At 48.4% G+C, this 279,399-nt stretch overlaps 10 protein-coding genes and 2 pseudogenes across 31 annotated transcripts; 7 read left to right on the top strand and 5 right to left on the bottom strand.

Annotated features, from left to right (window-relative positions):
• Positions 1-36,059: 36,059 nt before the first annotated feature.
• Positions 36,060-52,452, top strand: LOC114582363 (neurotrophin-4-like). The gene is made up of 3 exons (XM_028703323.2): positions 36,060-36,720; positions 47,661-48,037; positions 50,387-52,452. Exon 3 carries the CDS (start codon positions 50,408-50,410, stop codon positions 51,020-51,022), a length of 615 nt encoding a protein of 204 aa, XP_028559156.1. The 5' UTR covers positions 36,060-36,720; positions 47,661-48,037; positions 50,387-50,407; the 3' UTR covers positions 51,023-52,452.
• Positions 52,453-54,585: 2,133 nt separating this feature from the next.
• LOC114582060 (neurotrophic factor BDNF precursor form-like) lies at positions 54,586-56,366 on the top strand. The gene is made up of 2 exons (XM_077917414.1): positions 54,586-54,709; positions 55,662-56,366. Exon 2 carries the CDS (start codon positions 55,684-55,686, stop codon positions 56,224-56,226), a length of 543 nt encoding a protein of 180 aa, XP_077773540.1. The 5' UTR covers positions 54,586-54,709; positions 55,662-55,683; the 3' UTR covers positions 56,227-56,366.
• A 4,234-nt stretch (positions 56,367-60,600) lies between these two features.
• SAXO3 (stabilizer of axonemal microtubules 3) lies at positions 60,601-71,937 on the top strand. Its single transcript, XM_028703592.2, has 5 exons — positions 60,601-60,893; positions 62,067-62,255; positions 64,161-64,322; positions 66,804-66,931; positions 68,840-71,937. Exons 1-5 carry the CDS (start codon positions 60,738-60,740, stop codon positions 69,192-69,194), a joined length of 990 nt encoding a protein of 329 aa, XP_028559425.2. The 5' UTR covers positions 60,601-60,737; the 3' UTR covers positions 69,195-71,937.
• A 108-nt stretch (positions 71,938-72,045) lies between these two features.
• On the top strand, positions 72,046-82,460 carry LOC114583739 (lutropin subunit beta-like). 2 transcript variants are annotated; one of them, XM_077917413.1, is made up of 3 exons: positions 72,046-72,134; positions 79,090-79,284; positions 82,009-82,460. In XM_077917413.1, the coding sequence occupies exons 2-3, from the start codon at positions 79,240-79,242 to the stop codon at positions 82,237-82,239; spliced, it is 276 nt and encodes a 91-aa protein (XP_077773539.1). In that variant the 5' UTR covers positions 72,046-72,134; positions 79,090-79,239; the 3' UTR covers positions 82,240-82,460. The 2 variants fall into 2 exon arrangements, with proteins under 2 accessions (XP_077773539.1, XP_028561000.2); XM_028705167.2 differs by lacking the exon at positions 72,046-72,134 and having other exon boundaries at positions 79,024-79,284.
• Positions 82,461-83,792: 1,332 nt separating this feature from the next.
• Positions 83,793-113,687, bottom strand: MED25 (mediator complex subunit 25). 7 transcript variants are annotated; one of them, XM_028702387.2, is made up of 20 exons: positions 113,559-113,687; positions 107,975-108,120; positions 107,369-107,414; positions 106,411-106,535; positions 105,495-105,593; positions 103,583-103,703; positions 102,368-102,524; positions 100,889-101,019; positions 100,705-100,798; positions 99,806-100,002; positions 97,444-97,566; positions 97,257-97,342; positions 95,414-95,471; positions 93,200-93,307; positions 91,930-92,103; positions 89,889-89,990; positions 89,161-89,235; positions 87,027-87,200; positions 84,887-85,094; positions 83,793-84,053 (listed from the first exon to the last, which is right to left on the bottom strand). In XM_028702387.2, the coding sequence occupies exons 2-20, from the start codon at positions 108,109-108,111 to the stop codon at positions 83,944-83,946; spliced, it is 2,325 nt and encodes a 774-aa protein (XP_028558220.1). In that variant the 5' UTR covers positions 108,112-108,120; positions 113,559-113,687; the 3' UTR covers positions 83,793-83,943. The 7 variants fall into 7 exon arrangements, with proteins under 7 accessions (XP_028558220.1, XP_028558223.1, XP_028558224.1 ...); XM_028702390.2 differs by having other exon boundaries at positions 91,930-92,100; XM_028702391.2 differs by having other exon boundaries at positions 97,257-97,339; positions 113,559-113,663.
• A 146-nt stretch (positions 113,688-113,833) lies between these two features.
• FUZ (fuzzy planar cell polarity protein) lies at positions 113,834-124,776 on the top strand. 3 transcript variants are annotated; one of them, XM_028702400.2, is made up of 11 exons: positions 113,834-114,013; positions 115,244-115,365; positions 116,469-116,553; positions 117,544-117,612; positions 118,980-119,084; positions 119,478-119,675; positions 119,755-119,850; positions 122,412-122,518; positions 122,681-122,751; positions 122,852-122,953; positions 124,017-124,776. In XM_028702400.2, exons 2-11 carry the CDS (start codon positions 115,283-115,285, stop codon positions 124,220-124,222), a joined length of 1,122 nt encoding a protein of 373 aa, XP_028558233.2. In that variant the 5' UTR covers positions 113,834-114,013; positions 115,244-115,282; the 3' UTR covers positions 124,223-124,776. The 3 variants fall into 3 exon arrangements, with proteins under 3 accessions (XP_028558233.2, XP_028558232.2, XP_077773538.1); XM_028702399.2 differs by having other exon boundaries at positions 113,834-114,096; XM_077917412.1 differs by lacking the exon at positions 113,834-114,013 and adding an exon at positions 114,127-114,588.
• Positions 124,777-126,115: 1,339 nt separating this feature from the next.
• AP2A1 (adaptor related protein complex 2 subunit alpha 1) lies at positions 126,116-164,462 on the bottom strand. Of its 7 annotated transcripts, none has more exons than XM_077917403.1 (24): positions 164,280-164,462; positions 158,637-158,705; positions 153,541-153,683; positions 152,188-152,381; positions 150,640-150,769; positions 149,478-149,579; positions 148,417-148,525; positions 146,135-146,285; positions 145,176-145,344; positions 144,598-144,735; positions 143,138-143,320; positions 141,195-141,292; positions 139,728-139,959; positions 138,715-138,879; positions 138,021-138,086; positions 137,769-137,929; positions 134,542-134,613; positions 132,906-132,988; positions 131,964-132,052; positions 131,345-131,469; positions 130,363-130,479; positions 128,708-128,777; positions 128,184-128,318; positions 126,116-127,977 (listed from the first exon to the last, which is right to left on the bottom strand). In XM_077917403.1, exons 1-24 carry the CDS (start codon positions 164,344-164,346, stop codon positions 127,900-127,902), a joined length of 2,946 nt encoding a protein of 981 aa, XP_077773529.1. In that variant the 5' UTR covers positions 164,347-164,462; the 3' UTR covers positions 126,116-127,899. The 7 variants fall into 7 exon arrangements, with proteins under 7 accessions (XP_077773529.1, XP_077773530.1, XP_077773533.1 ...); XM_077917404.1 differs by having other exon boundaries at positions 146,135-146,282; XM_077917407.1 differs by lacking the exon at positions 134,542-134,613.
• Positions 164,463-169,607: 5,145 nt separating this feature from the next.
• Positions 169,608-196,443, top strand: TSKS (testis specific serine kinase substrate). 4 transcript variants are annotated; one of them, XM_028702394.2, is made up of 11 exons: positions 169,608-169,909; positions 172,010-172,247; positions 176,432-176,530; positions 179,775-179,858; positions 187,718-187,801; positions 189,051-189,376; positions 189,472-189,657; positions 190,359-190,517; positions 191,961-192,096; positions 194,848-194,972; positions 196,245-196,443. In XM_028702394.2, the coding sequence occupies exons 1-11, from the start codon at positions 169,743-169,745 to the stop codon at positions 196,417-196,419; spliced, it is 1,779 nt and encodes a 592-aa protein (XP_028558227.1). In that variant the 5' UTR covers positions 169,608-169,742; the 3' UTR covers positions 196,420-196,443. The 4 variants fall into 4 exon arrangements, with proteins under 4 accessions (XP_028558227.1, XP_028558229.1, XP_028558228.1 ...); XM_028702396.2 differs by having other exon boundaries at positions 194,848-194,976; XM_028702395.2 differs by lacking the exon at positions 176,432-176,530 and having other exon boundaries at positions 169,609-169,909.
• CPT1C (carnitine palmitoyltransferase 1C) lies at positions 188,647-256,005 on the bottom strand. 4 transcript variants are annotated; one of them, XR_013390444.1, is made up of 21 exons: positions 255,614-256,005; positions 255,252-255,305; positions 231,215-231,379; positions 229,461-229,600; positions 228,039-228,210; positions 223,731-223,832; positions 222,677-222,814; positions 222,473-222,550; positions 221,284-221,391; positions 218,809-218,896; positions 215,991-216,186; positions 214,248-214,436; positions 212,966-213,071; positions 212,670-212,786; positions 209,933-210,097; positions 205,467-205,601; positions 204,774-204,926; positions 201,729-201,842; positions 200,837-200,929; positions 190,784-199,647; positions 188,647-190,667 (listed from the first exon to the last, which is right to left on the bottom strand). XR_013390444.1 is itself a non-coding variant. In XM_077917410.1 (20 exons), the coding sequence occupies exons 3-20, from the start codon at positions 231,353-231,355 to the stop codon at positions 199,549-199,551; spliced, it is 2,334 nt and encodes a 777-aa protein (XP_077773536.1). In that variant the 5' UTR covers positions 231,356-231,379; positions 255,252-255,305; positions 255,614-256,005; the 3' UTR covers positions 188,647-199,548. The 4 variants fall into 4 exon arrangements, 1 of the variants encoding a protein (XP_077773536.1); XR_013390446.1 differs by lacking the exon at positions 218,809-218,896 and adding an exon at positions 218,250-218,334 and having other exon boundaries at positions 255,614-256,004; XR_013390445.1 differs by lacking the exons at positions 255,252-255,305; positions 255,614-256,005 and adding an exon at positions 249,750-249,824.
• Positions 223,853-225,772, bottom strand: LOC144325138 (large ribosomal subunit protein eL20 pseudogene; annotated as a pseudogene).
• Positions 256,006-258,135: 2,130 nt separating the features above from the next.
• On the bottom strand, positions 258,136-262,845 carry LOC144325136 (pro-adrenomedullin-like). The gene is made up of 4 exons (XM_077917402.1): positions 262,550-262,845; positions 261,665-261,759; positions 260,543-260,704; positions 258,136-258,968 (listed from the first exon to the last, which is right to left on the bottom strand). Exons 2-4 carry the CDS (start codon positions 261,748-261,750, stop codon positions 258,740-258,742), a joined length of 477 nt encoding a protein of 158 aa, XP_077773528.1. The 5' UTR covers positions 261,751-261,759; positions 262,550-262,845; the 3' UTR covers positions 258,136-258,739.
• A 14,202-nt stretch (positions 262,846-277,047) lies between these two features.
• On the top strand, positions 277,048-278,727 carry LOC144325135 (serine/threonine-protein phosphatase PP1-gamma catalytic subunit A pseudogene; annotated as a pseudogene).
• The last annotated feature ends 672 nt before the right edge of the window (positions 278,728-279,399 follow it).

The following is a 279,399-nucleotide window of genomic DNA, read 5'->3' as shown; positions in this document are numbered from 1 at the left end:
TTGCCTATGGTCAAATCTCCTGCCGAATGGTTTCAGTGGCATTCCCTGGGTTCCAGTTTTATGAAAAAGGGAGAGAGAGAAATTATTTCCACATTCTCCAAACTGTGCACGTGCACTTATTACAACTAAACTAGGTGTCAGGATATGTACACATTAGCAGCTTGAAATGCAGTGAGGTCACCCCTTCCCATTTGTCTTTTTTACATTGCTTTACACATCAGAGAGAGGAAGAGGGATGTTTTTCACCCAGAGCACATTACCTGACTTGATCTCCAATTCGCTGAAGCTGATATCTGTGCATGTGCTGACATCTGCACAGGCATGATAGCTGGTCTCCAATGTATGCAACCTCGCCTTCGCTGCAGCTTCTGTTTTCTAATTGGATGGAAGCTGGTTTTATAGAATCATAGAACTGTAGCGTTGTAAGCGGGTCCAAAGGGTCATCTAGTCCAACCCCTTGCGATGCAGGAATCACAGCTAAAGAATCCCTGACAGATGGCCATCCAATCTCTATTTAAAAACCTCCAGTGAAGTCCTCCACCTTCCAAGGTAATCTGATCCACTGTCAAACAGTTCTTATCATCAGGGAAAGCACATCACAGAGGACCATTTTTCAAGAATGCAGGCTACATATGTATTGCAGTCCTTTGTATTGAGCCTCAAGAACCATTGGTGGGAGTACATTGGAACTGGAGTGAATGGAGTAAACTCTCATTTATTTTGCATCCAGCATGCTCCCACTGCTGGTTTGGGAAGCGGTGTACTGTACAACATTAGCAGCAATCCTTATCTATCCCATAATTCCTTATGAAATACTGTGTTTTGATGCTTCCCCATCCCCACCCTCCCAAACTGCAGCTTCAATCCGAATTGAGAAAAGAAAGCTGCATTTTAAGCCAGTGTACACAGCTAAGAAGAAAAAAAAGGTGACTCTTATTTAGGTTGTCCTCTTCTTTTCTGATTGCTGCTCTGTGCCTTTAACAGAGGAGGAACTTCATAGCTGCACACTAGGCAAACCTTCGATCTCATAGTGGCTGCATTGTAGCTGTTTAACAACCAGGACCACAAATTTAGGTGGCAACCATCTCTGTAACAGCTGTGACCTCGCATGTATGCTGCATTTTTCAAACATCCGAGTAGCATGTAATTTCTCTGTGTAATCCAGTAACTGCAGTGTGATTTGTGTACAGAATAGCTGCACTGTCGTTGCTAACCAAACTTGCGCTGGCTGCGTCGCTGTTGATATTCAATTACCTTGCAATTATTACTCTGTTGTTTTGGACACACAAGTCACTGTTTATAGAACAGATACAATTCAGAAGTTATAGTTTAGAAGCAGGGGCTTGTTATTGTGTGGATCCAGACAGCTGGAACCCACGTGGAAACTGTTGCATAAGTTTATCATATAGAAAAGTAGTCATCTGTTGCCCTCAGACACATGCTTTCCCATACACATTTTCCTTGCCTGTGCAGAAGATAGACTTGCTTTCCCCTTAAGAGCTAGTTTTCTATGTGCAGATTACATCCCCGTCTTAGGGGAATGTTCAGAGATGCTGCTCTTCTCTTGCAATCTTGTCCAGGAAAGGCTACCATGTGATTCCGCTGCATGAGTAGCTCAGCTCTAAGTCTTCCATTACCATTGCAGAACTGCAATTATGGTGAATTTTATAAATGCCTTATGTGCACCTGCACCAAAACGGCATTAGAGATGGGCGCTGTCACGTTAAAAGTAAAAATGACATGTAAATTGTTGAGAATGACTCTCTGAATTGGTGCTACTGTTGAGTGCATAGTGTAGTAAATAAGAGTGACAGCCATTCTCTCCCCACCCACCCCCACCCTTTGAGGTTCTGGGTCTTTAACAGCTGCATCACAGGTAGAAATTCCACAGCCAAAGCTGCACCTGTTAAAGATACAGTGAGAAGGGCCTCCAATGACATACGCAGGGTCTGGGTCGGTTCATATGGGGAGAGGCAATCCTTAAGGTATTAGAGCCGTGTAAGTTGCCAGAGTTGCTGTTAGTTTGCGGTTACCAGACGTCCCCAGTTCCCGGGGACAGTCCCCGGATTTGCAAATCTGTCCCTGGACAAATTCCATCCCCGGAATGTCCCCAGACTTGCAAATCTGTCCTCAGGAAACATGGCGGTGGCAGCCTTAGCAGCCCAGAGCCAACCTGGTAGTGCAGTTGGCTCTGGTTGGCTTCAGGAGCTGCTCGCTGCCATGGCGCCTGCCATTTTTCCTTGCTGGAAGTCCCCATATGATGTGTCTTGTGTGCAACACATCATATGGGGACTTCTGGCAAAGAAAAATGGTGGGTGCCATAGCAGCAAGCAGCTCCTGAAGCCAGCTAGAGGCAACTGCGCTACCAGGCAGGCTCCGGGCTGCTGATTGCCGCCGCCGCCACTGCTGAAGGGAAACCGGGGACGTCCGGTGTACAGATCTCCTGTCCCCGTCCCCCTTTGTATTGACTGATCAGTGAAGGCTCAGGAGTTGCGGGCAGGTGGCCGTTGCCCGGTTTTTTAAAAACTCTGCGCATTTATGTTTCACAGGGTGTGAAAGAAGGGCTTTGCACCTTTATACAATATGCATGTGTGCTTGGGTCCAGGGATTTTTGCCTCACCATGCTCACTCCTGACTCCCTGTTGCTACTCAGCTTCAAAAAAAAAGGAAGAAAAAAAGGGGGGTCCCCCAATTCATTCAAAAAAAATCTGGTAACCATATGTTAGCAATGCTATTCATACATCATAACTGTTGTGCATGAAACAGTAATATGCATGTGATTCACTCCATAATGCAGGGATAGGGAAACACTGTGCCCCACCAGATGTTATTCGACTCCAATTCCCATCAACCCTAGCCAGCCTGGGACGATGGGAGTTGTAGTCCAATAACTTATGGAGAGCAACAGGTTCCTCACTCCTCCCGTAGCAGCACCATTAAGGCTGCAGTGGTACACATGCTTCTAGGAAAGTAAGCACCAGTGAGCCCAGTGGGACATATTTGTGAGTAAACATGGAAATGATTGAGTGGGGGTGGGAATGCTTCAGAGTAAGAGATTGGCTGGTTGGTTGTGCTCAGGTATGTAGCAGCTATACCTGCTAGGGATTGTCCACACACAAGGATTAATTGTGGAACTATGCTGTGAAGCATTCCCCCATGACAGCTAATTTGTGAAAAGTGAACTATACATAGCAATTGCTCAATTCTGTGATACAATACCCCATCATATTTCAGAGGCAGGGTTTAATATACCTTTGGCAAGGGGGTCTTCTGACCTTCTCCATTCATGGAATCTCCCCATCCTTGTCTTGAAACCTCAGAAGAAAGGGGGCTTCAAGTGGACCCCACCCAATGTTTTGCCTCTGATGCCATCACACCTTTCAGCAGCGGCACCAGGTCTGCTCTCTGATAATGCCTCTACCCCATACTGTGGAAGTGGAAACGCTTCCTGGTTCCTCCAGCTTGATCGGCCCCTTGCAAAGATAATAGCCAAGCGAATGAACCTCAGGTGCTGCTGCTTATTTATCCGACTTACTAGCCCCATGATTGCTCACCAGAAGTTCTGTCACCTTCCAGTGGAAGTTAAGTTGGGCCTCTATCAAAGAAACCATCTTCCTCTGTACCTAGGCAATTGGCTTCTGTCAGCAATGACAGGCTCATGATGAGGCCATTTCTTCTGGGGGAATATTTGGACAAGTTTCAACATTTGGAGAAGTTGCCGATTTGCTTGCCAAGTGCCGTTTTGAAAAACTCACACTTGACGTTCAAGAGGACTCTCAACCAAACGTCACACACTGATGAATCCAGTGACTGACACAATGGATTGCTGTGGTTCTGGATTTCCACCTGATGTAAGAGGTTGTTTTTTTTACAGAACACTGTTTTTGCTTTTCCCTATAGAGAAGTCTCTCTCATAGAAGAACTTCCCAGCTGCCATCTTGTATGTTGCCTTGAAGAGAAAAGGTCTCTCATCCCGTTTTATTTATCTACAATAAAGCACACCGCACTTGTTATTTGATGAGAACAGAGAAGAGTTTTCTATTCCCTTCCCCACCAGGGATCCTCTTCAGATTGTGTCAACAAAACCCAGGATGAGGTAAAGAGGCCTTCGATTAGCTCAGGAGCAACCCAGAATGAACCCCCTGCTAGCCCCTCTTCTCAGCTTCTCCCTCATGGTACATAAGCCTAGCTCCATCCCTGTCTTGGGAGGCCCAGTCATCACCTCTGGCCCGCTGAGGTGGCAAAGTTTAAATATAGGCTTCCAGAATAGCCTGGATTCCAACTAGGCTCAGGCAACAAAAATTGGCTGGACAAGCAAGACTTTAGGGGAGCCGAACGCTCTTTTTAAAAAAGGCATAATGCAGGATGACATCTCTGAGGGCAAGGGCGTCCCCTTGTGGAAACCAGTTGCCCAGATGAAGCCTTGGCAAGAGGTTACCTTGGACCAAATCCTAGAGAGGGAAAGACTGCATTATTCAGCTAAATTGAGTTCGGCTTGGCTAGCACATAGAAAGCAATGTACGTGGCGACAGAAGAGTTTGAAATTTTGCACTGTAAAGCTTCAGGCTGCACGCACACACACACAAAAATGAATTCCCTTTGTACAGATTTACAAGAAAACAGACATACCACCATCATTGTTGTTGGTATGTTTAGGGCTTTTGGACGGGGTTTCAAGTTTGGATGGATGTCTGACAATACAAAGGGCCTTCTCGGTAGTGGTGCCCGCCCTATGGAACGCCCTCCCATCAGATGTCAAGGAAATAAGCAGCTATCTTGATTTTAAAAGACATCTGAAGGCAGCCCTGTTTAGGGAAGTTTTTAATATTTAATGCTGTATTGTTTTTAACACTCGATTGGGAGCTGCCCAGAGTGGCTGGGGAGGCTCAGCCAGATGGGCGAGGTATAAATAATAATAAATTATTATGATTACTGTATTATTATTACATGCACCACCACCTACCATCACAGAAGTCCTTCTATGTCCCCTCTTGTCTGTAGCATCAAGGGATAGAAGAGGAGTACCATATTTTTTGCTCTATAAGACTCACTTTTTCCCTCCTAAAAAGTAAGGGGAAATGTGTGTGCCTCTTATGGAGCAAATGCAGGCTGCGCAGCTATCCCAGAAGCCAGAACAGCAAGAGGGATTGCTGCTTTCACTGCGCAGCGATCCCTCTTGCTGTTTTGGCTTCTGAGATTCAGAATATTTTTTTTCTTGTTTTCCTCCTCCAAAAACTAGGTGCGTCTTGTGGTCTGGTGCGTCTTATAGAGCGAAAAATACAGTACTACCTGCCCCAAAATGTAAGATCTGCAGAACGGGGCCTTTTCCCAAGTGCCCTCTCTAAGAACCCAAGAAGAACCCTGCTAGATCAAGCCAGTGGTCCATTTGTCCAGCATCCTTTTTCCCACAGTGGCCAGCCAGATGCGTGTGGGAAGCCCGTAAGCAGGACCTGATATCAAGACCCCTCTCCCCTCCCGCTGTTCCCAGCAGAACCACTATTGCCTGTGGCTGTGGAGGCAGAGCAAAATAGCCATGGTGGCTAGAAGCCATTGATAGTCTTAAGGTAAAGGTAAAGGGACCCCTGACCATTAGGTCCAGTCGTGACCGACTCTGGGGCTGCGGTGCTCATCTTGCTTTATTGGCCAAGGGAGCCGGCGTACAGCTTCCGGGTCATGTGGCCAGCATGACTAAGCCGCTTCTGGCGAACCAGAGCAGCGCACAGAAATGCCGTTTGCCTTCCCAACGGAGCGGTACCTATTTAACTACTTGCAGTTTGACGTGCTTTCAAACTGCTAGGTTGGCAGGAGCAGGGACCGAGCAACGGGAGCTCACCCCGTTGCGGGGATTCGAACCACCGACCTTCTGATCGGCAGGTCCTAGGCTCTGTGGTTTAACCTATAGCACCACCCACATCCCTTGATAGTCTTAACCCTCCGTAAATTTGGCCGTGTGTACACGTTAGCAGCCGAAAATGCAAGGAGGTCCTTTTCCCTCACATTTCGAACCACAGTTGTACGATACCGTACACAACCAGAGAAGGGGCAGGGAAGTTTTGAAGGGAGCCTAAGAACAGAGGAAGGGCAACAATTTCTATGGGGCAGACAATGGTGGTGCCCTTTGTGCACCTCCCAGCGTCAGATCACCTGTGGTGGGTTTCCACCTTTATCTCCCCCCGGGGCTCCGGGGCTTTTTCTAGAGCTACATAGTGGAACCATGACATGGTAAATATTATTCTGTCTGTGATATAAGGGGAGAGCTATTCTTGTTATATCTTCAGCTGAGGGATCATTGGCTGATAGACCACAAGTCCATCTAAAATGGCTACTGGGGTGGGCCCTACTATTAAGCAGAGTGAAACATTTGCCTCAGAGAGCTAATTCTGTGTGTCACAAAAAGCAGGAAATGGATTCCCCCGCCTTTTTATTTACTTGCCTGCTTCGAGAGAGAGGTGCTTGGGGGGCATTTCTGTCTCAGTTGCCCAAATAACTTTGTCAGCCCTGGATACTGCGCACCTGGACTTGTGGCCAGGTGGGGTGAGGGTGGTAGGCACCATTTGCTGTTCTGCCTCAGGTAACAAAATGTCTTAGGCCGGCCCTGGTGGCTGCAGCTGGACACTTGTCCGAAGCTGATGCAAAACGGCAGAGGGAAGAAGCAAAAAGCCACAGAAAGAAGGATGAGGAAAGATGGAGGAGAAAGGTGCTGCTTCTAATAAGAAGAAGAAGCATAAGAAGTAGATCCCTTGCTAAAAGTAGAAGGTGAGACTCCTGGATCCAGAAAGGTTCGAAAACACTTGTATGCATGGTATTAAAGGTAATGTTTGCTCCAAGTGAGGAGATGGAAGGATGGAGGGATGGATAGATATGTAATTCTGGAGGCAAGTAGGTATCTGAGAGCAGGGTCACTGGAGGCAGCAGTGGCAGATGTCACACGCCCCACCCCATATGCCTTGTGCTAACTTTGGGTCCAGGGAATCACACGTGGTTCCCCGTCAGCTGAGGGCAAACTTCTGTCTCCAACGTAAACACGCTGCATCTCCAGGTAGCTAAGAATAGCCTGTCCTGGTAACATGAGAGATCAAGCGGAGGAGAGAAACAGGGTTTACCTCCTCCTTGGCCTTGAAGTGGGAAAAGCCCAGAGGGGAAAGGAATGTCCCGCTGAGGGACAGTAATTCCTGACGGGGAAACTTCACCACCTTCTTTGCCCCCAAGAGGGGCTCCCATGCCACTCAATGCTGCGCAAGAGAGAGGGAGGCTTTTGGCTGAGGAAAGATGTCTCAACAAGCAGCCTTCCTGGCCCACAGGAGCCCCCACCCGACCTTAATTCAGGTAATCCCAGGCCCTCGAGGCAGTGCTGGGAAAAAAGGGAATTCTAGAGTCCAGTGACAAGAAAGGAGTGGTTCCCGTTGTGTACACCAGGAGGCAGTGCCTACAAAGGGAATGAGGAATAGCAAACCCAATACAGTACAGTGGTACCTCAGGTTACAGACTCAGTGGTTTAGACCATAGCGCCACCCGTGTATTATGAGGTATTATGAGCCTTAAGGATGGTATCTACAGTACAGTGTTACCTTGGGTTACATACGCTTCAGGTTACATACGCTTCAGGTTACAGACTCCGCTAACCCAGAAGTAGTACCTCGGGTTAAGAACTTTGCTTCAGGATGAGAACAGAAATCGGCGCAGCAGCAGCAAGAGGCCCCATCAGCTAAAGTGGTGCTTCAGGTTAAGAACAGTTTCAGGTTAAGAACGGACCTCCGGAATGAATTAAGTACTTAACCTGAGGTACCACTGTATAGCAGGGGTCAGCAAACTTTTTCAGCAGGGGGCCAGTCCACTGTCCCTCAGACCTTGTGGGGGGCCGGACTATATTGGGGGGGGGAATAAAAATGAACGAATTCCTATGCCCCACAAATAACCCAGAGATGCGTTTTAAATAAAAGCACACATTCTACTCATGTAAAAACACGCTGTTTCCTGGACTGTCCGCGGGCTGGATTTAGAAGGCGATTGGGCTGGATCTGGCCCCCGGGCCTTAGTTTGCCTATCCATGCAGTATAGAGTAGCAGTTGAAAGTCCCAGGTATCACTCAGGAATTCTAAGAAACAAAAGTTAACGAGAGTTATAAATAGTGTTTTCTGTTAGTTTCTAGGGCTGCGGCTGTTCTCCTGCTGGATCAAGCCAGGGATCTGGGGAACACATGATCTGGATCTGGAGTCAGGCGGGGGTGAGGGCAGAGCTGATGTCTACTAATAAGAGGTTTTTTTTTTAACCCTGTACAGTAAAGAGGGAGGTGGTGATGGTAAGGAGATGTGTCTTTCCCCCCCTCCTCCCTGACTGCCCTGCAGAGGGCAGGAGGGTTCAACTCTGCCGGGTGCAGAATTCCCTGCAAGGAGAATGCTGGCAAAACAGACCCCTGCAGCGACAAGAGAGGCGAGTGTTCAGTTCAGCTCAGATTGGCATATGTGTGTGTCTTCCTCTGCTGGAAACAAACAGCCACAGTGCAGTATAAGGGCTGTTCAAAGGCCTTCTTGAAAGCAGCCCCACACTGCGCTTGGCAGACACTATCTACCTCTCCTTCTTCCTGTCTGATGCCCTGCACCCTGACGGTTGCTCCAGGCTGCCCAACCTAGAGCAATTCAGGGCTGTTTTGACCCGACTCAGTCAAAGCACAGATCCACCTGAACTGATTCACAGAATCACAGAATTGTAGAGGTGGAAGGAACTCAAAGAGTACAATGCCTTACGATGCAGGGATCTCAGCTGAAGAATCCCTGACCAGTGGACATTCAGCCTCTGCTTAAAACCTCCAGTGAAGAACAGCCCACCATTTGAGGGAGTCCGTTCCACCTCTGAACAGCTGAATTGGCCTGATTCAATTCAGAGTTGCAGCTTTGGCTGAATCTAGTGGACATTCCAATACATTTCCTGCAAAAATTGGTTCAAATCAAAGCAGTTTCGAAAGGTTCAGTCCAAAAGCTTGATTCAAAATCTTATTTTTATGAGGCGTGCAAATGCACGTCATTTGGAACATTTCAGTCCGCCATCTTGATTCAAAATGGCAAACCCACTCCTTGATCTTGGAAACTATCACACCACATTGGTTGGCAAAATCTTCAGAGGCGTCCAAATTAGGGATATAAATAAAAAAATATTATTATTATTATTATTATTATTATTATTATTATTATTATTATTATTTGAAGGATGTGAGATACATCCCTCACTTTGATCTTACCCAAGGACCCCGGACTCCACCTTCTCCTCCACCTCTCCCCAGCCCTAGGCCAAATAAACTCCTCTCTGTTTTATAGTTAGCTCTGTTAATCCCTTTTCCTCCTGGACATATTCATGACCAAGGAGGGAGATTGCCAACTTCCCACATCCCTCCAGGGCCTAAAGTGGGAAGAGGATGAGGCCAGCCGCTGCACGATCTTTTCACCAGTTATTTTGTGCTGCTAATCTCAGCCCTGACAGCCAGCCTCAGATGCACCTCTACCAGGTGAGAGAGTGATGTGTGTTGACACAGGGAGTCTGCCCTTATGACAGCACAGCCTCGATATCTGCAGGCGGAGAGAGCAGCTGTACCTTTAAAAGTTGCACAGGACGTTCTGCCCAGGTGCATCACCTGTCATCACCTGCCTTTTTTATAATAAGTACCAGGTAAAAAGCTTACAAAGAAGCGTGCAAGCTTTTAGGTTCATCAAAACTCTTAGTCATACACCCTTGATGAGCAGTTCTGATGTAAGTAAACATTTGACTTCTTTGCAGCATTTTCAACGGCCTTTATAAAGGTCCTTTTGGTCCAGCATGGCTACCTGCAATTTATTATGATTATTTTCCGTGCAATTTATTACGATTATTATCCATGGTCCTGTTGTTTAGTCGTTTAGTCATGTCCGACTCTTTGTGACCCCATGGACCAGAGCACGCCAGGCACTCCTGTCTTCCACTGCCTCCCACAGTTTGGTCAAACTCATGTTGGTAGCTTCAAGAACACTGTCCAGCCATCTCGTCCTCTGTCGTCCCCTTCTCCTTGTGCCCTCCATCTTTCCCAACATCAGGGTCTTTTCCAGGGAGTCTTCTCTTCTCATGAGGTGGCCAAAGTATTGGAGCCTCAGCTTCAGGATCTGTCCTTCCAGTGAGCACTCAGGGCTGATTTCCTTAAGAATGGATAGGTTTGATATTCTTGCAGTCCATGGGACTCTCAAGAGTCTCCTCCAGCACCATAATTCAAAAGCATCAATTCTTCGGCGATCAGTCTTCTTTATGGTCCAACTCTCACTTCCATACATCACTACTGGTTTACGATTATTAAAGGTAAAGGTACCCCTGCCCGTACGGGCCAGTCTTGACAGACTCTAGGGTTGTGCGCCCATCTCACTCAAGAGGCTGGGGGCCAGCGCTGTCCAGAGACACTTCCGGGTCACGTGGCCAGCGTGACATCGCTGCTCTGGCGAGCCAGAGCCGCACACGGAAACGCCGTTTACCTTCCCGCTAGTAAGCGGTCCCTATTTATCTACCTGCACCCGGGAGTGCTTTCGAACTGCTAGGTTGGGAGGCGCTGGGACCGAACAACGGGAGCACACCCCGCTGCAGGGATTCGAACCGCCGACCTTTCGATCGGCAAGCCCTAGGCACTGAGGCTTTTACCCACAGCGCCACCCGCGTCCCGATTACGATTATTATTCCCCTATAAATCACAATGTACAGTATAATAAAAATCCTAATAATATTTTCCTGTTTACTGCTTCCTTTATGTGGGGAACCTTTGGTCCTCTGTATATTTATTGAACTACACTTCTCACCAGCCCCAGCAAACATGGACTGGGATTGTGGGAGCTGTAGTTTAGCAACATCTGACGGGGCAAAGGGTCCTCATACCCACTTTTTGATTTTCCTATGCCATATTTTAGATTGTCAGCCCCATGGGGGGCAGGCTCCTTTCCTCTTTGGCCAGGTACACTGAGGGCCTTCAGGCCATTGCCAGACTAATATTTTTTCCTTTTTCATAGTGTTACAAGCTTTGTTGATCAGGGGAATGCTGTATAAGTAAAGGTAAAGGTACCCCTGCCCGTACGGGCCAGTCTTGACAGACTCTGGGGTTGTGCGCCCATCTCACTCAAGAGGCCGGGGACCAGCGCTGTCTGCAGACACTTCCGGGTCACGTGGCCAGCGTGACAAGCTGCATCTGGCGAGCCAGCGCAGCACACGGAAACGCCGTTTACCTTCCCGCCAGTAAGCGGTCCCTATTTATCTACTTGCACCCGGGAGTGCTTTCGAACTGCTAGGTTGGCAGGCGCTGGGACCGAACGACGGGAGCGCACCCCGCCGCGGGGATTCGAACCGCCGACCTTTCGATCGGCAAGCCCTAGGCGTTGAGGCTTTTACCCACAGCGCCACCCGCGTCCCTGCTGTATAAGTAGCATATCTCAATTGTCTGAGAGGTGATATGATAGTCATCTTCAAATATCTGAAGGTCTGCCACATGGAAGATAGAGCAAGTTTGTTTTCTGCTGCTCCAGAAGGCAGGATCCAAACCAATGGATTCAAATTACAGTGATACCTCGGGTTACATACGCTTCAGGTTACAGACTCCGCTAACCCAGAAATAATGCTTCAGGTTAAGAACTTTGCTTCAGGATGAGAACAGAAATCGGGCTCCGGCCGTGTGGCAGCAGCGGGAGGCCCCATTAGTTAAAGTGGTGCTTCAGGTTAAGAACAGTTTCAGGTTAAGAACGGACCTCCGGAACGAATTAAGTACTTAACCTGAGGTACCACTGTACAAGAAAGGAGTTTCCAACTAAACATTAGGAAGAATGTTCTGGCGGTAAGTGCTGTTCAACAGTGGAATGGACTGCCTCAGAAGGTGATGCCCGGTGTACAAAGAGTTATCTCTTTTCCTGATCTTGGATTTTGTACTTGGTAAGAGCCTGCCTTAGCATTACACATCTTACTACAGAGAGGCATCTGCTAACTAACTAAGCCTTTTATGGGCAGACAACTTCGGCAGCAACCAACCATGCCCATTTTTAAAGTTTGCTCTTCCCCCGCACCAGCCTCCAACAATACAAGTCTCATTTCCCTACATCTGCTGCATCTGGCTTTTACTGGGCAGAATGCAATTTCCGCCCATAAAAGAAAGAAGAAAAAGGGGAGGGAGTGAGCAATCCTCCCATTCCAGCAGCTGTTTGGAGCCCATCTAGTTGGGCAGACAATTGACACCCCCCCACAGAAAAGAGGAGTGTGCAGGAGGGCTTCACTCTGTGAGATATCTCCTTTTGAAAGTTCACAAAGCAGGATGGGAAGGTAAGAGTGGGAGACCTCTAGGTTACATACATACCATATATTTAAAGCCCATGACTTCCCCTCCAAAGAATGCTAGTTTACCCCTCACTGAGCTACAATTCCCAACACCCGATTGCAAACTACAGCTCTATACAGGGGGCAGGTGGCCTTTCAGGTTGTTGTTGTTGTTTAGTCGTTTAGTCGTGTCCGACTCTTTGTGACCCCATGGACCAGAGCACGCCAGGCACTCCTGTCTTCCACTGCCTCCCGCAGTTTGGTCAAACTCACGCTGGTAGCTTTGAGAACACTGTCCAGCCATCTCGTCCTCTGTCGTCCCCTTCTTGTGCCCTCCATCTTTCCCAACATCAGGGTTTCTTCCAGGGAGTCTTCTCTTCTCATGAGGTGGCCAAAGTATTGGAGTCTCAGCTTCAGGATCTATCCTTCCAGTGAGCACTTAGGGCTGATTTCCTTCAGAATGGATAGGTTTGATCTTCTTGCAGTCCATGGGACTCTCAAGAGTCTCCTCCAACACCATAATTCAAAAGCATCAATTCTTCGGCGATCAGTCTTCTTTATGGTCCAACTCTCACTTCCATACATCACTACTGGTTTACGATTATTAAAGGTAAAGGTAAAGGTACCCCTGCCCGTACGGGCCAGTCTTGACAGACTCTAGGGTTGTGCGCCCATCTCACTCAAGAGGCTGGGGGCCAGCGCTGTCCAGAGACACTTCCGGGTCACGTGGCCAGCGTGACATCGCTGCTCTGGCAAGCCAGAGCCGCACACGGAAACGCCGTTTACCTTCCCGCTAGTAAGCGGTCCCTATTTATCTACCTGCACCCGGGAGTGCTTTCGAACTGCTAGGTTGGGAGGCGCTGGGACCGAACAACGGGAGCACACCCCGCTGCAGGGATTCGAACCGCCGACCTTTCGATCGGCAAGCCCTAGGCACTGAGGCTTTTACCCACAGCGCCACCCGCGTCCCGATTACGATTATTATTCCCCTATAAAGCCTTCTTTATGGTCCATCTCTCACTTCCATACATCACTACTGGGAAAACCATAGCTTTAACTATACAGACCTTTGCTGGCAAGGTGATGTCTCTGCTTTTTAAGATGCTGTCTAGGTTAGCCTGGTGTGAATTATTTTAGATTCTGCTTTCAATTAAAGCACGTTGAATAATGATGAAACAAAACATCAAAAAGCCCTTTTTTTCTTCAACAACAATAATATATAAGCAAACTTGCAGAGAGTTGGAACCCAGAAACCTTTCTATTTTAACGCAGTCCAGGAAAAGATGATCCCTGGGTTGGGCACCCTCCCGCTGTACGTTTCCCCTTCCAGATCTAGTTCTCTGGTCTGTTTTTGATCCTATTAGTTAGAAAACAAGTGTCAATCTGGGATTAGTAGCAAGATTCCCCCACTTTCCACCCCCCATAAAGCATCTTTTCAGCATCTGGGGAAAACAGGAAATTAGGCAAGCAGGTCAGCAAGGCAGGGGCACATCTGGGTGGAAAAGTGGGGAGACAGAAGAGATTCCCTCCCCTGAGAAGGAATACATGTGTTCACTCCTCGTACAGCTCCTTGGCAAAATGGAACATTTCAGTAATGAGTTGAATGGGGGTGGTTCAAATGTGATGCAACGCATTAAGCTGCCCAGCAAACCTTTTTGCAGCATGTCTGTGTCCCTTGTTTTCTTTTCTTTCTCCCTGCTGCCCCCTGCAGCTCATAGTTCCACACTGTAACCACAGTGCCGACCACTTACAAGTCTAGCCATTTGTGGGAGGAATTGCATCAAAGTGGATTAACATGCTATGTTGCTCTAGATCAGGAGTCAGCAAACTTTCTGCAGGGAGCCGGTCCACTGTCCCTCATACCTTGTCGGGGGGCGGACTATATTTTTTTTGGGGGGGGGTGAATGAATTTCTGTGCCCCACAAATGACCCAGAGATGCATTTTAAATAAAAGCACATCTTCAGCTCATGTAAAAACACGCTGATTCCTGGACCGTCCGGGGCCTGGATTTAGAAGGTGATTGGGCCAGATCCGGCCCCTGGGCCTTAGCTTGCCTACCTATGCTAGATGAACAATCTGTCACAGTCCGGTTCACAGGCGATCAAAGTCCTGGCTGGGGACGTCGGGACTGGGGGCAAAATGACGGGGTGGGAGCAGGAACAGGAGTCCAGAAGCCAGGAGTCAGAAAGCCAAAAGAGTCTGAGGGTCAGAGAGCCGGGAGTCACAAAGTCAGGGGTCCGAGGGTCAGGAAGCAAGGAGTCACGAAGTCAAGGGTCTGAGGATCAAGACGCAAGAAGTCACAAAGTCAGGGGTCCGAGGGTCAGGAAGCAAGGAGTCAAACGCAGCAAGGCAGAGAACGTGTTACTGTGGCAAAGAGCTGAAGGGAAAATGCTGACCTTATATCCCTTCCCGGCTCTTGCCACCAGGCAATTTAATTTTTTATTATTATTTAAATCAGATTTTTTTGATTTAAATCGGATTTTTAAAAATAAAATGCTTTTGGAGGAAAAATCTTTATAAAGATAGTTTTCTATTTAAGTTACATTATAGTCCAGAGGCTATTCATCAGGAAATAAGGATTTGTTTTAAGTTTTTCATGTGTGCTAAAACTCAGTCTAAGGTGGGGTTTTTTTAATCGTTTAACCACATCAGTTAACAAACATGGATACATATGCTATAACGTTATTGTTTTAGTTAAATAAATAGTTTAAATTGTTATTAAGGATATGATTTTTTTCCTCCTTCCAATAAAGTACAGCAGAAAAGTTGTCCAAATATAAACAATAATTTCATAATTACCTGCCTTTGTATTTCTAATACTATAACCAAATCAGCAATTTTTGATATAACTGTAAAAACTACTCTGAAAATTTATTATTCCAAAAATGAAACCTTCATCTGGTTGTAAATATTGAGATTATACCAGCAAGAATGAGTCTTTCTGTAAAAAAAAATGATTTAAATCAAGTCTTACTGACTAGTGATTTAAATCAAGTCTTAATGACTAGTGCTAATTGTGATTTAAATCGATTTGATTTAAATCAAATCCACTCTCGTTCAAATCCTTGCTCAGCCCTGAAACTCTCTGGGTGACCTTAGGCCACTCACAGTGCCTTAGCCTACCCTAACAACAGGGTAGTTTTTGCAAGGATAACATGGGGAGGAAAGATGGGGTATTCATGCAATGAGTAGATACGTAAGCTTGTGAGGTATTCACACAACTTCCTGTTAGTGGTCATTCATTCCTCCCACACTTCCAAACCGCAATGACCCTGGTTCTTTTTAAAAGTGGCTTTGTTGTGCTAGGCCACAGAGCCCTTTAAAGGTAAAGGTAAAGGGACCCCTGACCATTAGGTCCAGTTGTGGCCGACTCTGGGGTTGTGGCGCTCATCTCGCTTTATTGGCCAAGGGAGCCGGCGTACATCTTCCGGGTCATGTGGCCAGCATGACTAAGCCACTTGTGGCGAACCAGAGCAGTGCATGGAAACACCGTTTACCTTCCCGCTGGAGTGGTACCTATTTATCTACTTGCACTTTGACGTGCTTTCAAACTGCTAGGTTGGCAGGAGCAGGGACCGAGGAACGGGAGCTCACCCCGTCGCGGGGATTCGAACCGCCGACCTTCTGATCAGCAAGTCCTAGGCTCTGTGGTTTAACCCACAGCACCACCCGCGTCCCACAGAGCCCTTTAATCCACCTTATTGCAAAAACCCAAGTTTCTGGATTGTGCTCTCGAATCCCTCCCTCAAAATCATGACAAATTCGAAAGCAATCCAGAAGTGGACCTCAACACAGTGCTGAAAACGATGGCATATTCTTGAAGCTCTAAAATGTGCAGCATAACTGTGTTGCAGTTCGGAGAGAGCACAATGCATAGCCCAGCCAGCCTTTAAACACAGTCTTGCTTTATTTGAAACATAAGTAAACAGAGAGAAAAGCTTTACTTAGCAGCTGGAAAAGAATAAGAACAATCAGGCCAAAATGCGCTAACATGGCCTACTAGCATACACAATGTATTTCAAAATAAGCAGTGAATCTTCCTATAAAATATCAGCGATGGCTATAAAATATCAGGGTACGCCTGAACAAACATTAAGGTTGCTAATAAACCGAACGCTGCCATATCCATTATCCTCTTTCACAGGCTATCGGTTTTCGTCATCTGGGTGTGTTGTACGACTCATTTACGACAAGCGAAGGCACCAATCGCTTTTTGAAAGACATGGGGGGGGGGGAACAACATCTGCCTAACCCCATTCAGCAACTTTTTTCAGGCTCAAGTATTGCAGCATCTTAAAGGCTAACTAATTTATTGTAGCGTTTGCTTTGTCAGACGCATCAGACTCACACACGTTCTCCTCTGGAATGTCTTTATAAGGTCATTTCCCAGGTGGCTACTGGGTCTGTTTCAAAGAAACCACAGGGAAGCTGTGCTTCCACAGGCCATTAGACAAGAAGAAATGTACACTGAGGGAACTTCACCACACGCAGGAGTGCTAATGTGATTTACATCATCGGGTGTCTCTGTGATGGATTGCGTGTGGGAAAGACGACTAGATTAGCAGCAAGACGAAACAACTAAGCATGGCTCCCAGTACGTTTCCGAGCCGAGGTCCAGCGCCGAGGGCCTTCTGGCGGTTCCCTCGCTGCGAGAAGTGAGGTTACAGGGAACCAGGCAGAGGGCCTTTTCGGTAGTGGCACCCGCCCTGTGGAACACCCTCCCAGCAGATGTCAAGGCAATAAACAACTATTTTACTTTTAAAAGACAACTGAAGGCGACCCTGTTTAGGGAAGTTTTTAATGTCTGACGCTGTGTTGTTTTTAATATTCGGTTGGAGGCCGCTCAGAGTGGCTAGGGAAACCCAGACAGATGGGCGGGGTATAAATAATAAATTGTTGTTGTTGTTTAGTTGTTTGGTCGTGTCCGACTCTTCATGACCCCATGGACCAGAGCACGCCAGGCACTCCTGTCTCCCACTGCCTCCCGCAGTTTGGTCAAACTCATGCTGGTAGCTTCAAGAACACCATCCAACCATCTCGTCCTCTGTCGTCCCCTTCTCCTCGTGCCCTCCATCTTTCCCAACATCGGGGTCTTTTCCAGGGAGTCTTCTCTTCTCTTGAGGTATTGGAGCCTCAGCTTCACGATCTGTCCTTCCAGTGAGCACTCAGGGCTGATTTCCTTCAGAATGGATGGGTTTGATCTTCTTGCGCTCCATGGGACTCTCAAGAGTCCCCTCCAGCACCATAATTCAAAAGCAATTATTATTATTACGCTAGGCCAACAAGGCTATGTTCTTGTCTATCCCTTCTGCATTTTGCAGGAGTGTGCCTCTCTTTTGGGCAGTGGAGAAAGCTCTCAAGCATAATGGCACTTCCCTGTGGATTTTTCAGTCAGGCCACATACAACACCACATATTTACGGCATACCACTAGAAACAGTCACAGCTTTCCCCAAAGGATTCTGGGAACAGTCATTTGCTAAAGGTGCTGAGAGTCAGGTGTTCTAACTTCCTAAATATTTGTGGGCAAGGGGTCTGGCCCCCTCAGTGTTGAAGGTACCTTCCTGCCAGCACACCCCTTTAATGATCATTAGGGCACCTTCCTGGCGATCTCCGCCAGGGATGTGGTGGGGGCCATGGCGAAGCATCTTCTCCCTTTGATGGTCGCCAGTTCTTCTTCCCACAGTCCCTGTGCCCTCCTTTTTCATTCTCCGGCCTCTCTCTTCAATGCCATCTGGATTCTTCACCTCTCGCTTCCTCCGCGCTCTCTCTGTTTTGCTCCTATCAGATGTCAGGTATTAAATAATTTGGCAGTGGCAGGGAAAGTCAGGTCAATCCGAAATCCACACCTGCTTCGCAGAGGATAGCTTGAAATGGGAGCAGGCTCCTCCATCCCCTGTCTACCAGACTTGAAGGAGGCATCAACAGGCAAAAGGCTGGCAAAGATGTGCTCTCTCTCAAGCCCACATTCCCAGCACGTTCGCAAATTCTGTCTCAGCAACCTCTACACTGGCTTGGTCGTATCCACAGAATGGAAGATGGCCGGATCCCCAAGGACAGTCACCCCCCATGTAAATGGGGACTTGCCTGCATAATAAGATCCCTTTTGGTATGATTGCAGTATTTGGAGGTTCCGTACAAAATGTTTTAGGGAAACATTACTGAATTCCTCATTACAGTGGTACCTCAGGCTACATATGCTTCAGGTTACATACGCTTCAGGTTACAGACTCCGCTAACCCAGAAATAGTGCTTCACATTAAGAACTTTGCTTCAGGATGAGAACAGAAATTGTGTGCCGACGGCGCGGCAGCAACAGGAGGCGCCATTAGCTAAAGTGGTGTTTCAGGTTAAGAACAGTTTCAGGTTAAGTACGGACCTCTGGAATGAATTAAGTACTTAACCCGAGGTACCACTGTATTGGAATTGAAAGGTTAAAAAAAAAAGAAAAGGCAAAGGACCCCTGGACGGTTAAGTCCAGTCAAAGGTGACTATGGGGTTGCAACGAGCGCTCATTTCGCTTTCAGGCCAAGGGAGCCGGTGTTTGTCCACAGACACCTTTCGCGGTCATGTGGCCAGCATGACTAAACCACTTCTGGCGCAACAGAACACCATGACGGAAACCAGAGTGCATGGAAATGCCGTTTACCTTCCCCATTTATCGACTTATTTATCTACTTGCACTTATGTGCTTTCAAACTGCTAGGTTGGCAGGAGCTGGGACAGAGCAATAGGAGCTCACCCTGTTGGGGGATTTGAACCGCCGACCATCTGATCAGCAAGCCCAAGGGGCTCAGTGGTTTAGACCATAGCGCCACCCGTGTCCCTTTAATTGAAAGGTATTATGAGCCTTAAGGATGGTATCTACAGTACAGTGGTACCTCGGGTTACAGATGCTTCAGGTTACAGACGCTTCAGGTTACAGACTCCGCTAACCTAGAAATAGTACCTCGGGTTAAGAACTTTGCTTCAGGATGAGAACAGAAATCGCGCGGCGGCGGTGCAGTGGCAGGGGGAGGCCCTATTAGCTAAAGTGGTACCTCAGGTTAAGAACAGTTTCAGGTTAAGAACGGGCCTCCAGAACGAATTAAGTTCTTAACCCGAGTTACCACTGTATAACCAAATGTTGCAGGAGGGCAAACCTAGGGTCAGGATGTATAGCATCGTCAACCGTATTTCCTGTTCCCTCCCACTTGTCTCCCCGATGCCTCTGGGTTTGGAAGAAGATGGTTTGCATTACCTGCTAAAAGAGCAGCCATTGCCCCCTTCTTTGTGGAGATGGCCTTGCCTTCCTTCAGAGAGAACGGAAGCCCTTAAAAGCCAGGAGGTTCATTTAGTCAAGCACTCCCACCCAGGCCTGGCAAGTTAGGACCTCTGACATTTCACCTTTCATAGTTCAGTATGTCTGGCTACTATGGACAATTAGATTTAGTTTATTCATAATGGGTTGAGGAGAAGAGAAATCAAAGACAGCAGTAATCACTTGTAAAATCTCAACCTAGTACTGTTCAGCTAATATAAACATTATGCCTACTTTCCCTCGTTCCAATAAATATTATGGTGGTACACACAAAAGTCAATTTGACATTAATCAAAGCAGTATATGCAGATATAACAGTAAGATGACCAGCTTTATAATTGCACATACCTATAATTTACCCTGTCTGTGGTAAAATGGGTCAGTGCATCCAGCTGCTAACCAGAAGGTTGGCGGTTCTTTTTTATACATATAACAATTTATTAATTTTCCAAAAAATAACAACAGCATTATTAAAAAAGTAAAATAAAAAACAGTAAAAAAATCACACATAAATTTATGTAGTATTTTTTTTACATTAGTATAACTTTTAAAAGTCACTTGTATTAAGATGAAGAAGGTTTAAAATTGGATTATTAAGAATATAAGGTTTCATGGAAGTGCATGAATAAGTGTTAAACAATGAAGCCAAGAGGGGGAGTGGAGGGAAGTCAGGAAGGTTGGTGGTTTGAGCCCACCCAGGGACGGTTGTGGGCAGGATCCCTGTATGGCAGGGGGTTGGACTAGATGACCCTCAGGTTCCCTTCCAACTCTATAATTATGCGATTCTGTGACTCAGCTAAAAAGTAAGGAATTGAAATAGTAATGAGAAAAGAGTAGTGTGACAATTACGTTTGCTGGAGGAATGGCAGGATATCACAGAGCCGTCTATCCTCTCTCTGTGCTTCTTCATAGAAAGGAAAATGAGCTGCTCTCTATAAAGCAGTGGGTCCCAAACTTTTTTCTCCAGGGGCCACCTGAAAATTTCTGAGGACCATTTAAGGATTTTCTTCTGCCTGTTGGAGCAATTGTAATGCAGGAGACCATGCAATTGAATCAAGAGAGGTGGTGGTGCATCTCTAGCCTGTCAGTAATTTGCAGGAAGGATTCCAGAAATTTAGGTTTGTGCACTCTGTTGCCCTAGCACAACAAATTCACTTTTTTAATAAAACACTCAGATTTTTTTTCCTGATCAGGAAAGTGACAGAGGGATGTACAGTGGTACCTCGGGTTACATACGCTCCAGGTTACATATGCTTCAGGTTACAGACTCCGCTAACCCAGAAATATTACCTCGGGTTAAGAATTTTGCTTCAGGATGAGAACAGAAATTGTGCTCCAGTGGCGCAGCAGCAGCGGGAGGCCCCATTAGCTAAGTGGTGCTTCAGGTTAAGAACAGTTTCAGGTTAAGAACAGACCTCCAGAACGAATTAAGTACTTAACCCAAGTACTTAACTGGAAAGTGTGGGATGGGACAAACGATTAACAGGAAGATGTGTCAACTCCCCACAAGCAGATCAGGGCGAATGCTCATCGTCATATATCTGCCTCGTGAGCAAATCAGAACGAATGAGTGAAAAATAAAGTCCCAACACAGTCCAAACTCTGCATAAGCTCAGTGCAAACAGTTCAGGGTGGATGCTGAATAAACAAGTTGTCTGGAGCTGCTGAGAGAGATAATTCAATAGCAATATGGGAACCGGTCTTTTTGTGGTAATTGCATGCTATGAAAGTAACATACTGACTGCCTCGTGTAATGAGATTTATATTAATTATATTGTGCGTCAGAAACCCTTTTTTGTTGTTGCTGTTCTTCGTGTTACTTTGTAAAGCCACATAATTTGATAGTTGCTAATACTGTAATAATAATAATACACAACAGCAATTATCTTTTAGGCATCAGTTTTAGGTACTTTTTATTTTCCCAGCTTTCTAACAGCTTGCATTTTAGGTGCTGGAAGGCTACTGTATTTTAAACACCGGGAATCGCATTTTCACTGCTGCTCTCCTTACTATCCCATTGTATTATTTGTTTTTCAGAGTTAGATTATAGGTTATGGATGGAAGGGTGACTTAAAAATATAATAAATAATAGAAATTGTATGATATCCTGTTATGTATGTTTATGGGATAAATATTGCTATTTTAACTGTTTTTATTGTTGTATTTTATGGAGATTTTATTTGTATGTGGTTGTAAACCACTTTGGGAGGCAATTTTGCCTTAAAAAGCATTTTAAACGCCTGTTAAACAAATAAATGTGCTGTTTAGATATCAATTTATTGCATAACGTTCATTTGCTTTCATTTCCATTGCAAACCACCTTGGGATAAACAGCACGATGGGAGGTATTTAAATGCCTTAAATAAATCAGTAACCAAAATGCTCAAAGGTGTTTGAGCAATGATATTTATTTATCATTATACCACACCCATCTTGCCCCTGCCACTCTGGGTGGCTTCCAATATATATTTAAAAACAAAACAAAACATTAAACACTGAAGGAAAAAAACCCACCTTCCCTATCCAGGGCTGCCTTCTAAAGATGTCTTCTAAAGGTTGTATAGTTACTTGGCTCGGGGGTCGCAGAACTCCATACCCTCCAATGAAAACAGGGACGTCCTAAAGAAAAGCGGGACATTTCGGGATCAAATCAGAAACTGGGACAGCTTCTATGAATCCAGGACTGTTCCTGGAAAATAGGGAGACTTGGTGGGTTTGCACATATAGACTCAGAAAAATAGGGGGGAATAGACTTAACAGCAAACACACAGACACAACATTTTTGCTCCCCATGGTGGTGCAGGTATAGGAGGGTAGGTAAAGGTAAAGGGACCCCTGACCATTAGGTCCAGTTGCAGACGACTCTGGGGTTGCGGCACTCATCTTCCTTTATTGGCCGAGGGAGCCGGCATACAGCTTCAGGTCATGTGGCCAGCATGACTGAGCTGCTTCTGGTGAACCAGAGCAGCGCACGGAAATGCCATTTACCTTCCTGCCAGAGCAGTACCTATTTATCTACTTGCACTTTGACGTTCTTTCGAACTGCTAGGTTGGCAGGAGCTAGGACAGAGCAACGGGAGCTCACCCCGTCGTGGGGATTCAAACCGCCGACCTTCTGATTGGCAGCATACTACACCACTTAAGTCCTTTCTACTTGTTGGTCCATCCACCCATCTACCTTCCTCATATGTGCCTCCGGAATTTCCTGGACGTAGCCAGGATTCAGCCCTCGTGAACAGCGTTTTGGTAGAAATTGCTTAAATGTCCGGGAAAATCCAGGAAGTGTAGATTTTGGCAAATTTCCTTTAAAATAGCTCAGAAATTCATTTTATTTTATTTTGAGATTTTGGGAAGAAGAAGAAAAAGCTCAACTCTTGTGTTTGGATTTTCACTTTTTGAAATATGGCAACCCTATCTGAATCACCACCCACCCCATGCTTCTTAAGGCAGGGGGACTATGCAATCATTTTAAAAGGCTTCCCTTATTTCTGGGAAATAGCCTTGTCCTACAGGCGGCAACAGATGTCACTTATCATGCGTACTGGATTGGCTGCTGTTGCAATTTTTTGTTTTGACCAAGCAGCCCAAATGCATCCCCATACAGAGATCCATCTGTCCATTTGTCTGTCTGCCTATGCCAAACAAGCCTTCCTCCTCTTTCTCCCTGACTCCCCTACACTCAGGTTACGCACGCAGTCCCTGACATCTCAGGTCAAACTGGGAAACTACAGTCAGAAAGCCTAGCAGCAGTCGGTATATTGACAAAACTGAGCTGGATGGGCCGGTGATATAAGGCCATTTCCTATGTACTTACTTCTGTGCAAGGCCCTAGTACTCATTGTTCACACCCATTCTCTCCTCCTTCCCCCAGTTTCCCTCCATCCATTTCCCCCATATCTATCCATCCATCCATCTATTCTTGTAGAATTTATTGTGAGGTACAAATGTGGTGCTGTGAGACTAGGGCTTGCCGATGCGGTGGTTCGAATCCCCATGATGGTGTGAGCTCCCGTTCTTCAGTCCCAGCTCCTGCCAAACTAGCAGTTCGAAAGCACGTCAAAATGCAAGTAGATAAATAGGTACCACTCCGGCGGGAATGTAAACGGCGTTTCCATGCGCTGCTCTGGTTTCGCCAGAAGCGGCTTAGTCATGCTGGCCACATGACCAGGAAAAACTGTCTGCGGACAAATGTTGGCTCCCTTAGCCTGTAAAGCGAGATGAGTGCTGCAATCCCAGAGTCATTCGCGACTGGACTTAACTGTCAGGGGTCCTTTACCTTTTTACAAATGTAACATGGGGTCTTTTGCTCTCTCTTTTTTTGCATTTCTTTGGTCCCTGTGAATTACAAGAGGGCTCAAGAGTTATCGGGTTTCTCTCGCTTGCTCAGCAGATGTTACAACCAGGCCATCAGTTATTTTTAATTTACTTGCCTGCTCTGTTCCTCCCCTTTCCTCATCCATCCAGTCGTCTATCCATCCATCTAAGAGGGCTGGAAGGGAAGACTTCAAAGCCCTCGCAAACATATCCCTTCAAGCACATTCATTCCCAGCATCCCTTTTATTAATTTGGAAAATGGTTTTTTAAAAGGGCAAAATGAACAATAAAAGAATTGTTCATATGGCTGTGCACTGGCGGATTAGGGCACTAATATTTACCAAATGTGGGACAAACCCCCCCACCCCCCGCAATTTCCTCTCCCTCCCACCCCAGCAATGCTCTTGATTGGTTCATTCATCCTTCCCCCCTCCCCCCCAGCAAACCCCTTAAAAACACATGATTTGACCCATTATTTCACATTCTTTGTCCAAATGGTGTGTTTCTGTTTGTGCTTGAGAGGAGGCAGGGATTCAAACTTGAATGGAACAGGGTGTGCCAAGCCAGCAATCCTGGGTTCTTTTGCAGGAGGAGGGTGGCAAGTGATTAGGGACACCAGGCTGGAGACCATGAAACTTTTCTGCCAAAGTTATCCAATATTAAAGGTAAAGGTAAAGGACCCCTGACAGTTAAGTCCAGTCGTGAACGACTCTGGGGTTGCGGCGGCGCTTATCTCGCTTTACTGGCCAAGGGAGACAGCATTTGTCCGCAGTTTTCCGGGTCATGTGGCCAGCATGACTAAGCCGCTTCTGGCGAACCAGAGCAGCGCACAGAAACGCCGTTTACCTTCCCGCCAGAGTGGTACCTATTTATCTACTTGCACTTTGATGTGCTTTCGAACTGCTAGGTGGGCAGGAGCAGGGACCGAGCAACGGGAGTTCACCATGTCGCAGGGATTCGAACCGCCGACCTTCCGATCGGCAAGCCCTAGGCTCCGTAGTTTAGACCACAGCGCCACCTATTTTTTTATTGTGTACAGCATCCATTCCCTGCCCTTTAGCCCCAAACCTCAAGTGGCTTGCTGGCAAACCAGTATTAAGTCCCTGCCCTCAGGCTTACAATCTAAAAGGACATGATGAACGAGGAAAAAAGAATGGGAGGGAGGAGGGAAAAGCAAGCTCAAGCAGTGGTACCTCAGTTTTTGAATGTAATCCATTCTGGAAGACCATTCGAGTTCTGAAATGATTGAAAACTCAATACGGAAGCCTCAAAACTCAATACAGAAAACTCAAACAGGAGGAAGCCACCTTGGAAGTTCTACTTCTGAGGTGCGTTCCAAAACGGAAGCATTTACTTCCAGGTTTACGGCTTTCCAAGTTCTGAAACGTTCGTCAACAGAGACATTCGAAAACCGAGGTACCACTGCACTGAGTTGCAGTTCTTTTAACCACTATGATAGATTACTGGCTGCAACGAGTTATACAAAGTTGGTTTGGAAACTTCAGCTGGTGCAGAATTCAGTAGCCAGGTTGATCCTGGTCTGACTGCACTGGCCGTCAATTAGTTTCTGGGCCTTATTCAAAGTGCTGGTTTTGACCTATGAAACCTTAAACGGCTCAGGACCACAATACCTCAAGGTCCGCCTCAGCTCTCTGGCCGCTGACACATACGAAGTTTTGAAATCCTGACCTGTATAGTATTTAGGTCACGTCGAGATGAGCTGTACGTTGAACATTTGCCCTGATTTTGTTTGCAGGAGCTTAGTTAGGAAACATCAGCTATTATTTCCTGAGCGTTCATTCTGATTCATTTGCAAGTGTTATTCTCCCACCCTTTCCAAAGCATTTACCCATCTATTTCCTTCGTGCAAAAAGTTCCTTTTGAGAGGGCAGGGAGTGAAGCACAAAAAACTCAAAATCAACTTTAATGGCGCAAACCGAGCTAGTTGGTACTGTATGTGATTGAATTCTACCTGAAAATAAGGGTAGTCTGGAAGTGCCTTCAGATACACACGATTTGAAAAAATAGTCAAGAATGTGATATCTAAATAATAAATAAATAAGAGTTTTCTTCTTCTTCTTCTTTACTAGCAAGTGGTGTATAAACTTTATTAAATAACTAAATACAGTTAAAATGTATTGCCAGACAATAACTCGCCTGAAAACGGGATTCTGCTGCAATATCAGCACTTCTCTGTCTGATACAATGGAGGTTATCATGGGCAATAGCCAGGAATTGGGGGGGGGGGGGGGCAGGACTTTTGTTGGAAGGGGAAAGAACTGAGCTATCTGTGATGCGATTGGTCCGTTAGTTGAGTATTTTTTTTACTTACTTGATTGGGGGGGCAGCTGCCCCCTGTCGCACTCTGGCTACACCCACGGATGTTTAAGTCCTGGTGCGTGCTGGCATGTCGAAATACTAAACAGGGTGTTTGAAATGCTACCAGCTGCAATATTTCCTTCATCCTAGCACAAAAGACACCATCACCTTTTGCATCAGAGCTCAGAGATGCCTTTCCACAACTTCAAACAGGCTGCTTCCAGATGGGCAGTTTTTGGCATGCTATTAATCATTGTTTTTCCACAGTAAACTACAAGCAGAATTGTAAAGGGCTTCCTACACTATCAGGACTATTGCACTGATAGCAATATGTTCCACTATATACCATCCACATGAATGGCAAAGAGACGATGTGAACATACCCTCTGTCGTTTCTCCAATGAAAATAGGGATGTCCTATTCAATAATAATAATAATAATAATAATTTTATTACTTGTACGCCACCCATCTGACTGGGCTGCCCCAGCCACTCTGGGAGGCTTCCAACATATATAAAAAGCATAATAAAACATTAAACGTTTTTTTAAAACTTCCCCGCATAGGGCTGACTTCAGGGCTGGATCTAGACCAGGCATGGACAAACTCGGGCCTCCAGATGTTTTGGGACTACAACTCCCATCATCCCTGACCCCTGGGGTCCTGTTAGCTAGGGATGATGGGAGTTGTAGTCCCAAAACATCTGGAGGGCTGAGTTTGCCCATGCCTGATCTAGACACATCAAAGAAGCAAGTCAGTTAAAAGGGAAATCTCACTGGTGAAAAAACGGGATTCCACAGTAATATCTGGTGTCACAGTATTATAATGCATATAAAGCGCTTTATCTTTACAAATGTAGCTGAGTCCCAAATGGTTGTATCTCCTTGGCTTGGGGAATGTGGCTTTTGGGCATTAAAAAAGGAGGTTCACCGCCCTGTCTTGCAGCTCCTCAGCTAGTATAATTAAAGGAAAGGATTGTGTCCTAAATCTTTGTGTGGGTGGACACGCCTAACACAGATGTAAGCATGCACACACATGTACAAAAGGCGACATGACAGCATATGAGCACAAGGCCTGTAGGTAACATGTTATTCTACTATCTTTCACCAAAAGTGGGGGGAGAGTAAAAGGTAAAGGTACCCCAGACTCTGGGGTTGTGCGCCCATCTCACTCAAGAGGCCAGCGCTGTCCGCAGACACTTCCGGGTCACGTGGCCAGCGTGGCGAAGCTGCTCTGGCGAGCCAGAGCCGCACACGGAAACGCCGTTTACCTTCCCGCTAGTAAGCGGTCCCTATTTATCTACTTGCACCCGGAGGTGCTTTCGAACTGCTAGGTTGGCAGGCGCTGGGACCGAACAATGGGAGCGCACCCCGCCGCGGGGATTCGAACCGCCGACCTTTCGATCGGCAAGCCCTAGGCGCTGAGGCTTTTACCCACAGCGCCACCCACGTCCCTGTGGGGGGAGAGACTGCAGAGTAAAAGAATATGCCTGCCAGCCAGACAAGAGCCTTCAACACTTAATAGCAGAGGCAATGAGGCTCGTAAAGCAATGTTTGTTTTGAAATCGGGATATTATTATCTGCCCCAAATATTAGCATCTGTGAAACGTTGGGAGGGAATTGGAGTTGTACCCAATAAAAATTTATTTGGGAAGACTTTGGTGGGATTTATTTTTATTTTTTTGTTTTTCTTGAGTTCAGGGCCCTCAGGAGTGTCTATATGACAAATGTCTGCTGGTTTTATAGAAGGGAGGTGGGGCCTACAATAAAATGTTGCAGCGTGGTGTGTCAGGAGTGCAGCCACTCTATTCCATTCTAACATTTTCTGTTGTCCCCGTTCCCATAACATTCAGCATACCCTCCAACATTTCTCTGATGAAAATTGTTGTTGTTGTTGTTTAGTCGTGTCCGACTCTTCATGACCCCATGGACCAGAGCATGCCAGGCACTCCTGTCTTCCACTGCCTCCCGCAGTTTGGTCAAACGCATGCTGGTAGCTTCGAGAACACTGTCCAACCATCTCGTCCTCTGCCGTCCCCTTCTTCTTGTGCCCTCCATCTTTCCCAACATCAGGGTCTTTTCCAGGGAGTCTTCTCTTCTCATGAGGTGGCCAAAGTATTGAAGTCTCAGCTTCAGGATCTGTCCTTCCAGTGAGCACTTAGGGCTGATTTCCTTCAGAATGGAGAGGTTTGATCTTCTTGCAGTCCATGGGACTCTCAAAAGTCTCCTCCAGCACCATAATTCAAAAGCATCAATTATTCGGCGATCAGCCTTCTTTCTGGTCCAGCTCTCATTCCATACATCACTACTGGGAAAACCATAGCTTTAACTATATGGACCTTTGTCAGCAAGGTGATGTCTCTGCTTTTTAAGATGCTGTCTAGGTTTGTCATCACTTTTCTCCCAAACAGGGATGTCCTATTCCATAACCATCCTAATAATTTTATGATTTATACCCCACCCATCGGACTGGGTTAGATATACCCAGCCACTCTGGGCGGCCTTCCAACATATAGAAAAACATAATAAAGCATTAATTTTTTTTAAAAAAACCTTCCCTATACAGGGCTGCCTTCAGATGTCTTCTAAAAGTTGTATACTTACTTATTTCCTTGGCTCAAGGGGTCGCATAGCTCTATACCCTCCAACATTTCTCCTATGAAAATAGGGACGTTCTAAGGAAAAGCGGGACGCGGAAAGGAAAAAGGGAAGCGGGTGGCGCTGTGGGTAAAAGCCTCAGCGCCTAGGGCTTGCCGATCGAAAGGTCGGCGGTTCGAATCCCCGCGGCGGGGTGCGCTCCCGCTGCTCGGTCCCAGCGCCTGCCAACCTAGCAGTTCGAAAGCACCCCTGGGTGCAAGTAGATAAATAGGGACCGCTTACCAGCGGGAAGGTAAACGGCGTTCCGTGTGCTGTGCTGGCTTGCCAGATGCAGCTTGTCACGCTGGCCACGTGACCCGGAAGTGTCTTCGGACAGCGCTGGCCCCCGGCCTCTTGAGTGAGATGGGCGCACAACCCCAGAGTCTGTCAAGACTGGCCTGTACGGGCAGGGGTACCTTTACCTTTTTAAGGAAAAGCGGGACATTCTGGGATGAAATCACAACCGGGGCAGCTTTTATAAACTGGGGCTGTCCCTGGAAATTAGGGACATTTGAAGGGTCTGGACCTGTTCTTTTCGTGGCAAATTCTTGTCTGAGCTGCAGTTGAGCTGGGCAGTGTATGGCTTTGCCTTTGAATTAGGGATCGGCTCAAGGGTCTTTGTAGCCCCCTCTGTATCCACAAACCAAAGTAGTCAGTTTATGCAGAAAAAAACACGAACTGGCTTTCCCCTTGGGTGTCAGAAAGTTCTTTTCACAAACTTCTCTGTGTGGGACATTCTGGTTTTTGAATGTAGAGAGGTGCTTCAAAAGAAAGCATTGAGTAGGCCTCCTTTGAAGCCTTTCATTATTATTATTATTATTAATTATTATTATTATTATTAAAACCCTCTTTCCAGCAGGTTTTGTTTCCACCTGGAATGAAACCGTTTTCGGAGAAGCGAAGGGGAGGCGAGGACGATGTCTTTTTCCCTCCCTTCGATATTGTCCTGGGTAACTGGAGAAGCCCATCGCAGATAATTGCTTGTGTCTCTGTCCTCTTCTTTTGAGTCAGACAAGGCCGCCTATTCATGCTAACAAAAGCCAGGGAGAGACAGGTCTGGGATTTGCTCGGCCCTGTTTGAAGTGAGGTGCTGAAAGGGAGCAGCTGGCTTTGTTGTCATGACAAAAGCGCAGTGCCTTTCCGTGCCAGGAGGACCCAGCCCAGGGAAGAGGGATGTCGGGGGTTATTCTGGCTCCCAAAAGGCGAGAAAACGTTGGACTTGGGCCCCAGAGATAGGCAAAAGCATTCTGAAACCAGCCATGTCCTGCTGAGACTCCCTAGCATAGCACATGGACGGAAATGTATTATTATTATCAATAATAATCATAGAATCATAAAGTTGGAAGGGACCCTGTGGGTCATCTAGTCCAACCCCTTGCGATTCAGGACTCAAACCCATAACTCAGAGTCTCCTGCTCTGCCGACTGAGCTATCCCAATCCCCACCGACCTCAAATGAAAAACCTTCTAAAGGGGGTTCAAACAGTCTTTGTGGTGCAGAGGCAATACATAAGCTACTTTGGGGCGACATTTAGCTATCTTGATCAGAAGGCGGAATTATAAACACACAGCTCAGATTCTCTTCCCTTCCACCGCTAGCCGCCAAGAGCGCTTCCAGATTGTTGCTGTTTTTGCATGGAAGTCAGACAGATGCCGGCAGATTCAGGTTGCTCCATTATACAGTGGTACCTCAGGTTAAGTACATAATTAGTTCCGGAGGTCCGTACTTAACCTGAAACTGTTCTTAACCTGAAGCACCACTTTAGCTAATGGGGCCTCCTGCTGCCGCCGTGCCGCCAGAGCATGATTTCTGTTCCCATCCTGAAGCAAAGTTCTTAACCCAAGGTACTATTTCTGGGTTAGCGGAGTCTGTAACCTGAAGCGTATGTAACGTGAAGTGTATGTAACCCGAGGTACCACTGTAGTTGATTGGCAGGTCCTGCGTGAGAAACCCACTCCCCCGCAAAAAAAAAGATAAGACTTTTTCCTGTAAGGAAAGTAGGGGGGAAATGGAGTGGCAAGTGTAGGGGGGATGTCCTGTTCCACCAGCCCAAAGGAGGGCTCATGGGAGTCATTTGGTGCAGGGATTTCAAAGAAGGGTGTCAAAAATGTCGGAGAGATCAAATCTAGTGCTTTATTATAAGAAAGAGCAAAATTGCAGCACAGCCTGCAGAGCCCCACAGCCTTTACAGATGCACGATGGACACCACAACAATGAGAGATCGTCACCTAGGCAAATGCACATCCTCCAACATTTCTCCAATGAAAATAGGGATGTCCTAGGTAAAGGGTAAAGGGACCCTTGACCATTAGGTCCAGTCGTGGCCGACTCTGGGGTTGCGGCGCTCATCTTGCTTTATTGGCCAAGGGAGTCGGCATACAGCTTCCGGGTCACATGGCCAGCATGACTAAGCCGCTTCTGGCGAAGCAGCGCAGCGCACGGAAACGCCGTTTACCTTCCCGCCGGAGTGGTACCTATTTATCTACTTGCACTTTGACAGGGTTTCAAACTGCTAGGTTGGCAGGAGCAGGGACCGAGCAACGGGAGCTCACCCCGTGGCGGGGATTCAAACCGCTGACCTTCTGATTGGCAAGTCCTAGGCTCAATGGTTTAACCCACAACACCACCCGAGTCCCCCTAGGGATGTCCTATTGCATATTAATAATACTAATAATAAAATAATAATAATACCCCGGCCATCTGACTGGGTTGCCCCACTCTGAGCGGCTTCCAACATATTAATAAAACATATATTAAACATTTTAAAACTTCCCTATACAGAGCTGCCTTCAGATGTCTTCTAAAGGCTGTACAGTTACTCATCTCCTTGGCTCAGAAGTTGCATAACTCTATATCCTCCAAAATAATTTCTCAGGTGAAAATAGGGATGCCCTAGCGCAGGCATGTCCAAAGTCCCTTTTGGGGGCCTTATCTGGCCTGCCGGTTGGTTTAATCTGGCCCCCATAGCAGCTCAACAACTTCAATCCTAAAAAAAGGTCAACATCTTTGGTGGGCCCTCACTCATGTTCACTTCATCAAATCTGGCTCTTTTTGGAAAAAAATTGGGCACCTCTGTCCTAAGGAAAACCGGGACATTCCTGGATAATATCAGAAACCAGGACAGTCTGTGTAAATCCGGGACTGTCCCTGGAAAATAGGGACACTTGGAGGTTATGTAAATGCGTATTAATTACATATACAAAAAGCATCTTACGCCAGCTTGGCCAGAACCTCTCATCAGTCCACCTCACCCATGAGGCAACTATACAAAGTTTACAGATAGCTCCCTTCTCTGGGCCAAAAGCGTAGCACCCCAAGGTGCACAGATAAGCAAAGCATCAAAGCACGCCAATTAGCACATATCAAAGCAAATGAATACGGACGTATATGAGTTCATTCCTGCAGCAGCTGCCAATTAGTTTTGGGGTTACCTTGGCTACCAAGATGGCATCTGCAGGCCTTCCGGAACACTCCACCTATGGTTCAACGCAGGTAACAGCGACGCAAAACATCACCTAATCTCCCTGCAAATGAATCAGGATGAATGCTCAATAAACAGGTCATTCGGAAGCGCCAAGAAGTCCTGTTATCAAATTGTGCCTCTATCACAATTTTGCTAGCTGACTAGCAGGTCTTGGGGCAGAGCTAGAAATGAGGGTGGCAGCTCTGGGCGACTTCCAAGAAGTTGTAGGTCAAAGAGGAGGGTGGTTTTAAGTTGAGAGACAGTGTGGTATAGTGGTTAGGGCAGGGGAAACCCACTCAGCCATAAAAATAGCTGGGTCAATAATTATCTGTCAAGTCTACTGCACGGGGCTGTTGTGAGAATAAAATGTGATGAGGGGGAGGAATAGAACCTTGAACTCTTTGGAGAAAAGATAGTGCATTACCATGAATGAATTGCAATGCTGTGGTGGGAGGAGGTGAAGATGCAGGTGTCAGTAATTGCAAGTCAATGGGTCGATTTCTTATATCAGGCTATAATGATTGAAAATGGCTCTTTGCAGATGGTTCCACAGCAAGGGCAATCCATAAATCATGCAGTTATGACCCAGGCAGGATAGCACATTGGTTAAAATGAGAGCAAAGTGTGATGAGGGAGATTAAAAGTGTGACATATTTTACGAACGATCCAGAGATTTTGTCTGCCGAAGGTAGAACAAAGTCCCACCAGGGACAATCTGAACAAATTAAATGCCCTTTACGAAAAAAGGAAAGAAAAAAAATATGTTAATGATGCCTTTTTTGTGATACTCCAAATCAGCCGCCTGAGGCAACGGCCTCACTCTGTCCAATGATAGGGCCAGCCCTGGGATGATCACATGAAAAATCACTTTGCCATCACCTGATTTGCAGCGAGGCCGCTGTCCCCAGTTCCCACCCCTTCTGTGTGAGTGCTTTTTCACTACCTTGAATGTTTTTAATGGAAGTGAGAAAAGAAAGCCAACGTTCAAATCAAATGCACATGGCAGCTTGTGTAAATTTTACATTCACATTACAGAAGCTGAGAAACTTCTTTAGGTCTCAAATTCCAGAGGGGTAGCCATGTTTGAGTTGTTACATCAAACGCAGTGTCGTCTGGCACTTTAAGACTAATAGATATAGGCTGCAAGCCTAAACACCCTTATTGCAGGAGTCAAATCTCATTGAACGCAGCAAAGCTTCGGATTAAAATATGCTTAGAATTGCTCTGGTACGCTCATATATTGTTAGCTTTATTATCTGATGACTTAAGGATGCTAGCCATGCCTACGCAGAAGTACCTATTGAATCCAGTGGGATTTGCTTCCCAGGTCTGTGGGTTTAGGATTGCAGCCTTACTCCCTACAAAGGAATGGAGGACAAATTCGATTCCGTCTGTATTTGACGCCGAATCAATCCAATTCACACTTTCTGAAATAATTTGAAGACCAAAACACCACCATCCTTCAAAAATTTGCACTCGTCTGCATTTTGTGATGCAGTTCTCCGACTAGCCGACATTTACAAAAATGAATAAGCTGGAGGAAAGTGTGCGTGGAAATGAATATATTGAATGAAGACGGCATACGAAAATGTGTTTATGAAAAGAGAGTGGCATGAAAACTTCTGGGGAGGGGTGGCGCTGTGGGTTAAACCACTGAGCCTAGGACTTGCCAATCAGAAGGTCGGCGGTTCAAATACCCTCGAGGAGGGAGCTCCCGTTGTTCGGTCCCTGCTCCTGCCCACCTAGCAGTTCAAAAGCACGTCAAAGTGCAAGTAGATAAATAGGTACCACTCTGGCGGGAAGGTAAACGGCGTTTCCGTGCGCTGCTCTGGTTCGCCAGAGTCCTGCTGCTGGCCACATGACCCGGAAGCTGTACGCCGGCTCCCTCGGCCAATAAAGCGAGATGAGCGGCGCAACCCCAGAGTTGGCCACAACTGGACCTAATGGTCAGGGGTCCCTTTACCCTTTTAAGTGCTGCAAAAAAAAAAAAAAAGAACTGAATTTCAGATTGGAAAAATGAGGACTGGAGAGAGCTGGACTAGGACATAAAATTTCAAGAACCACAGTCCCTTCTAACAGGACTGATCAGAGACATTTTGCTGTACTTGGCAGGGTGGCAATCTCTCTGCCCAATTTCCCCCACCCTCCCACTGCACTGTCCCCTAGCAATATTTCATAATACCCCTGGGTGGCCAAGTTATGTTGACCCCCTGTGGCAGGAAACCACACCTCTCCCTGGGAGTACAAATGAAACAATAATACTGTAAATTCAGGCTGCAAACCTATACAGTACACACTCATCTGGAAGTAAGTCTAATTGAACTCAGCGACACTTGTTTCTGCCTAGGATAGCACTGTAATTTTTATTTTTTTTTGCAGCCCTTTTATAGGCACCCAAAATCAGCTAGCTGCCTGAGGCGGCTGTCTCACCCCAATGGTAGGGCCGGCCATTCTGCCTCAGATACATTAAGCCTGAGGGTGCGGGAACTTGTGGCCAAGCTCCCATCAGCTCCAGCCAGCATGGCCGATGATCGGAGATGATGGCAGCTGCTGTCCAGCAAAACCTGGAAAGCCACAGGTTACACAGCCCTGGCATAAAGTGTGTCCCTAGCTATGTGCTGCGCACACTTGGGTACAGAGGCAAACACTGTCGACTGCGGAGGTCAAATGGCCCTGAAATGCACAAGACACAGGCTGCGTCAGTTCTAATGCGAAGCCTGAATGCATACAAGGTACTCACAGAACATGTAAGCTTTACGCAGAACTGGCACCGATTGTGCCCTGTATATTTCAGGGGCACATGGGCACAAACTCTCTTTCCTAACTGAGTACATATCGCTCCACACATCTGATGAAGTCAATTCTGGCCCACAAAAGCCCACATCGTAATAAACCAGTTCGTCTTCCTTATCCTTCCTTTCTTAGATTTGGTTGCGAGGAAGCAGCCGCTGCCCAGGTTGCACATTATATTCAAAGCCACAGAATCATAGATTCATAGAATTCTAGAGTTGGAAGGGACCCGAGGGTCATCTAGTCCAACCCCCTGCAGGAATCCTGCCCACAGCCGTCCCTGGGGGGGGGGGGGCGCAAACGACCAGCATTGCAGGCTTCACTGTATTCATTTACATTTGTACCCCCAAAAGGAGCTCGAGACGGCATACGTCATTCTCCTCCTCCCCATATCATCCTCACAACAACCCTGTGAGGTAGGTCAGGATGAGAGCAAGCGGCCGGCCCAAACCCATGGCTGAGTGGGGATTCGGACCTCGGTCCTCAGGCTCCGAATCCGAAACCTTAACTGCTATCAACACCGTGCTGGCATTCCCAAATCGGGGTTTGGGTGTCACTGTGGGAAATGCCCTTTCTGGTCGTCGAAGCTGTTGCTGGCTCAGCTCGTCTTCTGGACCACATAATTGTAGCGTTGGAAAGGACCCAACTTAACCTGCAGCGGTCCCACGTGGGGATCGAACCTGCAACCTTGGCGTTTTCAGCACCATGGTGCTCTGACCGACGGCGCTCTCCCGGGCTGGGTTTTTCTCTCCTTCCTTCGCCCTCTTCTTGCAGATTTCAAGGGCGCTCTCTCTCGGAAGGCCGAGCCCCGACGTGGCGACGAAAGATGAAGGAGGACATTAGCTGAGATGCCTCGACGGGGTCCCCGAGGGGGTGGGGGGTCTCTCCTCGGACTTCCTCCCCCCCGCTCAGCCCTGGCGCCGGGAGTTCGAGGAAACCCTCTGGGCGGGAGCCTAGTCCGCGGTGAAAGACGCCGTCTCGGAAGGCGGGCATGCGCGGGGCCAGCTCACGTCTGCGCCTCGACGGGCGCCTGGCGGGCCCTTTCGGAGAGTGAGCGCGGCGGGAGAGGCGGGCGTCGGGGAGGGCAAGACCGGGCAAGCTGCAGGGAGGAGGGAAGCCTCCAGAAGCGGGAAGAAGAGCGCAGCGCAGCCTCGACGGTCTCCCCTCCGTCGAGATTCCAACACTCCGCTCCCTCCTTCTGCCGATCTTCACTTTCTTTCTTTCTTTCTTTCTTTCCTTCCTTCCTTCCTTCTCCGGCACCTCCAAACCAGTTCCTCCGGTCCTCCTCCACCTGGGTCTTTCCCTGCTCTCCGCGCCGTCCCGTCCCCTTCTCCCCCCATTTGGGGAGCGGAGGAGCCTCCCTCTCCCTCTCTCCAACCCCCCCCCCCTTCCAATCTCCAAGTCGTCTCCAGCAGCCTTTGCGCTCGCTTGAACAGCAAAGCGGGGAATGGGATCCCGACGGTCAGCGGCTCCCCTTGGGCGTGTGGAAACCTGAAGGCGCCCGTCTGGCTGGGAGAGGAGGAGGAGGGGTGCCCCCCTCACCCCCGATGCCAAGGGGCAGGAGGACGATGGCCCGGGGCGCAGCGAGGGCGCCGTAAAGGTAAGGAGGCAAGTGGGCGAGAGAGAGCTAGCCTTGGTTACTCGTAAGGAAGCCAGCTTCCTAAACTGGGGGAATCCAGCTTCAAGATCCCATTCCCTCCCAAAGAACCCGAGATTCCAGCCCTCCCCCTCCCAGCACAACACGCACGCACCTTTCTGCCTAGGACCCAGGCGTCCGGGATTCCAGCATGCTAGCTCAATGGACTGTTACTCCAGAGAACCCAGGCATCCAGGATTGCCCTAACTCTCCCCCCCCCCTCTCTCACACACAACCCACTCAACATTAGACCTCACCCCCCTCTGAAAGAACCCAGGAGTCCGGGCACCTCTGAAGCCCTTCAGGGTTTTTGGCCCCCACTTTGCTGCCCGTCCATCCCACCCAGGTAAAGGGGGAGGGGAGGACAAGTTCATGGTCAAGGGAAATATGCCACCTTACACACACACACACGCTCACATATTTGCCTACGAGTTGGGCTAGATGGAAACCAGCTGGAGGGAAGACGAACGAACGGAAAGGCGGAAATATCCCTTGCATGTTCGCCCCTTCACCCGCCTGGTTTCGATTACCTGCTGGTGATGGAAAGCAGGACGCCTGGGTTCCCTGGAAAAGAGGGTGATGCAACGCACAGGGAAGCCAGGGTCACCCCTTACACAAACACACACACACACACACACACACACACACACACAAACTCGCCCCTTTCCTCCCAGAGTCGCAGAACCCAGGAAAGGTGGGTTAGAATCTTGACCTTTGAAAAGCAGAAATCCCCCTAGGAAGGAACCACCCAGATTGCTAGCCTTGGGAGAGGGGTTAAAGGCCAGCGTGTTCGGATCTCAGCAATCTCCGTCCAGGGCTTACCTGGGATGAGGCGGGTTCCTGGTGCAATCAAATACAGTTTGACTGCTTCTCCTGAGCAAGGTGGGCAAGAGGAATGATGAAGAACATACCAGCCGGCTCCTCGATCTCCAGATATCATTGCACTTTTTGGTTATTTTCTAACAATTCTCCCATCGCGGATCCCATGACATACATGTAAGTCCAGGGCTGTCTCCCATCCAGGCACAGACCAGACCCAGACCTGCTTAGCTTCAGCAAGGTAGTGGTTTCTTATTCCATTTAACTAAGATTTACTCTTGGACCGTAGAGGCAAGAATTACAGGTGCCGGCTTGGTTATTTTGCATTACGCTTCCATCCCAGGCATTTTCAGGCAGTCTCCCACCCAGGTACTGACCTGGCCCAGCCCTGCTTAGCTTCAGCAAGGTGGCTGCATCTTGTGCCTTTGAGCCTAAAGTTTCCTCTACCCTCCATCCTGTTTCCCAGAGTTACACAGCCAAGACCTAAGCTTCTGTGAATAGGACAGGAGTTAGAGCAGATGTCGTACAAGAGTTTGCACATCTCTCCCATGCAGAGATGCACAGGAGGACTTGTAGCTTTGTAGACTCATTTTCTTGTATATCATAATAGCTGGTAGAATCAGCGAGTTGTCTGAGAAAATAGATGCTCATAGGGAATAAACACATGGAATGCTCTCCCCAGGGAAGTTCACCTGGCACCTTCATTACACACCTTTAGGTAAAGGTAAAGGTACCCCTGCCCGTACGGGCCAGTCTTGCCAAACTCTAGGGTTGTGCGCCCATCTCACTCAAGAGGCCGGGGGCCAGCGCTGTCCGGAGACAATTCCGGGTCACGTGGCCAGCGTGACAAAGCTGCATCTGGCGAGCCAGCGCAGCACACGGAACGCCGTTTACCTTCCCGCTGGTAAGCGGTCCCTATTTATCTACTTGCACCTGGGGGTGCTTTCGAACTGCTAGGTTGGCAGGCGCTGGGACCGAACGACAGGAGCGCACCCCGCCGCGGGGATTCGAACTGCTGACCTTTCGATCGGCAAGCCCTAGGCGCTGAGGCTTTTACCCACAGCGCCACCCGTGTCCCACACCTTTAGGCGCCAGGCAAAAATGTTCCTTTTTAACCAGGCCTTTGGTTGATCCCATGCCTTTTTAAAATCTGTTTTTTTGGGGGGGGGGCTATTGGTTTGTTGTTTTTATTTTTATTATGTATCTTGTGGTTTTATATCTTGATTTTATTTTGTGAACCTCCCTGAGACCCCCGGGTATAGGGCAGTATATAAATTCAATAAATAACAATAGTAGTAATAATAATAATAATAGTCTGAAAATTGCCTTCTTGTCCTAAAAGGGGTCCCCAAGAGTAGTTCCCAACAGGGTGGGAACTGAGTATTATGACTTGTTATGATTCTTTTCTGAATAAGGCCTAGTCTTCAGTATGTCAGGCCCCAGCACCACATTTAGCCCAAACATACATTCTTCTTGTTATTGTTCTTGTTTTACCATATCTTTGTTAGGGGGCAGTGCTGCTGTTGCAATCTAGTTTAGGTCAAGCTGGGATGGAAGACTGGATCCTGATACATCAGCAGAGAACCAGGCTGTGTACGCAGTCCTGTTTACCCGGCATCCAGTGCCCTCCCACCACTGGTTTGGGAAGCGTAGTACATAGAGCTGTCAATACTTCTGGAATTTCCTGGACATAGCCGGAATATGGCAGTCAGAAACAGTGTCCGGGTGGAAGTCGCTGAAATGTCTGGGGAAATGTGGCAGTCCTAATAGTACACATGGTGTTAGCCACACTCTGTATCTATCCGGTTTCTGTCCTGTAGTTTCTTACGAAATACTGCCTTTTGATGTGTTTTCCCACCAAAGCAGCTTTGATAGAAATGGAGGGGGAATCAAGCAATAGAGTTGTGCTTTCAGCTGTTAAATGTCTAGGTAAAGGTAAAGGGACCCCTGACCATTAGGTCCAGTCGTGACTGACTCTGGGGTTGCAGGCTCATCTCACTTTACTGGCCAAGGGAGCCGGCGTACAACTTCTGGGTCAAGTGGCCAGCATGACTAAGCCGCTTCTGGCGAACCAGAGCAGCGCACAGAAACGCCGTTTACCTTCCCGTCAGAGCGGTACCTATTTATCTACTTGCACTTTGACATGCTTTCGAACTGCTAGGTTGGCAGGAGCTGGAACTGAGCAACAGGAGCTCACCCCGTCACGGGTATTCAAACCGCCAACTTCTGATCGGCAAGCCCTAGGCTCTGTGGTTTAGACCACAGCGCCACCTGTGTCCCCGTAAAAGTCTACACAGCCCCAATGGCTTGTGGGTTAATTTGCTCTGAGTGGTCATAGTAGCAGGGATGTCAACTTGAATAAAATATTGAGAGCCCCACATAATCAATCACAAGACGTGGGGTGCACACAGCATTTGAATGGCAATGCCCATCAACTTTGGGGGGGGCTTGCCCCTTAAATACTTTGGGGGGGCTGATGGGAGCTCAGCTCCTAAGAGTTGGCACCTGTGAATTACCCAGCCTAGTGGCTTAGGTTCCTGGGTGCCCAACCTCATAGCTTAAAGTCAGCTCTATTTTTCTAGCAAAAGAGGTGACCGAACTCATCATGAATGCCTCCCTTGTAGTGCCGACACTGAGTTCCAGTGAGTTCCAGCTGGGGGGAAAAGCCCTCCTTAAATCCCAGGCAGTCAACCTGTAGCCTCCATTTTTCTCTCTGAATTCCTTCCTTCCTGTTCCCTCCGTTGGGAACATTTGGAAGAGGCAGTATTTTATGTGATGAAACAAGACAATAAAGAGCAACAACCACACACACAAAACCCTTGTTGTATGGCTTGGGGAAAAGAAGCTCTCCACCCCAGCTGTCTGACAACGGATTAGTAGGTTTCTGCCATATATCTATGTTTGTGTATGTTGCAGATCAAAGTTAAGAAAGGAATTACTTTCACTGGCTTTCCAGAAGAGTAGCTGAGCTGTTTTTATTGTGGATTAGTTAATCCAGAACACTTTTGTCTGTGCTCATCATCAGCTGTGGCTCCACCCGTCATCAGCCTGGGCTTCACCTAATAGTAGCCTACCTGCCACACACACACAACACACACACAACACACACACACACACACACACACAGACAGAGGAAAGCAACCCTCCGGAGGGAAAATGGTTCTCCACAGTCACTGACTTAGTAGGTAGAAGCTATCTGAATTCTTTTCGAGGGTCAAAAAGATGTCAGGACGCCTGGGTTCTCTGGAACAAATCGGATCTCCTCTTAGCCCAAGTCTCTGGGAGTTTCTTTAGTCACGCGATCCAAAGGCGGAGAGGCCTTCCTCTCCGCGGCCTTTTGTCCCAAGAGCACCCTCGGGTTCTGAATCACGCCGGTTCCCTCCAGCTTCAAGACTTGGTTTCCTGGGGCAGCAATCACACCAAAGCATCTGCTTTCACTTCAGGGTGAATTCAGAGCTGCTTGATTGACAGGGTGAGGCATCCAAGTGTTGCTAACGCCTTCAGTAGGAGAGAGGAATGGGGGCAGGTGCTGCGATGTTTTCGCACTCCCGGGCGCTTTATGGCTCAGAGCTGCCAACTAGGCAAGGCTGTAAAATCTCCTGGAGGGGAGATGGGGCGGAAAGGTGGCTTCAGTGCGGGGGTTTGTGGGGATGGGGAGAATTCTGGACCTCCTGGGTTTAAAGGGTTAATTTAAACAACGTTGAAATCTGGGCAGTCTGCATTTCACCAGGTCTTAGGGTGCCTGCGCCAAGGATCCACACAGGCCTCAAAATCCTGGCGTTCACTTTGGCAAATGCAAGTTTCCAGTCCTCATGCATGGGCGGCAGAGTCAGGGCTTGGGTTGTGGGCAGTAGGCATACAGGAGGGCTTCAGCACTTTGCATGCTGCTTCTTGTCTCTCCCTGGAGTACTACCGTATTTTTTGCTCTATAAGACTTGCTTTTTCCCTCCTAAAAAGTAAGGGGAAATGTGTGTGCCTCTTATGGAGCAAATGCAGGCTGCGCAGCTATCCCAGAAGCCAGAACAGCAAGAGGGATTGCTGCTTTCACTGCACAGCAATCCCTCTTGCTGTTCTGGCTTCTGAGATTCAGAATATTTTTTTTCTTGTTTTCCTCCTCCAAAAACTAGGTGCATCTTATGGTTTGGTGCGTCTTATAGAGTGAAAAATATGGTACTTGCAGGTCCTATATAACCCGTTTCTCGTTGTTCACCCCCTTTCCTCCTTCTCCACAAGCCTACATGCATGTGTGACAGAGGTGGGGGACAAAGCTTCGATTTTAGAAATAGGAAGGGGAAAGGCATTGTGCAAAAAAACAAACAAACCAAAAACCCAGCAATTGCCGCGGAAATCCAAGCTGTGGATTGTCTTGTACAGAGAGCTTGGGGCTGCCTTGCTGCAGAAGCTGATCTGCTGCTGCCTTTGGCAAAAGAAGGCCGAGACGCCCCACTGAGGGAGAGGAAATAATGAATGGGACACTGGGAGCCCCCTCTGCGGGAGCTGCGGGCCAGAACTCTGGGCATCCTCCACAAAGCCGCAGCTTCCTGCTTGCTGCTCGGTGCTCGCGCTGCGAGGTGGCAGGTCGCAGCCTGCCCGGTGCTAAGCTACGCATACCTCCTCGGAGCAGGGGCTGGTTCCCCTGCGCTGACTGCCTGCAGCTTCGCACAGCAGCAGCACCCACAACCCGCCCCCCCTCTTTCTTGCAGGAGAGGAAGAGGTCACGGGCACTGGGCACTGTGGGGGGGGGGGAGAACAGATAGACGCTTCTGCCAATAGCCCAAGGGTCGGGCTTAACTCTCTTCAGAGTTGTTTGCTTAGCCACTAGGCACCACTCCCCTGCCAGGGAAGCCAGGAGCCCAAGCCTCGCCCTGCTCTAAGCCAGAGAACACTGGCTTCTAGAGTCCTTTCCCCAGGCTGCCCAGCCACAAAACAACACCGTCCTCCCCCACCCCAAGGGGGCTCGATCCCCGATTCCTCTGCCCTAACCTGTTTAGATTCCACTTTGTTCCTGGAGACCCTTGAGCTTGTAGCCCCTTCTTTTCTTCCTTCCCCTTGGTAGGGAAAGCAGGAGTTCTATAATCGTAGAATTATAGGGTTGGAAGGGACCCAAGGGTCATCTAGCCCAACCCGCCCCCTGCAATGCAGGAATCTCAGCTAAGGCATCCATGACAGATGGCCGTCCAACCTCTGCTTAGAAACCTCCAAGGGAGGAGAGTCCACAACCTCCCGAGGGAGACCGTTCCACTGTCAGAACAGCTCCTACCATCAGAAAGTTCTTCCTGATCTTGATCTCCGTGACTTGAAGCCATGGGTTGGGGTCCTGCACTCTGGAGCAGCAGAAAGCAAGCTTGCTGCATATTCCACGTGGCAGCTCTTAAGGTATTTGAAGATTGCGGGTGGCGCTGTGGGTTAAACCACAGAGCCTAGGACTTGCCGATCAGAAGGTCGGAGGTTCGAATCCCCGTGACGGGGTGAGCTCCCGTTGCTCGGCCCCTGCTCCTGCCAACCTAGCAGTTTGAAAGCACGTCAAAGTGCAAGTAGATAAATAGGTACCGCTCCGGAGGGAAGGTAAACGGTGTTTCCGTGCGCTGCTCTGGTTCGCCAGAAGCGGCTTAGTCATGCTGGCCACATGACCCGGAAGCAGTACACCAGCTCCCTCAGCCAATAAAGCGAGATGAGTGCCGCAACCCCAGAGTCGGTCACAACTGGACCTTATGGTCAGGGGTCACTTTACCTTTACTTATCATGTCTCCTCCTCTCAGTCTCCTCTTTTCTAGGCTAAGCATACCCAACTCCCTCAAGCTTAAGGCTTGGTTTCCACACATTTGATCATTTTGGTTGCTCTCCTCTGTACCTGTTTCCATAGCCATTTGTGACTAGTGGGGGGGGGGCAAAAGATGGAGGACCTATCAAGTCAGCCCACCACTCATTTGCCCCCATCCTCTTCCTCCTTGCTGAGTTTATAGATCATAGAATTGTAGAGTTGGAAGGGACCCTGAAGTGGATCATCTAGTTCAACCCTCTGTAACGCAGGAATATGGCAGGTGTCCCCTACAGGGATCGAACCTGCAAGCTTGGCATTATCAACACTGTGCTCTAACCAACTGAGCTATCCAGGCTGAGCTCTATAATGGCAACACTAAGGCTGAGGAGGAAGAAGGTGGCAGCTGGTGCCGCCCCGTGGACAGGATGTAAGGAGGCCAGTTAGGTGGGCGCTGGCTGAGGTTGTGGGTCATCATTGTCCCGTCTGCCCTAATGGACAAATCTCCACAGTGCGGGGCTCTAACTGTGTCCTAATTCCTTTCTGGCTCCCCTTAATCTGTCCATGCCTTTCTCTGCATGTTCAGGAGATGCCAGTGCAGTATGTCTTGTTTGTGTCTTATACAGCCTGATCCCTGTAACCCCCTCCCATGCAATCTCTCCCAGTCCTTCACAGGCAAAGAGACGGCTTATTCCCCAATCGCCTCATAGTCCCTATCCCTCCCTGCCCACCCCCCTGCTCCACCACATTCTCCTGTGCCCCCCCCCCCATGAATGGCAGGTAAAGGGATATAGATTCAGCTCAGCCAAGATTGGCTGCTGAAGGATGGCAGGGGGTGGGGGTGGGGGGAAGAAAGGGAGAGCGGGGGGGGGAGTTAGAGCTCCATCAGTGTCAGTTTCAAAGGCGAGAGGGATTAGCTACCCTCCCAACCCCATCCCCCACGTGGCTGTCCTCCCCAGATGTTGCTACATCTGGATCCCATTCCCCTGGCTCCCAGCAGCAGCTGCAGGATTCGCAGGCGTCACCTGATGTTTCCCAGCTGCCCCTGGGGTGGGATGGGGCGGCGGCGAGCGTTTGAGTTAAAAAGGTGTTTCGTAAGCCTCTATCTCCACCCAGGAAGTGGCTTAAGACGGAATCAGACCATTGGTCTGGCTGGCTGCAGTTCTCCAGGGGTTCCAGACAGCAGTTCCCTCGGTCTAAACCACTGAGCCTCTTGGACTTGTTGATCAGAAGGTCAGAATCCTTACGACAAGGTGAGCTCCCATTGCTCTGTCCCAGCTCCTGCCAACCTGGCAGTTCAAAAGCATGCCAGTGCAAGTAGATAAATAGGTACCACTGCAGCAGAAAGGTAAATGGTGTTTCCATGCGCTCTGGCTTCCATCACAGTTTTCCTTTGCGCCAGAAGTGCTTTAGTCATTTGTCCACTGTCTGTGGACAAATGCCGGCTCCCTGGACCTGAAAGCGAGATGAGCGCTGCAACCCCATAGTTGCCTTTGACTGGACTAAACCGTCCAGGGGTCCTTTACATTTCCCTTTACTTTTCTCTCTCGCAACCTTACACCGAAGACGCCTGGGATCGAACCTGCAACCTTCTGCATGCAAAGCAGAGGCTCTACCACTGAGCCAGTCTTTGGGTGGAAGTGGGTTGCTTGTGGCATGAGCTTAGACTTCAGGGCCAGCTCAGCATTACACCATTTCAGTTCCAGGAGCAATACCTATTTATCTACATGCACTTGACATGCTTTCGAACTGCTAGGTTGGTAGGAGCTGGGACAGAGCAACTGGAGCTCACCCCGTCATGGGGATTTGAACTGCCGACCTTCTGATTGGCAAGCCCAAGAGGCTCAGTGGTTTAGACCACAGCGCCACCCACATCCCTTCTTTAATTTCTTTACCTTCTACTGTATGGCAAATTGTGGTGCTCCTTTCCATTGTCTGATAGGGGGATTACGATCAACAAACGTAACCCAGATAGTTTTGCAATGGTCTGACGATTATCAGCTTGCGGTAACACAGAGGCAGAATATATCACTCGTGGCACCAGCGTTGTGAGTTGCTCTCCCTGCCGAAATACAAGAGACCCCCATCGATATTGGCAACCTGCCAGCTCTTGACACAGACCTGTTTAGACAAGCGTTTCCCTGATCTCCTAACCCGAACCTCCTGTTTTAACTGCTTTAATGGACTGGTTTCCTCACACATTTTAATTGCGGATGTTTATTTTAATGTTTTGGCAGGATCGTTTTATTGTGTCTTTCAATTACACACGTTTATGTTCTTTTCGTAATTGGCTTTATACTTGTAAACTGCTGAGTAGCCACTTTGGCAATTATAAGTGGTATATAAATTAATTAAATCGTCATAAATGAGGGGTATGTTCTGCATGATCGCTTGGGTGTCTTCCAGCGCCCTTGGAACATAAAAATAAAATAAAATTGTTCTTGATGTTATCATGTGGATTAGAGCAGAGGTAGCCAACTGTGCTGCATTCCAGATGTTTTGGCTTCAGGCAGCATGGCCAATTATGCAGGATGATTGGCAGCTGTAGTCCAGAACATCTGCATGGCACCATGTTGGCTGCTGATGGATTAGGAACAAGAGCTGGGAAGGGCACTTGCATTCTTATGTTCTTTGCAAACTGGGTGGGATCCAGAGCAGGTGTTATGTAGAACCACGTCTCCATCCTGAATTCTTGGGGAGGAGAAAGATCGAGTGAGCTTTAGCCATGGGACAGAGATCCAGAACCTTCTGGATTTGGTAAAAAGGCAAGAGACATTGCAAGGTTCTCTGAAAACACAGAGCACCTGTTGCAGTGTATCCTTACCTCCTAATAGTTCTCCTGTTCTGTATTCCTGTCAGCCAGCCATACCCTCCCTGAGGTAACTGGGATGACCAGCCTCAGACATGCTTAATTCTATTTGATGCATGAAAGGGTTAAGACCATAGAGCAGAGCTTTCCAGACTTTTCATGTTGGTGACACACTTTTTAGATATGCATCATTTCGTGACACAGTTTTACTAGCAAACCAGAGGTTAAGCTAACCATTTTCCAGCCCCGGGAGGAGCACAGGGAGCGTTTGCATGACACACCTACGCACTGCAGCCGGCGCACTAATGTGTCGTGATGCACAGTTTGGAAAGCTCTGCCATAGAGTAAGCTGTCCTGCCAGGCTTAGCTCGCCTTGGGAGGGACTAGATGATCAACGTGTGAGGTCTGAGCTGCTTGCTCCACTTCAGACCACATGGCTCTCACAAGCCAATAATTTAGGAGCTTTCATCACTTTGACACTAAACTAACAGTTCCCAGGATTCTTTGGGGGGAAGTAAACCACAGAGCCTAGGGCTTGCCGATCAGAAGGTTGGCTGTTCGAATCCCTGTGACGGGGTGAGCTCCCATTTTTCGGTCCCTGCTCCTGCCACCCAGCAGTTCGAAAGCACGTCGAAGTGAAAATAGATAAATAGGTACCACTCCGGCGGGAAGGTAAACGGTGTTTCTGTGCGCTGCTCTGGTTCGCCAGAAGTGGCTTAGTCCTGCTGGCCACATGACCTGTGTACGCCGGCTCCCTCGGCCAATAAAGTGAGATGAGCACCGCAACCCCAGAGTCGGTCACGACTGGACCTAATGGTCAGGGGTCCCTTTACCTTAAAGCATGTTAAATGTATGGTGTGCCTCCCTCTTCTTCTTTGGCTATCACTTGTAGCCGAATTAGATTGTCTTCCATGAATATGGTCTTAACAGTGTGTCCGTAAGTGACTGTGGAGGCCAAGTCTGGATCCACACGTCCTTCCACAGTGGGGACATAGATTTCCGGGCAGGAGTTGATCACGGTGAGGATTTGCCAAACATGCCTTCCTATTATCGTCCTGAGTTCGTGTTTATGGTGTGTACACAGCCACTGAAACAATGGTCGGTTGGAATATGTCACAGAGGTGACAGGTACTAAACCCCCTGAGGATTTTTGCAAGGAAACCTGGGACTCCTCAATCTTGTCCAGGGGTCACCAAGGTTAACCTCGCCTGGACCGGTTCACTCAAGCAGAGATCCCTTCGTGGGCCAGATTGCACATGTGTGTGAGCACGCCCACCCGCGATTTCCAGCTTTTGCGTCTCCATAGACATGATTTCCGGCGCCCCAGAAGCAAGTCCCTGCACCGTGTTGTGGCGGTTTAGCGCAGCGCGTGGGGACTCACCGAGCAGGCGGCTCGGTTTGGGGGCGGCTTGTGGGCCGCTTAAACAACCCCCGTGGGCTGTTTGTGGCCCATGGGCCTTAGGATGCCGACCCTGATTTTGTCCATTGAAGAGTTTGCTTTTTTGTCTCCTCTGCCAGATGCTGTGAGTGGCACCAAGCCATCAAGTGAATGACACCCCCGAGCATCTTCCTGTCCTCTGAGACGGAGACGAAACGCTTGCTTCCGTGAGAAAGGTGCCTTCTCCTTGCTCATCCCGTGGAGAAGCAAAGATGCAGCCTGAGATCTGCAGATGTCCCAAGGAGCCTAGACTTCTGGGCACGTGAGCTGGGAGGAAGCACCATCCCCAATAAGGGACAGGGCGGCAGAAAGCAGCTCTCGCTACAGAAATAAAGGACCCCTTCCTTCCCAGGCTGGCTTGCATCAGGGAGCATCACAGCAGGACGCCAGCCTGGAAGGTCATGATTAAAACCTGGAATCTGCTTGGCTGTGATTGAAGAAAGCATTGAACCCACAGGTAACTCCCATCCCCCCCATCTACTCCCATCACCATCAATTGAATTTACTTTTCCATGTATGAGACGAGGTTTTTTTTTCTTTAAAAGTTACATCCAAAAATTGGGGTCACCTTATACATGGATAAGGGACACAGGTGGCGCTGTGGGTTAAACCACAGAGCCTAGGACTTGCTGATCAGAAGGTTGGCGGTTCGAATTCCTGCGACGGGGTGAGCTCCCGTTGCTCTGTCCCAGCTTCTGCCAACCTAGCAGCTCGAAAGCACGTCAAAGTGCAAGTAGATAAATAGGTACCGCTCCAGCTGGAAGGTAAACGGCGTTTCCGTGCGCTGCTCTAGTTAGCCAGAAGCGGCTTAGTCACACTGGCCACATGACCCGGAAGCTGTACGCCGGCTCCCTCGGCCAATAAAGCGAGATGAGCACCGCAACCCCAGAGTCGGCCACGACTGGACCTAATGGTCAGGGGTCCCTTTACCTTTTATACATGGATAGTGCATAGGGTGGGACATGGGATTGGTTCCTGCCGCAAGCCAGAAATTGTCAGCAGCTATTGGGTGTGTTGCTGCAAGGGCGGGGTTGATTGGCTGCCGCTGTGGCAATAGGGTGGGCAATTTGTGGCTTTCAGCGTCAGGCAGACAAGTGAGCTATTTTCGGCAATCTCTGAAAAAAGGCTTAACAACTTTATGCCACCCCCCCCAAAAAAAGCTTAAAAATTGGGCAATCCTCCCCCCCAAAAAATAGCTCAACAACTCCTGGCAATATCCCCTCATTTTCTTAATTTTGAGTCCCCCAAAATAGGGGGCGTCTTATACATGGGGGCGTGTTATAGACGTAAAAGTACGGTATATGTCACGTGCTGCCCAAATAGGCTTCTGGCAGTGCAGTTTCTAACCATGTCTGCCCAGAAGGAAGTCCTGTTGTAGTGCAGGAATAACATTGCAAGTACATTTGCAAAGCTAAGCTGGTTCTGCTATGGTTTCAAATTGGATGGGGGACCACATGTTGACATTCCTGCATCGCCGTGGCCCTTGAAGTTCTCGTCCAGCTCTATGATTTCTGTTATTCTATTGAATTCAGTAGGTCAACAACTTTGCAAAAAGAAGCTCAGCAACTGTTTGAAATATGGCAGCCGTACCATAAACCCCATCAAATAGCTCTGTGCCCTGTCCAACTGTTGCGCCAAAATACTTCTGACCCTGTTTTGAGCTAACCTAAAGGCAAATTCTAGGGACGCGGGTGGCGCTGTGGGTAAAAGCCTCAGCGCCTAGGGCTTGCCGATCGAAAGGTTGGCGGTTCGAATCCCCGTGGCGGGGTGCGCTCCCGTTGCTCGGTCCCAGCGCCTGCCAACCTAGCAGTTTGAAAGCACCCCCGGGTGCAAGTAGATAAATAGGGACCGCTTACTGGCAGGAAGGTAAACGGCGTTTCCGTGTGCGGCTCTGGCTCGCCAGATGCAGCTTCATCACGCTGGCCACGTGACCTGGAAGTGTCTCCGGACAGCGCTGGCCCCCGGCCTCTTAAGTGAGATGGGCGCACAACCCTAGAGTCTGGCAAGACTGGCCCATACGGGCAGGGGTACCTTTACCTTTACCTTTAAAGGCAAATTCTGCCAGGATGTTTAATTTGCCATTTTTGCAGCCTGTTTGTACTGTTTCACTCTGCTGGTGTCATTTTTACCTTTTGGTGCTGTGGCAATATTTTTAAAGAGGTTTATTATTATTTTTTTGTGTAACACAATCAATATACCGCTCGTTTGTACAGTGGACGCTTGGGTTGCGAACGTGATCCGTGCGGGAGGCACGTTTGCAACCCACAGTGCCGTGTCACGCGGGTTGCGATTCAGCAGTTCTGCGCATGCGCAAAGTGCGATTTACTGCTTCTGCGCATGCGTGAGCGCCGAAACCCAGAAGTAGCCCGTTCCGGTACTTCCAGGTTTCGACGCATCCATAACCCCAAAAAAAACACAACCTGAAGCGTCAGTAACCTGAGGTACGACTGTATTAAGATCTCTCTTGCCATAGGTAATAAACTGATCTTTTTTAAAAAAAAGAAAGAAAAGATACTTATTCAAAGATATACAAAAATATATACCCATTATAAAGTATCTCTTTTATCATATACTACTGAGATAAAACAGCTACTTAGTCTATAAGAGAACAAAGTCAGAAGGAAGAAAAGAGAAGGAAAGGAGAAACCTAAAGAAAGAGTACATGAGAAAAATAATAATAATAAAATTATCCATTAAAAATAGTGAAAATAATGACGGGGATCCATAGATCTGTCTTGTTTTCCAAGCCCTTTGTCGGCAGGCGTGCAGCATTTCTGGAGTCTCATTTCTCTCCCTGTCTTCCCAGGTCCCCGCTGCGCAGAGAGTGATGCTTGTTCTGTTCCATGCCATGGTCACGCCACTGCTCTGCGTCATCCGTGCTGCCCCCCTTCCCAGCGCCAGTACCCAGTCCAACGCCACCGATGTCCTCTGGGCCGAGACCGCCCTGAGGGACTGGGACCTCTTTTCTCCGCGAGTCACTCTTTCCAACAGCGAACCGGCAGAGCCGCCCTTGCTTTTCCTCATGGAGGACTCGAACGCCCAGCCGGCGCAGGCCGCAAACCGGACTCTCAGGTCCAAGCGGTCGTTGGACGGATCCCTCCGCCGGGGAGAAATGTCGGTGTGCGACAGCGTCAACGTCTGGGTGACCAACAAGCGGACAGCCGTCGACATCCGCGCCAAAACCGTGACGGTGCTTTCCGAGGTCCAGACGCTGACCGGCCCGCTGAAGCAATATTTCTTTGAGACCAAGTGTAACCCGGCTGGGGGCACGGCGAGCGGCTGCCGGGGTGTGGACCGCCGACACTGGATCTCTGAGTGCAAGGCCAAGCAGTCGTACGTGAGGGCCCTCACTATGGATTCCGACAAGATTGTGACCTGGCGCTGGATCCGAATCGACACCGCGTGCGTCTGCACCCTGCTCACTCGTACCGGTCGGACGTAGGGAGTACCGGGAGGCAGGCGACTGGTAATCTACCTTTGTCACTTTGGCTACTGAAGAGATGGAGCAATGGGACCGCTAGGCCCAAGATGGCCGCCCTTTGGCCAAGAGGCATGTGCGTGGTTCCCATTGGACAAGAAGAAAGGTGTGTGGTCCTGGCTGATTGGCAGGCCTCGGGCTGCCTTGTCTGGCTCTGCTTGTGCCCCCTTGAAGTCCCTGTCAACAAGGTTCATCGTCGCAAACGTGGCCATTTGCTGGACGGGAGAGACGTTGTTGCTGCACTTCTACAGTGGAGAAGCGAACTTTACGCATTATTGAGATGCAGCCAGGCAGACTTTGTGGACTGGAGGGGCCATGAAGTGGTCCTTAGTGGTCAAAACTTCATACCTATCACATGTGTCAGGGCACTGGTGTCTTGTGGGTGCTGCTTTAGAGTCACTCAAACCTGCCTTCAGCTGCCTCTCACACACACACACCAGTGCTGCCATTGCACCGTTGCGGTGCACAGCAGACTCCAGAGTCCTTCCCTCAGCGCAGTCTGCGAGATCAGGGTTTTTCCGACTGCCTACCCTCGGGGAACCTGTTCCATCTTGGCGCATTTGCCAAAGATTCCCTGCGTGTGCACGGCAGGTGGATCCTGGGGAATGTTTTAGGGCGTGTTGTCTGTACACGTGTGGGCACCAACCACGCCTGCCAGGCCTCGCCGCTGCTTCGTGCACACCAGATGTGCCGTCTGCACAGCCTCAGATGCACGCAGCCTCAATGCAGGCGCCGAATCTGCCGCTTTGCATGCGCCCCACTTTCCCTTCCAGCTGACGATTGGAGTGGGAGATCCATTGAATCTGAAGTCCATCACGACTGATATACCGTATTTTTCGCTCTATAAGACGCACCAGACCATAAGACGCACCTAGTTTTTGGAGGAGGAAAACAAGAAAAAAAATATTCTGAATCTCAGAAGCCAGAACAGCCAGAGGGATCACTGCACAGCGAAAGCAGCAATCCCTCTTGCTGTTCTGGCTTCTGGGATAGCTGCGCAGCCTGCATTCGCTCCATAAGTCGCGCACACATTTCCCCTTACTTTTTAGGAGGGAAAAAGTGAGTCTTATAGAGCAAAAAATACGGTATTCATTGAGGAGCCTGGGATAAGCGTCTGAGAGATCCCTAGAGTTCTTTTGGAGCATACTTTTTTGGGGGGGGAATTGCTAGGTGTAAGTTTCCTTCTGGAATCTCCCTTCCCTCGTTCTCTTTCCTCTCTTCATATTTATTACCTCCCTTCCCTCCAGCTACAGCCTGTGTCTGACCTGATCCTGTCGTCTTAATTATTAACTTATTTGCGTTCATTACTCTGGAGGGGGGGAATGATTTCTAGGAAAGTATGTGTGATGTCTGTGTGTGGAGGTGGGTGGGGAGGATTAAAAAACAAAAAGACATGTCTGCCTGCTGCTTGGATTTCCTGTGTCCTGAATGTCTTCCTTTTGGCTGGGGGGGGGCTCCTGGGGGGGGGGAGTAGCGTGCGGAAAGCAAGACTCATGGGAAAGAAATGTGGGTGGCAGCCAGCTCCGCCCTGACAGCCCAAGCCTTCCTAGTAGCTCTCTCAGGCTGCATATACAACATACATCTAAAGAATCCTGGTAACTGTAGTTTGCTCCATGCAGAGCTACAATTCCCAGCACCCTTAACCAAGTACAGTGGTAAGGTAAAGGTAAAGGTACCCCTGCCCGTACGGGCCAGTCGTGTCCGACTCTAGGGTTGTGCGCCCATCTCACTTAAGAGGCCGGGGGCCAGCGCTGTCCGGAGACACTTCTGGGTCACGTGGCCAGTGTGACGAAGCTGCTCTGGCGAGCCAGCACCAGCGCAGCACACGGAAATGCCGTTTACCTTCCCGCTATAAAGCGGTACCTATTTATCTACTTGCACTTAGGGGTGCTTTCGAACTGCTAGGTGGGCAGGAGCTGGGACCGAAAGACGGGAGCTCACCCCGCCGCAGGGATTCGAACCGCCGACCATACGATTGGCGTCCCTACTACAGTGGTACTTCGGGTTAAGTACTTAATTCGTTCTGGAGGTCCGTTCTTAACCTGAAACTGTTCTTAACCTGAGGTACCACTTTAGCCAATGGGGCCTCCTGCTGCTGCCGCGCCGCCACTGCGTGATTTCTGTTCTCATCCTGAAGCAAAGTTTTTAATCTGAGATAATATTTCTGGGTTAGCAGAGTCTGTAACCTGAAGCGTATGTAACCCGAGGTACCACTGTACAGTTCCTGGTATTCTTTTCAGGTGGGGAGCCATTAAATGTGTGGTGTGTTATCTCCACAAGCTGTGTTTTGCACATCCACACTATCATCCAGGGGTCAGTAAACTTCTTCAGCAGGGGGCCGGTCCACTGTCCCTCAGACCTTGTGGGGGGCAGGACTATATTTTGGGAAAAAAGAGAAAAAAATGAACAAATTCCTATGCCCCACAAAGAACCCAGAGATGCATTTTAAATAAAAACACACATTCTACTCATGTAAAAACACGCTGATTCCCAGACAGTCCGCAGGCCGGATTTAGAAGGCGATTGGGCCGGATCCGGCCTCCGGGCCTTCGTTTGCCTACTCATGCTATAGTCCTCCACTGCTGTGGCTTTGAACTTTGGATGGGGAAAGTGTCCTTTGGCCCTGAGCGCCACCTGATGGCTTGATGTGGAGTTGCAGGTCCTTATGAAGAGGTGGACTGCCTTTGGGCAATGGTCCTCAACTGTTTTAGACCTGTGGGCACATTAGCAAACCAGAGAAACCACTGTGGGCACCACACACATGCCTGCAATACCCGCCACCCTCCCCAGCTGTAATCTCCATGAAATGCCCAAGCTGTGATTCGACAGAGGCAAGTGCCTCTATACAGTCGTACCTTGGAAGTTGAACAGAATCCGTTCCAGAAGTCCGTTCGACTTCCAAAACATTCGGAAACCAAAGCATGGCTTCGGATTGGCTGCAGGAAGTTCCTGCAGCCAATCGGAAGCCGCGGAAGCCCTGTCGGACGTTCAGCTTCCAAAAATAGTTTGCAAACTGGAACGGTCTCTTCTGGGTTTGCGGCGTTCGGGAGCCAAAACATTCAAGAACTAAGCTGTTCGAAAACCAAGGGATGACTGTATACAGTGGTACCTCAGGTTACATACGCTTCAGGTTATATACGCTTCAGGTTACAGACTCCACTAACCCAGAAATAGTGCTTCAGGTTAAGAACTTCGCTTCAGGATGAGAACAGAAATCAGGCTCCGGCAGCACGGCAGCAGCGGGAGGCCCCATTAGCTAAAGTGGTGCTTCAGGTTAAGAACAGACCTCCGGAACGAATTAAGTACTTAACCTGAGGTACCACTGTATATCTAATAAATTCTGTCAGATTCTAGTTTAGTGCAGCCAAATAATTTCAGGCCCCTGGCCCTGAGGAATTCATGAAACTACCCAAATGTTCTCTTCAGCAGATTCTAGTTGGCCAAAGTCCTAAAAGACACCATATCCGGGTACCGTACTTTGACCTCTTGTTTGCTGTAGCCAAAAAAGAGAGAGCTCTGTTGACTTACAGTGGTCTGCAACAGCAGCACTGCGAATGTCATCAGAACAGAAAAGGGAGAGAGCGATAGAGCAAGAAAGGGAGAGGAAAGAAGAGTGAATCAAGAAGCAGTGGAGAGAACAGATCCCAGTAGGTAAAGGTAAAAAAAAATTACAAAATTAAGAAGAAAATTTCATGCGGTGCGGGTTGCTGTTGTTAACAATTGGGCCCTGGGTCTGGCAGAAAAGTTGGGAAAATCACTTTTATAACAGGTGGAGGGATGGGCACAATCTGCACTGTTATTCCCTCTATTTGTGAAGTTCAGGAGGACGTACTGCTGGAGTGCTGGATTAGGGCCTGGGAGACTGGGCTTCAAATCCCTGCTCAGCCATAAAGTTCCCTGGGTAACCTCGGGACACTCGATATCTCTCAGCCTAACCTACCTCACAGGGTTGTTGAGAGCCTAGGAGCCAATTCCTAGGGACCAATATATCTTTGTCTCTTTCCCCACCCATAAAATATTTGAGGGGGCTGCCCACCCCCCAAGTTGGCACCCTTGGTTAAGATGGGGAGGGAGAGAACCATGTACAGTGGTACCTCGGGTTACATATGCTTCAGGTTACATACACTTCAGGTTACAGACTCTGCCAACCCAGAAATATTACCTCGGGTTAAGAACTTTGCTTCAGGATGAGAACAGAAATCGTGCAGCAGTGGCGCAGCAGCAGCAGGAGGCCCCATTAGCTAAAGTGGTGCTTCAGGTTAAGAACAGTTTCAGGTTAAGAACAGACCTCCAGAACGAATTAAGTACTTAACCCTAGGTACCACTGTATACATTACCTTGAGCTCTTTCGTGAAAAAGTGAGATATAAATGTAATTCAATTTTTTTTTAAAAAAAAAAGAGGTATCAGCAGGTTTAGGGGAGCTCCAAGGTTTGCGAAAGTATGAAAATTATTGGGGGGCAGGGAAGCTAGGATCTGCCTTAAATGCATGGGGTGGATGTGGTCTTTGGGGGGAACCACATGCTGGCAACCTGTGTTGTGGATGGGACGTTTTATTGGCGGACGCATTTTCCCAGGCTTGCCTTTCCCCACTTCCTGTGCAGGTTCCCCATCATAGAGGAAGCCATGCTGCTTACTGTGGTCACCGCATGGCTTTGCGTCGTCTCTCATGCCACCCCGCTTCCCAGCGCCGCTGATGTCCTCAGCACTCATGCTGCTCCAGTCGGGGACGAGGAATTCCTGTCTCCCCGTGTTGCGCTTTCTAGAAGCGAGCCGACCACCCAACCCTTGTCGGACGCCGCTGAGGTGACGTTGGCCGTGTGTGACAGCACGAGCACTTGGGTGGCAGACAAACATACAGCTGTGGACATCCGTGGCAGGAACGTGACGCTGCTCTCTGAGTTTCAGACGCCTCACGGCCGGCTGAGGCAGTACTTCTTCGAGACCAAGTGCACACCCAGAAGGGGAACTGCGGGCGGTTGCCGCGGGGTGGATCGAAACTACTGGATCTCTGAGTGCCAGACCACCCAGACCTATGTGAGGGCCTTCACTATGGATTCCAAGAAGACTGCTGCCTGGCGCTTTGTCAGGATAGACGCTGGATGTGTCTGCAAAATACGACCGCAGCAGGAAGACGCAGAGGAATATGGCGCTCAGGAGATATCATAACAGGCTTTGCTGGGGCAGCGGGCAACCCTAGGAGGCCTTAGCCACAGGTCTTTGGGGATAAGGGCCCACATCGCCTTCGCCTTCCCCTTTTGAAACGAATAAACAAATATGGCCACCACCCCCATCTGTGCCAAGCAGTAGCCAGATTCCAGAGTCATGTTTCCATTGGGAATCGAGACGTGTCGGAGACAGTCATGTTTTTAAGAAAAATGGCTTCTTAACACCCGAGTCTCCTTTGGAGAGCATTAGATCTCAAGAGGGGCTTGTTTCCCCAGCAACGCAGCACTGGATTCCCAAGGCACTGTGAACCCCATCTCCCTGCCCCTGTGCCAAGATGGCCTTCACACACACACCCCTCACCAAGTTCTACATATTTCCTCCTCCTTGTTCCCATAACACCTCTTGCCCCAAGCAACTCCTCCTCACCTATCTGCTCGCTCCCCCTAGCCAATGCCAAGCCTAGTTTTGCGAAAGGGCACGTTTTTCCTGTGTGACATCACACCATAGGAGCCCACTCTTAGGAGCCAAGGGGGTCTTTGCCCACCAATAAAATATTTGAGGGGGCCGGGGACCCCCAAAGTTGATGGGCATTGCCATTAAAATAGTACACATTGTCAGTGTTTGAAAAAGAAAAGGTTCTGACCTCCTTTTTACTCCTTTGCCTAGTCCTCAGACCTTAGTTGGCACAAAAGAGTCTTTGAGAAAGAGTATTCTTGCAGAGTGTTGCTGCTTTTATTCTTAAAAAGTCTTCTTCTCCAACCACGACCGACAGCTTTTACACACACCAAACACAACCAGCTTTCTACCATCCAACCAACCCACACTCAACACTAACACTGACCACTCTATATATACAGGTACAATTTGGTGAAAGATTGCACGAGTCATTGTAGGCCACTGACTCACGCTGACTTAGTTCTTTTAGCATTAAAGAAACAGCGGCCAATTTTTAGCCGTGACACACATGCACTGTGTCGTGTGATCAATTATGCAGGGCGGGGCTCCCCCTCCATTTTAATTCAAGTTGGCCCCCACTGGTTCTCAGGGTTGCTAGGAACATGCATGAGTCCCCTGGATATAGGGCGGTACAGTGGTACCTCGGGTTACATACGCTTCAGGTTACATACACTTCAGGTTACAGACTCCGCTAACCCAGAAATATTGCCTCGGGTTAAGAACTTTGCTTCAGGATGAGAACAGAAATTGTGCAGCAGCAGCGCAGCGGCAGCAGGAGGCCCCATTAGCTAAAGTGGTGCTTCAGGTTAAGAACAGTTTCAGGTTAAGAACAGACCTCCAGAACGAATTAAGTACTTAACCCAAGGTACCACTGTATATAAATTCAATCAATAAATCAATAAAATGCACCCCACCCTCTCCAAATCCATCCCACCCACCTGGAACTCCAAAAGTGAAAGTGTGCACTGGCCCTGAGTGCCATTGGATAGCTGAAAGTAAAATGGCAAGTCTTTATTTTTGGAGGTGTGGGTTGCAGTTGATAGGTGCTCCTTAGGATCGCACACGAGCTTTGGGCATCAGCAGGCTTGGGGGAGTCCCTCAGCTTGCAGAAGTACAAAAGCCCTCTAGAATAACATCATAAGGAACCCTGCCTCCAAGTAGCCTGCATGTTCACTGACTATTTATGGATTGATTATATTCATATCCTACCCTTTTTCTCCAAGGAGCTCACGGTTTCACCCCCTCCTCATTTGAGCCCCGCAACAACCCTGTGAGGCAGTGACTGGCCCAAGGTCACCCTGTGAACCCCATGACTGAGTGGGGATTCGAACCCTGGACTCCCAGGTCCTAGTCCAATGCTCCAACTGCTTACAGCACACTGGGGAAAGCAGGGAGGAAGGGGAAATGGAACGGAGCGGATGGGATTCTGAAATTCAGCTCTCCACCCTGCAACGTTATATTATAAATATAATATATAATATATAAATATTCCCTTCACTGGCCCCTGCAGCTCAGCAATATCTGGAGGGACCAAGGTTCTCCACCACACCTGTGATAGCTGGAAAACACACGATTTGAAGAAAGCATCCAACTGTAAAATTGCAAAAGGTTCTCCTTTTTTAATTTCTAGGAAGGATTAACTGCAATGTTCTTTACTGCAAGGTTGCCCTTTGAAAAGAGCCCGGAAACTTCAATTAGTACAAAACGCCAGATTGTTATCCGGCGCTTCAAGATCAGAACTGATTCCATCTGTACTGATTGCCTGTTTGTTTCCGGGCTCCATTTAGCAGTGCCAGCAATGACCTTTGAAGCCCTAAGAAATGGCTTAGGACCAGGTTACCCCAGAAACCATTTCCTCCCTGTAATGAACGTGTCCTGGCTTTTAAGATCCACGCAAGAGGCTCTGCTCTCTTAAGCCGTCCATACCTGAGACGGGTCTCTTGCAGCCCTAGCAGACGCATTGTTTAAATTGTTCTTGCTTCTTTTGTTGCGTTAAAGAGCTTTCTCCTATGCAGTTTCTCTGAGCAGGGCTGTCTCTGCCCGCTGCCCCTTGGAAGACCTAGACAAGAGTATCAATGGGGCATGACGTCCCACTGACGTATCTCCCTGGGAGCTAACAAGGCTTGGGGAAGGTTGGAAGAGCTGACTCATCAAGGTCTCCGCCCACATACCCTCCAACATTTCTCCAGTGAAAACAGGGAAGTCCTATTCCCTAATGATAATAGCAATAACATTATTATTTATACCCTGCCCATCTGACTGGGTTGCCCCATCCACTCTGGGCGGCTTCCAACATATATATATTAAAACATTAAACATTTTAAAACTTCTCTACACAGGGCTGCCTTCAGATGTCTTCTAAAGATTGTATAGTTACTTATCTCCTTGGCTTGGGGGGCGGGTATGCGTAACTCCACACCCTCCAAGATTTCACTGATGGAAATAAAGACATCCTAAGGGACGCGGGTGGCGCTGTGGGTTAAACCACAGAGCCTAGGACTTGCCAGTCAGAAGGTCGGCGGTTTGAATCCCTGCAACGGGGTGAGCTCCCGTTGCTCGGTCCCTGCTCCTGCCCACCTAGCAGTTTGAAAGGACGTCAAAGTGCAAGTAGATAAATAGGTCCCGCTGCGGCGGGAAAGTAAATGGTGTTTCCGTGTGCTGCTCTGGTTCGCCCGAAGCGGCTTAGTCATGCTGGCCACATGACCCGGAAGCTGTACGCCGGCTCCCTTCGGCCAGTAAAGCGAGATGAGCGCCGCCACCCCAGAGTCGGCCACGACTGGACCTAATGGTCAGGGGTCCCTTTACCTTTAAGGAAAAGAGGGACATTCCGGGATCAAATCAGAAACAGGGAAGGCGTCTGTAAATCTGAGACTCTCCCTGGAAAATAGGGACACTTGGAGGGTCTGTCACACCCTCCAACATTTCTCCAATGAAAATAGGGATGACAACAACAACAACGGGCTTGCCGATCGTAAGATCGGTAGTTCAAATCCGAGTGACAGGGTGAGCCCCTGTCTCTTTGTCCCAGCTCCTGCCAACCATACCAGCACGAGTAGATAAATAGGTACTCCTGCAGCAGGAAGGTAAACAGCGTTTCCATGCGCTCTAGTACTCTTCTCGGTGTCCCATGTGCCACAAGTGGTTTATTCATGCTGGCCACATGACCCGGAAAAGCTGTCTGTGGACAAACACCGGCTCCCTCGGCCTGAAGGGGGAGATGAGCACCGCACCCCATAGTCGAATTTGACTGGACATAACCTTTCAATAATAATATTAACAACAGCAACAATAAAAATGTTAATAATAAATAATAAAACTTCCCTATGCAGAGCAGCCTTCAGATGTCTTCTAAAGGCCTTTGAACTGCAATAACTGCTTGCTTTGATCAGTGGCCATGGGAGGCAGTCAGTGGGGCGTGTAGAGACAGAAAACAAAGGCGGGAGGAGATCAGATGTCCTAGAAGAGACTGATGGGAGTTGGCGTCCAACACCAATGGAACGGGCACAGGTCCTCTGCCCTGCCATACTGCAACATTATGTTGCAGCTCCCATTTGTGTGTGCATGCTTGAATGAAGGATGATAAGAACCATCACCCTCCGACTGAAGTTACAATCCCGATGCACGTTTACTTGGGAGCAAGGTGGAAAGGGCTTAGGATCCGGGTAGGGGCTTACTCTTCCGTAAACACGAATAGGGTGGGCAGCACACAAGAAGAGCTTGCACCCCAATCGTTCAGCCACGGTCTTTAGCACTCAGTAGCAACGATCCTTAGCAGGCCTTCCGGCTCCCAGGAAATCCGGGTGCAGTCCTAGCTCCCCCTCCCACAGCGGTCCAGCATCCCATTGGAACTCGTTAGGACCGGACCGGATGGAATCCAGGGATCGATCAAAGAGGGCGCTAGAACGCCCGGCTGCCGAGCGTTCCATCTCCATGGCGACGTTTGTCGCTAACGTTCTAGGGGCCCCGCCCCTTTCCTGGTGCCCAGGGTACCAGCCGCCGCCTCCTCCTCCTCCGCCCGGCCGCCCGGCAACCATGTCCCAAAAGCGGAGGCGGACATGGCGGGCACTTTCTCCGCCTTCCCCTTCGACTGGGAGGTGGACTCCCCGACGCTGGTGCCCCGGCAGGGACGCAGGCATGACTGGAGGCTGACCAGCAGCGGTGTGGGGCTCAACTACCGCCCCCCGCTGCCCTTCCCGCCGCCCTATGCACGAGTGAGCCAAAGCTGCAATTCGGATTAGTGGAAGCGATGTGGTTTGTAGCGGGGGACTGACACCCCCTCCGGCTACCTCTAGGCATAGCTTTCAACGTTTTCCATTTTTTAAGGGAAATTCCCTTATTCCGAGTAGGATTCATCGCAAGAAAAGGGAAAAGTTGACAGCTATGCCTCTAGGTCATGGGTAGGCAAACTAAGGCCCGGGGGCCGGATCTGGCCCAAGCACCTTCTAAATCCGGCCTCCAGACGGTCGGGGAATCAGTGTGTTTTTCCATGAGTAGAATGTGCCCTTTTTATTTAAAATGCATCTCTGGGTTATTTGTGGGGCCTGCCTGGTGTTTTCACATGAGTAGAATGTGTCCTTTTATTTAAAATGCATCTTATTTGTGGGGCATAGGAATTCATTCATATATTTTTTCCCAAAATACAGTCCGGCCCCCCACAAGGTCTGAGGGACAGTGGACTGGCCCCCTGCTGAAAAAGTTTGCTGACCCCTGTCTAGGTACTCTGCAGGCGGGCTAATGGTGCCTGGAACCAGAACTCCTGCAGGAATAAATGGTTCTTTGGGGGGGGCGGGGTCTTGGTTCTGTTTTTCATCCATGCAGCGGCGGGGCAAGGCAAGTAATTTGCGCCCCCTAACCCCTAACCTGCCACCGCTGCCAGCTTCTTCTTGCTGCTGCCTGGGCTGGGGTATTTACGGTAAGGTAGCCGCCACGGCGGGTCCGTGTCAGGTGATCTGAGGCGAGTTGCCGCTGGCGCTGCCGCCCAAACGACGCCGCTTGCCCGGAGGAGGAGGAGGGCAGAGAGGTGAGGAAAATGTAACATGGCCCAGCAGCTGCAGCGGCGGCGGCGGGGCTGTGAGGAGGGGCTGCCAGGCGCGCCCTCCGTGGCCCTGACGCGCGGGGACCGCGGCGAGCGCTGAGAGCCGCTGCCAGCTCGTCGGTTCCGCGAGACATGGGGCTCTGCTACAGCCTGCACCCGAGGCTCTTCGGCGACTCCGGAGGCCCCCCCAGATGTTGCGCCCGGTGCAGCCGGCCCCCCCTGCACCCCCCACGCTACGCCACTGCATCCATGCACCCATTTTCCCATTTCCTGATGGTTTGTCCCATTGCTTCCCTTTACGCTCTTTCCCCCACCTCCTCCCTCGCACCCCCGCTTCGCTCATCGCCAGTCTACGATCTATGAGCCGCTGCCCCCGGCATCTGAGAAAGACTTCCGAGATGAGGTCATTCCACGCTTGACAACCACCTCACAACTCGCTTATGGCCCCCAAACCCACGGGGGAGTCCTGGGTCACCCCCGCTACTCTGTCGCCTATCCGCACTGGGACGTCCTCTACAACAAGGATTTGAGAGAGAAGGTAAGGGGCAAGCAGGAATCTCTGAGATCTGGGAAGGGGAATAGAAGCCCAGATGGTCAAGGGGCGCATCCAGATGGCCAGTGTGTTGAGGATTTGTCCGCATTTGTTTGCAGGGGGATTAGACAAAGTTGGCAATTTAATCTGCTTTTGTCATGATTTGCTTTCAGGGAGGTCAGATGATGTTGTGCCAACCCAAGTGTTATGGGAACTCCCAGTGTGTTTTCCCCTGTCACTTTCCTTCTTGCAAAACGTCCGATCTTTTGCAGAAGCAGTTTTGTTGCGCAAGAGTTTCCAGCCAACTAAACTGCACAACCTGAATTTGTGATTGAATCCCACCCCCAAATAGTGACAGTTCTTGAAGTTCCCTAGGCTTGGTGGCTTTACTGAGGAGGGAATGGGTGGAATGAATCCAGTCTATAAATTACAGCCTGGTTCTGTGTGAGCTTACTCAGATGTAAGTTCAATTGAGCCTGGGCATAGCGAGGATGGGGGGGGGGGCAGAACTGAGCTACCTGCACTGCGATTGGCCAGTTCGCGGAAGCCATGGCTATTGCTCAGTCAGGTTGCCAGTTGCATCACTAGAATGCGTCACATCAGCCAAGTGACCTCAGCGAGCATTTCAGTTTCAAATATTCTGATTATTTCTACTTTTAGCTAAGTATTTTTATTTATTTACTTGCAGCCTACCTGGTCTGAAAAATCACAAGCCCCCCTTTCTGTTTATTCCGAAACATGACAATATTATGATTAGAAGCATTTGTTCTTGTATGCTTTTCTAGGGTTCCTTTATTTTAATTTAAAGATGTATGAAATGGGTGCAGAAGTATTCGCATGCATGCCCAGTAAAGTTAAAGGCAGTGGGTGACACACACACTTAAAAATCCCCCCACAAAAAAACCCCAATTGGACACATTCTGTCAAACTCCACCTGCTAGTGTCGATGAGCAAGCAGTGGTGGAATAGCAGTGAATACTTGTGACTGAAAAAAAATGGGGGGGGGGGTGTGCCAAATACAAAACACACAAAAAATCAGACCTGAGGAGCAGGTTTGCTGTATAAAGCCCCCATCTAGAAACACACTGAATCAGCTGAACATTCAGGGAGTAATCTCGAAATATCATCGATGGAGCCCCACACACCCCTTACTCTGTGATTGCAGTCCAGGCAGGAGAATAGGACAGGGGGGTGAGGATTCTGCAGAGAGTTTCCCAGAAGCCCCTGTTCTTTTTTTTTAAATAACTTTTTTTATTCAAAATTAAAACAAAACATGTTATCCAGAAACATATCATCCTTATTCCCTCCCATTTTTCCTCCCTCCCTCTCCCTCCCCCCACAACCCCCCCGACTTCCCTCAGTCCCAGTCTTTGATTTCTCTAAAAATGCTGTTTTCTGCATGTTACACAGTTGTATAGATCCTCAAACTATTTAGCTGATTATTATCAATAAAAAGTTTGTGAATGTTTATTCAAAGCCAGCCAAGGAATCCAGTTCACTTTGTTGCGTCTTCAAGTACTTTGTAAAGGGTTCCCATTCATCTTTAAAGTCACAGTTATCCTAGTCCCCTAGCTTGTATGTCAGTTTTGCCAGTTCTGCATAGTCCATCAATTTGTCTTGCCATGATTCTTTAGCTGGGGTTTCTTCAGTCTTCCATCCTTGTGCTATTAAAACTCTTCAGCAGAAGCCCCTGTTCAAGGGGAAGAACAAAGGCCCTCAAGTGACAAGGTGATGGAAAGACAAATCATCTTTCCTCCATGGCTCTGTTTGAAAACACCAGGCTGGAGGAGGCAAACTCCGCGAGGCAAATGAGGAAACTTTTGCACGAGAGGGTGTCCTTGTGCAGTCATGGAGCCCATTTCCCCAACCCCTTCTTCTCTGTACCCCTGTTTCTGCTCTTCTCCCCGACAGCTGCAGCTGAGAGCATGGAGGTTCCCGCTGACCATGGGCAACCAGAAGAGTGAGACGAGGGAACGCTACCCTGGCTGGCCCAATCTCCCACAAGAGCCCACTTTCCATGCTGGGCCTCAGCCATTTGGCTTGGCTGACCATCACCTGGGTGGACCATCCAAGGTATCTGGTGTTTCTGGAGCAGGAAGAGGACATCTCGCCCTATACTGGACATCTTCTTCCTTCTGGCCAAGACATCTTTGTGTTCTGTTTTAGGTTAACCAGTGTGACAATCTCTACCTAAAGGATGCTTGGTTTTGCATACCTTACAAACAATTGCTTGCATATATATTTAGGGTGTTAGGGGAGGGGGTAGTGCCTTTGGTGGGGGACACATCATGCTACTTCTGGGGTGCTTTGTCCACCTTTGGTCCCCACCTGCACTCAGCTCTCACCTGTGGCTCCTAGAAGCTGTCAGTATACGACAGTGGCCACACCCCAGGAACGCCTTTGACTGGCCAGCTAAACCAGGTGAGGGTTGGCTGATGGGTCTCAAAGCCTCAGTGAGTTAGGGACTTTAACATGCATGCCAAGACAGGCTCTGGCAGAATGAACAGATGTGACCAATCGTGGGTCCAGCGGTCAAGAAGGTAGTTTCTGCACCATCTGTAGAAGGAAGTGAGAGGCAGATGGGACTTGTCAGACTGGGAAGGTAGTCCATCTAGGAGAAGGAAAACTGATCCAAACCTCTGCTGACTTGTGAGATATCTTCAGGAGTAGAAAAGGCTAAGGAGTTGAAATATACTCGGAGTCGAGTGTGAATTTCATGCTCTTTATTCAGCTCATAGTAGCAATGAATGAATCTTTCCCCAAAACGTCTAGCTATATATACATTATTTACACAATGGGACCCACGTGATTGGCTAATTCCGGGCTGCTCCTGTAGGCCAATCAGGTTGCGGATTCACCTCCTCCAGAAGCCTGATTGGCTTCTCCTGCAAGCCAATCAGGTTGCTGATTCACTTCCACCTGGCGCTGGATTGGGTGGCTTCTGCGGACCAATCAGACTGCTGCATTCTGGATCCTATTGTTCCAGGGTTCAGCTCAGTACATAACAGGAGTAAAGTAAATCCTACACAAATCCAGAGTGGAGTCCTTAAGACATGTTGTAGACCTCCTTCCGGCAACTCTTGCAGCCAAATGTCTTGCTCTGCTGTCCTTTGGACCACATCAGCAAGGCCAGGGGGTGGGATCTTGTCATCTGGGCAGCCCAGGACCCCCATACACACTGCCCAGGCTTGCGCCCCAGGGAGGTCAATTTGGCTTCACCCCCAGAGGTGCACTCCATTGTCTCTTGAGACAGATGGATTCCAACAAAAGCTTCACATCTTTGCAAGCTACCCACGGAATCGGACCAATCAGTATCCATTATTTCCTGGTGTGTGGGGAAGGTTGGTGCTGTCTGCTTTTAGTGGGAAGGAAAATCTGTGTCCCTCCAGATATTGTGGGACCCCCAACTCCCATCAGCCCCTGCCAATGCAGTCAATGATGTGAGAGGTGATGGGAGCTGTTGTAGTTCAACAACATCTGCAGTTGCTTCTCCATCCCTAGCCTAACTGCTTATATTTGGGTTATCTTCGGTGCCTCTGCAGCAAGTTCGAGGTGGGATTCTGATCTTGGTATTGGGCTTCAGATTGGGCCTTCCCTATCCCTTCCCCACCATGCGTGGTCTTTTCTTTGACATCCTTCTTTATTTTGCTGGCCTGCCAATCAAAGAAAGCAGGTCATGTGCTTGTGACTCAAGAGCTCTAACTAAGGCTGAGGTCAAGGATCTGAGGGAGTCCCCTCTTGATTCTGGCAGGTTTACTTGGCAGTGACAGCAGCCACAAGGAGCTACACCCTTTCCTTTCCCCCACAATGCCCTTGAGACAGCATTGCTCCAGGGGTATTGTGGGAAATTAAAATGGCGGCTCAGTCATTGTTGGGCCCTGAGAGGCACTCAAGAACGTTGTTTTTGTTTTTTTAAAAATAATTTTATTTATTTATTTAACATACATACAAACCAGTAACATACATACACTTACAAGCAAACAAACAGAAAAAAGGAAAGACTATAGGTAAAGAAAAAATGCATAAAATAGGTGGATGGCGACACACCCTTGTGACCCTTTAAATAGGTGGATGGTGACACACCCTTGTTCCTTTAAAGTTCTTATTTACATTGCAATTCATGTAAATAATATATAAATACCTTATAATAAATAATATAATATAATATAATATAATATAATATAATATAATATAATATAATATAATATAATAATACCTTACTTATTTTATTGTACTATTATATTATCTAAATCAATTTTACAAGTTTAGTCCAAACATATCAGCATGCTATTTTTAGAGCCGTGTTTACTCATATATTCTTCAAACCATACCCAATGTGACCTTAATTTCTGATTTGTTTGATATCTTATTGCTGCAGTTAATTTCACCAATTCTATGAATTCAGCTACTTTGAATGACCTATCCTCTTTTGTGGGTGGCACTCAAGAATGTTGTGTGGTAATACCAGACTTGGTTGGGGTTGTCCACTATGGTGGGCTGAGGAGTTCAAGACTTCCACGCACAACAGAGGCTTTGTTCCTTTGCTCTCCGCAGTCCATTGTGGCCAGCACACGGAATGAAGAGATGGCAGGCAAACCCTTCTACATCCGGGACAAGGCAGTTCTGCGGCTTAATGACCCCTATATCTCTGTTACCAGCCGGGACTTCCATCCCTTCACTGAGTAAGTAGCACTTCCAAGGTTCTCTCCCCACTCCTTCATCCACCCCAGACACCTCTGCCACTGCCTACACTCCCTTCCCATAATCCTCTAGGGTGCAACGGCGAGAAGTGAGGTTACAGGGAACCAGGCAGAGGGCCTTCTCGGTAGTGGCTCCCTCCCTCCCATCAGATGTCAAGGAAATAAACAACTATCTGACTTAGAAGACCTCTGAAGGCAACCCTGTTTAGGGAAGTTTTTAATGTTTGATGTTTAATCGTGTTTTTAATGAGTGGCTGGGGAAACCCAGCCAGATGGGCGGGGCATAAATATTATTTCATTTATTCATTCATTTATTTACTGTCTCGTCTCTGAACCCACATTCCACTCTTTGACCCTTGTTTGCTACCGCTAGGACAACTTGTTTGCAATGACACAGAACTTGTATTTTTTAGGTTGACAACCATAGTTAACGTGCCTTGACAGCTGGATAGCTTAGCTGGCTGGAGCGTTGTACTGATAACAGCAAGGCTGCAGGTTCGATCCCCGTCAGGGACAGCTTGTATCTTCCTGCATCACAGGGGCTTGGACTACAAAAACCACAGGGTCCCTTCCAACTCTGTGATATCTGTTATTAAGGCAGATGTTGGCTGTTGCCCGATTTATGTATGGTATCCCTTTTGCTGTTGAAATAATAACAATAATAACAATAATAATTTTATTTATATCCCGCCCTCCCCAGCCGAAGCCGGGTTCAGAGCGGCTAACAACAATAAAAGTAACACAGCATTCTAAAATCAATTCATTTTAAAATCAATTCAGAATCAAATTAATGGCAACCATTGGGCTAGAGTTCTGTGAGGATTGCCAAAGGAGGAGGTCAGACTGTGCCCTGGCCAAAGGCCTGGTGGAACAGCTCTGTCTTGCAGGCCCTGCGGAAAGATGTCAAGTCCCGCAGGGCCCTAGTCTCTTGTGACAAAGCGTTCCACCTGATTGGGGCCACGGCCGAAAAAGCCCTGGCTCTGGTTGAGGCCAGCCTATGGCCCGGGACCTCCAAGATGTTTTTGTTTGAAGACCGTAAGGTCCTCCGTGGGACATACCAGGAGATGCGGTCCTGTAGGTATCAATATTTTTACTGATTTTAATGAAATACCAGTGATAAAAGTCTGTGTGCTACCCGAGTGCAGGCATGCAAAGAAAGTATGGCGTATCACAGGATCAAGAAAATGGTACCGTATTTTTCGCTCTATAAGACGCACCAGACGATAAGACGCACCTAGTTTTTGGAGGAGGAAAACAAGAAAAAAAATATTCTGAATCCCAGAAGCCAGAAGAGCAAGAGGGATCTGGCTTCTGGGATAGCCTCTTGCTGTTCTGGCTTCTGAGATTCAGAATATTTTTTTTCTTGTTTTCCTCCTCCAAAATGAAGGCTCCGCCTGTCCGGAAGAGGCTGCGTGCAACTAAGCTGCCCTCTGTCCCTTCCCCCGCCTCCTGCAAAAGCCAGCCAAGAGCCGCGCGCTCTTTAAAGGGAGCGCGGCTCTTGGGGGCTTTTCTGGGAGATGGGGGAAGGGACAGAGCCACTCCCCGCTGCCCTGCGGAGGCTTCGCACGGCGAAGCTAGAACAGCGAGATGGAACACTGCGCAGCGCTCCCTCTTGCTATTCTGGCTTCTGGGATTGCCGCGCAGCCTGCATTCGCTCCATAAGATGTACACACATTTCCCCTTTTTAGGAGGGGGAAAGTGCGTCTTATAGAGTGAAAAATACGGTAAGTTATTCCCAAACAATATCATATTCTGCAGCGCCAAGAGTAGCAGTGTGTACACAGGGAGCCCCTTCCAGACAGCATTCTCTCCTTTAAACTGCTTGGTTTAACCCCACTTTCAGAAAAATGGACGCATTTTGATCCCTCCTCCCTCCTCTCTCTCCTGCAGCAAGGAACGACAAGGCTACGCCAGGAAGGATGCTCTCTCACTTGAGCGGTGTGGCGAATACCCCGTGATCCGTGATCCTGAACCAATGCGGGACATCAAGGTGTTCCTCAAAGCAACCCGAGTACCCCGTCTGGGGCCACACATACCTGCCGTTCCCTACCGGGGTCTACTTCCCCTGACCCGAGAATCCTACCAGCCTCCCCATGACTACAAGCGCACCTGGGACCGCTTCTGCCCAGTGGAGAAGCCTCCCACAGTCTCCTGCCGGGTCCCTGTGGTGGAGATCATGTGCGTTCCTCGCATGTACGAAACAGAGTATAAATGCTACGGGAGTGGCAAGCCCATGCCGGTGTGAGAGGCCAGGGGCAGAGAGCATTTTGCAAGGATCAGGCAGAGCAAACCTACAGAATCTATCATATCTAGCATTTGTGTTCATTTTGCAGAGATGACCGCAGAGTCTCTATTGATATGGTTAACGCTGCACATATGGGCAGCAGTTTGGATAAATAAAAACAAACTCTTCTTTGAAATAAAAATTATCCAGTCCAAAAATACGGTTCGGAAAGCTTTGCTTACAGAACTCAAACTCCATTCGACTTCAAGCAATAAATTTACATCCAGTTCGTTGCATAATACAGTGGTACCTCGGGTTACATACGCTTCAGGTTACATACGCTTCAGGTTACACACTCCGCTAACCCAGAAATAGTGCTTCAGGTTAAGAACTTTGCTTCAGGATAAGAACAGAAATTGTGTTCCGGCGTCGCAGCAGCAGCAGGAGGCCCCATTAACTAAAGTGGTGCTTCAGGTTAAGAACAGTTTCAGGTTAAGAACGGACCTCCAGAATGAATTAAGTACTTAACCCGAGGTACCACTGTATACTGATGCCGGCATAGGTGAAATGTCTTAGATTATGAATATCTTCCAGAACTAAGAATTAAAGCTCTGTCTCTTCTCCATTTCAGCCTCCATTAGGCTGAGGCTGTTCTACCAGAGAGAGGGAGTAAAACATCCATTCTCTCCAGTAGCTTGAGAGCAAAGATACACTCCTCCCAAGATAGAAGACCACAGATTAGCATGTACTTGTAACACATACGTATTTCAGGTGTTTTAAACACCATGTGACTGAGCCACATAGATATACTCACTAATTATTAACTTGTTAGGTTCTCTTCACAGTTTTCTTTCACTTCAATGGAAATTTTCATGCCATTCTTCACAGTATACATGCAGACACATTATAGTGTTATTTTCCATTTCAGTGTTCATTCAGGACACAGTCTGGCATTTAGAAGCATTCAGAAAACGGCACGTTTTGGGCTGTGTCTTGCAGTGGTCTTTCCCAGACGATTTGAGATTGAAATCTTCAGTTGTTTTCCATTTTGTAATTTATACTTTTAGCTTTAGGAGGGCTGTCCTTGCGTACTCACCTGCCCATTTTAACTCACACAGGTGGGCATGGAAGGAGGGATGGATTTGACAAACTGGAGCAAATCATGCTGAAGTCCATCATTCCAGAGGCGATATGAGGTGGTGGGTGCACGTATTGGATAAGGGCTGGTGAGATCCATGTTTACATCTTGACTTCTGTGGATCTGATTGGTTGACCATGATCTAATCACATGCATCCACACACCCTTCCACCTTCTTCAGGGGGTTGCTATGATGGCAGTGTGAGGGGAAGAACTATGTATGCTGCTCCCTTGAACTCATTGGAAGAACACCCATCAGCCTCGGCTGGCAGGGGCTGATGGGAGTTGTAGTCCAAAACACCAGAAGCGAGTTAATAAATATTTTATGGAAAACTGATTTGAAATTCACGGCATGCTGTCCATTGAAAGAAAATTATATGGAAATGATGTACCATTGGTATTTAATACCAAGTATGTCAGCAAAAGAAGGGCAGATCCTGAAGCTGAGGCTCCAATACTTTGGCCACCTCATAAGAAGAGAAGACTCCCTGGAAAAGACCCTGATGTTGGGAAAGATGGAGGGCACAAGGAGAAGGGGACGACAGAGGACGAGATGGTTGGACAGCGTTCTTGAAGCTACCAGCATGAGTTTGACCAAACTGCGGGAGGCAGTGGAAGACAGGAGTGCCTGGCGTGCTCTGGTCCATGGGGTCACAAAGAGTTGGGCACGACTAAACGACTAAACAACAACAACAATGTCAGCAAAAATATATGACAGGTACAAATACAGTGGTACCTCGGGTTACAGACGCTTCAGGTTACAGACACTTCAGGTTACAGACTCCGCTAACCCAGAAATAGTACCTCGGGTTAAGAACGTTGCTTCAGGATGAGAACAGAAATCGCGCGGCAGCAGCGGGAGGCCCCATTAGATAAAGTGGTACCTCAGGTTAAGAACAGTTTCAGGTTAAGAACGGACCTCCATAATGAATTAAGTTCTTAACCCGAGGTACCACTGTACCTGCTGGAAATGTAAAGAAAAAGAAGGCACCTTTTACCATATGTGGTGGACGTGCAAGGTAATAAAAGCATTATGGGAAATTATATATAATGAATTGAAAAAAAAAGTTTAAAATAACCTTTATATAAAAAAATAGGCTTTTCTATTAGGAATTATAAGTGATGAAATTCCAAGGGAGCAGAAAATACTTTTTATGTATGTGACGACAGCTGCACGGATGCTGTTAGCTCAGAGATGGAAAGAAGATTAAGTCCCTACCAGAGTAGAATGGCAAATGAAGCTGTCAGACAATGCCGAAATGGCAAAACTGACCAGAAAGCTCAGGAACTAGGAAGATCAAAACTTTAATAACGAATGGGAAAAAAATTACAATTTACCTTAAAGACCGCTGTGAGCAGTTGAAAACATTAGCAGGACTGCAATAACACTTGTAATGTAACGAGAACTATGGACACCATGGAGTTATAAAAAACTTGGATTATTTTAAAAAGGTGCAGTAGAAAAGGTTTATTAACAGAACCCAGAAGGGGAAGAAGTCCAGAGATTCGGGAGACTGTTGTAACTTTGGATGTGTTGTGGTATGATTGTAAACTTAAATATGTAAAACCAAATAAAATATATATCTATAAAAGAAGTGAGTTAATAAATACATTTTAGCTTCTACATCAATGTGGCATTCATTGCTTCAGTGTGTTTTCGAAGTACTGCTTCAGCAGGTACCAGCTGGTGGCCCAGGAGGGATCTCTTAAAAAGCACCCAGCGCAAGCTCTTCCATACTGCTGTGTAGCTTAACTGTTTCCAGACACAAGCTGTAGCGCCGGCTCTAATCAACAGCGTGTGTTTTGAAAAGACCTTTCAAAAGGTACGTGTGCGTAGATCAAGGTATCCAACAGCACTTTGCACAAGCTTGCTCCATATCCCTTTGGGGACTGGGATTTAGTTAATCACTAAAATAATATATGTGTAACTGTGATTTAACAAAATCGGGGTTTTATTTATGTGGCAAAATGTTTCGGCTTCAGCCTTGGTCAGACACGTTCTTCCGAAAGCGTTTCCCCTCTGTTTTGTTAATCACAGCAATGTGTTTTGAGTGCACGCAAACATATACAGACAAGTTTCAGTGCATTTTTAAAGCCTGTGTTTTAACAAAGCTAGCTAGGCACAGTGTTAACTTTGGCAATTTGGGAATGTAGCTGTGTAAGAAACCTACTATAATAAACCGAAAAGGAAGACAAGGAAGACTGTTTGGTGGGATAAGAGAGCAACAGTTTCCATTGTCCATTCCTTGCTACCTTCCCATTTGATCAGGAGATGAGTGCCCTTTTTCAGGGTCATTTTTTGCCCATCATTGTTCCATCCTGTTTTATTTGCACTCTGCCCATCTGGCAAAACAACTCACAACAGCATACACAGGGGAATCCAATTTCAGAGAAGCTTGCTCCAAGGACATATACTAAGCTTCATTTCTGATAAACAGCCCACTGAAGAGGTGCCTGTTCCAGAGGAGTAACCCTGAACCAGATCAAAAACTGCTTTTCTTTCTTTCTTTCTTTCTTTCTTTCTTTCTTTCTTTCTTTCTTTCTTTCTTTCTTTCTTTCTTTCTTTCTTCTTTCTTTCTTTCTTTCTTTCTTTCTTTCTTTCTTTCTTTCTTTCTTTCTCTTCTCATCCATCCATCCGTTCATCCTCCTTTTTTGCAATATTAAATTTATTCTATGCTTCTTAAATTTATCTCAGTCATTTTTTAAAATTTACTGACGTGCTCTGCATTTTTCTTATATTTGTATTTTGATGTTTGCTGTAAGCAGATTTGGGCACAGCTCACAGTGGTAAAGCAGCAAATCAGACCCTCCACGTGTCCCTATTTTTCAGGGGTGTCCTTGATTTAGAGAAGCCACCCCAGTTTCTGATTTGATCCCAGAATGTCCCACTTTTCCTTAGGATGTCCCTATTATCATTGGAGAAATGTTGGGGGGGTATGGAGTCATCCGGCCCCTGAGCCATCTGAAGGCAATCCTGTACAGGGACTTAAAAAAAAAAAAGTTTAATAATGTTTTATACAGTGGTACCTTGGGTTAAGAACTTAATTCATTCTGGAGGTCCATTCTTAACCTGAAACTGTTCTTAACCTGAGGTACCACTTTAGCTAATGGGGCCTCCCGCTGCTGCTGCGCCACCGCCACACGATTTCTGTTCTCATCCTGAAGCAAAGTTCTTAACCAGAGGTACTATTTCTGGGTTAGTGGAGTCTGTAACCTGAAGTGTCTGTAACCCAAGGTACCATAGTATGTTGGAAGCTGCCCAGAGTAGCTGGGGCAACCCAATAAGATGTGTAGGGTTTCGTGGAATGGGACGTCGCTATTTTCATCACAGAAATGTTGGAGGATATGGCGTATAAGTGGGGACGTGGGTGGCGCTGTGGGTTAAACCACAGAGCCTATGACTTGCCAATCAGAAGGTCGGCGGTTCAAATCCCCGCGACAGGGTGAGCTCCCGTTGCTCGGTCCCTGCTCCTGCCAACCTAGCAGTTCAAAAGCACGTCAAAGTGCAAGTAGATAAATAGGTACCGCTCCGGCGGGAAGGTAAACAGCGTTTCCGTGCACTGCTCTGGTTCTCCAGAAGCGGCTTAGTCATGCTGGCCACATGACCCGGAAGCTGTGCGCCGGCTCCCTCGGCCAGTAAAATGAGATGAGCGCCGCAACCCCAGAGTCGGTCATGACTGGACCTAATGGTCAGGGGTCCCTTTACCCCTTTACCTTTTTTATGGCATATAAGTAAACTCACTCAATAAATTTTATCCTTAAAATTCGTGATCCCAATTCCCACCTGGCATTGCCAACTTCCTTTGATCTCTTTGTGGAAAAAGCCCTTCGTCAATCATTATCAGCTCATCTCTGTTAAGGGGGTCTGAGCCCAGCGCCGAGCAGGATTGAACTGCTTGCATCCCAATGGGCTCATGTCTCTTAGGAAACCAAGCTCAAGCCTAGTTGGCACTTGGCTGCTTTTCAAGGCAAGCTGATGTCCTCCTACACTTTCCGCCATGGAGGATTGGCTTCAGGGACACCACTCAGGTAGAAGGGATGTGTCAAAGGAAGCAGGGATTTGTCACCTAGCAACACACCTGGTGTAGCCCAGAGCTAATGGCCTTGGACAAGAAATAGGAACCCATGGCCTAGGAAAAAATCTCTAGCCACTTCATTTGTTTTTTGTTACTGCTGGCAGCAGGAGATGAAAACTGGTTGATTTCATCTTGAAATACAGATTACATTACCTCCAATATGTCCTGTTTTTTTCCAGAACACTTGTGGGGTATGAAATTAGTTTTTTTAATTACCCGCCAGCACCCCCAGCATTAATTTGATCCCTATCTCAGGCCTAGACAGGACTGGCAGAGTGAGGTAGCCGCCTCAGGCAGTTGATCTTAGGTGCCCTGAAGAGGCAACAGGTTTTGGGGGGTTTTTTTGCGATTTAACTTCTTGTAACTTTATAAATTAACTTTTTATTGAGAAGGTTTCAAACATGAAGAAATAAAGTGATGCAAAGGGGAAAAGGGGGGGGGTCTAAAAAATGTGTAGAAAGAAGCAATATACTAATACAGTGGTACCTTGCTACTCAAACGGCTTTGCTCCCAAACAAATCGGCTCCCAAATGCCACAAACCTGGAAGTGTTCTGGTTTGCGAACATTTTTTGGAAGCTGAACGTCCAATACAGCTTCCGCTTGAGTGCAGGAAGCTCCTGCAGCCAATCGGAAGCTGTGCCTTGATTTTCGAATGGTTTCGGGAGTTGAATGGATTCCCGGAATGGATTAAGTTCAAGAACCAAGGTACTACTGTATTTACAATATATGAGAAATGCCCTAACCCATACATTCTTATATAAATTTGATATTATTATCCTAATACATATGTAAATAGTAATAGCCTGCTACATTTTGCATAAACTCATTCCATATATTGTCATATTTAGCCAAACAAAATCTATGTCTGTAAGCAGTCTATTCATTAGTTGTGAGTGTTATCATGTTGTCAATCCGTTTATTAAAAGGGATCATAGAGTTATCCTTCCAGTTCATCAATTTGAGTCTCTTGGCTACCATTAGAGCGCATAGAATCCGTTTTCATTGTCCCGTTGCTAACTTCCACACAATAGGTATATAGTTCAGAATAATGTTCTCTGCTGAAAATTTCAGCTTTTTCTGGATGGTCAAAATTATACAATCCAGCACATTATCCCAAATTTAGAGCACTGTACAAACATAAGTTTCAGGGGAAATGTGGGGTTTTTTTGGGAGGGGGGTTATTGTGTTGTTGTTTATGTATTTTGTGGTTTTATATTTTGATTTAATTCTGTTTACCGCCCCAATGCCTCTGGGTATAGGGCGGTATATAATTCCAAAAAATAATAAATAATAAGGGAGGCATTATTATAACTGTATATTTATTGCCAGAGAGCGGGGAGGGGGATTGTGGGATTCGCTTCCTCGGGCGCCAATAAAACATGGCTGGCCTTAGGTGCTATATGCATTGTAGGACAGGTGGCATTTGTGGCACTGCTTCAGGAAGCTAAATGTTTTCAACTGGCCCTGGGCCTAGAACCTGCTGTTAACCTGCTGAGCCTTTGTCTGTCATGAGCAGTGGCGTAGCAAGGTCAGGTGGTACCCGGTGTGGAAAATTTCTTGTCACACCCCCCCCCCATTGAAATCTAGTTGGACTCCCAAGAGACTGCGAGCTACTCACAGTATAAAAATAGTCATACCTCAGGTTACAAACACTTCGGGGTGTGAGATTTCAGGTTGCGCACTGCGCCGAACCCAGAAGTACTGGAATGGGTTACTTCCGGGTTTCAGCGCTTGCGCATGCACAGAAGTGCTAAATCGTGCTTTGCGCATGCGCAGAAGCACCGAATTGCGACCCACGCGTGCGCAGACGCGCAGGTCGCTGGTTGCAAACGCTGTGGGTTGCGAATGTGCCTCCCGCACGGATCACGTTTGCAACCCGAGCGTCCACTATATTGGCTGTGATCTACCCATTGTCATCATTGCCAGGAGTTGTTGAGCTTTTTTAAGGGAAGGGTTGGCCAAAGTTGAGCTTTTTGAGGGAGGACTCGTAATCTGGTGAACTGGGTTCGATTCCCGGCTCCTCCACATGCAGCTGCTGGGTGACCTTGGGCTAGTCACACTTCCCTGAAGTCTCTCAGCCCCACTCACCTCACAGAGTGTTTGTTGTGGGGGAGGAAGGGAAAAGGAGAGTGTTAGCCGCTTTGAGACTCCTTTGGGTAGTGATAAAGCGGGATATCAAATCCAAACTCTTCTTCTTCTTCTTCCCGTCATCTCCCTGCCTCCCTGCCTGCCTCCTCCATGTCAAAACGAAGGGGGAAGACCGCTGGCAAAGCGGCGCAACTCCCCCCTTCCCCTGACGGGTGTGTGACATGCCGAATGTCACCCCCCTTGGTGATGACACCCGGGTCAGTCTGCCCCCCCCCCCGTCCCCACCTTGCTCCACTCCTGGTCATGAGACACCTTGGCGGGACCAGTTAGAGAGGGAGGAGGAATGAGCGGGAAATGGGAAACGGCTGGGATTAGACTCTGGAGGTGCCCCCAGCAGGCAGGGGGAGGTTGACCCGGACCCCAGGGAATGGGCAAAAGGACTGTCAGGGCCGAAGCCCACCTTGGAGCCTTCAGGCACTTTGGGCATCAGATCACATTGTCATGGCCTTTAAGGCTGTGAGACCCTCCAAGTTAAGTTGCCATATTTCACAATGTAAAAACCTGGACAGCCTGGGTTGTTTTTTTTAGAATGAGCTTTATTATTATTATTATTATTATTATTATTATTATTATTATTATTATTATTATTATTTACCACCGAAATTGTTGAGCTTCTTAAAAGAAAACCCGAAAATTATCTAGCTTTTTCCCTACAAAAACGCCACCCAAAAAACGTGAATTTTCTGTTGCCTTGCCTAAGATGCAGGACAAAGTGCCACATTTCGGAAATTGGCCTTTGAAATCCTGGACGCAAGTGTCCCTATTTTCCAGGGACGGTCCTGGATTTACAGAAACCAACCTGTTTTCTGATTTGATCCCGGAATATTTGATTCCTTTCCTTAGGACGCCCCTATTTTTCATTGGAGAAATGTTGGAGGGTACGATCGGACATCCCTTATTTTCATCGGATAAGTGTTGGAGGGTGCTGTTATTGGCTGAACGGAAAGAGCCAAGAGAACAGTGAAAGTGCCTTTTTGGCGTCGTTTGATGCTGCAACCTGCTTGGCAACCAGATATCATCACAGCCCCCCCCCTTTGTCCTTGAGGCTTCTGTGGGTTGGGTGATGGGAGGGGGAAGACCTTATAAAAGGAGGTGCAAGTAGGGGGCGGAGGTACTCCGATCCAGGCCAGCCCAGGAGACGAGATGAAGTTGATCCAGGTAGGTGTAAACGAATAAGGCGCCCACTCAAGCAGAACATGGGATCAGCGTGTGGTTTTTGCTCAGGGAAGCAACTTTAGAATAGCACAAACTTTTTATTGAGGTTGCAATGCAATGGTTACTGCTTGGGTCTTTCGAATGCAAGATGGGTTAAGCATTTCAGGGAGAGCGATGGCAGCAAGGGTATCGTGCAAGCTACGGCCAAACCCTCCAAGTGCCCCTATTTCCCAGATTTGCAGAAGCCGTCCTGGTGTCTCATTTGATCCCGGCATGTCCCAATTTTCCTTGGATAAATATGGAGATACGTGACCCACCCACCAAGTCAAGGAGATAAGTAACTATGCAACCTTTAGAAGACATCTGAAGGCAGCCCTTTATAGGGAAGTTTTTAAATGTTTAATTTTAATTTTTAAAAAATGTTTTTATACATGTCGGAAGCCATTCAGAGTGGCTGAGCAGGGTATAAACAAATAATAATAATAATAATAATAATAATAATAATAATAATAATAATGACATTCCTATTTTCATTGCAGAAATGTTGGAGGGTATGCTATATAGTGAAAAAGACACTAGCAGGGCTAAGGGGATCTTAAGGTTTACAGAATTACAATTTTTTGTTGAGGGAAAACGCTCAGGAGGCAATTCCCTGCCCTAATCTCAGTGCCCTAGAGCATGGCTGGCGTACCATTGAGGCGGTGTGCGGTGACCTGTTTCGGGAGGTATGCTCCAAGGGGGCGAGAGATCCCCATCCAGACTTGGTTTCGGGTAAGCCAAAGGAGGCAGCTGAAAACCGAAAAACAGCGGTAACAGCTAGTGGAATACCCATTTTCTGCCCAGAGCGGCTGCATTGATCCTGGTCTCCTCCCATCCTGCAGGAGTGTGAGCCCGGATCTGGGGATGGGCACCCGTGGCATGTCTTACCTCGAGCAAGACTTCTGGGTTTCGGCAGTCACGCATGCGCAGAAGCGCCGAATCGCAACCCGTGCATGCGCAGACGCAGGTTGCGAATGCTGCAGGTTGTGAACGTGCATCCCACACGGATCACGTTTGCAACCTGATCATCCACTGTATTTCAGACGCGTGGTTTATATACTTATGTATGTGTTTGCCTTGTATATTTACGAACATTTATTTCAGATTTGAGACCTTAGAATTCTTATAACAGTTGTCTTGTCGTTCCTGCTGTCAAGACTTTTCTCCTGATGCTCAAGCACTTCCTGCTGCATTCGCTCTAACCTTGCCTCCTTCTGGTACCCCCATCCCACCCACCCACCTACCCCCTTAAAACCAGCATGGCAACAATTTCACCAACACCTGGTATAGACATCAGACTAGCCTCGCTCTCAGACTCCTCAACCCCTGCTTCTCACCTCTCCCTCCTTTTACAACCAGGGAAAGATCCTCTTGCTGGCAGCTTTCTTCCTGTTGGTGGCTACCCCCACCGCCAGCCGCAGGAGCAACGTGGGCATCGCCAGCAACACCCCCGCCTGCCGCCCCATCAATGTCACCATCGCGGCCGAGAAAGAAGACTGCCTCGTCTGCATGCCCATCACCACCACCATCTGCAGTGGCTACTGCGAGACCAGGGTGTGTATGTGCGTGCTTGTGTGCATATGTGGGGCGTTGTGAAGCGGGGGAATGGGGAATGCCATCCTAGGAAGCCAGGCACTCATTTGAAGCTCAGAATTAGGCAGTATTGACCTGAGCGGAGCACGTGTTGCTAAATCAAGGCAGCCCACCAGATGGCACTGGCACTCCAGCTCCCATCGGTCCTGGCATCAGGTGCATCAGATTGGGCAAGCTGAGAAAAGCTAGCCTGCCAGCTCTGTGGTGGACATTTTAACAGCTGAAGGCACTTAAATAATAAACCAATTTTTATTTATTCCCCGCCCTTCCCGGTTCAGAAAACCGGGCTCAGGGCGGCTAACAACAAATTTAAAACACTGAATTGTAGAAGCAGCATAAAACACAGTATAAAAACATGTATAACAATAAAATTCAAAGTTCAGAAACCAATTTGGGGGAAATCCATCTAATAAGCATTAGTCACCAGGGCTAGATGGCTGAATTAGTTCTACTTGGGCCAGCGAGGAGGCCAGGGGAGAGTTAGCTGTGGGGTCTCAGAGCGGGTAATCTTCATAAAAGGGGAGTGGGGAGGAAAGAGAAGGGAAATAAAAGATCAGGCTGAATTCAAATGAAAGGCCAGGCGGAATAGCTCTGTCTTACAGACCCGACGGAAGGAGCTTAAATCCTGTAGGGCCCTAGTCTCATGGGACAGAGCATTCCACCAGGTCGGAGCCATCACTGAAAAGGCCCTGGCCCTGGTGGAGGATAGCCTTCCTTAGGGCCCGGGACCCCCAAACTATGGTTATTCATGGACCTTAAGGTCATCTGTGGGGCATATCAGGAGAGGCGGTCCCGTAAATACGAGAGCCCTAAGCCACTTGAGGAGGTTGTGGAGACCAGGGAAAGGCACTGAGGAAGGGTGCATCCTGGAAAGTCAGGAAGAGAGGCCCAGAAGGTCCCATTCAGGGCCTGAGCCTAAAGTTCCCGATCCCTGGTCTACACGATTGACAGACATATTTCTTGAAAATTAGAAGGCGCACAGGTGAACTCCTTTTCGGGGGGCTTTAGCACTGAACCCCAAAGTACTTAAGCATGTCACTGTGCCCTCCAAAAGCAGTGCTAAGAAAAGGGCAGATGAGATCTCTGTGCTGGCACTATGCCTAAAAAAAAAAAAAAGGTAAAAGGACGCAAGTGGCGTTGTGGTCTAAACCACTGAGCCTCTTGGGCTTGCTGATCAGGTCGGGAGTTCGAATCCCCGTGACGGTGTGAGCTCCTGTTGCTCTGTCCTAGCTCCTGCCAAACAAACAGTTCAAAAGCACACCAGTGCAAATAGATAAATAGGTACCACTGCGGCGGGGAGGTAAACGGCATTTCCGTGCGCTCTGGTTTCTGTCACAGTGTCCCGTTGTACCAGAAGCAGTTTAGTCCTGCTAGTCACATGACCCGGAAAGCTGTCTCTGGACAAACGCAGGCTCCCTCGGCCTGAAAGCGAGATGAGCGCCGCAACCCCACAGTCGCCTTTGACTGGACTTAACTGTCCAGGGGTCCTTTACTATGCCTCACCATCTGTGTTTGGGGTTGCTCCTTACATTTGGCTCAGCCACGGCCAATGGCCAGGGCTGAAGGGAGTAGCAACCCAGAACTTCTGGAGTGAAGTTGGGAAAGGCTGACTTATGGGGGAAAGAACACACCTGTCTCTAAGAATGGCCTGCACTGAGGATCTCTGTACCTGCAGGATGCGGCAGGCGTTGGGAGCCCATCCCCATGCCAACCTGTTCCATGCCTGCTCTGCAGGATGGAATTCAAATGTGCACTCAAGGCCAGGCCCATATCTGACAGTGTGCTAACAGCGGGCAGAAGGCCGAGCAAGTGTGGCAGTTAAGGGTGTTGTATTGGGGAAACCTGGGTTCAAATCCCCACTCGGTCTTGAAGCTCATTGGGTGGCCTCAGGCCAGGAAATAATAATAATAATAATAATAATAATAATAATAATAATAATAATAATATATTATTATTATTATTATTATTATTATTATTTATACCCCGCCCATCTGGCTGGGTTTCCCCAGGCACTCTGGGCGGCTCCCAACATAATATTAAAAACATGATAAAATATCAAAACTCACTCTCAGCCTGACCTACCTCACAGAGCTTTTGTGAGGGGGAAAATGGGGAGAAACACGTAAACCACCTTGGCTTCCGTGGAAGACAGGAGGAATAGAAATATGTTAAGTGTGGCAATGTTAAAGGTTGATTTGTTTCGTGAAATTTATACACTGCTTGATGGTTAGAAAAGAACTCAAAGTTTACGAGGTTCCCTGTCAGGTTTTTCTTTTCTTTTTCTTTTTTTAAAAAAATAATTTTTATTGAATGATTTTATGTTACAAAAACCAATACAGCCATACTACCACTAAATATAATTAAGAAATAAAAATTACATACATCGATATTTAGTTTGTTATTTGTTATTGACAGGAAGTCAAGGTTGAAGAAAAGATTTTGGAAGATAAAAGGGGAAAAAATATTTACTTTCATTATTATCATTTTGTGTGCGGTTGTGGGTGTGTGGGTGTCTGCACAGATGTGTGTTTTTGTATGCAATGTTTGCGAGGAAAGAAGACAGTAAATCCCTGTCAGGTTTTTCATTTTGGTTGCTGCCCTACTCCTCCTATGTTAGCGAGGGCAAGTCAGACATGTCTATAACTTCCCTTTATTGTCCTCCCTGCCCGGCAACTTCCTTTACAGGAGATGTTGCTGAAGGACGAGCGAATCGTCTTCAACCAGAGAGTCTGCACCTACAGGGAGGTCCGCTACGAGACCACGCTGCTGCGCGGATGCCCAGCAGGTGTCGATCCGATCTTCACGTACCCTGTGGCTGTCAGCTGCCACTGCGACCTCTGCAAAGTGGCCTCCAGCGACTGCACTGTTCAGGGCACTGGGCCCAACTCCTGTAGCCTCCCAAACCCCTTTATCTAAATGGAGGGGGGCAGCTAATAATAATGGTCCCGGGCCCTAAGGAAGTTAGATTGGCTTCAACCAGAGCCAGGGCCTTTTCAACTTTGGCTCCGGTCTGGTGGAACACTCTGCCTCATGAGACCAGGGCCCTGCAGGATCTGATTTCTTTCCGCAGGGCCTGTAAGACAGAGTTGTTCCCCCTGGCCTTTGGCTTGGAGCCAATTTGATTCCCTCCCTCTCTTTCTTTTCCTTCTCCTGCGAGGAGGCTACATTTTAATGTTTCAATATTTTAATGTTGCATTTTAATTTTGTTTTTAAGTTGTAATCATTCAACTTGTTTTTATTATTGCTTGTAAGCCGCTCTGAGCCCAGCCTTGGCTGGGGAGGGCGGGGTATAAATAAAAATTATTGTTATTGTTGTTATTATTATTATTAATAAACGCCATCCGGAACCAACAGCAGCACATGCATTTCTGTGAGTGATTCAGTCGATAGGTACAAAGAACTCAGGAGTCCTGGCTTCTAGTCTGTTTCGCTTGTTCTCTGCCCATTCTGTTTCCCTTTCCATTCCTCTATAGCAGGGCACACCTTAGCTTTCCTAAAGAACTCTTGAGCTTCAATCTCCTCCTCTCTCTTAGTTTTCGCCCACAATGAAACAACATTAACTCCTAAAAAAATTGTGGTTCTTAACCTCCTTCCTCAAGCCACTGTTATCCACAGAACTAGATTTCTGCACTAAGAAACCTGAACATTTCAGAAAATGGGCAAGACGACCGATAGGCAGTCTGAAAACTAGCTTGAAAGTGTACTGCGATGTTTTGTGTAGTGATAGTGGATAATGAAAGTTAGGGACACAGGATAGTTCTGTTTTCGGAGGGGTAGTCGAGCTAGTAACTTGAAGGAAAAACAAGAAGTATTGCAGCACCTTAAAGACTAGCAGAATTATTATAGTGTAAGCGAACCCCCATCTATTTCATGCATGTATTCAAATCAGAAATCTCTGCCTGAGTAACTTCAGGTCATGGATTCAAATATAAAACACTAAAACCGGGCAGCAGAATTGCACAACAGCAACCATTTAATACTCTATATTTTACAGGTAAGGAACAGTGAGGCTGAGAGATAAATGATCATCACAAGTCTAGCTGTGGCACAGAATTATTATTTTGTAGTAGTGGTTGTTGTCGTCAATCTACCAAGAGTCAGAAACCCTTCCTGATCTACTGTATTGCCTACAGATCCCGAATTATCACCCCTGCTCTTACTCATTCAATCCCACATCTCCCTCTGGGAGCCTCACAATTCTGCGGCGCAAACCCTCACCAAAGCTGGCATGGGAACTGCTTCTTATCCGCCCCCATCCATCTTCACCCTCCCAAATTTTGTGAAGGACCGGCTGCATTTGAACTTCTGAAGCCGAGGGTCCCTGGGTCTGCATTTGAACTTCTGAAGCCGAGGGTCTCAGGGTCCCTGAGTCCACTCCTCAGCTCTGAGCCTGGTTGGAGGTGGGAGGGAGGGGCAGGTAGAGATGATGTAGGCACGAATCTGTCTCAGGAAAGACCAAGACACAAAGGGAAGAGGATAACATTTATTAACAAACCGGGGGGGGGGGGGCATATTACACACGAAGAAAGGAAGATGGCAATGTTTTCCGGAAGAGCATCACTGTCCACAACGCAGAAACAATCTCCACCCCGGGTGGTGTTGGAGCAGGACCCTCCGCCATCAGATGAGGTCCCGGAGGATGTCGTCTTCCATGATGCTGGGGGCAGGAACCTGCTGCAAACCTGGTTGGGAGACTGGGCCCCGGGGACCAGCGTTCATCAGCATTTGACCTGGGAGGGGGAGATACAGCAGGCAAGGCCATTATAGACAAGGAGGAGGGTAGAAGCAGATTATCTAGACCTCTTTCAGCCTGGTTTTGCCACCGAGAAAAACTTTGGTTGCCTTGACTTGAGATGAACGAGGGGAGCGTAACTCTTGCCGATTCTTTCTGATCAACTATGGGGTATCTTCGCGGGTGGCGCTGTGGGATAAACCACAGAGCCTAGGACTTGCCGATCAGAAGGTTGGCGGTTCGAATCCCCGCGACGGGGTGAGCTCCTGTTGCTCAGTCCCAGCCCCTGCCCACCTAGCAGTTCAAAAGCATGTCAAAGTGCAAATAGATAAATAGGTACTGCTCCGGTGGGAAGGTAAACAGCGTTTCTGTGCGCTGCTCTGGTTCGCCAGAAGCAGCTTAGTCATGCTGGCCACATGACCCGGAAGCTGTACGCCGGCTCCCTCGGCCAATAAAGCGAGATGAGCGCCGCAACCCCAGAGTCGGCCATGACTGGACCTAATGGTCAGGGGTCCTTTTTATCTTCCAGAACTGGCTCTGTAAGTTGGGGGGGGGGCACTGCTTCTGCTTGCGGGAGCAGACTCCATCCCATGGCAACTGTGTTGTGGAGTTCTGCAAAGATCAGCTCCTTATCCCATAAGAAGCCGCTGAGTGCCAACATCGGGGAAGTTGGCGTTAGGTGTCATCAAGATGCTGATGATCTCCCTGTTTCTTCCCTGCCACTCTCTGGGCCAAAAACAAAGACCCTCCCCCCAGCTCTTAGATACAGCTGCTTCCGGAGTGGCAAAGGCATCTGGCTGTTTGGTTCTAGGCAGATTTCGCGCATCCTACCTGGCAGCGCCGCCCGCGGTCCCATCTGCCCTGGCCACGCTTGCCCTGGAGCTTGGTGCATGAGGGTCTGTCCAGCGAGCTGGAGCTGCTGCTGTCCAGGAGGCTGATGCCCCAGAGCTGTTCCCATGGGCTGGTGGGGCAACATTCCCGGAGAACCTTGCTGGAGGTGGTGGAGGGGCTGCTGGGATTGAGGAACTCCTGCCTGGGGCTGTGCAGGAGGGAAGGTAGAGAAGATCAGAGGGCAAGAGATGATTCGTTCACAGTGGGAAGAGGAGACGAGACTTCAAACAGGTACACCTTCTGAGCAACGCTACAGAGCGGACAGTGCAAAGCGGTTGCTCCTTTCCGTCTCGCCCTCAGCATCCCACCTTCCGAATGCAACTACTTCCATCTTTAGAAGTCTCCATCCCTCCCTCTCTCAAATATTGCTGCCGCCACCTTTCTCCTAGGTACCAGGGTCTGCCCTGAGTGGCTAACACAAGGCACAAGGCTATCTCTCCACATATGAGAGGCCGTGGGGCTATTTTCTCCCTCTACCAGAAGGCGATTCCATTCCCTTCACCCACCTGGCCAGCACTTCAGGTGTGCTGCAGTGTGTACCTGCTCAGTATAGGCTTTGGACCCTGGTTCCTCTAAAACAGGGGAGGGGGCCAACTCCCAAGAGACTGCAATCTACTGACAGAATTAAAAACTGGCAGTGATCTACACCCTTTTTGGGGGTTCAGGTCAAAGTTGTTGAGCTTTTAGGGAGGAGGATAGCCCCATTTTTTAGGGGTTCAGGTCACAGCTCGTGGGAGAAAGGGGATCAGCCACTCGCCAACAGATCGCTGGGGAAACAAACAAACAGCCTCACTGAGTAAACTCTGTCTTCCCAGACCGTGCAACAATGGAGGGCAGGGTGAGTTGGCGGGGCAGGATTCTATTTTACCAGCGCTAAGGAAAGGAACCCAGCGATCGGCCACAACCTACCAAAACCTCCTGGGGATCTACCAGTAGATCACGATCGACCTGTTGGACACCCCTTCTCTGAAAGAAGCAGGGGTGGGGTGGGCCTTTGGTGAAGGACTGAATATACATCTAGGTTAAGAGGAAAAGCTTTGTGGCCGATGGCCCTGGAGATTATACAAAGACTCTCCAATTCTTCTGCCAGTAAAGACAGGACAGAACCGGACAGGGAGATGGCGGTGGACTGACCTCTACTGGAGAGGAGTATAGCAGTTTACTTGGCCCTGATTTGGATATTCCTAAGGAGGAGCTGCCCCCTCCAGCAGGCTTCCTCCACTGAGAGAGAACGGTTGGTTAGAATATGGTGCTGATAACACCAAGGTTGCAGGTTTGATCCCTGTATGGGACAGCTGTCTATTCTTGCATTGCAGGGGGCTGGACTAGATGATCCTCAGGGTCCCTTCCGACTCTATGATTCTATGTCCAAGAGAATCACGGTGCACCCTCCTATCGGCAGAGCTAAATGGGGGAATCTTGTCATTCCCAAAACAGAAGGATCCAGCTCTTGACGGTTCCAGATCAATCCAGATCCTTCGTGAAATTGCCTTGAAACAGCTCAAACACTGTTATGCAGAAGACTGAACCGACTCATTCTCTTGCACCAAAATCACAGGACTTGAACTGAGCAGGGCTGGGCTATTTGTTGTTGTTGTTATCATCATCATCATCATCATAATCATTTATTAAATTTGAAGGCCGCCCTTCATCCATAGATATCAGAGAAGTTCACAACATAAAATGAATATATATATATATACACACACACACACACACACACACACACACACACAATACATAATAAAAATAAGAACACAAGCAAACCAATAATCCCCTCTCCCACAACACATTCATTACTATTATTATTATTATTAAATTTGTATACCGCCCTGCACCTGCATGTCTCGGGAGTCCACAAGATAAAAACATAAAAATACATAATAAAAACAAAAACAAGAGCAACCCAATAACACATTTTAAAAGGGCATTGGATGTCAATCAACCAAAGGCCTGGCCAAAGAGGAACATTTTCGCCTGGAGCTAATGACCAATTTGAAAGTTCTATGGTTCTAAGTAAATGAATGGGGTTTTTTAAAAAGCAGGATGCCATGGGGGAGAGGAGGGAGATCGCCCTTACCGGCTGCTGGCTCAGGAGGAGGCTGCGGAGCTGAGGATTGGCTCCAGGGTTCTGGGGTCTAAGCATGGCGCCTGCTTGTGTGGCCTGGGGCCCGGCCTGGGGGGGCCCTTGTGCCTGCGGAGGCTGGTTGGCGGCTGGAGCTGCTGGCTGAGGCTGCTGCACTCGGAGCTGCAACTGGGGGGCGGGAAAAGAAGGAAACATGGTCAAGCTTGCCATTCTGGCTTCCCAGGGGTGGAGAATCCCCTTTCGGCGCTTGAGGTGAAACAGGCCGTGCTGCCTTGCCCTGCTGTTCCCACCCAGTGAAGTGGTGCTGCTGGCTTCACCCCAGCTCAGGGTTAGTTGGGCCTGCAACCTCCACATAAAATCTAGAAGCCTGGCGAATGAGAGACACGTGAAAGGGCAATGCAGAGACTGACCCACAAGATGGGCTGCCACCCAAACCCCCTTGCCTAAATGAAGGGTTAATAAACGCCATCCGGGACCAACAGCAGCACATGCGTCTCTGTGAGTGATTCAGTTGAAAGGTACAAAGATTGGCTGCCACCCAGAGATGTGTGTATTATTTGCAATGCTTCTGCAGCGGCCAGATTGCAAAAGGGTATTATAGGTAAAGGTAAATGACCCCTAGGGACGCGGGTGGCGCTGTGAGTTAAACCACAGAGCCTAGGACTTGCCGATCAGAAGGTCGGCGGTTCGAATCCCCGCGACAGGGTGAGCTCCCGTTGCTTGGTCCCTGCTCCTGCCAACCTAGCAGTTTGAAAGCACGTCAAAGTGCAAGGAGATAAATAGGTACCACTCCGGCGGGAAGGTAAATGGCGTTTCCATGCACTGCTCTGGTTCGCCAGAAGCGGCTTAGTCATGCTGGCCACATGACTGTATGCCGGCTCCCTCGGCCAATAAAGCGAGATGAGCACTGCAAGCCCAGAGTCGGTCACGACTGGACCTAATGGTCAGGGGTCCTTTTACCTTTAAAGGACCCCTGGACAGTTAAGTCCAGTCAAAGGCGACTATGGAGTTGCGGCACTTATCTCACTTTCAGGCCAAGGGAGTTGGTGTTTGTCCACAGACAGCTTTCCGTGTCATGTGGCCAGCAGGATTAAACTGCTTCTGGCACAACGGAACATCATGATGGAAACCAGAGCTCACGGAAACGCCGTTTACCTTCCCGCCGGAGCGGTACCTATTTATCTACTTGCACTGGTGTGCTTTCGAACTGCTATGTTGGCAGGAGCTGGGACAGAGCAACGGGAGCTCATCCTGTTGCAGGGATTTGAACCACCAACCTTCTGATTGGCAAGCCCAAGAGGCCCAGTGGTTTAGACCACAGAGGTTTGCCTGAAGGGAAGACAGGCAGTTGTAAGAAAGGGGTTTTTTTTTCTGGCAAAAAAGTACTCATGGGTAAAAGAACTGTCTTATTACCTCATGCTTAGCCTGCTTCTGCCAGCCTGAGACAGCAAGAGAAAAACAAGTGTGGCAGAGATAAAATTTAGGCCTGTTGGTGTTGCTAGAGTACTGGGTTTTCTAACTGAAGCGCCACATCAGTTAGTAATAATAGTAATAGTAATTTATTATTTGTATCCCGCCCATCTGGCTGAGTTTCGCCAGCCGCTCTGGGCGGCTTCCAACAAAGATTAAAAATACATTAAAATGCCACACATTAAAAACTTCCCTGAAGAGGGCTGCCTTCAGATGTCTTCTAAATGTCAGGTAGTTGTTTATTTCCTTGACATCTGATGGGAGGGTGTTGCACAGGGCAGGTGCCACTACTGAGAAGGCCCTCTGCCTGGTTCCCTGTAACCTCACTTCTCGCAGGGAGGGAACCCCCCAGAAGGCCCTCAGAGCTGGACCTCAGTGTCCGGGCAGAACGATGGGGGTGGAGACGCTCCTTCAGGTATACTGGGCTGAGGCTGTTTAGGGCTTTAAAGGTCAACACAAACACTTTGAATTGTGCTCGGAAACGTTAGGATATTAGGCAGCTGGGTTAATCCCCAGAGGTATCCCCCTTACCCTATACATCTCCCTTTGAGTTTTAGGACTCAGCCCCATGGGGTCAGTGAGGGTGAGGTGCATGAAAGACTGAGACTTCGAGGGCGGCATGAGCCCCCCCCCAAGACACTTCTGCAAAATGACTCACCAGGCCCTGCTGCCGTTGCTGCTCTTCCATAATCCCCACCTGAGGCATGCCAGGGCTCACCTGCTGGCCACCCATCTGCAATAAAAAGGGGGGCATTACGCAGGGAGGTGGCCAATGAGAAAGGAGCGCAGGCAGTGCGATGCCAAGGTTGCCAACGGATAGCCTCCCCCCATTGCTCCTCATTACGGCTGCTTCCCGCCCTCGCCGGGCGAACAACTAGAGCAAACTCTCTTTTGCCTTTTTCCCTCCCTTTAAGATTTTTTATTAAGATTATCCCATAATACAGTAAAATCCCAACTGCAGAAGATACAAATCGAATAAGTAAAAACAGAAAAGTAAGGGAGAATAGAAATAAAGAAAAGAAAGAGAGGGGGAAAGAAGAAGAAGAAGAAAACATTAACAAAAGAACGGTTTCCCATCTGCTGGTTACATAAAAAACCCCAGAAAATATGATTACTTAAAACTTTTGATCCATACAAACATCCACTTTCTGTTAAACAATATTTCTTTTAAGCCAAGGTGTCGCATAACCATTCATTTCTTTTTCCTACGAAAAGTCCAAGATAGGTTCCCTAATTGTATTATTATTATTATTATTGATAAATGTTAACAATTCCCCCCCCCCCTTTTAACTTCCCACCACCATTGCTCCATATTGAATAATAGTACATTCTTCCATCCATGCCTCTTGTACAGACTCTCTCTCTCTCTCTCATCCCCCTTCTTACCTGCTGCTGGACGCCCTGTGTCACCGGCAAAGCACCAGGCTGCTTTGCCAGGAATGGCTGTGCGCCGGCTGTGGATCCCAGGGGCTGGGACCCCCCCATTTGCTGCAAAGAGAGGAAGAGACAGGAGAAGGATGAGCACTTGAGGAGGGGGGTGGGACACGCGATGGGAACAAAGAGACCAGGGAGATTCCAAAGCCAGGAGAGAAGACCTTCTAAGTTGGCCAGGCACCACCTAAGCCAAAATAAAGAAATAAAACAATAGCCTGTATCTTTCTGTCACTAAACGCTTATGGAGATCAAGGCAGGCGTTTGAGTAAACGCCTGTGAAGAGGCATGAATCTCCACCTGTGCACAAGGAAGTACGCGGTTCGCTAGCAAACATAAAAGCCATGCAACAAATAGTTGGAAGGAGGCTAGAAACTCCAATTGATGTGCCCACAAGTCATTTCCATGGCCAAATAGCTTAATGTTGGAGGATCTTCTCCCCAGGCTTACAGGTCAGAGGCAGATGTGGAAACACGACTAGAAATGGCCTGTGATGTTGGGGCTTTTTTGTTTTGGCTGTGGCACCCAACCGCAGTTGGGAGACAGTGTGTGATGAGGTTAGAGAGAGTTAGATTTCAACATGTGGCGATCCAATGTGCCTTTGGGTGGGGGAAAAGGGAGAGACAAGGAGATAAAGGCTGTAATACAAACTATACTTTTAAAGTCCATTTGAACTTGTGGACTTTTTGCACAAAAGAGAACATGAACTTGTAATATCTGGATTTGAAGATCGAAAAAATACTGGTTTACAGACGATAGAATGGTTGGATCTTAATGAGTGAATACTATACTTGGCTGCAGGACAGAGAGCCGGGGGAAGTCCTTTTATCTTTCTTTATCTTTCTCTAAGCTTTTCTCTTTTTCTTCTCTCGCTTAGGGCTGGGTGATATTTCATCCAAAACCAGTCTGAAATCCAAACCATGATATCGGTTTCATAGTTTTTGACCTGGCATTAAGGTAAAGGTACCCCTGCCCATACGGGCCAGTCTTGACAGACTCTAGGGTTGTGCGCTCATCTCACTCTATAGGCCGGGAGCCAGCGCTGTCCGGAGACACTTCCGGGTCACGTGGCCAGCGTGACAAAGCTGCATCTGGCGAGCCAGAGCTGCACACGGAAACGCCGTTTACCTTCCCGCTAGTAAGCGGTCCCTATTTATCTACTTGCACCCGGGGGTGCTTTCGAACTGCTAGGTTGGCAGGCGCTGGGACCGAACGACGGGAGCGCACCCCGCCGCGGGGATTTGAACCGCCGACCTTTCGATCGGCAAGCCCTAGGCGCTGAGGCTTTTACCCACAGCGCCACCCGCGACCTGGCATTATATTGTGAATTATTATGTGTGCATGTGCTTTGCAAAAATCACAATGTGGGGAAAACCGTGAAGCCAGCCAACGCCTCTGCATAGCTCCATCCTTATTTTAGACACAGTGATACATCAGTATATCGCAATGGTTAGCTGGTGATATATTGCAATGTTGAAAACCGGAAATCGCCCAGCCCTACTGTCTCTGTACAGTCATCCCTCGTGTTGCGTCCACTTCATGTTTGTCTTTTCGCGTTATGTCCCACAGCAACCCGGAAGTACCGGAACGGGTTACTTCTGGGTTTTGCCGCTTGTGCAGAAGCGCTAAATCACGCTTTGCACATGCACAGAATCTCTTTAGGTTATTCTTTTCTTTTCTCCTTTCTGCCCTTGTTCTTTCTTTATATTAAACAGCTGTTTTATTTCTGTGTATTATAAAAAAGATACTTTTGCAATGGGTATGCATTTCTGTATACCTTTGAACTAACTATTAAAAAGCACATTTGAAGCATGTTTTTCCTCTCAAAGAATTCTGGGCCTTGCGGTTTCCTCACATCGCTACAGTTTCCAGAAACACTTCTGAAACAATAGCCGCACCCAGAATTCTCTGAGGAGAAAAATGCACTCTGAACGTATCGTGCGCACGCAGCCGAAGAGAACAGAGCTGCGCCTTCAGGGGAAACAGCTGCCCGCACCTTTTGCTGCTGGACTTGCTTGTGGTTCGTGATGACCTGCCGAATGCCGTTGACAAAGCCACTCTGGTCGTAGGGGATGAGGCCCATGAAGATCTTCTTCTTGGAGGAGTAGAGCAGCATCAGCACCCGCACCTCGCAGGGCGTCGTGTGAGGGAAGTGGACGCAGCCCGCCTGCTCATGTGACGACGAGAAGGATGCATCTGCTAAAGCAGGGGTGGCTAACCTGCGGCCCTCTGGGCGCAGCTGAGGCGCCAACTCCCAGCAGCCCCCGGGGCCAGCAAGGCCAATCGTTGGGGCGATGGGAGATGGAGCTCAGCAACGCCTGCTGGGAAGCCGCAGGTTAGCCACCCCTGTGCTACAGAATCTGGCCCACAGAGAAAATTATCTGCCCCCCCCATCTCCTCCTCTCCACCCCCATTGTTCAGCCTGGATGCTGAAATCCAGCTCCGAGGGTCTTCTGGTGGCTCCCACACTGCCAGAAGTGAAGTTACAGGGAACCAGGGAGAGGGCCTTCTCGGTGGTGGCGCCCACCCTGTGGAACGGCCTCCTGTCAGATGTCAAGGAAATAAGTAACCATGCAACCTTTAGAAGGCATCTGAAGGCAGCCACATATAGGGATGTTTTTAACATTTAATGTTTTGTTATGTTTTAAATATGCTGGAAGTTGCCCAGAGTGGCTGGGGCAACCCAGTCAGATGGGAAGGGTACAAATAATAAAATTATTATTATTGCTGCCCGATTCAAAAGATGACGGTTCCGTCCCCATAACCAAGAAGCTCCGCCTATAAATGGGAGGTTCTGCCCTCTATGGCCAAGGTTTGTCTGTTGCAAGACTGTGTCCCCCATGGGAAGAAATTGAATTCCCAAGGGAAGCCACCCTCCGGGTGAAAAACCCACCTCCTACCATCAGGGATGTTCAAAACTGAACAGCCACTCTGGCAAGAAAGTAGTGTGGTGGGGGCAACTGGGAATCAATCCTGCATTTGCCTTGTGTTCTGTGTATCCTCAAAGTTTGGTCACAGAACCACAGAATGGGAAGGGTCCCCAAGGGTCATCTAGTCCAACCCCCTGCCATGAAGGAATCCTGCCCGCAGCCTTCCCTGGGTGGGCTCGTACCACCAACCTTCTGGTTAACAGCCAGGTCGGTTTGCAGAGAGATATGGGAGGCTTGTATAATCAAGTTGACTGGCCTGACCTGACCAACCCACCGTGCGGAGATGGCCACCCGAATCACCTGAGTTATGCCCCCCCATCCCCTATAGTGCCTTACAAATCCGTTGCCCATAATGCGGTAGAGGCCCTTGAGCGATTCCAGGTCCTTGTTGGTGAAGTGGAATTGCACCATGCGCGAGTTGCGGAAGAGGTGGCCCAGAGTCGTCTGCAGGGGAAGAGGGAAAGGACAGTTAGGAGCCTGAGTTTGCGCACAGCAAACCAAACATTTTTTGGCTCGGTGAGCCCATCTGCTATCTGTAACTCCGCTTTGACAACCCACCTGCGTCCCATCGCCTGACACCACTGCATCACAGGATAACTAGGATACGGCCTAGGACCCTCGTACCTACGAGACTGCCTCTCCTGGTGTGTCCCATAGAGGAACTTACGGTCTGCAAATAAAAACATCCTGAAGGTCCCAGGCCACAGAGAGGTTAGGCTGGCCTCAACCAGAGCCAGGGCTTTTTCGGCTGTGGCTCCAATCTGGTGGAACGCTCTGCCACAAGAGACTAGGGCCCTGCAGGACTTGACATCTTTCCTCAGGGCCTGCAAGACAGAGCTGTTCCACCAGGCCTTTGGTCAGGGCACAGCCTGACTCCCTCCTTTGGCAATCTTTACAGAACTTTAGCCTAATGGTTGCCATCAATTTGAGTTGAATTAATTTTATAATGAAATGATTTTAGAATGTTGTACTATTTTATTGTTGTTAGCCGCCCTGAGCCCGGCTTCGGCTGGGGAGGGCGGGATATAAATAAAAATTATTATTATTATTATTATTATTATTATTATTATTATTATTATTAACTGGCAGGTGGGCTGCAAGTCTCTTGCACGGTGATTTCCAAGTACCCGGCAGCCAGCTGGTTGCTGGGTGTCTGGGAACTGGAGTGCAAGATGTCGGCATCTCCGCTCGGCCAAGCTGATAAAGCCTCATTTTCCTCCGGCCGAGCCTTCGGAATTGCCTCCGAAGAATAATTAACGACCTGAGCCTTTGATGAGGCCTCAGGCACGTTCCCATTAAGCAGAGTTTCCAGCAGCATGTGGGAGTGATGAGATTTATGGCTACATTGCAAAGAGTTTTATTTCTAAGCTACGCAGACAGAAAAGACATCCTCTCTCTATGAAAGCAGAGAGCAACTGAAACAAAGGAACAACGGAACAGGAAACCAGTACGTCATATCCGTCTCCTGTCTCCGTGAGACTTCCAACAGCCTGGAAGGTCTCTGGAATGTAAACAGAGTCCTGTGACTCCAAGCAGCTGCACAGTGGCACAAAACAGAAACTAACACAAGAGACCTGGGACTCGCCAAGCAAGCGGGCTGGACTGGCTGTTTTCTGCAGGGATTGGCTGCACAAGGGAGTTTCAAACTCAGTCGTGCAGCCAATCGAGCGCCCCATCTGATGCAGCATAGATGCAACTTATGTTGCTCCTGTTTGATCGCTCAGTAGCTTAAAGATATCGCTGACCAAATGGAACAAACAAAAATGATACGTTAAAAACATGGATGCTGTTCAGGGGCGGCCATTAGGAGATTGGGGGCATGACGTCATCCGTGTGCTCATGGTGCCAAGCTCTCTGTCTCTCTCTGTGTGTGATTTGAATCAGGAGAGGAGGCTGTAACTGTCTTAAACTGGCGCTTGGATGCACTGGTGGGCTGGATGAGGGCCTTTCTCTTGCACAAATGAATAGTAGGGAGTGACAGTGTTTGAAAAAGAAAAGGTTCTGACCTCCTTTTTATTCCTCGGACCTTAGTTGGCACAAAAGAGTCTTTGAGAAAGAGCATTCTTGCACAGTGTCGCTGCTTTTATTCTTAAAAAGTCTTCTTCTCCAACCACGACCAACAGCTTTTACACACACCAAAAGCAACCGGCTTTCTACCATCCGACCAACCCACACCCAACACTAACATTGACCACTCTATATATACAGGTACAATTTGGTGAAAGATTGCATGAGTCATTGTAGGCCGCTGGCTCACGCTGACTTAGTTCTTTTAGCATCAAAGAAACAGCGGCCAATTTTTAGCCGTGACAGGGAGGGATGTGCAACTGTGTGTTGAAACCAGCATCCTGTACAATGGCAAGGTTTAGCAGTTGCACTGGCTATTTACTTATTTTTTGCCTGTGACCTCGCCCACCTCTGGCATGCGGCCCCTGGAAGGCTGCACAGAAAGCAATGTGGCCCTTGAGCTGGAAAAAGCCCTCCGCCCCTGGGTTATAGCCTAACACTATGAGAGGCTCTGCCTACAACCACCTCGATCTCGCCTCTTACCAGAAGCTGCTGGGGGATCAGCTGCATGATGAGCTTTTGGGGCCACTGTTCCGCCTTCCTGGAATGGAGCAAAAAACAGGCAAGTTAGCAGCATGCCCCACCCCCTGCAACGCCACAGCATATTAACCTGGTGTACCAATTGCTCCTTAAAATAAGGCTACGCGCAGCCGCAAAATATCTAACACGTTTAATAAGCAATTAGCAATGACAAAAATCCAACGAGGAAACACGCCGATGGGAGATATCACACATCCACATAGCCACCAAATTCAGCTTAAAACTCCTGGGGATGGGGGTGGAGATCTTCACAACATGTTGACCATTAGCCAGGGGGAAAACTCATTGGGATTCCCTAAGGAGGCCACTCGGGGCAGCTGCAACCACCACCGAGAAGGCCCTGCTCCAAGCAACCTGATAAGATCTACCGTATTTTTCCGTGTATAAGACGATGTCCCCCCCCCTAAAAATAATGTCCAAAATTTGGGGGCGTCTTATACATGGGGTCCATCTCCCCCCCCCCCAATTTTCTTAAATCGGAGTCCTCAAAAACAGGGGGCATCTTATACATGGGGGCGTCTTATAGATGGAAAAATACGGTACTTTCTCAAAAAAAGGAAAGGAGCCTTACCCGGCGATTCTCAAGACTGACAGCGTTAGTGGCGAACTTGTAGAACCTCCAGGTTTTTTTAAAAAGACTCCCGTCTCCCATCAGCCCCAGATAGCATGGCCAAATAGTCAGGGATGGTAGGATCTGGAGACATCTTGCCACCCCTGGTTTAGAGGCTCTCCACCTCGGGTTATGACAAATGTATCCTTCCCCCATTAATTTTCACAAACCAGGGAGGCAGCTATTCTTTTGGAATTTAAAGACAGCTGCACCCGTTCTTGCCCCCAGATCCTTCCCAAGCACCCTTAAAAAACAAAACAAGAGCATGGCTGAGATGGGATCAGAAGCTCCTTGCCCACTTGCATTGCTGGCATCCTTTTCCAAAAACCTACCTAACACTGAACTGTGCCCCCATGGCCATTCCTCCAGTATCTTAAGTCTGTCTTTACTCCAGCGTGGCTGCCTCACGACAAACAACGCCTCTCAAGCTTAGCATTCGGAAAAGCCCCGCTAAGGTAAAGCAAAGGGACCCCTGATCATTAGGTCCAGTCGTGACCGACTCTGGGGTTGCGGCGCTCATCTTGCTTTATTGGCCGAGGGAGCCGGCGTACAGCTTCCGGGTCATGTGGCCAGCATGACTAAGCCGCTTCTGGCGAACCAGAGCAGCGCACAGAAACGCCGTTTATCTTCCCGCTGGAGCGGTACCTATTTATCTACTTGCACTTTGACGTGCTTTCAAACTGCTAGGTTGGCAGGAGCTGGGACTGAGCAACGGGAGCTGACCCCGTCGTGGGGATTCGAACCACCGACCTTCTGATCGGCAAGCCCTGGGCTCTGTAGTTTAACCCACAGTGCCAAATGGCTCATCTGGTCTCCTCACAGCAGCCAAAAGAAGGGCAGAGCATTTGACCGCAGATCGAGAGGCCCCTGGTTCAAATCCTGACGCCTTTGAGAGGCAGTGTGGAGCAGTGGTTAGAGTGCTGACCTAGGGCCTGGGAGATCCTTAGAGAAGAAGATGGGATACAAATGCAACCACTTGATCCATCAGATAATTAAACAATATGCCTATGGGAAACCCCGCAAGCAGCCCCTGATCACAGCTGCGTCCTCCCTATTTCCGGTGCCCAGAAACTCGGTGCCTCTGAGAGTGGAGGCAGAATATCCCCATATTGTGCCCCGTAGCCATTGACAACCGCACTGTCCCCCTCCTTTGGTGACACGCAGACAGGCACTCACAGGTTCTCTCCTTGATTGACGTACACCTGGCAGGGCAGGGAACGAGTCAGCTTGGTGTTGGAATCCACTGAAGCCGGCTTGGGCTTCTGGGGGAAGAGGGATGGGGCAGACTGTCAAAACATGCCAGGCAAAACCGGTTCTGTGCTCTCGGCTCACCCTTCCCCCCGCGCCACGAGTCAGCTCTCACCTCCTGCCACTCCAACACGCCGCTCCACGCTATCACCTTGTTCGTGACCGACTGCTGTGTGGCCCCGATTTGTGGCTGCGCTGGCTGAGCCACGTTCATGCTGTTGGGAGGGACGCCACTAGGCTGTGGGGTGGGGGGAGAGGGAGAGAAGAGAGACATAATGTTTGGGAGCCCAGGCTGTGTTTTATCAGGGTCTGGAGCCCAACGCTCTTGAGACCAGGCCCTGAGGCCTTTGATTTCCGGAGGGCTTTCTCACATGTCTGTAAACTTTTGTTCTCTTTTTATAAGGATCTTTTATTTTATTTCCATTCGTTACTCAACGATTATACAGTCGTACCCTGGATCCCGAACGCCTTGCGAATCGAATGTTTTGGCTCCCAAACGCCACAAACCTGGAAGTGGGTGTTCCGGTTTGCGAACGTTCTTTGGAACCTGAACGTCTTCCTGCAGCCAATCAGAAGTCACGCCTTGGTTTCCGAATGTTTTGGAAGTCGAATGGACTTTCGGAACAGATTCCATTTGACTTCTGAGATACTACGGTACTCTAACAAAACAAGTGACTTCCCGCTCACCCAACATCGATGTCTATAACCCAAATTACATACAATTGCGTCTTAAGGTTCCACCTTATTTCATTTCATCCCTCTTTATCATGTTCCTTAATATGGGTTTCTGCTGTTTTCTAACACTTCAAACCTCGCTATGATCTTCGAATGTGGACTAGAAAGGGTTTCCAGTCTTCTTTAAAAGATTCTAAATTCGTATCTTTTATCAACGCCATCCATTTTGCCATCTCTGTGTATTCCAAGATTTTCATCAAACATTCTTCCTTTGAGGGTGTTCTCTTTTCCTGCCATTTGTGAGCACACAGAATTTGTGGTGTAGTCACAGACATAAATACTGCCGAGGCTTCCTTTGGGATTTCGCTGTCTAGTATCCCCAGCTGGAAGGATCCGGGCTTCTTGGGAAAGTCACTTTAAGATTGTCCTTAATTTCATTATATATGCCTTCCTGTAAGTCCGCCGCGTATGACCCCTCACAGTCCTTACATTTCCAACACTTGTTTGATACATTTCTGTGCATTTGAGGTAGCTTCTTTGGGGTTAAATAGCATCTGTATATCAGCTTGTAAGTAAATATCTGTTCTCAATGAAGTTTTATTATTATTGTTGTTGTTGTTTAGTCGTTTAGTCGTGTCTGACTCTCCGTGACCCCCTGGACCAGAGCACGCCAGGCACCTCTGTCCTCCACTACTTCCCGCAGTTTGGTCAAACTCATGCTGGTAACCTCGAAAACACTATCCAACTATCTCGTCCTCTGTCGCCCCCTTCTCCTTGTGCCCTCCATCTTTCCCAACATCAGGGTCTTTTCCAGGGAGTCTTCTCTTCTCATGAGGTGGCCAAAGTATTGGAGCCTCAGCTTCAGGATCTGTCCTTCCAGTGAGCACTCAGGGCTGCTTTCCTTCAGAATGGATCAGTTTGATCTTCTTGCAGTCCATGGGACTCTCAAGAGTCTTCTCCAGCACCATAATTCAAAAGCATCAATTCTTCGGCGATCAGCCTTCTTTATGGTCCAGCTCTCACTTCCATACATCACTACTGGGAAAACCATGGCTTTAACTATACGGACCTTTGTTGGCAGGGTGACGTCTCTACTTCTCAAGATGCTGTCTAGGCCTGTCATTGCCCTTCTCCCAAGAAGCAGGCGTCTTTTAATTTCGTGGCTGCTGTCACCATCTGCAGCAGCCACGAGATTAAAAGACGCCTGCTTCTTGGGAGAAGGGCAATGACAGGCCTAGACAGCATATTATTTATTTTTATTCTTTTTATTCTTATTCTTATTAATATACTGGCCCATACCCAGAGGTCTCAGGGCGGTTCACAGAATAAAATCAAAATGTAAAACCACAAAATACATAATCAGAATAAAAACGACAACCCAATAACCCCCCCTTTGGACCCCCTCCCTCTTTTGTCTCAGCTTCAATATTTCATACCTGTTTTTTGTGATTTTGTTTTGTTCTTGAGTTTGCATTTTAATTAAGAATCATTAAAGAAAAGAAATGGGATCTCTTGGCATTATGTCCTGTGCAGAGGCAAGTGTGGGGAGGTGGAATAAAGCAACAACAAAATGAAACAGTTGCTTGCAGCCGGTTTGAGGAGAATTTGGCACACTCCTTTTCCAAAGCATTCCCTGCAAACTGAGTGTTCTGATAGTGTTTCGGCCATCACCCTTTGCGCGAAGCATGCATCTCACAACCACTTCTCGAAGGGCAATGTGGCCTCCCCCCCACAAAGATATGCACACCTCTCCCCTCCACACGCATCTCACGCAAAGACCTCCGGGGGCCTACCGTACATACCATGGCTGAGGGCCCAGCCGGTGGCGGGGCCTGTACTGGTTGTGGGACCAGGAGGCCGGAGCCTGTTGTTACCGTGGAAACCAGACTGGCCTGCGAAGAAGCAGGGAGCTTGGGAGGCAGGGCTGGTACGGAGCCTGCGGGGAGGGTCTGTGCGGGGGCTTGGCTGAAGGCGGGCTGCATGGGGTTCAAGGAGGCAACTATGGAAGAGACAGAAGGAAATACGGTCACGGGACCCGCCACCGTGAACCTCAACATCAGGACATTTCCTCTCCCTACCCCAATCGCCCTTGCAAGCTGACACCTCTGGCCCTAACTACAGTGGTACCTTGGGTTAAGTAGCGTATTTTTTGCTCTATAAGACTCACTTTTTCCCTCCTAAAAAGTAAGGGGAAATGTGTGTGCGTCTTATGGAGCGAATGCAGGCTGCGCGGCTATCCCAGAAGCCAGGACAGCAAGAGGGATTGCTGCTTTCACTGTGCAGCGATCCCTCTTGCTGTTCTGGCTTCTGAGATTCAGAATATTTTTTTTTTCTTGTTTTCCTCCTCCAAAAACTAGGTGTGTCTTGTGGTCTGGTGCGTCTTATAGAGTGAAAAATACGGTGCTTCATTCGGTCCGTTCTTAACCTGAAACTGTTCTTAACCTGAAGCACCACTTTAGCTAATGGGGCCTCCTGCTGCCGCCACGCCGCCAGAGCACGATTTCTGTTCTCATCCTGAAGCAAAGTTCTTAACCTGAAGCACTATTTCTGGGTTAGCGGAGTCTGTAACCTGAAGCGTATGTAACCTGAGGTACCACTGTATTCCACCACAAAAAATTCCACTGCCTCACCCCTCTTTAGCTTGCACCCTCCTCCCCTCCCCAAGAAACCCCAATCCTGGGGGAACAGACGAGGGACTCACAGCGGTTGCTCAAGCTGGCTTTCTGGTTCTTGGCCGCCTCCACAGCAGACTGAGCTGCAGCCTGGGCCGCAGTGAGCGTAGCCGATGGCGTCACCTAAAAAGAAGAGATGGGCAAGGTTGGAGAGGGATGAACTTTCAGGAGGCGGCATCCCGCCACTGCCGCCTACCGGGGCAAAGGATGTACCTGGTAGGGCTGAGAAACTGCTGGCAGGGCCTGAGGTGGGGTGGGAGGGAGCTGGGGTGGAACCGTGGGGAGCTGGGGCTGGGGCACAGCTTGCTTAGCCTGCAGCGTGTTGGCGGCTGCTCCTCCGCCTACTGCAAATGGAAAAGACAGAAGAGATATTAGTCATCAAGCAGGAAGTGCGCAACAGACAATTCTCTCCCCCCCCCACCCCCATACACCAGGATGTGCGCATTGACTCAACCCTCCTGCTGCCGGTAACAGAAGAGGGACTAACATTCCCCCGCCCCATTTTTTTTTTTTTTTGAATTCCTTAAAAATAAAAAGTTTTTATTTATACTTTTCAAATTAATACATTTCATTAGTTTTACAATCAATTTAACATTTCAAAATTTGACTTCCTCACCCCTCTTTCTGCAGTTTCTTCAATTTATTTTTTAATATCTTCTGCATATCCAAATTCCTTTAGCTTGCTCATTTAATTATCTACTGTAGATATAGACTCTTATGAAACTGCAGGTTACTACAATAATCCTGCTATTGTTTACAATTTATCTGTAAATATTCAATAAACCATTTCCATTTTTTTAAATAAAAAGTTTGTTATCTTGATTTCTCATTCTTCCTGTAAGTTTCACCATTTCTGCATATTCCATAAGTTTTTGTATCCATTCTTCCTTTACTGGGACCCCTGCTTCTTCCACTTTTCGGCAAGTAGCAATCTTGCTGCTGTAGTAGCATACATAAATAAATTTCTATACAATTTAGGTAGTTCTGTCCCTATAATTCCCTGCCCCATTTTCTACTGTAAAAATCATCTTGATCTTCGTTCAGCCCAACTTCTCTAGTCCAAGTGCTGCTCAACACCCCGAGTGCAGGGGATGTTTGAGTCCTTTGTTCCTTGATAGGGAGACAGAGCTGACACACACGTCCCAGTCCTTTCTGCAGATCAGAACACAGTTATCTTTCGGGTTTCCCGCTTCTCCAAATGTTGCAATGCAGTTCTCGGCTCAAGAAACGTACCAAAATGCATACGAGAATGGCTGTTGTAGGGTAAAGTATGTTCAAAAGCTGCGTTTAAATACACGTTTTGGTTTCGATTAGACAGTTTGTGGCCGATCACTGCAGAAACGAGTAAGAACAGAGTTCTGAATTGAAAGGTGTGAAACCAGCACAGGAGACTGATCTGTTCTCCTTGAGCAGACTAGCGGAAAGGCAAAAAAGATCAGTAAACAGAAGCTTTACCAAACAGGGTTTCCCAAACTTGGGGTCTTCCAGTTGTTTCTGGACTAAAACTCCCATCATCCTTAGCTAGCTGGTGGTCAGGGATGATGGGAATTGTAGTCCAAAAACACTTCGCTGTTACTGATGCACAGCTATCACCCTGCAGTAAACAGATGTCCAAGACCCTTTCTTGACTCAAAGGGTGCGTGTGACGCTTCTTGGCGCCTGCCCACAGCTTGTTCCCAGGCCAGATCTTACCTGGAAGAGCCATGCCGCGTATGAGGATCATATGCCGGGGGTCCTGGCTGTAGTCCTTGAGCTGGCCCTCCATCATGCCCCCCGTCACGGCCTTTTCAAAGAGAATGCGCAGCGCAGGGAGCTTCCGGGGGGAGATAATGGAAAAGTGGATCCCACGCTGTGGAATAGAGGCGGAGCAGGTGAGCAGAGGAAGAATCAATTCCCACATTCCCATGTTGAAAGGAGACCCCTAAAAGCTCCCCAAATCCCCTGAACTCTCTAACTCCGACTGGCATGTGGGAAGCAATCCTTGGCAGGTGATCAGAGGAGGGAACATGGTGCAGCCCACCTTTCATTTCAATTTCATGTCGCGTTTAATTTGTATGCCGCCTTCCTACGTTGCTACACGCAAGGTGGTTTACAAGCTAAAGAAGCAACAGAATAGACAGCGAAGATCATCACATGCCTCATAACAAATCTGATCTGACACTAAAAAAAGCCACAATAAAAACGTAATTTTAAAATAAACAACTTAGATCAAATAAAGCAATATTCAATAATCTATTGGCGTTCAACAGCAAACGGTAAAACTGAATATCGGCAAATAACAATGAAATGGTTTACACTTAACAGTTACGACAAAGACTAAACTATAATAATAATTAAAAAGTCACAATGCATAAAACACCACAAAATCTTACAAAGCTAGAAGTAACACAAAACGTGCAAAACCACGTAAAAGGATCAAATTGAGAAACAAGGACACATGACTTATAAAATTATTATTTTTAAAATATCCCTGAACTAAGCCTATCTTGGTCTGGTTGTGAGGATGAACTGGGGAAGAGGAAGAACAATAAACACCACCTTGATATCCTTAGAAGAAAAGGTGGTACAGTGGTACCTCAGGTTACATACGCTTCAGGTTACATACGCTTCAGGTTACATACTCTGCTAACCCAGAAATAGTGCTTCAGGTTAAGAACTTTGCTTCAGGTTGAGAACAGAAATTGTGCTCCAGCGGCGTGGCAGCAGCAGGAGGCCGCATTAGCTAAAGTGGTGCTTCAGGTTAAGAACAGTTTCAGGTTAAGTATGGACCTCCAGAATGAATTAAGTACTTAACCGGAGGTACCACTGCATACAAATGTAATAATGAATGAATGAATGAATGAATGAATGAATGAATGAATCTGGAGAAACGAGGAGTCTAGTTTCAACCAAGCTTCTTCTACTCACATCACCAATCTTCTGCACCAAATTTTCTGTTGTGTAGCCAGAGTAGGTGGTACTCTCCACAGCTGGAAGCAGGTAGGGTGGGGAGTTGCAGATTAGGATGCAGACTTTATGTGTGGGACCTCTGTTTGGGGGAGAACATGGGGAGTGGGGGGAGAAACAGGTGAATCTTGGGGACCAGAAGGTCCAAGCGTGCAGTGCTTTGATACAGTTAGGTTTTCAAAAGCAATGTAGCGTTCTGATGGCACTACTAAGATGCTCAAAGAACCCATGGGGGAATAAAGTGAGAAGGGATTGTGAGGAGGGGCACATCAGCCCATCTGCAACGTCCTGCTGACCTGAGCCTCGAGCGTCCCACCTGGAGATTCCCCAATCCTAGCTTTCAGGAAAGCAATTGCTTTCCCTGCAGCTTTCAGGGATGAAACCGCCTTCGACTCTGCTTCAATATTTGCAACTAAAGCAAGTACAGTCGTAACTTGGAAGTCGAACAGAATCAGTTCCAGAAGTCTATTGACTTCCAAAACGTTTGGAAACGAAAGCGCAGCTTCTGATTGGCTGCAGGAAGCTCCTGCAGCCAATCGAAAGCTGCAGGAGCTCCGTCAGATGTTTGGCTTCCAAAAGAACATTCGAAAACCGGAACACTCACTTCCGGGCTTCGGTCATTCGAGAGCCAATCTGTTCGGAAGCCAAGGCGTTCAAGATAGAAAGTATCACTGTATTTGAACGTATCTCCTGTGCTCTCCCCAAAAATAACGATTAGGTTAATTCAAAATACGGAATATATCGTTCTGTAGTTAATTTCCACTTGTAATTTTTTACACTGAAGTTTAGAAGATGCTTTGTTCAGTTAACTATGTTCTAAAACGTGGGATTTCCATTGTATTTCTGTAGTCAACTTTCATGTCTAATATTTATTCTGATACTTAAGAGGATGCCCTACTTAACGGTGGTATTTGTAATACAGGTACTTTTATAGCATTGTTTGTATTTGATCTTTATTGAGGATGTTAAGAAATATTGTAAACTGCTTATATTTCGCCCCTAAAATGTAAGCAATTTGTAAATCATCTAAAAACAACAACAGCCGGTGTAGCTGCCCCAGGAACTCTGAGCCACTTGGGGAGACGGGAAGCACATAATTTAAAAAACAAACAAACAAGGGCATGAAAAAGCTTCCATAGTTGGCACAGAAGCTCAAGCGCCACCCCCACCCATGAGACCTTTCATTTCTAGGTATCTTATGACTTTCCAAAGGAAATCACAAATAGTTCTGAAAAACACCATGACAAGAAACACAACCCAGTAGAGTCATACCTTGGTAGTCGAACGCCTTAGATGTCGAACAAATCAGCTCCTGAACGTCGCAAACTCGGAAGTGAGTGTTCTGGTTTGTGAACGTTTTTTGGAAGCCGAATGTCTGAAGCGGCTTCTGATTGGCTGCAGGAAGCTCCTGCAGCCAATCGGAAGCCACACCTTGGTTTTTGAACCATTTTGGGAGTCGAACAGACTCCCGGAGCGGATTAAATTTGAGAACCAAGTTATGACTGTAGTGATTAAGGTCTGCTCTTGGCTTACTGCTTGGGGTCTGTTTGGAATTCAGATGTCATGACAAGCTGGACTAACATTTGTATCCCAGCAGCGGGAGGAAGGGAGTAGCAGAGCAAGAACATTGCAGTAGAGTGCACCAGCACACTGCTTGTTCACATTAAACAAAAGTAGTTTGTTTTCAATATGGCATGCAACCTGGACTGATGTTTTTGCCCTTTTTCTGCAAAACAACTCCAGATCTAGGGAAACCACAAAGCAAAGCAAAAGGGTCTCACAATTTTAAACATCTAATGTTCTGTAAATTTTAAACACAGATGCACACCCATTGTATCCTTTCTGCCCTCCCTTCACACAAAAATCCACTTACATTTGCTCTCGCATCTTTTTGAAGTCATCAAAGAGCTGCAGAGCGGTGCTGAGCCCTTCTGAGATGAGACTGCAGCTCTCGCCGCCACCACCCACAAATCTGAAATTAGGGGAACCAAAATGATAAAGAGGACCAGTGCAGGGAACCAAAGGTCTCCTTCTCAAACCCCAGAGCCCAGGAATACACACAAATGCTAAATACCATCAAGCTTTTGGTCCAGCTAATCCAATATTCCAGTCTTCCTCAACCTGACCCTGATCACTTCCAAATGTTTTGAAGCACAACTCCCAATATCCCCAACCTTTTGTCTCGCTTGCAAGGGCTGAGAGGAGTTGTAGCTCAAAACATCTGGTGGGCACCAGCTTGGAGAAGGCTGGTCTACTCCAGTTGGCAGTGGATCTCCCAAGGTTTTGTGCAGAGATTCTTTCCCAGGTCTACCACCCAAATCCTTGAAACTTGATTAACTTGAAAGAGCTAATAAAATATTTGTGAAGCCATGGAGTCAAGATTCAGATATAGGACTTCATATGTTTCCCAGGAAACTTGGAAGACCTTGGATACCAATCCTAGAAAACCCAGAAGCTTTTCCTTCCATTCCATCATCCAGAAATGGATGACCCATCCCTCTCCCAACCAGGCCATTCTCTTCATAGATGAACCTAGGCCTCAGCATGCTACACAAGCAGAGGAGAAAGATAATTGTGAGGCAGGCCATGGACCCAAACTAAGGGCACCTGAACATTATTCCTCCATAACATTTGCTGTGCTGTTTTGCCGAGACCTATTTCCTGATGGCAAAAAGTCACAACAAGGCATCAGATTCCTCTTCAGTTCTAAGCCCTTAGACACGAAAATGCAACCCTTGTGTAGCACAACGCAGCCAAGAAAAGAACATAATGTACTGTCCCAGACTCACTGAATGCTATCAAGCCATGTGACAAACTCGAAAGCGCTGCTAGTTGGTGCATGGCACTGCACATACGACTCAGGGGCGCAGTCCACCGTATTGAACACCACCAGGCTGTATTGGGTACCACCATACTGTAGATGAGGATGGGAGGCAGAATCTGGTTAGATAGGGTAGCTCTGGGCCAAATGAATTTTCAGTACCCTGACTATCATAAGTAGGGACATTGGTCTTCTGCTTCGCTGTGTCGCTAATCAGGAGCTTTGGCTTCCATTAAAGTAACCATTATGTGCCCTCTAGGTGATATGGAGGGTACAGCTCCCATCATCCCCCGCCAGTTTGGCCAATGGTCAGGGGTGATGGGATTTGTAGTCTATTAAATCCGGAGGGCACCATGTTGACTATCCCCCAGTGCCTTGATCAATCTTCATGAGAAGGGAATCTGCCAGTTCTCATTATTGAAAAGGCCATTTTAAACAATGACAACATTACCAAAAATTGTATGATTAGAGATTTGGGCAGCCAGGGAAAGAGACTCCATTGCTTGTTACAGCTCCTGTCACCTCCCCATGACAAAAAGCGATAGGCTGATGACTGAACGTGGATCAACACACAGGCTGCAGGAATCTACTTTGGACATGCAAGAATTCTGGCATTTGAAAATTAACTTTTACAAAGTTGCGGAAGTGTGTGCCTATGCCATTGAGGTGTGTGCACAAATTCGTGTGGTTGTTTGTATAGAAGAAATTGTCATTAGTTACGTCACACATTTTTAATTTTAACCCCCAAATATATATATTTTTGAGAGTAGGGTAAAAACGCTTTAAGTAAGTAAGCAAGCAAGCAAGCAACCAACCAACCAGGTAAGCAAGTAAGCAACTAGGTATACTCAAAGAAAGGTGATCTTCAGAGCCCACAAAATTCCTTGAATTCATTAACAAATTCAAAAGTGCATCCACACACTTACGTCTCCACCAAAGTCTGTTTCAGCAGGGGGACCACCGTTAAAGTACCTGGAAATAAAAGAGAAGATTTGACAAAAATGCAGAAGGGTTGGCTTACATTAGAGAAACTGGAATGCACTTGAGGATGTGAAATCACAGGATTATTTTTTCTATTATCACTATTCCCAATTTAGTCACTTGCCATGCTCTACTTGCCTGGTTGCTGGGGCAAACATAAATAAAATTATTTATGATAGTTTAATTCTGCAAATGTGTTTTTCTTTTAATTTAGATTCCTCTCCATGCCCCAAAATTATGTCATTTGGGATCAGGAAAGTTAACAAATCTTTCTACTTACAGTTGTTTCTTCAGCTGACGAAAAACCCTGTTTGGACTATATTTTAATCCTGCCCTCCCTTGTTCCAATGCCTCTTACTTAAGCATCAAATCTCATCGATTTCAGTGAAGTTCATTTCCAAATAGGATGCAAAGTGAGCGATTGCAGTCCGTCCCGTGAAAGGAGCATACCCCCAACATTTCCTTCCCTATGAGGGTCTCCCAAGAGCCTCTCCTTTCTTGCAACAAAGCCACTACTGCAGTTGCATCCTGGGGCCATGCAAAACACTCACTCAATGGCAGGAAGAAGGTAATGCTTGCGCAAGGACTCGAAGTAGGGCCCGAGATTGGCAGTGCCCTCGATGACGAAAACCACATCAGCAACCATCCCCATGGGCTGTGCAGGCATGTCCAGGGTTGGCACCACCATCTCCTCCAGCTACCCGTGGTGAGGTAATGTGGCAAAAACATTAATAACAGAGGCAAGGTTGAAATCAACGGCTATTTAACATTTATTCCATAGCAAAGGCACACATGCTGTATAAAACACAGAACCTTGTGGTCTCTTTAAGGGGTCACTGTTTTTTCATTAAATAAGCAGGGCAGAAGAGGAGGAGGGAAATGAGAAATGGGTAAAAGAGAGAGAAGCAAGTCAAATGGAAGTGGATCTGAAGGTAAGGTAGGGTCAGGCAGGTGGGTAGTAGATGCAAAAGACCTGCTCAATCACAGCAAAATTCTAGTCCAAGGGTGGGGAAATTCCAGCACATGTGTCAGATGCAACCTAAGGGCCTCTCCTTAACCCCAACCCTTCATCGCCTTTCCCCCTTTCCTGGGCTGTAATCCAAATAAGGTGGTGAAGGCAAAGGTAAAGGGACCCCTGACCATTAGGTCCAGTCATGGCCGACTCTGGGGTTGTGGCGCTCATCTCGCTTTACTGGCCAAGGGAGCCGGCGTACAGCTTCCGGGTCATGTGGCCAGCATGACTAAGCCACTTCTGGTGAACCAGAGTAGCACACGAAAACGCCATTTACCATCCCGCCGGAGCGGTACCTATTTATCTACTTGCACTTTGACGTGCTTTCGAACTAGGTTGGCAGGAGCAGGGACCGAGCAACGGGAGCTCACCCCGTTGCGGGGATTCGAACCGCCGACCTCCTGATTGGCAAGTCCTAGGCTCTGTGGTTTAACCCACAGCGCCACCCACATTCCTGGGCTGTAATCCAAATCAAGTGGTGGAGAGAGAAGACAATTACAGAGAGGGAAAGTGACAGCTCAGCAGTAACAAAGGAGCTTGCCATGTGGTGAGAAAGGGATTCTAGTCCAACATTCCACTTCCCACACTGACTGGCTGGATACTTCCCATGAGCCTACAAGCATCTGACACCATAACTATATATATTTTAGGACCCACCCTATTCTTCTAGCTTGCTTTTAAACTGATTTCAGCATTGCCTTTTTATACTGCTGTAACCTCACAGCGCTAGGCAGATGAGAAACCTAATAACAACCCCACCCCAAACCGGTTTTCAGAAACAGCCTTCGTTTAGGGGGTGGGGCAGCAGCAGCCACTTAGCTGTCATGCTTAGCACCAGTTGACAGTACCCTTTCTCACGCCTTTTAAAAAACCACATGAAGCCATCTATTTTGGTTTAAATTAAACTGCACTAGCGTAACCTTTCCCCCTCTTCCATCTTGTTTCAGTGAGTTCCTTAAACGTAATAGCACTGCACTGGGCAAAACAAAGTCTTCTCGCCCGCCGGCCGTGAATCTGCAGCCCAAAAGTTTCACTGCTTGGCCTTGAGTTCTGGGGTGGGAGGGAGGAGGACACACACCCCACTTTCTCCGCAACGTGCAACATATATATATATATATATATATATATATATATATGCTTTCGTAGATTTTCACGGGTACAGGAATGCAGGTTTTGGTGTCCTCGGGTGTCTTCCCGTGTAAAAGTTGGGGTGTCTAGGCGACGTTTCGACGAGGTCTCACTCGTCATCTTCAGGCTGGTGCTTTCGGCTTCTTGTTACTGGAACAGAGCAGGATCTCAGTGTTTGAGTTCCTATAAATACTGTTGAGGAGGTGTGTTGTATAGCCTCCAATGTTCTGGGCAGAGAGGAAGTTCCCAGGCTAGTGTGCCTTTTCTTCTTTTGTTCCTTAATTGCTTGAGGGATATCTTGAGTGATTTCTTGAGTGATATCCTGAGTACCACTTAGGTGGGTCATTAGGTGTGGATTAGTTGCTAAAGCCTTTGTGTCTTGACCTCTTGAACTTTGTGAAGAGTTTTTCTGAGAAGATGGCTGTACTGCATTTAGTTGTGCTCTGGCTTGGCTTCGTGTATAGGGGCGAGCTGTGGTTTTGTGGCCTGTGCCAGCCAGATCTGTGTAGGGATTGCAGGGGGGTGCAGCATCCGGAGGTGCCACCATGGTTTGGCTACTGGATGGTGTCTGTAATTTATCTGTGGAGAGGGTCTACGAGAAACTAGAAATCCGAAGAGCCTCCATCTTATGTGATCTCTTGTTCCTACGCAACTGCCGAGACAACAACTTAATTCCCACATGCTTCCAACTTAAATTCCACTCTAAAACCCCAGCTACCGAAAGGATCCTGAAACGAACTGAACTATCCCTAATCAGAAACGAACTACACAAGAAAAGATACCTACTAAACCAAACCAACAAAGATCTGCTCACTCTTCACCTCAAACTCTGTAACAAAATCCACCCCGCACTCTGGGACAAATGCAAACAACTAGCCGTCTGGAGAGCTGAAACGGAGACCTCACATAAGACAGACACACACACCAACAAACTCCACAAACTAGAGAAACGCCAGAAGCCCAGCCACCCTCCACAACAACCCATGAAACAAACAGTACATAACATATCAGACAGGATCCTCACCTCAACTGAAACCAAAGTACTCTCCAAAGGTTTCAACTTTGCAGTCGCCCCGAGACGCATCCCCACGGAAAACATCATATGCGGAGTCGAAGCTAGCCTAACCAAAATCAACCCAGATGAAGCCAATAAAATCAGACTTGAAGTCACCAACATCCTCTGCTCCAGCAAACCACCCAGAAGCAATTTACACAAAGAAGAACAGAAAGCACTCACCAACCTGAGGAAAGACAACAACATAATCATTCTCCCAGCAGACAAAGGTAATGCCACTGTTGTGATGAACACATCGGACTACCAAGCAAAACTATCAAATCTACTCCAAGACCCTACCTACCAACCTATAAAAACAGATCCCACCACCTATCTGGAAAAAACCACCAAATCCAAAATAAAAGCCTCTCCTATCAGTGAAGAAATCCAGCTAAGAATCATCCCCAGAGAAAAATCATCCAGATGCCCCAAACTCTACGGCCTCCCCAAGATACACAAAGAAGGAACACCACTCAGACCAATAGTCAGCTCCATAGGCTCACCTCTACAAAATCTCGCTAAATTTCTCGCCAAGCAACTTCAGCCCTATGCAGAATCCATCTCTTCACACGTTCCAAACTCCTTCCAGTTCATAGAAACAATAAAGAAGCAAAACCTACATCCCAATGACCTACTTGTGAGCTTCGATGTTGTATCTCTCTTCACACAAGTGCCCATTAATGAAGCCTTGACAGCCATTCAAAACAAATACAATCCCCCCGAATACATCTTGGACCTGACCAACCACTGCCTAACCAACACGTACTTCATCCACAATGGACAAAGATACAAACAGATAGAAGGAGCACCTATGGGATCACCCCTCTCACCGGTCATCGCAAACCTGTACATGGAACACTTTGAAACCAATGCTTTAGACAAGTCAGAACACAAACCTAAACTTTGGCTCAGATATGTTGACGACACCTTTGTAATTTGGCCACACGGGAAGGAAAAACTGGACAGCTTCCTCACACATCTCAACAGCCTACACCCCAAAATACAATTCACTATGGAAATAGAAGCCAACAACCAACTTCCCTTCCTTGACGTCCTAATCTACAAAAAACCTGATGGCTCCCTAGGACACACTATCTACCGGAAAAAAACACACACCAACCGCTACTTACATGCACAATCACACCACCACCCTGCACAAATAAACTCCGTAGCCAAGACTCTCATCTCCAGAACCAAACGCCTGGCTGACAAAGACCACTTGACAACTGAGTTACAGAATCTCTCAAATGTGTTAATTGCCAATGGATACCAGCAAAACAGGGTTACGAAGCTAATCCAAAAAGATACACCCCCCAAAAACCAAGACACAGAAGAAAACAATGGCATGGCCCTCCTTCCTTATATCAAGGGCACTACAGATAAAATTAGCAAAATCCTCCATAAACACAATATCAAAACAGCCTTTTGCGCCAACCAAAAAATAGCCAATATCCTCAGAAACCCCAAGGATAAAATCCAGTTGGAAAACCAAGGGGTCTATGAAATACCCTGCAAAGTCTGCCCAGCCACGTACATTGGACAAACAAACAGACGAATAAATGCACGTATCGCAGAACACAAGAATGCCGTCAAAAAAGAAGAAAAAACTTCCTCTCTTTTCCAACACATGAAAGAAACAGGACACGAAATTAATTTTGCAGATTCCAAATTGCTCTCTAACATGGAACATCACCACAAGAGAATAATCATGGAAGCCATCGAGATAGAGAAACACCCTCACAACATGAACAAGCGTGACGACACATCCCGCTTGCCAGACATCTGGAAATTAGCCCTCCCCACAAAAACTGACACCAGATCCAGAGGCACACAGAACGCCATCACCAATCAACCACACCAGACCCAAACCCAGACCCTCTCCACAGATAAATTACAGACACCATCCAGTAGCCAAACCATGGTGGCACCTCCGGATGCTGCACCCCCCTGCAATCCCTACACAGATCTGGCTGGCACAGGCCACAAAACCACAGCTCGCCCCTATACACGAAGCCAAGCCAGAGCACAACTAAATGCAGTACAGCCATCTTCTCAGAAAAACTCTTCACAAAGTTCAAGAGGTCAAGACACAAAGGCTTTAGCAACTAATCCACACCTAATGACCCACCTAAGTGGTACTCAGGATATCACTCAAGAAATCACTCAAGATATCCCTCAAGCAATTAAGGAACAAAAGAAGAAAAGGCACACTAGCCTGGGAACTTCCTCTCTGCCCAGAACATTGGAGGCTATACAACACACCTCCTCAACAGTATTTATAGGAACTCAAACACTGAGATCCTGCTCTGTTCCAGTAACAAGAAGCCGAAAGCACCAGCCTGAAGATGACGAGTGAGACCTCGTCGAAACGTCGCCTAGACACCCCAACTTTTACACGGGAAGACACCCGAGGACACCAAAACCTGCATATATATATATATATATATATACAGTATATATGGAAATAATTTTTATTTGATTTTACAAATATAAAGCTGTAACAATACCAAATACACATCCATATTTAGAGATTTCCCTGAATCTCCAGGCTTCCCACCATCCCCTCCATGGGTCCTTTTGTCAACCTTTCCAACCGCATATGATTCCATAATCCATGTGGTTTTTTTTATCTCTCCATATTGTCTGTGATAACTGCTACTTTACAAGTGTTATGAAAATCCTGCTAATGTTTTCACCTGCTTACAGTGGTCTCCTGAACAAATTATAAAGGAACATTTTGGCTTTGCTGGAGAAGAAGAGAGTTTGGGGGCGAGGAAGGGACGATGGAGGGGGGGGAGGTGCGCCTACTAAGAAAAGCAGGGAGGGGAATTGTAGCTGCAGCCTCTGTGCTCTCCTCGGACCCCCCCCCCCAAAAAAACCCCCACCTGTCCTAAGCAACGGCCCCCCACCTCCAGCCCCACCCCCCTTCCAATTCCCATACCCAACGCAGACATCCGGCTTCTCTTCCTCGCTCTCCCTCTGAACCGTACCGGAAGCGCTTTCCTTCTGGTCCGCTCCCCGGCGCGCACCGAGGACGCAACGCGTAGGCGCCCTCCCCTCCCCTCTGGATTGACAGCACCGCCTCTCGCCCCCGTGTCCCAGGAGGACCGAATGGAAATGGAGAGGGGGCGTGGCGTGGGAAGGGAAGGGGAGCGAACGAGCCAATCACTGAGAGGCGCCTGTTGCCACGGCGACGGCGTCGCTCGCGCCCCAGCGTGCCTCGGGCTCCCCAAGATGGCGGCTGATGTGGTGGTGCTGGAGGAGCGGAAAGAGCGGCGGGGAGACCTGACGGGGCGTCGGCGGTGACCGGGCGGGAGGGTGTTTCTTCCTTTGCGCAGAGCCTCTGACGGAGAAGAGCGAGCGGAGGAGCCCCCAAGATGTGGGACGAAGCAGGAGGTTCCGTGACTTTGCTGTGCCTCACGGCCAGCAGCGGAGTGCCTTTGTATTGCAGGAGCCGAGGTGGCTCTTCCAAGCAGCAGGTGGGGGGTTGTGGCCTCTGCTCCCACCCCGCTGCGCCCTTGTTTTTATTTACAGTGGTACCTCGGGTTACACACGCTTCAGGTTACAGACGCTTCAGGTTACAGACTCCGCTAACCCAGAAATAGTGCTTCGGGTTAAGAACTTTGCTTCAGGATGAGAACAGAAATCATGCTCCAGCAGCGCGGCAGCAGCAGGAGGCCCCATTAGCTAAAGTGGTGCTTCAGGTTAAGAACAGTTTCAGGTTAAGAACGGACCTCCGGAATGAATTAAGTACTTAACCCGAGGTACCACTGTATTAGATTTATATACCGCCCTTCATCGCAAGATCTCAGGGCGGTTCATCAAAGAGAGCTCAGTCAGTAGTGCAGGAAACTCTTAATTTCAAAGTCATGGGTTCAAGACCCCTTTGGGGCGAAAGATTCCTGCATTGCAGGGTGTTGAACCAGCTGACCCTCATGGTCCCTTCCCACTCTACAGTTCTACAATTCTTTGTGGGTACAGCATATACTTTGTGTATGGAATTACCTTGGGAAAGAGCAATGCCTGAAAAGATGCTGTCAGTCAAAGTAGAGAGCCTTGGGGTATGTGGCCCAGTGGTATGACATAGCGACTTCATAGGTTTGTACGGAAGATCCATTTTTCAGCAGTATAGCAACATGCTTTGAAGGTGGTTCCTGCTACAACCCTTGACAATCTGCAGCTAATTTCAGTTGGCTGGCCTGGGAAAGACCTCTCTGTCTCTCTCTGCCTGATATCTTGCAGGGGTCATTATCAGTCAATACTGAATGATCCGATATGGTATTATTTGCTCTTCACCTTCTACAAAAAAAGTATCAAGGCAGCTTAAAATCAGAGAGGAGCAATTCACATACAAAGATTACATAACAGATTAAAAACACGATAAAGTTAAAGCAGCTTTCACCAAACTACAGCCCTGCAGCTGCCTTGGACTACAATTCCCATCAGCCCAGGTTAGCAAAAGCTGATTTAAAACCCCTTCCATTAGCAGGGCAAAAAAAATAAGCCTCCACACTGACTTTGAATTGCTACTGTCAGTCTGAATGGGGAAAATTAGGAGTCTGACTAAGTATATAACAGCTTTGCATATTCATATATAGAATACTAAAGCTTACCTTTATCCCACAGCTGCCATTCTCTGTGATTGGCTCCCTGAATGGGGTTCATATGTTTGGCTCCAACCTGGATGTCCTACTGACAGCTGCCTGTACAGAGAATACTCGAGTGGTGTGGAAAGTGTTTCATAACAGGTGAGGTTCCATGCCTTCGTCAGGGTTCGTTGCGGTAAGAGGGGTGCATTTTGCTTCAGCAGAGGGCAGGAATTTCAATCTAGCAGGAGCAGCGGGGGCAGAGGGACAAATCCCTCTCATTTGTAATGTCTCATAAGACCTGTGCAGCCTTCTTATATATTTTATTTAATCCAAGGGGGCCTTCTTCAAGCCCTAATAACTGTATTTCATTCTTGCTTTCATGGTTGCAAAACTCTGTTCTAAAATGTAACACAAAAATAAAGGTAAAGGTACCCCTGCCCGTACAGGCCAGTCATGTCCGACTCTAGGGTTGTGCGCCCATCTCACTTAAGAGGCCGGGGGCCAGCGCTGTCCGGAGACACTTCCGGGTCACGAGCAGCGTGACGAAGCTGCTCTGGCGAGCCAGAGCCGCACATGGAAACGCCGTTTACCTTCCCGCTAGAAAGCGGTACCTATTTATCTACTTGCACTTAGGGGTGCTTTCGAACTGCTAGGTTGGCAGGAGCTGGGACCGAAAGACGGGAGCTCACCCCGCCATGGGGATTCGAACTGCCGACCATACAGTCGGCAAGTCCTAGGCACTGAGGTTTTACCCACAGCGCCACCCGCGTCCCTTTAACACAAAAATACTAAAGAGTTGAGCAGAAACACACACAAGCTTCTTTTCATTAGGCTTTTCAGCCCTAATGATCATTTTTTTTTCAAATGTAGCAGCAGATACCTAGTAAATTAGGGGCAACAGTTGCTAACTTACATAATTTTTTCCTAGTCAGTTGTGGCTGACAGAGGAAGGAAAGTGGGCTGTGTTACTATGCTTGTCCTCCTTCCTCTATCAGCCTTTTCACTTTCCTGCACACAGTGCCTTGCCATCCATGGCTAGCAGGCTACCACATAAATACAATATTGCTTTATAGGGTTCACTCAAGTTTTTCACACCTTCTTTTGTGATGGCAAACCAAATCAAGTTGCTAGCCATCATGGTTGTAGACAGCTGGTTTGTAGGCTGCATCTCTGTTGAACATGGTGGCATTTAAGGTGAAGAGTTCCTGTAGATTTCCTGTCTATATTTATATCCTTAACATTTTTGTGTTTGGTGTTCCCAGCATCACCCTCATTGTCCTGTCCTCAGATGAAGGTGCCAGTGACTTCAGCCTTGGAAGACTGCTTGAAAATGTCTTCAGTGCCATGGTGAGCAGTCAAAGGTGGTGGAATGTCATTTCGGCCTTAGTCTGTAACAGGAAAGTGGGAGGCGAGCCAGTGCATTGGAATGGTACATAATTCCAAAGGGAGCAGCTGTCTCAGTTGAGTGGCATTCAGTTTTAAGCAATTGTGCTTCCTAGTGTTTGTTAAATAGTTATATAAACTTCATAGCGTACTGATCCTCTTCAGCCAAGATATCTTAGTTGTGATGTGTGCCTAGAGCTACTGTTGCTGATTTAGAGAAAACTTCTGCAAACTGGCTTCCTCCAGATATTTTAGACTACAGCTCCTTGTGGTGGCTGGGGCTGATTGTAGTACAAAACATCTGAAGGGCACCAGGTTGATGAAGGCTGATGCGGAATAGCAAAAAAAACCACAAGCCCAGTCTGGTGTCTTACAGGAAATGGTCTATTTCAGTAAGATATGGAAAAGGAAAGTTTGTCTCCCCTAAAATCTTCCCAAGAACTCTCATTTCCCAGCTGCTTACCCGTCCTACCTGCTAAGCCTTTCGTGCAGTTTGATTGCTAATTGTGCATTAGTTAACCATAGCACACCTTAACCATCCTTTCGCATTTGTAGAAAGAATGGCAGAGAATGCAAATTTGGAACCTGGAGGGTGGGCACCACTTCCAGGGCACCCTTAGGTGTGGAGAGGAGACTTGCAGGGGGTTATTTCTAGATAAGCTAATCTGAAGGCATAACGTATACATTTGAGGCCAGAGAAGTCAAGAGTTTTGGCTCCTAAAATACACGGGTGTTCTGTTGCCACATCTTGTGATCCACTTGAGCACATGCATACCAAGCTGTGTCTAGAAACCTGCTTGGCTTATGCAGGAACTGGGTGCTGTGCTTCTCTGTGGCAAGGTGGTACATACCCTCTTTGGCAGAAGGGATAACCAGAGGATCTTTTTCTAAGAATCTTTAAGCAGGAGGAATGACCAGAGGATCTTTAGGAGGCAATTGTGTGTTTTACTACAGGTGCTGGTGTTGGGCTTGGAGGAGCTGGTGAATGCACGCAACATTGAACGTCTCAAAAAAGACCTGAAGGTAATGCCTGACCTGAGGACGGCTAGCGACTTGGAGGTTGCTGTATCAATTGTAACAACTAAAAAGCTCTTCCCTCCGAATGATGTTGATGAAAAATACTTCAGAATGGGTGGAACCAGTAGTGGATTTTTTCATGGAACAACTTGGTTCTTGTTCTGGTTGCAGATTCCTGGGTTTAGCATATGCTCAAAGGCACCCTGCTTCTTCCCTTGTACCTACCGTATTTTTCGCCCTATGTTGTTGTTGTTTAGTCAAGTCGTGTCCGACTCTTCGTGACCCCATGGACCAGAGCACGCCAGGCACTCCTGTCTTCCACTGCCTCCCGCAGTTTGGTCAGACTCATGTTTGTAGCTTCGAGAACACTGTCCAACCATCTCATCCTCTGTCGTCCCCTTCTCCTTGTGCCCTCCATCTTTCCCAACATCAGGGTCTTTGCCAGGGAATCTTCTCTTCTCATGAGGTGGCCAAAGTATTGGAGCCTCAGCTTCAGGATCTGTCCTTCCAGTGAGCACTCAGGGCTGATTTCCTTCAGAATGGATGTGTTTGATCTTCTTGCAGTCCATGGGACTCTCAAGAGTCTCCTCCAGCACCATAATTCAAAAGCATCAATTCTTCGGCGATCAGCCTTCTTTATGGTCCAGCTCTCACTTCCATACATCACTATTTCGCCCTATAGGACGCACTTTTCCCCCTCCAAAAATGAAGGGGAAATGTGTGTGCATCCTATGGGGCAAATGCAGGCTTTCGCTGAAGCCTGGAGAGCGAGAGGCATTGGTGTGCACCGAACCCTCTCGCTCTCCAGGCTTCAGGAAGCTATCCGCAAGCCTTGGGAGCCCGGCAGGAGTTCCCGCCGGGCTCCCAAGGCTTGCGGATAGCAGCCTGCAGCCCGAAACCCAGGGAGCGCAGCTGAGCAGCGTGCCCCGGGCTTCAGACAGATATCCGCAATCCTGGGGAGCCCGCGGGAGTTCCCACTGGGCTCCCCAGGCTTGCGGATAGCAGCCTGTTCTGGGGGCTGGGGTCGGGGGAAGCTCGGGCTTCCCCCGCCCCAGCTCAGCGCTTGGGGGGGAAATAAATTTTTTTCTTCTTTATTTCCCCTCCAAAAAACTAGGTGCGCCCTATGGGCTGGTGTGCCCTATAGGGCGAAAAATACAGTAATCTGTCTTGCCCTGCCTCTAATAGGTGGACCTAGTGAAAAACTAGGCAAAGCCTGAATTCTTACCTGCAGATTTCTTTTTCTTTCACACATTACACATTTATCACTCAAATATTTTAAAAATGGATTTCATTACCTATTCCATGTGTTTGGAAGTCAGTTTTTATCCCTGGTAGCTTAAATATTTAATCTCCCTCCTCCTCCCCCAATTTAGGCATGTTACAAATTGATTGACAGTTTCCTGGAGCCCGGCAAATGCAGTGCTGACCTGACCCAGTGTGTGGAATGTACAATGGTGCCCTCCAGGGCAATACTGCAGGTGAGACTGGCTTGTTCTTGGGCTGAACGTTGGGGGTGGAGCTGCTCCTTCAGCTATACTGGGCTGAGGCCGTTTAGGGCTTTAAATGTCAGCACCAGCACTTTGAATTGTGCTTGGAAGTGTACTGGGAGCCAATGTAGGTCTTTCAGGACTGGTGTTAGATGGTCTTGGAAGCCACTCCCAGTCACCAGTCTAGCTGCCGCATTCTGGATTAGTTGTAGATATCAGAGGCTGTATGTCTCTCAATAACATTTACTGGGAAACGCTCATGGGAAGTGTGCTGTTGTGCACTTAATGAGAACAGGATGCTGAATCAGAGCAGATGGAACTTTGGTCTAATCCGTTGTGGCTGTTCTTCCATTCTCTGTCTTGCTTTGCTCTTTCCCGATTCAGGAGTGCCTGGAAGTCTTTGCCTCTGCAGCAGAGTCGCGGTTTGGCAGCCTGCTTGTGGGCGGTCAGGTGCTGTGTGCAACAGAGCAGTGGTGGCAGCTGGCAGCCTCGGAGGCCATGCTGCTGGTGTGGCTGGTGCGCTCGTTGCCCCCTCACACCTCCCGCGATCTGCCCGTTTACCTTCCTCATGGAAGCCCCACGGTGAGCTGGCTGGCGATTCAGGGAGGGGCCAGTAGAGGAGTGTAGCTTTCTGATTCTCCGTGTCCCTCACTCCCAACAGGTCCCCCACCGCTTCTTGACCCTGCAGCTCGTGCCTGGTTTGGAGGTGCTGCTGCTGTGTGGGCCTAAGCCCTCCTTACAGTTCTTGGCTGATGAGGTGAGAGACAGACCTTGGAAGTGAAGCAACTTGGACTCATGGGATCAAAGTATGGTAGAGTTGGGCGGGTCCACGAGGGTCATCTAGTCCAACCCCCTGCAGTGCAGGGGTCTTTTGCCCAACATGAGGCTCGAACCCACAACCCTGAGATTAAGAGTGCCATATACAGTGGTACCCCGCAAGACGAATGCCTCGCAAGACGGAAAACCCGCAAGACGAAAGGGTTTTCTGTTTTGGAGGCGCTTCGCAAGACGAATTTCCCTATGGGCTTGCATCGCAAGACGAAAGCCCATAGGGAAATGCTGGCGGTCGGGAGCAAAGACTTTCGCCCACAGCCGGCCTTCAGAAGAGGACCTCTTCTGAAGGCCGGCGGGGGCAAAAGTCTTTGCTCCCCCCCCGCCTGCCTCCCCCCCGCCTGCCCCGGGCGATCTTAAAATGCTGGCGGGCGGGAGCGAAGCGTTCGCTGCCGACCCCCAGCATTTTAAAATCTCCAAGGGACAGCAGAGAAGTCTCTGTCCCGAGGAGATTTTAAAATGCTGGGGGTCGGGAGGGAAGCGCTGCCGACCCCCAGCATTTTAAAATCTCCCCGTGTCCCGGGAAGGTTTTAAAATGCTGGGGGTCGGGAGCGAAGCGCTGCCGACCCCCAGCATTTTTAAATCTCCCCGGGACACGGGGAGATTTTAAAATGCTGGGGTCGGCAGCGAACGCTTCGCTCCCGACCCCCAGCATTTTAAAACCTCCCCTGGACAGAGACTTCTCTGCTGTCCCTTGGAGATTTTCAAATGCTGGGGTCGGCAGCGAACGCTTCGCTCCCGACCCCCAGCATTTTAAAACCTTCCCGGGACACGGGGAGATTTTAAAATGCTGGGGTCGGCAGCGCTTCGCTCCCGACCCCCAGCATTTTAAAACGCTGTTCCGAAGGGGGGGGGGCGGGATCACCTGCCCCAGCTGCCCCGCTTCGGAACGCTGTTCCGAAGCGGGGAGGGGGGGCGGGAAGACCTGCCCCAGCCGCCCCACTTCGGAACGCTGTTCCGAAGCGGGGAGGGGGGGCGGGAAGACCTGCCCCAGCCGCCCCACTTCGGAACGCTGTTCCGAAGCGGGGAGGGGGGGCGGGGACACCTGCCCCAGCCGCCCCACTTCGGAACGCTGTTCCGAAGCGGGGAGGGGGGGGCGGGATCACCTGCCCCAGCCGCCCCACTTCGGAACGCTGTTCCGAAGCGGGGAGGGGGGGCGGGGACACCTGCCCCAGCCGCCCCACTTCGGAACGCTGTTCCGAAGCGGGGAGGGGGGGCGGGAAGACCTGCCCCAGCCGCCCCACTTCGGAACGCTGTTCCGAAGCGGGGCGGGGGGCGGGAACACCTTCTGAAGGCGGGCAGGGGGCGAAAGTCTTTGTCCCCCCTGCCTGCCTTCCCAGGGGCTTTTAAATCGCCCCGGACAGCGGAGAAGTCCTCCGCTGTCGGGGCGATTTTAAAATGCCGCCCGCCAGCATTTTAAGATCGCCGGGACAGCGGAGAAGTCCTCCGCTGTCCCAGGGTTTTTTAAAATGCTGGGGGTGGGAAGAAAAGCCCTTGCCCCCCCCCCAGCCTTCAGAAGAGGTCCGGGGACAGACTGTCCCCGGACCTGGTCTGAAGGCGGTTTCCCTAGGAACGCATTAATTGATTTTCAATGCATTCCTATGGGAAACCGTGCATCGCAAGACGAAAAAACCGCAAGACGAAGAGACTTGCGGAACGAATTAATTTCGTCTTGCGAGGCACCACTGTAGCTCTACGGACTGTGCTGTCTGTTTCCTGGCCATTCCCTTTCGGCAAGAACGAGAAATTCAGTTTTTTGCCCTTCCCCTTCAAAGGGCTGACCCACCCATTGGTTGCCATCCTCTCACTTCTGCTGGTCTGCATGGGGCAGCATCTCCTGGTATGCCCCATGGAGGACCTTACGATCCCCAAATAATAACATCTTGGAGGTCCCGGACCTCAAGGAAATTGACCAGGGTCAAGGCCTTTTCGGCTGTGGCCCCGGCCTGGTGGAATGCTCTGTCACACGAGACCAGGACCCTGTGGGATTTAACATCTTTCCGCAGGGCCTGCAAGACAGAGCTATTCCACCAGACCTTTGACTGGGGTCCAGTCTGACTCCCCCCCCCCTCCTTATAAGAAATTGCATGAAAGCGGCCCCCCAACCTTTCTCACAGGCTCATATAAGATCAGTATATACAGTTAGGCCTGATGAGCATTTAATGCCCTCATCCCTATTTTGCAGGCTGCCATCTGATTGGATTTCACTTTAATTCTAAGTTGATTTTAGGATGTAGGATGTTTTTTTAATTGATTGCTTGATTTTATGGTAATGTGTCATATATTTGATGTTAGCTGCTCTGAGCCTGGTTTTGGCTGGGGAGGGTGGGGTATAAATAAATTAATAATAATAATAATAATAATATATTATAATATAATATAGGAAGAAAGTAGGCTTTGGGATTTTCCTTGTTTAGTGCATGCTCTGTCCCTCCAGAGAACTGGAACCGAGTGGCGCTACCAAGCCCTTTCTCTTTCTTCCTATAGTTAGTGAAGCGATTTTGGCAGCCGCTGCTGGATCTTCTGAAGGCAAGTGCCAGAGCCCCTCCTCGGTGCCTGCCTCCTGGCATCGCTCTTGCCCCTGGGATCCTGGGGTGAGTCTTCTGGGAGAAGAGAGCGCTTTTGAGGATCTGAACCCCTGTAGGGGCTGGCTTCATGTTTGTTCCATCCTTTTGAAAATCATACTGCCAGCCTTGCCAGCGTTTCCCCTGGCCCCATTATAACCCAACTGTTGTTCACAATCTCATCTCCTACAGGCTGTTGCTGATCAACCAAGATCAGAGGAAAAGCCTCTTCACCGTGCAGCCTCAGGGCACTTCAGCTGAAGGTATGGCGCAAGCTGCGTTGTGCTGGAGAAGGCCAGAGAGAGCGCAGCCCTTTCTCTCTCAACAGAGCATTTAAATATGTATCTTTCCCCACTTTTACAGGATCTGAGATGCCCCTGAAAAATCGCCTCTCTGCCCTTCGCTCCTTCTATTCCCTCACTGTCTCCTTGTACTTCCCCTGTGAGAAGTTCGAAGAGAGTGCAGGTGAGTTCTTGATTCTTTATCCCTTTTGTCCTGTGAATCTAAAAGTTCTTCTGTGACATCTCAAGTTGTGGCAAGTATTTGCATGTTGGAACATTTTATTATTATGCAAAATTCAGGTTCTTGTGACAGGTGGAACTTCCTGGTGACTGAGCGAGGCCATAGGGGCCTTTTCAAAGTAATTTTTTTTTTTTACTGTAGCTTCAAAGGCTTAAAGTTAGTTCCCCTCCTTTTTTTCCGTAACATAAAGCCGACATTCCCTGGTGGCAGATGCACAGCCTGGGAGTCATTTTGGACTCACAGCTGTCCATGAAGGTGCAGGTCAATTCTGTGTCCAGGGCAGCTGTCTACCAGCTCCATCTGGTATGCAGGCTGAGACCCTACCTGCCCACAGACTGTCTTGCCAGAGTGGTACATGCTCTAGTTATTTCCTGCTTGGACTACTGCAACGTGCTCTACATGGGGCTATGTTTGAAGGTGACCAGGAAGCTACAACTAATCCAGAATGTGGCAGCTAGACTGGTGACTGGGAGTGGCCGCCGAGACCATAGAACACCAGTCCTCAAAGACCTACATTGGCTCCCAGTACGTTCCGGGCACAATTCAAAGTGTTGGTGCTGACCTTTAAAGCCTTAAATGGCCTTGGCCCAGTATACCTGAAGGAGCGTCCCCACCCCCATTGTTCAGCCCGGACACTGTGGTCCAGCACTGAGGGCCTTCTGGTGGTTCCCTCACTGCGAGAAGTGGGGTTATGGGGAACCAGGCAGAGGGCTTTCTCGGTAGTGGTGCCCGCCCTGTGGAACGTCCTCCTGTCAGATGTCAAGGAAATAAACAGCTAACTTATTTTCAGAAGACAACTGAAGGCAGCCCTGTTTAGGGAAGTTTTTAATGTTTGGTGTTTTGTCGTGTTTTTAATATTCTGTTGGGAAACGCCCAGAGTGGCTGGGGAAACCCAGCCAGATGGGTGGGGTATAAATAATAAATTATTATTAAAAAATATTATTCTGCATATTATTCTGCCTCTGTTATAGCCTGTGGAGCTTGATATTTGTTGTCCTTTCCTCAGTCCCTCTGCAGGAGGAGTTCCAGGCTGGTTTCTCCCACTGTCCTCAGCACTGTTACCTGGTCTACTCTACATACAAGGCCTATGCCATCCATGGGAAGCGGCACCAGCTGTTCCTGATTGTGAAGCCAGATGTGCCTACCTTTGCTCTGCGGTCTCTGGCAACCAGCACCCTCCAGACCCTCACAGCTGAGGACTCGGCCTTCTGAGGGGATGTTCCCTACTGGACTCCCAAGATGAGATGTGGGCACTGAGACAGAGCCCTTGGACCTCCCATGCAAGCTGTGATTACCCTGCATTGGACCAGCCTGGATTTGGGGGGGGGGGGGAGCAGGAGAGATTCTGCAGAGAAGAGTTAATCCACTCACTCCCTGCTCTTTATGGAAGTGAGAGGCTGCTGGGTTAGCAATGGTGATGAGTACCAGTTTAGGTCTTGCATTATCTTTTCCTCACTCTTGGGAGGAAAAAATGGAAAGCCACCATTGTCTAGACATGTTTGTATTAAGGCATCAGTGTGGCTGGCAGGGCGGGCAGGAAGACCAATATCAGGGGCAGCCAGGTAAATTCTAGTTGTGTCTCCCATTCTCCTCCCTGAGTTCCACAAGGGCAACAGTGAAACTGAGGAGGAAGCTGGTAGCCATACTTCACCCTGGAATGGTTGGCGTAAGAAGGCAGACAGGTGGGGCAGTGCCCTAATAAACCAGTCTCTGCTGGAAGGCATATCAGTTCAAATGCTGCATCCATAAAATTTGTTTGTACCTGATTCTGGGGAGAGTTGAGATTGATTTTTTTGAACTTAACCTGTGGCAGAGGTAGGGTGCTGAAATGGTGCTTTCTATCCAATTAAGTACACCTCAGGACAGACACCGTGTCTAGTCTGTCGCATGCTGAGTATTACAGCACCATGGGATGGTTCGAGAATGACTGAAATTGGTGTTGCCAGCTTTCAGTGTGGTATTTATAGCACTGTGCTTTTGCTGCGGCTGTAATTTCTTTGCTTCTATTTATTTCCCATACTTTTCCTTCTTGATTTCACCCTTTCCGGTAGGAATAGCTCTTTCCTTCTGCAGCAGTGCAGCATCTTCTGATTCTCTCTCTCTCTCTCTCTCTCTCTCTCTCTCTCTCTCTCTCTCTCTCTCTCTCTCTCTCTCCCTGAGTTGATGTGCTGATGGCCATGGCTGAACTGGAAATCCCCAAATCTTGCCTGTCATTAAGCAAGTACTGATTCCTTAGCCTCAATCACCATAACTGCTTGACCTCTATTACAAGTCTACTGTGCGTATTAGTGAAGTGATGGCTATGAGGCACTTTGAACACTGTAAAAGCAGGGCAGGCTAATCTGTGCTTCTCCAAATCTTGCACATCAGCTCCAGGCAAATAATCAGGGATGGCAGGAATTGGAATCAAACAACATTTGCCTCTAAAGTAATACATAAATACTAAATTCTAGGCAGGGCTTCATTGATCAGGCTGTTAATGAGCCACCTTGCAATATAATTTGGGTTTGTATGAAGACTAGGCTCCTTGTTTTTTCTTAAGTCATTAAGAAGACACTCTGAAAATCTATGAATTGAGCCACACAAATTTGTGTTACTTTGGTAAGTAGGTAGTTAAGATAGACAGACAGCTCTAGTGGAAAAATGTATCTTGGGAACAGAGCTGTTTAGTTGACATCCACTGATCTGCATTTGTCACTTATATGGCCCATAAAATTGCTGCCTTTCAGCTGTAATTTCTTGGAATTCAGTTGTGGGTAACAAAATGGTGGCTGAAATTCTGAGGAGTTGAATTTCAAGGATGCTTGCTGGGGAAAAGCTCTTTCTCCGAGCCAGATGGTTTGTATGCATTTTTAATTCAGTAGAAGCATAATTAAATTAGTATTTTGCTCAGGATTTATTTATTTTTAATCTATTCCAATATTTTAAATGCAGGTTTCTAGTCTTGGCTTGCAGAGCTTTGATGGCCAATCCCTCTAAAACACCCTTGGACAAATGATGAGGCTCTTCACTTTGTTTGCAATGTCTTTCCTCCAACTCTAGCATTTTCCCTAGTCCCACGAAGACTCTAAATTGGTAACCAAAATAAGAGGCTTGCACATCAGATACATTTATGCAGGTGATCTGCATAATTTATTCACACCACAGAATTAAGGGAGGGGCTTGTTACAGATTTCAACACCCACCAGAAATGGTATATCTTAGGGAAGCGAACATGGTCTCCTAATCTTTAATTAGCCCCCTCCATTCCCCACTGCTTTTAGGCTTTGCAGGAAGGTGACAGATTACAAAGGTAAATGCATTGTGCTTCTGAGGAAGAAGTGAGCCTCCTCCCTCTTTTTAAAAAGTCTTGCCTTCAGTCCCACGGCTGGGGTACCCTAGAAAGCATCCCTGCATTCTAGCCCCAGCAAAAAGCACACGCTTTGTGTCTTTGTGCCATTGACGTAACGGAATTGTTGCACTTCGGCCGCAAAGTGTTTCGACCGCTTCTCGGCCTACCAATTCCATACAGCTGAACCCCCTCTTCTGCGGGTTTCGGGGCAAACCACCCCCACCGGAAACAATAGTGGGTTCCAGCTGTGAAGACAAAGCAGCCCTCGCGTCACCACAGCTAGAAGCCCGCATGGAAGATATGCCAGATTCTGTCTCGCACAGTCATGGCTACCTCTGCTCCAGCGGGTTGGGGACACCCTCCCACCCTGCCATTTATCCACATATTAAAAAGCAGCACACAACGAGTCAGTCAGCGGTGTGGGGGTGACCCAGCCTGGCTTGATCCTGGCTCTCCCCCGCCCTCACGGCTTTATTAAGAGTCACATGGAGATAGATACAGGCATTCAAAACCCAGATAAAACTAAGATGCGCTAGATAACACCTACACAGCAGAGTAACATGGAGCCCGGGCCGGCATGGAAGCTGGGACACCCCCAGAAGAGCATGAACTGAACCTTCCCTCCCCGCTTTTTCCAAAATGCACAGAGGGCAGCATTCCAGAGTCTCCAGGAGGGAAGGGTGGGGTTGAGGCGAGTCGGGAGAGGAGTCGATTAGGCATCTCTTCCTCACAGCCCTCCCCACCTTCGTGCAGTTTTTCCTTCTAGGAGGCGAGGGAAGGGGGGGAGGCTCTCGACTTATGGTTACTTCCCCACAAAAACACACGCAACTGTAACACTGGAATGGTCCATGACAAAGGAAAGGAAGAACGCCCACACCCACCCCACCCCGGGGAAATACACAAGGCAAAGAAAACACAAAACAACCCCCCTACGAGCAGTTCCCTCCCCACAAAAAACCCACACGCACCCCATTCCTCTCCCCCAACCCCCCCACAGCCAGCTCAGGGGGAAGCGGGGGGAGTTAACCTCCCCCACAGAAAGGCCTTGTCTGGGGGGGAGAAGGGGGCGAGGATTGTAAACAAAACCCAAAAATGCCGGCCGATATCGTGGGGGTAGGGGTGGGGATTAAGACCACCAATCTCAGCCTCACCCCGAGTTGGGAGGGACAGGCAGATGGGATGGATGGGAGAGGTCTTGGCTTTCTTCCAGGGGGCCACCCTCCGGGCAAGGGGAAGATGACTCCCAGAAGGATGCCCTACCCCCACGCAAATCATCCCCCCCCACCGTCCCAATTCTACTTTGTCCACGCCAGGGACCCCATTTCTGCTCCCCACCCCGCCCACCTTGCTTTTCATTCCTTGGTGCTGGCCCGGGCTAGGCAATGAGAACACAGAGGTCATCACAACAACAGGCAAGGGAGCAGTACAGTCTTTCCGGAGGCCCCTGGTTTGGAGGGAGGTGGGAGGGGGCAGGTGTAGGCAGCCAAGTGTGCAGGAACAGCCTCCCCTCTCCCCGGTGCAGCCCGCCCTCCCCGCCTCCTCTGGTGCCGCCAATGTCTCAGAACTGCTGAGAGAGCAGCTCGCAAAGGTGCTTTGAAACGGACTCCTTGCTGGTGCGCAGGGTCAGCCGGTACATCTGCAGGGAAACGTAGAGTCAATTCAGCCTTTAAGTCTGGCTTCAGAAAGCACTCTTGGGGCAGCAGAGCTTTCAACTTCTCCCAACTCCCTCCTTCCCTCTTTGGACAACCCAGGAGTCCCAACTGCCAATTCTCTCCCACAGCAGCATCCTCCTTTCCACTCTGCTCCCAGAGCTCAAGCATCCCACAGCTCTTGCCTCCTCACCTGTGCCTGGGCGTTGGGCTCCAGCCGCAGCAAGCATCCCACCTGCAGCGCCTTCGTCTGGATGATCCCAGCTCCTACGTAGTTATCGGGGTTTGGATCCACCTTCTCCAAGAGCGCGCTGCCGAAACCTAGCAGCTGTGGAAGGAAGGGAATGGAGCTTAGTTGGGCTCCTCTGCCTTGCTGCCGTGGGGAAGGCAGTCGAGGGGAAAGATGTACCAGGCGGGGGGACAAAATGGGGTAGGAAGATGCTGGCATCCTAGCCAGCAGTACAGCTCATGTGTTCTCTAGCTCTACATCCACCTGCCATATTTCAGTCTCGGCAACACAGGTGCAAAAGCACTCTTTGATGGATACTAAGGAATGGGAAAGCCTGGATATTTTATACCCCGTCTACTGACCCTGATCTCCATGCCTATTTATCTCTGTCACTATTCCAAAGAACATTTGCGTTTCATGTTTATTTGCCCAAACCTTTATTTTCCACGCTTCTCACGGTGAACGCAAACACATGTGAGCGTGCTCACCTTGGCCTTGGTGACTTCGGAATCCATGGGGTGGTTTGCCTTGAATATCTTCTGGGCTTCCTGCTGCGGCCTGCAGAAGGATTTGGGATGGGATAGCATCAGATCAGTGACAGCGCAAACCTTTCTCTTCCTCATCAACCTGCCACACAACCTAGTTGTGGCTCAGCCATTCACTGGATGTTGCATCTGCTGAGTCACTGTGGCAATTTAAAAATATGCACCCCCGAGCAAGGCAAAAGTAAGTCCCCAGGTACAAGCAAAAGCCCTTGGGCCTTGCAGGAGAGTTCTGGGCACCTCTTCTAGGCAGGTTGTTTGATAACCAATAGAAATGTTCATGGTGCAACAGTATCTAGGCCGTATTATGCAGTACTACATGTTCTAAACCACCCTTTGCCAACAAGTACAGCTGAGCTGTTTTGCTGCTCATAATCCTTGCTCAGGTCCCAAAAGATGCACCTTCCTAGAAACATGGCTTGGGAAGCCTATGGAGCCCTCCAAAAGTTGCTGAACTACAATTCCCATCAGCCCATTGTGCTGGCTGGAGCTAATGGGGGGTTGCAATCCAACACAGCTGGAAGGTAGCACCAGGTTGGCAAAGGGAATTTCAAGCACTGATCTCTCAAGTAGGCCAGGAGAAGTGGGGTAGATCTCTCAAACTGCCCATCTTTTGAGACTGACTGATTTCAGGTGATATGGAAGGAAAGGAAGATGCCACAAGCAGGATCTAACCAACAGTCACTCCAGAAAGCTTTACACTAAGGAGAGAAACTGCATAGGCAGCAGCATGCAATTGTATGAACAACAGACTCAGTTAAAGCAATCCAATTCACATGGCTTTTGACTAGCTTGCTAAAAACCTCAGCATCTGCTTGCAACGCTGCTGCTCTTAATCGAAAGGGAAGTTTTTGCTATGGGTTCTTGAAGGAGGGCCAGCACTTCTACTGAGCAAGTCTCACCAGCACAAAACAGACCAGCTCACAGGGTCATGCCCACCTGATAAGACTTGGCCAAGTACACATTAGCTGATTAACTGATCCCATTGCAGGGGTAGGGAAAGGCACAAACTTTCAGTCCTCCAAGCACTTGTGGTGGTGGTGGCAGAATGGCTGGGGTGCCAACCCCCCCCCCCAGAAGTTCATCTGGAAGTAAAAATCTTGTGCCGTTTATGGACACAGGAAACTGTCTTATACTGAATCAGACCACTGGTCCAGCTAGCTCAATTATTGTCTACTCTGGCTGGCAGTGCCTTTCCAAGGATTCAGGCAGGCATTATTCTCCAGCCCTATCTTGAGGCACCCAGGATTGAAGCTAGGACCTTCTGCACGCAAGGCAGGTGCTGTTCCACTGGGCTACAGTCTCTCCTGAACATAAATTTGGTAAAGAGGACGACTGCTGCACACCGACAGTCACCTAAAGAGACTTTAAGGCTATACCAAGCGGCTCAAGAAAGGAGAGGGTTCCTGGGATGGACTAAGCAAACACAGGGAGGGGGAGAAAGCACAAATGATGGGAAATATGTTAAGTCTTACTGAGTAAGTCTCCTGAGTTGCTCCCTCAAACACATAAACAGGTGCTGGTAAACCCAACTTCTGATATTAAAAGCAGCTCCACCAATAACATTTCTCAAAACTCGTACTATATATTCCCCAACTTACAGGCTGAGCTGTTTCCAGCGCTGGAAGAAATCTTGTGATTGCATCTCTGTTGCCTGGAAAAATTTGTTGACCGTTACGGGCAGTTTGAGTGTGAGGTTCTGCAGCGTCCCACCGTACCTGGCAGAAACATGGAGGAGAGAGACCCATGAAAGGGGGCATGGGGGGGTGGGAAGAGACACTGAACTCCCCATAGCACAGCTGACCCTGCACTTCAAGAGGATCGGCTGGAACATGGCTGATTCCCCAAATCCACTGAGCACAGGATCTCCTAACTGCCAGTTATGAAACACAGCAATTGCTGGAGGTCTGATGTTCATAGGAAAACTGGAGAGGGAAAAGGTCTGTCAGTGGCTACTGGTGATGATGGCTACGCTCTGTCTTCACAGTTAGAGGCAATATCCTTCTGAATGCCAGCTGCAGGAGACTGCAGGAGGAGCAAGTGCTCTTATACTTAGCTCCTGCTTGCGGTTTCCTTCCCAGTCATCTGGTTGGCCACTGTAAGAAAAGGAAGATGGAACAGAAGGGCTATTGGCCTCATTCATCAGGCTCTTCTTACACTCTTACAAACAGAGGGAATAACAGGGTAAGGACTAACCATGCAAACGGCAACTACCGGAACTATGAGATGGATCTCACTCAGCTCTGCTCAGGTACAGAATTTCTCTGCAACACTGAGGGCTAGAAACATTTCATGCACTTTTCAAACCATTACGGAACCATTCTGCGTCATCATTCCGTGCTCTGGTGCAGAGACGCAGCTGGTCACGCAGGCTGTCCCAGCTGCAGCCACTTCTTCATCCATCCCATCGCAACAGCCCCTCTCTTCCGGGTACCCATGGCGCCCCAAGATCCCCCAAGATTTTTGACGAGGGAAGCCTGTTGGCTTGCACCTTGTGTGTGCGAGAGAGAGCGAGAGCGAAAGTGGAAGCCATGCCAACAAGCTGGCATTCAGCTCCCAGAGGGATGCTGTGGACTACAGTACCGGAATTTTATGTTGATGAGGGGCGCCTCTGTGAAGTCGCTCAGGCACTCGATGTTCAGGACCTGCTGCACTTGAGCGCCTCCCTCCACCAGAGGCTCCACTGCTTTTGTCTGGATGTTGAGCTGTGAGCGGTGCTAAGGAAACGAAGTGCTATCCTCCCCGAGGAGCAAAGGGAAAGAAAGCCTCTAGTGCCACAAGTCTACTCTGAGATGCCCCTGCCCCCAGTAAAGGTAAAGGGACCCCTGACCATTAGGTCCAGTCGTGGCCGACTCTGGGGTTGCTGCGTTTATCTCGCTTTCAGGCCGAGGGAGCCGGTGTTTGTCCACAGATAGCTTCTGGGTCATGTGGCCAGCATGACTAAGCCGCTTCTGGAGAACCAGAGCAGCGCACGGAAACGCCGTTTACCTTCCCGCCGGAGCGGTACCTATTTATCTACTTGCACTTTGATGCGCTTTCGAACTGCTAGGTTGGCAGGAGCAGGGACTGAGCAACGGGAGCTCACCCCGTCGCGAGGATTTGAACCACCCACCTTCTGATTGGCAAGTCCTAGGCTCTGTGGTTTAACCCACAGCGCCACCCGCATCCCCCCACCCCCAGTAGACGTTTACAAAAGGATATGGCTCTGCAGGTCTCCTGGGTAGCTGACTGTAGGGGTAAAGCTCTGGAACTGGATGGACGTTTTGTTCCCGTAGAAGAGATACATCCGGCCTGGAGAGATGATGTTTAAAAAAAAAAATGTGGAGCTGCTCAGCATATCACCTTGGCTGCTCACAACACCAGCTCAGGGCCCCTCGACACCAAGCATGGAGAATCTGTGACCCTCCAGATGTTGCTGGACTGCAGATCCCATCGTTCCTGCCTGCTGTCCATGCTAGCAGGGGCTGATGGGAGCTGGAGTCCAAGAATACCTGGAGAGCCACAGGTTTCCTGTCTCCCCCCACCAAAAGGTCCATAACCAGCACAAAGTGTCTCTTCTGATCTTCTCCTCAAGAGACACTTGTGCTGGCGCTACAGCTTGCAGCCCTCTCTGATTTTGGCAGGAGGAGGTTTATTTATTAACTTTCATAGCTGATAAATATATTTACACCCTGGCTTCTTCCTCCAAAACAGAGCACAGGGCGGCTTCACATAAAAAAAATTCACCGACTGTCCCCTGGAAGCAAGTCTCACTAGAATCAACAGGAGAAACTGTGTGCCTCCCTTTGTCTCCAGCAAAAGGCAACACTTACATTGCAATCAATCAATCAATCAATCAATCAATCAATCAATTGATACAAGCAAATGCTTAGATTACAGGATTCCCAAAATCCAAGTACCGCAATTTGTCAGAGACTTGGGCACCTAGTGCCCCACAAGCAAAAATCTAGTAAGTGTCAACATGCAAAAGGAGTTGAAGGGAAAGGATTAAAAATTAGTTTAGAGAGGTGGGGAGCCCATCAAGGAAGCTGATGTGAGGAGCATCTCCTTGAAGTAAGGCCAATGAAATGCAAAGACCAGCTTCCTAATATGCAGCTTGGGGGAGCTGGTCACCATTCTGCCCACTGTCCCAAACCCCACTCACCCAGGTTCTGCCGGAACTCCGATTTCACCCCGATCTGAAGCAGCTGGTTCTCAAAGAGCACTCCGTTGTTCTTGCACACGAACCTGCAATGGACCATGGAGGGTTGGTTATGGGCAGGCAGGTATCCAAGGTCTTCCTTCTGTTTTGGCTTCTAGCACCCAGGGCTTCCCCACACTACCCTTTCCACTGGTGCTGATCTCTTTTGACATGCAGCCGGTCAACCCTAGCCTACCTCCTGCTGTCTAAGGGCTTAAGGCTCAGCTGACAGCAGGTCAGTGAATCGGAAATACCCCCTTGTTCAGAGGAGACCCTTTTCTTCCCAACTGCCATGCCTGGGAAGCAGAGGAACTTTAGCACATAGCAGAGAGTAGTGTCTCTGCTATGTGTCTAAGCTAAGACAATGCTGGAAACCTCAGGCCCGGGGCGGAGGTTCCCTTCAGGCCTTTCTATCTGGCTCTTGGGGAGTCTCCCCAGGCCACACTGTGTTGAACCAAAGGTGAAATGTTCTGAAAGCTGTGCTTAATGCCATCTTGGTAGTCAAGATAACCCCACCAGTAATTGGTATTGTGTTATAACAATGAGCTTCTACATATTCCCTTGCTTTGGTATCTAGGTTAACTGGCTTGCTTTGGTGTTATCCTTATCTATGAATTTCTGAGCCCAGAAAGGGGAGCTATCTGTAAGGTTTGGGTATTTGCCACCTAGGCCCTCATCTTGTCAGGTTGGTGAAACAATAGGAAGGTCTGCCCAAAGAGATATATGCTGCTTTGTGCATAAAGAATGCATGAACGTTTGCTTGGGCATGAACAAGCCATCTCCTTGCTGCGGTGTCCGTCCCACATCTGCAAAGGCTGGGAGACCTGGCAGGCTGCTTTGCACTTTTCTTTTAATAAAGCACTAAAACTGATCACTCTGGTGTGGTTGGACATCCTTTCTTTGGTATCCCTGCACCCAACCATTCCCACAAGCCCTCCTTTGGGCCTGAGGTTCAGGACACACGCCCCTTAAGGGCCTGGCCCGGCACCCTCCTTTGCTGCTTTTTCCTGGCTGAAATGTATCCCTAAACAATGGGTAGACAAACTAAGGCCCGGGGGCCGGATCCGGCCCAATCGCTTTCTAAATCCAGCCTGCGGATGGTCCAGAAATCAGTGTGTTTTTACATGAGTAGAATGTGAGCTTTTATTTAAAATGCATCTCTGGGTTATTTGTGGGGCATAGGATTTTTTTTTCTTTCCAAAATATAGTCCGGCCCCCACACAAGATCTGAGGGACAGTGGACCGGCCCCCTGCTGAAAAGGTTTGCTGACCCCTGTCCTAGACTGTGATGATCTCACTTGCTTGCCTACATGAAGGTATGTGGAAAGCTTCACTGTACAGAGGTTAAGAGCTGCATCCGTTGTCCCGCCCACTTTCGCTTCCACCCACATGGACCCTGGGAGGTTGCCCATGAGGAAATGCGCCCCCCTGGGGTGAAAATGCTTCCCAACCCCCTGAGCTAATAGCACAGATGGGATCAGGCTGGTGAACCAGAGGAACCAGAGCTTCTTGCACCAAGAGGAAAGAGATTGCCAGTCCGCTGCCGCCGCCACCCACAGCCCCAGCCTCTGGGAGCCACAGCCCCGCTGCAGGGTCTTACTTGTGAAGCAGTTCATCGGCCTCAGCAATAGGCAAAGCGGGGTCCTCAGAGACAGATGCGGCAGCCCCTGAGCTGAAGGTGGTGGCAAAGGCCATAGCAAAGGGGACCAGCGGTTGGCAGGGGTGGGGAAGAGAGAGAGAGGAAGAGAGAGCAGAAAAGTTGAGTCACCAGGGCGCAGCACCAGGTTAGTACCAGAAGGAGGCAGAGAACAAACACACACGCACACAAATATATAGACACCAAGCCAGCATGCAACATAGCAGGTGAGGAGGCAGCGGAAGGACCAGGCACTGTTCCTAAGTAGCTTCTAAAAGAAAAGGTTGGGAACCTTAACTCTCCAGTTGTGGCTGAACTGCTATGTCCATCATCCCATTGGCTATGCCTGATGGGGGTGGTTTAGCAACAACTGAGGCAGGGGGCAAAGTTTTCCCACACACACCTGCGCTAAAAGGACAAGAGCAAAATGTATTTGCATCGTTATCACCTTTGCTAGGGACACGGATGGCACTGTGGGTTAAACCACAGAGACTAGGACTTGCCAATCAGAAGGTCGGCCGTTTGAATCCCCGCGACGGGGTGAGCTCCCGTTGCTCGGTCCCTGCTCCTGCCAACCTAGCAGTTCAAAAGCATGTCAAAGTGCAAGTAGATAAATAGGTACCGCTCTGGCGGGAAGGTAAACGGCATTTCCGTGCGCTGCTCTGGTTTGCCAGAAGCGGCTTAGTCATGCTGGCCACATGACCCGGAAGCTGTACGCCGGCTCCCTCAGCCAATAAAGTGAGATGAGCGCCGCAACCCCAGATTCGGTCACGACTGGACCTAATGGTCAGGGGTCCCTTTACCTTACCACCTTTGCTAAGATAAGACATAAAGGAGAGCCCACCAGATGAGACCATCACAGTCTTGCATCCTGGTTCCCCATTGGCCAAGCAGGTGCCTAGGGGAACCTGCAAGCAGCAGGGCCCAATACGGCAGTGCTCTCCCTACCTGCGATTCCTAGCAGCTGGTTTCCAAAAGCACGCTGCCTCTGACAGTGGAGCGACAGCACATCCCTCAGGGTTAGCAGCCACTGCTGGCCTTATCCTCCGTGATTTTGTCTAATCCTCTTTTAAAGCCATCCAAGTGAGTGACTTTACGCATAGGCAGACTCTTCTTCTTCCAAAAATCACGTCTGCAAGCAATTTAGGTGCCCTGACCTGCTAAGAAGCTCACCTTCCCCTCAAAGCCCAAGAAACCCAACTCTGCATTCCTTGACTCAGAGACACCTGCCACCCCAAGGGAACCCAGGACTCCTTTGTGGTAGGACCTACATCTGCACCAACTTCCCACACTGCTGCCACTGATAGTCCAGGAGATCTGGCCACCAGTGGCTTGAACCCATCTGCTTTCTCAAAGAAGCATGATATTCTAGCCATGGGCCTCCACCCCCTGGACCCTGTGGTCCTCGCTCACATGAAGGATGTGAAAGGCTTAAGGCAGTTAAAAGTAACTCCCAATTCCTCAACAGCCCCAGGATGCAATGGCCTCTCTGGCCTTTGCAGTCTAGAGGCCCCAGAGGCGACACTCATGTCAGGAAAGAGACATTCCCTTTGGGCTGTTTGGTTCTCTTCCACAGCCACCTCCACCTATCTGCTTGCTTGGAACCATCTGTGTCCATGGCACTTTGGAACACAAGAGCAGAGGGTCCCTGCCCCAAGGAGCATCCAATCTTGAAATTCCACCCAGAGGAGAAACAAGAGGACAGGGAGGTGGTATGCAGTTGTTTCGGCTGCATGTGCGTAGGCTTAGTTACAGCGTGACGTGGGGGACGAGGGGGTGGTGCGGGTTTCATAGCAGGCAAGAAAGGTGGTGTCAGGCAGGTGTTCTGGGATGCCGCTGCAGGCGAGAAAGGACGGAGGCACTGATGTTCAGATGATGGAGGGTGGCGGAGCCGGAAGACCGAAGATCACTGGCAGAGATGCATCGTGATATGGCGGATGACGAGAGAGATTGCGGGCGGGACAACAAGGTCGGGAGGCGGGTGGCTTTGAAGGCAAGGAGGAGGAGCTTGAGCTGAACTAAGGCTCTTTTGCTGACACAGCACCGGACAAGGAATAAGAGCCCTGCTCAGACCAAAAGCCCATCACAGTCCGGCATCCTGTTCTCTCAGTGGTCAACCAGATGCTACAGGGAAGCCCACAAGCAGTGCTCTTCCTGCCTGTCATTCCCAGCAGCTGGGCTTCAACTCCCATTGGCCATGAGGCCTGAGCTGATGGAAGTTGGGGTCCTGAAAGACCCAAGGTTCTCCATCCCTGTCACAGAACATCATTTCAACTTCCATCATCCTTCTCCTTTCACAGAGAGCTGAAGAGTAATCAAACACACAGGTGGTTTTTTTAAAATTGCTAGATGCCCTCTCCTCCTTTCAGCTGATGGGAGTGCTAACAGAGAACCAGGACTCATTGAGAGGTGCCCCTGAGGAGGTTGGGGAGGCGGGGTTAAATAGCAGGGTGGGCAGTATTGGCAGAGAGAGTGTTTCAGCCCCTTACTCTGCAGGCAGGCCAGCCTCCACCAAGAGGGATGAAGGACTCTCGGGAGGAGCCTCCAAGTCACTGCTTCGTCCAAGGCAGAGCAAGAGAGAGAGAAAGAGAGAGAAAGAGAGAACCATTCCCAAGAGGCAGCAGACAGAAAGAGAGAGAGAGATATACACACACACACAAAAGAGGGCAAAGAAACAGAGAGCAAGACAAGGCCACGAGGACTAACACATGCCCCTCTCCCTAAGGACAGAGGAAGCTCATAAGATCCCCACCATCTTGGAAACAAGCACCCTTGAAACCCATCTAGCCTGCCCAAAGCAAACATGAACGCGGGGAAAATCCACACCATCCCTTCTGAAACACAGGACCAGATACCAGGCTAGGCTTCTTCTCGACTTTCTGAGCTAGCTGTGGATCAGAGTTACTATTCCTGGCAACGGGAAAGGCCCTATATCCCCATTCTGTGAGTGAGTTCCTTTCCTCCAGAATAATAATAATAATTTATTATTTATACCCCGCCCATCTGGCTGAGTTTCCCCAGCCACCCTGGGCAGCTCCCAATGGCTTGCACTCTTTTAACGGAGAGAGCGTTCGGTGGGCCTTGTGTCTACAGGAGCCCGCCGTTACTTGCCGCAGCACCACGACCCAGTTCCCCTGGGAAAGCAGAGGGCCAGAAAAGCCTGTGCCCACATCCCACCAGGGCCCCCTCACCTCAGGAAGTTATCTTCTGTGCCAGACACAAGGCCGGTTGCGGATGAGGGGCTGTCCGAGAAGACGTCCACTAAAAGGTTGCCAGCACTGGATGGGACGCCGGAGGCAGCTGCTGGGGTTGCCCGGAGGCCGAGGAGGTCGGCAGAGGGGGATGGCGTCGACTGCGGGGAAGCGGGAGGGAGGGAGAAGCCAAGGTAAAGGTCCTTCCATGCACCTGCCTTGAGAACTGAACCCATGAACCCTGGTACCTACCTTGGGGGCAGAGGAAAAGGCACCGGGCCCTGCGCTGTGGGAGCATGCTTTCTCTCTACTCCTGCACTAAAATGTGTCCAGAAAAAAACAAATTCTGCAATTGGAATAATTGTGCAAATTGGACACATTCTTACATCAGATTCATTAACACCTCCTCATTTCTGCGGGGAAGGGACAAGCCTCTCGGTGCTGCCTTTTACTAATTCAGTTTTCTATACCTATTATTTCTTTACCTTTTCTAATTTACAAATCTGCATTTCTTCACTAATTCTAATCTCTAGATCTCTATAACTCTATCCAGTATCCATCCCTGCTGCCCACCTCTCAGATTTGTATTTTATCTTTTGGGCAAGGCTCAAGGGGAGGGAAGACAGGTGCACTGTGTGCATGGCAGCGCCAGGACACCAACCAGCTTGAGGCATCACAATTGCATTTCTCCTGGTTGGCAGATCTGGCAACAAGCCGAGAAATTCTCAATGGAATTTGTCAGCCGTTGCAGAATCCACCCACCCACTTCCCTTCCCCTTTACAGCACCACAGGCTTTCTGGCAAATGGTTCTCGCCCTGGGCTTTGACTCCGGAGACCTCCCTTCTCCAAAGAGCCCAGGTCTCCCCCACACACAAGGCACCATTTTCTTGCCAGGGGACACCCGAAGTCTCCAAGCCCCAGACTCTCCCTCTCTTTGGCACTCACGGCAGTGCTGGCTGAGGGTTCCATGCCCCCATTGATTTCAGAGTTGGGGTCCTTCTTGCCGTCATCCAGCTCACTGCCAGCTCCGGGGCCCTTCTTCTTCTTGAGCTTAGCCAGGATGGAGGACTCGCGCTCAGGGAATGGAGGCATCTCCTCCAGCACCGTTGCCTAAGGGGCGGAGTTGGGGAGACGGAGAAGGGTTCAAATGACGAGTTATTCGTCTGCTTTTCATTTACGGCTTGGTTATGTCCGCAGAATGGAAAGGTGGGAGGATTCCCAAGGAAAGGTGGGAGGATTCCCAAGGATTCCCCATAACCACAGTTCTCTTGCCAGCATCCAGTTTTGTTTTTAAATGCAGCAGAAACAATAAAACCCAGTGCCCAAAACAAGCAAACAGAATCTAAAATTTAAAAAGCCCATACAATTCCTCTCGGAAAAGGCAGATCTTACAAAAAACTTCAGAGAGGCAAAATGCTGGAATCCTCAAAGGTCCCAGAGCCCTTTTTGGCTCAAGGGTCAGATTCCTTCATGACGTACGGCCCACCCAATGTTGTTGGACTACAACTCCCATACACCCTGATCTTTGGGTCACACTGTCTGAGGCTGATGGGATTTGGAAAGGGAGCTGTGGCTCAGCAGCAAAGCCTCCGCTTTGCGTACAGAAGATTCCAGGTTCAATCCCTACTACCTCCCAGTTGCTGAAACCTGCTGAAACCCTAGGCAGGGGAAACAGAGGTCTGACCCTGGTATATAAGGCAGGGTCCTATTCCTGGATCCCCATTGTGGCCTATGGTGAAGGGGCAGAAATGGGCTTCTGGCGCAGCACAAAAAAACCCCCAAGAGCTGGTTTCAATTCACAGATGGAAGCCTTACGTCTCCCCTTATTTGATGCAGCTGCAACCAGTTTCTCTTTCAGATCAGCCAACTCTCTCCCCCCACCCCAGTCTCTCCGAGATGAATGTCTCACTTAGCTACCAGCCACCCGCCTCTCGCAACATTCCCAGTTTCCCCCTCACCAAGACATCGGTGCTGGCGATGGAGCTGAGCTTGAGGTACTCAACCGCCCGCTGCTGCAGCTCCACGTCAGCGTTGCGGATCTGGCTGTCGGAGCGCAGCACTTCCTGGATGGTGCCCTTGGTCTCCGGGAAGAGGTTGATGAACTTGATGTAGGTGGAGAGGAGCAGAGCCCGGGTGGAGACGCTGCAGAGGTGGAACTTGGAGTGCAGGAGGTTGAACTGCACCAGAGGGCTGGAGGAGGGGAAGGAAGGAAGGAAGGAAGGAAGGAAGGAAGGAAGGAAGGAAGGAAGGAAGGAGGGAAGGAAGGAAGATAATACATTGGTACCTTGGTTCTCAAACAGCTTGGCTCCCAAACAAATCGGCTCCCGAATGTCACAAACCCAGAAGTGAGTGTTGCAGTTTGCGAACGTTTCTCGGAAGTCGAACGTCTGACGAGGCTTCCAATCGAGTGCAGGAAGCTCCTGCAGCCAATCAGAAGCCGCTCCTTGTTTTTCAAACCATTTTGGGAGTCGAACGGACTCCCGGAACAGATTACGTTTGAGAACCAAGGTACCACTGTGTTATACTTTCTTTCTAATACCCTGCCTATCTGACTGGGCCTCAGCCACACTGGGCGGCTGCCAACAAAAATACAGGAAAAATAACAACAAAACAACTACAAAATCAAACGTTAAAAGCACTCTGAAATAGGGCTGGCCTTCAGATGCCTACGAAAAATTATACAGATTTTAACATCTGCCAGGAGGGCATTCTGCAAGGCAGGTGTGACTACCGAAAAGGCTTTCTGTCTGGTTCCTTGTAGTTTCACTTTGTGCAATGAGGGAACCGCCAGAAGGCCCTCGGTGCTGGACCTCAGTGTCTGGGCTAAATGATGTGGGTGGAGATGCTCCTTCAGGTATACAGGAAGGAGGCAAGGGTTGAGGGTGGCACCATTTTTAGCTGCCCCACTCCAAGTCAGCATAGCAGAGGGAAGGGGATCTGAAGAAAGGCAAGCAAACATGCCTCACCAAGCTAAGAAAAGAAGGGGACGAGCCTCTGCAAACAGAACTAAGCCCTAGTTCTCTGTGAGGCTGCTAAGCTGTCCCTGGGCTGTACCATTCATTTCAGACTGCAGGTGGAGGCTCACGTGTTTGAAGGATCGTACAAAAAAAAAAAAAAAAGTTAAATATAAATTCCACCTGCCAAAAGAATCTACATGCCGGAGTCCTAGCCTTGCCTTCTCCCTGACATGCTTGGCCTAACGCCCATTGGAATGGTAAAATAAGGGCTTCCAGGGTTGAGAACTCCCGGGTCGCTGCCACAGGGATTGGAGAGAACCAGCCCACTGAATGGCCTTGAGGAGGCATCTCACTCAGAGCTGTTTTGAGGATCGGCGGAGGGAGAGAAAGAATCTGTCACCGATAAGGTGGGCTAGTGGGTCCCTCTCCTAGGCACTGCCCACATCCCTTCCTCCCACAGTTCCCAACCTTGAGCGAGGATCTCCAGCGATGAGGTTCCCAAACTCCCCTAGGATGTAGCCGCCAACTTTGACCATGTTCTCGTGGCAGGCGGGAGCCTGTAGGGCCTATGGAAAATAAAGGAGATCTGTAATGTGCTGTAGGCAGGAAGGGGGGAAAAATAAGCTCCCATTCAGGATCCCATGCAACCATCAGGCCATGATTTAAAGAGAGGTCTTCTAGAACTCTGTTTAGCCCTTTTCCTGACGTGTCTCAAAAGGACTAACACCGCAATTGCCTCAGGCTCTTTTAGGTTCATTCTGGGTCTCTAACCCAGAAAGAACTGTGGCTGAATCGAGATGCGCAGGCAACTCCCAATTTATGTGGGGGTTGCATTCCAAGGCACCATGCGTTTAAGTGAAACTGTGCATACTTGGAACACCATTGAAAAAGGCTGCAAGCACCCCATTCAGTCCCTGCCCCCCCCCCTTTTTAATATGTATGATTTTCAGGTTTATACATTTCAAAAAATTTACAGTCATTTTAACACTTCAAAACTTTGCTTCCTTCCCCCTCTGTCTGCGATTCCTTACATTTATTCTTAATATCTTCTGCATATCCAAATTAATTTAATTTGTTCATTTATTCATCTACTTTAAATACATACTCTTATGAAATTGCAGGTTATTACAGCTACAGGTTATTGCCCCCTTTTGTGACATTTTCAGGTCGCTTCCAGGTTTGAGGCGCAGTCGTGCACATACTGGACATGCTTAAAACGGTCTCTGCCTGTACATAAATTCAGTGATGAGCCTGCTGTAGAAGCGCATTCATCACAGCTTGTGACACATGGACTGCCATCTCCCCAGGACTGAGCTTAGGGCAAACTTCTCTCCCTCCTCTGCAGTTTGTGACAAAGACTGGTTTGCACAGAGCTGATTGGCTGTTCCTTGTGTTTATGGGTCTTGGAACTGCCCCCAACCCCTGCTCTTGTTGACAGATACATCTAGATGTAGCCTTTGTGACAGACACTTTATTAATATTGCGAAATCAACTCATCTAGATTTGCAGAATTCCTCTCAGGCCGTTTTGTATCAATTAGCAGCCCTCTAGTAAGGCAGCTTCCTGCCAACCTAGTAGTTTGAAAGCACGTCAAAGTGCAAGTAGATAAATAGGTATCGCTCCAGCGGGAAGGTAAACAGCGTTTCCGTGCGCTGATCTGGTTCTCCAGAAGCGGCTTAGTCATGCTGGCCACATGACCCGGAAGCTGTACACCGGCTCCCTCAGCCAATAAAGCGAGATGAGCGCCGCAACCCCAGAGTCAGCCACGACTGGACCAAATGGTCCGGGGTCCCTTTACCTTTATCTTATATTTTGGAAATGTAGTAAGGCAGCTGGACACGCATCTCACCCACCCACAGAGCAAGCAGCACTGGGGAAACTGTGGCCCTGTGGATGCTGTTGGACTCCAACCACCATCATGCCTGACCGCTGGCCATATTCTGGCTATGGCTAATGGGAGTTGTAAAGGTAAAGGGACGCCTGACCAGTAGGGCCAGTAGTGACTGACTCTGGGGTTGCGGCGCTCATCTCGCTTTATTGGCCGAGGGAGCCGGCGTACAGCTTCCGGGTCATGTGGCCAGCATGACTAAGCCGCTTCTGGTGAACCAGAGCAGCGCACGGAAATGCCGTTTACCTTCCCGCCAGATTTATCTACTTGCACTTTGACATGCTTTCGAACTGCTAGGTTGGCAGGAGCAGGGGCCGAGCAACGGGAGCTCACCCCGTCATGGGGATTCGAAACGCCGACCTTTTGATCAGCAAGCCCTACGCTCTGTTGTTTAGACCATAGCGCCACCCATGTCCCAATGGGAGCTGTAGTCCAACAATATAGAGGGAAGAGAAGGCTTCTCCCCAGAGCGACAGGGCAGGCAAAGAAGAAACGGTCAGTGACTGTGACCAACCCCACCCACCTCAAAGACCGTCTTGGCAGCATAGCCTTGGACGTCGTCTCGGTTGATGACGATCTGGATGACGCGGTACCAGACCTCCTCGCTCACATAGTCCCCGGCGATACGGATCAGATTGAGGATGGTGTCCACATACCAGCTGTAGTCCACTGCGTATTTCTCAGCAAGGATAGCCACCTTCAGCACCTGGGAGATATGGAAAATGAAATATTGCCCTGCCAGTTCCTATCAGGCTTTAAGCTGCTAAGGGCCACTCTTCAGTACCAGCAAGGCTGACCCGACACCTTGATGCTGATGGTGCTGTCCCCCCTTCTCCTCCCCACCATTCCACATACAGAAGCCGATTAGAATGACAGCTGAATATAACTTCAACACTGGCAAAGAGAAAACAAACAAGATGAACTTTAACAGGGAGAAATGTAAAGTATTGCACTTGGGCAAAAAAAAATGAGAGGCACAAATACAAGATGGGTGACACCTGGCTTGAGAGCAGTACATGTGAAAAGGATCTAGGAGTCTTGGCTGACCACAAACTTGACATGAGCCAACAGTGTGACGCGGCAGCTAAAGAAGCCAATGCAATTCTGGGCTGCATCAAGGGAAGTAATAGTGCCACTGTATTCTGCTCTGGTCAGACCTCACCTGGAGTACTGTGTCCAGTTATGGGCACCACAGTTCAAGAAGGACACTGACAAACTGGAACGTGTCCAGAGGAGGGCAACCAAAATGGTCAAAGGTCTGGAAACGATGCTTTATGAGGAATGGCTAAGGGAGCTGGGCATGTTTAGCCTGGAGAAGAGGAGGTTAAGGGGTGATATGATAGCCATGTTCAAATATATAAAAGGATGTCATATAGAGGAGGGAGAAAGGTTGTTTTCTGCTGCTCCAGAGAAGCGGACACGGAGCAATGGATCCAAACTACAAGAAAGAAGATTCCACCTAAACATTAGGAAGAACTTCCTGACAGTAAGAGCTGTTCGACAGTGGAATTTGCTGCCAAGGAGTGTGGTGGAGTCTCCTTCTTTGGAGGTCTTTAAGCAGAGGCTTGACAACCATATGTCAGGAGTGCTCTGATGGTGTTTCCTGCTTGGCAGGGGGTTGGACTCGATGGCCCTTGTGGTCTATTCCAACTCTATGATTCTATGATTCTATGATCTTCCTATGCAGTCAAGCATACACATTTCTGTTCTCCAATGAAAGGGAATGGCTAGTGGTTGGGAGATCTCAGTGCAAACAGCCAGAAGGCTGCCACTGTCGCCTCCCTCCAAATTTCCATCATATGCCAACTGAGGCAGCTGCCCTGCTCTGCCCAACAGTAGGGCCACCCTGCACGCCAAATCCCTCTAAGAGGATTTGGAAACTCCTGGCCTCCCTTCCCCCCTTGCTGTTTCACAGAAATCTACCTAGATGAAGAAATAAGCTCCCACAGCTCTCTTTCCCACAAGCTGAAAAAACCCACTCACAATCTCCTCGCGGATAGAGTAATCTGCCGTTTCCAGGTAGCTGAGCATCTCCGAGACAATCTGCTTGGCGTTGGTGCGGTCGCACATGGCGTAGAGGAGATCGGCAGCCCGCTGGCGCACGCTCACATCCCTCTCCGTCTGGGAAAAGGAGGCCGGGAGTGTGAGACCGGAAAGTTCTTGCCTGCGGCATAACCCCAGTCTTGCCCCGGTTGGCTTGCACACTTACAAACGGAGCATCTTCTGCAAGCCCACTACAACAACCAGCAGTTGGATAGGATGAGATGAGCAAGAAGAGCATGCAGGTGGTACCAGGCTGAAGTGATGCTCTACTGCTTTCCAGAGGCTCATTCCCTGCTATGCTCCTCAGCCCAGGGATGGGAGGCTGTGGCCCTTGAGATGTTGGCAGAGTCCATCTCCCAATGGGGAATACCCAGTGAAATGCTCCCCCCCTCCAAATTTCACCACTAGCACACAGGGAGAGGATTTGGGGAGACCACACTCTCTCAGCCCTTCAATCTCATTCCGCATGCCAGCTACCTCACCCATCTGCTCTGCCCGTGCCCTCAATGGGTTCTGACCTTGAGGGCGTTGATGACGGTCTCAATGTGGGTCTTGACGGCCTCGTGGGAGAATTCAGAGCTGGCCAGGGTGCACATGCTCTCAAGGGCCAGGTATCGGAGGTTGGTTTCCCGATGCTGTAGGAACTGGCCGAGTTGATTACATGCCCGCACCAACAGGTTGGGTTCGCTGTGGGTCAACAAAGTTAAGCCCCATCTGAGCATGGCAGGAGGGACATCCTGGCAGAGCTCAGTGGCTGGCTGCACACTTCTCAAATCAACCAGATTGTCATCCAATGTCCCCCAGTTTGGGGAAAAGCCATAGCTGCATATCATAATTATTCTATGCCTTAACTCCTCCATGACGTTCTCAGATATATATTTTACTGCTGTTCTTACGCAAAACCTACTTGAGTTTTAACATGTTTACATTGATTTTTAAAGTAATCTACATACATTTTCCAATCCTCCTTAAACACTGCCTTATCTTGATCTCTAATTTTACTAGTTAAGCTTGCTAATTCTGCATATTCCATCAATTTCAGCTGCCTATGTTCTTTAGTTAGATGCAGCCTCGTTTCACCAGTTTTGCGCATCTAGCATTCTCGCTGCAGTTGTTGCCTATTAAAATTAATTTGTCTGATTTTTTTGGCACATCTGTCCCAGTTATCCCTAGAAGAAAAGTTTCTGTGCTTTTGGGGAGAGTTGCCTTAAATATTTTCTTTATCTCATTATAAATCATCTCCCAAAATCCCTTAGCTGCTCTACACGTCCACCGCATATGGTAAAATGTATCTTTTCACATACCTGCCCCTCCCCCCCTCTGGTTTTGCCCTGGTGCTGCCATCTAAACGCTGCCAAGAACCACTGAGACGCTGGCACAGTGAGATATCTTTGGGAAAGCACCAGTCATTTTTTCCCACCATCTCATTTAAAGGGCCTCCATGCTAAGGAGGAACAAACGAGGGTGAGGTGCTCACCTGTCGTAGTGGATGATGAGACTGATGGCTTCAAAGAGGATAGCATTCTTGGCATTGGAGTGCTGGACCTTCTTGGACTTGGGTGGCTCCTGGGCCTTGTTGAGTATAGTCTCCAGGCACTCAACCAGACGTCCTTTCACTGCTGCATCTTCTGCGGGGAAAAGCAGCGGGCGCAAAGGCCAGGAAGCAGCATGTTAGAGCAGGTCCCAGCAAAAGGAGAACCCAAGGTTCACGGCTCCCAATGACCATTCACATCTCCTTAGACTTTCCCTATGGATAGACCAATCTAACTCCAGCCCATGTTAATTTCACACATGTTCATTCAAAAATCCTTTCCCTCCCATTTCTGCAATAATCTGGGCTGCTTTTTAAAATCTGTACAAAAAAATTGTCCTTGATTACGTACCATAAAATACGTCATTAAATACATGTTTCATCTCAGTGTACGGATTTCTAAGTGCTTTTCATCCTAAACATGCATTTGGATAAGATTTTTTGAGAAGAATATTGAAAACCCAAAGGTTAATGATGTTCTGATCCGTGTACTAGTCTGGGAGGTGGGAATTAGGTTGGTTCTTGGCTCCCAGACAGCCTCCAAGTGAGTTGAAGGCCTCCAATAAAGATGTTTGAACAAAAGCTATGACATTTTGTGATGCTATATAAACATTAGGTCTTGGTCCCCTCCTCTGACATGCAGAAAAGGAGATGGGGAGGGGAAAGGGGAGTAGCATAAATTTGCGGGAGACTCATTCACATAGCAGGGAACTGGGGTTTCCTGTTACATCTGAGCCAGGCCTCTGAGAAAGAAGAGATGAGAAATAGATAAAGTGACCTCTTTTACTGGGTCAATTCAAGGCCAGCATTTCATCAGCTAAGCTGGACCAAGTGAGGTCAAGCTTTCAAGCACCTACCTAGTGAGAAGTTCTATAGAACAAAGAAGTTCATTATTTCTCACATACTAGGGTATTGGGCTATAACACCTGGATTGGAGGCAGTAATGGCTCCAAATGGCAATTGCTGGGAATCACAAGTGGGGAGAGTGCTTTCTGGAGTCAGACCCCTGGTCTACCTAGCTCAGCAATGTTGACTAAGACTAGCAGGATTTCAGATTTAGGTCTTTCCCAGCCCTATCCGGAGATGCCGAGGGTTAAAAGCTCAGACCTTCTGTATGCAATGAAGATGCTCTACCACCGACCTATCACTCTTCCCCTTTTGCTCGTGTCCTGCTGACAGGCTTCCCATAGGCATCATGTTGGCCAATGGGAGAAGAGGATGCAGGAACGGATGGGCGTTTGGTCTGAAGGGAGCTTCTTGTGATTTGAAGGCCAACATGAAAACCACTTAATTTGATTTCTGAGATTTAGAATGAGATGGAAGGAAAGCAGGACTGCTGGGAAGTACGAGCAGCGTCCAGCACTTCAGAAGAGCGACATCTGATAACCTTGGCAATGAACTTCATTATATTAGCAGAGAGATCTGGATATACCTGGCTGCCAGATCCCATTAATCTGCTAGCCTCTGTCTTCCAGAGAATCCAGAATCCCCAGCTTTCTGTTAACTAAACAGAGTCTACAGGCAGCCTGGAATAATTGCCCCGAGAGAGCTACTGGACATAGCCTTGCACACAATCCATCTACTGTATTGGCCTGAATATAAGTCGCACCTTTCCCCCCCAAATTCTGACAGTGAAAAGTTAAAGTGTAGCTTGTAATCAGAACCGAGCGCTGCGCACCCGCCTCTCAGCACTACCACCCTGAACAGGGGGCGGGGGGGGGGGGGCTGGCGCCAGCTTCAGGAGGTAATGCCAGGAGTCGGTAGTGCCAGGAGCTGAGCGCGCAGCACATTCGTAATCAAGCACTGGCGCCAGCTTGGGGAGGGGGGCGCTGAGCGCCATCTGCCCCCCATTCAGGGTGGTGGTGCCGCAGCCTCAAGTAAGCCTTGAATGTTAAATGTGCGTCTTATTTGTGGGTGCGTCTTATATTCGGGCCAGTACGGTATAATAATAATTTATTATTTATACCCCACCCATCTGGCTGGGTTTCCCCAGCCACTCTGGGCAGTTCCCAACAGACTATTAAAAACACAGCAAAGCATCAAACATTAAAAACTTCCCTAAACAGGGCTGCCTTCATTTGTCTTCTAAAAGTCAGGTCGTTGTTTATTTCCTTGACATCTGGTGGGAGGGTGTTCCACTACCAAGAAGGCCTTCTTGCGTAGAAGGGTTTGGGTGCCGACCAAAGTGGCTGCCCCCCCCCCCCCCGCAATTCCAGGCCACCTCTTACCTGGGGGAGGATAACACTGCAGCAGCCGCAGGAGCTTGACCGAGAGCCAGGGGGCTGGCACAAAGTAGTAGGTGTAGTCCTGGAGGTCTGTGGAGGCCGACGACACAATCTGCCAGAGGGGCAGGGGGTGGGATGCAAAAACACAGCAGCAGAAACCAGCAGTGAGTCAGCTATACTGGAACATCCTCGTTATTCATTAGTCCGGGATGGGGAACCCTTTTCAGTCCAGGGGCCATGTTTCCTTCTGGGGGCCACATGACAGTGGTGGGTGGGGTCAATGGCAAAAGTGGTTGGAGCAAGCGGGTGGACTCCATCCAGGCAGAGTTCAAGGATACATTCCAGCCAGGCAAAAACATCTGGGAGTTCTGGGAGTCAGAAGCGGGGCCAGTGAGGAGTCTGGGCTTCCAAGGGCCAGACACAGAGGCTCGGAGGGCCGCATTTGTCCTTTAGGCCTGAAGTTCCCCACACCTACGTAAACCCATTACCACAAAGCCCTGGCAGGGGGACTAGATGTGCTTAAAAACAGTCATGGGGAGAAGCGGGAACCAGACTGTAGTGATCAGACAGGAATCAGAGTCACTTTGCCAGACAGTGGGGTTCATTCCCCCCATGCCGTTTTCCTAATTTAAGTACCCCAGCTCAAATCTGTACAAAATACAGCAAAACAATGAGAGAGAGAAAGTCGTTAGCGTTTGTGGACAGACGCTGAGGAACTGATGCGCTTAATGCATCACTTCCTGCTCCATGTTTCTTTCCTTAAACAACTGGAAGCAGATGCAGAGGAGCCACTATTTTCACTGGGGCTGCAGCAAACAGAAGGATTTTTTGGGGGGGGGGGTTAACCCTTTCTCTCCCCACTGTAATCCTGATGAAAATCACTCTGTGCCTGCTCTCAGCCCTGGGAGAGAAGCACCCACCTAGTTTAGGGGAATCCTGGTTCCCAAAAATAAGACTCGCACAAGTACAACCAACTCGCACAAGTACAACCAACTAAAAGGCAAAATAATTGATGCCCTGCTCTTTTCTGCACACACAGACACGCGCCCAAACCCAGACCTCACCCTGCTGAGCCTGGATACAGCCAACGAAACGCACGTCTTGAAGTCATCGGGATTCTTCTTGCAGAGGCAGGCAATGAGGCTGACGGCAGCTGTGACCACGCCCTGTGTTTTTATTTGGGGGGAGGGGAGAGAGATGGCGTGCCAAGTGAGACCACTTCAGTGGGGGCTAAAGGAGGCACAAATGCACCGCTTTCTGGCTCCCACTGCGCATATGATAGAAGGAGAAGTAAAGGATGTGCTGCGTCCGGTGTGCATCGCTACTACATAGGAGTATTTTGGAGCAAACAGCATGCTTTAGTTAAACAGGGGCATAGCTGTCAACCTTCCCTTTTTTTGAAGGAAATTCCCTTATTCCAGTGGCGTTTCCCGCTGCTTCCCACTGCTATCTCAGATTGTTAGATATCCTGTAGACTGTCCCCAGGACAGGTGAGGCTGCTGATCCCTTATTTTCGAGGCTGCCGATCCCTTATTTTCAAATCTGAAAGTTGACAGCTATGAACAGGGGTCTGTTGGTGGCCAAAGCTTTGTATGCTGCCCCTCATTCGTGCATCCCAGAATCACCATATAAAAGCTACCCCTGCCCGTACGGGCCAGTCTTGACAGACTCTAGGGTTGTGCGCCCATCTCACTCAAGAGGCCGGGGGCCAGCGCTGTCCGGAGACACTTCCGGGTCACGTGGCCAGCGTGACAAAGCTGCATCTGGCGAGCCAGAGCCGCACACGGAACGCCATTTACCTTCCCGCTAGTAAGCGGTCCCTATTTATCTACTTGCACCCGGAGGTGCTTTCGAACTGCTAGGTTGGCAGGCGCTGGGACCGAGCAATGGGAGCGCACCCCGCCGCGGGGATTCGAACCACCGACCTTTCGATCGGCAAGCCCTAGGCGCTGAGGCTTTTACCCACAGCACCACCGCTTCCCTAGAATCACCATATACAGACCAATAAAACCTCTTGGTTATGAAGAACCTTTACTCTCGGCAGCATAAATATCCAACTACTCTTATTTTGAGCTCTGGGTACAAATAGCTCAGTGTTCCCCGAGCGATGGGCCATGTGATAGTGTCTGAGTGGGTGTGGAGGACGTACCATATGTGCATTATTGTGGGGGTGGTTCCATATGTCGGCCCCTAGGAAGCAAGAGGCGGGGGGGGGGGTTTACGTACCATGTGCTGATCATTCAGAAGGTGCACCACCCGCGACGTCCACTCTCCCATGGGCACCAGGTCGGGTGAGGTCTTGTAGAGGCGCAGGAGGCAGAGGGCAGCACTCTGCTTCACGCTATCCATGGTGTCACTGAGGGGCAGTTGCAGACAAACAGGTGGGTCAAGACGGGTGAAGGAAGGAAAACAGGTCAATAGCAGAGCAACTGATGATCCATAATGAACTGAAAAAAATGTTTAAAAGTACTTTCCCAAAAAATCCGAGTCCTTTCTGTTGGGGATAATTCAGATGAAAATTCCCAGTTGTCAAAAAAAGGTTATTTGTGTATGCTAGTACTGCGGCCTGTGTTTTGTTCGCCTCAAAATGGAAAATGAGTGAGGTCCCAACCAAAGAAGAATGGCAACTTAAGTTGACAGAATATGCACAACTTGCAGACTTAATGTACAGAAGAAGAAAACAATAAGAACATATGTTTAAAGAAGTTTGGAAAATGTTTATTGAATATACGGGAAATAATTGTGTACAGCTGAAAACTCTGACAGCATTAAGAAAAACTCAGCAGTGTAAATAAGTTTTGATGGATGTAATAATGGAATACTGAATGGTATAGTTTTTGTAAACTATGCAGGGATTTAAGATATGTAAAGTGAACCATGGAAAGAGAAGAAGGGAAGTCATTGACATCTTAAGCATGTAAAATGAGTGTTTTAAATTGAAAAACAGAAAATTTGATGCATTAGCAGTGGATTGATATTGGCACCGTCCACACACTGTTCCGCTTTGTTAGTTGTTCTGCAATACTTTCCCTGCGTTACTGCTGTCTAGAGTGCAAAACATTGGCAACAAAAAACACCACCCTGAACATTTGCGGCATAAAAGGTTCCAAGGTTTTGGGAGGAATCTACAGGACAGGCACCAACTGGGAATGAAGCACTGGAAGTGGGATTGTGCATAACCGCGCAGATGGCATTGGGAGTTGAGATCACACAATACAGTGGTACCTCGGGTTACATACGCTTCAGGTTACAGACTCCGTTAACCCAGAAATAGTACCTTGGGTTAAGAACTTTGCTTCAGGATGAGAACAGAAATCGTGCTCCGGCGGTGCAGCGACGGCAGGAGGCCCCATTAGCTAAAGTGGTGCTTCAGGTTAAGAACAGTTTCAGGTTAAAAACGGACCTCTGGAACGAATTAAGTACTTAATCCGAGGTACCACTGTAAAAAGGATGCCTGGAGACACAAACCAGACCCAGACTTGTATACAGTGGTACCTCGGGTTACAGACGCTTCAGGTTACAGACTCTGCTAACCCAGAAATAGTACCTCGGGTTAAGAACTTTGCTTCAGGATGAGAACAGAAATCGCGCGGCAGCAGCGCGAGGCCAGGCCCCATTAGCTAAAGTGGTGCTTCAGGTTAAGAACAGTTTCAGGTTAAGAACGGAGCTCCGGAACGAATTAAGTACGTAACCAGAGGTACCACTGTATGTTCCTTGCTTCTTGTGGATCGACTCCCTCTGAGCAAATGCTGTTCCCTAGTGGGACTGGCTTACCCGGCCACCAGGATGCGGGGGATCTCAGAGGCAAAGGCCTCGGCCATCTCACGGCTGCCCACATTGGCAATGCAGTGCAGGGCCAGGCACATGAAGGTGGGGTTGCGGCTCGCCAAGTCATTCTTGATGGCATTGTTGATGAGGCGGATCAGCTCGCTGTTGCAGTTCACCAGCACCGAAATGAACAGGTAACCCTAGAGCAGCGAAGTGGCAGATAAATACACATGAAGGCACATTCTGAGCTAGGGGAGAGGCATAGACACACAACCCACAAAATCACAGAGGCTTTTTCCCACTCTGTCCCACAGCAGAAAAGGGGCCAGAACGAAGTTGGCACTCCCGAGGCAGGCAAAGATCGTGCGCACACCATACATTAAAAGCACGTGGCTTGCCACAAAGAATCATGGAAACCGTAGTTCACCACACGGAGAACTACAATTCCCAGCACAAACTACAGTTCCCAGGATTATCTGCGGGAGGGGTGGGCTGTAAATGTGCGGCAAATGTATGGTGTGCATGCAGCCATATAATGTGCTGTACAGTTCAGCAAACAGGAGCTCCTTTCTGCACTACAATTCCTGCAGCGACACACCCTGGCAGCCAAACTGTTTCCATCCAAAGCATTTTAGAGTTGATTGTCAAGTGTTACTGCTTTAACAGGCATGATACTTCCTCATTGATGTAAATAGCTCAAAATACAAAAAAGAAAAAGAAACCATGTGAGGAAACTGAAAGAGTGGGGAGAATTGGAATGTTGTGGGTGTGGATAACCATTGGCCCAGAGGCCAATGCTGCTGAACTTCAACTCCCATCATCCCTTGCCATGCTTGCTAGGGCTGATGGGAGTTGTAGTTCAGCAACATCCAGAGAGCGAGAGGTTCCCCACATCTGGGATACAGAGGCCTAGATTGAAACCTCTATCCAGGCGTAGCTCACAAAAAAACACCTGAAAAGGTAGAAAACTTGTTCCTGGATGACACCAACACAGAGGTGTGTGTATGTATGTTGCACAACAGAAGAATGCTTGTCCATATTTTTAATTTATTTTAAACAAAGCCCTAGATGTCCCGGGGGGGGGGGGAGGACTATATGTGAGATATAATATCCTGACCCCCTTGGAGTGAATAATAACAATGTAATGAAAATAACCAGCACAGCCTTCCCTAATAAATTCCTTACAGACTTGGCACTCTGCCTTTTGATGATAACATTGGAAGGTAGCTGCCTGTCGCTCCTTTATATCTATTTATACAGATGGGGAACTGAGACCAAGGGAGAGCTGGAGCCAGTTTAACAGGGGGGAAAGGGGGGAGACCCCCACCCTCTCACCCCAGGCCCCTCAAGCCTACTCACAATTTGCTTCTCTGTGTACTTGTTGGAGCTGAGCAGGTTGACAGCCTCCATGTGACCAAAGTCGATGTCATGGCCCAGCAGGAATATGAAAAGCAGCTTGCAGACATATTTTTTCTTGCTGTAACCATCCAAGGCTTTATCTCCTGAGAGGGGAAAGAGCAACAGGGAGAGGGGAGGGGGAGGTCACTGGCACTGCTGGAAGGAGCAAGGTGTCTTGCAAGGCAGGAGCGTGGGAAGGGAGGGAAGCAGTGGCAAAAGCTTTCCAGCCTAGTACTATCAACCCTTCGGAATGCTTTCCTATTTTGAGCTGCCCAGGGTGGGCTTGAGAAGGAGGCAGGCGTTCTCAGAAAATTTCTTCCAACTGTCGCAGAGAATTTCAGAGAAGGGAAACCTGTGAAACACGCACACACACCTCCGATGTTATTGTTATTAAAAGAATTTATGTGTTACCTTTCAAACACCAAGGAGGTCCACAAACAAATGAAAGCCTATTCTCAAAATAACGTGAACAAAACCAATAATCAAAATACAGCTGCCACTAATTGAAACACATAGGAAAACAGCCGCATTACGACATTCATAATTGATAAACAAACCCATTAAAAGAGCATGACAATTAAAACAACAATCGAAGCAGGAGATTCGAGTCAGGAGTTCAGAGAAATGATCATCTCAACAGGGGTGTTGATGTGCTGTTGGACTCAAACTCCCATCAGCCCCAGCCAGCATGGGAAATAGGCATGATGGGGCTGATTCCAGCAACATCTGGATGACCACTGGCCCCCCACTCTCATTTTACACGGCCCCTGCAATTTCACTCTGGGCCAGAGCAGACCCTTTTGCTGCCTGAGGTGCAGCAGCAAATGATGCCCCCTGCCCCCTTAAGGCAAGGTACAGTTTATTCAAGGCCAACCATGTTATTTTAGATGGGACGCGGGTGGTGCTGTGGGTAAAAGCCTCAGCGCCTAGGACTTGCCGATCGAAAGGTCGGCGGTTCGAATCCGCGCGGCGGGGTGCGCTCCCGTTGCTCGGTCCCAGCGCCTGCCAACCTAGCAGTTCGAAAGCACCCCCGGGTGCAAGTAGATAAATAGGGACCGCTTTCTAGCGGGAAGGTAAACGGCGTTTCCGTGTGAGGCTCGCCAGAGCAGCGATGTCACGCTGGCCATGTGACCTGGAAGTGTCTGCGGACAGCGCTGGCCCCTGGCCTCTTGAGTGAGATGGGCGCACAACCCCAGATTCTGGCAAGACTGGCCCGTATGGGCAGGGGTACCTTTACCTTTATGTTATTTTAGCAGTTGATGCAGCCAATCCCACAAGTCCCTTTCTCTAGCTAAAAGTACAATACTAATAAAATCGCCAGCCATTCGCTGCTCTTCCATAGCACCCAAAATCTGCTGCCTGAGGTGGCCACCTCACTCTCCCTAACAGAGATGCCTGACCTGCTAAATGGGCATAGCAAGTTTACTTATGGGATCCCCTTACCCCATATATCCACTGCTAAAGAGGCCAAATAACGCCCATTCCACACTTGTAAGTAATCTATATTTTTAGTGTGGCAGCACCTACACTTTGGATCTCCTTCCTCATTGATACCAGTGACGGCACCTTCACTGTACAGTACAACCTCTACTTACGAACATAATTCATTCCGGAGGCCCATCCGCTGGGCGAAACCAGACGCTAGTAGAGGCGCCGTTGTGCGCATGCACATTCGGTGGCAGCGCGCTTCTGAGCATGCATAGAGGCGGCAGCCGCTCGTGCACACGTGCAGATGGCAGAAGCCGCTTCCATGCATGCACGAATCGCAGCAAACCGGGTGTTTACTTCTGGGTTTGCCACGGTCGCAACTTGGAACGTCCGTGAGAAGAGGCGGATGTAAGTCGAGGTTCCACTGTATTCTTTTTCAGTGTCATCTGTCATGGATGCTTTAGCTGAGATACTTGCATTGCAGGGGGTTGGACTAGATGACCCTTGGGGTCTCTTCCAACTCCACAATTCTACGATTCTATCTAGACGTTGCATGTCTTTCATCTCTTTTTTTAGCTACTGCTGACTTTAATAATCTTTTAAATGCTTAAAATAGTGGTTTTAACCGTTTCTTTAAAAAGTTTTTTAGGTTTTAACTGGTTTTTTAATAAACAATTTTAATATTTTATTTTGTATTTTTGCAAACCGCTTACAGGTTGTTGTTTTTTTTAACACTAGTGGTATTTCCCCCTCCCCAAAACCACACGAAGTCTATGACAATTGTGTCTCATACCGAATGTAAACGAACTGTGAAAAAGACACTTTGAATCAAAAGGGGAATCTCTGTTTCCTGTTTTTTAACACCATGTTTAATAAAAACCCATTTTAAAAAGCAATAATAAAGAGGCATATGGATTTTGTTAAATAAGTAAATGACTACAAACTTGATCCCATTCCCATCTCAAGGATAGAGTTTCTCATGTTTGAATTCTGTTCCATCTCAGCAGATTCTTCCCACTGGTGCAAGTGGGCTCAAAAGTGCCAGAAGTTTTGTCCACAAAATCTCGGGATTATATTCCACTTTGGCCTCTGGCAAGTGCTATACTAAGCATCCCTTTTCAGGTAAGGGAAGGAAGATTGCATCCCTTTCCAGGCTACTCTAACCAGCACTGCAGAGAAGAAGAGGACTCTCTTCTTTTTCTCCAGTCACTTTCCAACAAAGAAGGAATTGCTTAGGAAGCTCCTGGTATGTCCCGCGGAGGACCTTAAGGTCCACAAATGACAACATTTTGCAGGTCCCAGGTCACAAGGTGGTTAGATTGGTTGCAACTAGGGCCAGGGCCTTTTCAGTGCTGGCCCCGACTTGGTGGAATGCTCTGTCACAAGAGACCAGGGCCCTGCGGGACTTGACATCTTTCCGCAGGACCTGCAAGACAAGAGCTGTTCCACCTGGCGTTTGGTTTGGACTCAGTCTGACCCTTATGTTTCCCTCCCCTTATGGTTTTGATCTATGGGCTACTTTTAAAATGAGGCTGCATTTTAACCTGTATTTTAAATTGCCCCCCCCCCCATTGTGATTTTACTGTAATTTTACTGGTGTTAGCCGCCCTGAGCCCGCCCCTGCCGGGTATAAATAAATTAATAATTATTATTATTGTTGTTGTTGTTGTTGTTGTTGTTGTTATACAGAGTCAGGCCATTGGTCCATCTGTCTTACTACTGTCTACTTTGACTGGCAGCAGCTCTCCAGCATTTCAGGTAACACTGTCTCCCAGTCCCACCTGAAGATGCTGCAGATTGAACGTGGGATCCTCTGCACAAAAAGCAGGCACTTTGAATGACTTGTCTCCAATGTATGCAGGCATGACTCAGTGTGTCTGCATGCACACATACATACATGCAAGATGGGAAAAAATACTGTGCCCAGGAGTATCATAAAACACATTTGTGACGCAACCTAGAGGTCAATTCTATAAAGGCAATGGAGCTCACGGAAGATCCATTCCCCTCCTGCAGCACTAATGCAGAGAATTACGACGATATATTATAAAAGTCTTCAATTTGAAATTGCAAAGGAGCTGCTCATAGAATAGAAGGTCAAACTGCTGTCGCATTGTGGTTGTGCCATTCATTCTTCTCCCCACCATCTGAGCTATTCTTGATCTGAACCGAGGAAGACGTAACTGTTTCGTAACACGTGGGGACGGGGAGCAAGAGGGATCCAAAGCAACACTGAGCAAAGGAACTCTACCCAGGTAACCATTTCTGGCAAAAGACAAATAATGAGAGCTAGAAACTTTCCCCTTCAAATTGAAACGAACACTCAGGTTCAAAGGATTCTGCAGGCAGAAACTGCAGCATGCAGTTAACAGCCACAGAGAGTCCCAGACAGCTAGATCATGCTGTGCTTCAAGGAGATTTGGTAGAGACGGCCAGTGTAAGGAAGGAACCAAAACGGCTGGATTTTCTGGGATGGGGTTCTGGGAACCACAAGGTTCTCTGGAAGTAGCCTAGTGGGAGTTGGGTGGGATAAAGAGGATCTAAGCAGTGTATGCATTTGTGGTAGTCACTGCTATCTGACACATGACACAAAGTGAAATAATCGGGGTTGGTTGTCTGGTCCTTAACAACATTCTTGTGTTCCCAGGGGTGGGAGGATAAGTGGCTTGTACCTGAAGAAGGACTGCTGGTTTCTGTCATGCTCCTAACTCAAACATGCTCCTCCTTTAAAAGAAACTTGTCACAAATTGCACAACTGTGCACTTTTGACTGCCCTACCCCGCCCTCCTTGCTGAATGCCCTGACCACAAAGACTGTTGAGGAACTGAGCTTGTTAAATTCTGCTAATCCAACCAGGAACACAGTTTGGGTTTCTGTTCCAAGCCTCCCCTCTTTTGTTTTGCAGTGGAAGCAGAGAAAATTGCCCTTCTCCAGCAGCACAAATAGCCCTGCAACACCCACCCACCCCAGCATGTTCCAGAAGCTTCAAATATGCAAAGATCAATATCTGGATCCAGGTTTGGGTGGGGAGGGAGTTCAGTGGATCAGAAGCAAAAGGCTGTCGGGAGAAATGAATTCCTGGGCCACACTGGACGAGACTGGCTTCAAACAGGACTGTGCACGGTGCTGGCACAAGCAACTCCCGGATTCTCGAGGAAGAGAAAGGAGGGCTACCAGTCAGAGCAGAGGGCCTGGGAATCAGACCTTTTCAAGTTCATTTCAATGTCCCAGCTGGAGACAGTCCAGCTTGTGGAGGCAGTCCAGCTGGGACAGTCCAGCTGTTTAGCATTTCGACCCTGAGCACAGGGTCATCCCTCATCTGTTGCCTGCGGACGGACTGCATAAAGCACCTTTCTGCAGAGCATTGCTGACAGGGTATTAGGAAAAGATGGACGGCGAGAGCTGAACCAACCTGGGCAATGACTACAGATAAGCACAGTCGTGGAGGAAGAGAGAGAGAGAGAGAGAGAGAGAGAAAGAGAGAGAGGGGAAAAATGAGAAACCGTGAGTAAGTCAGGCTGACTCATGGAGCTGCTGTCGGGATCTATGGTGTGAAATAGCATATCCTGCAGATTGGAAGAAGGGGGAAGGGGGAAAGAGGAGAGAAAGATAGCCAAGGAAGGACTTACCCTTGAATTTGGACCGGATATTGGCCAACTCTTTGTTGATTCGTTTGATTTCAGCCTCTTTGCTCTTACCTGGAATCAAAGACAAAGGCATTCAAACAAGGGACAAGCCAGCCTTCTCTATACAACGCCCACTCAGCTCACCTGGATATGTGCTTGGTACTACTAAATGCCTACCAGTACGTAAAGGGAACAAAGAAATAATATGGGGGGGGGGGGAGAAAGAGCTTGGAAAAAATACCAGCAAATGGAAACGGTCATGAACAAAACAGCATCCAGCAACACACCAAAAGAAAGAGTCATAGCCACTTTGCTATCACTTAAGGGCCAAAGTACATGAGATGCAGACCACAAGATCTGTGATCAGAGCTCCAAACTTTCCCCCCCAGAAATGACACCTTAGAAGCCACCAGGGAACTCTGATTTTGATCAGAGCAGTAGCCCTAGGGAAAAGGTGGGATTTAACCCCAGACAGCTATTTACCCAACCAAAATCTAACACAAACACACTAAATAAAGCTACTGCTCTTTGCCCTGATAGAAAACACCCAGATTCAGGAAATGGTATAGGAAGAAAGGATTAGTACCCGCCCACTGCTCTGATCCAATTTTGGGGTGTGTTTTAAAAGAAGGGAGGGGGAATTGGACGATTCAGCCACGGACCTCCCACATCTATGGGCCCTTACAGGGAGGGGGAGCCCACAGAGGTCACCCACAAAACGCAACTTGTACCACTTTGGAGGTAGCTGTGTCAACCCCATGCTAGAACTGGCAAGAGAGGGCAAATAGATCTGTACACAGGAGCACCTGAAGGGTAAACACTCATTTCCCAGTTGGCTCCTGAGTGAGCGAGAGCCAGACTGAAGACAGTGCCACCCTCAGAAAATGGAACCCCATCTCTTATTTCCACAATAGCCACTTTTAGTGACAGGACTTAAAAAGGATTTGCCAGGTGAAGCACAAAACAACCCATAAACAGGGGGAGGGGGCAAGTACACATGGATCCCTTGCATATACAACTTGTTCTGGTGTGGGGCTGCTTTTTATATATGGGACACAGTGATTGACCCCTTTTGGGGAAGGAGGCAGGTGCCCAATGGCAATTGTAGGTCACCCATGGGGATCGGAAGGCAGGGAAACCAGCAGAGAGTGGAGTCAGAGCCAACGATGGGCAGAGCCAACTCATGTATAGCTTTGCAATCCCATCCTCTTCCCTGATGAGTTCTGCACTACTGAAACTGAGGAGGAAGCTGCCAGCTGATGCCACCCGTGGACTGATAGAAGGCAGGTAGAGGTTGGTTGGGGAGTGCCCCATTCACCATAACGGGATAGTCTCCACTGATCCTTCTTTGCTCAGGACTGAAACATGGTAAGCTCAAAGCTAGGCGAAACCATTAAATGGAAGGGTGAAAGACATATGGGCTTCTTAACCCAACAAAACAGATAGCCGGAGGAGCTACCCTGGAGGGTGGCTGGTTGGGTGGCAATTATTATTTAAACTACAGTGCAGGGTGATGCTCTCTAGAGAGTGTGTTCCCTTATATCTCCACCATATGTTTTAACTTAAACAGGGGAACAAATCCAAACGAGATGCTCGCTACCACTTTTACCTGACACAAACAGGTAAACACACAACTCCTTGCATTTGTTGTGAATGAAGCAGGAAAAACAACTAAGTTCCTTAGTCCAATTTCATTGCCAGGAGTCTTTTTTTAAAAAACATATATGTATAAAAATAGACAGTGTCATGCAGTTACGGTAAACAGTCTGGATTGCTCTCTCCTTTTGTCCCAGTAACACCCTGTCAGGAGGGTGTGAGCAGTGCCAAGTGAACGGTCCAACATCACAATGCTTAAGAGGTGCAAAAAGAAAGAAAGAACCTGAAACATAAGGGCCCATGACCCCCTCTAGGGTGGCTTTCCAGATGTTGTTGGACCTGGGCCAGAACTCCCACCTTTCCTGGCTGGTGGGAAGGGAGCTGGAGTCCAGCAATTTAGGGAAGGCCACAGGTTTCCCAAACATGGTTTTCCACGAAGATCCATCGCCTCTAATAGAAGACTCACAGGTCTATTAATACCTGCATGACTGTATAATATGAGGAAATCAGTAACAAGCAGGAATGTCTTTGCGACAGACCTGTGAAATGTGTTAACTATTGCATCCTGCTCTTGCTTTAGAAGCCCAGAGACTTTTCCATGAGGCTCCCACCCCCATCACTGATCTCCACATCTCCTTGGCTTCCCCACTGATGCAGGATTCAGTGACCCACACCCAAGGCCAAGCTCTCAGCCAATCATGGAATTCCAGATTTCACAGGTCTGCGGCCACCAAACCCTCTGCATTAATGTTTCCCACATGACATCCACCCACATATGCAACTGCTGGAAGGACTCCTACATCTTCAAAAGCATAACATATCAACTGGCGCTGAGATGCAGCCTCCTTTCCGGCTCAGACGCAGCACTGCTGCCCACACATTCCCTGGTGCTTCCCTGGCTGCCTGCTCCTTCTTTCGCTGGTGCTGGAGAGAGCCTCAGGAAGCCTGAACTGTTGCTCCTTTCAGAAACTTCTCTAGAATTCTCCCAACCCTCAACACACCATTTCTGTCATGTCAATAGAAGAGACACCTGCGACTCAAAACATTTTGCACACAACATCCCGTCCCAAAATATTCATCCTAAGGCCTTGGGGAAACACCTCTCTGACATTTTCTAAACACTGATGTGTCTGTTAACAGTTTGTGGCTTGCAACTGCAAATGATTTGGCCTGGTTCGCTCATTCATATGACCTTCAGTCAAAGTCCCCTTCAGCCTTTGCCCATTTTACAGATGGAAATGGAGGATAAGGGTACGCTTTTCACAAACAGGGATGTGGACTTTCCTGAGACTAGAATGGCTGGCTGCCAAAAAGGGCAGGCCTCCTGCACCTTTAATAGTTGTTTGCCAGGGAATTTTGGCAGCTGCTGATTTTCTCATTCCTGCAGGACATGTTGCACCTGACAAAATGCCCTCCTGCACACAGTTATTAAAGGCGCAGGAGGAACCACTCATTTAATTTGGCTGTTTTTAGGACATAAGCACTGGGAGGTGTGTCAACAGGAGTTCCAGAAATGGACCACCCACTTCCAGGTTTTAATTCAGAGAAGAACTGACAAAATACTGGTGTCTCCAAATACCAGTAGCCAATGTGATACAGTAGGCATATGGGTCTGCATAAATCTGCATAAAGCCACCTCAGTAAGAGGCCCAAGCTGAGGCTTAAGCTGAGATTCGAACTCTGATCTTGCAAGTTTAGATCCTTAGAAACCTAGAAGATGCCTTACTTATACCAGGTCTGACTGTTCATCTAGCCTGTAGCTCTGATTGGCAGCAGCTCTGTAGAATCTAAGGCAAAGAAAGGCTCTCTCATCATCTGTTACCTCATTTATTTTTAACTAGAATTCTAGCAATTGAACCTGGGATGTTCTACACACAAAGCACATGCTCAAGCACCGAACTATAGTCACTTCCATAATATTTATTTACAGAGGTGCCAGGGCCAGCAACAGTGTTCAAGGTAAAGGTAAAGGTAAAGGTACCCCTGCCCGTTCGGGGCAGTCTTGCCAGACTCTAGGGTTGTGCGCCCATCTCACTCAAGAGGCCGGGGGGCCAGCGCTGTCTGGAGACACTTCCGGGTCACGGACACGGAAACGCCATTTACCTTCCCGCTAATAAGCGGTCCCTATTTATCTACTTGCACCCGAGAGTGCTTTCGAACTGCTAGGTTGGCAGGCGCTGGGACCGAACAACGGGAGCGCACCCCGCCGCGGGGATTCGAACCGCCGACCTTTCAATCGGCAAGCCCTAGGCGCTGAGGCTTTTACCCACAGCGCCACCCGCGTCCCAAACAGTGTTCAAAGGCAGCCTCAAATCTAGAATATCACACACACACAAAACCTCCATCTCCAAGCAAAGACACAGGTGATGGGTTGTGCTCTTACACTCAGACTTCTTTGCTAAACCTCAGTGGTGGGAGTAGAAGGGAGAGGAATACGTTTTAGGAGATCTGCTGTCTAAAAAATGACGATGTGACATTAACCCTGCAAGCTGTCACCCAGAGTATTGTTCTGGTAACCGCTACTTGTATTGTTCTTGCAAAATTGATGTTGCACAACACTTGTGTCTGTGGGTTTCTTTGCCAAGGAGAGGAAGGGTGGAGGGGGAAACTAGGATTCAAGAGAAGGAAGTGGGGAAAGTGGGCTAAATCAAATAATTCTAGCCTCTGGCCACACAGCATCCCCATATAAGCAGATGAAAGCTGGATTGGGATCTCCTCGGTTTCAAATATAACACCCTTGTTTCCGTGACCACTATAATCTCTCCCAAGATCATAAAAGCAGTTTGAAAAACAACTTGCTAAATACTTGCTACTAAGCCCAGAAACTGGAAATTTATGTGCTCGAGAGTGTCAAATAATGCTAGGGTTTTGTAATGAACCACAAATGTGTACTCAACAGCCATGCTCTAACAGAGCCACACATTTGACCTGTTAACTGTCGCTCCTCTAGAAGCCAGCCAACAGCCATGGGGTACGAACCCCATGGAAAAGATGTCCTACCCAACAAGAATCAGAAGCCCTGCCACAATTTATTTTGTCATTTCAGAGCAGAATCTCCTCCTCCCACCATCCTTTTTTTAAAAAACCACAACACAGGATGTACATAGCTGTTCCTCATTTGCTGGCAGCAACATTCCGTACGGTGCCAACTTCTGGAGATCCGTTTCAACCCTACATGCAACACAACGCTCCTCAAAGAAAGGCAATTCATGCAAAACCTAACTCAGCCCAAGGGAAGTTCTGGAGCCAGTCCATCCAATCTGCCCTGGCAAGGCCCGAGTACCGGAATGCAACCTCTTGGGATGCCCTTGCGTTAGCAGAGGAGGAGAACCCCAACTCCCGCCTGGACAAAGCGGGGAACCTCTCCACAGACCTCCTATACCTCTTTCCTCTTTTTATTGCCCCCAACGCCTCACCTTACCCCCCCCCCCGCCTTGCAACTTCCTGCTCATCACCCCCCTTCGCCTTTCTCCAAGGCCTTAAGTCCTGGAGTCAGGGAACACCTGGCGCTGAAAACGGCACATCCCACTGGCAGCATCACCTGCGTAGCCCTTGGGTGGGGGGGGGGGGGGGAGCCTCCAGTCAACCCGGCATCCCCCAGTCATTCAGGCCACTTCTGTCTCCCTCCAGCTGCACCCCTCCCCCACAACCACCACCACCACCACCCCCACAACGATGCCCATTTCTCACAGTGCCCCACGCGGCCCACTCTCTTGGCGGGCATGCCCGAAATGCCAAGAGTGTCCACTCTTAACCCATCACCTTGCAGTGGCTCGCTCGCTCCCGTCCCCCCCCCCCCACGCCCACACTCGCCACGACCCCCTGTGAGGAGCCTGGGAAGAGCCCCCTCCGTCCCTGCATGCCTTCGCCCTCAGCCAACGGCCGCCCCCTCCGCCGGCTCGCCCACCCCTCTGGCCGCTGCCCGACCCGGGCCCTCCCCAGTCCTCCCCGCGGCCCGACGCCCCACAGCGTCTCTCTCCCTCCCGCCGCCCCCCCCCCGCCCCTCCACACCCCGCGGTACGGTCTTCCCCAAGGTCCGCGTCCCCTCACAGTTTCGGATGTCGGAGATGAACACGGCCAGGCCCCGCATCCCGTCTCCCTTGGAAACGGCCGGCATGGTTGCGGTGGCGGATCGGGACCCCCCTCGGGCGACGGTACCCCCCCGTTCCGCTCTCCGCTCCGCGGCCCCGAACCTGGCCCAGCAAAGCAAGCAAGCAACCGAACCCGACCCGGACCGACCCGATTGGCCGCTCGCTCCGTCCGTCGCAGGGACGCTTCGCCATCCTATTGGGCCGCGGGGACGCCCCTCAACCCTATCCCTGCTCCTATTGGTGGAAATCAAACCCGTCTCCCCCGCGATTTGCCCGGCAGGTTTAAATCCCGCCCTATTGGATCCAGTGGGCTCCTTATGTCAAATAAGTCCCGGACTGCTCGGCATTTTCCATTGGGCGGGAGTCACGGCAAGTCCCGCCTGCAGCTCCCGCCCCTTCAGATAGTCTCTCTCTCCCAGTGGCCTCTCATACATGTCGCTCAGCAGATGCTCCGCCCCACCCCTCCTCCCAGCTCCCCTTTTCTGGTGCTTCTTGCGAAATCAGCAAGCTAGAGGATTTTTTTCTTCGTTAAAGAAAAAGAAAGGAAACCTCCGCCCAACTGACAGGCGGTCAACACTTCTTCTAGGCCCTTATTGGACGGGAAACCCCTTGTCCTTCAAGCCAAACTCCTTGTCGCATTGGCTGAACGGGCTGACAGGGGAACGGCGGCAAAAGGAATGGTGGGGGGCGGAGGCTTGGAGACTGGTCTGCATTTCCGGAGAGGCGGTGCGAATGTCGTCACCAAGTTTGAGCCAATAGGAGCTAGGAGTAGAACGTAAAGAGGAAGAACGCGGTGTGTGTTCTAATCCTTCACCTTTCGGGGCGTGAGTTCGAGTCCTGCGCGCCACGTTCCGACGCGTTCTTTTGCATTAAGGCTAGAGAGTATTGCTCCTGTAAAGAAGTAGGTGACCCTTCAAAGTCCTTTTTTTATATATAAAAGTCATAGTAGGGTAAATCTTTATGAAAAAGAACGAACGTGTCATAAAACAGTGAGCAAACTTTTGCCTCTTCAAACTCCCCTGCTTCCAGGGATACACTCCTGGCAATTCCCCCAATAAAGCAGTTGCAGGCACAGGTATAACTGCAAAATGTCATAGCCTGGGCTAAGCAGCTGCTTCCACACATAATGAAAAGGAAACTATGCCATTTTATTTTATATACAGTGGTACCCCGGGTTACATACGCTTCAGGTTACATACGCTTCAGGTTACAGACTCCGCTAACCCAGAAATAGTACCTCGGGTTAAGAACTTTGCTTCAGGATGAGAACAGAAATTGTTCTCTGGCAGCGCGGCGGCAGCAGGAGACCCCATTGGCTAAAGTGGTGCTTCAGGTTATGAACAGTTTCAGGTTAAGAACGGACCTCCAGAACGAATTAAGTACTTAACCCGAGGTACCACTGTACCCCACTTTTTATACCCAAAAGGCTCTTAAGTGCAGTAAAAGATTCTCAGCATAAAATGAGGTTGGAGTCTAGGATCAGGGCTGAATTTCCTTCTCTAGTCATTGGCCTTCCTTTGGCCAATACCTGCACGCTAGGCAAGTCACTCCTACTAAGGATCTCAAAGGCAGGGAGTAAGTGCTGAGTATCTGAAACTTGGGCTCCATGGGCTTGGGCTCCATGATCACTGCAGGTGGTGACAGCAGTCACGAAATTAAAATACGCCTGCTTCTTGGGAGAAAAGCAATGACAAACCTAGACAGCATCTTAAAAAGCAGAGACATCACCTTGCCAACAAAGGTCCGTATAGTTAAAGCTATGGTTTTCCCAGTAGTAATGTATGGAAGTGAGAGCTGGACCATAAAGAAGGCTGATCGCCGAATAATGGATGCTTTTGAATTATGGTGCTGGAGGAGAGTCCCGTGGACTGCAAGAAGAGCAAACCTCTCAATTCTTAAGGAAATCAGCCCTGAGTGCTCACTGGAAGGACACATCCTGAAGCTGAGGCTCCAATACTTTGGCCACCTCATGAGAAGAGAAGACTCCCTGGAAAAGAGCCTGATTTTGGGAAAGATTGAGGGCACAAGGAGAAGGGGGCGACAGAGGACGAGATGGTTGGACAGTGTTCTTGAAGCTACCAGCATGAGTTTGACCAAACTGTGGGAGGCAGTGAAAGACAGGAGTGCCTGGTGTGCTCTGGTCCATGGAGTCATGAAGAGTCGGACACGACTAAACGGCTAAACAGCAACAATCTGAAACTTGCTCAGCTGGTGGCTGAAGGACACCTTTCCTTGCTCCTCATAGGTACTGAGGACCTCACAGTCAAAGGCATCTGCAATTGTTGTCCATTGTAACATGTAGGGTGGAAGGCAGGGAGACCCAGGAGCAAGTGGTGCCCTTGCCAATGGCAGGAAGAGCCAGCTTAATTCTAGTTTTGTTCCCATCCTGCTTATTGCTGGGTTCTACAGTGGCACTGCGGAGACTAAGGAGGAGGAAGCCAGTGCCACCCTTAAGTCTGTTTGTGAGGCGCTATTCACACTGTATCACCACACTATGATACCACTTTAAATAGACATGGTTTCCCTCAAAATTCTGGGAGCTGTAGTTTGTTAGGAGGACACGCCCTTTCCCTATTAACTTCACAGAGCTACCATTCTCAGAGTGGTTTAAAAACCAACCTCGCTTAAAGTGCTTTCATGGCGCTTTAAAATGTATTGTGTCAATGGGGCCGAAGTAAGAAGGCAGAGAGGTGTGGGCAGTCTGAGCTTGAGCCAGTGCCCTATAATGAGGTGGCCTTCACTGGTCAAAGGGATGGGACTGAGAAGCTAGAACTCTTGCTATTTTGGACCACAACTCGCATCAACCCCAGCCACTCTATAGAATAGTCAAACCTCGGTTCCTGAATGGCTCCGTTTTTGAAAGTTTCCGCTCCCAAATGCCGAAAACCTGGAAGTAAATGCTTTGGTTTTCGAACGTTTTTCGTAAGCCAAATGTCCAACGCAGCTTCCGCTTGAGTGCAGGAAGCTCTTGCAACCAATCGGAAGCCGTGCCTTGCTTGTAGAACGTTTTGGAAGCTGAACGGGCCTCCGGAATGGATTACGTTCAACAACTGAGGTTTGACTGTACAGTGGTACCTCTGTTTCCAAACATCTCTGCTGACGAATATTTTAGTTTTTGAACGCCGTACACTTGGAAGTAAGTGCTTTGGTTTCTGAACACACCTCAGAAGTTGAACATGCCATGCGGCTTCTGTATTGAGTTTTCCGTATTGAGGCTTCTGTATTGAGTTTTGGGTTTTTGAACGTTTCGGAACTTGAACGGTCTTCCAGAACGGATTACTTTTGAAAACTTAGGTACTACTGTAGTAGAAAGCATGTGGAGTCAAACCAGATGTCTGTCTAATCTGACTCTGGGATGTTTTGCACATATAGTAATGCTAAACTATGGTTTAGTGTTACAAGGGCACACTGCAGCAAGCTTCTGGCTTCTATGTTCCCTTCTCTGGCGTAGCGCTGAGGAGAAAATCAGAAATTTCCATAGTTTGCTTTTTAGGTGACTCATAGTTTAATGTTGCATCCAAGCCCTAAACTCTGGGGAATCTTAACTGTTGAAGCAAGCCAGCTTTTTAAACTATGGGTTGAAATTTTGGTTTTAAAGTTTGTTATGTTATGATGACACGGCAATCATAACCATGCCAGGGCGGGAGCAGTGGCTCTTTCATGTAATGCTAATCTGTGTTTTAGTATTCCATGTGAATCAGAGTAGTATCTGCAGCTCTCAACTGATATTAGTGAGTCAGAAACTCTGGTCCCTGGCAAAGCAGATTCTGTGTTGGCGTGGAAGAGCATAACAATAACTGGCGCCTCCAACATGTAGCTCATGTGTGGGTGTGAGACACAAAGCACTGTGTCATTCACTATTTACTTACTACAGGCTTAATAGCTGTGGCAGTGAAGGCAGATGTGATACAAGGAGATGGAGCACAAATCTCAGAAATAAACACAATACCTGTAACTGGTTTTGACAATCCAGAATTCACCTGTTCAGCTGCCAAAAGAAATGTATTCTGATGCTATCGGCGTCACCAGAGGAACTCTGCCAACTGAACCTTAATGCCAAGACAGATGGTTGCCAAAAGTTGTTCATCATCTCCATCATCTGGTGATCAGACTCTGAATACGCAGATTCCATTTCTTGCTGTTCTGACTGATGGGGGAACTAGGCTGGGTGAATACTGCACATTTAAAGCACATACCTCCAAAAACAAGAATCCTAGGAACTCACAGAGCTTCAGGCCAGTACCCTTAACAAACTGCAGTTTCCAGGGTATTTTGTGGAGGGGAAATATGCTTTAAATGCATAGTGTATATGCAGCCCTAGACTCCATTATTTTATCTAATCCTGCTTTTAACTACTACATCTGCCTCACTGACACTTATGAGTCTTGCTTGTCTTCTCTAGTTTGCACACATAACGTTTTGCCCAGCTGCAATGTGAAGTCTCATTCCTTGCCTCACAGGTAATAAACTTTCAGGGGGGAAATTCCTGCAGGCTTGTTTCCAGAGGCAGCCTATGACATGACTCCTATTGCAGCGCCAAGTAGGTTCCTCTCTGTGTTTTGGTTCGGCCTGTTAGGCAGACGAATCCTGACACCAAGCAATTTAGTAAAAATCCTAAATCAGCAAATGAAAGGCTTGTCTGCAGCTGCAGTTTTGTTCTGCTCTTGTAGCTTTCAAAGAGTTAACCAAAATAATAGTAATAATAATCTGCCAAATATATAAAGACAGAGATTTATTTGTACAGCCTGAAGGAAACAATTAAGATTTGAAAAACAAAGCGAGATCTTGAGAATTCAAGAGGGGAAAAGATGGAGATCAAACCAGAGCAGAGAAACAGTTCTTGGGAACTGTTGCATGTTAAAAGTTTTGACAGTTGTTAGGAGAGCCCTGTGGCAAAGATTGATTATTAAAGCAATTGGGGTATTTTAGTTCTGTGAGGGAACAGCAGGTCTCCTAACAACTCTCAGCACCCTACAGCTGAGACTACAGCTCCCAGAATTCTTTGGGGGAAACCATGCATATTTAAGGTGGTATGATAATGCTTTAATTGTATAGTGTAGATAGGGCCTTAGTGTCCTCCAGATGTTTTGGACTACCACTCCCATCGCCTCCCTCATGATTGGTTATGCAGGCTGGGGCTGATGGGAGATGAAGTCCGAAAAACTAATCGAGAGCACCAGGTTCTTCTTTCCCATGGCGACAGCACTGACATCACAGAACGTTGGCGGCGCAGGGCAAAGATAGGAAGGTGGGGTCATGTGATCATGGGCGCCACGGCAACTGTTGTGAGGTCATGGGGAGCAGCTGGGAGGCCCCCGCCCTCCCTGGAGTGCCGGTTGGCTTGGAGGCAGTAGATGTTCCCTGTCGTGGCACAGGAAAGGAAATCCACGCTTGAACCAGATAATCCATACCCAACCCAGGAATGGCCAACATTGTGGTGAAGACCATCTGGCAGTCCAAGGAAATCAACGAAGCTGGAGACACATCGACGGGGACGGAGAGTCGGGCTCAGGGCAGCAAGGAGCAGCTGGGGAAGTCGAGCAGCCTGAAGGGCTTCCCCAAAAAGAAGAAAGCCGTCTCTTTCCATGGGTGGGAGCCCTGGGAAGGGAAGGGGTGGAGGTGGAGTTCAATGCGCTACTCGGGACATGCTGGAATCTGTTGGGAGGGATTGGAGATCAGTGGTTGAACACATCTCTAAGTAGGTTGTTAGTGGGGAAGACCCTTCTCCACTGGCAACCCTGCACGAGATGTGGCCAAACTACAACTCCCAGCTGCCCAAGCAAGCATGGCCGGTGGCCAGGGGTGATGGGAGTTGTAATTCAGCATCATTTAGAGGGCCAGAGCTCCCCCCACCCCTGGTGTAGACAGTCCTGGGCTAGATGGAGAAGCAGCCTTAAGGTTCCCTCCAGAAATCCATTTTATTGTGCAGACTCATGACACTTCATGCTCCTGATAGTGTATCGGTTCGGTTCCCCTTTCAACAAGCTTTGCGCCTGCTGAAGTTTTGGGTGGCCATGCTGCTTCGTTCCCAATCAGAACATGTGCTGCAACATCCTGCTGAAATCCTGTAACTTTTCATACCGCAAAGTATCGGCACGGTGGGGTTGTCGTGTTATAGCACAAGAGTTCCCTTCCAGACACCAATAATGCAATGAAACTGCAGAAGCTTCGCAGAACTACCGTATTTTTCGGTCTATAGGACACACTTTTCCCCCTCCAAAAATGAAGGGGAAAAGTGTGTGCGTCCTATGGAGCGAATGCAGGCTTTCGCTGAAGCCTGGAGAGCGAGAGGGGTCGGTGCTTCAGGAAGCTATCCGCAAGCCTTCGGAGCGCGGCGGGAGTTCCCGCTGGGCTCAGAAGGCTTGCGGATAGCAGGCAGCAGCCCGAATCCCTCGCTGCCGCTCCCAGACCCGTTCTGGATGGATCCCGCTGGCTGTCTTGGCTTCTTTGCTCTTTGGGGCTGGGGGGGGGGGGGATAAAAGTTTTTTTCTTTATTTCCCCCCCACAAAAAAACTAGGTGCGCCCTATGGTCCAGTGCGCCCTATAGAGCGAAAAAAAGCGGTGTGTGAATAGCCTGGTACAAATCCTGCACTAATGTGCTTATTATTGCATTGATGACATGTTGCAAAATGACCACCCAAACCCACCTAGAGTCTAGAGAGACCCTAAAGGCATTTTCCCACGTTCCTGTGCAAGGGGTTTTGTCTATAGCCCTAGAAAGCTGGGTGGGTCAGTGTGTCACACCAGAATTAGTGTGGTCTGACTCCTGATCTTTCAACAATGATAGGTGCTAGAAATCTTCCTTCCTCCAATAACTAAGGGACCCAGACATCTCTGCTCCAGTACCCTGTGCCCCCTGAGCCCTTCCCATGGAATTGGAGATTTCTCACTCCCGGGAAACCTTTCTCTAGCCACCCCAGTTCTCGCTGAGCCACCTCAAGCCTGTTCCTCTGTCCTCTTTGCTCTTAGCCAGCCCACGCCTCAAGCAAGTATGGTTCTTAGAAAGGAACATCTTTAGCTGAACTGCACTGAACTACCAGGCAAAGATACGCTAAAGAGAACCTAGAAACCCTGGTTTTGTCTGCCTGCCCCCTTTAACCTACCTGATACCTTCCTCTCAAGACCTAGGATTTCTGCCTGCTTTCCTTAGGTATCTGGCTCAGAAAAGGAGTTAGAACATGGAAACTGCAGTCTTGGGAGACCAAATTGTGACTGGCCAAGAGCCAAGAGCATCCTTCTCTTAGAAAGTGACCCCCTTCTCTCTGACCCCCCTCACAACTGATGCCACAATAAATTTGTTACCCTCTGAGGTGCTGTGAATCCCTTTTTGCTGCACCAGACGAACATAGGTGCTTCTCTGAGAGCCAGTGTGGTGTAGTGGTTAAGAGCAGTAGTCTCGTAATCTGGTGAACCGGGTTTGATTCCCCGCTCCTCATGCAGCTGCTGGGTGACCTTGGGCTAGTCACACTTCTCTGAAGTCTCCCAGCCCCACTCACCTCACAGAGTGTTTGTTGTGGGGGAAGAAGGGAAAGGAGAATGTTAGCCGCTTTGAGACTCCTTCGGGTAGTGATAAAGCGGGATATCAAATCTAAACTCCTCTTCTTCTCTGAAATCTGAAAGTGATCGCCATGGGGTGTCATCTTGGCTAATGTATGTGTTTGCCTTTTTCTCCCCACACACACACCTCAGGGTTGAGCCCACCGTGACCAATGAAAACCCCAACCTCAACTTGAAGCGTTCCTCCGCCTGTACCAACGTTTCACTCCTGAACCTAACGGACGGGGAGCGCGATGACTCCACCACCACTGAGAATGAATCCACAGATGATGGGGGTCCTCCTGGAGGAGCAGGTGGCGAAAGAAGGGATCCTTTGCTCCCCATCAAGTCAGCGTGGTCCGAGGATGAAGATGACACCTCCAGCCAACAGGTAAGGAGTGCAGTTCTAAAGACGCATTGTTCCGTTGTGAGGGCGGCCAAGGAAACCACATTCTTCCCAAACAGAGACTCTCGCCCTTTCCAGGCCTGGTCATACATTTCAGATCCATAGCCCAGCCTGGGTAAGTTGCTTCCAAACCATACAAACCACAGAGCAAGCGGTTCCCAAACCATTTTGGGGCAGTCGCCCTTTGGTTCCCTGAACTCATCCCCAGTGCCCCATAAAGGTAAAGGTAAAGGGACCCCTGACCATTAGCTCCAGTCGTGACCGACTGTGGGGTTGTGGCGCTCATATCGCTTTACTGGCCGAGGGAGCTGGTGTACAGCTTCCGGGACATGTGTCCAGCATGACTAAGTCACTTCTGGCGATCCAGAGCAGGGAAACACCGTTTACCTTCCCGCCGGAGCAGTACCTATTTATCTATTTGCACTTTGAGGTGCTTTTGAACTGCTAGGTTGACAGGAGCAAGGACCCAGCAACGGGAGCTCACCCCATCGCGGGGATTCAAACCTCCAACCTTCTGATCGTCAAGTCCTAGGCTCTGTGGTTTACCCCACAGCGCAACCCGTGCCCCTTAGTGCCCCATACATCACCCCATAAAAAGCATAACGGTTTGCACAAGGGGTAAAATTCAAAACACTTCATTACACACTTATTCAAAACCCAGTTAAAACTCTGGGAACCACTGCCCTAGAGCGCTGCAAATGGACAGGGGTTGGTGCTGCCTGAAAATTTGGGCTGAAGTTCAAGTTGCAACAACCAAGCATAGGGTTGGCTGTTTATGTATCACCCTAAAAGGGGAGGTGTGTCATCAACCCGACCACCCCACAGACAGGCATAAAAAACTGTACGAGGTCGTCTCTATGCATTAGATGCGGGTTTACAAATAAGTGGCGTAATTTAGATGCAATGCATCTCACCATAGTGGGAAAGGCTGTGACCTGGGGGAGATTGTGTTCCTGCTCGATCTTGCTAGGCAAGTGCAGGCTGTTGATGGGCAACTTTGAGGTCCCTGTTGCTCTCCCTTCATTGGATCATAGAACTGTAGAGTCGGAAGGGACCCTGAGGATCATCTAGTCCAACCCCCTGCGATGCAGGAATATGCAGCTGTCCCGTAAGGGGATCCAACCTGCAACCTTGGCATTATCAGCACCATGTTCTTTGTTGTTTCTCCAGACTTGGACCACACAGCCCTTCAAACAGAGGACACCATCCTCTGTAAAGTAGGGCACAGGGCCACCCTTGCCAGGCAAGGCCAGGTTTTTAAACCTGAGCAGAAGCTACTCTGAATAAACGTCAGGCGGACGCAGAATCCTTCGCTGACGCCACTTCAGGGTGTTGTTGTTTCTGTAATGCACCTTGGTCAGAGGCTGCAGCCGGGTGCATAATGTGGAGCTTCCCCTCCTGTGGGTGTGGACTGTTGTGGGTCACATAACTCAGAGGCTGTAGATCAGGCATAGGCAAACTCCGGCCCTCCAGATGTTCGGAACTACAATTCCCATCATCCCTGACCACTGGTCCTGTTAGCTAGGGATGATGGGAGTTGTAGTCCCTAACATCTGGAGGGCCAGAGTTTGCCTACGCCTGCTGTAGATTTCAGCTCCAGGGGTCAACGTAGGCATCTTCTTCCAGCCGTTTGGGAAATATTCCAGTGCCTTTAGGTCAGGGCTGGCGTTTGGTTAGTAGTGAGCTTAAGCAACTCGGAAGTTTGGTTTAGAAGAAGAAGAAGAATAGTCTATTGGTAATGAACCTCCAGGATAAGACGGGATCCTTGTCTTTGGGCCAGATCAGAGGCGTTGGAGCAGCCACACATATTTCTGCATGCATCTGAAGCATTCACACATAAGGTGCAGAAGGGTAGCTTACATAAAAATGAGCATGGGAGGCTGAGGGAGCTGAGTCCTTCCACCACTACCTCATTGCATTGGGCTACTTGTTTCTGTGTGCTTTTTTTTTACTTATATAAAAAAGCAGTTTTCTTTTCTGCCAAGCTAATTTCCAGTAGGAGAGCTGGACTTGGAGCAAAGTGCTTTTCAGGCAAGGCAGTGTGGAAAGGCAGGGCTGGACAGATCTGTCCATTTTTCCACCTTAATTTGAGTTCTCTGCATTTCCACATCAGTTTGCAATAATAATAAAAGCCCTCGCGAAAATTCTTCAGCATTTTTAGTGCAAATTTCTCCTAATATTACATGGGTTTTTTTTGCAAAGTAATTTCCTCCAATATGGTGCATTTTTGTATGCTATTTTTCACCAGTATAGGCATTGTGTACCGCCTTGAGATCTATGGAGGAAGGGCGTATACAAATTTAATAAATAATAATAATTTTAATGCTCACTTTACCCTAATACGTGTATGCATTTTTTGTCCGTGTAACTTGGCTGGGGAGACCTGCATTGCAAAATTCAGAAAACTTCTAATTTCAAAGGATGGCTGTTTCAGTTCGCATATTGTTTCGGAAAGTTCGAATTAGGGAAGTTCGCCTTTAACTGCGAACTGAATTGAATTTATTCCACATCCTTCGGTAAGGCAAGGCAGGAGATGAGACGGGTAGCCTCTCTCTGCCAATGCAATCCTCTGGTATTAAAAAAATAGACTCACACACATGCCCCATATGCATAGAATAACCACTTTTGGAAAGCTTGAGGCACATTGGTTGAATTCAGGCAAAATGTAAAAACCACGCCTGGCTTAATGGTGCATGAATACCTATAGAACTAAGGAAGGGCTCGGACTGGCATGTCACCCTCACTTCCTAGTAAAGGTAAAGGGACCCCATTAGGTCCAGTCGTGACCGACTCTGGGGTTGTGGCGCTCATCTCTCTTTACTGGCTGAGGGAGCTGGCGTAAAGCTTCTGGGTCATGTGGCTAGCATGACTAAGCCACTTCTGGCGAACCAGAGCAGCGCATGGAAACGCTGTTTACCTTCCCGCCGGAGTGGTACCTATTTATCTACTTGCACTTTGACGTGCTTTCGAACTGCTAGGTTGGCAGGAGCAGGGACCGAGCAACGGGAGCTCACCCCGTTGCGGGGATTCGAACCACCGACCTTCCGATCGGCAAACCCACAGCGCTTCCCGCATCTAGTATCAACTGATAAAATGTAGTTTAATCATAACTTCAGTGGTTACTAATTCATATATGTGCAATGGTGTTATTTGGGATGTCATATATTCCTTGTAAATCTAATCAGGGCATGTATTTGAAAAAAGGTTGTTGTCACTCTTCTCTTGTGCCTTCACTAACAGGTAAAAATGTAGCAGCTGTAGTTTTTTTTGTAATTTTTTGAAAAATCTTTGTTCCAAAAAACAAACCAACCACCCCACACTGCATTTTCCAAATTTCTGCATGTCCCGTTGTTCGTGGCATGGGGTTAGGAAAAAGTTGTCTACTCTGTTTTGGATGGAAATGTGTGCTTCTTGTGTCCGACGGCTTTGGGACTGGGTTGAACATGGACAAGTGGAAAGTCAGAGGTGTTGGCTATCGCTGGCCTACCACTCCCATCCTCCCTGACCTCAGGCCATGCTGGCTGGGGCTAATGGGAGTTGGAGTCCAGCTCGCGCTCTATGTTAGGGGTGTGGTCAGTCCAAACTTGCAAATTCAGGCTGTGCCGTATTCTCTTAGATGTAGGGTTGTGCTTGTGTGCGTGATTCTGAATTACCTTACTCTGAGCAAGAGCTCTGCCACCCTCCCCCCAATTCTGCAACGGTTACCCTAAAGCATGTTTTTAAAAGCCTTGCCTTTAATATATAATTAAATGTCTGAGTGTTATTTAGCTAATTCTATGAGGATAATATTCCCTCTGGCAACTGCTTTCCCTACCTTAGATCCCTTCTCTGGCAAGGGCCGTTTCCTGGGGTCTTGCCTCTGTCACCTGGGGTTGCAAAGCTTTTGAACTGCCCCAGTCTCCTCGTTCCACTGGCTTCGCCCTGAATAACTGCCCCTCGCTTTCTCCCATTTAATTGCGACACCAGGAAATTCATCACTGTGCATGAATTGTGCCCTTGCCACCATGGGAGCATGCAGCCTCCCAGTGGTTGGTGGTGGCATCTGCCTTCAGGCGCCCACCGGCTTCGTAATGTCCTCGAGTTGAAATAAATGCCCAGGAAGTGTGGAGAGGTCAGGAGTTAAGCTGGACTATTCACCTGACCCACCCCCTTCTTACGCTCTCCCCCAGCAGGTAGTGAGCAATAGCGGCCTATTGCGAGCCAAGGACTCCATCACCAGCCTCAAGGAGAGGACGTCCAAGGTCAACCGCCATGTTCAGAACCTGCAGGTCTGGAGATTGTCCCCCTCCCAACGCCAGTTCCGGCCCAGGCCACACCAGCTAACACCACCCCAAGCTTGCCCTGTTCATCTCACGCAGCCATGGACCGCTAGATCACTGGTTCTTTAACTTGGCTCTTTTAAAGGCTCCTTGTTCTATTTGGCTAATTTTTGAGGAGGTTTGTTTATGAAGGAATGCCTTCTCTTTCATGCAAGCTCCTCTGGTGACCGCTTTCATTGCATCCCACAGGAGCGGGGTTGTTATATTGTCTACATCATTCTCCTTGAAGTAGTTTTGGAGAGTTTTTGTGAGACTCTCTCTGATTTGTTTGTTTGTAGTAAGGATGGGACTGAAGGACCATGATGGGGTGTCAAGTTTCTGTGCTGACCGCATTTTGTTAGCTTCTGTCCTGTGGGAGGGGGCCCAAAAGGCTTCTGAATTCACTATCCGCTGCTGTGCCTGACACATGTGGTCACAGTTCGGGGAGCCAAGCATTTTTATCCCCCCCATAATTTTTTGGGGGGCCCCCTCTCAGTGTTCTCTACTGTCAGGGAGCAGAGGAGGCCAGGTGTAGAGCTGAGTGCAGCTTCAGTGGCTGGCTGGCTCCTCCTTCTACTGTGGAAAGCAGTTTATAATTATAATTTAATGTATTTTTAATCTTTGTTGGAAGCCGCCCAGAGTGGCTGGGGAAACCCAGCCAGATGGGCAGGGTACAAATATTAAATTATCATCATCATCATCATCATCACTGCGTTCAGCTCTGTCCTCTGGCTCCTCCCAAAATGTCATATCATGCATGACATAACACGCACAACCCAGCCCCCTCAATATTGGGCGCAAGTTGTCACCTCTGTTACTCTATGCCCACCCAAGGAGAACAGCCCGCCACTGGTGTTTCCAGTGAACTTTACACCGCAGCTGCTTGTACTGCTGAAGAGTCAAGCTGTTTTTCATTTTTATGTTTAAAGTGACTTGCCCCTTCGGCCTTAATGTACTTTGGCTCTTCAGCCTTTCCCTTTACTGTTTTTGTTGGCTAAAGACACACCAGGACCACAGTTTAAGAACCAGTGAGCTAGGCATATATATGTCCACCTCTGTACCTTCATCCTTTTCACATCAGAGGCATTTCTAGGCCGTTGACTTGGTAATGATGCCCTACCCTCTTGTGATAGCAGCCTGATTTGCACGTAATACTAAACCATGGTTTGTAAAGCTGCGGTTTATCAACCATGGCTTAGTGTTGTGTGTGAACCCACCCCAGTTTATTAACCGTGGTTAAAGGTAACTTGTTAACCAAGACTTGAAGCTTGTTTATAAACTTTAATTCATATTAACCATAGTTTAGCATTGTGTATAAACTCAGACATTCTCCTTAGCTACGGTTAAGGGGCTGTCAGTGCCCCCAAATTACAGAGCTGCGTGTGAAGACTTGGCTTTTGTCTCCATTAATAGGGAAAGGATATAATAAACCAAGGTTTAACCGAATGGCTGTCAGTCACCTCAGATTTAACTATGGTTTTTGAACTATGGATAACATTAACCATAGCTTAGCTTTATGTGTGAACCAGGTCTGTATGTGTGTTGAAGGGGGGTTGTGATGCCCAGGATTCTTCAAGTATCATAGGCATTAAGATGCCTTCTAAAAATCAAAATTGCTTCCCTGACATCCAAACTTGGGGGTTCTGTATCTTTAAGAATTCTGTCACAGGAATCAATGGTGGAAAAAAAATTGGGAAAAGGTGTGGATTCTAATTTGGGGATTTTGATAAGAACGTGGTTGAATTTCAACCGTTTTATGAATTTATGTGTCTTGTGTTTGCTTGTTTCATATGAGGGTGGGGACACGTGGTAGTTCTGTATTGTTTAGCCTGAAAGAATACACAAAAAATAGCAAGCTCTTCTGTCACCAGTAGAGCTTGTATATAAAGGGAAGATGGAACAGGAGTTTTCAAAATGTCTTCCCTTACAGTCCACTTGAGAGAGTTAAAAAATAACTGACGCACAAAACTGAAGTGCAGGGGCAGAACCAGTCACAAAATGGTAGCAGTTAAGGATGGCATATGGAATAAGCAGCTGGCAACCACTGACATCATTTTCTATTGATACCTACCGTATTTTTTGCTCTATAAGACTGACTTTTTTCCCTCCTAAAAAGTAAGGGGGAATGTGTGTGTGTCTTATGGAGCGAATACAGGCTGCGCAGCTATCCCAGAAGCCAGAACAGCAAGAGGGATTGCTGCCTTCGCTGCACAGTTTTCCTCCTCCAAAAACTAGGTGTGTCTTATGGTCTGGTGCGTCTTATAGAGCGAAAAATACGTAATTCTTTGGAAATGCCCCCCCCCCCGCCCCCAAGCAATTTCCTTGTGGCAAGGAGCTCCACAGTTCAGCTTTCCTCAAACAAAGTACAGGCCTTGGCTCTAGAAGTAACATGTCTCAGCCTCCCCATTTTAGGCAGAATTTGCTGACCCAGAGGCTCTATGTGGGGCAGACAATTCATTTTATGTTTTCCCTCCCATGCCTCACCCAAGTAATTTTACTCATCTATTGTTATTTCTGCTCCCCCTCCTCTTCTCACACTTGATTTGTACCTTTGCAAACCAAAGCTTCATTCCTCCTCCCTGCCCCTTTTATGTTTCACTTCTTCCTCCTTTTATTCTATTCGTTTATTTCCCCGGCTGTTGCTCTTACCGAAAAATATCAACCTTCTCTCTGCCTTTCTAATTTCCTTCAACATTTCCTCTGGTCCTTTCCCCTCAGAGGAGCAAGACCCTCCCATTTTCATCTCTCCTCCGCCCCACAGTGGCAGACGTGGGGCTTTTAAATTTCAGCAACGCCAACATTTGGTGCTCTCCCCACACCTATTGCTTGAACCCTGAAATCCACCTCTGTCATAACTTCTCAATCTCCCGAACCTCTTTAATAGACATGCAAGGAGTTTATTTTAGCAAGCAACAAATCTAGCGTTGGTCCAAGCAACATGGCCAGCAGGCAGGGTGGGCGAGCGAGGAGGCGACTGGGCGCGTGGTGGCGCTGAGGCCTGCCACCGCTTGAGAAACACTGTGCTGGAGTGATTTAGGGAAGTTTTTAATATTTAATGCTGTATTGTTTTTAACACTCGATTGGAAGCCGCCCACAAAGCTGCTGGAAAGGGGGAGAGGTGGGGGCTGCTTCTTTGCAGGGACAAGGCCACCTCTTGCACCTCGAGAACACCCTCTCCGCCTTCTCAGCCGTTCCCCTTCTGCTCTGTGTGCAGAGTGAGTGCACAGTGCTGTGCGAAAACCTGGAGCGGCGCAGGCAGGAGGCTGAGGACCTGGAAGAGTACTGCACCCACCTCAAGGTGAGGGATGTGTTAGCCAGCTCAAAACATAGAATCATCATAGACTTATAGAGTTGGAAGTGACATAGAAAATATAGGGGTGGTTGGCTTTTGCTGCCCAACTCCCCAAAGGACTGAGTCCCCTAAGTCCATGATCGGTCAGAGGTGAATGGATGGAGGCAGGATCCGGTCAGCGGCAGGGCTAGCCGCTCGGGCACCCGGAGTGGTGCACAAGCCGTGCACCCGGGGGCAGGGCGATTGCCCAGGGGGGCGATTGGTGCAGTGGCGATCTGCCCAGGGGGGGCGCGGGGCGATCCTCCCAGGGGACCGATCGGCGCAACAGCGATCTGCCTGGGGGGGATTTTGTCACACACCCCTCAGGGATGACACCCGGGGCGTGCCGCCCCCACCTATGCCCCTGGATCCAGTGAAGGCAAGGCAGATCTTTATTTTTCTTTTGCAACAGCGTTCCCTCCCCTCCTGGAAAGGAGGCGAGAGAGACCCCGAACCACGAAGAAACATCTCTTTTTAAGGGTTTGCATTTTTGCGTGGAGAAGGACAGTCCCCTCTACCAACAGTCAGAAAGTACATCACACATAAGGTGGGGTTGCTGTGGCTCAGGCAGGCCAAGGTGTGATATCCATGAGGATTTAGCAAGTTTTACATAGTGGCGTGGGTGGCGCTGTGGGTTAAACCACAGAGCCTAGGACTTTCCGATCAGAAGGTCGGCGGTTCGAATCCCCACGACAGGGTGAGCTCCCGTTGCTCAGTCCCAGCTCCTGCCAACCTAGCAGTTCGAAAGCATGTCAAGAGTGCAAGTAGATAAATAGGTACCGCTCTGGCGGGAAGGTAAACGGTGTTTCCATGCGCTGCTCTGGTCCGACTCTGGGGTTGCGGCGCTCATCTCGCTTTATTGGCTGAGGGAGCCGGCATACAGCTTCCGGGTCATGTGGCCAGAAGCGGCTTAGTCATGCTGGCCACATGACCCGGAAGCTGTATGCCGGCTCCCTCAGCCAATAAAGCGAGATGAGCGCCGCAACCCCAGAGTCGGTCACGACTGGACCTAATGGTCAGGGGTCCCTTCACCTTTACCTACATAGTTCCAGACACAGTTTACACAAAACATTAGCATTTGGTAAGGATGCCTGTCAGACATCCCTCAATGCAGAGCATCTGGGCAAACAATGACAATTAATATACAAAGGGGGTTCATAGATATAGGATGCGAATTCCTTCAGAAACTTCCCCTGATTGCTGTCTGCCTACCTGTTCTCAGGCAAGGGGGAATTAAGGAGGCAGAGGAAATATTGAGAGTCTTTAGGAGAGCTAAGAAGGCTTTTGGATTGCTCGCCTGTACTATTTTAGACATGTAGTTTATATACTTATGTATGTGTGTTTACCTTGTGCAATTATCAACATTTATTCTATATTTAAGACCTTAGAATTCCTGTAACAGAAGGGACCTTGTGTTCGGGGTTGGTGGGTGGGAATCAGCTGTGCCTGGCAAACCCAAGCAACCATTTCTGCTCAAAAGCGGGGAGATCTTTACTAAGAAAGGTCGAACAAAGAATGTGAAAAGGGACACCAAAGGTCTGCCTAGTCCAGCATTTTGCTTCTCAAAGTGGCAAACCAGATGCCCCTTTGGGAAGTCCACAAACTGGTATGGAAGGCAACAGTCCTCTCCTACTGTTGCCCCCACAACAGCCAGAATTTTGGGAATACACTGCCTCTGAACAATGCCACCAACTTACCAATTTACTGTAAATTTGTCTACTTCCCTTTTAAAGCTGTTGAAGCCAGTGCCTGTTGCCACACCTTGTGGCAGTGAGTTCCATATAATAATTATGCATTGCAGTCTGTCTTGATCCTACTGCTGATCAGATTAATTGGAGATCCCCAAACTGTAGCGTCAGAAAAGGGAGGGGTCTGCGTCTATTTTTTCTACACCACACCTAATTTTTGCAAACCCCTATCACGTCTGTACTTAGGATCTAAACAACGTTCATGTTATGTACTGAAGTTCTCACCCTGGGCCAGCAGGGGGATACTGTAGATAGTTTTCACTCAGGTCCACATATGCAAATAAGGAATTGAAAGTGACGTTCAGTGATTGGATAGTTACACAAAGTTGTTATTGTTGCGTTGTAGTGGAGCTCTATAATAGCAGGCTGGCTGAACCCTTCAGTTCAGTTCTGTTCTGGATTAGTGAATAAACAAGAGCTGTTTGAAGAATTGCTGTGTCGTCTGATATGTTCACCCACAGCTTAACAGCTCACCAATCTTATATGTGCCCCCAAAACGTTAGCTTTCTCTTGCATAGAAATGTGCTTTGACCTTTCGAATTGTTTTAGGCTGCAATTCCGTGAATGTTTATCAATGGCAACCATTGGGCTAGAGTTCTATGAGGATTACAGAAGAAGGGAGGAGGTCAGACTGTGCCCTGGCCAAAGGCCTGGTGTAACAGCTCTGTCTTGCAGGCCCTGCGGAAAGATGCCAAGTCCCACAGGGCCCTGGTCTCTTGTGACAGACTATTCCACCTGATCAGGGCCACTACTGAAAAAGCCCTGGCTCTGGTTGGGGCCAGCCTAACCTCCCTGTGGCCCGGGATCTCCAAGATGTTTTTATTTGAAGACCGTGGGACATACCAGCAGAGGCGGTCCCGTAAGTACAAGGGTCCTAGGTTGTATAGGGCTTTAAAGGTTAAAACCAGCACCTTAAACCTGATCCTGTACTCCACCGGGAACCAGTGCAACTGGTATAGCACCGGGTGAATGTGATCCTGCGGCGAAGACCCCGTAAGGAGTCTTGCTGCGGCATTCTGCACCCGCTGGAGTTTCTGGGTCAGTCTCGAGGGCAGCCCCACGTAGAGCGAGTTACAATAATCAATAATGAGTAAAGTGCCCAAGAGCCGTTCTGACCTCCTCTTTCATCCTCTCATTAAAACCAGACTTGCAAGATCATAGTTTACTCAACAAGGAAATAAAGATAGGCATTTGTAAACGGCGGCTAGAACGTTTCGATTTTGCCTTCCTTAAGAATTTTCAAATGAAGCTGGAAAATGATCCTTTTTCATGGGCATAGCCAAGGGGCAGCTGTCCCCGCCCCATCAAGTAAAACAACAGAAATACTGACCAATCCCATCAGTTCTCCCCCCCTCCCCAAAGTCCTGCACCCCCTAACAAAAATCTTGGCTACGCCCATGTGCTCTTTGCTTTTGTCGTGCATTTAGCAAGATGGTCTAAAAGAATGTAAATATGGAAGTAGCGTTCCTGTTTTATTCCAATTGGTGGGGACTTGTAAGTTGAGGATGGACGTATGGACTTAATTCTTTTGGCTCTGCCGAATCGGCAAGGATTACACAACTAGCTAGATTTCAGAATGACAGCCGTCTGAATGAGTTGGCGGGAGAGCCTCAAGGCAGTTTGTGTTTGTTTCCATGGCAACGGGAGTACTGCCAGAGGCCCAGGACAAATGGAAAAATCCCCTTCTTTTAATGCAGATTTTCAGGGGAATCAACAAGCTGCTAACAAAACAAAACAAACTAACATGGAGTAGATATTAATGGGTACCATTCATTCAAACTATTTAAAAAAATAATTAGTGGGATAATTATGGTTAATAATCACATTTTTATTATATCGTAATGTATTCCACTTTGTTATTGTAATGCCATTTCACTGCACTTTATTGTGCTCTGTGCTACTTCTTGTATTTTATTTGGTATTATTCTAGAAGTAATCTAAATAAGAACATACGGAGATGGAGTGATACTGAGTGAATTATTGGGTGTGGCCAGGTTTTTTAACAGTCTGTGTGTGGATGCTCAGTGTGGGTGTGATAAAAATCAGCGCCAAGGCAGTTCCTGCCCTCAGGCTCACAAGTTAAATTCTAAAGAGACAGGACACTTGAGGAAAAGCGAAGAGGAGGGAGGAGGGAAAAGCAAACTCAAGCACAGGTTCTTACAAGTCACAACTCTTATAGGCTAGTCCATGAGAGCAAATGGGGCAGTGCCCCATCGCCTCATATGTACACTTTTGCAGGTGCCACATAATATCCACACTGCATCTGTAAAAATTTAGTCATTCAGCGTGGCTGGCAAGGCCTACACTTCAGAACTCCCTTCGTATTGATATCAGACAGGCACCTTCACTGTATTGTTTTTGGTGCTTGCTGAAGACATTCTTGTTTAGACAAACCTACTCAGATGTTTCAAAAAGTTTGTACAAGTATTCATTTGTTTTGGTCTACTTTATTGTGGTTTTAACTTTCTGTATGTTTTAAATTATGGTTGTAATTTATTTTTAGTTAGTTCCATGTTCGTTGTTTCCTATTTTTTGTACACTGCTTTGAGTCCCCTCCCCTACAACCGAGCAGTATATAAATTTTATGAAATAAATAACATAAACAAACCTCAGGTAGCCTTCAGGCCAGCGTTTAAAATTCACCAGGTACCAGGCAATTTTGCACCTGGCTATTAGCCACATGGGGACGCGGGTGGCGCTGTGGTCTAAACCACTGAGCCTAGGGCTTGCCGATTGGAAGGTCCCTGCGATGGGGTGAGCTCCCGTTGCTCAGTCCCAGCTTCTGCCAACCTGGCAGTTCAAAAGCACGTCAAAGTGAAAGTAGATAAATAGGTACCTCTCTGGCGGGAAGGTAAACGGCGTTTCCGTGTGCTGCTCTGGTTCGCCAGAGGTGGCTTAGTCATGCTGGCCACATGACCCGGAAAAACTGTCTGTGGACAAATGTTGGCTCCCTTGGCCAGTAAAGCGAGATGAGCACCGCAACCCCAGAGTCGTTCATGACTGGACTTAACTATCAGGGTCCTTTACCTTTTCTTTTTATCAGCCACTTGCGACCAGGTGAAGATGCCCGGGTACCAGAATGGCGCCTGAAATCTCCACCATCTGGATATGTCTGCCTGGGCATCCTTGGATATTGACAGTTTTCATACACACATCCTGTAAAATTCTTTCCATTATATTTTAGCTGCACAGTCAGAATGAATTTCAGGAACCGAAAAGTTGTATTGTGAGAAATATGACTTTTCAGCCATCTGGCCCCAAAATGGCAACTAGATATTCCATTTTGGCGACTCTAACCCTGGTTTAAGCAGCCATCTGGCACCTAGCTTATACAGTGGTACTTTGGTTCTCAAACGCCTTGGTGCTCAAACAACTTGGAACCCAAACACTGCAAAGCCGGAAGTAAGTTCCAGTTTGCGAACTACTTTCAGAAGCCGAACGTGCTCCATTTTGAGTGTTATGCTTCTGTTTTGAGTGCCACACTTCCGTTTTGAGTGTTACACTGAGGTCTGTCTGTTTTTGCTATTTGTTTTGCGTTTTTGTTTTTGTGGCTCACTTTTTTTTTGTGACTGTGTGGAACCCAGTTCAGCTACTGGTCTCGTTAGGTAGTAAAATCCATGTTAAATTGCTGTTTTAGGGGTTGTTTTTAAAAGTCTGGAACGGATTCATCCATTTTGCATTACAGTGGTACCTCGGGTTAAGTACTTAATTCGTTCCAGAGGTCCGTTCTTAACCTGAAACTGTTCTTAACCTGAAGCACCACTTTAGCTAATGGGGCCTCCTGCTGCTGCCGTGCCGCCAGAGCCCGATTTCTGTTCTCATCCTGAAGCAAAGTTCTTAACCTGAAGCACTATTTCTGGTTTAGCGGAGTGTGTAACCTGAAGCGTATGTAACCTGAAGCGTATGTAACCCAAGGTACCACTGTACTTTCTATGGGAAAGCACGCTTTGGTTTTGGAACGCTTTGGTTTTGGAACGGACTTCCGGGACGGATTAAGTTTGAGAACCAAGGTACTACTGCATACCTGAGTTTCTAACACTGCTTCAGGGAACCCATGCCCTCCCTGTCTGCTTACTTACAACCAGTTTAAGAAATGGCACTTCCTTTCAGCTTCTTCCTGCTTAGTCTGAGTGTTGCCCTTGCAAAACTCAGCAGGGAAGAAGAGGATTTGCTATGCCTGCCTCCACTTACTCTCAATCGACACCAGCCGCCAGGTCAGAGATATAGTTCCTTCTATGCAGAAGAGCAGCAAGTTGTTGATGATGTCAATGGCATTCTGGCTTTCTGGCTCTTGATGAAGACCAGTTCCTCTCCAGCAACAAAGGAGGTGACATTGTCCAGGCCAGCAGAACAGGGTAGCTCTTGCCACACAAATCTTCCCTCAGATAGCTGGCTTGAAGGCAGTTGATTTGATTGTCTGTGTCATCCAGACCAGTCGTTCTGGATAAATGGTGCACAGATTGATTGAATTATTGTTCTCTTTGTATAACGTGCCGGGGTTTTTTAAAATGTGGACTTAGCTAGATAAAATGCGTAGGTTTTGTAATTATTAGTATATACGATTTATGAATTAGTTGATTCCGTTTTCTTGATATACACAGTATTGATGTATAGGAAGCCCACAATTTATACACACTTAGCTTGCATGCATTCAGTTTGGCAAATAAAAAATAAAAATAAATAAAAAGGGGGGGGGGGGAGTGACTGGTGCCCGGGAAAAGATACTTCCGCAGTCCCAGCCACCATTGAACCCAATGTGTTTTGACTATACTGTACAGTGGTACCTCGGGTTACAGACACTTCAGGTTACAGACGCTTCAGGTTAATTCGTTCTGGAGGTCCGTTGTTAACCTGAAACCATTCTTAACCTGAGGTACCACTTGAGCTAATGGGGACTCCCGCTGCTGCCGCACCGCCCACCCACGATTTCTGTTCTCATCCTGGGGCAAAGTTCTTAACCCGAGGTACTACTTCCGGGTTAGCGGAGTCTGTAACCCAAAGTGTTTGTAACCCAAGGTACCACTGTAAATAAGTCAGAAATTAGATCAGGGGCTGTCAACCGGGTCCCTACCGCCCACTATTGGGGGTTTCGGGATTCCAGGTGGGCGGTAGGGGCTTCTATGGCACAAGCTGAATCCTCCTTCCATCTAGCAGTGATGGGCAGTAAGGAAATTTTACCACCAAGAAAGATGCATTAGTGAGCAGTAGGTATAAAAAGGTTGACTACCCCTGAATTAAAGGGACGCGGGTGGCGCTGTGGGTTAAACCACAAAGCCTAGGACTTGCCAATCAGAAGGTCTGCGGTTCGAATCCCTGTGACGGGGTGAGCTCCCGTTGCTCAGTCCCTGCTTTTGCCAACCTAGCAGTTCGAAAGCACGTCAAAGTGCAAGTAGATAAATAGGTACTGTTCCGGCGGGAAGGTAAATGCTCTGGTTCGCCAGAAGCAGCTTAGTCATGCTGGTCACATGACCCGGAAGCTGTACGCCGGCTCCCTCGGCTAATAAAGAGAGATGAGTGCCGCAACCCCAGAATTGGCCACGACTGGACCTAATGGTCAGGGGTCCCTTTACCTTTACCCCTGAATTAGATCATTATAACAAAAGGGGGGGAAATCCTATGGAAAATCGCATATAAAAACTTTCCTGCTCTCTGGTGCCCTCTGGTGTTCAAATCGTTGTTTCTTTACTAATGTAGCTGAGTCCATAATCTCCAGCTGCTGAGGGGCAGGGGAGAGAGAAATCCATGCTCCTTTCAGCTCACCTTTCCAAAGTGTCTCCAGCTACTCTTTTTCTGTGGCAGTGATGCTTTTGCCCCAACTTACGTAACAAAGCAGATACTTAGCAGACCTGACTGACAAGGGCCATTTCTTCAACAGAGAAACCGGTGTGAACATTTCAGCAGTCCCCTTTTCTGCAGGCATTGCATCTTACAGCTTAAGGTTACAGGCTTGGAGGCGACCCCAAAGAAACATTTAGTCGAACCTTATTCTCTGCACTGAATGAAGAATCATGTTAGCTCACTCTGTTCCCTTTCGCGTTAGTGGGCTAGTGTTTGAATCTCTGTGATATTCTCCCCTAGGAGAGCTGCCGGAAGGTCTCAAAATCAGTAGAGGATGCTGAAATCAAGACCAACGTTCTCAAGAAGAACTCGGTGCTGCTGGAGGTGAGGGGGATGCCAGGAGGTCCTAGAATAAACTGAGGACAAGGCTGCAGTTTTGCATGCCAGGCTCATAAAAATTGCCTATATGTGTGTCACAGGGCCAACCTGTAAGATCAGGTCATTTTTATTAAGGTTAATAGAGGCAAACCCCCCTAATGAAGAAGTTGCTTGAGGCCCTTTTCTATGTCCCCCATCCCAGAGAGGTTCGGAGGGTGGCAAGAAGAGAACAGGCCTTTTTTGTGGTGGCTCCCCTACTGGAATGCTCTCCCCAAAGAGGCTTGCCTGGCGCCATCATTTCATGTCTTTAGGTACTAGGCAAAAACATTCCTCTTTACCCAGGCCTATGGCTAATAAATAATCTATGGCCTGTGAAAGTGTGGGGGTTGGGGGTGGGGGAGGATAACCATTTTTTGATTAGGCTGTCTGTCAATATGCTTTTTATTATGCTTTTATCACTGACGTTCTGTGATGTGTTTTTAATGTTGTACACCATCTTGGGATCTTTTGCTAAAGGGCAGTATATAAATTGAATTATTTATTATTATTATTATTATTATTATTATTATTATTATTATTATACATTAGAGTTGCCATATTTCAAAAAGTGAAAATCTGGACACAAAAGTTATTGAGTGTGTGTGTGTGTGTGTATTTTAGCCAAAGTTGTTGAGGGTTTTTTTGCTCAAAGTGTTGAGCATTTTTTTGCAAAAAAAAATTCCCGGACATTCCAGCGATTTCAGCCCATACTCTGCTTAAGAGGGCCGAATACTGGCTATGTCCAGGAAATTCTGGAAATATGGCAACCGTATTACACATGAATTTTATTTCCTTGCAAACTAACAAATGAATAGATAGATAGATAATTTATTACGGTTGGAGACCAGCTTATAAAACACACTTGGGGGTACAATCCCAGAAGGGAAACAAACATTGAAAACAATGTACAACAATAAATTTAAAATTTATAAATGCGATAAGCGTATAGACACTTGAACTTTAAGATAAGCTACCGCAGAGAGATGACCCAGAGTCACCCATGGAACCAAGTTTGGGGATTTTCTTAACGAACTAGTTTGGGTTGGGGGATGGCCTGCACCTACAGATCTGTACACAGAATCTGGCGACCATCCGGGTCATCTGATCATCTTTGCCTAACAGGAAAAGGTCGAATTTTTAACAAATGAATAAATGAGCCAAGCAACAAACAAGCGTCATTTTCCTCCCTGTTCCCCAAACGCGGCCTCCCATTTAGGAGAAGCTGCGTTTCTTGCAGCGGCAGGTGCAAGCAGAGGACCTCGGTCGGCAGGAGCGAGAGTGGCAGGAGCTGGAGCAGCGGATGGCATCCGGGGTCTCCAAGCAGCTCCTCGACTTGGTGGGCAGCGCAGCAGCCTCGCCCCTGAGAGCCCCCAGCCTGGAGGAGGGCGACCTGCAGCGGGCCACCGCTGCCATCCTGGCGTCCATCAACAGCCTGCGAGGGGCGCTGGAGAGCGGGCAGCCACGAGCAGGGCCGGGGGACGAGGGGGGCGCCGACGGAAAGCTAAACACAGCCGCCACCTTGGCATGCGTGGAAGAGATCAGGTATCGAGTGGGAGCGGGGAAGGTGGCTCCTCGTTCGAGAGAGCCCTTCCTGCCTCCCAACATGGCTGTCTTTTCCCTCGTTTCCCACGTTTTAGGAAATGCGTGCTGGAGCTTTCTGGGAGGTCTCAGCGAGATGGGCTGACCCAAAAGGAGGTGCTGCGGTTGCTGGCCCAGCTGGGAGTGCGCTTGGAGGGGGTGCTTCCCCAGTGGGAGAGGACGCACCTGGAACACGGCCAGGCGCTCAGGATGCTGCGAGAGGAGCTGGATGAGGTCTCTGCCACGTACGTGTCTTTCCCGAGCCAAATCTGGGCCCCTTTTCTCAAAGGAGCTCTGGCCCATGGGACAAAAGGTGGCCCTCCGAGGTTCTCTCTCTGGCCCTCACGACTCTCCCTGGGCTAGGATCCCACTCTCCTTGGACCCCACTCCTCGTTAGCCCTTCCCAAGTCCTTTGGCCAGCTAAGAAGTGCCTTTGAGTTGTTGGTAATGCCCTAATGGAGATGGGAATGAGCAAGTAGCCGCCTACATGTTGTTTGTGCGGCTGGAATGTTGCCTGATGTACCAAGGCGACCGTTACTCCACCCACTAGGGCAGGGGTATGCAACCTAAGGATTGTGTGACTACAGAAATGGAAAAAAGCCCCCCATCCAATCAATGACTGTCATCAGTCATTTTTGTCATCTACAATACTGTCTTATTTATTTTATAGCACAAGTACATTGATTATTGCTTTCATTTTATGGATCAATGGTCTTGTTAGATAGTAAAATTCATGTGAAATTGCTATTTTAGGGGTTGTTTTTCATCGTCTGGAATGGATTAATCCATTTTCCATTACTTTCTATGGGAAAGCATGCCTTGGTTTAAGAACGCTTTGGTTTAAGAGCGGACTTCCGGAACGGATTAAGTTTGTAAACCGAGGTACCACTGTAGTTGAGTTTACAGCAGCTGCCTTTTCCCCCCTTCCCCTTTCTTCCTGTGCCAGGGCCAAGCGGACGTCTGTGTCTCTCACCCAGCTCCGCGCTGACCTGGATGGCCTGTGGCAAGTGAAGTCTCTCATGGAGGATGTGTCAAGGCATCTCTCAGCACTCAAGCCCCTGGAGACACCCGACAGGCACCCTGCTAGCTGTGCCAGATGTTCCAGGTGACACACAAGGGTGCATGGGGGGTCAGGATGGGGGAATGTAAGCTGAGCCAGGAGCAAGGATGCCGAACCCGGGATAAGTGCGGGCAGGAGGCTGGGCACAGCGCATTGGTGGAAGGGCTCCAAGACCGTTCATCAGCCTTTCTCAACCTGTGGGTCCCCAGATGTTTAACTACAACTCCCATCACCCCTAGCTAGCAAGGCCAGAGCTCAGGGATGATGGGAGTTGTAGTCCAGCAACATCTGGGGACCCACAGGTTGAGAACCTCTGGTTCAAATGATATAGCCGTGGCAGACTCTCGCCATTTAGAAATCCCTGCACACGCATGCTATACGTTGGAGCAGTGTAATGGCAAGGCCACAAACACACTCAATATCACAAGATCACTGGAAATTCACAGAAGAGAAGGGGGCAATAGTACACAAGCATGCAGGCTGTTGCTCATGTTAGAATCGGCTGCCGCCAGAGCTTCAGAACAGACTTGGCAGTTTCCTGCAAAATCAGGTGTTAAGATTTGGATACTTACTTCCGTTTCTTCACAAAAATAACGAACCAACAAACCTCCAGTCTTCCTGGTATGGGTATGTATGTTTGGAAGTACTGAGAGGAGACCAAACCACTGTGCCTTAAGCGGCTGGTTATTTCCCTGGTCTCTGCTTCTAGAGATAGGAAGAGCTTTGCTAGATCAGACCAGTGGACCGCCCAGTCCTGCAGCCACAATGCAGTGGCTAAACAGATGCCGGTGGAAAGCTTGCAAGCAGGACTGCAGCGCAACAGCACTCTCCCCATTTGCTATTTCCAGCAACAACAACAACAACAACAACAACAATAATAATAATAATAATTTATTTGTACCCTGCCCACCTGGCTGGGTTTCCCCAGCCACTCTGGGCGGCTTCCAACAGAGATTAAAAACACATTAAAACGTCACTCATTAAAAACTTCCCTAAGCAGGGTTGCGACTGATATCCAAAGGAAGTCTATACCCGCCACAACCAGTAGATTGCCTTATCCTCCCTGAGTGGGCCTGTACCCATCTAGTCAGCCTGGATAGCTCAGTGGGCTAGAGCATGGTGCTGATAACGCCAAGGTTGCAGGTTCGATCCCCCCATATGGGACATCTGCATATTCCTGCATTGCAGGGCGTTGGGCTATAGACGACCCTCAGGGTCCCTTCCAATTCTACGATTCTATGAGTCTATAACTGGTTTTCAGAAGCGTTGAAGCCTCCAACCATCTTGGCTGGTAGATGTCGATAGCCACCACCGTGCAGTTTGTCTTAACCACCTTTTAAAGCCATCTAGATCTGTGGCCATGACTGCCTTTTTTTTAACCGAAGCAGGCTGAGATCCTTCAGGGAGTGCAGGATAGGAGAAGGGAAGGGGCTCCTGGTCTCTTGTCCTTGCATGAACCCTGTTCCATCTTTTCTCTCCTGGCTGCAGCTACAGCTTTGTGAACACGGACACACTGAGACAGATGGTTGAGCATGCCATGGCGCCCGTCTTGGAAGAGCTGAAGCAGAGGGCGGTCCCCCCGGGCCCATGCCCCAGCTGCCAGCGCTTGCAGAAGAAGATAATGGTACCGTGATCCCTCTGCACCCCCCACCCCACCCCCAATAAAAAGATTCCAGAGTGCAGCCTCGCTGGAGCATTCTTCTGCCCTGGGGCCAGATAACATGGCCCTGGACCTCCAGAGATCTGGGCTCAGGTAGATCCCTCCCCCCTCAGTGGTGGGCTCACTCCCCAGAAAGCTGCCTTACATACGAGCCTAGTATTGTCAACTCTGGCGGACAGCAGCTCTCCCAGGTCTCTGGGCAAAAAGGTCTTCTCCCCATCCTGATTTACCTGGGATGCCCTGAACTAACAAGAGCTCGCGATTGAACCCAGGGCCACCTGCCTGTGAAGAAGGCATCCTCCCACAGGGCTGGGCCTGCTCTCGTAGCCTGCAGGGCTACTGCTTTTCCTGTAGCCACTTACTGGGCGACTGCCTCCGCTGCATCGCTCTTTCTCGTTTTTCTCTGGTTTCCATAGAAATAATAGTGGCCTTACATCTTTAAAAAAGGAGGATATTCATTCTAGCAGGGGAAAGGGGTGGGAATTAAAACAAAGGGAAAGTATTGATTTCTCACCCCTTAAAATTCCAGGGTTTGGGGTGTGTGAGATGAATTTGCATTTATATTTCGGAAATGTTTTATTCCCTGGCCATATGCCCTTCTTTCTGTGTGCAAGCTTCAGGTTTTCTGGAAAGCAAAACTGGGATCTCTTTATAGAAGGGTGTGTTTGTGTATGTATACTCTCAGCAGTTGCACCTAGAGTGCTCTTCTGGAAGTTGAATAATGGGTGCCTGAAACAAAGAGAAATGTAGTTCTGCCCTCTGTAGTTTTGGACTACAGTGGTACCTCGCAAGATGGAAAACTCGCAAGACGAAAGGGTTTTTTGTTTTTGGAGCTGCTTCGCAAGACGATTTTCCCTATGGGCTTGCTTCGCAAGATGGAAACGTCTTGCAAGTTTGTTTCCTTTTTCTTAACACCATTAATACAGTTGCGACTTGACTTCGAGGAGCAACTCATAGCACGCGGTGTGGTAGCCTTTTTTGAGGTTTTTGAAGACTTTGGTGATTTTTGAAGCTTTTCCAAAACTTTTCCGACACCGTGCTTCTCAAGACGAAAAAAATCGCAAGATGACAAAACTCGCGGAACGAATTAATTTCGTCTTGCGAGGCACCACTGTATAACTCCCATCATCCCCAGGCAGCCTAAAGGGGAGAGCGTTTTTGTTTCCCCTCCAGCAACAGGTGTCAAGCCAGTGAAATTGCCAAGCACTGGTGGCACAGCCATAGGGCAAGGGGCTGTTGCCTTCTGGGTGATGCTGAGCTACTGTCTCCCTTCATCCTCGGCCACTGGCCGCGCTGGATGAAGCCAATGGGGACTTGTACCTTTTTGTGCAATTGCTGAAGGGTCACAAGCCGGCCACCCCCTGCCTATAGGGCTTGAATTGGGAAGGGGCTAAATTCTCGCTCAGCCTTGACAATCTGAAAGTGGCCTTTAGCAGTCGCCTTTTCCAGCCAGAGATCTTTTACAAGGTGGCTGCAAGCATCAAACAAATTCATCGAGGCTGCAGCCTGATTCTTACTTACCTGGGAGGAAGCCCTACTGGGACTTCACAGTAGACCTGTATAGCAAGGGGTGCCATTGGGTACCTATGGGAGCAGTCGGTATAAAAATCTTTAAACAATTTTTACAGCAGAGGGAGGCGAACTGAGCAGCCTTTAAAAAAACCTCTGACATCACAGTGGGAGATGCATAGGAGGAATAAAAAAGGAAGTGGTTTTTAAAATAAAATAAAAATAGAATGCAAGGGGTTTTTGGGGGGGTGAAGAGGTGGGGTGGGGGTAGTTCTTAGGTGGCCACCAAAATCTTTTTCGGGGGCACCTGTCGCCTGTGGCTTTGCCACCTGTTTTAAAGAACAGTGTTTCGTTTTAGCCCTTATTAGTGCCTTTTGGGGTTCCCAATCCCCCAAGCACAGCTTTTTCACGTGGCTCCTTTTCGCCTGCAGCGCATTACCCCAGCTGCACCGGAGATAGAGGCCTCTGTGGTTGCCATGGGTGCCTCTCGCCCATGCTGCTAGCCCCTTGAAGGAAGCAGACCCACACAGCCTTCCTTTAAATAACCTGAGCCACGCTCTCGGTGCTCCGCACAAGCAGGTATCTGCCCCGGGAGGCGGCGCCTGGGCTCACTTTCTCTGCAGCACATACCTGGCTGCTGAAAAAACCAATACGGGACATGCAAAATGTCTTTTGCAGTAACTACCAAAGTTACTTCTGCCCCTCGTTTATGGCCGAATGAGACAGGTGGCAGAGCTTGCTAGACCAGCAGCCCCTAGCTGTAGCTGGCAGCCTAGTTGGTATCTTTTGATACCAAATTATCTTGGCCGGCAACCTTTTGGCATATCAGCTGCTACCTTGCAGTATCTTCTGGCCCTGTGCACCTGGTTTTCTCATCCTCAGCTGGCATCCCATTGCTTTAGGATCATGCACAGCCACCAGGGGGTGCCAGAGAAACGTGCAGGGACACAAGAGGCTCAGTAAACTTCCTATTGAAATACCTCTGCCGTTTCCACGTGGACCCCTGTCCTATCACCATCTCCTAACAGCCAGAGCATAGCAAGCTGGTATGGCTTGCCAAATCGACAGCCGTAGTTGGTTGCGACTGCCGGCAGCCCTAAATTGCTGGCTTGCCTCTACCTTGGTTGGGTGATGGCTCTGTAGTCCTTCCTTCTCTCTCTCTCTCTCTTTTACCCCCCTCCAATTGCTTTGGTCGCTGGGAGGCAGGATCTGGAACACACGGCTGTGGACACTCGCGCACGAGCAAATGCCCTGAGTTCTAATGTACGCCTGGCCCAGGATGATGCCCTGAGAGCCAAGAACTATCTGGAGCGGGCCAAGATCGCCACGGAGTGAGTAAGCATGGGGGGAAGCTCTACAGACGGTGCCTGCTCTGCCTTGCACATTCTACAGACCCATGGTACTCCCTGATCCTGGAGCCAAACCCTTGTAAAATTCCACCTCCAGCATGATGAAGGTGTCTCAGCCCAGTATTCCTGAAGGAGCATCTCCACCCCCATTATTCAGTCTGGACACTGAGGTCCAGCTCCAAGGGCGGTTCCCTCACTGCGAGAAGCGAGGTTACAGGGAACCAGGCAGAGGGCCTTCTCAGTGGTGGTGCCCACCCTGCAGAACGCCCTCCCATCAGATGTCAAGGAAATAAACAACTAACTTATTTTCAGAAGACATCTGAAGGCAGTTCTATTTAGGGAAGTTTTTTATGTCTGATGTTTTATTGTGTTTTTAATATTCTGTTGGGAGCTGCCCAGAGTGGCTGGGGAGATAGGCGGGGTATAAATAATAAATTATTATCATCATCATCATCATCATCATCATCATCATCCAAGGGTAAATGCATTAATTAGGGCTATCAACTGATTGAAGACATTTTAACCGACTAACCAAATGAGTTTTACTTAATGATAAATTAAATCTGCATGCAGCTAAACCTAACTTGGGTGGTGGTTGTTTAAGATAATGCTTAGCTTTCCACATAGGACACACCCACTCAAAATTTAAAACGCGCAGATGCTCGCACAGAATCCTGGGAGCTGTCGTTTACTTCTCACAGGGTGACGGTTCCCAGCACTGTTCACAATTACAGTTCCCAGGATTCCTTGGGGTCGAGTGCTTTCAATGTGCGGGACACTCTCTCTCCCACTCTGCTCTTCCCATCAGCTGAGTTGGGAAAGCCAAACCACAGAGTGGCCGCCTGAGGCAGCGTTCGTGGTTTCTTCTCGCCAAAGAAACCACCGCTGGGATACTGAAAAGCAAACCTCGACTTTGGGTTGTGGTTTGTTTAGAAATAAAAACAAGCCGCAAGTGCCGGTTCGGATGTGATGGTAAAAGCCAGCCACTCTGCGGTTTGTTTCGCTGTTCAGCTAAGGGAAGGGCTGAGTTCAGGCTCCCTGCACCAGTGCACATCAAAACTCATGCATGGTTGCGGTTAAATGACAGGCTCAAATGATGGGGCAGGAGGGAACCAAACAGCTCATGATGGGGTACTGGTTAGTAAGGCTGCCTATCAGCCGGGATCTGGTGGGGGGACACACACAGAATGGCAGGTTGTGGGTCTATAACCCTAAGCAGCCGTCTCAAATGCTTCTCCTTCTCCTTTCTTGCAGTGATAAGGCCACTGCCCTGGATTACCTCCAGAACAAGCTGAGTTCCCTCCACTCACAGCTGTCCCTGGTCTCCCAGGAGGGAGGGCCCCAGTCCCCAGCGGCCTCCACCACTTCCTCTGTAACCCTCGCCAAGCGGAACTCCTGCCCTTCCGAATTAAACCGTGACCCCCAATAAAAGAGAGATGGCTGTGACTTAAAAGCTGTCCACCTCGTCCATTTGGAAGCCAGGGAGCGGCTCCAGGGGAAGAACCAGAGAGGGGACCTCTTTTGCATTTGCTCCACTGCCGAGCCTGGAGGGAGCCAGTCGAGGAACTGGCTGTAGAATTTACGGGTGGAATTCAGTGCGTCTTTATGATTTGATCATTTGCTGTCAAGCATAAGCCTTTCCATTTCCTAGACAGAGTGCTCTCCCATCTTTTCCTCCTGCTGCCTTTCTGGGGGTTCTCCCAGCATGAATTTGGGGGAGACACAAGAGTAGCAGGGTGGTGGAAGCCCCATGGCACCATTGGGATGGGGTTAGTTGAATCTGGCCCTATGTGCTGGGTGCATACAGTTTTATTCCAGCAGACCACAGCTCAGTGCGGGAGGGTGGGAGGCGGGAGGCAAGGGGATGGATGGATAGCAAGGGAAGCTGTGGGGAGGTGTAGATGTACGGAGCGAGATTAGAGAAGCTGCAGGTGATGGTTGCATGCTTCAATCTTCCTCTGCTTGCGGCTGCCCTGCTCCAAATCCCCAGCAGCTTTTGCCCTGTGCCTCATTTTCCAACACAGGGAGCATGCATTTTAAACCCTGCCAGGGGGTCCAGTTGCGGGCAAATGTGGAGTGGTGAATAACTTTACACTCATTGCTTCTCCCTGTCTAATTTGCTCCCTCTGGGAGTGGCTTTTCCTCTTCGAAAAAGAGCACAGCCTGCAATTGCCATCTTTCTCGCAATATGCAGTTTGGGCCTCTGAACTTCGTGCAGTTTGCAGTTTGCTCCATTCACAGTGTCTGGGGAAGGAGTCGAAACGTGGACCTGTTTTCCTTTGCTTGAGATACCTGGCAGAGAGACCCAGCTCTGCACCTGAGCTGTCAAGCAAACGTGAGAACTGTCACACACGCGGTGATGGCAGTCGAGCCGGCAGGAAGCCAGCAGGTCCCTCTGCAGGAATGGCTTTCCCTACCATTGCCTCCTATGAAGGCAGCAGGCCACCTTTTTGAAAGCTGGCTTGGCACATGTGAACCAAGTACAGTTTCACGTGGACGTTGAGAGACCTGAAGGATGTGTTTTGCTACGAACTTGCATTCTCAGAAGACGAGGCAGTGTGGTGAGGTCCAGTGCAGGCACTTCTCCTGGCAGCTGCAACGGATAGTAAACCTGGGCATTTGGGCACATACGAAGCAGCTATGTCTAGTTCCAAACACCCAACACGCTCATACTTCCGACCTGCTTTGTGCTGTAATTGCACAAAGGCAAGCACTGCTTCTAAATACCCTTCACTGCCCGTGATGGCAGCCTGGAAGAACCCAGAATTCCCAAGATTCAGGCAGCATCGGAGGTATATAAAACACACACCACTTTAATTAGCCCATGGCTTCCCCACAAAGAGTCCTGGGAACTGTAGTTTGCTAAGAGTGCTGAGCGTTGTTAGGAGACCCCTGTACTTGGAGAGATACACTTCTCAGAGCTCCCTGGGAAGAGGGATCGATTGTAAAAGCACTCTGGGAATTGCAGCTCTTTGAGGAGCACTGGGGTCTTCGTTAACAACTCTTAGCACCCTTAACAAACTACAGTGGTACCTCGGGTTAAGAACTTAATTCGTTCTGGAGGTCCGTTCTTAACCTGAAACTGTTCTTCACCTGAAGCACCACTTTAGCTAATGGGGCCTCCCGCTGCCGCCGTTCAATTTCTGTTCTCGGCCTGAAGCAAAGTTCTTAACCCGAGGTAATATTTCCGGGTTAGCGGAGTCTGTAACCTGAAGCGTCTGTAACCTGAGGTACCACTGTACAGTTCCCAGGATTCTATGTGGGGAAGCCATGGCTGCTAAAGTAGTGCAATAGAACCTCAGACTCTTCTCACTGAATCACAGCCCTCCATCTTATGCTCTTCTACTGTAATAAAAGGAACAGGGCCCTCCCTCACCCCATCCTCCCTTATCTTAGGCACTAACATTCCATTTCACATATTGCAACATCCAGACCTGGCATTGAAAACAGGCCTTTGGCTTGAAACTAAGCCTGAATTGCAAAACAGAACGGAATGGTGAGCAGCGTTCTCTTGCGACAGAAGCTGAAAGCTGCCACATTCTGCCACGCGCTTCCCGGAAGCAGAAAATGCTAAATGGGGCAACATACTGCCTCCCCAGAGCTTGGGCTGCTCTGTCCCTTCTCTCGGCTTACGCCACCCCCACCCCCCAGCCGCAGCTGACAACCTGCACCGGCCATCACCTCCCAAGTTGACAAAAGGCCACACGTGATTCCGTTTTGTAAGATCTCCCGCCCTGTGGTTTTATTCAGGTCTGTGACGCTAGCAAAACAAAACAAAACAAAACAAAAAAGACCCACCCGTTGTTCTTCTGCCGCTCCTCGCAACTCAAATTTCCCCAGAGGTGTACAAAACCCTGCAATAAATTAAGACCAACTTTCCCTCCCTGCACCAACTTTGTGGGGATTCCTGGATCCCCAGAATTGGAGGACAGCGGGTTCCCCTCTAAATATCACCCATCACCCCATCCGCAGTGCCTCAGGGGAACAGAGGGTCAGCGGCAGACACAGGGAAGGAATCCTTTGAATGGGAAGTGCTAGAAAGGGGACGCAGCCCAGCTGCTGTGGGTGGAAGTGGTCGGAGCGGGCAAGGAAAAGAGCTTCTTAGCTGCTGGAGGGAAGAAGAGGAAGGGGAACTGCTGCTTCTAAAACACCCTGGGATGGCCGCAATAGGAGCACTTAAGATTTCCCAAGAGCCAAACTTCTGTTCTAAGCGAACCACGGTCCTCCATCCACACATGTGCCCTAGAAGAAGCAAGATTTTGCTACCAGCCGCAACCCGTTTTAGACTTCTACCAACCCAAAAGCAGGGAGATGCTGAGCAGTGGGAGAGGGTCGTTTGCCCATGTGGCATCCGGCACAGGGTCCAAATCTCCCAAATCCAAGAACGGAAGAGGGGCGTGCCCGTCCATTGTGCTTGTGGGAATCCTCAGGCAGGCCCGGCCCCTCTTCATCCCCCGCTTCAAAATGTTCCTGCAGATCAGAGGACAGAAAACACACACACACACTCCAAAGTGTGTCTGGGGAGCTGGCTGTGTAAATCCCGCGGGCGTTTATTCAGTCACTGGCCACGACCGGCGGGGGAGTTTTTGTCCAGTTGGAAAAGGGCCAAGACATCCACCATGGCCTTCCGGATGTTAAGTCCAAACCGGTGTGCGTCCTGGAGAAAGAAGCGGGGAAGGTGAGATCGGGGAACTCGACACGCCTAAAATATTTCAAAGGCTGAGCTTACTTTAAAAAATGGGAAATCTGGTGTGGAAAGTTTCTTGCCCCGAAAAAGGAGAGCAAGTTGCCCCAATTATCCCTCCAGATGGCTCAAGCAAGTAAGCAGTGGGAAAAACCAAGGGAATCCTCAAGAGTTACTAAGCAATCTAAGCCGAGAAAGAAATCAGACAGGAGCGAGGCAGCAGTTAACCGCACTGAGCAAGTTGGAGTTAACTCTTCCTTAGCAAAAACAGGAGTATCAGGCCTAATGAGCGCAGCAACTCTTCTTTGATATGTCTTGCCCCCATGAAGTAGTTGCAGAGATGGAAGCCTTCCCACAGCTGCCCAAGTCCCCTCCTCTTCAGGGTTTTCCCCATGCAATCTGAGATACTGCCCATGTGAAGCTAACCCCTCTGCCCTTTTTATGCCTCTACTGGTTCTGGGAGACCGAAGGGGAGGGAAGGTGGTTGCAGCCGGAGGGGGAAGACACCTGGGACTCTTCACCAGCTGGATTCCTCTCCTGCTTCAGCTCTGTCTTCTGATTCTAGACTTCTCTCTGCCACTTCCACAGCTGCCTAAGTCCCCTCCTCTCCAGGGTTCCCCCCCCCCCAAGCATTCGGAGACTGCATCTGTGTGCCTGGCCTTTGCTACTCCCACTTCATGCCTCTCCTGGTCCTGGGAGACCAAGGGGAAGGAAAGCTAGTTGCAGGAGGAGAAGGAGATACCCATGACTCTTCACCAGCCTGACTCATCTCTGCCTCTTGGCCTCCCTCATCCCACTCTCCGTGTGCTTCTGGCTTCTCTCTGCCACAGACTCTCCCTTCTCACTAAGCCCTGTCACCCCTTCAGCTTCTGACTCCTCCTGCTCCCAATCTGCTCCCTCTTCTCCCTCTGACCACTCATTGCTGTCCCACTGCCACTCCCCAGACTCTGAACCTTCTTCCCTTGGTGGTTCCCTAGCTGGTTCCTCGCACCATTGCTCCACAGCCAAACAGTCTGTGACAAAATGTTCCCTGAGCCAGTGAATTCCCGCAGACGATACAGGCAGCTTGTAAGAAGCTCACCGCCTACCAAGCCCTGCCTGCTGACCATCCATTGAGGCACCCTATCACCCCAGCATGGCTTGTGTGCTGGCACACACTTACCGTCTCCTTGCTGGAGAATTTGCACGACACATGGAAGTTTATGAGATCTTCGCCCACGATGACGTACGACACGCCATAACCATCATCGTCGACCTGCCCAGGGGTGGAGAGAAAGGGGGAAAACAGCCTGAGAAAGAAACTTGGATCCCAGACCTTTGTCCTCTCCTACATCCAACAGAGCAGTGTTCCTAGAGGATGCAAGAGAGTGCTGACTCTCAGACCACCAGCTCTAAGTCACTCGGCCACCACTTTCCACCATCCCCCACAGAGAACCCTGGAGGCCTGAGCTTAATTAATAAATAATAATAATAATAATAATTTATACCCCACCCATCTGGGTGGTTTTCCCCAGCCACTCTGGGTGGCTCCCAACAGAAAATAAAAAACATGATAAAACATCAAACATTAAAAACAGGGCTGTCTTCAGATGTTTTCTAAAAGTCAGATAGTTGTTTATTTCTTTGACATCTGATGGGAGGCCGTTCCACAGGGCAGGTGCCACTACCGAGAAGGCCCTCTGCCTGGTTCCCTGTAACCTCACTCCTCACAGGGAGGGAACCGCCAGAAGGCCCCCAGTGCTAGACCTCAGTGTCCAGGCTGAACGATGGGGGTGGAGAAGCTCCTTCAGGTATACTGGGCCGAGGCCGTTTAGGGCTTTAAAGGTCAGCACCAACACTTTGAATTGTGCCCAGAAATGTACTGGGAGCCAATGTAGGTCTTTCAGGATGGGTGTTATGTGGTCTCGGCGGCCGCTCCCAGTCACCAGTCTAGCTGCTGCATTCTGGATTAATTGCAGTTTCCGGTCACCTTCAAAGGTAGCCCCATGCAGAGCGCATTGCAGTAGTCCAAGATAACCAGAGCATGCACCACTCTGGCAAGACAGTCTACTCACCGGTCCAAATCCACCCCCAAAAGAAACGTAGTCTGGGTGGTTCTGGAGGTCAAAGAGCTCCATCTGCTGAATGGGAGTCTGGCTGGTGGAGAGTCGCCACGGCTCGGACAGCACCTGGCAGAGGGGAGAAAGGGGCCGAGGATCAAACGGGTGAGGGGCTCTGCCACAATGGGTACCCTCTCCCCCACCCCACCCTTGCTGCTCCCCACAGAACCTCTCCCCTCAAAACTGTATCTTTCAGGAGGGCCTGTGACTCCTCAGCCCAAACTGGTCCTCTTAAGCATTGCTAGGATCAGCAACGCTATTTATTTTTATTTATCTAGGGCCTGCCTATACAGTGGACACTCGGGTTGTGAATGTGATGTACATTTGCAACTCGCAGCATTCGCAACCCGCAGCAGCACGTCTGCACACACGCGGGTTGCAATTCGGCACTTCTGAACAAAGTGCGATTTGGCGCTTCTGCGCATGCGCGACCGCCGAAACCTGGAAGTAACCCATTCCGGTACTTCCAGGTTTTGGCGGGCCCGTAACCCGAAAAAACGCAACCTGAAGCATCTGTAACCCGAGGTATGACTGTACTGCTTAAAGTTATCTCCAAGCTAAAAAACAGCAACGGTGCACAATTAAACCGCCAATGCAAATGACTGATAAATAGATATGTATATAAAGTTCCTTCTTCGGATACATGTCCACACTCAGCACTTCTCAAGCTCTTGGCTCTCACCCAGGAGCCACACACACACCCCAAACTTGGGGCTCGCTCAGGACCTAACAAACTCACTGATCACCCCCCCCCCAAAAGAGGGTTCCTGGAACCTACTGGCCATCACCCAGTTTCCTCACCCTAGGCTTGCTTTTTACACCACTCACCCTGTGAGCTGTGGCATCGGGATGTCAGCACACCCGGGTGCCTGCACCCACCAGCTTTCTAGATTTTGTTTTCGATAAGCAAGGTTCTAGCCCTCAACGTTTCAGGGGAAGAAGACCCTAGCAGCAACCAATGGTGAGGATCTCTCCTATTCCCTTCACTGGGGCAACAGGCTCCTGCTGCCACCTATGTGAGGGAAGGCCGCACCTCTCTGAGACATGTGCGCACATTGCTCAGAAACAGTCCCAGTTCTGCACACGCAGCAAGCCCGACCTGACATGCACCATTAGCGGTGACTCTTGCACAGAAGCTGGTGACATGGGGAAACTGGTGAGACGAGTGTTGGATTAAATCTTCTCCTGCTTCCGGTGCATCCCAGTAAATATGACTCCCGTAGATCCTTCTTTTTTAAAAAAACTTTGGTAAATTTCTGAAACTTGCCTGGCCAGGGTGTAGGATGGAACTGACTTATGGTGAGGAGGGTTTCTAGGGGAGAATCCGTGGATGAGGACAGGTTCACTAAACAGTCCTCCCTATCGCTCGCCTATCGTAAGCCCTACCGCTGCATTTTCTTCTGTCTCAGCTGATGGGTTGGACCACACTGTCGCCCAGATAACATCTGGTTTTGCCTAGCTGCTGCTTCAACAAATAAGTTACGCCTTCAGGGTGAAGATTTGTGTTTCCAACCCTTTTTGCACCTGCCTATCCTTCACCTGAGGGATGCGGGTGGTGCTGTGGGTTAAACCACAGAGCCTAGGACTTGCTGTTCAGAAGGTCGGTGGTTCGAATCCCCGCGACGGGGTGAGCTCCTGTTGCTCGTTCCCTGCTCCTGCCAACCTAGCAGTTCGAAAGCACGTCAAAGTAGATAAATAGGTACCACTCCAGCGGGAAGATAAACAGTGTTTCCGTGCGCTGCTCTGGTTCACCAGAAGCGGCTTAGTCATTAGTAGAAGCTGCCATGGGTCTCTACCACCACTGCAACCTGCTCTATTGACTACAGCAAAATGCTTCTTTCAAGCCTAAATCCAACAGGGAAATGCGACCCAGTAGGCACCAGAAAAAGGTATCTGTGAACAGTCACGTGTGCCAGCAAGCACCACACTGGCAAATCTCTGCTTCAGATTCTTCGTGGTAATCACATCCTAGCAAGGGGTTCCCAAACTCTCTGGCAGACTGAAATTTGAACCAGTCAGCTGTATGAGTCAACATGTCCCCAAATTGCTGGGCGCCCCATGGAAAGTGGAAAAATAAGCAGACTCGCAAGCGTTCCAAGTATGCCATGACCCACCCAGACAACAAATTCGAGCATGCACAATCCGCAGTTCGTGTTGGCAGTGAAATTCAACACCGATTGAAGACCAAAACGCAAAATATCAATGTGGATGACTAACAAAAAATGACCAAGGCAGATATGTGTCTGTTTAAGACCTCTGGATAGAGCAGCCATGGCATGTTTTAAAACTCCTGGGAAAAGGAACCAGAGCAAGCAAAAAAACCTCAGTAAAAGGCAGCATTTTTTGTTAAAAACAAACAAGGTAATTCCAATCAACAGCACAGTGAAGCCAATTTCTTGCTTTTCTTTGATTGGGCAAGAACATGTCAGGTGGGGACTTTCACACTCCTGATTGGTTCAAAATATACCCTGGGAATAAGTACGCCCACATTCTCTAGCCTTACTTTTACATACATGCACCCTAGCACCCTGGGAAGTGGGTGGCGCTGTGGGTTAAACCACAGAGCCTAGGACTTGCTGATCAGAAGGTTGGTGGTTTGAATCCCCGCGATGGGGTGAGCTCCCGTTGCTCGGTCCCTGCTCCTGCCAACCTAGCAGTTCGAAGCAGAGCAGTGCACGGAAACGCCGTTTACCTTCCTGCCAGAGCGGTACCTATTTATCCACTTGCACTCTGAGGTGCTTTCAAACTGCTAGGTTGGCAGGAGCAGGGACCGAGCAACAGGAGCTCACCCCGTCACAGGGATTCAGTCATGCGGCTTAGTCATGCTGGCCACATGACCCGGAAGCTGTATGCCGGCTCCCTCGGCCAGTAAAGCGAGATGAGCGCCGCAACCCCAGAGTTGGTCACGACTGGACCTAATGGTCAGGGGTCCCTTTACCTTTACCCTAGCACCACACACACACACACACACATACACACTCCTGACTCGACAACACTTACCTCGCGCAGAAAGGGTGAGTCTAGGCCGAGATATTTGGAGACGACATACAGACAGAAGAGATGCCTGTCAATACCAGCACCTGTCATGGCGTGCCGGTAAAGGTTCTGGTGCTTCTCAGCTGCCACACGCAACAGACGTAACCTTGTGCCATCCTGGATATGAACAGCAGGTGAAGATGCTGAGAAACGCTGATGCTGCACCTTCCACATTTTCTAGTCTCTGCTGATTCCTCCTTTCCTGTTGACCTGAAGGATCACATCTCCCCATGTGGCCAACCCACAAGAGGCTCTTCTCCGCTGACCCCTCCCCAAGCAAGGGGAAAATGGGTGGCTACTAGGGACAGGGCCTTGTCCGTGGTGACACCCCAATTGTGAAATGCCTTCTCCAGAGGGGCTCACCAGGTGTCTATGGTGTAAGCACACACTGCTCTTTCCTCCCTATCAGGGTCCCATGCATCTTTTTGGTAGTAAGGACACTGGGAATCTGGATGGCGGAAGTCACAACATCCAGCAGAGCATCTAATCTGGTGGTATTGGCCTAACTCCCGAGAACACCTGCCTCCCACCTAGTATCAAGTTTCTAGTCCTCGTTGAACTAGAATTGGCACTTCATTCCAGAAGGCTGGGTTATTCTTAACGTACACGAAATGTTGGATCTGATTCCTCTGGCAAAGGCTGCATTTCAAGACTTACATTCTGGGTAGGATCCATCATGGCCTTGACAAAGTTGCAGGACTCAATGGTGCAGGAACGGACTGTTTCTGTGCGGCCCTCCCGGAAGAGACGGGTCATGGATGCCTCGTAGGTGAGGCAGAACTTTTGTTTGTCCTAAAAAAAAATAGGGAGAGAAGAATGCTTGGCTGAGTATAGGGGACAGGCTTGCCTCTGGATCTGTGGGTGGAGTGAGATGGGAAAAGATTTAATCTATAGCTGAGCTATAATGCAGCTGCCACAAATTGTGAGCACAGAACAGCAGCCCTGCTAGGCTAGGGAAAGCTGAGTTGTCATCACAAAATCACAGAAGTCAAATTATCCCATCCTTGCAATCACAACAGAACCAAGAGAGGTGGTGCACTCTATTGCAGATATTAATACTGTACAGCTTGAAGCAAATGGATGCATAAAAAGATTCCTCTTGGAATAAAAATTGCCCAGGCACATAAATATGATTTTGAAGCTTTACAGAATTTTCTTCAAAATAGGTACAGAAACAGATAATGACACATCCAAATAGTTCCATAAGACATGTGCTTGTCAGACTATAGGTTCACCTTAGTGATATTAGATTACTCCAAACAGACCTAAAATCTCTATAGCCTCCATTAGCCTGGAGCTGTTTCTCTCTCCTGGAGAGACTCCTTTGAACATCTTTGTCCCACTGTGGTTGGGAACAAAAGGCCCTTCAAAATGGTGATTTGCAACTAAATACCTTACTCACGTGATCTAAAGTCAAACACCACGTGAAAGAGCAGAGAACACCAACAGTTAATTGTCAATCCATCTAGGAGCTTAGAGAGCTCTTCCTAACTTTAGTATACCTCAACGAAATTTTCCAGTGTTAAATACACTTAGCAATACACATACGGGCATTTTCCATTTTGGTGTGTGCAATTAAACATTAATTATACTGAGCGCCGCACCCCATAGTCGCCTTTGACTGGACTTAAACCATCCAGGGGTCCTTTTTTATACTTAACATACTCTCCTTCCTCGGAGGTTTTTAAGCAGAGGTTTGATGTCATATATGATCTAGTGGAGATCCCTACATTGCAGAGGGTTGGACTAGATGATCCTGGGAGTCCCTTCCAACTCCACAATTCTATGATTCTATGAAAGCCTTTAAAAGTAATACAGTGGTACCCCGCAAGACGAATGCCTCGCAAGACGGAAAACCCGCAAGACGAAAGGGTTTTCTGTTTTGGAGGCGCTTCGCAAGACGAATTTCCCTATGGGCTTGCATCGCAAGACGAAAGCCCATAGGGAAATGCTGGCGGTCGGGAGCAAAGACTTTCGCCCACAGCCGGCCTTCAGAAGAGGACCTCTTCTGAAGACCGGCGGGGGGCAAAAGTCTTTGCTCCCCCCCGCCTGCCTTCCCCCCGCCTGCCGGGGGCGATCTTAAAATGCTGGCGGGCGGGAGCGAAGCGTTCGCTGCCGACCCCCAGCATTTTAAAATCTCCAAGGGACAGCAGAGAAGTCTCTGTCCCGGGGAGGTTTTAAAATGCTGGGGGTCGGGAGCGAAGCGCTGCCGACCCCCAGCATTTTAAAATCTCCCCGTGTCCCGGGGAGGTTTTAAAATGCTGGGGGTCGGGAGCGAAGCGCTGCCGACCCCCTGCATTTTAAAATCTCCCCGTGTCCCGGGAAGGTTTTAAAATGCTGGGGGTCGGGAGCGAAGCGCTGCCGACCCCCTGCATTTTAAAATCTCCCCGTGTCCCGGGAAGGTTTTAAAATGCTGGGGGTCGGGAGCGAAGCGCTTCGCTCCCGACCCCCAGCATTTTAAAACGCTGTTCCGAAGGGGGGGGTGGGGACACCTGCCCCAGCCGCCCCACTTCGGAAAGCTGTTCCGAAGCGGGGAGGGAGGGCGGGGACATCTGCCCCAGCCGCCCCACTTCGGAAAGCTGTTCCGAAGTGGGGAGGGGGGCGGGGACATCTGCCCCAGCCGCCCCACTTCGGAAAGCTGTTCCGAAGTGGGGAGGGGGGGCGGGGACATCTGCCCCAGCCGCCCCACTTCGGAAAGCTGTTCCGAAGCGGGGAGGGGGGGCGGGGACATCTGCCCCAGCCGCCCCACTTCGGAAAGCTGTTCCGAAGCGGGGAGGGGGGGCGGGGACACCTGCCCCAGCCGCCCCACTTCGGAAAGCTGTTCCGAAGCGGGGAGGGGGGGCGGGGACATCTGCCCCAGCCGCCCCACTTCGGAAAGCTGTTCCGAAGCGGGGAGGGGGGGCGGGGATATCTGCCCCAGCCGCCCCACTTCGGAAAGCTGTTCCGAAGCGGGGAGGGAGGGCGGGGACATCTGCCCCAGCCGCCCCACTTCGGAAAGCTGTTCCGAAGCGGGGAGGGAGGGCGGGGACATCTGCCCCAGCCGCCCCACTTCCGAAAGCTGTTCCGAAGTGGGGAGGGGGGCGGGGACATCTGCCCCAGCCACCCCACTTCGGGAAGCTGTTCCGAAGCGGGGAGGGGGGGCGGGGACATCTGCCCCAGCCGCCCCACTTCGGAAAGCTGTTCCGAAGCGGGGAGGGAGGGCGGGGACATCTGCCCCAGCCGCCCCACTTCGGAAAGCTGTTCCGAAGCGGGGAGGGAGGGCGGGGACATCTGCCCCAGCCGCCCCACTTCCGAAAGCTGTTCCGAAGGGGGGAGGGGGGCGGGGACATCTGCCCCAGCCACCCCACTTCGGGAAGCTGTTCCGAAGCGGGGAGGGGGGGCGGGGACACCTGCCCCAGCCGCCCCACTTCGGAAAGCTGTTCCGAAGTGGGGAGGGGGGGCGGGGACATCTGCCCCAGCCGCCCCACTTCGGAAAGCTGTTCCGAAGCGGGGAGGGGGGGCGGGGACATCTGCCCCAGCCGCCCCACTTCGGAAAGCTGTTCCGAAGCGGGGAGGGGGGGCGGGGACATCTGCCCCAGCCACCCCACTTCGGAAAGCTGTTCCGAAGCGGGGAGGGGGGGCGGGGACACCTGCCCCAGCCGCCCCACTTCGGAAAGCTGTTCCGAAGTGGGGCGGCTGGGGCGGGGACATCTGCCCCAGCCGCCCCACTTCGGAAAGCTGTTCCGAAGCGGGGAGGGGGGGCGGGGACATCTGCCCCAGCCGCCCCACTTCGGAAAGCTGTTCCGAAGCGGGGAGGGAGGGCGGGGACATCTGCCCCAGCCGCCCCACTTCGGAAAGCTGTTCCGAAGCGGGGAGGGAGGGCGGGGACATCTGCCCCAGCCGCCCCACTTCCGAAAGCTGTTCCGAAGTGGGGAGGGGGGCGGGGACATCTGCCCCAGCCACCCCACTTCGGGAAGCTGTTCCGAAGCGGGGAGGGGGGGCGGGGACATCTGCCCCAGCCGCCCCACTTCGGAAAGCTGTTCCGAAGCGGGGAGGGAGGGCGGGGACATCTGCCCCAGCCGCCCCACTTCGGAAAGCTGTTCCGAAGCGGGGAGGGAGGGCGGGGACATCTGCCCCAGCCGCCCCACTTCCGAAAGCTGTTCCGAAGGGGGGAGGGGGGCGGGGACATCTGCCCCAGCCACCCCACTTCGGGAAGCTGTTCCGAAGCGGGGAGGGGGGGCGGGGACACCTGCCCCAGCCGCCCCACTTCGGAAAGCTGTTCCGAAGTGGGGAGGGGGGGCGGGGACATCTGCCCCAGCCGCCCCACTTCGGAAAGCTGTTCCGAAGCGGGGAGGGGGGGCGGGGACATCTGCCCCAGCCGCCCCACTTCGGAAAGCTGTTCCGAAGCGGGGAGGGGGGGCGGGGACATCTGCCCCAGCCGCCCCACTTCGGAAAGCTGTTCCGAAGCGGGGAGGGGGGGCGGGGACATCTGCCCCAGCCGCCCCACTTCGGAAAGCTGTTCCGAAGCGGGGAGGGGGGGCGGGGACATCTGCCCCAGCCGCCCCACTTCGGAAAGCTGTTCCGAAGCGGGGAGGGGGGGCGGGGACACCTTCTGAAGGCGGGCGGGGGGCGAAAGTCTTTGTCCCCCCTGCCTGCCTTCCCAGGGGCTTTTAAATCGCCTCGGAGAGCGGAGAAGTCCTCCGCTGTCCCGGGGTTTTTTAAAATGCTGGGGGTGGGAAGAAAAGCCCTTGTCCCCCCCCCCCCCAGCCTTCAGAAGAGGTCCGGGGACAGACTGTCCCCGGACCTGGTCTGAAGGCGGTTTCCCTAGGAACGCATTAATTGATTTTCAATGCATTCCTATGGGAAACCGTGCATCGCAAGACGAAAAAACCGCAAGACGAAGAGACTTGCGGAACGAATTAATTTCGTCTTGCGAGGCACCACTGTAAATAGCTCTGGCTGGTTCCCACTGATGGGGGGGGGGGAAATCTCACAGCCAGCCTGGCCTGGGGAGAAGAGGCTTTGGCTCCCATGCATTTGGCTTGTAGTTGTGACACTTTGGGGGCCAGCCAAGCCTAGGGACTCTGCCTCTTGCCTGCCTGCCTCCCTGCCTGCCAGTACCTTCATCTCGCCAAGCGACATACCCGAAAATGTGCGAGCTGAAGGCAGAGCTGGATGAAGCTGTCTGGGCTGGTGCGGCACTTCTTGATGAGGCCTTTTCCAAATTCCTTGAAGGGGAAGGCGTTGAAGTCTATGTCATTAGCCAGGGCCAAGGCCACGGACAAGGACTGCAGGATTACCTGTTGGCACTGTGGACAAAAGGGGAACAACAGGAGGCAATGAGGACACAGAGCAGACAGTAGGGGAAGCAGCAACCAACCGTCAGGGCTCACCTGCCAGGTGAGATGGCGCTCATCACAATTCCAGATGGGAGTTGCTCTCTTTGCAGCATTTTTTACCTTTGACACTTGAGATGTGCATTTTCAGCACGTACCTTATATATTTTTTGTGATTTTGGTTGGCTACTCTTAGTTTTTGAAACAGTTTTAATGCATTTTTAAACTGTTTTATTGTACAGTGGTACCTCGGAAGCGGCTGGCGCTGGGGGTTAAACCACAGAGCTTAGGACTCGCCGATCAGAAGGTCGGCTGTTCGAATCCCCGTGATGGGGTGAGCTCCCATTGCTCGGTCCCTGCTCCTGCCAACCTAGCAGTTCGAAAGCACGTCAAAGTGCAAGTAGATATATAGGTACCTCTCCGGCGGGAAGGTAAACGGCGTTTCCATGCGCTGCTCTGGTTTGCCAGAAGCGGCTTAGTCATGCTGGCCACATGACCCGGAAGCTGCACGCCGCCTCCCTCGGCTAGTAAAGCGAGATGAGCGCTGCAACCCCAGAGTCGGCCACAACTGGACCTAATGGACAGGGGTCCCTTTACCTTACCTCGGAAGCAGAAGTCCGTTCGACTTCCAAAACGTTTGCAAATCAAGGTGCGGCCTCCAATTGGCTACAGGAAGCTCCTGCAGCCAATCAGAAGCCTCATTGGACGTTTGGGTTCCAAAGAACGTTTGCAAACACTCACTTCCGGGTTTGCGGCGTTCGGGATCCAAGGTACGACTGCATTATAAATCATTGTAACCCACCCTGGGACCTTAGTTTGAAGGGCGAGTAAATAGTAATACTTGTTGCCATTGTTTTTCCTTTTGTATAGTAAGCCAGTTTCTACACAACTCACACTCTATTCCCCACCCAAGCATGATGCACTGTTAAGAGTTTAAGGACACCGTCTAGCCTGGCAAAAAAGGAGGGGGTGGGGAAGGGCCTGTAGGAAGTGTGACCTGGGGAGGTTCCTCTGCCCTGCTGTTTCCTCTGCCCATCATGTTTTTTGATGCAACTCTGTCACCAGAGGCCCAGGTGACATCTTTGGTACTGGACCCTTAGCTGCAGCCCTCCAGGACAGAAAAAGCCTGGCCATAGGTACCTTCCTGGTACCCGTTCATTACTTTTCTTGCACTGCGCAACCCCCTTTTTATTATAAAAATATTGAAAAGCATGGGGATAAAGATAGAACCATGTGTCACGCCACTTAAGCTCTTCCTCCAGGCTGTCAAAGAGTCAATAATTAGCATCCGTTGGCTGTGGTTGTTCAGCCAGATGTGGATCCACCCAATCTAACTCAGCCCACGTTACCATCTTGTAGCAGGCTTATCATGGGAGACCTTGTGAAATGTCTTCCTGGAATCAAGACATACTGTGTCCACAGCATTCCCACGATCTACCAAATTAGCAAGTATCAAAAAAAAGGAGGTAAGATTAATTTTGAATGATTTGTTATCCGTAAACTAAAGCAGGCTCCTAATAATTGACGCGTTCTTTTCTAAACGCTTGCAAACTGACTGCTTAAACATCTCCTCTAGATGTTTCCCCAGTTTCAACAGCAAGGATGACAGCTGCTGATTTTCCAGGACCTGTTTTCCCCCATCTTTTTGAAGATAAGGAGAAGCTTTGTCCATCCCCAGTCTTCCAGTGAATGGATAAATTCATGATTGTTACGGTGACACTTTTTCATTTTAAAAGCACGATCTGCCAATGAAACACTGAAAAATGCTCTGGGTGGAGGGGAGGAGGGAATACAGCTGTCATCAGCCAGCTCACATTGTACAGAACTGGCCACCAGCCAAGGATTACTGTGTGCAGCCAGCACTGCATCAAAAACCTCAGAAACAGTAAAGATGGGTGAAAGCCATGCTCACCTCGACAGAAAAGATGGAGATGGCTGCTGTTTCTGTATGTACCCTTAGCATACCGCAACAGTAACAGAAGGAAGAAACCTCCATCTCTCTTGGGCATCTCCAAGCTCCCACACTGCTCATAACCACATCTGTATCCTCTGGCACTTCCTCAGCTGAGCTTAGGCTACTCAACGCGGGTGGCGCTGTGCTCTAAACCACTGAGCCTCTTGGGCTTGCCGATCAGAAGGTCGGCGGTTTGAATCCCCACGACGGGGTGAGCTCCCATTGCTCTGTCCCAGCTCCTGCCAGCCTAGCAGTTCGAAAGCACACCAGTGCAAATAGATAAATAGGTACTGCTGCGGCGGGAAGGTAAATGGCGTTTCCATGTGCTCTGGCTTCCGTCACGGTGTCCCGTTGCACCAGAAGCGGTTTAGTCCTGCTGGCCACATGACCCGGAAAGCTGTCCGTGGACAAACGCGGGCTCCCTCGGCCTGAAAGCGAGATGAGCGCCGCAACCCCATAGTCGCCTTTGACTGGACGTAACCATCCAGAGGTCCTTTGGCTTTACCTTTACTCACATGGATTCATGTTGTCCTTCCTCAGCCAAGCTCACCTGCCTCAGTTTTTCTTGTCCCAATACCTCTCTGCACTCACCTCTGGTGGGATATCCCATTGTAATTTCTGAGGCGGGGGGATGCTGGAATCCATGTCCCCTTTGCAGTTCCCGTTAGCATCGTACCCCAGCATAAATGCATCTGTGGCAATGGTGTACTGTGGGGTGGGGGGAAAAGAGCGTCCGGGTGAGAACTATTTAGCTTTTCATCCCTGCATCCCTCTTGCCCCAAGCCCCCCCACCCCTTAGAGCTCACCTGCAGAGGTTCCAGGAGTCCTTGCTCTCAGTCCTTCACACCGCCCACCCCACCCCTCCCCTCCCAAAGTTGGGCTTTTACCTCCCAGAGATGTGCCACAATGGGGGCGTCAGCCCACGAATGCTCTGCATTGATGCCGGACTTCCCATTGCGGTAAACAATCAGCGTGAAGGATTTGTCAAACCACCTGTGGGGAAAACGGGCTTTGAGTGAAAGGATGGACGCCATCCTGCAAGCCTTACTCTTCGTGCCATGATGCCACTGCCACCCAAATATGTCTGTGAGGTCTCCCGGGATAAGGGAACCAAGAGAGGCTCAGCATGAGTCAACACACCGAACCTTACGGACCCCTGGCTGGTTCTCTCAAAGTGGGGGGACAGCAGAGAAAGAACCATGTGAATGCTCTAGTCATCCCATGTAAAAGAAGGGAGGAGTAATTGAAAGAAACGGACTACAGAGTGAGAAAATGATGCTCCAATCAAAACAGAAAATTTGTTTGCTAGGTGAACAAAGGGTTAGGACACATGGAGTTCCTTGTGCATTCCTAGAGAGGGCACTCTGTGAGGTCATATCCTCTGTTTGCCCAGGCAGGATGGGTAAAAATAGGAAGATAATTCTTACCACTTCCTCCCATCTGAGGAACAGTCTCTTTTTTTGTCATGTAGCTGTAGGGATAGGATGCAGGGTCTGTGCCCTCTTGAGGAGAGGCACCATCTTTGACCCAAACCATGTATTTTGTAACATAGATATTTTGCCTGACTCGTTTCACTGCCATTTTCCGCTTGAATCAAGCCTGCAACTTTATGTAAGTAAACACTATTTTTACATTTTTACATTACAGACTTCTGTCTTATTATTTTGTTTAGTGGGGTAATCCAGTCTGCCAAAGGCATCCTGGATAAATATAGAAAGCTACACAGCTTTGTCACAAGTTTCTTTGTTTTATGCTGCAAAGGATGGTATATATTTTTTAACTCTGCTAAACTAGACACTAAACTTACTCAAGTAAGAGGAAGGAGAATTCATAAATAATACACCCTACCCTACCTTCCAAATCCATCCCAACAAAAAGGAGAGCTAATCTGCCTTATAGCATTTACATCAGAACCCTCTCCAGTTCTGTTAACTCCAGGTGCCGGTGGAGAGATGACGATTTGACCCAGTGGGCCAAAAACCTGTCAAAGAAAAAGTAAAATTCTCTTGCATGAAGTGTGTGTGTGTGTGTGTGTGTGTGTGTGTGTGTGTGTGTTTTGTCAGGGACACTATGAAGCCCTATGAAGTGGGGTACAGTTTGTGGTAGTACTTGCAGGATGGAGACAAAAGAGCATGCGATGCAATTTTAGGCAGCCCACAGAGCACCCACCTGTCGCAGCAGCGCCCGTGCAAAAGGGACTTTGAGTAGGCATCCAGCGCCTGACTTGGATTGGGTCCCTGCAGCCCCTGCTCGCTGGTGTCCAGGGTGACGAAGAAGGCAGCTTTCTCCACTATGCTCAGCGACTGCTCATTCACCCCAGACCGGAAGTAGGTTTGGCGGGCCCGGGCCCAGGGGTCTCTGCAAAAAGTTAAGGGAACCATGACTTGGGGAGGTCTGCCTGTCACGGGACTGCCAGTTCGGGTGGATAACTGACTGGCTTGATGGCAGCAGGTGGGAAATCACTGCCCGTCACCTGGAATCTAAAAACCACTCTGTCTCCATCCTCTCTTTCCCCCCACCCAAAGTCTGCAGCATTTCGTGAAACTCAGTGAAGAAAGTAACAGCATTCCTCCAGCAGATCTCAACGATCAAGCTGAATGTATGCAGGACCCAATATGTTACAGGCTTTGCAAATTAATATAAAGGCCCTAAGTTTGGCTTGGTAACATATGGGCAGTTAAAAGTTTTTTCCTTATTCCTGACTGGACTCAAACATCTGAATGGCAACAGGTGGCCCATTCATCATCATCATTAGTATTATTACAGTGGTACCTCAGGTTAAATACTTAATTCGTTCTGGAGGTCTGTTCTTAACCTGAAGCGCCACTTTAGCCAATGGGGCCTCCTGCTGCTGCCGCGCCGCCGGAGCACAATTTCTGTTCTCATCCTGAAGCAAAGTTCTTAACCTGAAGCACTATTTCTGGGCTAGTGGAGTCTGTAACCTGAAGCGTATGTAACCTGAAGCATATGTAACCCGAGGTACCACTGTAGTATTATTATTATTATTAACATTTGTTTATCATCCTTCACTCAAAGGTTCCAGGGCAGTTCACAACAGAAAAATAGAAAACAAGACTACAAAATACACAATAAAACAAAAACAAACCAATAATCCCCTCCCACAAAAACACTTTAAAAGTCATAGAATGTTAATCAGCCAAACTCCTGGTTGAAAAGAAATGTTTTCGCCTGATGTCTAGGGGAGCCTCCCTGGTCAGAGCATCCCACAAATGGAGCCACCACAGAAAAGGCCCATTCTTGTGTTACCACACTCCACTTGTGGAGGAGGCACACGAAGAAGGGCCTCAGAAGTTGATCTCAGCGTCCAGGTAGGTTCATGTGGGGAGAGACAGTCCTTGAGGTATTGTGGTCCTGAGCTGTTAAGGCCTTTATAGGTCAACAACACTTTTAACTGTAGACATTAACAGGGTAAAGGTAAAGGGACCCCTGGCCATTAGGTCCAGTCGTGACCGACTCTGGGGTTGCAGCGCTCATCTCGCTTTATTGGCCGAGGGAGCCGGCATACAGCTTCCGGGTCATGTGGCCAGCATGACTAAGCCGCTTCTGGTGAACCAGAGCAGCGCACGGAAACACCGTTTACCTTCCTGCCGGAGCGGGACCTATTTATCTACTTGCACTTTGACGTGCTTTCGAACTGCTAGGTTGGCAGGAGCAGGGACCGAGCAACGGGAGCTCACCCCGTCGCGGGGATTCGAACCGCTGACCTTCTGATCGTCAAGTCCTAGGCTCTGTGGTTTAACCCACAGCGCCACCCGCATCCCTTATTAACAGGGTAGTGCAGAGGAATATCAGTGAAGGCTGAGTATGTCTCAAGTTCTTGCCCGCCCCAAATCACTTGGGTTGACCAAAGTCTTGTGTGACCAGAGTCAAGTGAAGGGAGTTTAGGCTCACCTGTCAGCCGCAGTCAGGGCACCCAGTTTTTCCTCGCCAGGCAGAGGAGGCGTGGGGTCATCTAGGATCATCTGGAACTGTGCCTGAAGCTCGCGTGGGCGCATCAGCCTCCCGTTGTGGTATAGCCAGACCCGGAAGAAGCGGCCAGCATGGTACACTGCAATGTGCTTGCTATCCCTCAGGTGCTGGATGGTGTCTATGGAGCGAGGAGCATCACATCAGGAGGGTTCTGCAGCCTCAGATCAGATTCCCAGAGGACCATCCACACCATACACTTAGGGAGACCTCCCCCAGAACCCTTATCCAGCCACAATTCCCAGGATTCCTTTGGGGTGAAGCCATATTATTAAAGTAGTATAGGAGCACTCTAAGGTGAGGGTGCGATGGTGTGGGGTGCCCCACACAATCAAGACAAGGCTGAAGCTGGTGCCTGGTTTCCTCTTTGCAAATCCTGGTTGCCCATTTGATTTAATGCCACAAATGAAGCCACCTGGGTGTTAAAAACACCTGTGTCCAAAAAAAATGGTTTTGAACCATCGCAAATCGTACGTCCCCCTTCCCAAAGACTGTTCCCATTCGAGTTCCTGCAAAGCGCCGCCTGGCTCCAAACTCTCCTTGGGTGTAAACTTCCTTCAAGACGGTTGCCCCCATTAATAATAATAGTAATAGTAATAGTAATTGTAATAGTAATAGTAATAGTAATAGTAATTTTAGGCACCAGGTGAAAATGTTCCTTTTCAACCAGGCCTTTGGCTGATTAATATTCTACAGCCCTTTTTAATGTGTCTGTGGGAAAGGAGGGGAGGGTGATTGTTTTGTTATTTCGGTTTAATTATTTACTTGTGTTTGATCTTGTATTTTATTCTGTGGTGAACCGCCCCGAGATCTCTTGATGAAGGGCAGTATGTAAATTTAATAAGTTAAATAACAACCGCAAATAAGGAGCCGATCTGTCTGTTTGTCCCCCGTCCCAATGATGGGGGACAGTCAAAGAAATCACTGTGGGACGTAGGGGGCCAGTGTGCCAGTTTTATGTACGAATATTACAGATCTTAAGGATGGGCACAGAGACCTTAGGCCTAGCCTCCAGCATTTGCTCTCAGAGGGTACAGGCGCTCTGGGAAGCACCAGCTACAGCCTTGTTTGCCAAAGGACATTAATAGCATAAGAACCAGATGCCCAAGGGAAGCCCAGAAGAAGGCAGGCCCCAGTGCAACAGTGTTTTCCTCACTTGTGATTCCCAGTGGCTGGTATTCAGAGAGGCCTACTGCCTTAGGCAGCCGAGGGAGAACATAGCCTAATCTTCGTTTTACTGTTTCTAGACGACATTAGAGAATCACCACCCTGGCATCCAATGTTGGCAGACTATTCCCAGGCCAGATTCTCCCACCTTCACCCTAAATTCCACTCGGTGATCTATTCTAATGCCACCTGCTTCAGTGCCACCCATTCTGACTCGGGTCTCCCATCTACCAACTCTGTCTTCTACAACTTTGCCTACACAAAAGTCCTGGGAGAGTTCTCCCCAACTTAGAATCATAGAATTGTAGAGTTGGAAGGGACCGTGAGGGTCATCTAGTCCAACCCCCTGAAGTGCAGGAATCTTTTTGCCCAACGTGGGGCTTGAACCTGCAACCCTGAGACTAAGGGTCTCCTGCTCTACTGATGGAGCAACCTAAAAGAGGTGGAACGTTCTTGCCCTTTGAAATCACCTCTGCTGCTTGGCGGAAGGTGGGCAATGGAAGACATTGCCCTGTATCTGTTTTCCCATCCCCAGGATGCCCCTGCCGGGAAGTTAACTAAATTCCCTTCTCCTTGTAAAAGGTAAGGTAAAGAACCCCTGGATGGTTACATCCAGTCAAAGGCGACTATGAGGCTAAATCACTTCTGGCGCAATGGAACACTGTGACAGAAGCCAGAGCGCACAGAAACACCGTTTACCTTCCCGCCACAGTGGTACCTATTTATTTACTTGTACCAGCATGCTTTCAAATTGCTAGGTTGGTAGGAGCTGGGACACAGTAACAGGAGCTCACACCGTTGCGGGGATTAGAACTGCTGACCTTCTGTTCGGCAAGCCCGAGACGCTCGGTGGTTTAGACCACAGCGCCACCCACATCCCTTCTTGTAACAATTAAGGTTACAGAGAGGGTTAAATAGGAATGGTGAGTGCTTCCCAGCACCAGAGGTAACAATGAGTGTGGATACTTTAGGGTGATGATGTCGGGAAAGGAAGCAAGGGTTGCGAGAGCATCCTACCTCCCTCCATGCCTGGGACACGGGTTGTATTAAACATGCGTTCGTACTGAGCTGAGCACATGGGAAGGCCGCCTTGAATCATCAGCTGGAGAGGCGTGGGAAGCGAAGAGAGAGAAAGAGAGAGATTGAGGAGGAGATGTGCCAGCCAAATGACTTGGGGAAGAAAGAAAGAAAAATAAGGAGGGCAACCATCAGCTTTGAGCAACACTGAAAGTCCTTCCGACACAGAACTCAACCGGGTAGGCAAAGCTCAGATTGCAAATTCCAGGGTGGCATTCCTGATTTTGTAACCCACAGGCTGCAGGCAAGGCAGGGTGCAATAGATCCTTGCTGTAAGAAGGAGCGAGAGAAAGACTGTAGCGACCACCAGACCAAAGAACTTCAAAATCCAGTAAGAAGTTCTGAAATCCCAGAAATACAAAGTGTTGAAAAAAGGTGTTAGGACCTGGACTAGGTCAGAAAACCCACCAAGAGACACCATGAAGCAGACTCGCCCTGCAAAAGGCCCCACAGTGGGTGGGGGGGTGGAGTGTTTCATAAAACCCCCTGATTCACTTACCCTTCCCCACCCCAGGCAACCGGGTGGTATTGAAGAGACGTTCCCATTGGGCCGCACAGAGGGGGATGAAGGAATTTGGGGTGATGTTCTGTTTTCAGATGGGAGGCAAGCTCAGGTTTAGATGCAGGGTTTGGGGAACCAAACATGGAAGAGCTCTGCGGTTATTTTTAAGACGCTCAGTGAACCTAGCTTGGTTGAGGAACTTAACAAAAAATTAAAAATCCAGACGTAAATACATTTCTTAAAAGGAGGGCTGGAATTATAAAACATGTGGAAATTCCAGGCCAGATACTAAGAAAGAGGAAACTGCAAATGCATCCTCACATGTGTGTAGCTTTGATTAGGAGGAGGAGTTTGGATTTGATATCCCGCTTTATCACTACCCTGAGGAGTCTCAAAGCGGCTAACAATCTCCTTTCCCTTCCTCCCCCGCAACAAACACTCTGTGAGGTGAGTGAGGCTGAGAGACTTCAGAGAAGTGTGACTAGCCCAAAGTCACCCAGCGGCTGCATGTGGAGAAGCGGAGACACGAACCCGGTTCCCCAGATTACGAGACTACCGCTCTTAACCACTACACCACCCTGGCTCTAGTAGCATGAGTGGCAAGCAGACCATTGTACACAGCACCTAGGGCAAAGCTTGCTCTCTGCCCAGGTGGGAAACTTCAGGCATAACACTGGCAGCTTGGGTTCATGTATAAGCCGGTCACCTCCAGCCCTGCCCTCACCAAGTAGCCTCTCTGCTACTTGTTTCTGTGCTGCCTGCTTCCAAAAGACCAAAGCAAGCACAGTGGAGAAGAGTGCTGGATTTAAGGGTCAACGCAAAACACTCACAGTGGAGGGATTCTGCTTTGCTTCAAGTTTATTTTTACTTTTCAATAGCTGTGGGAGCTCCATTTTGCACCAGATCGGGAGCGCTGGAGGGAGGGTGTTTTGTCCTCCCCTGCCCCCCACCATGCTGCCAGTCAAGATTAGACCTCAAAGTTGCTATTAGGCCTATGGTGAGGCGATGGTGTAGGACAGGCATAGGCAAACTCAGCCCTCCAGATGTTTAGGGACTACAACTCCCATCATCCCTGACCACTGGTCCTGTTAGCTAGGGATGATGGGAGTTGTAGTCCCAAAACATCTGGAGGGCCGAGTTTGCCTATGCCTGGTGTAGGAATATGGATTCCTTTATCCCAGGGGCTTAATGTGGTCCTCCAGGACACACTATCTCGCTCTCTGAACTTTCCCCAGGCCACACTCCTTGCTGGCCCTGCTTGACCTCCCTGAGTGTTTTGACTTGGCTAGACCACATCCTTGAACTCTAACGCCTTTTGCTTGTCCAGACGAAGGACAGAGAGGGCTGTGTGCAGAAACAAAGCCTAGTGTACAAACGTAAAATTTGCATATGTTGTCCTGCCCACTCTTGCTTCTGGCCCCGCCCACCTATCACATGCGGCCCTTGGGAGGCTGCCCAGAATGGCATAGGGCCCTCAAACTGGAAGGGTACCCCATACGGACTTTATGCCCAGTGCCTTTTGCAAGTCACTGTCTCTCAGCTCAGCTTAACTCACAGGATTCCCCATCCTGAGCTCCTTGAAAAACGGGTGGGATGCAAGAATATTAAATAAAGAGCAACTCTACGGGCTGTTGCTATGCCATAGCCAGCAACGCTGGTGTTTGCCAGCCCAGGAGTCTTAGTCCATCTTACAAAGCCAACAAAACATTCTATATCTACACTTTGCCACAGCCCAAGTTCTTGTCTTCGATCCTGTTTGCTCCTTTTGCAAGCTCGGCCACTCACAGCATTGGACCAGGAAGAGAAAACAAGGAGAAGGAGCTAATTGCACTCCATTGCAATGTAAGGTGCAATTTAATGCAGGGGAAGGGTGGTTTAACAAAGTGAAGTGTACTAGCAATAGAAGCACCCTTGTCCCACTTTAATGGCCACAGCTTCCCCCAGAGCATCCTGGGAACTGTAGTTAGTTGAGGTTCTCCTAACCACTCTTGGCACCCTTTAAAAACTACAGTTCCCAGGATTCTTTGGAGGAGGCTACGACTGTTGCATTGCTAGAAGAGTGCTTCAAAGGTATGGGTGTGGTCTGGGTTTATACAGCTACACTAGCCAACTAGGCACCTGCTATGCTTCTATCCTACACACACACACACACACAGCAAGTTGACAGCAACCCCATTCGTCCTACCAGTGGCGTAGCGTGGGTTGTCAACACCCGGGGCAAGGCAAGTAATTTGCGCCCCCTAACCCATGGATTTGCGCCCCCTAACCCGTGGATTTGCGCCCCCCAACCTGTGGATTTGCCCTAACCCCAGATGTTGCGCCCGGTGTGGCCGGCCCCCCCTGCACCCCCCACGCTACGCCACTGCGTCCTACTTCTCAATCTGACTTCCAGTTCCCCCTTTAGGGAGAGGGAGTTGACACTACCTACTGGGTGTGCCCTCCCATTCCATCATATACTTTGATCTCACTTACCGGTTTGATCTCTTCCCGAGTGAGTTTCCGTCGGTACAGCAACATGGCGTAGACGAGATTCCCAGCACGAGCTGCCTGGATCGGGGTTGGGGTTACATAAATGAAATCCTAAAAAAAATTTTAAAAAATGGTACGCAGAAAGTTAAAATTCACAGTGTGTTATATGTTGAAAGAAAATTGTATGCAAATGATGTACCGTTGGTATTTAACTCCCAATAAATTAGCAAAAAATTATAAAACAGGGTCAAATGTATGCCGGAAATGTAAAGAAAAAGAAGGCACCTTTTATCATATGTGGTGGAAACGTAAGGTAGTAAAAGAATTTTGGGAAATGATATATAACGAGTTGGAGGGAAAATGTTTAAAATAACCTTAAAAACCCGAAGCCTTTCTTTTGGGAATTCTAGGTGCTGAAATCCCAATGGAGCAAAAAAGATTATTTATGTATGTGACCACGGCTGTGTGGATGTTATTGGCTCAGAGATGGAAATAAGTCCTGACCAAAGAAGCATGGCAGATCAAATTGACGGATTATGCTGGAATGGCTAAAATGACCAGAAGAATCAGAAATCAGGAAGACCAAAATTTTAATTATGAATGGGGGGAATTTGTAATTTATCTTAAAGACCATTGTAAACAGTTAAAATCATTAGTAGGATTGGAATATCACTTGTACAGTGGAACCTCTGGTTAAGAACTTAATTTGTTCCGGAGGTCCGTTCTTAACCTGAAACTGTTCTTAGCCTGAGGTACCACTTTAGCTAGTGGGGCCTCCCGCTGCCGCCGCGCGATTTCTGTTCTCATCCTGAAGCAAAGTTCTTAACCCAAGGTACTATTTCTGGGTTGGTGGAGTCTGTAACCTGAAGCATCTGTAACCCAAGGTACCACTGTAGTTTAATGGTGAATTTTGGAGACAATGGAGAGATAAAAGATTTGGATTATTATAAAAGGTGCAGGAGGAAATGATTGACAATGGGGCCCACAAAGGGCAAGAGGAAAGCACAAGAGATTCCTTGGAACTTTGTTTTTATGTTGCATGCTGGACTGTAAAATTTTAATCTGAAAAACCAAATAAATAAATATATATATATTTAAAAATGGAACGCAGAAAGGGTGTGGGTGTGTCAGCAGAGACTAAAGAGAGGCACCCCTCCCCTCCCAAAAGCTTCTCCCAGCGTCTGAAACTCACCATGCCATAATAGTTGCTATTTACCATCAGGGGGCCTCGGCTACGGAGATAGACGTACTCTTCCCACCAGTCACTCACCTGGGCAAGGTATGAGGTTCAAAAAGGAGAATTAAAAAGACCCACACATTCTCCATGCGCAGCACAACACAGCTGAAGGAGCTGCCCCCTGCCCCGCCCCGAAATCCCATTTTAGGGACCACTCACATAGTTAGATGCCCACCAAGACTTAAGTTTCAGGTACCACTGCAAGCGCGGTCCCAGGGTCCGTTCAAAGTCACGGGCGAGACCCGCCATCCGCTGGAACTCTGCATCTGTTTTCAGGGGTCGTACGGACTCGAGAAACTAGTGGGGGGAGAGAATTATGGGATTAGAAGGAGGCCATGTTTGGTATGGGTTCTGCAATTGCTCTTGCTCACAGCCTCACATTCTAGAGAACTGTTGTTGTGCGTTGCTTGCTCTTGGGCAATCCTCTGCAAAGGCCCTTTCAACAGGAAAACCCCGTAGAACTGAAAACCAAGGTCCCCGTGAATGTGCGGCCATTCGAAAGAAGATTGGAGGATGAAATTGATGGACTATGCAGAATTAGACAAACTAACAGGAAGAATTCGAAACCTGCGGAACCAGAGATTCACAGAAGATTGGTGTAAATTTACGGACTATTTGAAAAGTAATTGTGATGACCAGATTACATTTGTAGGTTTGCAAGAAGTTTTGTGAGGTGAATAATTTGAATTATTGCATAGTTGGATAAAAAGGAAGACGTTAGTTAAGATAATTAAAGGCAATATGAATTTAAGAAATGCAGAAGAAATGATAAAAATGGGGGGTCATCAGAGGTGATGGAAGTCCAAAAAGACTGTATAGGATGTGAAACTTTGTGGTATGTATGACAATTAATATGTTCAAAAATGAATAAAAATTATTTAAAAAAAAAAAAAAGAATGTGCGGCCATTCAGAGAGAGGGAAAAAGAGTGCAGAGGTTTCATATCAGAAAGTACCCAAACCAGGCACCCGCAAACTCGGCCCTCCAGATGTTTTGGGACTACGATTCCCATCATCCCTGACCACTGGACCTGTTAGCTAGGGATGATGGGAGTTGTAGTCCCAAAACATCTGGAGGGCCGAGTTTGGGGGTTCCTGATCCAAACGTTCAATCCTCCACTTTCAGCCTGATGTGCTAGGAAAGCAGCGGCATATACTTTTTTTTTTGTGCATCCTCAAATCACAGCAGGAAAGGAGAAACGAAACCACACTCACCCTCTGCATGGTGTCCTTGAGGGCTGGAACAGGCAGGCGAGGCAGCGAGGCTTGGTAGCTGTATAGCATGGGTTTCCGCCCAGCAAAGATTTTCACCAAAGCCTGTGATGGGGTGGGGTGGAGAGAAAGAATGAACTTTATACTACTGTGTTACGGATTTGTGAGTGTCCTTGAGTTTCCTTGGGGAAATTGTGTGAGATAAAAAAAAAAAAGGAAAAAGGGGGAAAATGTGGAGCCACAAAGTCTGAAAGAGGATTCTTTGATCACTCAGGTGAACATAATTAGAATTGTCCCTACTATCAGGACCTAAATGCACTCAGTGGAGAATGCTTAGAATCCTCCTTTTTTTTCTTTCCAGAAAGAACTTTATTGAAACTCAGAGCAAATGAACCAAGTCTGCATTTAGAAGAATGTGTTTGGTCTCTTGGTGGTGAAGCATGGCTTATGTTGATGACAGAGGGAACTTGATTTTGGAATCATGGCAGAGGGAACTTGATTTTGGAATCATGGAACTGCTTGACAGCTGGTCTGCTGCACTTGCTAGCAGCGATCTCTTCAACCTTCATGATCTGAATTGAGTGAGCACGAGCTCTGTGACGGGCTCCCATATCGCGATAGCCCTGTGTAACAGCTCGTGTTATGAGTTCCGCTACAAGAATCATAGCGCAGCCAGATACCAAAATTTTCCACCTTCAATGGAGCCTTCTCAAAAACCTGTCCACACTACACAATTTCCCCAGAAGATGTCTTCATCTTCTTCAGCTGAGAGACAAAGTACCAGAAACGGGACTTTGCAACAACATGATTAGGAGCAAAGATGCGCTTACGATAGAGAGGTGGTGTTGGGCACTTAGGAGGCATCTCCCAACAACTTTGTACTCCCTCAGGGTGCCCAATGGCTTCATGGTGCTGCCTCTCTCGCTGTCACCCAGGAAAAAATGCTTAGAATCCTCCTGGAAACCGCCCCACTCAATGCATTAAGTCCAGGGTGGAGCTAGTAGAGATGGAGACTTTAGGAATGGGGCCGATGCATGCAGCCTCTCCACCCATAATGTCTACAGAGATGTCCTTTGAGTGCATGAATCAAGCCTCTCTCATGCATCTCTGGCCCTGTTTACCAGCCGCCGCCACCCAGCTTTCCTGACATCTGTGCCCATTAGTGGTGAGGATTTTCCAGCCCCGCTGGCAGACTCTAGCCCCAGCCCCTTCTATATTACAAGGTGTGACCAGAAGGTTAGGTGAATGGTCACAGATATCGGACAGCGGGTGGCGCTGTGGGTTAAACCACAAAGCCTATGACTTGCCGATCAGAAGGTTGGCAGTTCGAATCCCCGCGATGGGCTGAGCTCCTGTTGCTCGGTCCCTGCTCCTGCCAACCTAGCAGTTTGAAAGCACGTCAAAGTGCAAGTAGATAAATAGGTACCGCTCCGGCAGGAAGGTAAACGGCGTTTCCGTGCGCTGCTCTGGTTCGCCAGAAGTGGCTTAGTCATGCTGGCCACATGACCTGGAAGCTGTACGCCAGCTCCCTCGGCCAATAAACCCCAGAGTCAGTCACGACTGGACCTAATGGTCAGGGGTCCCTTTACCTTTTTATCGGACAGCGAGAAACATTCAAACATACGATCAGCATTGGAAACCCATGAAATGCTCTCAGTTGTGTACAGAGATGAAGCTGTAACTCAAAAGACAGTGTATGAGTAGTTTAAGGCGTTTCCGTGAAAGGTGGCAAACCATCGAAGAGGACCCTCAGTCTGGCAGACCGTCAACGAGCAGAACGGCGGCAAATGTCAACAGAGTTCGTGAATTGTTGATGCGGGGTCAGCGTTTGTCCATCCGAATGATGGCGGAAGAATTGCATATTCCGCTTGTAATCGTTACTGAGGTTACTGAGTTGTCCCACCCTCCATATCTGGCCCCGCCAAATTTCTTTCTTTTTCCAAAACTGAAAGGGCACAGATTTCCAACATTTCACACGTCCAAACTGTTGTGACGAGGGAACTGAAAGCAGTACGAAAAGAGGACTTCTCCAGAAGTTTCCAACAGCTCTACGAACGCTGTCAACAGTGCATTGTATCCAGGGGGGGGGGCCTACCTTGAAGGCCTGTAATGTATGTATGTTCAAATATTTCTCGCTGTCCGGTTTCTGTGACCATTCACCGAACTTTCCGGTTACACCTTGCATAAACTACACACAGCTTCTCTCCCATCCCAGGCTAACATATTCTTGAATAGCCAGAGGGCAATGTGGCCATATGTGGTTTACTGGTGCAGACCACCATGGTCACACAAGCACATAGGAAGATGCCTTCTACAGATTCAGACCATTGGGTGCATCCAGCCCAGTACTGTCTGCACTGACAGTGGCTCTCCAGGACTTCAGACAGGGGCATTCCCAGCCTTTTCCAAATGCCTCTGGCATAAGTCTCCTTCAGCCCCAATAGCACAAAACCAGCTTGAACCCAGCTGCTACCGTCTGGTTCTATCCCACAGCATTAGGGCTGGGCGATATAGCGATATATCATCCAAGGCCAGTTTGAAGTCCATATTGTGATATCGGTTTCATAATTTTTGACCTGGCAATATATCGCAAATCATGAAACATGTGCGTATGTGTGCAATGCAAAAAACACAATGTGGGGAAAACAGTGAAGCCAGCCAATGCTTCTCTCGATTCCTGCAGTCCCTGTTAAGTCTGCTGGGTCAGCTCTCCCTGCCTCCTTCAGGGAACAGTGAAAAGAAGAAGAAGAAGAAGAAGAAGAAGAAGAAGAAGAAGAAGAAGAAGAAGAAGAAGAAGAAGAACCACCAGACAGAGAGCCTTCTTGGTAGTGGCGCCCACCCTGTGGAACACCCTCCCTTCAGATGTAAAGGAAATAAGCAGCTATCCTATACAGTGGTGCCCCGCAAGACGAACGCCTCGCAAGACGGAAAACCCGCTAGATGAAAGGGTTTTCCGTTTTGGAGGCGCTTCGCAAAACGAATTTCCCTATGGGCTTCCTTCGCAAGACGAAAGCCCATAGGGAAATCTCCGGGACAGCGGGGAAGCGCAGCGCGTCTTCCCCACTGTCCTCGGACCTCCTCCGAAGGCTGGCGGCGGGGCGGAGAGACCTCCTCCCGCCGCCAGCTCTCGGAAGGCTGCTCTGAAGGCTGCCGGTGGGGCGGAGAGACCTCCTCCCGCTGCCAGCCTTCAGAAGGCTGCTCCGAAGGCTGGCGGCGGGAGGAGGTCTCTCCGCCACTCCGCCAGGCTTCAGAAGGCTGCTCCGAAGCCTGGCGGCGGGGCGGAGAGACCTTCTCCCCGTGCCAGCCTTCGGATGGCTGTCCTGAAGACTTGGGGTGGGAGAAGGGTTTTCCTCCGCTGTCCTCCGCTGTCCCGGGGTTTTTTAAAATGCTGGGGGTGGGAAGAAAAGCCCTTGTCCCCCCCCGGACCTGGTCTGAAGGCGGTTTCCATAGGAACGCATTGATTGATTTTCAATGCATTCCTATGGGAAACCGTGCTTCGCAAGACGAAAAACTTGCAAGACAACAAAACTTGCGGAACGAATTAATTTCGTCTTGCGAGGCACCACTGTATTTAAAATACAGAGGCAGCTCTGTTCAGGGAAGTTTAATGCTGTACTGTTTTTAACACTTGATTGGGAGCCGCTCAGAGTGGCTGGGGAAACTCAGCCAGATGGGCAGGGTATAAATTTATTATTATTATTATTATTATTATTATTATTATTATTATTATTATTATTATTATTAGAGGAGGAGGAGTTTGGACTTGATATCCACTCCCCTTAAGGAGTCTCAAAAATTTCCCAGTGTTATTCTCAGGCTGAAGAAGAAGAAGAAGAAGAAGAAGAAGAAGAAGAAGAAGAAGAAGAGGAGGAGGAGGAGTTTGGATTTGATGTCCCACTTTATGACTACCCTAAGGAGTCTCAAAGCGGCTAACATTCTCCTTTCCCTTCCTCCCCCACAACAAACACTCTGTGAGGTGAGTGAGGCTGAGAGACTTCAGAGAAATGTGACTAACCCAAGGTCACCCAGCAGCTGCATGTGGAGGAGCGGGGAAGTGAACCCAGTTCACCAGATTAACAAGTCCACCGCTCTTAACCACTACGCCGAGCAGGCAGAAATCATGGTGCAGGAAAAACCATGAAGCCAGCCAATGCCTCTACATAGCTCCATCCTTATTTCGTACTTTGTGACATATCGGTTTAGCTGGTGATCTACCACAATGTTGAAAACCAGATATTGCCCAGCCCTACGCAGCATGCTCCCTTCTCTCAGCCTGCTTCCCCATAGTGTACCTTCTTCTGCGATACATACCAGCCAGATTTTGGTGGTGTTGGATATCTTGCCGTGCTCCTCAAAGATCCAGCCATGGTAGCACAGCAGCATCTTGAGAATGCTACGCATGGTCACGATGAGGGCCAGCCATAGCCCTGTGGAAAAAGCCAGGGCACTGAGGACTGTCAGGCCTTGATCTGACAGGTAGTCACTGAGGACAACATGGTGGGGAAGGAGACGAAGAGAGAGGGAGAGGGAGAAAAACGTACAGGCCTTAAAATTAAAACAATCGATTTCCCAAGAGAAGAAAACCTAATTCTGTCTTCTGGTCCGATGTCTCCAGGCTAACACACATGCACACAAATGCTTAAGGGTTTAAAATGTGGACTTGCTGTTTTAAACTAAAGGTCCGTCTTGGCAAGTCATCGCTCTCCAAAAGCCGCCAATCAAATGCCCCCTGTCTGTGAATATGGAGATTCCATCATGTTAATGCAAGACAGAACTATCCTCCATATGTTTTTCTAAAGTCATCCAAGCAAGAGGCCATTGTTTTGGCAATGGAGTAATGTACTTTCCAAAGCCTGCTGCCAATTAGATATATGTTGGAGGGAACCCTAGGTGCATACATCTTTACATGAGTCAGGCCCTCTTCAGGCTTGAGGCTGATTCCATAGTACCATGGCTGGCACATGTGGGGCTACCCTATTCAGGCATGAAAACCCCTTCACATGTTCACACTGAACACCTCAAGAGGACTCTTTGGTCGCTAGAAAATTGTCTCCCAACCACAACACCTCTGGCCAAAAGGACCTTGGCAGTACTCAAGAGTTTCTGACCTGATGACAACTTCCAGTATCAACAAAATGCACTCTTTCCAATGTGTTTGACATGGACACATCCCTGGACTGTGTTTGAGAGTGGTTTTGAAGCAACCCTCCAAGAAAACCATTCAAAACAACATGGAACCATGTGAATAAGCCACAGGAAGCCTCGAATTTGTAGGCTCCCCAGTCTTCCTCTCTCATTCTCCAGGAGAAGGAGTTTGGAAGCAGCTACTTCTAATTTTAAACAAACCATAGTACCCCATCATGTCTAAACACAGAGAAATGTAGTTTGTTTAAACAATGTTTTCAGGACAAGATGGGAAGTGAGTCCACAGTTTGATTCTGGGTAGTTCTTGTAAGTGTGAACAAACCACAGTTATCGTAATTTCAGAGGCCACCATAAATAAGGGTTTGTCTAAAAGCAAAGGCTTCCCATTTCCTCCTCATTGGCTTGAAAGGCGACAAGAGGGGTTGGAGAATTCACACGAGCCTGAGATGTGCTGCCGCCTGTTCTCGTAGCAGGAAACCATTATTTCCCAGAATGTATGAAAACCAAGTCTTAGTTTTAGTCTCTTTCCCCCTCATTGATTCATCCACAACTCCCACCCTTCTCCCTTCCCATTTCCCATTTCAATACCTGACTGGCAGGTGTTCCTTGATCTTTCCAATCATGCCCATGGAGGGGTCAAGTCGAGAGTACTGGGTTACCAAGATGGCAGTAACCATGAACAGCCAACTGGATGGGCTGGCAGGATACACGCCTGTCACAAAACTGTTCTGTTAGGGGAGGTCACAAAAAGATGAATGTGAACAAATTGTTGCTATCGTCATGAGTCAAATCTTCTGTAGTTTTGAAGGCACATTGCCCTTTCTTTGGAAAATATGGTACATGGACCGAACTTTGCCCAGTTCCCTAAACTGCCCACTCACTTCCTTTCCCTCAGACACTTGGCAAAACTGCTGGTGTGCACTTTTTCTTGAAGAAGCAGAGTGGATTTGTGGAGAGCAGGGAGGCTATACTTGACAACATAGGTATTTCAGCCTTAAAAATCAACCAACACATTGTTTTCTCAGAATGTAAGCTGCATTGAATGTGCTTTGAACTGTTGGATGCTGATTAATAGTGCTTGTTGCTTTTAACAAATTAAACAGGTCCCAACATTTTATAAGCTGGCTCTCTCATTTTTGCTCCGAGCAACCCACCCCCAATTTCCAAGCTACATCTCAGCATCAAACATCATTTTACACTAGGGCCTTGTTCGCATGTCCTTCACATTAAACCATAGTTAGGAACAACCCATAGTCTTAACAAGTACAAGCAAGCTGCTCATTAAGTACCAGCTTCTGTCTTTACTGTACTGGGAGGGAAACAAACTAAACTGTGGTTTAGTATGATGTTCAAATCAGGTAAGATCACCTGCTGAGTTCATGATGGAGATGAAATTTTAACAAGGACCTCCTAATTCATAGCTCTCTTTTATCCTTACAACAACCCTGTATGCCATCCCTCCATAATACAAATGGAGACAGCATCTTCACAAGGACACCCAATAGACTTATGGATTATTGACTAAAAAGGAACAGGTTGTCAATGTTATTGAACCTTAATTATTGAAGAACAAGCACCGTGATCTCTTTGGGTGGGGGGGCACTTGGGCACTCTCCACTCTCTGTCAAACCCTTGACTTGAGGGTTAGTTCTAAAATGGAACCCAGAACCGCCTGTTCTGATTTGGTCAAACAAACTTTCATTCGCACCATACCCCGAACGTACTGGACTCAAGTCATTTCCGATAACCTGGGAGGCCTTATTCTCATGCCTAACCCAGGCCTCCAACTGCCTTGACTTCCCTAGATTACAGTTGAATTCTTCCTAAGGCTCCAACATGGGACGGTTGGGTTCCCAAGAGTAAACTAAGAGCTGGGCTCTCAAGACATGAATGTCACAGAATTGTAGAATTGCAGAGCTGGAAGGGACCAAGAGAGTCATCTAGTCCAACCCACTGCAATACAGGAATCTTTTTGCCCAACACGGGGCCAGAACCTATGGCTGTCTCATGCTCTACCAACAGAGCTATCCCTCAGATACAAATTAATTCCAGAGCATCTTGAGCAAGCGCTCCTTGTTAAGTTGTGGGTGAACATATCAGACGACACAGCGATTCTTCAAACAGCTCTTGTTTATTCACAGGCCAGAACAGAACTGAACTGAAGGGTTCTGCCAGCCTGCTTATATAGAGCTCCAGTACAACGTAACTGTAACAACTTTCTGTAACTATCCAATCACTGAACGTCACTTTCGATCCCTTATTTGCATATGTGGACCTGAACTATCCCCCTGCTGGCCCAGGGTGAGAACTTCAGTACATAACACTCGTTATCCCTATCTTACCCGCAACTGGTTGAATTTCTTCTTCCAGGACCGCAGGCCTGAGAGGTAAACCTCCTTGAGGGCTGCATGGCTCAGCTGGAGGTCGATACCCTCTGGAGAGACCGTGAATTGGAATGCCACAGCCTGGTGAGCCTCCGCCATCTTGGGAGGATGCTAGCTTGTTGGCTAAGAAAAGAAAGAGAACGAGAGGATGAACACATCCCTTTAAACCTGTATCGAAAACCCCTCAAATTCATACATTGACAATTATTATTTATACCCTGCCTTCGACCCCCAACCCTAACAGGGACTCAAGGTTGCTTACACATAAAAGGCAGAAAGGTATTGTGCCGGTAGTTAAAATGGCACAAAACAGCACTAGGTGGTGGACTGCATTCTGGGGACTTGGAATATCTTCCACTAGTATTGCAGTTTTACCTGGCAAAAGGCTGACATCACAATGACAAAGGTGAGTGTCATTGTGTATTTGGCTGAGACCTGGCCAAACAGATAGCAAAGGTTTGGTGCGAGCTCTGGGAGAAGCCTTGTGTTTGTTGCCTATGTTCCCTCGCTATAAATGAAGAACTTGAGGAGGTGTGAAAGAAAGAAAGATGAGTCTTCTCTGTGGTGGCACCACAGTTATGGATAACAGTCCCTATAGGATCCTTGCCTGTCACCTTCGCTTTAGTCGTTCTGGAACTGGCAGTTCGAATGTGTGCCACAGGGTGAGCTCCCATTGCTCTGTCCCACCTCCTGCCAACCAAGCAGTTTGAAAGCACGCCAGTGCAAGTAGATAAACAGGTACTGCTGTGGCAGGAAGGTAAACAGCGTTTCTGTGCTCTCTGGCTTCCGTCAAGGTGTTCTGTTACACCAGAAGCAGTTTAGTCATGCTGGCTAAATGGCCCGGAAAGCTGTCTGTGGACAAACGCCAGCTCCCTCGGCCTGAAAGCGAGATGAGAGTTGCACCACATAGTTGCCTTTGACTGGACTTAACCGTCCAGGGGTCCTTTACCTTTTTACCTTTACCTTCTGGTACTAGGTGAACACCTTTTTTATTTTCTCAGGCTTTTAAATCTTGAAATTGTCTAGTAAATTATGGGACTGGACTAGGACCTAGGACACCAATAACTGAGAGCCAGTGTGGCATAATGGTTAGAGTGCTGGACCATTACCTGGGGGAATAAGGATGAATCCCCACACAGCCATGAAGCTCACTGGGTGACCTTGGGCCAGTCACCATCTCTTAGCCTAACCTACCTCACAGGGTTGTTGTGAGAATGAAATGGGGAGAACCATGTACACCACCTTGAGATCCTTATGAGGTAAAAGTGGTATATAAATGTAATGAATAATAAAATAATAATAATAGATCTTTAGATATTTCTGAAGTTTGTCTTTGCTTCTACTTTTGTTTGATACTCTGCTGCTGTTTTTACGCTGTATTTAGATTTTTTTGGTCTTGGCTTTTTAATGTATGCTTTACTTCCACTGTTAGCCACCCAGAGCATATACACTGAGTAAATAAACAAGAAATTATTATTATTATTTTCCAATTTGAGTTGAAGGGATATTTATTTTGCCACCAGCTTTAATTATTTTGCCACCAGCTTTACTGCAGTTTACAATGGTAAAAACAATAAAATACAAGTACAAGAACAGCAACGAAACCACAAAATAAAAGCAGAAGAGAAAAGAACCAGAAAACCTTTCATCTCAAAAAGGGTTCAAAGTAGAGAAGGATAGCTTTTCTCTGGTACTCAGGGAAAATGAAGGTAGTGCCAGGCAAACATACCAAAAGAAGCGCGTTTTACAATTTGCACTCCACCACACAGGCCTGATTTGCACATAATGCTAAACCATGGCTTATTAAACTACATGGTGCATTGAACCACCCCATACATGTTAGTGTGAACCCTGCCAACCACTTGAAAAACCTTGGTTGTAATAAATAAACCATCCTTTAAAAAAAAGATTTAAACAGATAACGTCATGATATAAACCGCAAAAAAAAAGGCAGCTGGGAAAAGGAATCTCCACAAGAAAAGCAGCTCCACTACTTCAGGCAAGAAACATCTGGAATCCCCTCCCTCCAGGAAAAAAAATATGTGTTGGTTTTCACTAAGGGAGAAAATGGATGAATCGCTTCCAAAGGAGGGGTGTGGGCCTTCTGCACAAAATTTACCACATACCTCATTGCACGTTGCCAAGGCCCAATACAGGTTTGGCTGCCATGACAACAGTTTTCTGTTGCCAGGGAGTTAAGGGGAGTGACAGGAGAGCCGTCAAAAAGAAGGGCAATAACATCTGGCGTAGTAACTCAAAAATACGAGAAGTCTGAGCAGTTTTAACCCACCCCTCACGTGCAGGCTTGGGAATACTCTCCCTTGTCAATAAGAAGAGACTATCCTCTTACCAGAGAATTCAAAAATCTGGGCTACCAACCACAACTCTAACCACTGGCCCTCACCACCCCCAATTGGCTTTCAGCTCCTTCAAATCACTACCCATCCCATTACCACGTATGTGCCAGGACTAGACTGGAGATTGGGGGGAGGGGCTTTCCCAGCTGTGAACAGATTGGGCAGGGATTCCCAAACTTGGGTCTCCAGCTGTTGCTGGACTACAATTCCCATCATCCCTGACCACTGGTCATGCTAGCTGGGGATGATGGGGGTTGTAGTCCGACAGTAGCTGGAGACCCAAGTTTGAGGAACCCTGCTGAAATATACTCAGAGTGTGAATTTCATGCTCTTTATTCAGCTTGTAGTAGCAATGAATGAAACTTTCCCCAAAATGTCTAGCTATATATACATTATTTACACAATGGGCCCCGTGTGATTGGCTAATTCCAGGCTGCTCCTGCAGGCCAATCAGGTTGCAGATTCACTTCCTCCAGAAGCCTGATTGGCTGCTCCTGCAGGCCAATCAGACTGCTGCATCCTGGATCCTTTTGTTCTAGGATTCAGCTCAGTACATAACACCTGCCCTAAGCAGAGCTCTCTTTTGGTTTATATGGTGCAAAATGGCAGGTTGTGCTTTCATCCGCAACTCCAGTCGTAATATAAGGTCTGGAAGGTGTGGGTGAAGAGATGGGGAGGAAGGTAAGCCGGCTCCAGGGAAGGGCTAGGGAGCCTGTGGTCCTCCGGATGTTGGTGGACGACACCTCCCTTCCTCCCCGACCTTTGGCCATACACCTGGTGCTGATGGGAGTTGGAGTCCAACAACATCCAGAGGGCTGCAGGTTCTCCTCCCTTGACCTAGGGAAGAAAAATCCTACATGCAGCCCACAATGGCGCCTCTCAGCAACATTTGATGCCCCATACTCCCTTCCCAAAGCCTAGCTAGCACTTCCCCAGCTTTGAGGAGGTGGGAGGGCTCTAGAACAAGCAGAAAGGTAATAACAGCTCACCTATTCAGGAGATCCTTTCTGTGTGTTTTATATACACCGATTTTACACTGTTGGGCTTATCTGGAAAACGCTCAACAAAAATGCAAGGGTTTTCGTTGCTGTTTTAAAGGGGTGAGCGAGATGGAGGCAGGATTCGGAGCTTCAGCTCCCTCGCTGCTTGCAGCTGTGCTCCTCTACCACCTTCCATCAGCTTGCTCCCTCAGGCTGCAGAATGTTGCTCCCAAAAGCTGTGAGGCTCTTCCCATGGGAGCTGCCATGCTGGGGTTAAGCTAGGTCATGGGTAGGCAACCTAAGGCCCGGGGGCCGGATCCGGCCCAATCGCCTTCTAAATCCGGCCCGCGGATGGTCCAGGAATCAGTGTGTTTTTACATGAGTAGAATGCGTCCTTTTATTTAAAATGCATCTCTGGGTTATTTGTGGGGCATAGGAATTCGTTCATTTTTCTCCCCAAAATATTTTCCGGCCCCCCACAAGGTCTGAGGATCAGTGGACCGGCCCCCTGCTGAAAAAGTTTGCTGATCCCTGAGCTAGAGAGATCCCAAGTGGGTCACTGCCTTGCCTTGCCTCAGATATCAAAGCAGGAGGGCGTGCTTTGATGGAGAGCTTTCCACACCATTGGAGTGATTCAGGCGTGAGATAAGAGAAACAATTGGCACAGCTACCCACCATGCAGCCTGGGGCAGATTTATGTTTTATCATGTTTTTAATATTCTGTTGGGAGCCTCACAGAGTGGCTGAGGAAACCCTGCCAGATGGGCGGGGTATAAAGTATTATTATTATTATTATTATTATTATTATTATTATTATTATTATTAATGTGCTGAGACCCTAAACTACACCAAGTCGAAGGGACCGCATAGAATCTGTCCATAACACTAATAGCAAGGGCAATGAAAACAGAAACGGCATCATTTTATATTTGCATTTATATATGCACACAGACAAGGATGCAACTAAAAGCTAAAAATCTTCACACCAGTGTTTCCTGAAGCTCTTACAGTGGAGGCATACAATCATATAACACTCCCTCGCCCAGGTTTTAGAGGCTCGCCTTATACACATCTGTGTTAGTCGCTATTTTGGGTGTGCCACCACATTGTGAGAATGCAAGATCAGAGAAGCAACTCATGCAATACGCAGCCTCCCCCAAGGGCAGGAAATTATGATAATGCCTTTGCTACGTCTAAGTTATTGATTTAATTACATCAGAGGCAAAGAAGAGCTAAAACCTTTTGATTCCCTGCTCCACCCAGATATAAGGCTGTCCCAAACAAACCACAAGCTGTAACCAAGTCTTGATAGGAGTGCGTTTCGGGGAACTAAACCCCAAGCCCAAGTAGGGCTGGGCAATACTGTCTATCAATATAGCATCCAAAACCGGTTTGAAGTCCATATCAGGATATCGGTTTCATAATTTTTGACCTGGCAGGTAAAAAGGTAAAGGTAAGTCAAAGGAGACTATGGGGTTGCAGCGCTCATCTCGCTTTTAGGCCGAGGGAGCCGGCGTTTGCCCACAGACAGCTTTCCGGCTCATGTGGCCAGTATGACTAAACCGCTTCTGGCACAACGGAACACTGTGACAGAAACCAGAGCGCATGGAAACACCATTTACCTTCCTGCCACAGCGGTACCTATTTATCTACTTGCACTGGTATGCTTTCGAATGGCTAGGTTGGCAGGAGCTGGGACAGAGCAACAGGAGCTCACTCTGTCATGGGGATTCGAACCACCGAACTTCCGATCGGCAAGCCCAAGAGGCTCAGTGGTTTAGACCACAGCACCACCCACGTCCTGGCAATATATTGCAAATCATGATGCATGTGTGTGTGTGTGTGTGTGTGTGTGTGTGCTATGCAAAAATCACAATGTGGGGAAAACTGTGAAGCCAACCAATGCCTCTGTTAGGGTCGCCATATTTCAAAATGTGAAAATCCAGACACAAAAGTTGTTGAACTATTTTTTCAAGGCAATTTGCCAAAAAAGCAACACTTCCAACATGGCTTCCCGCGTTTTCCTGAACATTTTTACTGATTTTGGGAAATTCCGCCGGGACGGATGGCAGCCCTACTAATCCTATGAAGAGAGCACAGCAGAGGCTATATTTTCTGAGAATCCTCTGGAAAGACAATCTCTCAAAGGACCTGTTGATGGCTTTTTACCATTGCACTGTGGAGTGTATTAACTTATGGTCTGTGTGTGTGGTTTGGGAGCTGCACAGCCAGGGAAAAAACAATGCTGTCCATGGTTGTAAAGACTGCAGAGAGAATAATTGGGTGCACTCTTCCCACCTTAGATCAAATCTATGTTGTCAGGTGCCTTAAGAAAGCGGCAGAGATAGCTCAGGATAGTATGCACCCCGGAAATGATCTCTTTCAGCTTCTGCCTTCTGGAAGAAGGTATAGGGTTATAAAGACCAGGACTAGCCGCCTGAGAAACAGTTTCTACGCAAATGCAATTCTGGTTCTAAACGCAGCATAAGGGGTCTCTATAGTATAGTGTATTTTAAAATGGGGTTTCAGAATTTTTAGGGGGTTTTGAATGTTTTATGTAGTTTTTCAATTTCATTGTTCTGCATGGGACAATGACAATAAAGATATCGTGTGTATCGAGTATCATAGCTCCATCCTTATTTCAGACATTGTGATATATCAGGATGTAGCGATGTTCAGCTGGTGATATATGAAGTTGAAAACCTGCTCCATCTGGTTGGCCACCGTGAGAACAGGATGGTGGACTAGATGAGCTACTTGATGAAGCAGGCTCTTTTTGTGTTCATTTTTTTTACGGCAGAACGATAGGAGGGATGGTGTGCATCTCCGCAAAGACCAAAAAAAGGCTTCCAAAGCTCAGCAGGGCATTAGGAAAGTCTGATCAGATTGCTTTTGTAAGATAAGAACCGCAGTCAGGATCCACAATCGCTTTCCCAGGAAAACAGGGCGTGAGCCCAGGTGTTCTGGCTAGATCCCAACTGGGCAAAAGTTGACAACTCTCTGATCTAGAAACCTCCCTCAAGTGCGCCTTACACAATCCTGTTATTCTCGAGGTGTTTCGGCTGCAGCATCACAAGCTAGGAGAAGCACACCTCAGAGCACGGGACCAGGTTCCACAAGGGAATGCATTGGAAGGCAGGGCCTGCCCCACAGAAGCATCCCTCTCCAACCCCACTGGGACCAGAATCACAGTGTGAAGAAGAAGAAGAAGAAGAAGAGTTTGGATCTGATATCCCGCTTGGCTGAGGCTCCAATACTTTGGCCACCTCATGAGAAGAGAAGACTCCCTGGAAAAGACCCTGATGTTGGGAAAGATTGAGGGCACAAGGAGAAGGGGACGACAGAGGACGAGATGGTTGGACAGTGTTGTCGAAGCTACAAACATGAGTCTGACCAAACTGCGGGAGACAGTGGAAGACAGAAGTGCCTGGCGTGCTCTGGTCCATGGGGTCACGAAGAGTCCGACACGACTAAACGACTAAACAACAACAACATCCCGCTTTATCACTACCTGAAGGAGTCTCAAAGCGGCTAACATTCTCCTTTCCCTTCCTCCCCCACAACAAACACTCTGTGAGGAGAGTGGGGCTGTGAGACTTCAAAGAAGTGTGACTGGCCCGAGGTCACCCAGCAGCTGCATGTGGAGGAGCGGAGACGCGAACCCGCTTCCCCAGATTACGAGTCTATTGCTCTTAACCACTACACCACACTGGCTCTTAACCACTACACCACACTGGCTGTGTTGCCCCTCGCTGTCCAAGAGGAAAGACTTCAGCATCGTCCGCCTGCTCAGGCCTAGGCATAGTCTATAACAGGCAGGACCTATTGTCGTCTCTCCCTTTCCATCAGAACTCGTAGTGAAATGGATGGGGTGTTACCAGACATGGGTCTGGGAACCCTGAGACAAGCAGGAACTTGCTGTCAGAAAGCTCTTCCCGATGTTTGGTCAGAATCTCCTTGCTTGGAACTTGAAGCCGTTGGGTTTGAGTCCTACCCTCCAGAGAAGGAGAAAACAAGTTGTCCATTTTTCCACGTGACAACCCTGTAGACCAGTGTTTCCCAACTGGAATCCATATGGCCCCCTGGGGTGCCCCAAGATATTCCAAGGGAGGCACAGGTGAAAATTACATAAATGGGGGGGGGGGCACAGCACGAGGCTAAGGAGCCACAGAAGGAAGTGAGAAGAAAAGAATATTTTTATAAAGAAAATTCTGATTGGCTGACGATCTGCTTGGCCAATCACAAGCAGGTAAGGGGGCGGCCCACCAGGGGGCAGCCTAGCGCTTTTTTTTTGCCACATGCATTTTCTTGGAGCAGTCCTGGTTTGTTTCCAGCAGGATGGGGTGATCTCTGAGGCTCCCGTTTTGACCACTGCTTGTAGCTGCCGCTAGTGCTGTCCTAGCGCCTAGCAGACTGGGGCCTTCAGATGTTGACTAAGGGCGCAGGGCCCGTCAGCAGCTTCGGCCTGGTTCTTCAAAACATGGGGCGAAATCCCCCCCAGCGCCTAGTCAAGCAGGGCCGTCTGGCGCTTCTGACTTGCATCTAGTAAATAACTGTCTACTCAGAAGAAAGCCGCACTGAGTTCAGTGGGCCTTACTCCCAGGTAAAGGTGTGTGGGGCTATAGTGTTTTATCTAGGCAGCCGGGGCTCCTCCGGATGACAAGCTCTTTTTGCACCAGGTCATTGAGGACCACTTGCTTTTGAAAATTCTCCCATATATACAGAACTCCCTGTGCGCCTTTTGCAGACCCTCCAAGTGTCCCTATTTTCCAGGGACAGTCTCGGATTTACAGGTGTTGTCCCAGTTTCTGATTTGATCCTGGAATGTCCCGCTTTTCCTTAGGACGTCCCAATTTTCATCAGAGAAATGTTATCTGACCGCTGAGCCATCTGAAGGCAGCCCTATATAGGGAAGGTTTTTTTTTAATGTTTAATGTTTTATTATGTTGTTTTTTTATATTGGAAGCCGCCCAGAGTGGCTGGGGCAAACCAGTCAGATGGGTGGGGTATAAATAATAAAATTATTATTATGGAATAAAGGTACCCCTGCCCGTACGGGCCAGTCGTGTCCGACTCTAAGGTTGCGTGCTCATCTCGCTCAAGAGGCCGTGAGCCGGCGCCGTCCGAAGACACTTCCGGGTCACGTGGCCAGCATGACGAAGCTGCAGCTGGCGAGCCAGCACCAGCGCAGCGCACGGAAACGCCGTTACCTTCCCGCTAGAAAGCGGTACCTATTTATCTACTTGCACTTAAGGGTGCTTTCGAACTGCTAGGTGGGCAGGAGCTGGGACCGAACGGCGGGAGCGCACCCCGCCGCGGGGATTCGAACCGCCGACCATGCGATCAGCAAGTCCTAGGCACTGAGGTTTTACCCACAGCGCCACCCGCGTCCATTATTATGGAATAGGACATCCCTATTTCCTTCGGAGAAATGTTGGAGGGTGTGCTTTTGAACTGTTATCTGTAGGTTTCTTCCTCTGTGTCAAATGACTGGGGTTAAAAAAAAGTGTTGTTTACTTTTTATAATACATGGAAGATGGATCTCCCTCGGGAGGTTGTGGACTCTCCATCCTTGGAGGTTTCTAGGCGGAGGTTGGATGGTCATCTGTCATGAATGCTTTAGCTGAGATTCCTACGTTACAGAGGGTTGCACTAGAAAGATTTACCTTTCCAGCTCTATGATTCTTTTTTCTGCTTCAACAATATTTCGTTATGTTCCTATCATTTTAAGTAACTGTATCTTTATAAATTATAAAAATTATAAATAAAACATGTTCTAGTTACAAACAAAACATTTAAATAGCTACCTTCCTACCAGTAGGATGGGGTGGGGTGGGACACAGGAAGAAAACAAGGTCAGAAGGGGGCCACGGTTGGAAAAAGGTTGGGAAACACTGCCCAGCTCCTTCAACCGTTCCTCATAAGGCTTGCTTTCCAGACCCTTGATCATCTTGGTCTGGACTTCAGTCCTGTTTTGTGCTGCTTCACCAGCATGTTCCCTGCAGGATCTCCCACCCCACTTTAGTACAGTGGTACCTCAGGTTAAGTACTTAATTCGTTCCAGAGGTCCGTTCTTAACCTGAAACTGTTCTTAACCTGAAGCACCACTTTAGCTAATGGGGCCTCCTGCTGCTGCCACGCCACCAGAGCACGATTTCTGTTCTCATCCTGAAGCAAAGTTCTTAACCTGAAGCACTATTTCTGGGTTAGCGGAGTGCGTAACCTGAAGCGTATGTAACCCGAGGTACCACTGTAGATCTAGGCTGGTGAAACTGGTTCGACTCACTGCTGAGATAGAGATATCTGGAGTGGCCACGGACAGACTCCTCTTTCTCAGCCTCAGTTTCTCATCTGTGTGGGAACGGTAATATAATCTACTTCGCACGGTCGCTGTAAAGAGCAACAAGTGCTATTATATAACAAGCCTGCCTTTTCCTAGACCCCCATCCCCAAACACAATGATGTGACCTTGCATAAAATCCTATCTACCCCAGAAGTAGCTGCTGCTAAGCATTTGGTAGGAAAACCACGGGGTGTTAATTGGTTAACGTCTGTTGCACACTGCCTGCCAGGGACCGGATGCAGCTGGGCATGAATATAAAGGAAGAAACTGGGGTTTCCCTCCCCCTTTCTAGCGTAAGCAAATATTGTTGCCTTGGGCGCAGGCTGCAACTCCAGCAGATTTTAAAATAGTTAATGTTTGCTGCGCGGTAGTAGGGTGCATGCAAACTATGAGCCAGCACGGGAGTCTAGGGTGTTAGAGATGGAGGGCCCCTTCAGAAAGAAGGGCAGGATCTAAATTCCAACAACAACAACACAGACAGACAGACAGACAGACAGACAGACAGACACCTTTTAATTCAGGTAAACTGCCCACTTTTCCAACTCCAAGCAAGATACCTTAGGTTAGGAATTTGTATCTTTCACAGGGTTAGACTGCAAACTTATGTCAGGGACAGGTTGGATGAAGAAGTCTGGTGGAAGCCTGCCCATAGCTGTCAGTGGAGCCATCAGCAGAAGGGAAGAGCTGGGATCGAATAGAAACAGGAGGCTTGAGCGATTCAGGGGGCGCAGGAGAAGGAGGGCCCTCCAGGACAGGATTAGAAGCTGTGAATCACAACGTGAGTGCAAACAGTCCCTGTTATGTATTCAGTGGTCTGCATTTGCCTGAGCTTGAGTCTGGACTAAGGAATCTGAGCTCCTGTGTTCTGATTCGATACATGCTGTCCAATCACAGAACATTTCGGGATTTGGGCCTCGGCCATTGGCCCTTGGACTCTTGAGTCGTGATTCGCAGTTTGGAAGTTTAGACAGCCAATCACGTTGGGAGTGGCCCAGGCTTTCAGAAATGTATCTAAGCAGTTGCTTTGCCTCTTTTCCCAGTTATGTACAGTGGTACCTCAGGTTACATGCGCTTCAGGTTACAGACTCCGCTAACCCAGAAATAGTACCTCAGGTTAAGAACTTTGCTTCAGGATAGGAACAGAAATCATGCTCCGGCAGCGTGGCAGCAGCAGGAGGCCTCATTAGCTAAAGTGGTGCTTCAGGTTAAGTACAGTTTCAGGTTAAGTACGGACCTCCGGAACGAATTAAGTACTTAACCCAAGGTACCACTGTAGTTCAAGAAAGGTTCTTGCTGTTATCACTGTGTCTAGCCTTGTGGGAACCCGCCTACACTTCAGTCCCAGTCCTCCTTATTCTCCTCCCCCTGACTCCCCATTCCAGAATGGCCCGGTCCTGTACAACACGCCTGACATGCCCAGAAGAGCCTTTTTCTGCTTGGGAGGGATCCAGAGTGGGAGGCTAGAGGGGAAAGGTCATGCCTAGAGCTTAGTTTCAGCAACACCTTTGTTGAGTCAAGGCTAACCAGGAGCATTGCTGCATTGTTGTTTCTCTGCCAATAAAAAGCTAATTGCATTCCACCTTCCATGTGTGTGCCTGCCTAGTGGATGACCTGGCTCCTTGACAGCTCCTTGACACCTTAGTTAATGGCCCATTGTTCTCAGTGGAGAAGCAAGTCTGCAATCCTAACCCCACTTGCCTGGGAGTAAATTGCATTGTGTTTAACAGCACTTAATTCTGAGTGGACATGGGTAGGCTTGAACTATAAATCATTACTAAGTGATCCCATTAACTCCTATGGGACCTATGCGCAACTACGGTTGCAATCCTGTAGGCACTCTTGCCTGGATTAAGCCTCATTGATTTCGATGGGAATTTAAATCTAAGTAGAAGTGCCTGGAATTGTGCTGTGAGTCACCCACAGTTTGGCAATGCTGTGCTGTCTTGTCATGATCTAGATTAACCCTTGAAACCTCTAAGAGAGTTGGGAGATTAATGTTAAGTGAGATGGGAGTTGTGATAATTAATTTGGAGAGGGAAGAAACTCTGGTTTCCTTAGAGAGAAGGTGGGAAAATGCAAAGATTCTTGTTAGAGTAAGAAGGATGTGAGCGCAGGACTTCTGAGCTAGAGCAAGAATGCAGGGAAGAAAAGAATATCAGCATTTTCCAAGGCAAGAACAGTGGTAGCTAATCTGTTCCTCGGGAGGCAGTGGAGTGGAGCACAGAATCCTTTGGATATAGGGAAGGTGGAAATGCAGCTCAGAATCATGCACACACACGCCACTCAGAATCATACGATTGCAGAGTTGGAAGGGACCCCGAGGGTCATCTAGTCCAACCCCCTGCAATGCAGGAATTCTTTTGCCCAACGTGGGGCTCAAACCCACGACCCTGAGATCAAGAGTCTCGTGCTCTACTGACTTAAACATTCAGATGTCATTCTAAGGCAGCAATCCTAACCCTACTTCGCTGGGAGTAAGTCCCATTGAGTTTAATGAGACTTGCTTCTGTGGGAGAGAGCTAGGACCGTGGCATAAATCTGCAATAGGGGTACCCAGACAGGAAGCACCTCGCGGTTGCAGGTTTCGCTGGTTTTAAAACATAGGAAGCTGTCTTATACTACGTCAGATCATTGGTCCATCTTTCTCAGTGTTGTCTAGACTGAATGGCTTCATCAGGGATGCAGGCAGGCAGCCTTGCTAAGCCCTGGATGGAGTTGCTGGGAGTTGAACCTGCGACCTTCTGCATGCAGGGCAACTGCTCTGCCACTGAGCTATATGGCCCTGCCCTGCTGATAGATCCATCTCCCATGCAAATCTTGCTTCTCCACTGAGGACTTTCTCCCTTTAACATTTGGATTTCACGGGTGTTCAGCACTCTGATTCACAACAGGGCTCATGCGCAAACACCTATCTGCCCTGTGGCAAATCCACCCTGAGTATCGCACTCTCAAACTCTATGAACCTCTGCTCCGTTCAAAGTCCACCAAGCTCAGCAGCTACCTCACAAAGACAAAGAACGTCATTTCCCAAACAGAAACTAACCACCATGCAAAAGTGGGTGTGCTCTCTCTCGCTCTCTCTTTTGCTCTTTGCATAATACCTTTGAAAAATAACTTCTGCATTAAGAGAGACTTAAAGGTTTGCAGAAGCTTTGCTTATGCAGGACTCTTTTCATATGCAGAGTCAGCTCTGTTAACAAACTACTAGGTGCAGATCGTACTTTGAAATTACCATATTTTTCCATGTACAGTGGTACCTCGGGTTAAGTACTTAATTCGTTCCGGAGGTCCGTTCTTAACCTGAAACTGTTCTTAACCTGAAGCACCACTTTAGCTAATGGGGCCTCCTGCTGCCGCCGTGCCGCCAGAGCACGATTTCTGTTCTCATCCTGAAGCAAAGTTCTTAACCCGAGGTAATATTTCTGGGTTAGCAGAGTCTGTAACCTGAAGCGTATGTAACCTGAAGCGTATGTAACCCGAGGTATCACTGTATAACACCCCCCCCCCCATGTATAAGACGCCTCCTATTTTGGGACACTCCAAATTAAGAAAATGGGAGGAGACTGCCCATATTTTTTGAGCTTTTTTTAGGGGGGTTGCCAAAAATTCCTCACCCACATGACCTGCGCTGCCACTCGCACGCGTCGCAATAGCTGCTTATTGTCAGTCACTTTGCCGGCAGATGCTGCCAATCGCCCACCCATTTGATGCAGAAACAGCCAATCAACACCAGCCCTTGCCACAGCCACTAATAACACGCCCAATAGCCACTGACAATCTCCAGCTCGTGGCAGCAGCCAATCACACGTCCCCCCTATGCACTACCCGTGTATAAGATGACCCCCAATTTTTTACCTTATTGTTTAATTTAAAAAAACCTCTCCTATACATGGAAAAGTATGGTGATGCTTAAGCTTCAAGGCTCCTTATCCCAGAAGGGCCCCAGAAGCAACTACAGTCCATATTGCTTGAAAAAGTGAATCATGCATACAGTGGTACCTAAGGTTACATACGCTTCAGGTTACATACGCTTCAGGTTAGACTCCACTAACCCAGAAATAGTGCTTCAGGCTAAGAACTTTGCTTCAGGGTGAGAACAGAAATCGTGTTCCGGCGGCGCGGCAGCAGCAGGAGGTCCCATCAGCTAAAGTGGTGCTTCAGGTTAAGAACAATTTCAGGTTAAGTACGGACCTCTGGAATGAATTAAGTACTTAACCTGAGGTACCACTGTATATATAAAATTTTCCTCCTTTTCATCTCCCCAAAACTCAGAAACCATGAGGCATAGGGAATTTTAATTCACACTAGTGACTTTGATGTGTAAGGTAATCCAATCCAGTGGTTTTAATCAAAATCTGAGATGTGGTAGCTAATTTTTTTAATATATATGAAAAATGTGGCAATCTGTTATGGAATAACCCCATGGAAGAAGATAACAGTGGTTATTCAGACCACGTTGCTGGTTGTGAAGGAGTCCCCATAACAGTCCAAACTTCAGGGTCCCCAACATGTGGGTCTGCTGCTGCAAGCTACCTGTATGTATGTTAACACCAGGCTTCTACAAATGCCATTTTTTCTCCCCTATATGGAGATAATTTCAGCATAGGAGAACTGTTTTCCACAAGACACAAACAGATCTATTTATGCACAGCAAGACTTCATAATAAAGCCATTGCTACCCAGCAATAGGAAGAACACCCTGGTAATTACTGGCCAGGCATGCCCCCCTGGCAAAGTATAGTTATGGGTGACAGAACCAGGGCAGTCACTGCCAGAGGGGAATTTCTTCAGGCAGGGACGGCCAAAGGGAATATAGCAAATTGTATAGATACTTAAGAAACTGCATGTGGGTTAGAGGCAGTGGCCAGCTAACAAGTTTTCAGTCGAATGAGAAATCTGATAAACTGCACATTTCAGAGTTATCCTTTTCATTGCATCCCTATTTGTTTAAAAAAGCACATCGTTGCGCCTGCAACCCAAATACTTGCTCTGTTGATTGTACATCTTTTGCAACCAGGTCAGTGAATCTTTTAAAAAAATAGTAACTACTCCTCCAGGCATGGAGGGCAATTTCCACAGGGATTGCAATGCACATGGATGGGAAACTTAACCCTCCCCTCCCCAGCTGTGATCCCAATAAAAATAAATTCTGCCCCCCAACACCTGTGCTGCAATGGCACCAATGAAGGCTTAATAATAATAATAATTTATTATTTTTACCTTGCCCATCTGACTGAGTTTCCCCAGCCACTCTGGGCAGCACCCAACCGAGTGTTAAAAACAATACAGCATTAAATATTAAAAACTTCCCTAAACAGGGCTGCCTTCAGATGTATTTTAAAAATAGGATAGCTGCTTATTTCCTTGACATCTGATGGGAGGACGTTCCACAGGGCGGGCGCCACTACCGAGAAGGCCCTCTGTTTGGTTCGCTACGACGTCACTTCTCACAATGAGGGAACCACCAGAAGGCCCTCGGCGCTGGATCTCAGTGTACGGCCTGAACGATGGGGGTGGAGGCACTCCTTCAGGTATACTGGGGCCGTTTAGGGCTTTAAAGGTCAGCACCAACACTTTGAATTGTGCTTGGAAACGTACTGGGAGCCAATGCAGATCTCTCAGGACCGGTGTTATATGGTCCCGGCGGCCACTCCCAGTCACCAGTCTAGCTGCCGCATTCTGGATTAATTGCAGTTTCCAGATCACCTTCAAAGGTAGCTTTCCCTTCCCCTATAGTTAATTCCAGCTTGGGGTGCAGGAATGGGGGCTAAATCCCTTTGGGATTGTGGCTGAGGATACAAGGGTTAAATCCCCCCTCTCTGTTTGCTTCAGCCCAGGTGAAAATTACTCCCTCCACCCTCCCCCTGCTGGGTGCCTAACATTGCATTTACAGTGGTACCTCAGGTTACATACGCTTCAGGTTACAGACTCTGCTAACCCAGAAATAGTACCTCGGGTTAAGAACTTTGCTTCAGGATGAGAACAGAAATTGCGCGGCAGCAAGAGGTCCCATTAGCTAAAGTGGTGCTTCAGGTTAAGAACAGTTTCAGGTTAAGAACGGACCTCCAGAAAGAATTAAATTCTTAACCCGAGGTACCACTGTATTATTATTATTATTAATTGAAGATGTTCTTTTGCAACATTGCATTTTAAAGAATTCTGGTGTGACTAAGAACCACACAATTAATATAGCATGCAGTTAGGCCCTGAGTTTTCTAGGTCCCTCCAGTCCTCCGTCTCTCCAGTCAGCATGTGCTTGGAGCTTTGTTCCATCAGCACAACCAGACTCGTTTGGCCTGTCCACAGAAGACAGAAGTTGCATGTTTTGTAGGGGGTGCTGTCCACAGACAGCTAGTGCTGATCAATCCCAAGCACCGTGTGCCAACGCACCATACTGAATCACCGTATTTTTTGCTCTATAACTCACGTTTTCCCTCCTAAAAAGTAAGGAGAAATGTGTGTGTGTGTCTTATGGAGCGAATGCAGGCTGCGCAGCTATCCCAGAAGCCAGAACAGCAAGAGGGATTGCTGCTTTCACTGCACAGCGTTCGCTCTTGCTGTTCTGGCTTCTGAGATTCAGAATATTTTTTTTCTTGTTTTCCTCCTCCAAAAACTAGGTGCGTCTGGTGCGTCTTATAGAGCGAAAAATACAGTAGCTAGCTTGGGGAGAGGGGGGGGAGATGGTGGCAAGGGCTTCATCTCAGCAGTTGCCTCTACATGGGTTTTATTGCATTGCAGCAAAGCAGCTCAAATGCAATTTGGCAAGCAGAGAAAAACCACATAAACAAAATTGCTCCCGTACTAACAGATTCTCCAATTCTGCTTTGCGTTTTGGAGAGAGCAAAGAAGCCAGCCTGTTTCTATTTTCTCCAAGGGGGGGGGGAGGTAATTGCATCTTTCCCAATTCCAAGGGGGCCTTTTCTTGGGTTAAAGAGGCTGCAAAATCAGGAAGAGTTGCCCGGTCAAAGAAAAACACAGAGGCTGTCAACACTTCCCCTAAAAGCTGTAGATCAATGAATCAAAACATCACACCGGCTGCGAGGATCCAGGTTGAGTTACAGCTGCCACACTCATTCTCCTGATTTTAGCAGTTTGCTTCCATCTAGCACACAGCTAGCTCGCTCCTTTCCCCTGCAGGGTCGAGCCTCGAAATATGCAATGCTGAAACAAGATGTTATAGAAAAGGAGGCACATAGCTATGTAGGTGAAATGTCAAGCCACAACAGGAATGTGTTCCTTGCGCTTGCCGTTTTGCCTGGGGGCCCAGACTATCTCATCACCTAGGTAGAAGAAGAATTTCAAAGGACCCCAGGAACCCAACCTACCTAACCCAACCTGTTGGTCCACTGAGCAGCGCAGTATATATAATCTGCAACCCCATAAAGTAACTTAAACCTGTAATTTCAAATGCAATCTGGGAATAGCTGTCTTCTTAGTAAGCACCAGCAAAACAACCCAATTTCTGCAAACTTAATTACTTGCGTCAAGTTTGCAATAACAGCAGCGACAAATTGAGGCTCATTTGCTTATTCTACCCTGAATTCTTGCAAAACTGCCCGTTTTTGTGAACATTTTCTGCTGTTTGCCTGGGGGGGGGGAATGCTCCCAGTGCTAGGGCTGCCTTATTTTGAAGAGCAAAAAAGAGGACACGTTTGCTGACTTCTGCTTTTAACTACAGATCGCTACGACGACTCTACCCATGAAAAAGAGGACGTGTCCTGGAAAAAGAGAACATATGGCAACCTGACGTAGGCACTAGACTGAATGGCAGTTTGTTTCCCCTTGCAAAGAGAAGGCGTGGGGGCCCCCTTCAGATGTGGGACCACAGGAGAGGGTAGAAGCTTAAAGACCCCCCCCCACCCTCCACAAAGACACCCCCCCAAGATCCTGATCCATGCTGGACATTTTGAAAGGAAACTACTGCACTCAAGGGCAAACAGTGTAGTTAATGTAATGAGTGGTTTTACTCTAATTCTTTGGGAAGTAAATCATGCTTCATAGTTAGAGCAAGTCATTAGGCTGGGGGCTAACCTTAGGCTCTCGTGTGCTCCAGCCCTCTCCACTGCTATGGAACAGTGACGTTGCCAAATGTCGTTCAGTTTTGCTCTCTGAGTCCCACCCGGTGAGACAGACACTCTGGAATGAGTTTAAATCAGGAAGTGCGCTTCCTTTGAGGCATCCACCAATCAGCCTCCCACTCACAAATGAACAAACAAACGGACACAAGCACACTTTCCAAGAGAAAGCATGGTAGGGTGGAAACCCAAGGCAGTGACAGGGAAGAGACAAACTGGGGTACAGGTTCTGAAATGTGGGACTCGGGAATCCTGGCAATTGGCTCTTTGCTATACTCTACAACCCCACCCAAAGTGTTGGCAAGACACCACTTTTCCCCATATCCACGCAAACCAAAACACCAACAACACACACAACCCTGTTTTCCACCAAAACATGGAGCATATTAAAACATATTTTTACAGAACCTAGAAGACTTCAGTCCCTCCCAAATATTGCTGGGCTGCAACTTCCATCACGTCCAGCCCAGCGAATGGTCAGGAACAATGGGAGCTTTACTGGTCTGTTTCCACCATTCCAGAAAATTCAGCCACTAGATCTGGAATCGCAGCCCTATTTGCCCCAATCTTCACACCCTCCATCCCTCTCATTCCTTCTCCCATACAACTGAGTTGTGGAAGAACCGCCAAGGAAATTCCACTATATCCTCTGAGGCTGCCCTAAATCCTCTGTCAACACAACCAACCATTCCCTGATCCAATTTCCTGCGTGTTCTTTGCTCCAGGACCCAATCCTACCTGCGTACAGCGCTGGATCGCCTAAGAACAGATGCAATCTGCTCCTTGCAGCCTCCTCTAAGAAATGTGCTGGCTGACTCTTCTGCTCAAACTCCCTCCCACTTAAAAACTGGTTGTACTGGTTTTTAATCAGCCTGGCAAAATAGCGAAGACTTCCCAATTCTTGCCATGGGAGCCTACAGGGAACTAAATAATAAGAGCCAGATGTTTACCTCTTGGAACATCCCTCCAAAAGATGTTCAATGGGCACCTTCTGTACCAGCTTATAAAGCATGCTGAAAACATTTCTGCTCTACATTCCAGACGTACCCAGGCAATTAATGGTCTACTGGTGTTTGCTTTGAATTCTTCTGTTCTTAATTGGTTTTAAATATGATGTTACTGTATGGCTTGTTTTAAACTTCTGTGGCATATGTCTATGATGTGGGGATATATAATTATTTGTATAAATATATGCCACTGCACCCCAAAAGACCAGCTCTGAGGGATGACTATTTGGGGCACAGTTTACAGTGGCTCCCCTCCAGTGTGGTGTAGTGGTTAAGAGCAGTGGACTCGTAATCTGGTGAACCAGGTTCGCTTCCCCGCTCCTCTACATGCAGCTGCTGGGTGACCTTGGGCTAGTCACACTTCTCTGAAGTCTCTCAGCCTCACTCACCTCACAGAGTGTTTGTTGCGGGAGAGGAAGGGAAAGGAGATTGTTAGCCGCTTTGAGACTCCTTAGGTAGTGATAAAGCAGGATATCAAATCCAAACTCTTCTTCTTCTTCTTCTCCTCCAACCTGAGGGAACTTGGGTTTTGGCCTCACGATCCTTGTGCTAAAGTGTTCCACAGGGCACTATCTTATGACCACGCGAGTCCTCTAGTCCAATCCCTGCAACACAGGAATCTCAACACATGGTCTCCCATCCAATTTGAAACCATACCAGACCCTGCTTAGCTTTTCAAAGGTACTAACAGTTTGATGGTTGTTTTTTAAAAGAGAAGAAGGCATTTTAAGTTCAACTTTCCTGATCATCTTTTAACTCACTGTATGCAGCATCGCTTGTGTATCCCTCCTGTACCTATTTGCACACCGCTTTAAAAGGAGAGAAATTAAAATAAACAAACAATAAAATAGAATAAGCTTTGGCCTTCCCTGCACCAGGCTGGGGACTCTCCCCGTTAAAACTACAGCAAGGCCCAAGTTACACACATTTTACATGTGCACATTCAGCTTTATGCACATGGCAAAAGAAATAAATTAAATTAAATTAAAAGGGGGCAGAATTCTGGGGAAAATGACGCTGGCAATCCCTGCCCCGCTCCCCCCACCATTGGATTCAATGGGTTTTGACTATATGCGATTGTGGTTTTGGCGCAATCCACAGAACATAACCCCCACGTAATTTGCAGGCTTACTGTATGCAACAATTGTCCCTAATCAAATCTGTTTTTCTTTTTTTTAAATACTTTTTATTAAGTTTTCAAAATCAAAATCAAATAAGAACATAAGTCAAATTTCCAAAAACAAAGTCCAATTAAACATAAACTCTTGCATCCAGCATCTTAGTGTTTTCTTATTTACACTGCGCTTTGTCACGCTCAGACTTCCTTCCTTCCCTGCTTTGGCTTTCGCAAATTAACACCTACTCCTACAGAGTCTTATTTACCCTCCACCCACATCACAAGATTTAAGTTAATCCTGCTACAGTTTTTAAACCTCTACAATTATTCCGTATATACACAACAAATTTATTCCACTCCTCTTCAAACTTTGTTACTTTTTGATGTCTAATCTTATTAGTCATTTTCGCCAACTCCGCATATTCAAACATCTTCACTTGCCACTCCACTAACATTGGGATCTCCTGGGATTTCCATTTCTGGGCCACGAGAGTCGCAGCATACATAAATAACTTACAATCCTCTTTTTTTACTTCATCTCCTATTATCCCTAGCAGGAAAACCTCTGGTTTCTTTGGGAATGTATATTTAAACAGTTTTTTCATTTCGTTATAAATCAGGTCCCAAAAGTTTTTCATTTTTTCGCAAGTCCACCACATGTGGAAGAGTTCACCATCTTGCACATCACAGAATCATAGAATTGTAGAGCTGGAAGAGACCCTGAGGACCATCTAGTCCAACCCCCCTGCAATTCAGGAATATGCATACGGGGATCGAACCTGCAACCTTGGTGTTATCAGCACTACGCTCTAACCAACTGAGCTGTCCAGACTGTCTCTAATCAAACCACTTTTTAAAAAATGCGTAAAGACTCCAGATGACAATTACCGTATTTTTTGCTCTATAAGACTCACTTTTTCCCTCCTAAAAAGTAAGGGGAAATGTGTGTGCGTCTTATGGAGCGAATGCAGGCTGCGCAGCTATCCCAGAAGCCAGAACAGCAAGAGGGATCGCTGTTTTCACTGCACAGCGATCCCTCTTGCTGTTCTGGCTTCTGAGATTCAGAATATTTTTTTTCTTGTTTTCCTCCTCCAAAAACTAGGTGCGTCTTATGGTCTGGTGCATCTTATAGAGCGAAAAATACGGTACATATAAGAAACTGGGGTGTGCAACTCAACGACCTAAAATCATACACAGCTACCTTGGGGAGGGGAGAGGAGAATGGCCTTTGCAAGCTGCATCTAAGGCAACACTATGCTGCTTGGGAGCTAGACAAACATGGTGCCCCCATGCAAATAATACTCCATGTAAGTACAGTGGTACCTCGGGTTAAGAACTTAATTCGTTCTGGAGGTCCGTTCTTAACCTGAAACTGTTCTTAACCTGAAGCACACTTTAGCTAATGGGGCCTCCTGCTGGTGCTGTGCCGCTGGAGCACGATTTCTGTTCTCCTCCTGAAGCAAAGTTCTTAACCCGAGGTACTATTTCTGGGTTAGCGGAGTCTGTAACCTGAAGCATCTGTAAGCTGAAGCACCTGTAACCCGAGGTACCACTGTAGAAACAAATTTACATGCACAAACATCACTGGGCCCCAGGAGGAGCACAGCTTCACATCCAGCCCCTAACGGTTTGCGGAAGAAGGAGAGAGGGAGAGGAGAAAGGAAGATGAGGACCCCCCCCCCCCCGGAGGATATCAAACCAGGGATGAGGACCCACATGCCACTGGTGGGCAGGGCCAGAGACAAAAGAAAGTGGCATAATGGACAGAACTCTTAACTCTGTTGAAGCAGGCTACAGTCCTCCAGCCACACACAGTCAGAGGTTTTCAGCATCACCGACCCTACGTACACACAAATCCTTCTGCCCCCCACCCAAGCAAGGAAGAGGCATTATCTCAGGTCAAGAACAGGTCCCAGACAGGCAGAAGCACTCAAATAAGATGCACAGCAGGACCAGTGAGAAATGTGACCTAGAGAGAGGGAGGCACAGGGAGTCCTGTTGGCCAGAGAGGTCTGAGGTTCCTCACCCCTCCTTTAGGCAGAGATGCAGGAAGCAGCAGGCCTCCTCTAATGCCATCACAGAAAGAAGTGCTGCCTGCTTTCTAACCACCAACACCTCTCAGGTAGATTTGCTTCATTCCTGAATGGCATCCAGTCTTATCTTTTTACAACGAACAATTAAACTGGATTGCTAGCTGCTCAAGAACACCAACACAAAGGACTTTATCCATTAATTATATGGATATAGTTTAGCCTAGGTCTTCTGCCCCCACTGAGCCTTCCAGGAAGCAAATATCTCTCTTTTTAATCTATTGCCTGAAGCAGAATTAGAAAATAGCCTGAAAAGTAACATTATTTTAATAACTCTCGAGGCTGCGTGACTTCTGAGGCCCATTTCAGAATGCTATCTAGGTGGCACCTATGATATGTATTCCTATTGACCCACTTGATCCACTAGATTCCACACCCACCCACCCACACACCCCTACATGCCTGGTATTCTGGGTTCTATTGAGTGACAGCTGTCTACCAAAACTGGCATGGCTAGTGCTGTTGTTTAGGCGTCAAGCCATTGCTCAGTCTTTCTCTATCTCATATGCATGAGGTGCACATTTGCTGGTTTCTTACTTAAGACTTTCTACTTATAGGTTTAGGGAAAAGGTGTGAAGTGATAAAGATGTACAAGTGTATGGCAGCCAGCCACAAAAATGTGCTTTCTGTGGTATCAGGAAGTGCCTTTTAAAATTAGGTATTTCACTGCCTGCCACTACAGCCCATGGAAATGTCTCACTCAGTTAAACAAGACTTTGCTTAACACAAGCAAGCACCAAACATAGTAGACAGGCAGACCAGTTTACCATAATTAAGAACAAAAAGTCAACCAGTGGAAAAGTAATGTTGGGAGGCTGATTTTAATCATGAAAATGACCTGTGGGAAAATGATTAAGAATCAACCTTCTGGTTTAAATTTGCAGGCTCTTGCGGCAGATTTTCATTTTTCTCTTATTAAAAGAAAAGTTTGGCCCTTTAATTTCCTCCAAGTGGCAGGACAAGGAAACATTTGCAAACTTTAAAAAGAGGGAGGGAGTTTTCTTTTTCCCCTGCCTCCCCTATAGCTCAACAGTAATGGCACACATAACTAGCAGAGGAGGAATATAAAATCAGGTGAGCTAGTAAACATATTTGTCAGCTAGTAATTTTTATGGAGTTATATGTGAGACTACATGATCTGACATGGAATAAAAGGGTGTGATCCTTTGAAGATACTTTGGCCTCCCGAAATTGCTTTTCCACCCACGAAAGAAAGAATGTTTGCTAAAATTAAAATGATTACAACATTGGAGGAGGGGTGTGTGTACAAGAGGAACCAAGTGAGGAAGGGAAACAAAGACATCCACCCCCCACACAAAAAAAGTTTTCACTGGCCTTCACGTTATTTTTGACAGAGGAAAGGATTACCGGTAGCTAACATAAGTTTCTCAGAGGCCTCACTTCCAGGCACAGCCCATCCCCAAACCTACCTAAGAGATTGTTGTTATTATTATTATTATTATATTTTTTACTCCGCCCTATACTTGTAGGTCTTAGGGCGGTTACAGCATAAAATCACAATATGAAAAACAGAGACGGCTGCTGCATGTGACCTCAGAGGATTCAAGACCTCCTTACCTTCTAGAAAGTTGAACATGACAGACACTGTTTCTCATCTGGTGGAACGACTTGGGAGTGTGTGTGTGTGTATGTACAAAGTGGCACAAGAAAAATCCTATTTGTCATTTAGGTTTTGGAAGCAAGCAATTATCTCTGGCCCCACCATCTCATTACAGTAGCAAGCCAAGCAAAAGCAGCAGAGGCATGAATCGATGCCTGCTGGAGGGGACGACCACTCGCCTGCTTGCCATTTCCTCCCCAAAGTCCCCCCTCCAATCTCCATTGTGCCAACGGATCATTGATCAAACCCCAGCCTCGGTATCTGCACAGGCTTGTCTATAAATAGAACCCTATGTAGTGGGTGCCCTCAGGAAGTGGCGGCCAGCTGTACACAGACAGGCGTCCATAAACCTTGACATCCCACCTGACCCCCCACAGAGACCACCTTCCATCAGCTATTACATACCTGTTCCACCAGCAAGTCTCATTGGGCTCCTCCGGAGGGGTCAGGCTGCCAACTCTGGGGAAATTAAAAAAACAAACCCGCACCTCAGGTTGGATCGGGACCCTGGGCCTTTGGTCCTTTCAGAAGAAGGCACCCCTAGCCCACACAGCTACTCCCACTAGGCTCCGCTGCTCCCTCAGGGAACCCACAACTCACCGCCACTAACCCATAACCCCCCCAGTGCCTTCCTCCTCCCCCCCCCCCCCCCCAGTTTCTGCTACTACAGACCCGGGTTGGTCTGGCCTCCCCAGCAACCCCCAGAAAGAAGCCCTGTCTTGCCAGCAGCGCCCACTAGGCCCGGGGTGGGGGTTGGGAGGGCTCACCTTGCTGCCTCTCTGGGGTGACCCCCCGGCCAAGAGTAACCCGGCCCAATTCCGGGGCTGAGCCATGCGCCGAAGCTCAGGGCTGGGGAGCAGGACCCCCCTGGCGACGGCCAGCCTTTCGGGGGTCCCCAGCGGCCCCCCAGCTCCTCCTCTTCCTCTCCATCCTCTCCGTTCTCTCCTCCTTCCCGAGCCGTTCCTTCCTCGCTCCTCCGGGTCCTTGCCCCTGGCGGCCCCCTGCTCCTCTACCCGCTAGTCCGCCTGTCCTCTCCCGCCTGCCCGCCGGCCTCCAGCATCTCCCCTCCTCGTCGCCGCCCAGCTGGCCATGCCGGCTCCGGCCGTGCAAGGATTTTCCCGAAATGCCCCGCGACGCTTTATTGATGCTGATGCTGCTGGAGGTGGTCGGGGCTTCCGGAGCCCCCGCCTTGAAATCTTTGGTTCCGGAGGCGCCGCCGCTGACCCCGCTTTTCTTTTTGAGCCGGAGGGCGGGGGGGGGGGGGAAGGTTTCCCCAACCCCAGATTTCCAGTCGCCTTCCCCCCACCCCACCCCTCCACAATAGCCTCAAGTCTCCCTGTTTCACTACCCACGAGAGCTCCAGTTTTCTGAACCTCGTTTCATTTCACTTTTCATTGCCTCCTTGTTCATGGAAGCAGGAGTTGCAAAATGAGTAGAAAATGTTAGTGTGTGGTGTGTGTGGGTTCGTTTGTTTTTTAATAATAATTGTAATTTGTTTGTATTTTGTGAACCGCTCTGGAATGAGTCAGATCATGCCTAAGGCCTGAATTTCACTCCCCCGAGAATCCCAACCCAACCTGGTTTCCCAGTCCTCCCAGGCACTTGTCCTTGCTCATCCTTCGTCCTGCTACCCCTTTTTCTCTTTCTGTCCCTTCCCTCTTTCTTCTTGACACTCCAGTTCTCTCACAGCCTTCCTCCCCCTCTTATACAAACAGAGAGAGAGAGAGAGTTGCTGAAGTTTGTGGAGAAGAGACAGGTCACTTTTAGTAGACGTCTGAGGTGATTTCTTGCAAAGGATTCCCTTTCCTTCTTGCGCCCCCCCCCCCTCCCACGCCCACCCTGGCTTTTGGGGTCCCTCCACCCCCACCATCCACATGAAATTAAGCCAAAGAAGGCCACAGGCAGACCTTTGGGTGCAGGTCACCCACCCCTGCTCAAAGAAAACAGGAGACCTCATACACATTGACACGTGCACCTCTAGCTCAAGGTTCATCAACCTCGTGCCCTCCAAATGTTGGACTACAACTCCCATCATCCCTAGCCATTGACTGATGGGATATAGAGTGCAACAGCATCTGGAGCCCACTGCATTGGCTAGCCCTGGTCTTGATTAATTACCATCTCCACCTTCCCAAGAAACCAGCAGGTGTGGCTCACAGTTCCATTGATCTAAGCCACCTCTCTTCTTTAGGGGGAGATGGGGCATCTTAGTATTTTCTCATTCTTTGCATCCCTTTAATATATATTTTTTCCAGTGGTTACAATGGCCAACCTGGACTGGAGATACCCAGGTCCAAATCCCCACTCATCAATGAAGCGCACTGGGCAATGTTGGGCCACCCTAACCTACCTCACAGGATCGTTGTGAAGAGATAAAAGGTGGAGGCACAAACCATGTATTAATTTGCAAATAAATGGTAATGGTGTGTGGGATATAGCCATTGATGATAAATTAACATGTGCCATTAAGGTAAGACAGGGAATATGCAGGAGAAATGATTTTGAGGAGATATGGAAGGTGTTTGTAGAATTTGTCCTGTTAAAATGGAAAGGGGCCAAACCATCACAGGTGGTGTTGAAATTTTGGGATGTTGGATAGTTACAATGGAATGGTCTTGGGGGTGGGGTGCACATTTTTATTCTTATTTATTTATGACTCTTACTTAGTAATAATAATAATAATAATAATAATAATAATAATAATAATAGATGGATGGATGGTAATGGCAACCTGGGCAGAAAAATACAGAAGCTCCAGCTGCTTATAGCTCTCAGTGATCAACAAAATGACAGCACAGATTATGCTCAGGTTATCTTCAACCAACCAATGGGTTTTTTAGGCGAGTGAAAAACTTTGTAACCCCCTTCTTTGGGAACAACAACCAGCTCAGAGCATCTTAGAGGTCCCAAGAGCCAAAGCAGAGTGCTCAGGAGCCCATGCCGTTCTGTAGTTGTTCAGAACAACCAAGGCTTGTGAAAGGATCTCACCAGCTTGCAGCAATCCGTCACTGAATAAGGAGTATAACCACACCTCTGGCAACCAAACATGGGACTTCATCCACACTTCCTAGTTTCACCTAGGCACAAACTGGACTACATTGGTGCCTGCAGGAAGTGCAACAGGGCAGTACCAGGAAGCCTGGGATCTGTGAGAGAGGTGTGCCGTTTAATTAACACCAGAGGGCGGCAGGAGGCGGGGGCAAATTTGCATCCATTCCCAACCACTCATTTCGCCTAGCACACATGGCAACCTCACCCGAGCCAAAGCACCAAATAACACCACAAACAATTCCAGGTGGATAAATCTCTTTACTTGAAAACTCCTCTTGATGCAACTCCAGATGCATAAAAGAAGCACAGAATCCCAGAAGCCAGGAATCCCGCCACCCTGCCTGCAAAGTCGCATAGCTGGTGAAGTCCATTTGTATTTTGCAGAGGAGCTATTCCACAACACTGAGATGTTCCAGTGTTCTTTTCCGGGGGGACCGCATGACCACTTTCCCATCCTCTTCCTTGGCTTCTATAGCATCCTCCTCCTGCGTTCTGGCAAAGAGCTGCTGCCCCGTTGGAGAGGGGGCTCTTAGCTTGACCGCCGCTGAACACACAACTCCATTGAACACCCTGTGAGCCGTAGCAGCTATCCACTCTGCAGCCTTGCATCCCTATGAAGCTTTGCCTAGGCACCAGTGGCCCAAATCTTGAACTGGGATGGAGGGCACTAAAATGCTGGAGACAGAAGAAGACCCACAACCATCCCATGATGGTGGCCACGCTTGTAGTTGCCCATTGCCTCTGAGCGCTCGGGGCCACTGAGTGTGTTCTCTTGATCCTTGCGGCTTCCCAGAGCCTGGTTCAGTTAGTGCCCGTCTCTCCCCTCGTCAGCATGGTGTCTCTTAAGTGGGAGTGGGCAAGCCATGCCCAGCCGCCCGGCGTCTCCTGCGCCCATAGCCCATGGGATCGGCTGTGTCCTTGTTGTTCTTGCGGGATTCGTCCTTCTGGTTGTTGCCCCCGTAACGGTACAGCAGGTTGGCAAGGTTCTGCACCTGGCAGGTGCCAAGCTGGCATCCGCGCATGGAAGGCAAGGCCAGGAGGTGCCGGGGGACACGGTGTCCAGGAGTGGAGCTGTGGGTGGGGAAAAGAAGTGTGAGGAACACTAGGGTCTTGTAGAGGACCTATATAGGGCGCAGCCAGTGATGGGGGAATGATGTGAATTATAGTCCAGCAATATCTGGAGAAACACAGGCTCCCTATCCATGCTATACTGGAGCTGAGGCTTCAAATCATAGTTAGAAGGGCACCCCAAGGGTCATCTAGTCAAACCCTCCAATGCAGGAATCCTGCCCACAGCAGTCCCTGGGTGGACTCGAACCACCAACCTTTTGGTTAACAGCCTGGTGCACTGACCCATCGCACCACCTGAGGGACTCAGGCTAAGATTGTCATAGGGCTAGGAATTGGCTTTCGCCCAGCCAAGAGATGGCTTCATCTCAGCCTGGTCCAGTTTGGGGCCGTGATTTAAAACAGAAGAATAGTAAAAGGCTAACTTTCACACTGGGGGGGGGGGGCTCAGTCTTCACAACCACCCAAATATAGGGACACTGGAAGCTGTCTTATACTGAGTCAGACTATTTGTCAAATTAGATCGGTATCATGCAATTGCAAATCAAAACTGGGTCATGCCCCAAACATGTGTAGGAGGAAAAATCAGTTTTGCCAGTGAATTCCGCCCCCCCCCCAACATGGTAATAAAGTGTCACGGTACTCCTAACTGCATCCACTGTTTTAATGGGAAGAGTCCTCGTGAGTTATTTCATTACAGCATCAGAAAAAGCTTCACCGGCAAAATTTCTGCCTATTGGGAAGCAAAACACCTCCCAGGTTAATTAAAAGGGGGAGGGGAGAGACGGTTTGGCAACTTCTGTCTGTAGGACGCATTTTACATATTTTCTGCCTGACACAAATAGGTGTTGTATGGTTAGATGATACGTTTAGCTTGCCAGGCTGTTTCACAAGCCCTAACCCCAAGGGAAAAAATGAAATTTAAATTGTAAGATAGAGAGAGAGATTTTGTTCTTGCAAAATGCAGATCAAGCAAAATCAAGATTATTATATTCTAGATCAGACGTAGCCAGCGTGGTACCCTTCAGACTACAAATCCCATCATCCCTGGGATTTAGAATCCAGCAAGATCTGGAAGGCAGCACATTGGCTAGCCCTGTTCTAGATCTATTGTCGCACAGGTTTGACTGGTTGGAAGACCATGCCCTGACTCCCAGGTTCTCTGGGAAGGTCTGAGGTCTACTGCGCTGGAAGACAGAGCTCTAGAATCATAGAACTGTTGAGTTGGAAGGGACCTGGTCCAATTGCCTGTAATGCATGAATGCTAAAGCATCCATGACAGATGATCATCAAGGGCCATAGCTCAGTAGCAGAATGTCCCAGGTCCAAACTCCAACATCTCCAGGTAGGGAAGAGAATGACTCCTGCCAAAAACCCAAAAGACCTTCCACCATTACTAAGCAAGATGGGTCGAGGGTATGACTCAGTATAAAGCAGTTCCCTGCATTCCTGGACGGGTGTGAGACAGAAAGCTGAAGGTAGTGTTCTCTGGAATAAGAGGGTGATCTAGTGGCTATATCTAATGGGGCTAGTCTGCTCTGAGTGCAGGGATGTTGTCCTTCCAAGGTACCACTTACCTCTTCAACAGGTTCAGCTGGCTTCTCACTCCCTCCAACTGCTCCCACTTGGTGGACCTTTCTCCTGCTTCCAGCCCAGGCTCCTGCAAGGCTCTGCCACCTGCTCCTTCGCGTATCTTCAGGAGCTGATTCAGGAAGGAGGCAAAAGGAGGGGGCTGCCGCCTGCAGAAAATAAGGTAGCAGGGAAGTAGGGTGGTTATAACACATTGATGATGGCCATAAGATGAGGGGAGGATCCCTCACTTTCTCATCAGAACATCAGAATCACGCCAATGACCCATCTGGTCCAGCCTCCTGTTCACAAGCGGCCACCCAGATGTGGCCGGGAATCCCGCAAGCGATACCTAAGTGCATGGGCAAGCCCCACGATTGTGGTTCTCAGCAACTGATATTCAGAAGAACACTGCCTCTGACAGCAGGTATAGCACATAGACATCATGGGGAGCAGCCATTAATAGCCATCAAGTTGCCTAATTTTCTTTTAAAGCCATTAATGTGCTGAGACCACATAACACTGGTCCTGAAAGACCTATATTGGCTCCCAGTACATTTCCGGGCACAATTCAAAGTGTTGGTGCTGACCTTTAAAGCCCTAATTGGCCTCAGCCCAGTATACCTGAAGGAGCGTCTCCACCCCCACCCAGACACTGAGGTCCAGCACTGAGGGCCTTCTGGCGGTTCCCTCACTGCAAGAAGCAGAGTTACAGGGAACCAGACAGAGGGCCTTCTTGGTAGTGATGCCCGCCCTGTGGAATGCCCTCCCAGCAGATGTCAAGGAAATAAACAACTATCTGACTTTTAGAAGACATCTGAAGGCAGCCCTGTTTATGGAAGCTTTTAATATTTGATGAATTATTGGATTTTCATATTTTGTTGGAAGTCACCTAGAGTGGCTGGGGAAACCCAGCCGAGTAGGCAGGGTATAAATAATAATAATAATAATAATAATAATAATAATAATAATAATAATTATTATTATTATTATTATTATTATTAAAGTTGGTGGCCCCATTGCTACCTCTTGCGGGGGGTGAATTTTGTGGTTTATGCATTGTGTTGCCCTCCTCCTTACTCGAAACCAACCACCCTGAATCGCCGCCTGCCCATTTCCCAGCTGCTCACCTGTCTGGTGCTCCAAATGCCCTCCAGGGCTGACATGAAGACGTCATCAGCAAACAAAGCATCACAACAAAACTTCTTGAATCCATGATCCTGACCTGCGAAGAAAAGGGCAAAGATGAATTTGCGTTATAGTTCATTCTGGCTCCGTTCTGGATCCTGCGTTCAAGGGGCACCTGAAGTATTAACAAAAATATATCTGAGCAGACTGCCTTGCCTTCCTCACCAACAACCACAACCCTCCACATATCTTGGATGAGGGTGCGATTTCAAGGCAGCCCGAGACTCGGCAAAAGCAGCATCTCTCCCTTATGGTGAGGTCTACAACAATGCATTTTTGGTGCTCACAGAACTCATCCATGGGATATTTTAAATCGGATATGAATGCATGTAAATAAGTATTTTAAAATGAGGTGGGACCCCTGGCAGGTAATTACTGCAATGTTTTGTTTGATAAATCAATTAGATTGACCACTTTTTAAAAAAAAAATAGCGACAAAAAATGTGCCCCCAATTAATTTTTAATTCAAGTTTATAAATTAAGCCCCAGAAAGGAATTTAATTAATCTGTTGGAAAACAGTGAGCCATTCTGAACCTTCTCCGATCCCCCTGGAAGTAGCCAAGTGATGCTCACATCCAGCTCATATGCTTCCCTCCCCAAAGCCAGAGGAATATATTGCCTCAGCTATTGATAGATCATCACAGCCCACCTGATCAGTTCCATCCCATCCACACTTCTGGGTCGATAACATCTGCTTTACCTCCCAAAAGCCAAGAGAGGCTCACCAAAGCCCTTCTTAACGCAAGCCTATCAGCTACCTGAGAAGCCACAAAGCCTCTCTAAATCCCAGAGCACGCAGAAGTCCAGAGGAGATGGAGACACTTACCTGATATCTCCAGCGGTTCAGTCGAGTTGAGTCTGGTCCGGTCACTTTGACTCTGAGGCTCTGTCCAGCAGTAGCTGTTTAGTGTCCAGTCGCTGGGGTGGGTGTGTGGCTTTTATGCTACTGTTCAGGGGGTGGGGCTTTTGGAGGAGCTTCCGAAACCTTCACAAGCAGACAGGATGAGGGTGGGTCTTCCCGGCTTGTTTGAAGGATAGGCAAAGGGATGTAGCCTATTCCTTCCCACCCCCAGCCCCCAGCCCATGCCTTCCTTTTCATGCTTTCTGTCATGCACACATATTCACACTGGCTCATCCTGTCTGACTCTGCAGGGATTCTCCCCCCCCCCCCCGCTCCTGCCTCCCCGCCCTCTGTTGACCTCCCAGACAGACAGACATGTCCTCAGACACACACGCACATACAGGCCTACACGTAAACGCCAGCTTCCCTGGTGTTTTCCCTCCTCCCATCTTGAGATCTAAGCGCCCTTGTATTCTCAATTTCTCCCACCACCAGTTGCTATCCTTCCCCATTCCAAAGGACGGCTTAACACCAGCGGCCAACCGATGAGGAAGGCAGTACCTTGCCCAGTTTGTGTTTTGTGTCGCCAGAAAAGCAAGGGGGCAGTTTTTTTAAAAAAAAAACTGCATCAGGTGAGTGGACAGTTTTGCATTGGGCTCACCTGTTAGGTTGTAATGAAATCTGCACTTTTCTGAATGTTGCAATGCAGTTCCACCATCAAGACATGTGCAGAAATAATAATAATAATCAAATATTAAAATACAGTAATACATCAAACATTAAAAGCTTCCCTAAACAGGGCTGCCTTCAGATGTCTTCTAAAAGCTTGGTAGTTGTTGTTGTTCTCTTTGACATCTGGTGGGAGGGCGTTCCACAGGGCGGGCGCCACTACCGAGAAGGCCCTCTGCCTGGTTCCCTGTAACTTGGCTTCTCGGAGTGAGGAAACCGCCAGAAGGCCCTCGGCGCTGAATGATGGGGGTGGAGGCGCTCCTTCAGAAAGGTGCATATGCTAGGTAACATTGGCAGGGGGAAAAGGTAAAGGTAAAGGACCCCTGGATGGTTAAGTCCAGTCAAAGGCGACTATGAGGTTGCGGCACTCATCTTGCTTTCAGGCCGAGGGAACAAATTGGCACTAATAAAGAAAAGTTCCAGGGTGGCAACAGAAAGCAAAATAAAAATGCTTTTGCAGTTCATCAGAACTATCCAGCAATATCAAGTTTTAGGAAAACTGGTGCTATTAACTGTAACCCTTTTAGCTGGTTAATTGATTTGGCAACTTCCATGCACATGACGTCTGATGCTAATCCCCCCCCCCCAAATAGTTAAATGATAACTCATCAGAGGCAGCTATAGTTGCAAATGGAAACAAAATATCTGTGAAAGGAAGAGGAACAGGTTTGCTCAAGTGTGTTGCAGGTAGAAATACTGTTTGTAATGAAGTGAGAGCAGTAGTTGCTCAAATTAACAAATAAGAAAGTTTTGAGATTTTACATGCTACATTAAAATTGATTAATTCATTGAGAAGGGGGTTGTAAGAGAAACACTGGGGTCTAATTTGAATAATAGAGTGCCTGGTTTCTGGTGGGCAATCTCCTCCTTTATTTCCACACTGTGGCTGCAGACCAAATAACCTGTCAGGAGAGCTATGAGATTCAGGTGAGGGTCATATGCCTTGTCAATGCCAGCAGGTTTGACCGGCCTACTCAGGCCTATAACAGGAAGATCTTGGACCAGTTCTGGATGAGGCCTGTGAGGAAGGTTGCCCAGCTGCAGACAGTGAAATTAGGCGGCCACAAATCAAGCCTTTTAGTTCAGATTCCTGGGATTCTCAAAGAGAGGATCTAGCAGTTGTTGAAAACCAGGATGTGCAGGTTTACCCTTTCCCCTTCAACCTATTCTTAGCCGTGGGGACGTGCAGATGTGCTGGAAGCCTTGGCCAGCTGCTCGTGCCTGAAGGCTGACTCACACCTTTGTGAGCAAAGGGGGGACGTTTACTAGGAGATGTGCCTGAAAACACAGGTCACAGCCGGTAGCAGAGGAGGAAGAGGAGCTACTGCTATATAGCAATGGGAATAGGGCCAGGCAAAAATGGGATAAAGTTAACCAGGATACAGGATGCATGCAGGAAACAATGAAAGCCAGAGCCAAAACTTTTGTTCAAAAAATGAGGTGTCAGGGTTCAAACCTACCTGGTAGTTCTGCTCTCTGGTGGGATGCCTTTCTCTTTTATCCCAAATGCAAGGATGCTGGTTGTGGTTGCTCTGTGGCTGAGGTGAGGGAAAGGCCCTCTTCATGTCATCAGGAACAACCTTTTCTTCATGATGGATCACTGTGGTTAAATGCAGGTCTTGGAGCTCAGCCCCATCAGGGCTGAATACGCATCATACATTTATAGCACATTTAAATCACATGAATTTGCCCGAAGAACCATGGGAACTGTAGTTTAAGGGTGCTGGGAGGGATCCTTTCAACTCCCAGGATTCTCTGGGGGAAGCAATGTGCTTTAAATGCATGGTGTGTTCTCTGGGAAGGTGTTAAGGTGTTTGAGGGATCCAGGGGGAATCGATCTTTAAGGATTCTCCAAACAGATCCCCGTTCATTCCTAAGTAACACAAAATCCGACTTCATTCCTGACAGACTCCTCTGTTGACTTACCTTCGCTAAGAGAATGAGGGGGCCTTAGCTTCTCGTTCTGCCTGTCCTGATCTAATGAGTTAGAGAAGGACACCTCAAGAGCATTGCTAAATATAAAACGATGAAGCATTTATCCAAACCCTCCAAGTGTCCCTATTTTCCAGGGATAGTCCTGGATTTACAGAAGCCGTCCTAATTTCTGAATTGATCCCAGAATGTTCCGCTTTTCCTTAGGACATCCCTATTTTCATCAGAGAAATGTTGGAGGGTATGGAATGATCTGACCTCTGAGCCATCTGAAAGCAGCCCTATATTGGGAAGTTTTTAAATGTTTTATTATGTTTGTGAATATGTTGGAAGCCGCCCAGAGAGGCTGGGGCAACTCAATTGGGTGGGCTGGATAACTGTTGCTGTTGTTTGTTGTTGAATAAAAGGTAAAGGGACCCCTGACCATTAGGTCCAGTCATGACCGACTCTGGGGTTGCGGCGCTCATCTCGCTTTATTGGCCGAGGGAGCCGGCATACAGCTTCCGGGTCATGACTAAGCTGCTTCTGGCGAACCAGAGGAGCGCACGGAAATGCTGTTTACCTTCCCGCCGGAGCGGTACCTATTTATCTACTTGCACTTTGATGTGCTTTCAAACTGCTAGGTTGGCAGGAGCAGTGACCGAGCAGGGGGAGCTCACCCCGTTGCGGGGATTCGAACCGCCGACCTTCTGATTGGCAAGTCCTAGGCTCTGTGGTTTAACCCACAGCACCACCCGCATCCCTTGTTGTTGAATAGGACACCCTTATTTTCATCGGAGAAATGTTGGAGGGTATGAAAATCTTGCTGAAGCAAGACTAGTGTGGCTTGTACAACTCTAAGCCCTGTCTCACTAAGCTTTGAGAGTGCAGCAAGCATTTGAATATGGGTGATCTAGGGGCCATTGTGTGCTAAATACCTCAACAAAAATTCCTGAACTATTTAAGCAGATATAAGATAAGAGGACAAGCCCTTTTATGAAGCGGTAATTAGTTGTAGAACAGGAATGACAGAATAATAAAGAGGAATAAATGGACAGTTCTCATAAAGAAGAGAGATGTAAGAAGTGGATTTGTGGTTTCCAGCATTCATAAATGATCTGGAATGAGATTAGAGCCATGAGGTGGTCAGGTTTGCTGATAGCACCGCATTATTCAGAGTGGTAAAAAGAAAAAGGGATTGCAAAGAGCTGCAAAAGATTTCTCCAGCCGAACTGGCATGCCATGTGATTTGTTATGAGTAAGAGGTGTTGCATGTGAGGTTGCGAATCCTAACTTCACATGTAAACTGATAAGGTCGGATCCTGTGGCAACTGACCAGAAAATGAATCTTAGGATCATCGTGGGAAGGCAGTGAAAACATCAACCCATGCAGCACCCATGAAAAACGTATATTTCATGTTATCGTTAGGAAAGGGATCAAAGGTAAAACCCTCAATATTGCAATACCTTTACACAAACCTGAGCAGCGACCGCACTTTGAATACTGTATAAAATTATGGTTGCTGTATCTCAGAAAGGACATAATAGAGCTTGCCATGTTGCAGGAAAAAAGTGAATGAAGAAGCTGGAACAACAGTTCCCTGATGAAGAAAGTTGACAGCATTTGGACTTTCTTAGTTAAGAAAAATTGTGAGTAAGGGGGACACGATAGAGGTTTACAGATGTATGTGTGGTGTGGAGAAAGTGGATAGATACTTTTCTTCTCCTCCTTTACACGGCACATAGTTAAACTATTGAATTCATTACCACACACAGTGGCTCTTTGAACACCTCACTCTTCATTACAACCAGCCTCTATCCCTTTGAGGGTGATATAAATATTAGGTCCTACGTAAATACAGTGGTACCTCGGGTTACGTACGCTTCAGGTTACATACGCTTCAGGTTACATACGCTTCAGGTTACAGACTCCGCTAACCCAGAAATAGAGCTTCAGGTTAAGAACTTTGCTTCAGGATGAGAACAGAAATCGTGCTTTGGCGGTGTGGCGGCAGCAGGAGGCCCCATTAGCTAAAGTGGTGCTTCAGGTTAAGAACAGTTTCAGGTTAAGAACGGACCTCTGGAATGAATTAAGTACTTAACCTGAGGTGCCACTGTACATCTTTCAGACACACACACACACACACACACACACACACGGCATGTGGCAATTGGCACTGGCACCCAATGGGAGTTTCTTTCCTAATGCGAACTGCTGTTTAGATGTGTTAAATTTCACCAAGTGTGTTGACTGAGAAACAGAGGCTTAAACTTCCTCTCTGGGCAACCTGTAATCCAGATTACAATCTCCTCAACCCCTCATCTCCTGGTTAATAGTTATTTTAAGAACCACAGGGTGACTGCTAACCGCCTTCTTAATCCCAGGTGTAGCTAGACTGTCATATAGCTGTGAAAGGAAATTGAGCAAATTCCATGGAGGATTAATGCTGTCAATTACAGCTATATATAGTACCTCCACTGGTTGCTGGGGAAGCACAGTAGGAAAGGCTCTTGTGCTCTTGGCTGAATTATGGGCTTCCAAAAGACATCGGGGTTGGCCACTGTGAGGAAGAGGATGCTAGCCCGGATGGGCCTTTGCTCCAGAGTTCCCCAAACTTAGGTCTCCAGCCGTTGTTGGACTACAACTCCCATCATCCCTAGCTAGCTGGACCAGTGGTCAGGGATGATGGGAGTTGTAGTCCAACAGTAGCTGGGGACCCAAGTTTGGGAATCCCTGCTCCAACCTAGCAAGGCTCTTCTGATGTTCTTAACTTTTAGATGTATAATTAAGACTTTTAAAGTGTACACTTTCAAATGTGTAATGATACGAAACATGTCAGAGCCAGGTTTAAACAATAGCACCCCATCAATTGTACGGTCAGGTGCAAATCCTAGGCCCCAGCTGTACCACAAATTTAAAATTGTACGATATGGCTTTAAACAAAGAGTCCTGGGCACTGTAGCTTGTTAAGAACACCAGGAGACACTTATTCCCCTCACAGAATAATAATAATTCTGGGCGGCTTCCAACAAAACACTAAAATACAATAGTCTATTAAACATTAAAAGCTTCCCTAAACAGGGCTGCCTTCAGATGTCTTCTAAAAGAACTACAATTCCCAGAGTGGTTTAACCATCCATCCCTCTTCCCAGGGAACTCTGGGAACTGTAGCGCTGTGGGGGGAACTGGGGGTCTCCTAACAACTCTTGGTACCTGTAACAAACTATACTTCCCAGGATTCTTTGGGGGAAGCCATGGCTGTTTAAAGTAGTACAGTACTGCTTTCAAGGTTCCTTTTGTGGGAGCAAGAGAGAAGCATAAGGCAGTTTGTTTTTCATTCTGTCCTTGGCTGTTTATGATTTTCCTTAGCATCTGGAAGGAGCCGGAAAAAATATATACGACGTTTGTGGCGATGGAACAATGGGAGGGGGCAGGAGGAGGAAACAGCTGGTGCTCAAAGTGGGGAAGGGGGCAGGTGTGGGTGAAAGACCAAACAGGGAATGTTTGGGACTGGGAGAAATCTGAGACAAGGGCACTGGTGTATACTGTACCTCTTCACTCCAGCAAAGGATACTGAAAGGATCAAGGAGAGGCTTCGTTTTTTGTCAAGTGGATGATCACAGAAAGGAGATCAGGGTGGGGAGAAAGGAAGATGGAGAGTTGATCGTTATCTGAGAAGATGGAGGATAAGAGGCCACAGGGCTCCTAGGAGCCTTGTTTAGCAGCCGGCCAATGACCAGAGGTTACAAGTTACCCTTTTTGTGCCTCATCCACAAGTCCAGATTACTCATTGCTTCTCGAAATTCCCGTGATCAGGAAGCCAAAATATCAGACAGTAGGACCAAGCATGTAAACAACCAACTCAACATTCGTCATCACAGTGTAAAAACCAGAGGAAAGGCATGAACGATGGGCGTGTGGAGGTGACTCACCTGCTCTGCCCTGGTACCCAACTGCCAATCATTAAATGTTTGCGTAAACACTTTTTCATTTAAGCCCGTTAATCTATTTTTCTTTCGTAATTCTTGGTGGAAAGACTTTTTAGCACAAAGATGGAGTTACAAACAAATAATTCGGTTGATTGGCATCTGTTTTGGGAGACAGTGGAGGAGCGCGTCTCTGCAGGTGAGGTCAAATCACTGGAGAGTTACAGCGCCTGCTGTGTACAGGAGAGACATGTTTTGTTGCAGCTGAGACAGACAAAGGCGTCCAGTTGTGCTGCTGCAGATGCACCGTGGCATTTCTGTTAGTATTTCACGCCTCCGATGCCGCAGATGAGATTGGTGTAAATCACATGCCTGTCTGGGATGTATGTACTTATTGTACTGTACTTTTGCTTTTACTTGTTCCTGTTCTTCTCTCGGAGCGAAGACGCCATGAATCCTTTGTCTGTACAAAATGTGTAAATAAATACACACACACACACACACACACACACACGTAGAGCTAAAGATTACGATGTCTCACGCTTCTTGCTGTGTTATGCTAGAAGATTAGTGTGCATATATCATTTGATATATGTCGCTGAAGCGCACTGGAGAAGAAGGGAAATGCCTTTTCCAGAACTGTGCACACCGGAGGACGCTCGGAGTTCGGGGGCTGCAGGGGCACCCCGGGGCGTTTTCCAACAGTTTCTTCTCTCTGCGCTCCTCCCAGCGGTCATTCCTCCTCTGGTCACTGCTATGGATACATGACTTGACTGCCTGTCTCCAGGCACTGCGTTCCCCTGCAAGGGCTTTCCACACGGCAGGGTGTTTCCGAGCACAATTCAAAGTGTTGGTGCTGACCTTTAAAGCCCTAAACGGCCTCTGTCCAATATACCTGAAGGACGGTCTCCACCTCCATCGTTCTGCCCAGACACTGAGGTCCAGCACCAAGGGCCTTCTGGTGGTTCCCTCGCTGCGGGAAGCCAAGTTACAGGGAACCAGGCAGAGGGCCTTCTTGGTAGTGGCGCCCGCCCTGTGGAATGCCCTCCCACCAGATGCCAAAGAGAAAAATAACTACCAAAGTTTTAGAAGACATCTAAAGGCAGCCCTGTTTAGGGAAGCTTTTAATGTTTAATAGGTTATTGTATTTTAGTGTTTTGTCGGAAGCCGCCCAGAGTGGCTCGGGAAACCCAGCCAGATGGGCGGGGTAGAAATAATAAATTATTATTATATTGATGTCACCAGCCTTCACGTCACATTTGCAGACATCTTTGACCTGAGCTGGTCTGCCAATGGGCCTAGCGCCTGAAGCCAGCTCCCCACAGAGCACATCCTTGGGGAACCTGCCTTCTTCCTTTCTGCGGACATGACCAAGCTAGCGTAGACGTCGCTGAGACAGGAGTGCAAACATGCTGGGAATGCGGTCTTGGGAGTTGATCTTTGAGGCTCCGTCCTGCCATGCAATGTGCAAATTCTTCCTCATATAGCACACCAGGAAGGCATTGAGGCGTCGCTTCCTGGAAGGCTTACATTGCCCACACCTTCACTTCCATAAAGAAGCTTGCTCAAAATGGATGGGGCAATTCACATTTCAATTGAAGTTGCTCAAGTATTGAGCACTTCACACATGTGGCCATAAACTTTGCCATTCGTTCTGCCACCAACCTCTCCTTGTGCTTTCGATCCCAGGCTATCACCAGCCTTGGGCTTCGGGCCAAAAATGGAGTCAACCGCATGGGGGTGGTGGAATTAAGTGTTTGCTTCAGGGTGAGGTGAGCAGGGCCTCGGGAGAGGCTGCTCACGAGACTGCAGGAACTGTGGGAGGTGGATAAAGAAGCACACACAGTGGCGTAGGAAGGGGGCGTGGGGCGCCCCGGGTGTCGTTACTGAGGAGGGTGACAAAATGGCAGCTCCCGGGCTGCTTCCTGGCGGGGAGCCATGCTGCTTTGCCGGCGGCCTTCCCTCTTTGTTTTGACAGCTTGGGGGAGGCTTGGGAGTCGTGGCTGGGCTGCGCGCTGCTGCCCCACGCTGCTCTCTGGGGGTGGGGGAGCTGCGCCGCTTTGCAAGCGGCCTTCCTCCCTTCCCCCTTCGTTTGGACAACTCGGGGGAGGCTCCCCCCCCCCCAGGAAGCAGCCCGGGGGTGTGGGGCAATGGCGTGCAGCCCGCGACTCCCAAGTCTCCCCCGAGCTGTCAAAACATCAAGAAGAGCTTTCTGTCAGGGAGAGCTATTTGACAGTGGAAATAACTCCCTCGGGAGAAGGTGGCCAAAACACAACCCATCCTGTAGATTTAAGTAACTGTCCACAGTTGCCTGCTTGTTATCAGAGGCCCAGAATCCACATTCATTTGTAAGAGAATATTAAATAAAGTCAAACCATTTTTGCAGGCAAAAATAAATAAATTTCAATGTCGGGGGGGACAATAAATTTTCCGCACCGGGTAACACGTGACCTTGCTACGCCACTGAGCACACATATCAGGTCACCTTTTCCTCGGAGGCCTTTCCTTGCCGGATACGACACCTTAAGAGTCCCGGCTCATGTGCCATAATGACACGTTGCTCTCCAGAAACTGGAAAGGAAGCAGAGTGCCCTTGTCGCTTCCTCCATTTAGAAACCACCTGCGTGTTTTGTCACCCGTAGTATTGTGGTGGCTATTTCCAGAGCCCGGGACCTTGTCTATATTTATGTTGACTCCGAGCGTGTCCCTTGAACTTTAAAAAATGAATGTTGGAGGGACAAAGGAGCGGAAACGGATGAGGAAACTAAAAAAAAAAAAAAAAAGCGCATCAAGAGAGAGCCAATTGTGTTCAGTACAGCTTCTCGTAACCAGGGGACTCTTAGAAGGACACATTCCAGCAAATGCAGTGTGTGAATTTTGGAAGAGGGGGCATTTTGCAGGGGTTTCACAAACTTGTCACTTAGATATTATTGTCCTTTGCGGGGGAAATACCCTAAATGTGCATTTTTAAGAAATGTGATTGGATGTGGGGGAATATTTTTCTTTATTTCCCTCCCCCTTCAACCTTCTGACTTTTGGACTCCCTCCATATATATATGGAGGGAGTCCAAAAGTCAGGAGGTTGAAGGGGGAGGGATATATATATATATATATATATATATATATATATATGCAGGTTTTGGTGTCCTCGGGTGTCTTCCCGTGTAAAAGTTGGGGTGTCTAGGCGACGTTTCGACGAGGTCTCACTCGTCATCTTCAGGCTGGTGCTTTCGGCTTCTTGTTACTGGATTTATAGGAACTCAAACACTGAGATCCTGCTCTGTTCCAGTAACAAGAAGCCGAAAGCACCAGCCTGAAGATGACGAGTGAGACCTCGTCGAAACGTCGCCTAGACACCCCAACTTTTACACGGGAAGACACCCGAGGACACCAAAACCTGCATACCTATACCCGTGAAAATCTACGAAAGCATATATATATATATATATAGTGGATTCACGATGATTTGTGCTCATGATGGTGTTGGGGCAGTTGTAAGTGATTCTGCTTTCAATACCCAAGGAGTGAGGAGTGGGAATTCGAACCCTAGTCTCCTAAGCCCTAGTCCAGTGCTCTAACCATTACATCGCACTGGCTGCCATTAACAATTATAAAGCAGCAAGCAAGAACACCACTATCTTGGTCTATTTTCCAAGTTTACAGCTGAGAAGGCAATGAAGACAGATGCTCCTTCTACAGGTCCTAATAGAGGGTTCCTTCAAACAGAGGACTGTCCTCTGACAGCCCTACATATTCAGTACTCTGTAAAGTAAGACACAACCAACACCCCAGGAGTGTCATGAAAAAGCAGCAAGTTATTTCATTTATTATTCTTGTATTTTGATGCATTCCCTCTTTCTTTCTTTTTTTGCGATACCTAAGTGTCTGTCTAACAGTAGGGCCGGCCACCTGATGAGGTGGCTAATGGCAGGGCTGGCCAGCTCAATCAGGAGCCCTGTCTTTGTAGGCGTCCAGCCATCTTATTTCAGATCCTATTGCCAAAACTGGGGGTGGGAAGACAATTGCGATACACAATATACAACACCACATGCCCCTTTCTACACAGATCCGGGAAAGGGTTAGCAAGATGGTAGGAGAGACTGAGTGGATGTTGATTCAATAAAAGGACGCAACTCTAAAAGGTGAAGTACGGTAGATGGAGCTTTTTTGTTTGGAAGAAAAGTGAGTGAGGGGAACAGGATAGAGGTGCATAAAATTACACGTTGTGTGGAGAAAGTGGACAGTGAGAAGTTTTTGTCTTCTCATAATCCTAGAATCTGGGGCTTTTCTATGAAATGGATTGTTGGAAAATCCAGGGAAGACATAAGGAAGTACTTCTTCAAAAATCATGTTTTTAAACTGCGGAATTCACTGCTGTAGGATGTAGTTAAAAATATATATACAGTATATTAGAGTTTATCAAGAAAAACACAAGTATTGTTTTCAAATATCTTTATTTTTGTCCAAACATTAATCCAGAGGCAAAAAAAGTAAGAGGGAAAAGAAAGAAAGAAAGAAAGAAAGAAAGAAAGAAAGAAAGAAAGAAAGAAAGAAAGAGATAAATTAAAAAGGCAGGGCTTTTTTCTGGGGGTGACACAGCGGTAAGCAAACCCCTAAACATTTTGTGAATCTAAGTTTGGCCTCATTGAGGGGCAGTATTTCAATATGAGTAGGAAAATGAGAGTACACCTAAATATTTTTTTAAAGAAAAAAAGCATTGGAAAAAAGGAATAGAAAAGGAATTAAAAGATTGAAAAAAGAGGGGTGGGGGAGAGAAATTAATATGCTTAAGAACTTCCGATTCTTTCTCTGTCTGCTATATATAAACATTATTCACTACATCCACTCCAGTGTAACACCGAATAAAGACACTTTCCACAAGCCATTATCTTTTTTTTTAAAGATATTTATTAAAATTTTCAAAATATTACAAAATGAAAAAAAAAAAAAAGAAAAATACAAAGTAAAAAACAATTCCATCTTTCCATCACTTATCTTTCATTTGCTTGTTTCCCGGACCTCCTCACACCTCCCTTTTTGCATTCCAATTCAATTTGTTAGTTCAGCAAATCCTTTCCCTCTTTGTTTATCCTAGTCTTTAATCTTAAAATATTGTAACATTAAATTTTTACCTGTTAATAATCCATTTTTTCATATTCCTTATAGCGTTATAGCTAAAAACCACTTAACTTTTTATCCAACATCATTCTAACATTCATTAATTTTACAATATTTCTGTAGATAGTCTTTAAATTTCTTCCAATCTTCTTCCACCGACTCTTCTCCCTGGTCTCGGATTCTGCCGGTCATTTCTGCCAGTTCCATATAGTCCATCACCTTCATCTGCCATTCTTCCAGGGTGGGTAAATCTTGTGTCTTCCAATACTTTGCAATAAGTATTCTTGCTGCTGTCGTGACATACATAAAGAAAGTTCTATCCTTCTTTGGCACCAATTGGCCTACGATGCCCAGGAGGAAGGCCTCTGGTTTCTTCAAGAAGGTATATTTAAATATCTTTTCATTTCATTTTATATCATCTCCCAGAAAGCCTTAATCCTTGGGCACATCCACCAAAGGTGAAAGAATGTACCTTCAGTTTCTTTACATTTCCAACATTTATTGTCGGGCAAATGATAGATTTTTGCAAGCTTGACTGGTGTCATGTACCACCTGTATATCATTTTCATAATATTCTCTCTTAAGGCATTACATGCCGTGAACTTCATACCTGTGGTCCATAACTGTTCCCAGTCAGCCATCATAATGTTATGTCCAACATCTTGTGCCCATTTAATCATAGCAGATTTCACCGTTTCATCCTGAGTATTCCATTTCAACAGCAAGTTATACATCCTTGACAAAGTTTTAGTTTTGGGATCTAACAGTTCTGTTTCCAATTTTGATTTTTCCACCTGGAATCCAATTTTTTTGTCCAAATTGTATGCCTCCATTATTTGATAATAATGAAGCCAATCTCGCACTTTGTTTTTTAGTTTTTCATAACTCTGCAATTTCAGTTTGTCTCCCACTTGTTCCAAAATTTCCCAATATTTCGGCCATTTGGCCTCCATATTGAGCTTTTTCTGAGCCTTCGCTTCCATCGGTGGCAACCACCTTGGGGTTTTATTTTCAAGCAAGTCCTTATATCTTATCCAGACATTAAACAGTGCTTTCCTGACAATATGGTTTTTAAATGCTTTATGTGCTTTGACCTTATCATACCATAAATATGCATGCCAACCAAATACATTATTAAAACCTTCTAAGTCCAAGATGTCTGTGTTTTCAAGAAGTAGCCATTCTTTCAATGGCTATAAAGTTTAAGGTCTGGCAGGGCAAATCCACCTCTTTCCTTGGCATCCGTTAATATTTTAAATTTTATTCTGGGCTTCTTGCCCTGCCAGACAAATCTAGAAATATCTCTCTGCCACTTCTTGAAACAATCCATTTTATCCAAAATTTGCAATGTTTGAAACAAAAATAACATTCTTGGCAATACATTCATCTTTATCGCAGCAATACGGCCTAGCAATGAAAGCTTCAAATTTGACCAAATTTCTAAATCTTTTTTCACTTCCGTCCAGCATTTTTCATGATTGTCTTTAAATAAGTTCCCATTTTTAGCTGTCATATTAATCCCCAGGTATTTCACTTTCTTAACCACTGTTAAACCTGTCACATTCTGAAACCTCTCTCTTTCAATCGCTGTTAAATTTTTCTCTAAAACCTTTGTTTTTAGTTTATTCAATTTAAATCCTGCAACCTGGCCAAAATCTTGAATCAGTTCCAAAACTCTTTTAGTACTAGATTCTGGCTCCTGTAATGTCATCCACAAGCCATTATCTTCAGTTCTCAAATCCGAGTGTCATTCTTTTTCACGCAAATTATTCATTCTTTATTTTCCCACTGCCACAGGATGTAGTGATGGTCGCCAACCTGGGTGACTTTAAAAGGGGGTTAAAATTCATGGAGGATGAAGCTCTCAAGAGCGGCCAGCTTTGATGGCTGGGTTCTACCTCTGCGGTCAGAGGCCTCAGAATCCCAGTTGCTGGGGAATGTATGTTGTCTGGCTGACCCCTGTGAGGCAGGATGCTGGCCCAGATGCCACCTTTGACATGATCCAGCGGAGCTCTCCTTACATCCTTATGTAAGAAGTGGGAAGAGCACCCAACAAGACAGCGCAGGTTGAGGAGGAAATAAGGAGGATGCAAAACTGGTCGGTCTCTAGGTCAGTGCGCCTGGTCCTCGGTGTCATGCTCCCTGTTTTTGGCAAACTGCATGTTTGCATGTTTTCCCTTCCCGGTAGCTTTTCCCAGAACCGAGAGGAAACAAGTCACAACGCCTCAGATCAGCTGTATCCAGTGGATAAATATTTATTCTAGGTGCAAAACACGGGACCTGACTCACAGGATGCCAGGGACGTGTGAGTATTGGGCATGCGTTTCCCCATTCGAGACCTATTGAGATAAGGAGGCATTTTCCTCATGGAAGAAACGAAAACACACACCCAAGAAATCACATGTTTTGAGGACTGAGGTAAGCGGAACTATTGGCACAGTTGTAGGATCGCTTGTCTCGTGACTGTGGAGTGTATTTCTGGAAGGTCTCCCGTGTGTGCTCTGAAGTCACACACATCTCTTTGTCCAGGATCTGGCAAGCAAGAGGCATTGTCTCAGTGCAAGGACAACAATCCAGTCAGACAAATGCACTCGAAGGTGCAGGTCAGGGCCAGCACCTGGGGAGAGGTGTGGCCAAGTGAGAGTCCCAAGGCCAGACATATAGGCCAGAACCAAAAAGAGATTGCACACAAACACACACTTATAGATTAAAAAATTCCTTCAGATGATTTTGTTTGCCCGCCGACGCTGTTTGCAGCATCTCCACCTCCTCCCCTCTCCGAAAGCGAGAGAGGGAGGAAAGGGGCCGCGCGGTAGGGCATTCAGGAGAAGGAAGGAGCCAGCTCGGGAGCGGGGGAAGAGCCACGCGGGTCGACCCCGCAGGGTCCGGCTTCGCTCCCTCGCCCCGGCCGCTGAGAGGCGATGGTGGATATTGACAAGCTCGACATCGACAGCATCATCCAACGGCTGCTGGAGGTAAGAGGGTCAAAACCCGGTAAAAATGTGCAACTTCAAGAGAACGAAATAAGAGGATTATGCTTGAAATCTCAATAAATCTTAGTCAACCCATTCTGTTAGAACTTGAAGCACCGCTTAAAATATGTGGTGACATCCATGGACAATACTATTGTTTACTTCGACTCTTTGAATATGGAGGTTTCCCACCAGAAAGCAACTATCTATTTATTGGTGACTATGTTGATAGAGGGAAACAATCTTTAGAAACAATTTGTCTTTTACTGGCCTACAAGATAAAATACCCAGATAATTTTTTCCTCCTTAGAGGGAACCATGAATGTGCCAGCATTAATAGAATTTATGGCTTCTACGATGAGTGTAAAAGAAGATACAGCATCAAGCTGTGGAAAACCTTTACAGACTGCTTTAATTGTTTACCAATTGCAGCCATTGTGGATGAGAAAATATTCTGCTGTCATGGAGGCTTATCGCCAGGCCTCCAATCAATGGAACAAATCCGACGAATTATGCGGCCTACTGATGTGCCAGATCAAGGCCTCCTTTGTGATCTGCTGTGGTCTGACCCTGACAAAGATGTCCTGGGATGGGGAGAAAATGACAGAGGAGTTTCTTTCACGTTTGGAGCTGAAGTGGTTGCAAAGTTCCTTCATAAACATGATTTGGATCTTATATGCAGAGCTCATCAGGTGGTTGAGGATGGATATGAGTTCTTTGCAAAAAGGCAACTGGTAACTCTGTTTTCTGCCCCAAAATACTGTGGGGAGTTTGACAATGCGGGTGCCATGATGAGCGTGGATGTGTCTCTAATGTGTTCCTTCCAGATTTTGAAGCCTGCCGAGAAGAAGAAGCCCAATGCTAGCCGGCCTGTAACACCACCCAGGGGTATGATCACAAAACAAGCAAAGAAATAATCACTCTTGGCCCTGCCTAGTTGGGACTTGTACTATAGTATATAATCATTTTTTAAAAACGGCAACTTGTATCTGTCAGCTTGCTTAGACTAGATTAATGTGTTTGTGGGTTGTTGGTTTTTTTTCATTTTGATGGATGGCGTTTGCTGGTTGTAACAGCAAATGAGACTTTCTCCCTTCTCAAGAAGTTTTTTTAAAATTCTTATGTTCATTTGAAGAGAGAGAAAAATGCTTTTTTCCCTTATTGTTCCAGCTGTATACTTCACAGCAACTTATCCTGTCATTCCGGGTAATTGTACAATTGACTCCTTGAACCTGTACAGACCAGGTGGTGTGTGATGCCTGCTTTTCTTTTAGGACCTTAAGAGGCACTAGTGTGCTGCAAGACTAGGAAACTGATTACTGTCGAATTGCATATTGTTTATACAAACCACTGTGAATGTCTTTGTCAGCATTTTGAAACCACCCCATAACCTTTGCCAGCTTCCCTGGTATGATGTATATTTTAATTCAAGCACACTTCCCTCCCATATACTTCAAAATGACAATTAAAGCCATTATTTAAAAAAAAAATTCCTTCAGATATCTGAAGAAGTGTGCATGCACATGAAAGCTTATACCAATAACAAACTTAGTTGGTCTCTAAGGTGCCACTCTCCTGCCAACCTAGCAGTTTGAAAGCACGTCAAAGTGCAAGTAGATAAATAGGTACCACTCTGGCAGGAAGGTAAGCAGCGTTTCTGTGCGCTGCTCTGGTTCGCCAGAAGCGGCTTAGTCATGTTGGCCACATGACCCGGAAGCTGTATGCCGGCTCCCTCAGCCAATAAAGCGAGATGAGCACCGCAACCCCAGAGTTGGCCACGACTGGACCTAATGGTCAGGGGACCTTTTACCCTTTACCTTTAAGGTGCTACTGGAAGGAATTTTTTTGTTTGTTTCGACTATGGCAGACCAACACGGCTACCTGTCTGTAACTACACTTATAGATTGTTATACAGTTTGGGGGGGGGGGGAACCCTATAAATTAATAAATGGTAGGTGAAATATACTCAGAGTCCCAAAGTGATTTCATGCTCTTTATTCAGCTCATTGTGGTGAGGAGGAATGAATGAAAGTCCCCTCAAAGTATCTGCTTTATATACATTATTTACACAATGGGCTGCACATGATTGGCTAATTCCGGAATTCTACTGTAAGCCAATCAGGTTGTGGATTCACTTCTATCTGGAGCATGATTGGGTGGTTCCTGCCAACCAATCAT

The sequence above is a fragment of the Podarcis muralis genome, chromosome 13 (genome assembly GCF_964188315.1).
Source record: "Podarcis muralis chromosome 13, rPodMur119.hap1.1, whole genome shotgun sequence".
Classification (NCBI taxonomy): Eukaryota; Metazoa; Chordata; class Lepidosauria; order Squamata; family Lacertidae; genus Podarcis; species Podarcis muralis.
The sequence above is the reverse complement of the archived record's forward strand: the minus strand, read 5'-3'. Positions and strand labels throughout refer to the sequence as shown.

Bases quoted from the DNA above. Each gene is read 5' to 3' on its own strand.
- LOC114582363 (XM_028703323.2), top strand. From the start codon at position 50,408: ATGCTTGTTCTGTTCCATGCCATGGTCACGCCACTGCTCTGCGTCATC.
- LOC114582060 (XM_077917414.1), top strand. From the start codon at position 55,684: ATGCTGCTTACTGTGGTCACCGCATGGCTTTGCGTCGTCTCTCATGCC.
- SAXO3 (XM_028703592.2), top strand. From the start codon at position 60,738: ATGGCGGGCACTTTCTCCGCCTTCCCCTTCGACTGGGAGGTGGACTCC. The intron at 62,256-64,160 runs GTAAGGGGCAAG...TCTCCCCGACAG, and splicing joins ACAAGGATTTGAGAGAGAAG to CTGCAGCTGAGAGCATGGAG. The intron at 66,932-68,839 runs GTAAGTAGCACT...TCTCTCCTGCAG, and splicing joins GACTTCCATCCCTTCACTGA to CAAGGAACGACAAGGCTACG.
- LOC114583739 (XM_077917413.1), top strand. From the start codon at position 79,240: ATGCCCATCACCACCACCATCTGCAGTGGCTACTGCGAGACCAGG. The intron at 79,285-82,008 runs GTGTGTATGTGC...CTTCCTTTACAG, and splicing joins GTGGCTACTGCGAGACCAGG to GAGATGTTGCTGAAGGACGA.
- MED25 (XM_028702387.2), bottom strand. From the start codon at position 108,111: ATGGTGGTGCCAACCCTGGACATGCCTGCACAGCCCATGGGGATGGTT. The intron at 101,020-102,367 runs GTAAGATCTGGC...TTCCATTTGCAG, and splicing joins ACGCGGCATGGCTCTTCCAG to TAGGCGGAGGAGCAGCCGCC. The intron at 89,236-89,888 runs GTAAGAAGGGGG...TTTTTATTGCAG, and splicing joins CACAGGGCGTCCAGCAGCAG to ATGGGTGGCCAGCAGGTGAG.
- FUZ (XM_028702399.2), top strand. From the start codon at position 113,995: ATGTGGGACGAAGCAGGAGGTTCCGTGACTTTGCTGTGCCTCACGGCC. The intron at 119,851-122,411 runs GTGAGAGACAGA...TTCTTCCTATAG, and splicing joins TACAGTTCTTGGCTGATGAG to TTAGTGAAGCGATTTTGGCA. The intron at 122,752-122,851 runs GTATGGCGCAAG...CCACTTTTACAG, and splicing joins TCAGGGCACTTCAGCTGAAG to GATCTGAGATGCCCCTGAAA.
- AP2A1 (XM_077917403.1), bottom strand. From the start codon at position 164,346: ATGCCGGCCGTTTCCAAGGGAGACGGGATGCGGGGCCTGGCCGTGTTC. The intron at 152,382-153,540 runs GTGAGTAGGCTT...TCGCTGCTCTAG, and splicing joins AGTACACAGAGAAGCAAATT to GGTTACCTGTTCATTTCGGT. The intron at 138,087-138,714 runs GTGAGTGCCAAA...GACACATTTTAG, and splicing joins AACCCTCAGCCAGCACTGCC to TGCAGGAGTAGAGAGAAAGC.
- TSKS (XM_028702394.2), top strand. From the start codon at position 169,743: ATGGCCAACATTGTGGTGAAGACCATCTGGCAGTCCAAGGAAATCAAC. The intron at 169,910-172,009 runs GTGGGAGCCCTG...CACACACCTCAG, and splicing joins AAAGCCGTCTCTTTCCATGG to GGTTGAGCCCACCGTGACCA. The intron at 187,802-189,050 runs GTGAGGGGGATG...CCTCCCATTTAG, and splicing joins AGAACTCGGTGCTGCTGGAG to GAGAAGCTGCGTTTCTTGCA.
- CPT1C (XM_077917410.1), bottom strand. From the start codon at position 231,355: ATGGCGGAGGCTCACCAGGCTGTGGCATTCCAATTCACGGTCTCTCCA. The intron at 212,787-212,965 runs GTAAAAGCCCAA...CCCACCCCACAG, and splicing joins TTGTGGCACATCTCTGGGAG to TACACCATTGCCACAGATGC. The intron at 204,927-205,466 runs GTAAGTCTTGAA...GTTCATATCCAG, and splicing joins TGATGGATCCTACCCAGAAT to GATGGCACAAGGTTACGTCT.
- LOC144325136 (XM_077917402.1), bottom strand. From the start codon at position 261,750: ATGGATTCAAGAAGTTTTGTTGTGATGCTTTGTTTGCTGATGACGTCT. The intron at 260,705-261,664 runs GTGAGCAGCTGG...TATTTTCTGCAG, and splicing joins GCATTTGGAGCACCAGACAG to GCGGCAGCCCCCTCCTTTTG. The intron at 258,969-260,542 runs GTAAGTGGTACC...CCCCACCCACAG, and splicing joins CAGCTGAACCTGTTGAAGAG to CTCCACTCCTGGACACCGTG.